Source organism: Mchenga conophoros, linkage group LG5 (assembly GCF_057382185.1).
Source record: "Mchenga conophoros isolate Kocher_MC1m ecotype Shallow Benthic linkage group LG5, M_conophoros_male_GT1.1, whole genome shotgun sequence".
Lineage (NCBI taxonomy): Eukaryota > Metazoa > Chordata > Actinopteri > Cichliformes > Cichlidae > Mchenga > Mchenga conophoros.
In genome coordinates, this window is record NC_140530.1 from 15,905,791 (window position 1) to 16,158,522 (window position 252,732).

Below are 252,732 nucleotides of genomic sequence, written 5' to 3' on the forward strand. Positions count from 1 at the left end.
CTTCATTATTTCTAAAGCATGACTTTTCCTTAGCATGCCATTCATATACACTAATGTTAGTGGTTTATTAATGATGAAATAGCTTGTATATAACATCATATATAACTTTAGCAAGTTCTTTCAGAACACTTTTGGCTTTTCCTGCCACAAATCCTTGTCACGCCCTTCGGAAAGTGTACTGTGAAGCTTCCACAGGATAGGCTCTCCAGCCTCTCTCCAAGCATTATTTCATTCTATAAATGCTTTGTAAGACATAGATCGTCCTAACTTTAGATGATGTACACACAAAAGAGTTAACTAACAACTCGTAACTGTATGAATTAACCATGAATTACCATATGAAATAAACAGCTATGGAAACGTTTCTATTATCACACTCACAAACAACTAGCTCATTTTATAAGCTGTGTCTGTATTAATGTGCATCTAAATACACTGTTAATAGTTTAAGTCACTTTTAAATGATGTCATTAACAGCTCCCAAAAAACAGGACCTGATGTAAAACTTTCTTTAGTAATGTAGGAGTAATGTTTTCTAAATGATGAACTACATAATCATTGATACCTTAGTAATGCTTAATAGTGTCCAGTTAATATAAAGTGTTGACATTTTTGTGATATGGCACAAGATCCGATTTGGATTCAGATCTTGTGCCATAAAAAGTTTTATAAAAACGTATTTGAGCATTACCACCTGCTCTCTTTGCAGAATGATCACTTTAGAGATCATATGTTTATATGTAATCATTATTATTATTGTTATTGTTATTGTTATTGTTATTGTTGTTGTTATTGTTATTGTTATTATTATTATTATTACTTAATGTAGCATTTCATTGGGTAGGTTTATGATGGTAAATAATGTCTGCTAATTATATATTGTTTATAGGAGCAAAATAAACCATATTGGCCTCTAACAGTTGGTGACCTTTGAACCCAGTTGCTCCTGTAAGATCAAGTAAACTGTTCTTAATTTGTTTTCACCTTTTTCTGTTTTTTTTTTTTTTTTTTTAAATGGAAGTTACATTCATATGCATTCATCTCTGCAGTGCATTCCTTAAACAAATGTTAAAGCATGGTCACAGTTTTAATTTTTGGCCCACACAAACTGCTCATATGTGAAAATGTGAAAATACATAAATGCATGGACTTAAAGAAGCCTTTCTTCCACTGCTGGTATATTGGATCTTGTGTTAACCTTTCAGTTTCTCCTCAGTCAATATCTGAATACACAAAACTTCTAGCTGACTTAAAAAAAGCTGATTTATTGCTTCATTTTAGATCTAAAATTCACAATTTTCTCTAAGAACCTTCTGCTATCTGTTTAGATTAGCTCCATTTCCCCCCCGCCTGTTGATCTGGAAGGTGCAGCTGCTGACAATATAGATCTGTGATGGTGTGGGCTTGTGTGTCTATGAGTGTGGGCGCTGGCGTGTTGTTGCACTTAAGCTTTATTAAGTGATGCAGCCCCAGTGTAAGGCAGAAGGTGTTTATAATCAAATTATTTGGACCGGCAATCCAATTTTCCAAGATAGAATAGAGTTAGATTTTGTGTATGCGTGACAGTGTGTGTGTTTATGGCGTGATGTTTGCACATGAGAGGGGTCTTGGGATTTCATGCTTTCTTTGTGCGTTTTTGTTAAATAGCCTTTCTGTGTGTGTGTGTGTGTGTGTGTGTGTGTGTGTGTGCGCATGACTTTGTGTCTCTGTGAATGGAGAAAAGACAAATCATGAACAAGACCCAGCCTTTGATAGAGCAAAAAATAATCTGGTGATGCCCCATCTCACCATGTCTTCCCATTTTTTGCTTAAAGAGGAGCTTATGAGTGTGAGTGTGTATGTATTTAACCCTGTCTAGCTTCTTTTAGGCCAACTGGATCTGAGAGCCTCTGCCGGCACAAAGAGGCTTTTCTGCCATTTCAGCATCTCTTCCTGTCCTTTTCTTCCTGCCTGCTTTAGAGGCAGTTTCCATAGAAACAAGTTGCAGGATGCCCTTAGAGAGAAAGATGGTAGATGATGGGGTAAGATGACAGCAGAAGTTGAACGAATGAAATGATTAGCCAATTATACTGATTTATAGTGAGCGCTTTTTTATTTCTTCCCTTTTACACTTACTAATGTAATATAAACATCCACACTTATACAGGCAGGGAAGGTTGTTCCTCGAGCCCGGGGGTCTGTCTGTCTCCTGTCAGCAGAAACAGATGGACTCTGTCTTTTCTGAATGTGTGTGTAAAAGAAAAATGCATGCAATGTGCTTGGGGCAGAGGACTGAACAACAACCACCCCTTGCTGACCTCCTCATCGTTCTCTCGCTTTCTCTCTCTCACACACACACACACACACACACACACACACACACACACACACACACACACACACACATCCAGGGTTTGAGATCGTGTGACGCAATAGCAACTCGGTCAGTGAGTGTCACTACTTCTCTGTAACGCCCCCAGGCTGCAGCAGGCACTTGGCCCATGAGCCACCTTTCAGCCTCCTCTCACAGCCCAGCAGGAAGCATCAGAGCAGGGGTAGAAACGGGCAAAGTGTGGGTCAGTCAGTGCCCCGAGGACTGAAGCTGAAATGTAGGTCTTCTTTGTGGTTGATTGGGTTCATGAATCATTGCTGATCGCTTTCTGTGCATGAGCACGTGAACACATACACATGATCAGCCATGCTCTTCTGGTTTCAAGCAAACACATCCTTGAAAAGAACTTCATCTCCTTGTCTGAATTTTGTCAAAGTCACTTTAACTCCATAGGAGTACCTTTGCATTGGCAAAAAAAGTTATCTTAATGGAAACCATGCAAGCACTTACAGCTATTACTCAACTCCTGGCCTTGGACCTTTGTGACATATCTGTGCTTTCTCTCCCTTTGTTTCCCACCCTCTGCACTCGCTGTGAGGGAGCATGGTGTTCACATATGGATTTTGTTGTCATGACTGACCCATGACTGCCACGCAGTTACTGCACATTAAACAAACATCACTATCTATGAATAGAGATGTAAATAAAGAAGACACTGTGATTTTATCTGCTGTTCAGTTTGTAAACTCCTGTTAAAAAGGAATGCTTTTAATTCATTTCAATTCAAATTTATTTGTATAGCACCAAGTCACAACAAAAGACACCTCGAGGTCCTTTATATTGTAACCCCCTAAGAGAAAAGCCCTCGGCAACAGTAGGAAGGAAGAACTCAATTTTAGCAGGAAACCTGCTCCAGAAAACTCCAAAAACTCCTCCACCAGGCTCAGGGAGGAGTAGAGGGGTGTGGGTATCTGCCACAACTGGTTGGGGTGCGACAGAGACAGAAGACACCTAAACACTTAACACTTTAACCTAATATGCATGTCTTTGGCCAGTGGGACAAAGCTTGGGTACTCGGAGAGAAAGAAACTAATCCCACCCAGCCAGTGAGTGGACTGGTATCCAAGACCATCTTGATGTGAGGCAAAGGTGCTAACGACTGCACAACAAATAAATACAGAATCTCCCTTACCAAAACTGGAGCACAGACATTTTGGATGGGCTTTTACAACATTACGTACGCCTCATACGCAGTGAACTGAATTAGCTGATATGCTTACTGCCTAGTAAATGATTAGTGGCCACACCCTAATGATGCAGACTCTAAGCTTTGATAAAATTTAAATAAGTGAGCAATAAAACTTCACTCCTGTGCCCCTGTTATGGACTAATCAGTGGTGAGCAAAGGCATTTGTTTTTGCTCCAAACATGTTTATACATCCTGTAAAACTGAACACTTGGAACTCTAAAGGAACTGACTCAGTTTAAGAGTCACCCTCGGGTAGCATTCGAGGAACTGCAATTTTTGGCACTTCAGCGCCCTTTCATTTTTTATTAGTTTTTTTAAGCCATAAAAGTTCTTACTTATGTAATAAACACATGATCAAAATCAGGCCTTGCAGTAAAATCAAGTGTTTTTAACATTGCTCTGCTGTGAGTAAACACATTCTTACATTACCTCTATCGGTCACGCTCATTCGGATGGTGAGACAAATCACTGTGGGAGTTTTGCACTGCCAAGAACTGGCAAAGGGCCCGCTCTGCTGTGTGCCACTGCAGCTGACACACATAAATCTAAAGCACATATGCAGCTCCTCTGTTGCACATCTGCATAAAACACAGGCACCGTTAAACATCCATGGAAATCTAGGTGCTTCAAGTTGAAGTGAAGCGCATGTAAGAAAGCAAAATTTCAACTACTATGTATATAATACAACGGCCCGACTTCTTATTTTCACAGCGCATCTCTTTCTGTGCCAGCCAGTGAGTCGTCAAATGTGCGTTTGCGTAATCCTGGCCAATTCAAGCAGTTTTGTTACGGTTTAAAAAAAAGGGGGGGATTAGCTTATGGAGCTTCAAAGCCAAATATAGAATGTGAGGGATTATAGACACATCAAAGTGTAAGAATAAAGATGGAGAGTACATCAGGGTGCAGTTTCATCTTCCATCTCCGTTTCAGCTTTGTGCTTTTTCAGTCTTTTTCACCAGAGGAGATGTGATGTTCAAGAAGTGTGGACTTCACTGGCGTTAAATGCATTTTGGTTTTAACTTTGTCTTTTATATAATATTAATTACTGCGTTTCACACAGTATAGTGAATATAAAAAGTATTTAGCTTCAAGCTCTTCTTGATTTCTAAGGGTTTTTTTTTTTTTTGCATATTTGTCACACTTATGTGTTTCAGATCATCAAATAAGTTTTAATATTAAACAAAAATAACCTGAGTAGATACAAAAATCAGTTTTTAAATTATGATTTCATTTATTAAGGAAAAAAAGTGAACCAAACCTACCTGGCCCTGTGTCATAAAGTAATTGGGCCCTAAAACCAAAAACTGGTTGTGCCACCGTTCCCAGCAAGAACTGCAAATGTGCCGTGTTAGTTTTACACCAGATGCAATGGGACTCAAACCTTCCGAAAGGTTTAACTTTTGTGTCATCATTCTTCACAATATTTTCCCCAAAGTCTTGGAGATCATCAAAATGTTTTTTGGCAAATGTGAGACGAGCCTTTGTGTTGTTTTTGGTCAGCAGTGGTTTTCTCCTTGGAGCTCTCTCACAATGCCATTTTTGCCCAGTTGCTTACTTTCTTATCATGAATCATGAACATGACCTTAACTGAGACGAGTGAAGTGTGAGGTACTTTAAATGTTGTTCTGGGTTTTTTGTGAACTCCTGGATGAGTCGTCGATGCACTCTTACTGTGGTTCACTGCCTTAGAAATTGCTTTGTAACCCTTCCCAGACTGACAGATGCCAATGACTTGAGATTTTGGCGCAATGTGTTGATTTTTGAGATCTTTTAGCCTACTTCACTTTGTCAGACAGCTTCTATTTAAGTGATTTCTTGATTCAGCAGGTCTGGCACACTGAATTTCTCAAGGCAGAATTAGTTTTTCCGCTTTTTCACAGCACTGTACAGGTATATGGTAACTCTGGAAAAGTCTTTTATATCATGTTCCACTATATCACGGCTGATTTCCAGTTTATATTGCCCATTCAACATTTGAAAATAGCCACAAAAAGATTGCTGCAAAAAGAAAGTCATGACTCATCTTTATCTTTTCAGCCCAGGACATTACCATAAGCTCCCGTAATGAGGATGATGCGCATGAATGTGTGTGGGTCACGAAAAAGCAAAGTGTTAAATCTGAGCTGGTGCTGACTTCACCGTGACTGACAAAACCCAAAGGCGACTTGAACAATTGTATTTTAATGCCGCTTATGTAATTATTTTGATTGTATACCTCCCTAAATATAGGGATTATGCTGCAGTGTGGCAAAATATCTTCAGGGTCTTATAACCCACAGAGGATGGTTATGAAATGTTCTTTTTTACCCTGGAAGCGCTGAAGAGGAGGCAGTGCAGGGGAAAGAATCACCCAGAGCGGATTTGAAAACTGTAAACAGGTCGGAAAAGGAGTGAAAGGACTTAAACAAACGCTTAGGAAAACAGTGCAAGCTAATTATGGCGTGGTCTCTGGTTCACCAGTGTGTGTTTGTATGCACCACCCTTACTGCTGTGTTATGTTGTTCCAGTTGTGGCGGCTAGTGGCTGGTAACCAGCAGATCTAGGAGGATTTTAGCTATCCTCATAATCTTGCATGGAATCCAGCAGCCCCAACCACCACCACCTGGCCCCCAGGCACCAACACACACACACACACACACTCGCACATAGTCATAAGCTCCTCTTTGCACTGAATAGGTTTACAGTGCATGCAACTGTGTGCAGGCTCTGTTTCATAACATAAAAGTGATTGTCATCAGTGCTGGTGCAGAGAGAGGGAGAAATGTTTATGCTGATCAGTATTGAGATAGTCCCAGAACCTCACCCTAGGAATTCTAATTTAATCAAAATGTATAGATAAAGCAGCATCTGTCTGGCGGTGTGACACAGTGAGCTCGCAAGCGTGTTGGAAAAGGGAAAAGCAACTTGCTGTAGTGCAGACGTGAGTGTGTCACTGGCAAACTCATCAGTTTTGTTCTGTTCACATCTTTGGTACATGAGGCATGGGTAATGAGGGGGATGAGTATTTGGAAAGGCTGTAGTGTAGATTTGATGTGCCAGTATATACGCTGCCAACAACTATGACAGTGTAGTGGCACTGTTGTGCATTCACTTTGCATAGATTATTTAAAACAGTGAAGCAGAAACTTGAATGTAGAGGATGTCAGAGAAAACTGTACCTCCATAAATAGATCAAGATAAATAACATATAGAAAGAAAGAAGGCTCTGTGTATACGTGAAGAAAGGGAGAAAGAAATTGAGGAAGACTGGCAACAGATCTTCTTGTTTGTTTGACTCAACTAAAGGGAAAGGATTTCAGTTTCCCCTTTTGAAGAAATGTGATTCAGCACAAAGAGAGCGGAGTCTGACTTCCCATCCAAGCCAGGGCCAATGAACTCCGAGTCTTAGCAATAATACGATAACTTTCGAATTTGAAGTTTGACCTCAAAGGTGTTCAGACCGGTGGCCCCTCCTCTGCTCATGTGAAAAGTCTCCCTCTGTTTATGGCATTTTAACGGACTTCAGATGTCACCGCTCGCAGTTATGGCTGTAGATGTGTAATCTTTACAGCAGGAGAGGTGTGTCACTGGGTGGGGCTAATCGGTCTGTTCTCCTCGATGATTGGTCTGGGATTTTTAAGAAACAGTGTGAGATTTTTACTAGTTGGTCCAGCTGCACGCCAATCAATACGATTAGGCTGCTTTCAAGGACTCCTCGTATTTATTTTTACCAAGTGCAATGCAGAAAAGCGACCGTAGTTATTGTTGTTGTTTAGTTACCGTCCAAATGCTTCATTTTATGAATTACAATTAGATATTATCTTATCGTATTGTGGTTAGTTTGAGATATAGATAGTTTAACACCAAGTATTTTGGCATTTGAAAGAAAGAACCCTCTGTTTAAGGTATGCCAAAGCATGCCTCTCAGGCAGTCAGCCTCTGGGGGAGATCTGGCCACTGCTGTTTGATGTGGGCCCATATGCATGCATCAGTCACAAAAGCAACCATGCTTATTGTTTAAGGCAGGCTTGTATAGCATTGGGGTCAGACAGTGGTGAGCGCTGTCGCCTCATATCAAGAAGGTCCTGGATTCAAATCTGCAGCTATGTGTTGGCAAGTCAAAGATTAGTGACCTGTCCAGGGTGTAATATGCTTTGTCACGTGATAGGCTCCAACTGCCCCGTCACCCTGAATTGAATAAGTAGAAAAAGAGATGGATGGATATATAGTGTTGCATGGTATAGTACAGGACTGGATTATAGTACAGTATATCAGAAGACATTTCAGTCTAATATACTGTAGTGTGTAGTATTGAATAGTAGAGTTGTTCTAACAGTACACACACACACACACACACACACACACACACACACACACACACACACACACACACACACACCTATATATAGGTGTACAGTATAGACTAACTCCTAATCTTATCCTATATATAGGATAGCATATAAAAAATAGCATAGCATAATAGAGTATATGTGTATATATTACTATGCTATAGTATAGCATAGAATACTATAATGAATAACAGAGTATAGAATAGACATATTCTATTTTATTCTATTCTATTCTATTCTATTCTATTCTATTCTAGGATATTATAGTTTTGAATAGTAGAACACAGATATATTATATTATATGATATCATATTATAAATATTTAATATAAAGTTATATCATTTTATGTTGAAAAGGTATCACATCATCTTCGTCACTGATTATTGAATGTAGTGAAAGTTAATAGTAAGTTATTGATTTAATTAATAAATTATTCACTATTTATGAGTAAAACTCATCCTACACAAATGTGTATACTACATTAGAGTGGGGCAGTGATCAGGGAGCAGGGAGACACTGGTATTAAAGGTTCAGTGGCGAATTGAACATTTCCAAGCGTCAGTGAAGGTGGCGCCACCTCCTCCAGTTCTCAGCGCTCACTCAGCGTGCTCGCTCAGAGAAGCGGTGTGGCTGCAGAGAGACGCTCGTATGCTTCCCTCACAGGCACTTTAAACAGGATGTAGCGACTGAGCTAGACCACGGAGAGAAAAAAGCGAAAGAAAAAAAAAGAGCGGGTTAAGCACTGCGATGTGACACACGCCAGAGAGACAGCGATGACCGCCACGGCACAGGAGAAGAAGAGGACAGGAGTCCAGATGAGGCACCTCACCCCCGGCAGGTCTTGACGGCTGCTCCCGCTGACCGGAGACCCCCACCTCCACGCCACGGCCGCAGCAGCAGCGCACGGTTTACGAGCACTGAAAACACAACATTACCCGAAATATTTCACCCGTGAACCTTGAAAGCAGCCATGGGGAGCCAGGGAGACTGCTGTGTGAAGGTTGCGTTGAGGTAAGCCTCCGACGTCTGTCTGCTGGAAATCTGCAGACCTTAGCAGAGCACGCTTGTGTCTGTGCCTCCCGGCGATTAATGAAATGCATCATGCACACCTACAGTTTTCCACGCTCCCCGATGTCTCCGTCCATTTCTGGGATTCAGGAGATTACACAGCCACGGAGAATACCATTCCACCTTATTTTACTTGGGCGGCGCTCTGCACAGTATCGACAAGGCAAAAGCACGCGTTTGTTTCACGCTATATCCGTATATAACTGTTCTCATGTGGTGGTGGTGTTGTGTGTATACGTTTGTATGCACAAGTTCTGCACACAGCGTCTTACATTCATGATTTAACATTGGGTGAAGTGACAAGGACAGCTGCAGCCAGGTGCAGGGAGGAGAATGGGCGTTTCTCTCCTAACCAATTTTTGCTGATATTATTCTTACATGCACCTACCTGCATCTATAACCATGCCTAGTCAACAGCTTACATATGCATGACGGAGTCAGGTCAATAACTAGGTTAAAAAGCAGGAGCATTGTTGTGCTTAAGAACACAAAAAAGTGTCCTGCAGCAAATGAATCGAGCACAAAGAGAATCTCTCCTTCAGAGCTGTGACATTCACTGCCTTTGTTGGATTGGGGAGCACAGCAGCTCTTGAATTGGTGAGAGGAGACAGTTTTCTGCATGTGTGTGAGCAAAAAATCCCAAAATAAAATTTGATCATAAGAAGTGAGCATAAAAAGTGCTCTAAAACCTCACCTGTAATCATGCTCATTTTACAGTGTGCAAAGCTGTGGCGGTGGTCTGACAGACCCCACAGACCCCCAATTAACTCAGAGCCACACAGACTGTCACATTAGCGAGCGACCGCCTTTTGGCAGTACTGCGTAACCGGCTTTCAATCTACACATAAAACAAACTACACAAACATAACTATGCTTCATGAAGCACCCATTTGAGGTCCTCACATCCCAATCCGGGTTCCAATAATTGATCTGAGTGGGGTGGGGGTTGAGAATGGGGGTGGGGAGTTGGTCCAGCAAAGCAGGCTTTTAAGATGAACTTTAAAAACACTGGCCCCATTTCCCCAGGGGAAGGCTTTATCAGCTGCCTCATTGTCAGCCACAGAGTGAATCTCCTTTGTGCTCATTCGCTGTGACAACTGTAACAGGAAGTGGAGTAGGTGGTGCTGACAGAAAAAAGGTGAAAAGGGAAGCCGTATAGGCCGCTGGTGGCTGTCGCTGAACTGAATTTAGCGAAAGAGAGACCAGCCAAGAGGCCTGTTGATGTGTAAATGACTCAGTGACTAACACGTCTGCCTTTAGCTCCCTCTTGCTCCTTTTTTTAATTTACTTTTTGACGTTATCATCAGTTTGTGAACAGGTTTTCATTTCTTTGTTCAGTAAGGAAGGTCAGATCAGCAGAGGAGCATTATCTTCGCGAGAGTACCTCGGAATTAGTTTTATTAGCGTGAAAGTCTTGCTGTAATTAAACAGGGGCTAAGTAGTAACATGTAATTACTCTGCTGGGTGAGCCGATGCTGCTCCTTTTCATCACATGTGATCTGTGTGTGTGTGTGTGTGTGTGTGTTTGACAGGAAATGGGAAGCTTGCAAATAAACACATGGAAAAAGATAACTTCCTGCTGAATAAGCAGTTACTTTTTCCCAATGACCTCCGAGCCTCTTTTATTCCCAGAGAAGAGGGCCTTTGATAAGAGGGGACGCCGTTTAATTGCTCCCATCATGCAATGCCCTTGGCTCAGAGCTTATGTCTGCATCTGCATGTGCGAATGTACATTACGAGGGCAACGGGGTTGACGTGAAGGCCAATGAACGCATACTCAGTCTCGTGTTGCCAGCATCCAATTCCTGAACGACCTACAATCCTACAATCCTGGATCCGTACGCACGCTTGAGTCAGTGGATCTGCATTGCAGACATGATCAGATGCATCTACTGTAATTCCCTCCTAAACAGTTGTTGTTAAATTGCCCCCGGCCTGGCTTTTGCGTCTTTATCCAGCTGCATCCATTTACAGTATCGGCTCAGTCGAGTGCAAGCAGGCTATAATCAGTAGATAAGTAGACACACTCACCATCACCTTCACACACACACATGCACTTAAGTTCAGGCTCCCACTCTCGCTGGTTTTATGTTGAGGGTTGCATTTTGCACCCCCGGTTGAAAGCTTTACGTCAGGACAGACTCTGAGTGAGAGTGGCCCGCCAATAGTTCAGCTTTTGCACCCTTGCATGCGTGTTTGGTGAGCGGTGTGTAAATTTCCATTTGCATATCGATCTCTGTCCCCCGCCGTTGCCCTCTGTGCAGCTCCCTGCCATTTACTCATTTCAGAAATCAAGTGACTCGCCCGCTGCTGAAGTGCTAAGTCAGCCCCCGTAGCTTGGTAGAAATAGACTCAAAGACAAATCTGTTTAATGCTGTTGTGCCTCCTGATCTTTTGATTGTTACTCCATGTTCTCACCTTAAGGCTCTGCTTTCTGTCTAATTTGAACTCGACTGCCCCCCTCCCCCTCATGGTTTTGTGGTTCTGGGGTGATGACAGTAATGAGGCTGAATAGGGGGAAAAAAAGCATAAAATATTCAGTGTTCCTTCAAACCCTACAGGTGGATGACTGGGTTGTTGCGGACGGTTATGACGCAGACCGTTTTGGCTAGAAGGCGATGAGAGTTCAGCTGAGGGGAAAGAAAAAGATGAGCTTTTATCTCTTGGACTCTTATGATGTGCTGATCAGCCAGTGTAAAAGACGTCTCTACAGAAGTTCTTCATAAATCCATTAATGTGCTCCACCGGCTTTGAAACAAAACAAGAGCAGCGGGAATATGAGTGGGGGAAGTGGCCCCTCACAGCTGACACACAAAGGATTTAAATGGGAGTTTAAAAAAAATGGTGGTGTTTTGTTGTTGGACGCTTGTCCTGTGTCGGCTACCAGTCTCGCCTGTTTCCTGTGTGTGTTAATAGTTTGCCACACGGGCTGTGTCTGGGTTACAACCTCCCAAGGGGGTTGTTGCTAAAACAGCTGGGTTTGGTGGGAAAGTGTGTGTGCATATGTGTGTGTTACAAGCCTACAGTACTGTATTTACTGGTCACAGGGTAGTGCTGCAATGTAATCTCCTCATGGCAGGAGTCTTACACTTGGTCACGACATTCATCTCCCACTCCCACACACAGTTACACACACACACCGATCACTGCAATGGGAAACGTATAAACAGTGTTGTTGTGTTGATGAGGCTGTAAAGTCGCTCGTAGTCGGCGTGTTTGGATTCAAGGGAGGTGAGAGGAGCAGGAAACATGACAGAGCACACGCCCAAGTTGGCCGTCCGTAGCTGTGCATCACTTCCTCCTCATGCTTGTCTGGTTGTGGGCACGTGATTTTATGTTCTTTGTTTTTGTTGTTGTTGTTTTCAAAGTTGTTGTTACCCTTCAAGCTAACCTAATAGCACTGTGAGCGCTTTTTTTGGCAAGTGTACTGAAGAAGCTGTCTGCTGTCTGAACTGAACATGAGCTGAGACCCGGACACGGTGATGTGCAGAAATCAGTCGTGCTGGGTGTTTTGTCCGTCACCCCGTTTATCACAGAAAAACCTGTTGAATAATCCGGCTTTGCGGATTCAGGGGCTTTACAAACAGATTGCAGCTCCCTGAGGTCAAAAAAGGTCTGCAGAACAAAGAAGTTAGTGAGGTTGCCAAGCTGCACTTCTTAATCCTGGTTGCCAAACAGTCACACAACTACACATCTGCTATCAAGTGTATAATAGACTCATATGATGTTGTTTGCAAATGATCAGAGGTGTGAAGGAATTTGTTACATGTTTAGCTTATGTGTTTAATAGATCAACAATATTTAGGTCATACATGTGCCAGTGATCTGGAAATGAGTTGTGCAAGCTGTCTATTTATGAATTTGCTCTGTTTAAGTATATCTGTACTCTCTAATGGTGCGCTGCTGTTGCAGAATGACTTCCTGTAAGGTTGCTTCTGGACCATCCACACTTCCTGTTCACTTCCTGCTTTGTGTGCTGCTGTGTTTTCAGTGAGGACCGAATGCTAAAAGAAAGCATAAAGGTGAAAGAAACACAAACCCAAAGACGAGCCTCTGGCTTTTCTCAAAATAACCTCTCGGAGTAAGTCTGCGACTCTGTTGCGCGCTCCTGAGTTAAAATAAAAAACACGCACTGTGAGTGTACACATTTACGCCATTTTAAACTTCCCTCTCTTGCTCAAGCTCGTCTGCACTGTGTGCAAAATAAAGTGTGACCAAAACGCTGGAATGTGACCAGCTTTCTCTCTTCCCCTGCCTCCTTCTACCTCCTATTCGCCCACTTTTGCGCAGACATTCAAAGGCACACACACACACACACACACACACACACACACACACACACACACACACACACACACACACACAGATCTGTATTTGAGTTTATCCATTTGAATTCATTAAGCAATGAAAGGCGCTTCAGTCCAGTCCAGCATTTGCATGTATCTCTTATCACGGTGTCATCATATGTCAGCTGGACCACTAAATAATAACTCGTTCTGCTTGAACCACAAGGGCAGTCTTTTCACAGCGTGTGTGGTCAGTCTAGAAAATAATTATCTTTATAGACGCTTTGTGGTCCGCGCATGTCAATAAACCATAAAACGAGTTTGGCCAGTTTATGTGTGTCGACATTGTTGTGGTCACTCAGAGATCACTGGGACTGAGTGTGCCTTTGGAGGGGGGGGTGGCTTTTTAAACAGAGCACCTCTTGGGTGAGCGTAGACAGAGGACACTGTGTGAATGAGTCTGATGTCAGTGCAGGTCTTTGTGCGCTCTGCTGAGCTTGCACGCACACAGACACACACATATAAAGATGCACATGCACACAAACACGCAAAAAAGCCATAGAATTGGAGGGAAGACTAGACGTGGATGAAGTCCAGACTGTATTTTTAGAGAGGAAGGGGATAAAAAAGAGAGCGAGAGGCTTGCGGAGTCAGTTTCTGATGTCCTCTTTGTTTTATAAACTGCTCTCCGTCTGCTGAAAAGAGCAATGCTTCCTGCAATTCACTGTAATAAATACAAAGAAAAATCAAAGAGGGAAAAAAGAGGGGGGGGGGACAAAGTGGGGTGGAGTATGAAAAGGAGCAAGTGTCTCGTCTGCTGTCAAAAGGGCTACTGTAGCATGCAAATATGAGATGCTACATAAGTGTGCAGACTGTGTGTGTGTGTGTGTGTATGTTTGGGCATCGTGTGTATGAATAATTTGGGCGCAGCTGCACGTGTTTGCTATGTTCCCGTGGCGAGAGGAAGAAGCACAGAGATGGAGAGCCATAGATGTCCTGTCTAGACTGAAATGAAAACCTTACTGACTTCTCTATTTGAATGTCAGATGTTCTGCATAAACAATCTGAAATGATAGTCTTCTGCTTTTGTAATCTGTAAACTGGCAGTGATAGGAGTGTGAAGTTCAAGAGTTTTTACTCCTTCACACTCATCACACTCCATCCCTACATTTATATGTTTGTGAATGTGTCAGTAGAGCTGCCTACTGTGCCGATATAAAGGGACGTGATGTGTGTGTTTGTGACCAGCTGGCCCATAATCACCTTCACGGCGTTAAGTAGCTTAATCACTGCTGGCGTTTGTGTCTCTGGGTTTGTTTTGGGTTATTGTGTGTGAATGGAGGGAGGTGTCAGCAGGGCAAGGCTTTAAAAATGCTGGAATGAGTAACCGATTAAATGTGGTTATAATTGACATTTCAGTTGCAGCACTGTGCAGTTTTATCACCTCATATTTAGAAACAGCTTTCCTCCCGGTGTCGGCTGTACTTTGTTGTTACTGCTAATTGGCGAATGTTAGCTAGCTAACACAGCAGGGTTAACATCATATCTGCTGATGTTCAGGTTGAATCAGCAAAACTTTATTTAAAATAGAAGCACAGAGAGGAAGAGGTGCCTAGAAACACTGAGAGGCCTTGCACGATAAAAGCTGGCGATATTATTCAGCGCAGCCAGGAGAGTGCTGTCGTGTAGAAAGATAGTACATGACTCCATCCTCGAATAAATCATTTTAATTTAAAGGATCTGAGCCCTCTGCTATTGTGACAAACTAGCACTTGTTATGATATATAATATTTATGTTGATGTGTTAGCAATAGTTTATTTTACAGAGGAGTAATATTAGGATTTATATGTGGGGGTGGGACAGCTGGGGCCCTCCACAACAGTCCCAGTTTTTCATTGGCCTCTTGGGAAATTCAGTTGCCCATTATTGTGTTAGACAAAAAAAAAATGTCACTTTAGCTGTCAAATGCTGCATTTATCAGTTTCCTGGTTTTCTGGGTAAGCAGTGTACTGTTTGTTAGTACTTGTTTGTTGAAAACAGCTGGATGGCTATTGAAAATTTTGCTTTATTAATCCTACTGCAGTCTTTGTTTTCCTTTAAAAGTGAAAATCCACTTAAATTTCATTTTGGGAACACTGTTATGGACTCTTTCTGATTACTGAATACTACAGTGCTTATTTTATTGGCTTTCCTGAAAAGACTTTCAGACAATGACAGTTCAAATGCTGCAGGTAGAATTTTAACAAAAGCCAGGAAGAGACAGCTTATAACTCAAATTCTCAGTGCCCTCCATTTTCATCATTTTCCAGTAAAATATAGAATTGTATTCAAAGTATTTCTCATTTAAAAAAAAACCCAAAACATTAAATGAGTTCTAAATATACTATTTAAGATGTTTAATGAATACAAACCTGGTAGGTCTCTGAGGTCTCTAAGATCCGATCACCTAGCGGTGCACATATCTGAATCTAAACTGGGTGATTAGATATTTAGCTGTTATACTGCCTACCCTCAGAGGTTAGCTATTCTCCAACCTTTGCTAGTTTTAAAAAGAAGATAAAAAAAATATTGTTCATATTGCCAGGCTTGTGTTTTTAAATCATTCCATATTTAGCGGCGAGTCGAACAAAATTCCATCACGTATACGTGAGATGTTAGACAAACACAAACAGAGGAGGTAACGTAATTGCAGGGGAATGATGAAATAAATGTTAAATGTAGGGGGAAAAAAGTATTTTTTAAAAACATATAGATGTTAATAATCGCTGTTCAGAGTGGTCTACTGGCTAAAGCACATACAGATGTATACATATACATGCTATGCTAGTTAAACTAATATTCTTCTTCTTCTTATCATTATTATTTTTTCTCTTTTTTTTTCCTCTTTCATTTCAGTTTTTTGTATCTCGTGAAGCACCTTGAATTAATGTAGTGTTTGAAAGGTGCTCTATAAATAAACTTGCCTTGTCTTTTTTTAACACCTTAGGAGAACTAGCTTGGGAGAATCACTTTGTTGCTGCATCATATCAAACTAATAATCTTCATTCTAAGGTGAAAGTGTTTTTTTTAATAACCTGATACTACAAAGGAATAAACGAAGACTTGAGCCACTGGCTAAGTTCACATGCCTACAGACAGACAGCCATGGTGATGGTGGCTGCATTAGCACTCATGCTAAATGCTGTCTGACAGAGAGGGAGTCTGGCCTGGTGGTAATGCTAACCTGCCCTCCAGGGAGGCAGACAGACAAGCAGAGTCATGGCAGCAGTCTGCAGCTCGGCAGCGTATGTTGTGGGCTCTGTATTAGAGAAAAACATTGAACAAAGGGATCTTTGTGTGTGTGTTTTCCTGGTGACCTTTATTGAAATAATTCCACCTCTGCATTTCATTCTTAGTATTTTGCATGTGTGTGTGAGAAATTGTCACACATTCGCTTCATAGCTGACATATGAACTGTAAAACATTTCAACAAAAATATTTCACATACAGTGTCACACTTAAGCACATAGATGAAAATTTCATATGTATTCATCTAAACAATGATGCTGACCCTGGATATGTAAGAGAAAGATATAAATAAGCAAACTTTTGGCTCTTTTTTCCTTTTTGTTGCTGCTTTGCTTTTAATTTTCGATCCTCTTGTCAACTCACTGCTTCCTCTGTCAGTCCCACTGGCACAGTGAACTGGATAGTGTGTGATCTGTCGTTTGAGAATTTCCAAAAACATTATAGGTTTCCCCATGGCACACCATAGTGATGGCATGGTGCTTTACAGCATCCATTAAAAAGCATCCACTCTTATTCTCTGTTTCAGATGTTGAAATGAAATAGACTCGGGGAGCATGGCACCTCTCTGACCTTGACAAGACTGTCTGTCATGAAAATGTATGAAAGGAAGCTAATTTGATTCTTTCTCGTGCCTCCACCCCCCCATGAAGCGGCAGACACAACAAATGAGAGGGGGTAGGAAGGGGAAATGAGGAGGGGGGTGAGGAAGTGGGGTGGGGACTGACCCAGAATTAGCTCAAATGATGCGTACTGATGTGCCCCTGTAACAATGAGATGCTCATCTGAAACTGAATGACGAATGCGTGTCTTTGACAGCAGTGGTGGTGGGGGATTATGCCTCTGGCACAGTGATGGTCAATACCAGGCTAATAAATAACATTTGCACCGGTTTTACTAAAAGTAATCTATTGTTATGCTGTCAGTAGTAGTATTATATACTCTTCATATACTGGTGGGCAGGTATGCTCTGATGGCAAAAAAATGCAGCCTGTGATAGCTTAGTTTTTAAAGCCTAGGCCAAAGTCTTTCACAGCCAATGCTTCACGCGTGCTCTGCCCAGCTTCCCACTAAGCTCTGCCCTACTTTACCTGATAATATCAGCTCTAAAAATGGGATATTTGAGCCTCCTAAGTGTCTCAAATATCTTACTGTGAATTTCTGGTTCCAGCTCTAATTTTGTCTTTGATATCTTGGCTCTGTTATTGCGGGGCGTGAATATTTATTCATTCATTCAGCTTCAAGGACAACTTCCGATGACAGTCTGTGTCTCTGGAAAATAAAATCCTGATGGAGATGGGGAAAGATAACAGAGTTGACAGAGTATTTCTTCAAGAGTCGACCTAGCTCTTTCCAGACAATGTAGGACAAGCCCGTCCTTGAAGTCTGGCTTGGTTAAGGAAATGCTCGTGCTAACATGGATGAGCCAGTGCACTCATTCCTGCTGTAGCATGCGACCCTGCATGCTAAGGCACCCAGTCAAACCAATGTGCACAGAGTACGTGAATTCTCCTCTGTCTTATCGCCCGTTACCAATTGGCAGCGGCGCCTCGGGCTACAGGGTCGCCAGTCTGTGAGGTTAGTTTGATAGATAAGGTTAACCCCAACGAGGCTGTGAGCTGTGGTATTTTGTGTCTGGGTGTAACTAAACTGCTCGTGCAATAAAAGATGAATGTTTAAATGGCCAAGTATCATCGATCGATTAGGTGGCTTATTTACAGTGTGGTTACTGCTCTCTGTGGCTACAATCTTTGCATTTATGTTTCCATAGTGACGCTGTTTCACCACTTTGTGAGTTTACATAGTTGATTGAATTGTTATGAATGTAACTGTAAATGCTTGTTTCACTATGAGTAAATCTGTAAAATACAGCTGACATACTGTCCTATCACACATGTATATGCCAATATGAACACTTATTGTTTTGGGTAAATCACATAGTAGAACTGCTTTGACTCTCAGCCTCTCAGAAGACAGTGATCCAGAGTCAGCACTGATATGAATCTTAAGCTATCTGCTGATCCTCAGAGTATTAATCAAGTTACTAGTGGTGGTCTGTGAAATCTGAATCCTTTCTAGAATTTATTGGGAGGGTTTTTGTGTAAGCCAGGAATGCCTTAATGAAATTGAAGAAGAAATATTTTGTTTTTGCAGTCATTACTCTGGGCTTGTGAGGACATAGTCGTTTGTATCCACCAGTATGGCAGGACAGATGCCTATATCTTCCAGTCTGCATTGTACCACCTGGGCAAGCCAGCTGTCCACGCACAGCACCAGTCTCTTGTGACCACTGGCCCGTTTCCCCTGCTTGTGCTTGTTCACATACAGTGTGCATTCTCCTCTGTGCTTTCCCATCCGTTCAGTCTGCTTTCCTTTATATTTACTTTGTGTCTCCCTCTGCCAGTTTGTCCAACTGGTCCTTATTAGTGCTTTCTCCTCTGGTGCTCCCACCTGAGCCAGCTACTTATATTCATAACCCTGCTGTGTTTGCCTTCCTTCGTTATTTTTTCCCCCCCTCTCGTTGCCATAAATCAGAGACCAGGGTCAAGGCTGGAAAAATGCAATTTCTCGCCCCTCATTTGCTTTTGTTTGGTGCCAGCTTAATTCATTCATAACTCGTATAAACATATGTTGCCAGGGACAGTGCACAGTCAGGTGTCCATTGCTTATTTTCTGCCATTCCCTCAGAGAGTGTTGGACCTGCATATGAAATGTGTGTCTCTGTGTGTGTTTGGATAGTGGCTTGTTAGCCTGCTGTGATGTTGGGCTCATGTGGAGGATCGGAGACCGAAGTGAGAGACAGATTTTGCAGGAAATGGCCTGCTTCCATATCCTGTCATAGCAGTGGGTGTGTTGTTATTACTCTCGTCCACAGACACTCAACTGATTAGTCAAAGAGAGCAAAGCACAGGCATTATGGGAAGGGTGTCTTGAATAGACTGTGAGGGATTGAGCAGCAGACAGATGCAGGGAGAGAGACAGTTGACGGTTTTATGCGAGGAATCACTGCAAACAGCTGATCCAAAAAAATCGATGGGAGCACTGATTAAATGGGCAACAGGATAGAAATGCTTACTGTAGCTCAATAATGTTTAAGCGAGCCTCTGCTTGCTTGTGTCTTTTCTGTAAGACAAGAGGTCGGCATTCAGACTTTTTGACTGAAGAGACGTTGTAATTAAAGCTTTAATATCCCAGAAGCTGTTCATTAGTGTTCGCGATCAATTCACATTAAGTAGCATCAAGTAGAAAGTGGAAATCCTGATCTTTGCAGCGATCCATTCTATGTACTTATGTTACTGGTGATGACATTCATTTGGTCGTAGGGCTGGGCCATATCATACCATTCACGGTAATACCGGTATAATGTCGGGCAACGATAAGAAAATGAAATATCGCGTTAGAAATATGGGTAAAACGCGCATGCGCAGTGCCTTTGTTTTCATACGCACGTGGAGGAAAAATGAGAAGGACGAAAGCGGATCGCTGAATGAAACAGATGAACCAGAATTGGTTTGTAAAAATGCTGCAACTTCAGTGGTGTGGCACTGGTTTAGCTTTCGTCTGTCAGATACACAACAAAGCACTATTTTTGGTAGCGCATGCTAGCGGGCTGTCGTTATTACCGTGTTGTTTGGAAAATACGGCACACTTAAAATCAATCCTTTGATTTTTCTGAAAATTGACAGTGCCCCTTATAATCCCGTGTGCCTTATGTATGAATTCTGGTTGTGTTTACTGACCTCGAAATGATTTTATGTGGTACATGGTGCTCGAAAATCTGTCAAATGTTTCAGTACGACTTTGCTAAGCTACAAACCCGCACTGCTTGATGGATTGTCGGAGCATTACGGCTATCGTAGTCAGGAGCCTCGCGGAGTGATACGTACTGTGCTTCAAGATAATATTACCGTATTGTGTGTGTATAACCTCTTTTTAAGTTTTGTGGATATTATACATGGTTATGCTGAGGATATGTCAGCCAATTTCCACTGGAAATGCCTTTTGGTTAAACTGTCAGCAAGGATTTGCATTTGCAGTGTTAATTTTTTATATGACTTTAATGCACATAAAAAAAACAGCTGCTTGTTTAAGTGAAAATACGTTTATTTATTTATTTTTTTGCACTAATAAAGTTGTGGAGTTGTAAAGTATTTTGTCTAGTGTCAATTATATCGTCAGTTATATCGTTATCGCAAATTTTCAAATGTATATCATGATAAATATTTTTGGTCATTTCGCCCTGCTCTATTTGGTCGTACTTTAAACTTTTGGAATGTGTATACCGGAATAATAATACTATATCTATTGGTTTCTCCACCAAACACTAAGTCATGTTTTCTTACGTCACACATTGACATGCAAATTAATTTATAACTTTAAAATGAGCCTTTTCTGGATTTTTGGTTGATTTTGTGTCTTAAATAACTGAAAATTGGAGACTGCTCATTTCTTTGTAAGTAAACAAATGTACAGATTGAGCAGGATCAAATAATTATTTCCCCGCACTGTAAACGATGGATGTAACCACCACGGTTGTTGATGTCCTGTTTTCACAAATTGTTTCTGAAGCCTCGACTTTGTAGCAGTGGATCCTGTTGTGGATCTAACTGACAGATTGAGGACATGGCAAACTCAGATTGTAGCAACTTGTCAATCCCAAGACAGACCCACCCTAAATCATACAATGCTTTATATTTTCTATTCTACCTGAAGGAACCTAATTTTCTTTTTTTTTTAAAAAAACAACAACAACATGTTGTAACAGGTAAGACTTAAAGTTAGAGATTGACACAGGGTCATTTTGTCATAGCGGTGACAGCGGGACATCGTTTTACAACCAAAGGACTCCCCTTCTGTTGGCCATTAGAAGTGTCTTGCAATTAGGACACTGAATTTAGTCATGAATATATGTGACATATTTTTAAATCTAGTAATAAACTGTCTAAAAACCAGCCTTATGTGACTGCTACTGGATCTCTGAGACCCCCATCGATCAACTGATGTGGAAACAAATGGCCTTCCATTGTCATCCTTTCTGTTTTGTTACATTTGTTTTTTCATTTTGACCTTAGCAGCCAGTGGTCTGCTTCCACTCCATCCATTACTGCACCTCAGGGCCTCTCTCGTTTCATCCCACAGTCACTGATATGCCCAGAGCTCCTTAACCCAAAATAGGCCAAAGCAATTTCCTGAGTTCTCAGGGCTTTTCATGTCAAACATGCGACAGTCTTCATGAATCGCCACTTTATCCTCCCTCTCTTGTTCTTCTCATTTTCCCTCTCTCATTCTTCCCTTTTTCCTCTCTGTTTGTTTGAGTCTTAGAAAATAAAAGAGGTTGAGAGGGCGGGGGCGAGATAAATGGTTCAAAGGCTGTGAGACGGCTCCACATCAACAGCTTTTCAGTCGTCAGGTGAACAGCCCGACAAAGGCTCCCGTCACATATTGCCGGGACGCCTTCGGCTTGCAATGACACGCACGCGCCTTTTCATTACAGAATAAAAACAGGAGGAAACGTCATCGCTGTTCACCTACCTGTCAAAAACCCGCACCACACACACCAGACACTTAATCCAGAAGGATGCGTTAACACTTTTATGCATTGGGGATTACACGGTTAAAATATTTAGGACACTTGTTCTTTATATGCACTTTTTATGGCTGTTACTTTACTCATACCTGAAAACACTGATATGTCCGTTTCTGCAGTGTGGCTATACACTCTAACACATGGCTGTGTCAGCTGGGTTAATCCTAATCTGAACTCTGACAATGACGAAGCTCTAATCGGAGTTACGCTACGAGCAAACAGAGCGGAACCAGATGGAGACACAGCGCTCCTTATGTAATCTGTGTAGGGCTGGTTAATCTCTTTCAGGAAGGTTAGGACTGTTCTGCTCTGTAAATAATGTTACCAAAACACAAAGGCTTTTTCAGGATTGATTTCTTTTAAAAACTTTACCAGGTTGGGAACTCAACCCCCACATACTCTGTATGATTAGGTGAAACAGAAGTTAAGTAAGAGGAACTTTGAGGATTCGTCATCAGTAAAATATGACAATACCTGTTGATTCTTTGGTATTTCATGTGATGTCATCATCTCCCGCATGTGAAAATAGGAAGTGTACGGTGCTTTGTTTCATCGCTGTAGCTCGTCAGTAGCACCTGAGTGACTGGAAAAGCATGCAATATTCATTATCATTACGCAACACGAGGTCGAATAATGAAATGACAGGTGTCGTCGCTTTATGCTACTCACAAAAAGGCAAAAATAGAAATGAATGAATAAGTAATGAAGTCACAATAAACAAATAAATAACAGGCTGTGCTGGGCATTAGCTTCTGTTTTCCCGGTTCACCTCACCAATGTCACCGATTCTCTGCTGATGGGTGTGCTCGCATTTATATAGCTTTTTTTTTAGACTGCAAGTCACATTTTGAGGATACATTTGTACCGAGCTTTATCTACCTCATGTCCAATTTAAAAGTCACCAATTAACCTACCATGTGTGTCCTTGTGTGGAAGCCAGAGTGCTCTCTAGAAGAAGCACACGGGCACAGGAAGAACATGCAAACTCCTCACAGAAAAGGCCCAGCCAGGATATCCCCTATCAGTTGCACATCCCATGCCCCTATCTGTGGCTCTTCTTAACAAGAGCCTGACACAGGGATTCGGCCTCCTCTGGTTTCCATAAGAAGTATAGTCATTTCTTTGTTTTGTTGAGCTAACTAAGCTAATCAAGTTTCTTTGCATGCCCAGCTGGGCACACGGTGCAGTATGCTAATCCATGTGGAGGGCTTGGAGAGTTTGGCAGCAGCTGAAGAAACAGTTTCATGTTCATTTCAAAATCAATTTGATGGACCTCTTTACAAATGGGTGTGCTCGCGTATTATTTTATGGCAAAGTGCTCTTAGGGTTTACGAGAAATCCAGGCTGTGGTGTGTTGTGCGCGTGTGTTTGTGTGGAGACAACACCCAGCTCGCTGACAGCGTGGTGGGGCTGCGGTGCAGTGAAACCAGCAGGGATGCATCCTGAAGCTGCTGCCTACCACCAACAGGCACAGACAGGCTTGGAATTAAATGGAAACACTTCTGAGCACATTCAGTGTTATTTAGGAAAATAATTGAGGATAGCTTTGATGTCATTGTGTAATTGAATGAAAAAATGAGCTGCAACACATCTTCTTTAAGGTTTTAGCGGATATTTTCTCGAATAACTGTCCCAGACTCTCAAAATTCATAGCAGAAACATAGCAAGCTGTTAAACCTTTACTTAAAGAACTATAGAAATACTACTGAAAAGCATGACCCAGATTGTAAACGAGTGGATTTGCAACAAATCCTGCACACAACTACTTCGTAGTCTCAAACTCAGGTCATGCACGGTGAAGGAGAAACAGATGGAGAAACTTTATTGACCAAATGCAGGTTAGCATTAAGAGAGAACACCGTATTTTTTCAGCAATCAACCTGCCTGCCTCATATTCTTTACACCAATAATTCATTGTTAGACAACATTATAAACAGACAGGCTCACTGTTCAGGTGGCTGTAGCCATCATTCATTCAAATGAAATGAGTTGTGTGAAAGAAACGGTAGGAGAGTAAAAATGATGACAGGCTTTACATTTGTCTGTCTGCTGGCTGGTTATTAATGAGGGAAATGACAACAGAGGGATATTAAGCTGCGCCATCTCCCACTCTTTCAGCCACTGTGGGTGGAGAAAAGAGCAGGGAGCATGGCCTCAGTGTGAGGCTAGATTTGGTTTTTAAGTTACAGCTATGAATTTATTCCATTTTCTGCTGCTTATCTGGGTCGGGAGGCAGCTGTCTGAGCCGGTATGCCAAGACTTTCCTCTCCTCAGCCACTTCCTCCAGCTCTGGGAAGACACAGAGGCAGCTGAGAGATGTAACCTCTCCAGTGTGTCTTAGGTTTGTCTCGGGTCCTTCTCTAAGTTGGGCATGCTCGAAACACCTTGTAGGCATCCTGCCCAAACCACCACTCCTTTTGGAGTAAGCTCATTTCCTCCACATGTATCTGCAATCTCAGTCTTTCCATCTCTTTTGTTCCTTTATTTATTTCAGATACTTATTTGTTTTGTCTTCATGGAGACATGTTTGACATTTTAATGTCCTTCTCATTGTTTTTCTTTTTAAATAACATCATCTGTAGCTCACAGTGTACATTACTCCATCTTACTGCTAGCCTTTTTCTCAGTTGCCCTGCAGGCCTGAGCTGTGTGTGAGAAACCAGCTGTCTTAATCGATCAGATTCTTTAAATTGCCAGCTTGATTGACTTCATCTGATATAATAATAGCGGCGGTTAATTGTCCGGAGAGTTCACAGCAATCACACGGGTGTTTTGTCTTCATGCCTCCTTGATGTGGTTTCCATACAGGCATAGAGATGCATAATCCTTTCAAGCTGTTGTTGCCAGTTTACCATCCTTTTTTTCAGTCCTGCTTTGGACTCCTCAAACATTCGAGGGAACCGTTTGTCGTTCTAACTGGTAATACTCCTCTTTGTTGTGCAGGTAGAGCATATATCTGAACCTTTTCGCTCAGTGGTAATGCAGTGGTTTGCATTGTCGCCTTGAATCTGCTTGGCTTTCTGTATCTTCTCCCTGTCCCTGTGTGAGCTCTCTGGGGGTATTTCACTTACTCCCACAGTCCAAAGACATGCTTGTTAGGTTAATTAGTGAATCTTAATGGGTTTTAAGTGTCTATAATTGCCTGTCTCTGTGTGTAGGCTCTGTGATGTACTCTGTACTGTTCCTCTTGGGTTAGGCTCCGACCCCCTTGTGACTCTGAAGTGGATGTGCAGTTAAGTGGATGTGTTGTGCGACTGGAAACTCTGCTGTGTAAAATGACTAAACTGCAAACGCAAAAGTGTGAGGCGTGACCGAGCATTCTGCTGACCTGTGGAAAATACACAGTTGCTTATCTGTGGGTGTTACATATAGGTGCAGATGTGCAGCATGAATGCATTTGGCTTTGCTAAATCTGACACACACACACACACACACAATACAATGACTTTACAACATGTTTTCAGTGCATGTGTGCGATCATTAGTGTCTGTCATGTAAGGGAGGAAAGTTAAAAAACAAATAAAGTTGCCATCCTCATCAGTCATCAGACTTAATGAGCTGTTCACAGGTCAGTTTCTCATCTATGTGAGCAACATGATTTTGCAGGGCTCTTCAAATATCACTCTCACTTTATTTAACCTGTTTCTAAAAAACACACCAACCCATGGGCATCAGGGTCCACCTCACCTGTTGTTCTCTACTTGTTGACACAACCTTTCTTGGACGGCAAAATGACCTTTGAGCCATCTGCCAACACCTAGTGAATGTACTGCGGGTGGGAGGAGGGGGTGTCTTGTGTGTTTGCATTTCAAACATTTGTTACCGCCAGACAGGAGAGGGGCATGATTGGTAGAAAGAAAGAAAGCCAGAGGAAGAGGAAGCGAGCGAGTTAGTACAAGTCCACACGGGTGATTAATCTCCCCGGCTATCAGGAGAAAAAAGGAAATGGAAAAAGGCCTTTTTCACTGCTTCTGCCATTCAGTGATTAGTCCAGTTAGTCTGCTGCTTTCTTTGGCAGTGAACTCAGGGAGGGCTCGAAACAGGCCGAGGTGCGAGGATGGACAAGAGCACAGAAACAACACCGCTGTTCATTTGCCGATCAGGAAGTTTAATCTCTCGTATAACAGATGGGGCGATGATGGCGAGGAGCTCTTGGTTATGTAGTTTTTGATAAGAGCATGTTCTCTGGAAAAATGGACAGTTTTCATGAAGAGCAGCTTTCCCGATTGGCTCTGTGCCGAAAACAAGAGACAACGGCGCTCTGAAACACTCGAGTGAATGCGATTAACTCTGCCTCTTTATGTGTGTGCGGTGCCTTTGCTGGAGTGTTTACATTAGGGAAATGAGCCCTTTGGCTATCACATCACCAGTTTGTTCTTGAAGGTTGACTGAACCCACACACACACACACAGACACACACAGACAGACAATACCGCACAAAAAGCTGCTACTGGCGTGCTGATCTTACTGGTCCTCCCTCCTTGTTGGCAGCAGACTTGGCACTCGCTCCGGGCATTTTCCTACAATTGGGGAGCAGGTTAACAGTCGACTTTGAGGTGACGATTACTGGACGATTGGGCACGATGTGGTATTAGCCTTTGCCATTTGCGATTAACTAGAATGCCATCCCGTTTTGAAGTGGGCACACAAACATATGCTCACACATGCAGACGTAGCACATTAGGAGTCTGGCAGTTTGTGCAGTTCCCAAGGAAACTGTGCCCTCCTAAACTGTGCCAGCTGAGCGAGAGGAAGAAAAAAACAAAGTCACGCTATGACTTGTGTGTCTGTGTGTGCGAGTGCGTGCGTACATATTGAGAGCCTAATAAAAAACTTTCTTAATATTGCCAAGAGATTCAGCATAATAAAAATTTTCCAGTTTTTCTTTAGAAATTATAACTTTATTGAAATATTGTGTAGTACAACTACATTTGCAATCCCACAGGGGCTGATATGCTCTATCGCTACATTATCTACATTTAAGTACATTTATCACAGTGCACTTCTGTAACAGGAAATGTGAATATAATTAAACAAAGACAGCTGGTGTTTGCAGCATATTAAATCTTCATTTATAGTGCAACCTGTCACGGTCGGGCGGATCACACACAGTAATTCGGCGTGCCCGTGTGGCGTGCTGGCTAGACCCAAGCGCGGCGAAGGCTAGCGGTGGGTTTGGAGCAGACACGCAGTTATTCTAGTAATGATCAGTGCACGAAGTGTGGCTTCGGAACTGTCGTTACAGACAGAGAGCGAGCGGAGCCGGGAAGAGAAAAAGGATTGAAAGGGATTGTCACTCACGGTTGCTGAATCAGGCGGAGACTGACACGATCTGATGTCTGAGCGGCGAACAGGTGGGTGGCGTCTCTCTTTTAACCCCGGCCCCGTGATCAGCTGATCACAGCCGATCACCGGCTGACACAACGATAACATCACACTCAAAGCCTCTTAATCATTTCATTTCAAAAATGCTGTATCAACTTGTGATCTAAGCCTAACAACTAGTTTGAACTAATACTAAAAAGTGTCGCTTGGAAAGAAAAGCGTCTGGATGATGACCTGGATGACTGAGAACCTTCACAGACACTAAGAAGTGTCACAACTTGAGCGATGCATGCGGCAGTTCTCGCTGTGATTTAATGTTTCACTTTTGATGGAATAGGACGCTTCACATTCAGCTGTTGCTGAGTGTAGCTGCTGCTGCTGACAGACACGTAGCTGACGGAGTTGTCACTATGTGCTGTTTTAAAAGCATTTTAAGACATGATAGCAAAAGTAATGAAATGCTGTGCTGTGCAAAAGTCTCGAGCCACTCCCGATTTCTTTATACCTTGTCAGAAACATGGGAAATGGGTGTAGCAATTTATTTAAACATGTGCAAACATATATGGGAAGTACATATGAGGCAAAATGTGTTGCACAGTTCTGCATGGAGGATCAAAATCTGATGGTATTTACTGGTACTTTTAATTTAATCAATTTTGACAAGATTTCCAACACTGGCTGAAATGCAACCCAGCCCATGACAGCGCCTCCACCGTGTTTACAATGATAATGATTTGAACTAGGGCTGCACGATTAATCGTTAGAAAATCGCGATCTCGATTCATACTTATGTGCGATCTCATTTCCAAATGACAACGATTTAAAAACAAAAAACAAAAAAAAAGACGACGACGACGATTGTACCGCATTTTCATCCGGGACGTAATCTGCATGAGAACAAGCGCTCACTCTTCCTGCTCAACAAATGACAAGGGCGGAGCCTTATACCACGTGATGCAGAAGCTGTGCCGTGTGATGCTAAAATTAGCAGGGAAAAAACAACGGAGAGCACGTCAGGGATGACGAGAAAGTGACAGGAGAAAATCTGTCCTGGTCAACCACCCAAACATCAATAACGGGAACCTTATACAGCGCTTCACGTCGAACTCCCGCAGGCACAAAGAAATTACAGAGGCTATTACTTATCACCTGACCAAAGATATGGCTCCCATCAACACTGTGCAAAACGAGGGATTTAGGAAAATGATCAACACCCTAGACAAACGCTACACAGTGCCGTCCCGCAACTATTTTTCTATTGTTGCACCACCTGCTCTATACACGCAGTGTCGAGCAACGGTGGAGATGTCTGTGAAGGTTCTCAGTCATCCAGGTCATCGTAGTCAAAGGAGCTTGCAAAGAAAAGTAAGTTGCTTGAAGACGTTTCACCTCTCATCCAAGAAGCTTCTTCAGTTCTAAGGTCAAATGGTGGAGAGTCCCAGATATAAACCTAGTGGGAGTATCCCCCCACAGAGGGACAAAAGGACCCCCTGATGATCCTCTAATCGCCTGAGCCAAGATGTGAAACTGGGTGTGGGTCCCAATCAGCCAGAGTTTCGGGTGTGTTCATTGTGAAACCTGGCCCCACCTTATCATGCGAATCAGGGGGTCATCATCAGGGGGTCCTTTCGTCCCTCTGTGGGGGGTTTCTCCCACTAGGTTTATATCTGGGACTCTCCACCATTTGACCTTAGAACTGAAGAAGCTTCTTGGATGAGAGGTGAAACGTCTTCAAGCAACTTAAAGAAGTCCAGACGCTTTTCTTTGCAAGCTCCTTTGACAACGGTGGAGATGGCATTTCAAGCAGTACAACATTTTGCAGCAACCACAAAACGTGAGACATTTGTTGTTTTTATGTTTATTTATTGTTTTTATGTTCAGTCTCAACTGTTACGAAGTTGATGTGCAGTTAATAAGTGCAATAAATATTTATACTGGAAAAGAAAATCGTGAGAGAATCGTGATCTCAATTCTAAGCCAAAAAATCGTGATTCTCATTTTATGCAAAATCGTGCAGCCCTAATTTGAACCCAAAGTTTTATTAAATTTAAAGACCCGTTGCCACTGATTTTCAGTGCAGGTCTTGTGTGATTTGGAGTACCTCACCCTTTTCTTCCTTTATCCTTTCATTAAAAATGTCTTCCTGATAGCCAGCCTTCCACTCAGACCACTCTGAAGAGACCTCAGTGAACAGCAGGGAGTTTAAGTGAAGGGCCCGATGCTTCTTTTGAGTCCTTTTCTAAGTCTTTGCTGGATTTTTCCCTGTTTCTTAATAATGTTCATGTAAATAGTGTTTTTTAGGTCTTGCCCAATTTCCTCAAATGTTTTAAGGAAACACTCCACACCATGCAGTGATATGCCAAGTTCATATCTGTCAAACTGTGGCATTTTGTTTATAAATTCAACTAAAGAAAAAGGAAAGAGGTAATTTTAAAAAAAGAAAAAGAACATACAAAGTAATCAGAGGGAGTGAACACAGCTGGGGGAAACAAGGCACAGGTGAACCGAATCTAAATAAACAGACAAGGAGGAAGTAAAATAAAACAGGAAGCAACTAAAGAGAGAAACAACCAACACAGTGTTAGGTGTTTTTAGGCATCGCAGGTTGTTAAGACAGGGCCTTGACAACAAAACACAGAGGAGGCTCAACTAATAACAGAGGAAGTGAACTGAAAAGAGAAGAGCAAATCTAACATGAGTCAGAACTGCGAGAATAAAGCAGGTGTTTTGCAGCTTTGCAGGATTTTATTTGATTTTTTTTAGTCAGTTTATCCTACTGCCAAAAACAAAGTATCACTTCTGGAAAGCTATGAATGTAGTGCTTTTCTCCTTGAAAGTAACAAAAGTTATCTGCCCAGTGAGAATTTGGTCATATTTGAGCAAATTCATCAAACAACCACCGGCGTTTGATTCCTACTCTGTGCAGCAGACCCATTTCAGCTTTGAAACCTACACACAAACACACAAATTGCAGTTTTCAGACCATCTATGTTCTTTTATGTTCTTACATAAGCCAGCATTATGTGCACAAATGAAAAACCATCTCGAGCTGCATCAGCGCGTGTTTTGTCAGTCTAGCACCGATCCATCACCGAGGCAGAAGCATCCCCACGGAGTCTGCCGTACCAACGACGTGCCAACATTTTTTATTTTTGTTTTGCCTGTAAAACTGAATTATGAGAGATGAACGTGTCGTGCTGTCGTTTTGCGGGACTAAATGCATTTCTGAATTTTTAAATCCCACAAATGAAATCTGTGATTCGCTCCTACTGTCACATTTGGGAGGCACTGCTTTTTGATGCGTTCCTTCATAACTTCAAGTGAACCTAAGAAACGTAAATCACGTCGGTTTTCGAAGGCTTTAATTGGAGGAGTGCGATCAGTATTCTAACAGGTCTGCTGCCTCCTTCATGTTGCACTCAGCTTCTCTCTCCAGTCACGCGTCAGTGGAGTTTGCTGTTATCAGCGTTAGATATGGCAGCCGCTTCCACGTTTGCGCGTGCCTCTGTGCGTCCTTGTTGCACGTCCTAATTAGCACTACGGGGTACAATAATTATTGTAATAATAACCGAATTCCCTCAGAGCTTGGGGATAATGAGTTTCTAACTTTGTGTGTCTGCTTGTTTTTGCGTTTGACAGAACTGGGTTTGGTGTTTATGCCATAAAAACACACACACAAAAAAACTGGGGGAGGGTAAGTAATGAAAGCATGATGCTGCATTCAAATTCACCTTTAAATTCATCTGTGTGTGAGGATGCATACGTGGAGGGCAGGCGGGGTGTGTTCTTTCAGGGACTTTATTTACTCCCTGGGGTATCTGACTCATTTTCCTATTAGTGTGCAAAGATGATAAGCGATAAACGCCTCAATTTGCCGCATCAGGAATCCACAATCTGCTCCTCTGTGTTTTTCCTTACCCCTCAGTCTGATTCAGACGTTTAACCGGCACATTGGATGCTAGTTTTAGCCGTTAAATTTCCTTAAATGAGTGTATATCTGAGTCTGGATGTGTGTGTGTGTGTTTGGGTGTTTTCCGGTCAATGTTATGGATCCCTTCTTTTGTTTGCACAGCTGGCTTAAATGCTCATCCAGCTGAGCCTTTAGCTTGTTACCTGAATGTCTCTGTGTGGACTGTTGTTGTTATCTTTCTTTGTGCGCATGGATGTTGTAGTTGTGCGTGCCGGGCGTGTGGAAGTGTTCTCATTTGCGCCTCACAGTGACAACTTTAGGCGTCCAGCTTAAAAAAACAGATGCCTTAAATGATTAAAAGCTAATGAGAATTGTGATAATTCTTTCGTTCTTGGGTTGGGTCTGTCGAATATGTTCACACATGCTCCACGAGACAAAGTCCTGCCAAAGGCATCGAGCGCAAAATGATTATTGAGATCTGACAGCAGGGACAAATCCCGACACGCTCTGCAGAGACGCTCCTACACAGTCGCTCGGTGATAGGTAGAAGTAGAAACTCAGTTATGAATATGTGCTGTAACGATGATGGGGTTAATTAACTTAAATGTCCTTCTTTCTTTTCACTTCTAATATTAAGGCAGTGCACACAGACTGGATGAAATGAATGTAAAGAAGCAAAAAGAAAGTTTTTCTTCTCTTTTCATGACACAGCTGCAGCTCACACGCGCGTTGTGTTGCCGTGAAATCCATCGTGGGGACCGAGTGGGCTCCACTTCATCTTAATAATTGCTTTAAGCAGCGTTCATTGCGAGATCTGCGGTTTTAGATACATTAACCTTCGGGTCAAGGTCACATCCAGTCATAAAAGGAGCTCGCCTGTCTGCAAGCTGCTTTCAGAGTCGCCCTCTTTGTCATAAGGTTATCTAGGCTAACGTGTGCTGCTGTGGACTTCTTCTAATAGCCTTCATTTCTTCCTGGAAGTCTCTCTGCGGGGCCTCGAGGCCTGAAAGATGGCCAGAAAGCTGCCCCTGTGTGCGCAGAAGTGTAACTCTGTGTGTTAGCGGTGGGTGGGGTGCTCGCTTGAGAGCAATGTGTGAAATGAAGATAGTACAGTAAGGTTGTTTTTGAACTGCATGTGTACAACACTTGTTTCCAGAGTCTTAGTGTGTGTGTGTGTGTGTGGTTTGCGGAGCATCCCGCCGCAGCTGGATGTGGTTGGGGACTTCTCTCGCTTTATAAATTATGTGTGTGTCTTTGTTGCTGCATCCCATAGGGAGTCTCTTGTGCAGTCTTGGTGTGTGGGGGTGTTGATTTGCATCCCCTAAAGACTGAGTCGGGTGGGGGGACTTAGCATGTGAAGAGGTGGACCTACTGCTCTGATACTGCTGCCTCATGGCTTTTTCCGCAGCTTAAAGTGATTACCTCCCTACTGTGTCCATATTGTACCTCTGAAAGCACAAGATTTACAGGGCGCCTGGAAAATCATCTGTTTTATGTACTTGCATTATGCAAGAGCAACATTTCTGTGTGGTGTTTTCTCACGATTAATCAGCACTGCAGCACTGTCACGTCCTTAAAGGCTCCATCTTAATTAAACAGCGGTCTCGCTTGTCTGGGTTTCTGCTCTTCTGCCGGCAAGGAAGTGAAAATGTTCCTAAACTTAAATTCTCGGCCCTCGAGCTGTCAGCGAGTTTGTAAGATGTTCTGGAGCTGCGGCTGCGGCCTTTCAGGCTCATCTAATCATGGATTATTTTGAAGCTGGGATCTCAGGTAAAAGCAATTAACTGCAGTGAACTACCTGTCAGGAAGGAAAACCCAGCAGAGTCTTTAGATGAAGGATTAACAGCCACTGTGGTGATGGCTTTAAGAGCTTGTATGATGTGCCAACATCAGTGGTCCTGCTCTTAGAACAGTTCACTTTATGCCCACTTTGTGCGCTCTCATATTCTCACTGTTCTTTGTTTCCAGTGCACCGTGTGGGATCAGAATCTCATGCTTTATCTGCACGATGCATTAAAGCATTAAAATCATTCAGGCTCTGCAACAATCAGCGGCCTGTCTTGCTGAGTTGCCTGACAGCCGTCATTTTCCTTTTTTAAATCGATGTAACAGTTTCATAAATGTACTAACGATTTCTCTCTTTGCCTTTCTGTTGTCGTCTCTCAGGATTCGCCCTCAGATGGCCAAAGAGAAGATAGAAGGCTGCCACGTGTGCACGTTGGTCACACCCGGAGAGCCTCAAGTCCTCCTGGGAAAGGACAAGGCCTTCACCTATGACTTTGTGTTCGACATTGACTCAGAGCAGCCCCACATCTACCAGAACTGCGTGTACAAGCTCATCGAGGGCTGCTTCGAGGGCTACAACGCCACCGTGTTCGCTTACGGTCAGGTATGACACGGGTGCTTGGATTCCGTTAAGGAAATCTGAAATAAACTGAGGTGCACGCAGCCAGGTTGTCTTTATGAGCTTTATTTTCCTTCACAAAGGGGTCAAACAGCAGTGCAGACAGCATGACAGCAGTCTGCATGCTGTCTGACAAAGAGGGAGACTAGAATATTTATAGAGATGAGTTATCTCTCTGCCACGGCCGCAGAATGCTGTTAGAAGACTGTAATAAAAGATAACTCGTACATCAAGATGTTGTGATGCTTCTGAAATATTACACTGAGACTGAATAAGACTATCGAGTCTTCCATTCAGTAAGACCCGAAGCAGGAGAAGCTCAGAAATGTACAATTACATTAGAGGTGTTTTTTAAATGAATAATTCACAGAGAGTTTGAAGGTCTTTCTTATTTACCTCTTATTTTGTAATTTAGTCACTATTTTATTTAAATATGAAAAAGTAAAATCAAACAAACTATTAGTTTTCCCATTAAGGATTTTATTCAAACATTGGGCATTTTTAGGGAAACATCGGTCGAACTGCAAAGTAAATGTAGCAGGCAAAATGTGTAAGTAATGAGCGGTAGGTTTCAAAGTCAGACACCATGGTAGTCGCCGATTTTCTCTGCATCCTCCTTTACCTTGACGTAGCGCCACCATGCCCAGTTTGCTATCCCTGTTCCAGGTTCTTTGGTTTGCATAACCAAAGATGTTCGACCAACCTCAGGGCGAGATCCTCTTCTGAGAAGCAGCTGAACGATACTGAGGACTGCTCCAACAGCCGGCAACCTGGCCTCATGTCACTCAGGGAAAACCTGAGGGAAGGGCCAGGGTAGTGTCGGAGCTTTCAAAATAAGAGCAAGGCAACTGAATCCTAGTGAACTGATCACGGATGCACAAAAAAATAAATAAATCATCACTTAATGGCTTTTATATTATTTTGTTTTGTGAGATTCCAAACTAAGGATGAGGCTGGCCACCTTTATGTGTCTGTGCGTCTAGTACTTACAAAAAGACATGTTGCAGTTCATGCGTGGGCTCTGTTACCCTTCACATATAATTAAAGTCCTGGACAGACATGACTTGCATGAATTAAAGGGTCTTTCAAGTCATTCGGCGTTACATATGTTTCATATCAAATATAAGTGAGCGAGAGCAGCAACGCTTGGTGAATTGTTGCAGCTGACATAATAGATAAAAGAACAACAAAGCAGAAACGTGCACATGTCTGTACACACACCCGTGCAGCGAGCATAGCCATGCACATTGACTCACGGTTTACTGATTTTAATTAACTACAGTGAATGTGTGTGAAACCTTGTTTCTGTAGATAAACAAGGAATGTGATAAATCACTGGTGAATCATTTTACAGACGGGCTCAGGGAAGACGTACACCATGGGGACGGGTTTCGATGTAAGCCTGAGCCCACAGGAGCAGGGCATAATCCCGCGGGCTGTCCATCAGCTGTTTGAGGGAATCCAGGCCAGGAGGATGCGCGCCCAGGAGGCCGGCACCCAGCCACCGGACTTTAAAGTCAGCGCCCAGTTCCTGGAGGTAGGCAGCGCTCACATTGTTACTCTATTTGACACTCATACAATGCTGTATTGATATTCCTAAGTGCGCGTGTGCGTTTTTGTGTATGCTGGTCCATATTAACTCCAACCAGATGGGACAAAATGGGGGAGACGACAAGATCATACCCGCTTCTGTAAACAGGAAGTGACAACCTGAAGACAGATGAGCGTGAATGTCTGCTCGTGCATTGTGGGTCCTGATTAATGCTGTCCATTACCTCTGACATTATTCCTCATCACTGTGCGGGAGAAGATGGATAAGTGCAAGGAATGGGAGGAAGGAGGGACGCTTGCGTAGGAGAAATTAGATAATATACGAGTAATTATTTCCTCTGGGGGCTTCTGGCAGGCAAATGTTTGGGTTTTATTTAGGGGACATTACTACTGCATGTGTGTGTTTGTGTATGTGTGGGGGAGAGAGAGAACTGAACAGCGTAATAATAAATTACAATGTAATAGAAATTCAAATTTCAAAATAAAATCGTTTTCTGTCCATTTTTCTTTTCCTTCTTTTGTCTGCGTTCCTGCTTCTCGCTATTAGTGTCTTTTCTGTGGGCTTTCAGGTCAAAAGGTTATCTTCGTTGATGGTTAACAGATGGGCGAGTGTGTATGTGTGTGTGTTTAGCACTAGGTGGGAGCAGCTGAGCTTTCAGCTGACCTCTTTGACCCTTGTCCTCAAAGGTTTCTGAGCTGTCATCACGTTGACCTCTGTGGCTGCAGAGCTGTGTGGAAATACGAAACTAGAAATCAGTTTAACGGAACGGAATAGTTCAGTTTTAAGAGGCGCGCAATCATTTTCAGCAGAGGCGCTCATCCTTGCACTGAGCGTGTACGAATTGTACGATGTGCGATAGGCCTTAATGTGTGCTTGTTCTGCTCCTTGCAGCTGTACAATGAAGAGATCTTGGACTTGTTCGATGGAACCAGAGATCCAGAGAGTCGCGGTAGGAAGTCCGCCATAAAGATCCACGAGGACGCCAGTGGCAGCATCTACACCACGGGAGTCACTTCCAGATTGGTGCACTCAGAGGACGAGGTGGGTCTGTGAGTGTAGAGATGTGATTGGTGACGTTATCACATTTTTGCCAACATCTACAGCTCAGATCAGAAATGAGAAACAAAATATGTGAGCATAAGGCTATAAGTAGACCGAAACCATCCCAGCATAATACCTCCCACAGCATAGCAGAGCAGCCGGATCCCCTTACAGATCAGCATCTATCTGAGTATCAGTATTTACCAACAGTGATTAAACCTTTTAATAATTCCTTCATTAAGTGTATATTTTAAAAATGTTCAGATTATCGTGCAAAATCCTGAACAAAATAACAACTTTTTACACTTCGGTGGTTGATATAACAACTTTAAATGAACCAGAAAGTCCAGAAGACAAGTCTCCCATGACTGTACAGTGACGAGCGATATTACATCGGAAAGTATTCACTGTGAAGACACGAATTAGCTCTGACTGGGATGAGGGGAAGCATGGGAGTGTGAACTGCCAAGAACCATCTGGTGGTCCGTCTTCATAAACAACAAAGAGGTCAGAGATAACAGCGGAGACTGGGCTCTATTTTGCTGCACTGACCGACGTCAATTTTTAAACCCGTGGGGCTATTTATGTATGAAGTTTAGCTTCCTTCTTGAGAGGCTGGCTTGTTTACGGTCACATATGAGAAATGTGTCACAGCTGACGAGAAAGGAAACCGCAGAGCACTGACAGTGAGGAGGAAGAAGGATACGAAAGGCCCATTAGGACACGAGGAATCTTTGGTCACAAGATACACAGAAAAAAGGTGTTCGTTTAGGGGAAGAGCTACACTGAAACACTGACTTGGACAAGGCGGTTGTGGTTGTGGTTACTCAGTTTTTTCTAAAGGTGGGAAAGAGAAAGAATGATGTCAGCAAGTGTTAAAAGACGCAGAGAGAAAGAGGAAGAAAGGCTGAATTTGGGGTCGTTTATCTGCATTAAAGTCAGACAGCTGAGAGACGGGAGGGTGCTCCTGTGGGAGGGAAGAAGAAGAAGACAGAAAAAAAGAAGAGGAAGACAGGATGGAGGCAGGTTATGATAAAGAGTGAGGGGAGGGCAGCTGAGAGGGCAGGGAAAGGAAAAGTAAAGGTTAATGAAATGCTAGCGCTTAAGCGAGCGGTGATGACAAGAACATCTCTGTGGGAAATGCTGAACTCTTCCAGGAAGCTGAGAGTGTCTTCTTAAAACAATACGTGATCATACTCATGGGTACTTAAACAGAAACTCAGTCTGCATGCGTAAGTCAGGAGGTTTCTTACTTTCCAATAAAAGTAACCAAATGTCATGTATAATGTGTTTGTGTGTGTGTGTGCTGCAGCTGCTTCAGTGCCTGAAACTCGGCGCTCTGTCCCGCACCACTGCCAGCACTCAGATGAACGCCCAGAGCTCCCGCTCGCACGCCATCTTCACCATCCACCTCTGTCAGATGCGAGTCTGTCAGCAGCAAATGGTGAGTTTGGAATGGGTGGTGGAAAGAAGGAGAGAGACAAAAGAGGTATTTAGAGTTATTACAATTTTGCCATCATCAGGTTATATGAAAACCTGTCGGCTGTTAGCCGGAGGAGACGGAAAACGATAAGCTATTAGGAAACGTGTGACTTTTAGGAAGAGTAAAAAGAAAAGTCACATATGATGACGCGCAGAGAGAGTGGAAGTGAAACATAAATAATTCAGCATCGTTCAGTGTGATTAAATGATTGCTAGTTTAAAGTAAAAAACAGTAACTCAGCAACCTGCTTCCCTGTGTTTGTTGGTTTCTTAGCAGAACGGTGGAGGAGGGCAGAATGGAGAGCTGAACGGTGGTGTGGAGTCTGGCCCGATCTCCCAGCCAGAGTATGAGACACTGATGGCCAAGTTTCACTTCGTGGACCTGGCTGGCTCCGAGAGGCTGAAACGCACAGGCGCTACAGGAGACAGAGCCCGCGAGGGAATCTCTATTAATTGTGGACTTGTAAGTCAGGCAGGGATCGCCAGTGTAAGATTGTAAATCTGTATACAAAAGAAATAACTGTGCATGCTTAGATCACATCTTCTTCTTGTGTGTCTTTGCACCTCTGCTAGCTGGCTCTGGGAAATGTGATCAGTGCTTTAGGCGATCAGACCAAGAAGGGCGGACACGTCCCATACCGAGACTCCAAACTTACCCGACTGCTTCAGGACTCGCTGGGAGGGAACAGGTATAAGCACATACAGACACACACAGACACACACATATGAAGAAGTTGTATTTGTGAGAAAAAGATGTAATATTCAGAAGAATCTACATTTTGGTGACACAAAAGGGAGTTTTTTTTGGAGCTGAAGTGATTGGTCAGTTACTTAATCAGGTTATTTCCACAACAACGTGTAACAACCATGACAACCAAATCGTATGCACATTTACCGACGGCCTCCGTGTTTTCTTTTTCCCTCAGTCGTACGGTCATGATCGCCTGCGTCAGCCCGTCAGACCGGGACTTCATGGAGACGCTGAACACGCTGAAGTACGCCAATCGCGCCCGAAACATCAAGAACAAGGTGATGGTGAACCAAGACAAGACGAGCCAGCAGATCAGCGCCCTGCGCGCCGAGATAGCCCGACTTCAGATGGAGCTGATGGAGTACAAGGCGGTGAGCGATGAGGGGGGGCGGGATGAGCCCAGAGGAAGAGCAATAGGATGTAGCTGCATGCTGGTGATGTAGTTAGTGAGGGGGTATGTGCGGGGCAAAGATGGATGAAACTGAGAATAGCGTGTAAGCAGAAGAAGACAGAGTAATGGAGTAAGGGAGAATGATATCAGACGCTAAGTAATAAAAGGAGAGGCCGTGCTTGCTGCAGATATATCAAATTAAAGATCATTACTGGAACACACACATCACTTGTCAGCATTTTACAGTGTAATGTAAGGACAAATTGATGTTTCAGCTTGAGTGTAAACTCCACGAAGGATAATATGAGAACTGTGAGGAGAAATGGGGAGAGAAAGACGGGCCACTTTCATCAGTTTTGACCTCTGGGGCCGTAAGAAACAAGTGATCGTTTAGCTCTGTTGTTGCGTTATTACGTGACTAAAAGGGTTACCACACTTACAGGGAAGTGACTGTGCTGAGGGATGGCAAGCTGACCTCGATGTGGTAATAAGGGATGCGATGTGACTTGAGTGTGGAAGTAATGAAGTGGAGTTAATGGCTGCGAGCAGCGGTTAACAGTGACTCTCTGTTGGAAACAACGGGATTTTTTCAGCGTTAATCACTGAAAACGCAACAATACATCGCTGTAGAGCCACGGTCATTGTAAATAACAGCACTCTGTTTGGTTCAGCGTGGCGTATTTGTATGAGCGTAAATTTAGGTTGAGTTTGTTTTTTCACGTCTGCCCTTTGACCCTTGGACGCCAAAGCATTTGTTGACCGTGCCAACCGTCTGCTCTGTGCAGGGGAAGCGTGTAGCCTGTGAGGAAGGGTCAGAGGGCTACAGTGACCTGTACCAGGAGAACACCATGTTGCAGAGAGAAAATGACACCCTGCGTCTCAGGGTGAAAGCAATGCAGGAGACCATCGACCACCTCAACTCACGCGTAACACATCTGCTGGCCAATGAGGTCAGCACTCTGCTCGCCAAGTCAAGTACGTGAGAGATCCTTAATCGGACGAGCTCTGCCTCTGCAATGACGATGTTTGTTTGTTTTTTAAAATTAACTGCATTTTCCGTGATCTGAGTGCGTTTTTACTTTTCATCATCCAGGCGAGGGCAACGAGGAGATCGGGACTCTAATACAGAACTATATCCGAGAGGTTGAAGAACTCAGGTAAGAGCCTGAGTATCGTTATGTGGTCACTCAAACCAGTAACAGACTAACAGCGATTGGTATTTACTGTGATAACTGTGATATTTTAAGTAAGCTGCTTATCCCCAAATCACAATTGTGTCTTTCCTGTAGTTCTGTTTATCCATCTAGATTCTTTGAAGATGCCTCTTTGATTAAATATAACGGAACTAAATCTTTTCCATGAGCAGCTTTTGTGAACTGAACCGCAGCCTCAGCTTCTCCACAGGCTTTGAGCTGACTATAGTAAGGTGCCTACAGTTAGACTTTTCTGTAGCTGCATCACGTTCTTACACACCTGGAGGGACCCACTTCTTACAGAAACCCACTTAATTCGGCTGAGTCATTCAGTGTGGTGCAGTTCAGCTTCAGTTCAGTTGTTTCTCCTCTTCTCTCTGCAAGCTGTGAGCGCCCGCTGGGCTGGTCTATTAAAGTCAGCGACAGTACGCAAGTGTGTCACTACAGTTTGGAGCTTAATATGAGAGCGATAGTCAAATTACATACTACATGTACGTGTGACATCAATATTTATTTTAACTGTTTTTCGCAGCTTTTTGACTTCCCACAGCAGGGAAAAGTGTACTAATTAAGGGGTTTATTGTGGGACACTTATGTGTGATTATCTATTTAGTTTTCCCTTCTGTATTTCTTATTGCTGTAGTAATAAAATTCATGAATGAAACCTCTGTCGCCTCTTTCTGTCCCTCTCTTCCACCTTTGCCAGAACCAAACTTCTCGAGAGCGAGTCCATGAACGAGTCGTTACGGCGACAAGTGGGCCGGCTCTCCTCCCGTTCCCCGTTCCCCACCTCCACTCTCAGCCCCGCCCCCGGTCACCCCCCGGGTTCTTCGCCTGCTCCCATGTCTATGGAGGCGGAGATGACGGACGTGCTACGCCGGGCCAAGCTGGATATCGAGAGACTGAAGAAGAAAGAGAGGAGGCAGAGGAGGATGAGGTGAGGAGCAGAGGACATGTAGACCTCCAAACATTGTTTTATGCAAATATAATATCTAATGGCTCAATTTACGCCTCATATGAACCTCTTCAGATTTTAAAAGCTGGTTTAAAGGGAAGGTGATGGTTGTGAAATATTTCCTGACCATATATTTTCTCCCTTCCTCATTACTTTTCTCTTTAAGCCCCACATCACAAGTAAATTAGGACTTGCGGGCTGCCAGCTTCTGAAAAGAGTTGGTATGCTGCCAATGCTGAGCTGTAACGCTGGCTTGGACACAGAAAGGTCTTAGTCAGTCGGCTACTGGGTCACAAGAGAGAAGAGTACACAGCCTAACAGGCTAATTGAGGCCTAATGGCAGTGAAATGGAGGAAGATGGGAATTTAGAGCTGGGATGGCTGATAAGTTTGTAGAAGAGGGAGCAAAGGAGATAATAAAACTGGCACTAAAACTCAAGAGCTAAAGGGGCAATGATGGTAGACAAGGTGAAGAAGAGTTTGCTTAATGACTTTTGTTGGTTGATTTTGCAGTAAGCATATTACTTGGCAAGACTCCCAGAGCACAATAAGGGATGTCAGAGTGTGCACGATCTTAGTTACACTCAGGGGAGTGGTTCTGCGCGGCAAAAACCATCTGGTATAGCGCTGAAGGTGATGTGATTTTTGTGGAGAATCCCATGCCTGACAGTACCTGGGTTGACACGCGTGCTCTTCTCCTTCAGCCCAGAGTTGGAGAAAGGTCTGAAGAAACGAGTAAAGCTGCACACTCAGGAGAACGGGCAGGGCGGGGAGAACGGGCAGGGCGGAGAGATCGATTCAGATGAGAATTACACCGAGGTAAGACCCGCACGAGTCGGCACTCGCGAGCTTTAAAGTGACCGTAACGAGTCTGATCGTTTGTGCGTTTCTCCGCGTGCGCAGGACATCATGTCTCCACTGCAGGAGGAGAATGGCTGCGATGACGAGGAGGGGGAGGACGAAGAGGAGGGTAGGGAGGAAGAGGATGACTTTGACAGTGATGAGAGCCTGGTGGATTCGGACTCAGACTCGGATGAGAAAGGTGTGGCCCTGACAGATGCTGTTATGAAATGACACCACTGTTTTCACTCTTTCTCCCTGTTTATCAGCTGTTCTTTCTGTCAGGACACCATCTGCTGTGAGAGATGATTTACAGTAAAGATAAAGATGTTTTTAGTGTAAAAAGAGCAGAAATGAATTTGCATCTAGATGGAAATTTTTTTACATATTTCTTAATATACAGTTGTATATGAAACACACACACAAATGGTGCAATTTGGTTTACAACCTCAAAACTCCTCAACCTGCAGCCAACTTCCAGGCGGACCTGGCAGACCTGACCTGCGAGATTGAGATCAAGCAGAAGCTGATAGATGAGCTGGAGAACAGCCAGCGGAGGCTGCTGATGCTAAAGCTGCAGTACGAGGAGAAGCTCATCCTGCTGCAAAACAAGATCAGAGACACGCAGCTGGAGAGAGACCGCGTGCTACAGAACCTCAGTGAGTTTAGTTAAGTTGCTCCGTGAGTGCAAAGTGTCACGCGAGGTGTCGGCTACGGCTCGTTAACGTTGTTACACGGTTGTGCAGTGACCATGGAGAACTACACGGAGGAGAAGGCCAACCGGATCAAGCAGGAGTACGAAAAACGCCTCAAGGAGATGAATCGCGACCTGCTTAAGCTACAGACGGCACAGAAGGAGCACGCACGCCTCCTCAAGAACCAGGGGAGGTATGAACGGGAGCTGAAGAAGCTCCAGGGCGAGGTCAACGAGATGAAGAAGGCCAAGGTAAGAAGGGGCTGCTGGAAGTCTGTGTGGAGGAAAGAAGGGAAGGATGCTGTGCGATCACCAGTGTTTTCTGCCATTTTCAGGTGGCGCTGATGAAGCAGATGAAGGAGGAGCAGCAGAGGAGGAGGATGGTAGAGGCGAAGAGAAACCGTGAGATAGCCCAGCTAAAGAAGGAGCAGCGCCGGCAAGAGGTTAGCAGCATATGACCTCTTGTGCGTGTGTTTTATATTTAGGATTGCATATGTGATTTTTCAGGTTAGCAGCAGAATTATTTGGGATTTATTGGGAGATTTAGCACAAGCACAGATATAACATCTATAAAAACGAGGTTAAACTATGTTGCTATCACTGTCATCGTGGCAGAACTTTAAGTGTTATCTGCTGTATCCAAAGAATTAAATGTAGGTGAATCTGTATGCACAATGCATATGGATGTAAATGTAGAGTCAGAGCCCCATCTGTAGGCTGGCACACTGAAAACTTGAGTGCTGGATTATGTAAATACTGAACACGTACTTCTGGGGCCCGTTCTTCGTACGTCGCTCACTACATCCAAGATCAAATGACACATCCAAGATCAAACCATCGCGCTAACCGTGAGCTCGCTAATCCGGTTCTCCGAACACACCTTCCGTTGACGATTAGTACAGCTGGACGCAGTAATGTGACATCACTGGGTGTCGTAAAAGGGGCTACGCATCGATAGTAGAAACATTGATCGGCAACCCTCTGATTGGTCGGCGAAAATGTCGAAGGAGCGCGCTCGGCTCGGTATTTTTCGGCAGCAGAGCAAGAACTCATGAGTGAGGGATTTCAGGAGTTTCAGAGTTTAATCAGAACGCAAGGGAACACTGCAAAGGCTGCAAAAGCAAGGAGTGAGGGCTGGCAGAAAGTTGCTGACAAATTAAACTCGTAAGTAATTTAATAATAATAATAATAATATATTGGATTTATATAGCGCTTTTCAAGGCACCCAAAGCGCTTTACAATGCCACTATTCATTCACTCTCACATTCACACACTGGTGGAGGCAGCTACGGTTGTAGCCACAGCTGCCCTGGGGCAGACTGACAGAAGCGAGGCTGCCATATCGCGCCATCGGCCCCTCTGGCCAACACCAGTAGGTGGTAGGGTAGATTTATTATATTACACTATATTATCCAATATTATATTACATTATATTATATTATAATATATCCTCTTTCACATTAGAGCCACAACAGGACCCACTAGAACATGGGAACAAGTAAAAGTGAAATATAAGAATATTCTATAGAATGGTAATATTTATCACTTATATTGCTTTTCGTCTCTTGGAAAGAGACCCTGAAATAATCTGTTAGTTTGTTCATAACAGCAACCAAGAAAAGGGCAGAGCAAAAAAAAGACAGGTGGTGGTCCTGCACCCCCTCGTCAACAAGTTGGTTAAGTAAATAATACCCTCACGGGAAAATCGATATCTCTCTATGAGCACACTGCCGCGCTGAGCTAAAGGATCCTGTCTGTCCCGCAATATACGCTGGATTCTGAGGACTCTCCTTATCAATCTTGCACCTTCCGCAATGGGTTGCTCGCGTAAACGGACAGGACATGGCTGCGACAGGCTTCCCAAATCCACCTTCGCTTTTATAGCCGTGGTCTCTCATCTTGATTACACGAAGTAATTTACAATTACTACTCTGAAATATGAATTACATCTGTAATAATCACATACATGTAATAGAATGTTAATAGTACATTTCCCTTTTTTAGGAAATGACCTGTATGTATCTGTGTGACATCAATAAAAGGATCAAGTGCTGCATTATCTTCAGTTACATTGATGTTATTTATTTATCGCTGTTGCTTTCGTATAAATGAAGCGGACATACCTGCGTGGCCGCGATCTAATCCTGTTTACATAAAGTAAACCTGCTCCCGAGCAGGTTTACGCTTACGGCTCTGTTGCTATGACAGCAAGTCCCGGATGAGCTTCGGGGAACCGAACGATCCAAGATCACGCGAAATCGTCAACAATCTAATCCAGCTAACTTACTTAGCGAGGTACGAAGAACAGGCCCCTGGTATTATTCTGTGTTTTTAAGATTAGTGCATCCTCTGCAAGCATTAACTTCCATCTTTTTTTGGCTTCCCTGGAGAAGAGGGCTCGTTAATGAGCATGAAAAGCCTTTGCGCTGTCATACCGTGGGCAGCATTCATAATCCTTTTATTTCGATTTTCATCTTAAGTCTTAAAATCCCTTCATGATCAACACTTTGCAAACCTGTTGTGTGACGAGTAATCCCATTCAGCTCAGGGATCTCAAAGGCAACTGAAAAGCATTTTCTTTTTAAAAAGTGATGAATATTATAAAAAAGGTTGTGTTTTTTTCTCCATCAGTACCAGATTCGTGCGCTGGAGTCTCAGAAGCGGCAGCAGGAGCTGGTGCTGCGCAGGAAGACTCAGGAGGTGACCGCCCTGCGGCGCCTGGCCAAACCTATGTCAGATCGAGTGGCTGGACGAGTGGCCCGCTGGAACCAGACTCCCCCGGTTACGGACTCTGGAGCTGAGTTATCAGCGAGCACCACGGCGAGCAGCTCTGAGCCCGAGACTGCGAGGACCGTAAGCGGACTGGTGCGGCAGTGGAACAACAAGAACAGCGTGTACGGATATCTGGGAGAGAGCGAAGGCAGCATGGACGGAACACGCGTCATCGGGTAAGACGACGAGATGCTATGATACTGTCCTTGGACTGAGCTGAATAAAATTATAATTAAAAAAAAAAAGCTCAGGTAGCACCACCCAGGGTCCAGACGCTGGTGGTGGTGATAATGGAGATGGAGGCTTGGATGAAGACACTTGCATGAGGCGGAGACAGGGCGGAGGTGGGTCGCACAGAGGAGTCTGAAAGATGAGCGGTGCAGAGTGTGCAGAGCGGAGGGCGATCGGTTTAAAGAAGGCGGGCAGAAAGATTGAGTTTTATAGTGTGAGGAAGTGATGTAATGATTAGACTAGCAACCCAACACCTGGGGAAGCAGACAGATCAGTCAATACAGATTTTAATATAATACATGACACAACTTTATTGCTGCTTATTGTGAGTCGATGACATTTTATTTATCCAGTATTTGCCACCTGTTTTTGGTCCATCACCAGCAGTAGAAAGAAGTTGCCGCGTAAGCCAGCCGGCCTGGGCAACAGTGGAGCTGCAGGCAGAACCAGCAGCATTTCAAAGTCTGCACGTCAGAAGTGGCAAGCTCTCGAGCGTCGAATCACGGACATCGTCATGCAGAGAATGACCATTGCAAACATGGAAGCCGACATGGATCGCCTTATCAAGGTAGGAATGGCACGCTAGGGCTAAAATGTTGTCACCGGGGTTACGCGTGGTTTGATGGATGTAGTTTCTTTCTACCACGAGACTGACTTAAGGTTTTGGATTATAAATTCTCAAACGTACAGCACATCGCTGTGGTTATTGAAGGGTTGAGAGCAGTTGAGCATCGGGGGTTGCATCAGCAACTTTTTTGACGTTGACTTCTGTAGTCGGTTAACAACTGAAACTGAGTGTGAGGCGCTTCCTTCCTCCTTTCCCTCGCAGATGAAGAAATGTTAAAATGTGGGAGGGAGGGCGGCCTTTTTCACAGATACGGCTTGGCACGCAGCTTTTTGCAGCTGCTGTCTTTGAATCATCGAATTTAAAACTCTGTCAGGTTTTTCTCCGAGTTTAGATGCGTCAGAATGCGTCTGTTCAGTTTGTGCCTCAGATAAACAGAGAACATTAAGATTCCAAATGTAGAAATGACTTCTGTAGATGTTAAATATAACTATGAATTTTAATTTTTAATATCACCGTGTGGTGATTTGTGCTTTTGCTGAGTCAGAAGCGAGAAGAGCTGACGGCCCAACAGGAAGCGCTCTCACATAAGAGAGAGGTGCTGATGGCGGACGGGGAGGGGCCAGAAGCTGAGGACCGCCTCCTTCAGGAAATTAACGAGGATATTGAGGTGCTGAACGCCAATATAGACTACATCAACGACAGCTTGTCTGACTGCCAGGCCACCATTGTACAGATAGAGGAGACCAAGGTATGAAGACGCAAACCCATGCACAGGTATTTAGACCTGCATGCCAGCAATGAGGAGAGTCAGGCCTTTAGTAACATTCATGTTTGTGTGTTTTCCTGCAGGATGAGCTGGACTCAGTGGACACCTCAGTGGTGATCAGTTCATGCTCCTTGTCTGAAGCACGCCACCTGCTGGATCACTTCCTAAAGGCTTCCATAGACAAGGTAAATGATCATACACGGGGATTTTCAAAACCGTCAAGTTTAAAGGAAGAAAAGAACTTCTGTAGGCTTAAATGTGTAGCTTTAAGAAGATTTAAGTAAGTAAGAGTCAGAAGATGTATCACAGCATAATGTTAGAGTCAGGTGTGGATCCATGAAATGATGGTTTCAGTGCCATCTAGTGGTGTTTCTCTGTATCCCACTACATTATTGTGTTGCGTTTCTGGATTGAGAGTAGGGGTGGGTTTTTATAATCGATTCATGGATTAAGATCGATTCTGGCTTGGATAACGTAAAATCGATTCATTAAAATCCTGAATCGATTTTTTAATATAAATTTATTTTGCCCAAAATGCCAGAATCTCTGGTGAAATCTCACAAAATTTCAAGAACCACCAAACAGTTAAGACAGTAAATGAGAGCAGGTACACGGATTCTGCACATAGACTTAAACACACAGCGCGACCCGCGGATCAGAATCAGTTAGATGTCGTCTTTCTCACAGTCGGGGCTGAAAGCCGACAGCTCGCTGATTCTGATCTGTCGGCGGGTCCGCGCTTTGTGTTCACGCCCTTTATGCGCCGATTCTAAAGCTGTTAGTTTGATCTCTCTCCAAACAATATTGACCAAACCAGCAGCAAAAGAAGATCCAAACGCTTCACATAAACATCGTCATGAATTCACTCTGACTTTTACTGTTTTGCTTCCACCGCGATGCACAGCTCTCTCTCTCTCTCTCTGTACTTCAAGAACAGTTTCCCTTTCGTCATTATTCGCTTGCTTGTTACGCACAAGTCTACTGTTGCTTACAGCGCTGTCGGCCGCTGTTTTTTTTCCCTTTTACATTCTTCCGAAAAGAAAACCTCATTTCTGCTGTTCAATACTGAACAAATTTAAACTTTTTAAAATTATTCAAAATGCAAAACGCTTAACGTGTCTCTAATAAAACTGCTGTAACTTCAGAGGTGATGTTCATGGTAATGGTTTTCTTTCGTTTTTGATGTACTGCAGAATATTTTTATAAAATCCCAGGCCAGGAAAACCTTCATGTTTTTCTGTGTTTTATCTTCAGCTACTTTGACACAAAGGCATCTGCTGTGACGCTTACACCTGTGATAAAGTCTTGCGTGTGTCAGCTTCCTTTTTATTGATACAAAAATATGTAAATGTACTGATCTGAATTATAATATTTCTGACTGTCAAAATTTCCCAGATTTAAATCGAATCGAATCGAATTAAATCGAATCGTGGATCGAATCGATTCGGGACCTTGTGAATCGGAATTGAATCGATTCTAGAAATCAGTGACGATACCCAGCCCTAATTGAGAGCCTATTAAAATAGTTCAGTGTTACAGTATTGTGTTGTTGTTGTTGTTTTTATATTTTCTTTGGTGTTCCTGCAGAGTTTGCAGGTGGCTCAGAAGGAGGCTCAAATCAGACTGCTCGAAGGCCAGCTGAGACAGACAGATGTGATTGGCTCGTCCCACAATCACATGATCCTCGATGCCCTAAGAGAAAAGGCTGAGTGCATCCCCGAGCTCCAGGCTCTCATCCACAACGTACAGCAGGGTAAGAGAGGACTCCTGTGCGTCATGTGGTGAGACAAAGGAGAAGGAAGACATAAAAAGTAGAGAAGCTGCACAGTTGCCCGCTTTTTCTTTGTTCTAGTTTCTTCTCACACATGAAAGTGCTGTGTTGCATCATAGGAGATGGACTGTGTTTAGCCCCATTGCTTCTTGGTAAAGCATAAAGAAAAATAAACAAGGTTTTCGATTCTTAGAAAAACCATATGTGGATTCAGTTTTAGTGTAGGAATACTACATATGCCTTGGGAATTGTGTCAAGAAGGACATCTGTTGTAAAAATCATCCAGATCAAATATGCGTACCTACCCACTGTAGGGATCCTCGTGAATAAGGGGCGCAGAATGTGGCATTAGGGCATCCTGTGGCACCGTGAGACATAATGGTGTTTTGCTTCCAGAGAATGGTTATGCGAGCACAGATGAGGAGCCCTCTGAATTCAGCCAAGCCTCCGACAGCAGGTGAGCTGTCTTTCCTACACAACATCATACAGCGTATCTTTTAGGGCTCATACCCATTGCTCTGACCCATTTAAAAATTCGCACACACATCTATTTCAGTAAAGATTTCTGCACATGTTCACGTTTATCTTTCCTCTCTGCCTCCAGCGTGTCTCAGATGAAAGAATCGAACAGCCAAGATGACTTCAAAACAAAATTACAGCAGGTTTGTGCTGTTTCTTATAAGGTTTTTTTTAGTTCCTATGCACATGCCATAGTGCCATTCTTGTTTGTGACCATGAGGTGGCAGTAGAAGCAAACACTTCAAATGACTCCCAGAAGCTTAGAGGCATAAGGATTCCTCATTTGGCACGAATCCCTCTTATTAGTCTGCTAAAGTTTTCTTTTTCTCTTTCTTCTTGCTGACCTAGAATAATAACCTAGAATGACTTCTGCCGTGTTTGTTTTACTGCTCTTCTTCTATTTTCTTTGTGCTTTTCCCTGCTGAACGATGTTCTCAGGCTGTATATATAATCTCCCTTTGCACCTTAATTACAATCATTGTTTTTCTCTTTATTTCATGCCCCAGTTTTTTTCCCCCTATCCAAGCATCCTTCTTCTTCTGTGGTCCTCTGTAATAAAAGCGGTTCATATTTTTCATCCAGATGGAGCCCCGTCTCTCAGCTCAGATGAAGGCGGTGTCAGCAGAGTACCTCGGTCCAATCCTGGACCCCTCATCCGGCAGCAAACCACAGCACATCACCAAGTCTCTGGCTTCACTGACGGACATCCAGGAGGACGGCCTGAGTCTTGCTCCAGGGAGCCTTGGGCTCAGCCTGGCATTAAGAGACACGTATCACAGGGACCGGGTATCCCGCACCATCAGCTTGCCTGTGAGGGGTCACACCTTGTAAGTCACTGGCAGATCATAGTGATAACTGAGATGAAGCCCTGACTTTTCTTTAAGTCTTATCAGGATGTGGAACCAATGAGAGGAATGATTGGCTCTAGTACTATCATCTTGTGTCAGATTGCGTTTACTCATTATCCACTATATATACATTGTGAGCATCTCTTTTAGCTTCTCGTGAATATTTTAGCCATTGTTTCCATCTTAAAAGTGACTACACTTCATGTAATATAAATCAGTGCACGCAGAATTCATATGATGAGGATATTTTGTTTCTAAATCTAATATTCATTTCTGTTTTTTGGTTTTTCAGCATCAATAACAAAAGTTTTCCTTTTGCAGTCATTTACTAAAATGTGTGAAATTTTGTGAATCCTGCACAAGTAAACATCTTCTGAAAATCAGAAAATAGAAAGCGGTTTATCAGGTATTATTCTGTTTCGTGGCAGCAAAAACAACTCAGGCGAATTGCCACGAGTCCTCAGTGATGTGTGTGATTTGATATTTGAAGAGATTAGGCTGCTAGAAATGCTTTTTAAACTGCATAAACCTTGCTGCTTATCGAGTCCCAACAGTTCACATAGATGTCTGTCATCCTTTCTGTGCACTCCCCTGAACGTTTGCTTAGTTTGCTTGCATTTGTCTGTGTGTGTCAGTCCCAGGCAGTCTCGGGGCTATGACACTTCCCCCCTAACCAGAAGGAAATCTTACGACCGTGCGTACAGGTACATGTAATGCTCATTTCGCTAGCAGATGGATCGCACTTTGTTCTAGCAGTTTATTTACACAGTGGGACTCTTTAACTTCCTCATCCTAAACTCCACCATCTTTCTGCCCCTTGTCAGGCCGACTGATGGCTACACTCCCCCCTCCTCCCCTCCTCTGAGGACCAGGAACGACCGCAACGTCTTCTCGAGGCTCACCAGCAACCAAACCCAAGGTTCTGCTCTGGACAAGTGAGTGCAGATCCATACGCACAAACGCCACCTGTGTCCATCAGTCGGTCACGCTTTGAAAGATTCCCATCCTTTTTTCTTTTCTTTTCTTCTTTTTTCCCTCTTCCATGTTTTACCTCAGTTTTTCTGCAGACAGGCTGAAGGTCAGGCCTTTTTGAAGGGAAAGTGGTTCTGTCAATAATTTAAATAAGCCTTTTAAGAATGTTTACTACTAGCTTGCCTTCATCTGAATCCCTTTCTTAGATAAATCCCTTTCTTCTGGCATTAATGTGAAACCCGCAGAAACAGATGGTGCAGGCAGTCTTGGAATCCAGGTGTCAAACCCAAACCGCAATCTATTCAAACCTGCGCGTAGCAGCGGTAACAATGAGGTGTAATTGCAGTAGGCTTCCAATTCGCATACAGAAATTACCAGGAGACAATGGCAAATCAGGAGAGGGGGGTGTGGGGGGGAGCTCAGATGGTAACACCCACTGCTCAAATGTGGTGTCAGGGCAGCAGTGGCTGGGAAGCAACCAGGATGTGGGATGATATGAAATCAGTTTTGAGGTGACGTGCTGTGCATGACAATGATCTTCATTCAGGAAAGAGAAATCCGCCTGACCAATCTTATATCATCCAATATAAACAGCCCTGTAATTAATCTTATCTTACAATACTGGGTTTGTTGAGGCTGTGCATGACAAAACTTAATTCAAATTTATGATAATTTCCGAGGATGGTGTCAGCCGTGATGTTGAGCGGTCCCATTCCTGATGTCATTTTTTTTAAAAGGTAAAAGAATTATAAAACTCCGCTCAGCGTGTATTTGTGTAATCGTACTACATCGGATTGAGGGAACGTGTGGGCATGAGATGCATGTTGATGCAGAGTCGGGAAGGAGCAGGCGGTCTTGTTTCCTTCCTGCTTACAATCAATTCAAACTTTCTGCTCTGACAAATGTCAGCAGTTGATTTCAGCCTCTGCTCTAAAGTTGATTTCTAATCTGTGCTAATCCACAGCATTTCTCAGCTTTATTAACATCTAATTGGCAGCAAGGATGCTGTGTGAAACGAGTTAGGGTGTCGTGGCTGTGCGTGCGTGTGTGTGTGCTTTATGTGGGTTGCGTGTGTTGGAGCGTGTGGGTACTGATTATCCGGAGCAGGGGTAGGTAAATGAGATGGCTGTTGCCATGTTTCTGTGCAGCTGTAGGATTTTTCCAACTTGGAATGGGAGATGTTTTTGTTTAGGGTCTTAATAAGCTACCCAAAGCTTTGATTTCAGCACATCAGTAGATTGCTGATGTTGTAGTCACATAATTTAAGTTTGCTCAGTCAATACTGGAACTGAAAAAAAGGCTGAAAAAAGTTCCCATTTGATATGTTGTCAGGTATTCTGATTGTACTGTACACCTGTGCACACAGTTGCGGTTGAACACAAAAGGCAAATTAAGTGGGCTCATTGTTAAATCTAGTTTTGTTGTACTGCTTTGTGAAACGTAATCCAGGCATTGCTGAGATTATTGCAAACAATGCATCTGGAGCCAGTTTGTTGGCATTCCTTGTATAGACATTGTGTTGTATTTTCACATACAAGATTCCTGGGAAAAATCATTTGGACTGTGTCTGCAATAATCCTGTGTCATATCTAATACACAGTAATAGTTAGTGTTCTTTACTCTGTTTGGTTTAGACAAATGTGCTGCTCGAGTACTTTTGTAAAAAACTCTCTGAGGACTTTAACCAAACGTTCACAACTACGGTGACCTGCATGGTTAAATAAAGGTTACGCTGACTAGCCATACCATCTTGTTGCTCGGTGGTAGTCCAGCTTCGGCAGCACATCGTACGTACAGTGTTTAACAAATTTGTTAGACCCTCTGTCATAAAAACAAGAAAACCCAAATAAATCTTTTTAAAACGAAAAATTACCGAATGCACTGAACTGAGTTACTGTTTTTATATCCACATGGGATTTCTCTGGGAAATGAGTAATTAATCAAGCATGACGTTCAAGCACTAAAACTAATTATTCAGGAATGTAAGTAAACAACAGCAACTTTGCATCTTATTCACAAAATAATAATGCGCTTGTCAAGTTTTTCTGCTTTTTTAATATAAAACAATAAATCTGGAAAATTTTAGATAACAGCAATAATTATATTATGGTGGTATAATTTTCATTTTGATTAAAGAGCTTGAGCATACTGGTGGCTTAACCATTACAGAATCATAAAATATGATTTTGGTAAAAACCAGTACTGTTAATTTAGCATAAACTTTACAATTGATGGTGGTCTAATAAATGTGTTGAGCACTGGAGATCTTTTAGGCTTAAAATCAGCGGTTATATAAATCAATGAAAATGTTTTCTTTCTATAGCACTTTAATTCAATAGCTGTCGTTCATGAAACATTTTTTACTGTGTTTAGGTGTGATAGACAGGAATACTAGTTTTGATGGGAAAAATGTGTTTGGAAGTTATGTGTGTGTTTTGTTGCTTCTTGTTTAAAAGCAAGCAGTGGGTGCAACACTTAGCAAAGGTCTACTGTTTGAAATCTACATTTGATTGACATCACTCACACTTTCTCTGTCACTTAATTTCTCATCTCGGACACACATTTACAGCTTAATCCAGCAATATATACATAAAACAAACCCATTAAAATGTGAGATGTGATTTTGACTGGACTATATTGTGTTTCTCTTCTTTCACATTTGAGTAGACTGGTTGCCCAAGAGACTGGGATCAAGTGTTTGACACTGATTTGAAAGGCAAATGAGGACGAGGAATTTCAACCAAAGTTTCCTTGTCATGTCTTGGATAAAGAGGCTTTGAATCGAATTCACTTTACTTTTACATGCTCCATAATCAATAAATTTTAAAATCGCTCTGTGCTAATAGCCACTACGGCTGGCAGTAAATGCCAAGAACGGGAAGAATTGCCATCACCTTTAAACACCGCTGTTCCCTCCGGACATATCCAGAACTTTCTGTTTTATTATTTCATGCTAAGAGTGAAAAGCCCGGGCCCTCTTAGTGAGAAACCAGAGGCTATAAAATATTTACAATATAATAACACTTTTATTGCATTGTTACACACATATTATTTCCCTTTAAGCTCTTTGGGAGGTGTGGGTGTGGCCTGGAAATTTGTTTCCCTTATTGTCTAGTCAACTGGATTTTCCCTTCTGTTAACTCTGTTCGCCATCCCTGATGCCTTTTCTGTACTAATTAGCTAAATGTGGCAGGAAAGAGTGGATTTAGGAGGACACACTGACATCATACTATAGTCATGCGTAGAGGACAGGACAACTGTAATCTTTGCGTATGACTATCCTGCCGTCAGTGCTTCCTCCTTGACTGTCTTTCGTTTTCTTTTAGGTTCTTTGTTCACACAGATACTTTCATATTCGGGGAAAGTCACTTACTTGCTTTCTTGGATCGCATTACGCGACAAAATTGCTACCTCTAGCATGTCACAGCCAGTAGCTGTTAGCCAGACTGCTAGCCATTGGAAACAGCTAGCTCACCGTCACCGCTAAGTCTCATTAATCTGGACATTACTATATATCTTGTTTGTTTAATTCATACAAAACATAATCTTATTAATCTCAAGTGTCTTGAGGTTTATTATTATTTGCAGTATTTTTTTGAGAGGTGCTTTAGAGGTGTTGGTAGACAAATGTTGCCCTTCAAGACTATGCTAAGCTATTAGCTGCTAGTAGTAATCGAACTGCGAGACTCGGAGAGGTATTAGTCTTTACATCCTGACACGTGGTGCGAAAGTGAATAATTTTTTCCCCAAACATGAAACAGTTTCTTTAAAGCTTTCTGTGCAGACACTGGTCAAACAGTAAAGCCTGTTCAGTGATTGTCTTTGTAAAACAGCACCTTTCATGGCGAACAACGCGATAATCGCAGAGCAAGCTTTACTGTTGACCAAGCTTTCCTGTCAGTTTGCTCATTGCTTTATATCTAAAATCCCTTCCACTAGTCACGCCTCTCCTTTTTAACCCTTTGCCAGTAACCCTTCTGTCTTTTCTTAGCGTGATTAACCCTTTCCTCTTCCCACCTTGCCCTCCCTCCCTCTCCCTTGCTCCTCTTCTGCCTCTAGGTCGGATGACAGCGACTCCTCGCTCTCAGAGGTGCTCAGGTAGAGGAACCGTATCTGTCTCTCTCTCACTCTCTGTTTTCCCATTTGCCTGTTGACTCACTCGGTGTCATCTCGTCTCCACCAGTCGTCAGCGCCTCACCTGGCCTCTTCATCTCCACCTTCATATTCCATCGGTTGTGCATGTTTTAACCGCAGACCACTTCTCTTGACCCACCCAGGCTTTTCCATCGCTGTGATCTTGCATTTGTGGTCACACAAGTGAACCACACCACTTTTTTTTCAGGCTGAAGAAACTGGTGGAAATTAAAGTAATTACTCCTCTTAATGGTCTCCATGGTCAGCCACTTGGTAAATTCAGTCTTGTTAAAGGACAGAGGATTGATAACATATGAGTTAAATGAATATTTGAACGTCTACTTAATAGACACTCATGCATGTCTATTAATTGCGTAGCTGGACTCTGCAGTCATTTAGCTACGTTTAAATATAAGAGTGAAAGCTGAAGTGTAGCAATTGCAATTCATGTTTTTACAGGGCTTTTTGTCCCTACCTAATTCTTAACCTAAGGAGCCCAGTTTGCCAGCTAACCAGAAGCTCTTTATACAGATCTAACACAGTATTTATAATAATTAAAAATAACTTCGATCAAACTTTAGATGTGTTTGTGCTGGTTTTGCGTATGACAGTATTCATTCTTTCTTAGACAAAACAAAGCACACCATTTTGAATTTTAACAGATTTAAGTAAGCAGTTGCTAGAAGTGGCTTCCTGTTTAGCTGCAAATCAAATAAGCATCCATCCATTTTCTTCAGCTTATCCAATTCAGGGTCAGGGGTGGGGTGGGGGGTGGGGTTGTTTGAGCCAATCCCAGCTGTCATGGGGTGAGTGGCGGAAAGACCACCAGTTCATCACAGGGCTAATACAGAGAGACAGGCAGTCATTTACACTCACATTCACACTTATGGCCAGTTTAGTGTCACCAGTTAACCTAACCTCCTGCATGTCTTTGGAAGCTGGAGTACCTGGAGAGTCTCACACAGGTAGAAACTGCAAACGCCACACAGAAAGCTCTCTACTGGCTGGTGGATTCAAACCAAGGACCTTCTTGCCACCTTGTGTCCCAACAAAAAAACATATATCCCAAAACCTCAATTCATTTCATTAAGACAAACACATGGGCCTATATATAGTTTTTATCGGGCATCTGTATTCCTTTTAGTCACACACACAAATGGATGCTCCTCTCACCAGGACCCTTCTGTCTTTTTTTCTGTGCACTGCAGAGAGTCCCTCCCCTCTCGCATGTTTTCATTAGTGCTGGTCTCTTGGGTCTTGGCCCTGCAACATCCATTAGCAGCTCTTCCATGCTGCATAACACACTATAGCACACGATGATATCTTCCATGTATGCTGATAGAACTGAAACAATTTCTGCTATTTGGAGCATTGCAGTGCCATCAGAAATAGAGTGCTGCTCGTGCAGCGTGTGCCGTACGTCCTTTTTCGAGGAAAACGAGCGAGCCAAAGAGAGAGACCGAAGAAAATATCCAGACTAATCAACTAATGCTATATGCTTTGTTTTAATTTATTGTCAGGTCACCAAAGTAGCTCGGTTAAGCTAAGATTCTATTAAGAAAGGTAATAAATAGTGTTTCTGGTAATTACTTTAGATTAATTTCCATTTTAATCACAGAGAATGGAACATGAAGACTTTAATCAGGCAAAATAATGGGCTAAAATTAGTAAGGTTTATTTAACTAAAACCCCTTTAAAAATAAATTTATGAAACATACATATTTAATCCCTTCCTCTCTTCCCCATATATTAAACATGGATTGCTTTTCTTCTTCTTTGTAAACTCAAACCAGTCACCAGTTTTCTGACATCACCTTTTCAAAAGGAACTGAAGTTGAAGAGAAATGGGTGGGGCTGACTGTGTTTGCACCATAAAGCTGCTGTCACAGTCTGACTTTATATCTGTATTCCTAATCAGACTAATGCTGTCGTCTTGTCACACCTCACCGCTCACCCACATGTGTCACATAGCCCTTTTTCCTGGGCCCCAAAAGGGCATTGGCTCTGGCGTTGCAGAGAGTCAGTTCCCATCTAAGCGATGGAGAATGGACTCTGCATGTGGTGCTGCTGACGTCTCGGTGTGGTGGGGTTTATTTTTGAGTTCCGGGCTGCTGTGGAGTTGGTCTTCCAGGCTGTGGCTGCTGTCATCAATTATTTTGAGCTTCTTGTGTGCAGTTTCTTTTTTTTGTTTCTTTGGGGAGGTGAAATTTGGCAGACGTGCATGCGGCTTCTTTTTACTTGCTGATGAATGAGACTTTTGACTTTGGTTGGCGTTCTGAAACACCGTAACAGACATACCAAGTATGATTTGCGGTTTCACTTTTGATTTGACTTGTGTATTTATTTGTGTGTGTGTTGTCATGCTGGACATGAGCATCCGTGCTGTGAAACAGAAGATGAGCATGTTGTCACCCTTGACAAGTTTGAAGCACACCCTTCTGTATTTTGCTCACTCCGTGCAGAAACAAATCTGTCCTGAGTTTTGTGTGCATATTCTTTTCTCTCCTCACATCCTCCGGCTCCTCTTCAGTGTTTTGCGTCTTACTTCACCCTCTCTCTCTTTCTCACACACACACACACACACACACACACACACACACACACACACACACATAAACGCACACTAACCACCACTTGTGAAGCCCATCGGGGACCAATTTTCCCACAGCTCTCCCTCTTCCTCTCACCCGCTCCCTGCTCTGTCTCACTCCGCTGACTGCTCTCCAGGCACTCTGGGACCCTGGCCTGTCAGTGCGACATAGATTGGGATGGTGAGGGGAAGCAGAGGTCCAAGCTAGAGAGACTGAGTGCACATAATATAGAGGAGACTGTGTGCACATAACTGTGTGTGTGCATGTGTGTGTGAGGGAAAGAGAAAGAGGAGTTGAATAAGAAAGCAGCTCTTACTGCTGTAGAGCCTTAATTGGGCTGCTCAACAACAAAAAGAAAAGAGGGAGGGGAAAGTGAGATGGAGCGGGCAGGCTACCTCCATCAGGAAAGTGTGTCTACTTGTTTAACTGATACGGTGTGGGCATAAATCTGTTTACAGACACATTTCGGGTGAGACATCTCACCTCTTAAAGTAGGCCATTAAGTTGTAGGATGAAGGCCCCTGCGCCTGAAGTGATGGAAACACAATTGTGTGCGTAGTTTATCCGGCGCTTTCAGTGAGCAATGTATGGGTTTGTATTGCTTCTGTATAGTCAACAAAAATGCATGTTTGTGGTCAGCCTGTGCTTTGCAAACCTAAATCTTGCTGGTTGATTGATTTTGGAACCACTCTGACACTTTCTGTGTGCTTGTGAACCGTAGGGGTGTGATCAGTCCCATCGGAGGTGTGAAGGGGGGTCGAACTGCACCCCTGCAATGTGTTTCTGTAGCCGAGGGCCACTCAAAGCCAGTGCTGTGTGTGGACGCTACAGATGAGCTGCTCTTCACTGGATCTAAGGGTAAACACATCGCCAAAACAGCAGCGTTGGAGTGTTTCCTTTGAAATGCATTTTACAGAGCTTATCAGTTGAAATTGATTCCTCTCAAGCTATAAACCAATTAAACTGAAATTGTGCCATTCTAAGTAAACTGTTACTGTAGGATTTGAGCAAATGTTTCTGCGATGCTTCGTAATTTTGTTTAACAGAGTGAGAGGAGGAAGGGATTTTATTACAGTCTGACAAATAGTTGGACTGACTAGTGGACTGTTTGTAATGCATTTGACTTTCTCCCCTCTTTCAGATCGCACCTGCAAGATGTGGAACCTGGTAACAGGTCAGGAGATCGTCACCCTCAAAGGCCACCCAAACAATGTGGTGTCTGTCAAATACTGCCCCTCCTCCTGTCTGGTGTTCTCTGTGTCCACCTCCTACATCAAGGTGTGGGACATCCGCGACGCGGCCAAGTGCGTCCGGACGCTCACGTAAGTTTCATGCAGGGAACCCATCGGGTGGAAAAGTTTAGAGCTTTTTCCCGAATTACAGCCTTGCTTGGAGAGATTTAATGGAAGTGATTTTAAAAGGCCTTTTTTTTTTTCTTTTTCTGCTCAGCGATGTGCCTCCAGTTGAAGAAATATGACAAGCTAAAGTAGAGGAAATGACAACTGCTGATTGCACTTACTTCTCTGATTCTTGTGTTTTTTTTCCACCTTTCTTCTTCCTCTTCATCCCCACAGCTCCTCAGGGCAGGTGGTTTCAGGTGATGCGTGCGCCGGCACCACCACCCGCACAATTACCTTTGCTCAGGGCGAGTGTCAGATCAACCAGATAGCTCTCAACCCGTCAGGATCAGTGCTCTATGCTGCTGCTGGAAACACTGTTCGCATCTGGGACCTCAACAGGTACATTTGTTGATGATCTTATCTGTTAATACATTATTATATTCATTGATCTACTCATCAAGTTACTGCTTAAAGACTCTGTGAGTCATTCATGCGAGCTTCATCTATGCACTTAATTTCTTTACTGCCCACTCTTTAAATTCATTTAGACATGGCTGTGGATGTATTCACTTATTGCATGTTAATAAGCCAGCGAGCTGATTAGCATTTGATAGAAGAGCTTCAAAAAGGCTGACAAGAGATTTAAAAAGACGGCAAAAAAAAGCAGTGCTGAGGATATGAAACGTGATCACGAGCATGTTTTCTACCAGGAATCATTTCTGGGATCCTGTGGAAGCATCTCTCTCTCCTCAGTTTTTATGCTTCTAGAGGGAAATTATTAACAGATTGGACCAGACAGTTTACGCTGAGGGGCTCAGAACCATTTAATGATGCATAAGAACCCCCCAGAAATGAAAAATGAATGTATTAAACATTCCATTTCTGCCCATGGCTTTGCCGCGTCTCTGCAGCTTTACTTCACTTGTGAGAGAGAAACTGGAATTATTCAGCGACACCTCAAAGTTCGTTCAAATGATGAATTTCACAGACCTTTGTTTCACCTTGTTTTGGTTTCTGCTTGTTGTGTTTGTGTATTTCGGTTTGTGTGTAGGATGCAAGCGATGGGGAAGCTGACAGGTCACATCGGCTCTGTCATGTGTCTCACTGTGGGGCAGTCTCTGCTGGGCAAAGATCAAGTAATCACTGGCTCCAAAGATCATTATGTCAAGGTACAGCTTAAAACAAACCCCACTCATTCTTAATCTATCTGAATATCATTGTCTGTCACCTGATAAATCAAAGATACACACAAATGTTTCCTTTCCTGTCAGGTGTTTGACGTGGCAGAGGGAACTCTGGGAAACGTAGGTCCAGCTCATAACTTTGAGCCTCCACATTATGACGGCATCGAGTGTTTGGCTGTGCAGGGAGACGTGCTGTTCAGTGGATCGAGAGACAACGGCATCAAGAAATGGGAACTGGAGCAACAGGAGCTCACACAGGTGTGTGGATGCTTGCGTCTCTGTGTTACAGGAGGGGTCTGAGCAGACCTCTGTCACTATTCTGAGAACATAACCAACGCTTATTAAAAAACAGGGCTTCATGTGGCAGATGTATTGATTCCCACACACTATGCGAGGTCAGTAGGTCTGAGTGAACAGGAAGAAGACTTATTTTATATTCAAGCGAGCGCAGAATTCGTACATCACATTTAAAGAATGCCTCCTTGACTGCGCATCATCGTAAAATCCTCATGAAATGTGGTACGAACCTGCCTGTGAGGCTTTTACTTCACGATGTCTTGACCGTTATTATCTGCAGGGCAAAGTCAATCTTTCTGCAAAGTGTAAGGAGTGCAGATGGAACGCGGCACAGTGCTCTGGTAGATAATTGCCCTCTGATCCTCTCTGTCAGCGGTGAAGGCAGTTTTAATGAATCGGTTCTCTGGCGAACAAGTGCAGATTAACAGGAAACAAATTAACAAGTCCATTATCCAAAATGTCACAAATTATTTTTCCTGTTACTTTGTTTAAAAGGAAATTATTCCAGTTGCTCATGCGGTTTAGTGTTAATTGCCATGTGGTCGAGTCCTGATGTTCATATGTGGTGCCAGTTAATAGAAAAATATTAATTCGGGGACCTTTTTTTTTTGTTTTGCATTTTGTGTCCCTGCTTTTGTTTTTGTTTTGTTTTTTGGAGCCAAAACAAACATCCTCTGGCCTTAACATCAGCACAGAAACTGTGCGCTGGGAGCTTCATAGTATGGGTTTCCATGGCTGAGCAGCTCCTGTAGGTGTGTAATAATATAGTGTAGGAGCATCTATCCATATTAATGCATAGTTTAACAACCGTCCTTAAATCCATGAAAAATGATGACAAAAAAGATACTTTAAAGGATGGCAAATATTTGGAAACAATCAATCTCAAACCTTTGAATTTCTTCTTGTCCTGTTACTTATTTTCTTATCTTCTTATCTTGTCCTGATTCTTATTTGTAGTCATATTATAAACATTTCTCAGAGAATACTTCCCTTGGAGCCGGAGTACCAACTGACATTTTCCTTATTGATCCCTGTAATTGCGACGTGTCTATCGAGACCGAAGCTCATACATCAGCTTCTGGAGGCGGACACACCGGCGACACAAACGAACATTTTCTGGCCCACTTTGGTAGAGACTGTACCCCCCCCCCGCCCCAGTTATCCGACACTAGCACAATGGTGACAGCGAAGGGCTGTGTTTCCTGTTCAGTCAGTGAACAGCTCCCTGCCAGCGCAGTTCCCCTTCGTGTCTTTACCCACTCTGTGGAGAGTGTCACCATGTGTAATGTGGCAGGAAAGCACTGTGTCAACATTAGGGTGTAAGCTCACACGCATCACAGCCGCAGGTAACAAGGAGGAGAGTCAGTGTGTGCGTCTGTGTGCGTTTGGTTGTGTTTATATGCAATTGCTGATTTCTGCAGTGTCTCCTGTGTAGCCCCTGTTGCCTGCATACGTTAATAATGCATAATAATCCACCTCGTGGGTGGATGTGGCTCATTTACATGCATAGTAATTTGCATATGAAGCTGCACTTTCTAAAGTTTAGCAACAGTGCTGTTTAGCCTTTGTTTACCCAAATTGACAAAACAAAAACACAAGATATTTTTCCTTTCTGAATTAAATCGGCTCAGTCTTTGCTGTGGTCTGTGGCTTATGACCCTAACCTCATTTATGAAGCAGCCAACAGGATCCGTTTTACAGCCTTCCTAACTCAGTATTCTCTGTCTAATTATGTAATGGGATCAAACTGTGGCTCGGGGTATAATAGAATATATTACAGTAGAGTCTGAAACTGCACTTCCTTCAGGACTTCTGCTCTGAGCCTTGCTGCTCTGACCCCTCTGTTAAAATGCCGACGCTATAGAGTTTTTTCCTAGAGGGATATGTGAAGCAATTTGTTCATAATCACTATAAACTGTAGTTTAGCGATTCCCTCTGGCTTGATAAATAGCTTAATATACCTTCTGAAAAACAATTTCAAGCGTGCATGTTTTTTTTTATGACTTTATCGACCTGCTTATGCCGTGGATGTCGGAGAGAGCTGTTGCTCTCTGGAGGTGTCGGCCGGCATTAACGCTTACGGTGTGCATATGAAAAAAGTGAGTACATCCAATATAAATTGTTGGCTTTATTGACATATTTACATAGGGAAACACTGGATCCTCATTGAAACAAAGCCTACAGACAAAGCTGACACACTTAAAGATAAATGTGAGGAAGAAGATAACTTTTTCAATGTTTTATTCCACAAAGTTGTAAATGGGGGTAATATTATACTGTGAGATATTAAGTGTACCCTTGGCCTCAGAAGCTGGTACTGCAACCCGTTAGCAGTAATAACTTCTTGTAAATGTTTTGCATAACAGTCTAGCAATTTCTGACATTGACTGACTACTTCACCGTGCAAGTTCACTCAGCAGCAGCAGCATCTTTGTGGGTTTTCTTATATGTAAAGCCTGCTTTAAATCGAGCCTCTATAACATTTCAGTGGAATTCAAACCAGGGCTTGATTATGCTGTTGAAAGGGTCATTTCTGGTTCAAGCTACCTTCAGATGGCCTAACATTATCTCCAAGTACTCTTTATAAGATGCAGAATTTAAAGTTGAATTAATGGCGTCTTGTTCCCCAGCTTCTAAGGCTGAAAATGGAACCCAAACAGGTCTACGGTTATTGTGGTCAAACTGCTCTAACTTGATTTCTATGTTATTCCAAACACTTTTCTCTGTCTGTTCATTGGCAAACTGAGTTTTTCTCGAATGTGGTTTTTGGCATCAAAGGCACTTTCTTGCAAAGCCGCCCATCCATCCATTCATCCATTCGCTTCCGCTCATCCTTTCCAGGGTCGCGGGGGGCGCTGGAGCATATCCCAGCTGTCATAGGGCGAGAGGCGGGGTACACCCTGGACAGGTCGCCAGTCTGTCGCAGGGCTAACACACAGAGACACAGACAACCATTCGCACTCACATTCACTCACAGATTCACACCTATGGGCAATTTAGATTGACCAGTTAACCTATCCCCGCAAAGCTGCCCATTCAAGTTTAATTTGTTGAATCTGATTATAGACACTGACTGTAACCTGGACTATTCTTTAACACCAACAAATGCAAGAGTTACCCGCAGATCCAGTGATAAAGGCTCAAGGTCACAATTGGCAGGGCCAGCAGTTCTGTACAGATGTTGTTATTCCCTCAAAATCGACGTTATTTGCAGAGAGCTTTTTTTGGAGGTCTTTTTGAATTCTTTGACAGAGTCATGGACATCCACCTTTTTTGGAGGCCTGAGAAGGCCCTTTAGTACTTGGCATTGTGACACCACACACTTAAACAGCACAGCGATTACTAGGCCTTAAACCAGGTGTAGATAGCCTCCATTTGTCATTATGTAAAGAGATTGTAATCCTTGGTAGCCCTGAAACTTCAATGGTTTAAAAATGTATTAAAATTTTTGATGAAAGTACTTTCGTGCTTTTCCTTGAGTACCTAACCTTTATGTAAAGTAGCTTTTCAACAAAAATCAGCTGCTGGCTTGCAGGTATGTCAGTAAAGCCGTTCACACGTCCATGTGAGGACATATGGTCTCAGGAGGATATGAGAGATTTCTCTTTTTGCTTTCAAATTGCATTGCTCATGTGCAACTTCCATACAGGGAGTGCAGAATTATTAGGCAAGTTGTATTTTTGAGGAATAATTTTATTATTGAACAACAACCATGTTCTCAATGAACCCAAACATTGCGTGCAGCAGCAACCACAGCCTCCCAGACACTGTTCAGAGAGGTGTACTGTTTTCCCTCCTTGTAAATCTCACATTTGATGATGGACCACAGGTTCTCAATGGGGTTCAGATCAGGTGAACAAGGTGGCCATGTCATTAGTTTTTCTTCTTTTATACCCTTTCTTGCCAGCCACGCTGTGGAGTACTTGGACGCGTGTGATGGAGCATTGTCCTGCATGAAAATCATGTTTTTCTTGAAGGATGCAGACTTCTTCCTGTACCACTGCTTGAAGAAGGTGTCTTCCAGGAACTGGCAGTAGGACTGGGAGTTGAGCTTGACTCCATCCTCAACCCGAAAAGGCCCCACAAGCTCATCTTTGATGATACCAGCCCAAACCAGTACTCCACCTCCACCTTGCTGGCGTCTGAGTCGGACTGGAGCTCTCTGCCCTTTACCAATCCAGCCACGGGCCCATCCATCTGGCCCATCAAGACTCACTCTCATTTCATCAGTCCATAAAACCTTAGAAAAACCAGTCTTGAGATATTTCTTGGCCCAGTCTTGACGTTTCAGCTTGTGTGTCTTGTTCAGTGGTGGTCGTCTTTCAGCCTTTCTTACCTTGGCCATGTCTCTGAGTATTGCACACCTTGTGCTTTTGGGCACTCCAGTGATGTTGCAGCTCTGAAATATGGCCAAACTGGTGGCAAGTGGCATCTTGGCAGCTGCACGCTTGACTTTTCTCAGTTCATGGGCAGTTATTTGGCGCCTTGGTTTTTCCACACGCTTCTTGCGACCCTGTTGACTATTTTGAATGAAACGCTTGATTGTTCAATGATCACGCTTCAGAAGCTTTGCAATTTTGAGACTGCTGCATCCCTCTGCAAGATATCTCACTATTTTTGACTTTTCTGAGCCTGTCAAGTCCTTCTTTTGACCCATTTTGCCAAAGGAAAGGACGTTGCCTAATAATTATGCACACCTGATATAGGGTGTTGATGTCATTAGACCACACCCCTTCTCATTACAGAGATGCACATCACCTAATATGCTTAATTGGTAGTAGGCTTTCGAGCCTATACAGCTTGGAGTAAGACAACATGCATGAAGAGGATGATGTGGACAAAATACTCATTGGCCTAATAATTCTGCACTCCCTGTACTGTTATTTTTTATTAAACTTTTCTGGCATTAAACACCTTTTTCAGATCGTCTGTTGCAGGTTTTAATTCAAGGTTGTGATACTGTGATCTTAAGTTTAGCTTTTTTTGTATCGATCATTAGCTGGAACCTGTAAAGTCCATTAATATTATAGAAAGAATAATAGAATGATTAAGCAGCTAGACATATTTATTAAAAACAGATGTTGCCAGAGTAGGATCCTTCCTATATTCAGCTGATTATTGTTAGTGTTACACTTTACACATCTGTGAGGGTCAGCTTGGATCCATTTGCGTTGACGTACTATAAATTTCACCATCAGAGGGTGAACACAAGGCTCCATGTGAAATTCCACGTCTGCTTTTATTTTTTTGTGACCTGGAGATACTATACTTGAGAAGGCTGTCTGAGTATAATCCTTATGTGTGAGCACCATGGGCGGGTGTTCAGGTTCTTTCTGTCCTCTGTTAACATCTTTGTCTGCTAGCAGGCAATGTAACCAAACACAGTTTTCATCCAACAGTTACTTTGTCTTGCTGTTTTAAACACACACCTATGTTTATTCAAAGCAATGTGAACTCTGCAGTAGATTATGGGGTTACAGAGGAAATTATAGCTATTTGGATAATTTTCCTCCTAACATTGAAATCTCTCCCAGCTCGGACTATTGTTCAGTAGCAGTTTGTGATTTGCAGGTCTGCTGTAGCATAAATTAACCTTATTTTTAATGGTAAATTGCGTTCCTGCAGAGTAAGAAAAAGGGGAATAAGATATGTTCTGTTTTAAATTGTGCATCTTTTTCGACACATGCCAATCAGCCATATACATTTATAAGTAACTGCTAGTACAAATTAGAGAAGTAGAACAGACAAAAAAAAACCTCCACCAAAACGAACCTGATGGGAACAAAAGTAAGGAGTGACTTTAGAAGAGTGCACTGTTGTTTTGATTAAAAGCATATCTGAAAAATGCACGAAAATAACATTAATGTCAGAAGCAAATAAAACAGGCAAAAGCAGATTAACATAATAAAAGTTATCCTCCTGTGCAGGTGTTCCACTCTTCAGAGCTAAATTAATCTGCAGCCCAGTAGGCTGAGATAAACAGAATAAAAAAGAAAAACAACAGCAAAGCCAAAGCTTAGGTAATAATAAAAGTTTAATAAAGTCCTGCACAAAATCCAAATAGCGTTTTTGAATATTTCACCTAATTTTAAGAAAAAATAATAAAATAAAATAATAATAAAATAATAAGGTTTAATATCTCCCCTCTGCTAAGACATGGTTCATTATGTTCTTCATTTTTTCCCTTTATTTCATAAATAAATGCAATAAAAAAAACAAACAAGTGTCCATTTAGATGGTCTTTGTCACAATACAAAAATAAATTCTGGAGCGTGCTCTTGAAATGAATACAATTAATCTCATTCTGACAGTTTCTGCATTTTTGTAATGTCAGTGGGGTTATCTTAGCAAACATGAAACAGATATTCCACATTCAGCTCGTACATTGCGCTGCCTTTGTGAAATACTGAATGCGCAGACACACGAGCTAAGAATAACTACGTAATTGAGTCTAAATACAGTCTCTTATTGAGTCTCTCAACCATACATGTTCTTATATGTTGCCTAGCAACAATGCTGTACCCTTTTCCATTAAAAAAATAAATAAATCCTGTTTTACTGTTGATAATTTCTATCCATTAAACACCAAGCACTTAGCATACTTTATAGAACTTACTTTATAGAACACGGTGACCCAGATGTCTTACAAACATACCTGCTTTAAAACCACTGGATTCATTTTTAATGCAATCGCATCTTTCTTTAACTCCCAACATCTCTTTGCTTTGAATTCACAGCAAATCCCAAACGCCCACAAGGACTGGGTGTGTGCTCTTGCATATGTACCAGGAAGGCCCATGCTGCTGAGCGGCTGCCGCGGCGGCATGCTGAAAGTGTGGAACGTCGACAACTTCACTCCCATTGGAGAGATCAGAGGTCACGAGAGCCCCATTAATGCCATATGTACCAACTCAAGACAGATCTTTACTGCTTCCAGGTAAATTTCATTTAAAACTGTGCCCTGTCATAGTATTGTAACTCCATCAAAGTGTCTAAATACATTGATTAGACATAATGTTATGACCACCTGCCTAAAATTGTGTTGGTTCCCATTTTACTGCCAAAACAGCTCTGATCTGTCGAGGCACAAACTCCACTAGACCCCTGACGGTGTGTTGTGGTATCTGACACCAAGATGTTAGCCCCAGATCCTTTAAGTCCTGTAGGTTTGCCAGGTGGAGCCTTCATGGGTCGGACTTGTCTGTCTAGCACATCCTGCAGATGATTGATTGATTGATTGGATTGAGATCTGGGGAATTTTGGTGCCAGATGAACACTTCAAATTGGTTCTTGTGCTCCTCAAACTGTTGTTGAACAATTTTTACTATGCTCCTGGAAAGAGGCCACAGGGAATACTTTTTCTCATGTACCCATTGTTGGGGGTCAGACCTGACTGGTCTGCAGCTATGCAGCCCCATTTACAACAAAATGTGATGCAACATGTTATCTGACACCGTTCTATTTGAACCAGTATTAACTTTTGGCCATTAGAGTTACAGTAGCTCCTCACATATGTATATTTAAAGTTTGCATTATTCACTATAGCAATCTCACCCTGCTGTCTATAATAGTGCTCAGCATGTGCATTAGTTTTACCCTTTTGTAATGACCGTGATCTAAACTCACTACAAGGGTTGTTGACAGTAAGAGCAACTGAAGGGTGAGTCTATTAAAAGCATGGATGGGGTGTGGAGGTTGGGAACCAGGGAGCGTAGTGCTTACAATTGAGTTTTATAAACTAGTGGATACTAAAATGTTTGCCCTTTGCCAAAAATGTTTTTCACAGTGAAATTCTAAATGATGCTGACTTTATCTCAGGCAGTAATCCGCAGGTATGTGTCAGCAGTGAGAAGGTCATACTCCATCCTATTTTTGGCCAGATTTGTTCTGTTGAGCTCGCAGCGGCATCAGACAAAGATAATGCTTATTTACTTGTAAGTGTGTGATGCAGTGAGACATTTTGTGGTTTCCTCAGTCTGCTGGTTTTTATTTATTTTGTTCACTCCTCATTCAGCTGTTGGGCTTTCGCTTGAGATCGACTAACTTCCCTTCACTTCTTATCCTCGTCTTTAATCTCGCTGTTTCTCGGTCACCTTCTCTGCGGCTCATGTTTGGTCTCTCAAACCGCCTTCCTCCTCTCCTCCCTTGTTCTTCACCCCTTCCCTTCCTCCTGCCCCTCTGCTTTCCCCCGTTCTGTCAAACCCAGTGACTGCAGGGTGAAGCTGTGGAACTATGTGCCAGGCTTGACCCCGTGTCTTCCTCGACGGGTCCTGGCCATCAAGGGCCGAGCCACCAGCCTCCCATGATTGCCTGTTCTCTGCTCACCAATCCTTCCCTCCTCTGGTATCGTCTTAACTTACTTCCTCTTTCTTCTCCTTGCCTTTTTTCTTTTCCCTACTATGAATTTTCTTACGTGGGTGACACAAGTTTGTATCTCTTTGCTTTTCTCTTTTTTCTATTTATTTATTTTTTTGTTGGTGTTTTTGTTGTGCCGGTCTGTTTGGCTCAGTTTGTAATCTGTTCGTGGTTAATGGTTTGATTGCGGACCCCTTCTTCCACAAAGACAAACAGCTTCTTCTCGACTGGAAGCAGCTCACAGCTCTGTTCTGAATCTGTCATTTGTGTGTGTGTGTGTGTGTGTGCGTGCGTGCGTGCGTGTGTGTGTGTGTGTGTGCGTGCGTGCGTGCGTGCGTGTGTGTGTGTGTGTGTGTGTGTGTGTGTGTGTGTGCAGATGTATTCTGTCTGTGCGTGCTGGACTATTAAAAATGACTATTTTGACATTTAGTTACATAGTTGCTTCAGTGAGATTTGAAGATGTGAAAATCAATGCCACCGTATATTTGTTTAATCAATAATGGGCAGTATTTCTGCCGGTGTTCAGCAAACATGGCTGTCTTCAGGGTCCGTCCAGGCTGCGGGGGAGATTTTAAGATGAGAATTGTTTTATTTATTTAGATATAAGCTGCAACTGTGAGTGTATTCATAAAGAGGTAAAAGAGAACAAGGGAAATGGTATAGTTGTTCAACTTGAGACTTCCTTTGATGACAGCAAGCTGAGCCGAAGATGGTAAGATTTTCATTTAGCGTGAGCAGGATGGACAGGATTAGGCTGAGCAGTATGGAGATAGAGTTAGAGACTCAAGGCTGGTTTTGACATGTGCAGTGGAGGGATAGTGGATATATTGGACCAAGGATGCTGAATATAGAGTTGCCATGTTGGAGAAAAAGAGGAAGATTACAGAGGAGGTTCATGTATGTAGTTAAGGACGACATGGAGAGGGTTGAAGTGGCAGAAGAGGATGCTAGAGAAAAGGTGAGATGGCAGTAGACAATCTCCTGTGGCGGAGCAGTCAAAAGAAGAAGAAGAAGACCTTTAGTTATTGAGTTTATATCCCTTGTAGAAACCCTGCAATTAAGATAAGTTAACTAATTGGTGCTGGTTGGTGGTTTTTGGTGCCTTTGGGCTAAGCTGGGTTCTGGCTTTCTGGCTACAGATATTTAGTGCAGTCTTGTGACTGAAGACGTCCTATTTCATAGAAGTGTTTGAGAAAATCACCCTGAGGCTAAAGTGATCTCAGTCATCAGTGAACACTTCCATAATGATCCCTCAATCTATACCTGCATATTCCTTTTGTGAGCTACAACCTCAGAGTAGAAAATAAAAATAAAACAGGCTTTAGCTTGGAAAAAGCTCCATGTAGTGTAACTAAATTCATCCCATGATTCGCTAGATTATAGCAGCAGTAACTGTATGACTTTATCAGTCTTTTGCAACACTTTTATTCTTTTCTTTTTCAGCCTTTCTGTTGTAGATTTGCTGCAGTGCTTGAGGCCATCTGTCGCACACAGGGATGTCCACTCCTGGGAAGATTGGCGCTCTGTTAACACACCAGAAAACTGCCAAAGTTTCTGCTTTTATAGGAGTGCTCACACTTGCTCATGATCAATTAAACCAAGTGAATTTGATTAGCGGTACCTGATTTCTATTTGCCTTCTTAAGTCCTGTGGAAGCAGTAAGGCTGTAGTTAATGCTGTGAAAAAAGAAATGATCAAGTCAACACTTCAAAAACGCTACTTTGTGACCAGTGGGTGACATCACAGCACTACGTCCATCTTATGTATACCGTCTATAGCTTAAAAAATCCACCCAGTCTCTTTCGCTTACCTTTACCAGGGTTGCGCGAGAGGCTGAAGCCTGCTGCCATGGAGCGAGCAGCGGGGTAGACTTTGGACAGTCTTATGAGCAACATATGTGTGTAGTGTTAATTGAAACTGCGGTGTTGTTCTGTGCGTTACCCAATTGACTAATACAAAGTGGACCTGAACGGTGAGAATGAGCAAGCGGAACTGTGAAAATGAATCTGCACGGTTAGCAGAGTAACAGTGATGCTGTGGGCGGGTTAATTGGATTTACTTGTTGCAGAGTTATGAACCTGCTCCTAAACTTTAGGTTGGAGAGGTGTTTTTACTATGACACCATGTGGAAGGGTCTTTAATGAAGTCTGTGTGTGTGTGTTCGAAGTGCTCTTTGAAGTTCGTGTCTTTGTGTTGTGTCTGATGTACAATGACTTGTTTTGAAAGCAGGAGTGCCTGATTGATGTTCTGTTATTTTCTCCCCTTTGTTGTGTTCGCCTTGATTTTCGACTGCTCATCATCCCACCTCTCTGTCTCTTCATCTCCAGCGACAAGACGGTGAAGATCTGGCTGTCAAAGGTGTGGAGGAAGAGGTGAGAACCGGCGGGACGGCGGTTCCTTTGTCAGCCATTTTTCCACAACTTGAGCCACTGATCTGTGACCTGCTCGCTTCTACCACAGAAATGTGACACTGAAATCACAGTTTCCAAGGCGATCGGAGTGTCTTTTTTTGTCCTTCTTTGTCACAAGGCAACACGACAAAGCCGAGGTGAAATATGTAGTCAAAAGAAAAAGTCTTTGCCTTTCAGATTGTTTTTTACTGCCAATTTGAAAGTGCCATTCAAATGTGGTGCTACTTGGAAAAGATAAACAGCATCGTGCCTGGCTGTGTGTGTGCATCAGGCAAAAAGGGATTCTCTCCTGACATGAAAACTACTGCAACTTGGTGTCAAATAAATGAAAAAGTGTCCTTCTGTTCCTTCAAACAGTGAGCTGGACCTGCTCAGAGACATGTGTATTCATGCATCTGTTGTTTGAAAATTAAGACACAGCCTGAATTTAAAAAAAAAAAAAAAAAACCCAAGAGGGACGCTAAAGAACTGAGACCTGTGTTCATCCATTCGGGAGCGTTGTGGCTGTTAGGACGCTGAACACAAGTGGACAATCATACTGTGTGTTCACAGCAGTGGATCAACAGACTATCTTGGAAATACCATCACTTAGTCTTCTGCTTTTGACTGTGTTTTCTCCCTTTACGATCAACTTCCTCTCACTATCTTAGTGGAACTTTATTGTTTTTCTTTTTTGTAATATCTTGTGTTAATTTATTATTTTCCCTACCTCAGTTGTTTTGGACTTACAGTATGAGGTGGGAGTGAACATTTTTACGGGTCTCCGTGTACAAAAACACCTGGTGCTCCACATATTGAAGTCTTTTTTTCTTTAATGCTCTGAGTAGCTCCTGGTCTCTGTGTGGATTTGTCCTCTGTGGGCCTCGGGTTATCAGACTGTCTGGCTGCTGACCTTGCAAATAGGAAACACGTCCAGTAGCACAACCGAGGTAGCACTGGTCCTGGAGGACCCGAACAGACTTTATTATCTGCTCTGTGAAGTGCTAACTGCGGCAAAAATAAGAAACACCCCTGCAGATGCACACGACACAAACAGAAGACGCTCCTCACACGTTCTTGAGTGCCGCATCGAGGGCAGAGAGCCAGATCATTATCCAAACCAACCGTCAGTGTGTGTGGCTCATACCTGCCATTTATCCTCGACGCAAAGCATAATAGGAGCGCTACTCGTTTCCCCCGGCCTTTTTTCCTGCTCCACTCTGATCTTTGAGGTTAGTAAGAGTGTCAGACTGACCAGCCTTACTGAGGAGTCCAAGCTACTTCTCCAGGAAGCCAATTTAATTAGAGGTCTCGCAGCTCTCACCAGCTTTTCAGGCAAGATTACTTGGGTGAAAGTAGGTCATAACTGACAGGGATTTATTATTAACATCCCAATTTTCTTCCACCCACTATTTGCTGCTATACTTACAGACAGGAATAAACTTCCTATACCTGTGCACTGATGTACAAATCTGTTTATGTGGCAGATTATGTGTGTGGGCAGCACATACATATGCACAAACTGTGGACACACACAAATAGACAATTTCAGAGGATGTTTCGGTTATCCATCTTGCCTGATAGGTCCTGGCGTCCCTCACTGTGTTGATTTAGTGTCTCTTTAATGAAACGGATTCAGCACTGCCATGTTCCACTGAGACAAACGTACACGTCCATACATGTCGACGGGTGACAGCGACTCTTTAAAGTAATTTAAAAATCTCCTTTGTTTTTTTTTGTCTGACACCTTAAAATGGCAAGCATTCACATCTGTTTATTAACTTTTCCTGTACTGCTCCAAAATGACAAGAGCTTCTTTTAACACATAGATGTCTTACCGTTCAATTACAAAAAAACAGCAACACACAATTCACACTCTCTTAGTATTACAGCTAAGCTTCGTTCAGTTAGGCAATATCACTCGGTTTGTTAAAAAAATAATATATTGGTGATTTAGTGCACTTTTCCTTATAAAAGACCCAGAGACATACAGTATGTAGTTGAGTTAAGTGATGCTGGGATCATAAAACAGTGTTCACGTTCAAAAGTGTGCTGAGAGTATGAAGTGCTTTCAGCAGGCTTTCTATCAACTCTGCTCTGATACGTGAGTATGTTCTGCTGCTGTTTCATGTGTCCAACATGAGTTTGAAGCTGCTTCCACTCCAAAAACAGTGACATGCAGAAGTTTGAGCACCCCCTTTAAAAATGTCTGTTAGTGCCAATGGCTTGGCAAGTAATGTTTGTAAAATTTTTATTTTAGCGTTTTTTTGCAAAAAAAGGTTTCTCCAGCCACTGGCTTAAACATAAGACCAAAGCTCGATTTATTGACTTAAGTATTTATTTTTTTCATCCAACCAACTGAGCACTCAAAGCTTTTTCTACAAGTTTCATTCAGAAAATTCACTTTCTACCACTGACACAGAGTCACACTCCAGTGGCACATTGTGGCTAACTTCAGTATCTTGGCCAGGGTTTTCCCGGCACGTGGACTGAAGGAGTCAGGGATCGAGCCACTGACTTTCTGATTGGTAGACAGCCCACTTTACCACCTGAACTCTCCCCAGACGTCTTTATACACTGTGACCGCAAACTTCTGTTCTGACTTCATCGGTCCACCAGACTTCTCTTTAGGATTTCTAGACCTCAACTTAACCATCCATCGTTCCTTTTAACCACCATCTCTCATTTATGTTTACTAACTGACCGCCTCCTCAAAAACACTTTCCTATCTTCTTATAGCTGTTGCTGTGTGGGCATCAATTATTTACATTTTTAGAGTGCTAGGCAGCTGCTGAAGGAGGACAGTGACTGCTCTAGTGTTGGAGCATGAGTATTTGCAAAGCCTTTAATAATTTGCATCATCATCAAGCCACGGCCCAAACGACAGAACTAAGGTCTGAGATCTCAGATCTCTTGGGATGCTCAAACTTTTGCGTGCCACTGTATCGGGGTTTTGGAGTTCTTTTTTTTAGGTGGGGAGGTTGTAATGAATGCAAACATTTTTATGGGGTCAGTATGATGAAGCATTCTTGGGTGTTATTTTTGCTATGATTAGAAACTCAGGTAAAGGTTGAAGGATAATATTAGTCATAACTTGACCCTGTGAATTTAGCTAGCTTTTTGAATCAAACAAATGCCTTGTTTGACAGATTTTTTTACTTTGAGAAAAATGGTACTGTCAGTCTGTAAAATAGCCATTTTCATGTTTTGATTTTGCATCTGATTCCCTTTACTTGTTATCTTTGTACTGTGCTTTTGTGTACAGAGCGTACACAGTTAAGATAGCATCTTCCCAATTTGGCCAAAGAAGAAGATGTGCACTGAATTTTGACCATAAATATGTACAAAATAGGGTATTTGTATAGTAGTTTGAATATAAAACTGGACTGAGTGTTGAAAAATGTGATCAGTGGGGTAATTAAACTCCCAAACTAACAAGTTGTATACTTTGACTCCACCGTACACTATGTATTTATCTGTGCCAATTAGCCAAACTGACCCTGCTCACCAGGTTGGTGATGTGTTTCACATGGTAATAATGCTGAGAAAGGATTTAGCTCTTTTTTCAAAACATCTCCATATTTCTATTTAATGCTAGGATCTTGTAGTTCTGTAGCTTTAGGCACTCTCTGTGGTGCCCTGTGCTTGTACATTTTCTGAACGATGCAGATGGTGCTGATCAGAAGTCCAGAAACACCTTTGGGGGGGAGGGGTAATTTAAATGATGTACACCTGAATCAAAATCTCCTAAATGTCTGAATTTGGACTTGTTGACTGTTAATGCGTCACGCAAAAGATGCAATACAAAAATGATGACTCTGCATAAAATCTACTCAGAGAGTTATTATAAACATGCAGAAGCAATAAACTATCATCTGACCTTGGATCAGCCCAACCTTGAGTTGCCCCAAACTCTGAGACTTGTACTTCAGCATCACTTCATTACTTGACGATGTGTAAATAGTTGTGCCAATTCCTTTTCACGTATTACAGAGGAGATGCCGTTGAGATTAAGTGTCGCTCCTTTCTCATTGGCTGACTTCAGCTGAATCTCTGATAGCTAGATTTAGTCATACTTTGAAAATGAACACAAGGCTGTTTTGCAGCTATGTAATTAAGCCATGTTTTAGACTCAGTTTACAAAGAAAAGCTCCAGCCATGAAAAACATACTGAAAAGAGGACATCCATTTAGATCTGTAGTAGGAGTAGAAATGAGTAATAATAATGTTTCTGCTGATATATTATGTAAGATAATAATTCAGTCATAAAAAAGACAGATCCCTGTTGTCCCTTTTTTTTTATAATCATGGGAAGAAGAAGTTGTAGATTTTTATAGCTCCAGCTGATATGTTGCTTAATCTGTAAAACCCATTAATCTGTAATCAATAGGAATCTTCCTAAAGACTAATTTTGCTAGTAAGTTAGATGAGATAAAATAATAACATTGGCCAGACATATTTTGTGTGGAGCTATATGAAACCGTTAATCATGTTTAATTGTTATCAGTTAGTATTTTAAATTTACTTATCTGTATAGCACTTTCTGCCATGTATAATGTTGCAAAAACAAAAAGTATTTTGCAGTGGTGGCTAACCTTTGGCTAACCTTAGCAGGGCTAGCTACAGTAGCGTTGGGCTCTTCCTAGCGTCCACATTCCAGTGCACAGTATCGTTGCACATCACGTCAGATGCCTGGTTACTTTCCAGTTTATCCTGACAAAGCTGACATACAGTCTCTCTTAATTTAGTTTTTTAAAATTCTGCACAACAGCACTGGCTAGCATGGTTAGCACCAGATGCCACGGTGGCGCAGCAAGTTCTTTGAACCAGTTATTGCCGTTGTACATGAAGAAAAAAAGGACAATACATTTAACTGACTAGCACTTCTAGCACTGATTAGCAAGAGCAGCAATATTTAAATGTCTAGTCGACTAGTTGCACATCTTGTTAAACATTAAATATCCAAAAGCAGCACCCCCAGTGTTAGTTAAAAAAGCAAAGCTGCGAACAACAAAACAAGCGCTCACACAACCATTTGCTGAGCCCCACTACAAGTTAGTGTTGGTACATGTTCACAGTTTATGTTGATAGCTGTGGAAATCCACAGCTATATATAAGGACATACTTGGACAGGCGTCACAGTGGTTTGATTTATTTTTATCTATTCTTGCAAGGTCATTTTCTTTTGCTGCAGAAAATGTAACAAAAACCCAGCGAGCAAATCTGATGCTCTTTAAAACAGGTTTCAGTGCTCATTTCCCTCCAAACCAAATAAAGATGAGGGGAGAGCTGCTTTTGTTACTCCTTGCTCTCATTGCTGTAGTTGTTCCAGTTCTGAACAGGTATTTTTGTAATGTAGCCCTACACAATGTGAAATTGTCATTTGGTTTAGGAAATAATGCTAGGGTACTTCTGTAGGTGGTAAACTGCTTACTTGCTACTGTCATTTACTTCTGTAAAGGATAAAATAGACAGTGCTACTATTATTATCTCTTTACACAGGATATTGATCACAGTAGAGGCCCGTTCACAATGTTTTAGCATGTTTACAAATCCAAATTCGCTTTTTCTTATTACATTTTTGAAACTATGACTTGGTCTGTTGCTGTTTTGGTGGTGGGGCTTAGCAAATGGTGAATTGACTGAATACAAAATATAAATCTATTCGTTTTCACAGGCAAGAAAATTCAACATAGGACTACAGAACAGATTGGAGAGTCAAGCTGCCAGTCAGACCAATCGTGTGATTACCACCTTTAGCCCTTTGTTTCCAGCCCAGCCGTCTTATGACTGTATGGGGGGGGAAAAAAACTCAAGTAGTCAGTCTCTCAGCATTAGCCTCATGCCTCATCCAACAGGCCTTACTGCCTTATCAAACAGAAGGTGCACGTAGGACATTGATAATCATTCGCCAAATATCCTGAATCTCTGATGACTGTAGATTGTCCTACAGATTGCGGAATTCTGTTCTTAGTGAGTCACCGTCTCTGCTTGCTTTATCATTATGGCTGAAAAAGACTTTCAACTTTGCCTCAGGCTGCTGAGAGGATAGGATCGTGTCTAGGCACAATCAAGAGGGCACTTTACGGCTCTGCTGCTTGTCAGTGAATCTCTATCACACACCAACACACGTCTCCTCTGCAGCGGCTCGAGTGCTTTTTTTCTCCTGGTGTGTGTAGCATGGTAACACAATATGTGGCAGTATCTGTGAAAAATGTACTTATGGGACATTCATGCAGGGTCAAAGGTCATGTGTGCCTTTTATTGCACAGACTACTCCCTCTTAAATGACTGTAAATATCTGTACTTTTTTTTTTATATATATATGATAATGTGCATGCAACCAACCCATGTAAAATAGGTTTGAACTGTAAATAATGTAAATAAATATTTAAAGAAGGATCCAGTGTTTCCTCAAGACAATAAATCAGTTCAAAACAAGTGCATTTTGTGGTTTTGAATTCAATGCGATGTAATGTTTGTGCATCCGGCTCAGATCTTTTAGACTTCTTCTGTACGCATTTTGAGTAGTTTTTCAAGCAAAATGTCATCAACATTCACTGATTTTAGCCCTTTAAATGTAAGAATATGCGGATTATGTGGTATTCCTGTACCAGATATATCTCACTAAGCTTGACGAATGAGTAATGAGCATTCTTCAAAGGATAATTTAAATAAAGGTTACCAAAGCTCTATTGTGGATCATAAAGAAATATCAAAAGTCCCTTTGGAGAAGATGAAACTCATTATCAGACATTTAGTTTTGTTATTAGTTATCGTATTTGCCCAGCTTTCTAACTTCTTAGCTCTCGAATCTGTCTGATATGAAAGACCAAAGGATCTCTTACGTTGCAGATGGGAGAGGAGTTATGATCATTCAGTACAAACAGACCAACAGGTTGTAGACGATGAAATGTAGACATGGGAGGGCATGTTTTTCAACTAGATTCATTTCTTTCTACTTCAGGGATAGAGATGCATTTCCAAAACTCATAAATCTTCATTTCCTTTGCAAACTCTGATCATTAACTTGTGTCGGGCTGCGCCTGGCCCAGCCGCGATGGGAGACACAAGCACTGTGATGTACGATGGCCATTAACGCCTCAGAGGAGGCAGAAACCATTTGACGATGCCAGTCACAAACAAATAAACATCCATACACAAACCCTGTCACATCCCAGCTGCATGTGCTCCATCTGCTCTCTTCATACAGCAAACTGCTGAAATTTCATTTGAATGCCTCCGTCTGTTTCATTACACTTCAACGTTCCAGTAAGTCTGTTTTCACTAGCTGATCCATCAGTCTCTGTCCTACAATATTCATCACCTTGTAACTAAAAAACACAATATGAAACTCAGCCAAATACCCCGAGAGTGTAGCTGTGTTCTATATTCAGAGTGTACTGGTAGGTAAAACAAAATGAAAGTTTCCAGTATCACAGTAACCTTGGGTTTTTGCAATAATGGCAGTGTCAGTGGGCCACTTGGCTGGTCTGTCACTTTCCACAGTTTGCAGAAAGAAATCTGTGGGCGTTGCAGACATTCTCAGTTCAACTCTTTGATTTTTACAGTAAGGAAATACCTGCAGAACTACTGATATTCCTGTCAGCTTTAACATTTTCTGCTTGTGTTACAAAACCTTTAAACACCTAAAACTCTGACTGATGCTGTCTTTATTTTCACAGGTGAGCCTCACAGTACCAGCAGCAGTAGTTGCGCAGTCCAACTCCCCATATCTTAAAAGGGATTTAAATTAAAGGCTCATACATGAGTACTGTTCACCTGCCAAAACACAGCTTGATGCTGCCTGTTAGCATAGACATAGTGGATAATTTAGCTAAAGACCCAGACATTTTCCTTGGTAATCAGTGGAAACCAAAACAGAGCCCAAACTGAATATGCCTGAAGTTCAAAGCTAATGTATGATACACATTCACCAGCATGAAAGGTGCTTTTGTTTCAGTTTTAATAATAAATAGAACTAAAATTGACATTGTCGCAACTGCTCAGTGTGTTATGAGCTGCCACTTATGAAGCACACACACTTTTCCAACTGAATTCTTAAAACCTTACTTTATATGACTGATCCTAAATGGACAATAACAGAAATGACACTTTATTATATAATTTATTAGATTCCCCCCCTTTTTGATGATAATGCAAGCGAGGAGGAGCGACATTATGGAAACGAGCCCAACTGTGGAAAAGGATTAAGACTGAGACAGAAGATGAAACACAAAAAAGAAAGGAGTTTGGTTTTGAGTGCTGGCTGGGGAAGAAGAAGAATCATGTTGAGGGGGGGAGGGGTTACAATAAATGGGAAGCTGCAGGCTTATTATTTTAAATAAAATGAAGACGCAGTAGGAAGCACCTCCAGTGTGACATTAAGGGAGGTAAACTGAGAACATGCTCCACACATATTGAATAGGGAACTGAACAAATGTGTGGAAAAGCTGAACAATTTGCTAATGCTATACCTTGAAAGAACATATATACGGATAATAACTGTGGAATTAGAGCCTTTATAGCGAATGATTGACACTTTAGGTTAGAACCTTATTCACTCTACATAAATTCACACTTAGGAAGAGAAATAAGTGAGAGGTACTCTGAGAGACAGTCGTGAACTGAGGATATTAGCGCTGAAGAACTAATAAACTTCTTTTTCTGCAAAAAAACAAACCACTGTTTTTCACTCAAACAGCAAGCATTTGCACATTTGTGCACCCACTGAGCACAGCCTTGGACTATCACCCATATACCACAGTCTAATCCCATTATGCACTCTCTCTTTGAGTCCGGATTTACGCACACCCCGACGCTCTGTGGTACCAGGCTTATTCACATCAGAGGGACACTCAGTCATTCATGAACACAGACGGAAAAAGCACAGTGCTGATTTAATAATTATGTTTAGTGGGAGCTTTTGTGAAACACTGTTCATGAGTGTATAATATACTGAATACTTAATTAATTGACAGATTAGTCATATTCAAGTAGGCAGGTTCACTAGAAATGACTCAGCTATAAGGCCAGAGACACATTCAGTGTCACTGTCATAGGTGAAATCCAACGCTTTCTTTGTTTGTCACTGACAAACTTTACAGTCCAGAGCTAATTGGCTTCATATTATGACATTAACAATGTAATTATAATTCGGAGATGTTCACTGAATCATTTTCTCAGTTTTAAAGGAACAATTTTTCATTTTGAGAAGTACACTTCTTGCCAAGAGTCGAATAAGAAGATCTGTTCCACACAGGTTCTGATTTCCCTTAGTGGCTGCTGTCCTGAGACCACAGTGCGCCTCTACAGTTATACAACAATTACCTCAAACCATTATGATGAGCCCAAACTCCTTTGATGATTTCCCCTTTGCTGTGATGAAGACCTGAAACTATTTTAGAATATGCTATCCTCCTGTCGCCATAATTATCTCCAGTGCGTAACTGTGACCTCTGACTATTTAATTTGGCTAAGATGTGACAGCGCCTGGTGTAATCAGTGCAGCTGAGAATAGAGCACCTCACTGTTAATTCTTCCAACAACCAACAACTAAGTCTTGTAAAATGTGGTAAATAAAAAAAAGTGAGTGGTTGACTGAATCAATTTTAACGTGAAGCATCATGCAACGAAGCAGGCGATGGGTTTAGGGCTAAGGGGGCGCTGGTTTGACTCAGTGTTGAGCAGGTGACGCTCTCCCTCTGCTTTCCTCTTACTGTCTGTCAATAATGTTGAAAAAAGCCAAAAAACCCAACCATGGGTTAAGTTCATGATATCTACAGTACTTGCCATCTTGCCAGTTTCCTTAACTCCATGAGAGACAGGGAAATCAGTATTATGGGCAACTGATTAAGGTTGCTGTGAGCTTTATGACCCTAGCTCCAACTTTTGCTTATTGCATACAATTTAAGTTAATCTGGGGAAAGGATCTCTAACCGGAGCTCCACCATCATTAATTGTTAGATGGCTTGTTATGAAGTCTTAGCATAAAGACCTAGGTTGAATCAGTCCAAAGATACCTTTATGGCTCTCTATTTATCTGTAATGTTGTAAGAAAATGGAAAAAAGAAAGGGAACCCCCCCCAAACGAAACAACAGATTGCACAACATGCTAGCTAGTTTGCCCCGTTCCCATCTTTGTGCTAAACTCACAGGCTGCTGGCTTTAGCTCAGTATTACAAAATATGGAGTTGATCCTCTCATCTAACCTGATCATAAAGGTGTGGAAGTAAGTATGCAACTTATTTGAAAAGTTCCCAGCCAGTAGGTCTAGAAACGATTGATTTCAAGGATAGCTCTGTTTGTGCTGTGCACTATTCTGTATATTTTTTCACTTGGTGAAGTTTTTTTGGATTTAATGTTCCTTTTGTTTGCAATTTTCTCTCTTGTGGCTCTTGAGTCACCCAGCTGAATGTATTTACAACAACATCATCTACATCAAGAATCATAAAATGGGTCACTTTGTGTATGAAAATACAAATACTTTCTCACAGATCATTACAACTGCAGACAAAACAACAGATTTATGACAACAGGTTAAATCACACATAATGTGTTGTGAAATAGCTATTTATTTATAATTTTTTTTCTTTATTTAAATACTTTCCAGTCCCCTTTTGAATCCACTTTCTTGGTATTTCCATGTAATGTGTGTTTCTGCCTCTCACTTTGTCTTCTTCTCTGAGTCTTTTTCTTTTGCTTGCTTTTTTGTGCTGCTTTTCCATGGCAGGAAGTTGTAGGATACCAGAACGGTGAGAAGGTAAGTAGCCATGCCAGTGTATCCACCGATTACGAGACACAGCGGCTGTGCCAGCACGAACAGACAGAACACGTTCATCGACGCGTGGTCGGTCAGCTCCACCCGGTCATCCTGCGCGGCCTTCATCACTCCAAAGAAATACATCAGTGCCAGCGCCGGATAAAAGGCCAGTTCCATCACGATGATGAAGATGACGTGGTGCCTTTGGATTTAACGTGCATAGCATTTAAAAGTAGTTTGTAAAAATCCACTGACTTATTGAGTATTTTCAGAGACACACTCACCCTCATGAAATACGCTCTCTCCCAGACAGAAATCCCTCTCAAGTGTGAAAGAGGCTGTGACAGAAAAACAGACTGGGACCTTTGATCCTTCATCACAACAGTCTTGTCAAACATTAGCCACCTACTTTCTTCCTTATCGGGACACTCGAAGGTTGTTGACATCTCAACGTGATCTGGTGTTTTTTTTAAAAAAAACACCCTTTTAAATACTCCACCTGACCAACACAGTGTGCTTTCATGAGCATCATCTAAAAAGTTAGCGCGTTCCTCAACAGTTCTTAAAATATGTCAATTTAACTTTCATTTTTTGAGCACATGAATAAGCTGACTTGTGTGAACTGAATGACGTATCATAAATTAATTACGTTATAAAATCTTGAACTTTACTTTTACACAGCATGTCTCATGAAATGTTATTTTTTAACATCTTTTGTGATCTGACTTCAAACATACACACAAAAGAAAACTATTCAGTTTGAAAACTATAGACTAAGTTTCAAGAGATCGACATTCGGGGTCAGGAGCACATTCTTTTCCTTTTTTTTTCTAGTGTAGCGTTAGAGAGGACTACTGATACCACTTTAATGTCTGTACACTAAATATGACGCTGCTGCCATTAGTTAGCATAGAAGAAACAGGACTGCCACTTCAGACTTGTGGTGGTAATAACATTTAATTACATGTAATTACAAGGTAATAACCAGGTAATACTTGTATCAACCTTGGTTGTAAGCTGATCCTCTGACTGAAATGTATAAAATGCACAGAACCATTTAGTAACAGTAGTTTGTACTGTAAAGTGTTTGTTTAGGTAGTATAGTAACCTGTCAGGATTACAGAGATAATCTGTGTACAGATGTTTTTACTTAGGACACTATGACCATATTATAATACAGAAATTAAAGCTATTTTATAGCCTTAACTCCCCCCCCTCCTCCTGCCCCTCCCCCCTTTGTTTGAATGTAATAAAGTAAATATTATATGTTTGATGTTGTGGCTTATTACCTGGAAGCATTTGTGGTAGTTTCTTTGCAACAATAACCATAAAATTGGGGTGAAAAATGCAACTATAGAAAAAGTAATAACAGATTAAACCAAATGCTGGGAGGTATAATGATGACCTGCAAACTATTGTGTTAGTTTTTTCTGTAACAACAATGACTCAGGGCTGGAAATTAAAAAAATGCCCATTCCTATTATATTTCATGGTAATATTTACTACAATTGAAACCCAAGGACCAGAAAAATATTCTGCATTTGCTAAATGGAAATGCTATAATTTTCAAGTCAAGCATAGGTGCTGTGGTTAGTTTAAGTGACATCACCGGGATGTGCAACTTTGTTTTATTAATGTAGCTCTAAAGGGTGAATGGCAATCTAACTCTTTAAATCATAGTTAACAAATCTGTTAATTAGACACGTTTCTTCTTATATCACTATTAATATAATGCAGTGTTAGCATTACTTAGTCATTTTATTGTGGATACATTTTGCTTTGGCATTCCAGCCATAAAATAAAAAAAGGCTTTTTGAGGGCAGTAAAAGGCTAGATAAATAAGGGCCAATTTTAATGGTGCCAGCTTGTGTGACACAGAGCTGAGCACTCCTTGGATTTTCTTCCCTGTAGAAATTTTGCCTTTAGGGATTTCTTTGCCACTGTGCTCTGTATCATTTTCACTTTATTTTCAGCTTTTAAACTCAAACACCACTTATTAGCAAAGACATAAACCCACTCAACATATGGTTCTCTAGTACAAAAAAAAAAAAAAAAAGAGCATCCAGGCACCTTCCCATGAGAACTCAGTGATGAACTTTCCCCACAGCAGGAAAACTACTGCATCATTAAAACTTTTGGGTAAGTAGCTGCAAGTCTTCTATCAAGGATTTCATAATTAACTCTAAGAGCTTGTGCGTCTACTGTAGACCTGGAAAAATCAGGTTCTGGCACAGCATGGAGTTCATTGACTTACAAGTACTGCAGGAGCGCACGGGCTGTTAGCCAGCCCATCAGCCACCTATAGGCTGCCATAGTGGCTTCCCACAAATACTGTATATGTGTGTTTCCCTCAGTTTGTCAGTCTTGGAGCAATGATTCATAAAAGCCTTCTTTATGCTGCTTGGCACCTCAGGAGGGATTTGATTTTGGATTAAACCACTGGGCCACAGAGCAGGATTACACTCTGGGAGGGAACATGTGGTCCTTTTGAACTGGGTTTATCAAAGCCCCTACTTATCTACAAGGTACAACTGAGTAGACTTGTGTCTTGCAGAGAGGCACACAAAGCCTCAGCACCCATTTTAAATCCAATTTAATCATAATCAGAGGTCATAAGTCAAAACCACAGTATTGATTTAAGCTGCAGCAAATAATTGTTATCGTAATAGTAAAAATAAATAAATAAATCTGAGTTGTGCTAAATTAGAACGACTGTTCCAAATGCTGTTTTGAGCACAGAACTCATAATTTGATTTTGCAGTCTCTCAGCTATGTGGTGATAATTGTGATTTACTTTTGGTACCACTTTAATTCTAAAGGTCCAAATTATCGCCCTGTGGTAGTCAGGATAGGCTCCACCCCCCATGACCTTGTAAAGATTAGCAGATGAAAATGGATGGATGGATGGATGGATGTATGTATGAAGGGTCTACATCAAGTAAATGACACTAAATGCTTCATATAAAAGGTATAATCCCATGTTAAATTTACACTTGATTCTGAAAACTTTGCTTCATTTACAATGACTACATTTCAGAGAAAGACATTTAAAAACCCCACTCAAAGCATTTAATTTGAGTGTTATTGAAGCACAGCCATATAAATCAGAATATAACCTTTAAAAGTTTGATTAAACATTTGAACCCTTTTGTTAAAGATGTTACTTAACACTACTTTGTACTAAAATGAAATTAAAGCTTACTGAGTAATAAAAAAAACACTTTCTTTGGGCTCAATAATTAAAACGAATTGAAAAATATTTGTTAACTGGGAGGTATAAGCACAAAATCTTACAGGTCCCAGAGCTTCTTTAATATTATAATTTCAGATGTTGTGTGTTTTTATATTTAATAGCGCTTGAGCATGAAATCATACACACATTTCATTTTAGAGGAGAAAACATTATTTTAGCGCCGTCACAGGCAGGCTGAAAATACTACCTGTACCTCCACCCCTACCCCCACCGCTTAATGGGGCATCCAAAATGTATTACTTTGTAAAATATTCTTTGTTTCTTAAAAAAAAAAAGAAATATTAAAACCGCAGGTAAAATAGATTAAACGAGTAAACAAATGTGTCCCTACTTCAGGTGGGTAAAAAAAAAAAAGCTTCATTTTCTTGACAGGGCATTTGTTTGCTTTTGCATAATTGCTTCCAGAAAGGCGATCTTTTTGGACAGCATGACGCAAGTAAGAATAAACACAGTAATTAGCGTTTAGAAAACTGCAGGAAGCTGAGAAAATAGGACGGAGAAGGAGGAAAAGGGGCATTTGAATCTCCTATGGTGTTATTAATGTCACTGGCAGTACAAAGCATTGACCACCTCCGAGTCCGTGGCAGATGGATGGGAATAGCATTTAAAGAAGATGTGCAGTATTTTAGAGGGTTTTGATCACTCAAGTTGACCCCACAATATTAAGAACTAATGTAGCACAGATAATCAGATATTGCTTTTATATGGCCCAATGAAGAATTTATTTGAAAAAATACGTTTGATGGTATGATATATGATCAGAAATTCATAAAATATATATGTTTTTTTAATTAAATCTGCTAATTTGCAAATGAGAATAACTGTTATTTTTTTCCATCTATCTATTTTCTGTCTGTGATTGATGACTATCACTGACCAGATGCAACAAACACAGAGGTATTTTTCTATTTAACTCATACAGTGATGTGTTTTCTTTCTTTTTTGTCAGTAACCAGGAGGCAAAACATTGCTCGGTTTCAACACCCCCTCCCCCACAGAACACCCTGTGTTTTCAGATCACAGCACATGAAGGGGTGGAAATAGATTTCATTTTGATATGTGGATTCCCAGTTTTTAAGAATATAAATATGCAAAATATGTCGTATTTCTGAAAAGTCTGCCATCCACAGGTTACTACTCAAGGCAAAATAGATAGATATTGTGAAGGTCTTCTTCCTCCCCTTCCTGCATCTTCTTTTTTTTGTTTGTTTTTGTCCTCTGGCCCTGATCCTGCCAACCCACTCTGTGGAACATCTGCAATAGCATGCTCACCCACTCTAAACAGCAAACCCTTAAAATACATGAATCATCCTGGAGAGAAAAGGGTGGGTATGTAGATGTGTGTGCCTCTTTATCTCTGCTTATGGGTGACATATGAGAAAATAATTTGTTTTTATACGTGCACACTGGTGTACGCGTTGGTGAGCACGTGTAAAAGAACGACTGCATGATTGTATGTGTGTGTGTGTGTGTGTGTGTGTGTGTGTGTGTGTGTGTGTGTGTGTTCCTGATCCTGAGTTGGAGAGCTGTGTGGGCAGAAGCATCCTGTGCCGGTGTAAATTGATTTCCAGAATCCAGACGCTAGGTGCACTATGCAGGAAAGAGCTGTGTGCTTCTGCACCCATTTATGAAAGGTGGTATAATGGTTTATGGCTGCATGTGTCTCTGTGATGTGTGTGCGAGAGATAGCAATAGGGAAAGGAGAGACAGAGAAATAGACAGAAAAAGTGCAATGACACAGAAAAATCTGATGTCTCTGTTTCCATATTGACCACAAAAGTAACAACTACACTTTTCCAAGTAGGTGAAAAGGGGCTCCTTTCCTGATAATAATGTTTGTTTATTCACAATTTGTGAGAAGAGGACGGACAAATATGTGGAGTGTCAGAACAAGTGAGATAAACAGTGAGGTGATGGAGAGAGACCAGCGCACATGTTGCTTGTATTTAGGAACCATACTTATCCAAAAATGACAAACCCATCACTATCTTGACAGGCAGTGGCATCAGTTTAGCATATTCATTACAATGTGTGTGTGTTTTTAGCTGCACAACAACAGGCTAATGGGGGGATGGATGATGGCCATTAAATCTTTATGTAACTCCCTCACTCTAATCATCATTGATTTTAAATCAGCCAGCATGAACACTTTTTAATTGGCAGTTCTGACTGTCTGAAAGTGTTGTGTACAAGCCTTCCATCAAAGAAAGATGGGAAACATTTGCACGTTTGACTGTGTAAGCACTTAAAGCTGATCCTGCTGTTTTTCTTTCTTAAAAAAAAATATCTCAATGGTTCACTGTGGTGTTGAATTTCTTTACTGTTTCGCATTCTGTTATGCCTTCTCAAAAGTCCAATATATAAAATGTTCCAATATAAAAAATAAAAAATAGATGACTAAATATTGTGCTCCAGCTTTGCTCTTCAGCCGTCTAAACATGGGTTGTCCCGACCAGCAGGACTGCTTCCAATTTGCATTCAGTCTCACAAGCATCCTTCAGGACAAGCAGCTTTTTGATGCCACGCCTTAGAAAAAGTCCAAAAATACGAAATAACATCAATTAGTCATCTGCTATGACTGACACTGGAGTGCACGCTGAAGAGGAGGCTACACAGGATGTTGCAGGGTGACAACAGCAGCGCCAGTGTACAGGGTTGCCAGCACTTGATTGTAATTCCGTGTGGGAGGAGGATGGGTGGGTTTAAGTGTATGTAGTCATTCCTCTTCACACGCTCCGCTGTGCGCACACGGTGAAGACAAAAGCAGAGCGCGGTCCACCTCTCCATGTGACGTCCAGCAGGTCGGTGAAAGCGCAACAGTAATCTCAGAAATCAAGAAAAAAAAATAAGTATTTACGCTGCGCAGAGTTAACCAAGTGCGCCCTTTTCCTTTTCCCCCCCTGGGTGTTCCCTCACTGGGTACTCTCCTCTCCATCCTCTTCAGCTTCAACATTTGTGAAGTGGCTGCCTCACCCGGTCGGACCGGAGGCCGTCTGGTCTCTGATCTGTTATCAGGAGTCACCGGAGACTCGCTGCGCACCGCCGGCGCCAGGCTGTGCGCCTCTCGGATCACACCCGAGCCACCACGAGCTCTGGCGATGGACATGATGGAAGGAGACGTTATGGACAAGCTGGAAGACACGTCATCGGTGTACGACTTCGACCCGATCACCGGCAACATTCCGGCCACCAAAGTAGAGATCACCGTCTCCTGTAGGTGAGTCGACGCGTCCGCAGAGAGCGGAGAGCGCAGCGGACCACCGGCGGTCAGGAAAGTTCGGTGTTCGGACTGCATGTTAGAGCTGTGCTAGAAAAGTTGTGAAAAGCGCCCCACCCAACTCATCCTATACGTGTAGCTGCAGATTTTGCTGTGCAGACCGTTAGTTTCCATGGTTTGGTTTACAAGGAAAGTTGTTTGTATCATTTTTTTCTACTTAAACTCTCAGTGTACGTGTGTGCATTTATTTGAGAAAAAGTTCCAATTTCCCTTGAACTTTTCAAGTATTTCCAATTTGCCATCAAAAAAAGTGTCTGAAAATGTGCACAACATCACATTATTTCGTTTCCCTGTGTATACATATTCAAGGTTAAATCTGGGAGGAAATCTTTTATGCTGCCAGCTCTTTCTGTTGAAACACTGTTTGAGGACAAAATAATTCCATGTGACATAATACATCACCAAACATGGTAATAATTATATATTAGACAGATCCTTTAATGTGACATCTTTTCAGCCAGAAGCCTCTTTCATGCTGTGCCCATTGTAACCGCTGGCTGCTTTCAGAACACTAAAAGCCTCATTCTTACCTCCCCTACACTCTTTAAAAAGTAGTGGATGTTAAAGATTCAAAGGTTTGCATCACGTTCACACAGCGCCCGTGTCCTTGGCCTCAAGCTTACTCCCATTTTTATTATTTTTCAGTACAAAAGGATTCAGAAAGCCTCTCGGGAAGAGAAATCCACCCTCACCAAATGAATCTCCCTACAGTGCTCGTTCAGTGAGAATAGACAGTCACTCCTCTTCCCATTAGAAGAAGGTTTTAAAGTCAAGGCTTTCAACGTCTTTCACCTCTCAGACACTCCAGTGCTGGCATGTGTGAGCATCTTCGCACACACACACATGCACATACACACTGAACCGCACATGAATGTTTCTGGTCTTTGATGCTGGATTTTGGGTTGGTGAGCCACTGAAGCAGAGTGAGTTTGAGCTATAACAAGCTGCGTGTGCATTATTGATGCGCTTTCTGGCGTTCAGAGAAGCTCGCTGCCACATTATTCGTCTCAGAGTAAAAAAAACAAAAAACCCAAAACATAGCCCTGCTTGGAATTTACTGAATGAACAGCCATTGTGCTGCTGGGCGATGGTGGGGAATCAGCTTAGATGACGAATGGGTAGCAAACTGGTTGCCTACCAATGAAAGACCTGCACGCTCTTGGATTTTGATGTTTCTCAGCCTGTAATGATGAGGCGAATGGAATTATATCATTGCTGATACGCAATTAAGCACCATTCAGGTAAATAATGAGTCCCATTCTGACAAACCCCAGCATATATGCAAATGGTTCCTCTGCATGTGTGTACATTTGTGCTGATGTGTGATTAAAATAAAAAAGAGGGAGAAAACCAAAGCAGTGGTGCACAACCCTCCTGGCAGAAAGAAGAAGAGTTTGTTGAGAGGAAATCATTAATTGAAAGGAGAAGGTCGATGCATCTCCCTCCTGCTTCACTGCCACCTTGTTTGTGTCTGTGAGACAGATCGAGAGTTCGAAAAGCTAAGAGTTCATCTTATGTTTGATGTCTTGGTAATTTAGACTTTTATTAAAGGCAGGAAGATGTATAGATGGTCTTTACCTGTACATAAATGGTCTATACTCATACATACTCAAACCAAGCGCTACAAGCTCTCTACTTAAGGGCTTGTCCTTACTGTGATCATGCCACACATAGGAAGAAATGCTAATGAGCTACACACACCTAAGTGCAAAAGGTTGCTCACATAACCCCATAGTAGGGATTTTGCTTTGTAGACTACAATCCCTGCTCTCTGTAATAGCTAACAACAGGCTACTCTATCAGCCACAATTGAAGCAGAGGAAATCAACAGTTAAATCTCTCTGTCACAGTCAAATACTTCTAATAACAGTTCAAGGCCTCACAAATCCTCTACAGATGTTGTGTGACTCAGATTCCTATTGAGGAGATGAGCCTCCCCGTTGGCTCTTCTATGCAGTTCTCCCTTTGTCATTATGTCCGTGCGCGCTCTGAAACCTCGAAACCATGATGATAGTCGTTCCCTCCGGGTTAATACCCCCTATTACAGGCTGCACCCCCTGCTTTTGACATCGTGTTATTATCAGGACCAGTGACAAACAGAGAGCGCTGAGCGGGCACAGGATCAGGGGAAAAGAGGGAAAATGACAAGAATTGAAATGTCTTTAATTCAAGGCAAGGAGAAGCATGAGAGATTTGGGGTGGTAGGACATTTTTGTCATATAAAAGAGATCATCCTTTTCCAATCAGAAGCTCTTCGGAATATTCACCAAATAGATTTAGCTTCTACGACACATCGCTGACAGTCCTTCGGTTATGTCTGTCACCATGCTCGCATTGCTCGCTTACGTTTGATGTGTAACTTGCGACACATTTGTTTTGTGAGAGAGCCTGGCCTTTGGAAATGAAAGACTGGTGAGACGGTTTGACACGGCAGAAAGAAGAAAAAATATTGGGGGCCAACACTGAACGTGTGGTTTCTCTTAAAATGGTGTTTACACACCCACAGGGATTGCCAGTCAATGGTCATCTTCTGAAGGTCAGTGATGAGAAGAGGGCACAACCTGCACTAGAACAGAAATGCAGTGGAAAAGCTCGGCTTTCATTCAGCCCTTTATTATATCCCTCTTTGCCATTTGCTTCATTTTCTAACTGTCCAGTCAGTTCAACAAAATAAAGCAGTACTTATGCATCTAAGGCCATTTACCAGTGTCCCAGTCACCTCTGGGGACACTGACTGGCTTGTTTATTGAAGAGCAGGTCTGTCAGCTGCCAAGCGTGATACGGTGAAAAGCAGCAGACTCACCTGGCATGATGTGATGGTGTGTTACAGTGTTGGAGCTTGCATAAACATAAGCTTAGAGTATGAGCTGCATTTCGAAGCTGCCATTGTAGACCAGTGATTGGACCTAGCATTCGTTTTTGCCATTCATTACCATTCAGTAACAGAGAACATGAAGGGCTTTCTAGCACCTCATCTCAATGGCAATCACCTGGCTAACATCATTTGGAGGAGGGCACGAGATAAAAAGCTTCATTATTTAATTCCGATGGTTAGAAGAGCCTGTCAAACCTTTAAAATGCTTTAGTGTTGATAAATTACATTTAGGGTTTTTCAGATATCACCTTTAATCTGTTTTTCAGCAAAAAAAAAAGAAGATATGCGCTGAGCTTAGGTGATGAAATATTCATACATGAAAGGCACACACAGGGGCACAGTCGGAGCATGCGGTTAAGTTAAAAATTTACTGGAGTCATTTTAAAATGTGAAAGGATGTTAATTTTGGGACAGTTGATAACAATAGAGTTAATAGGGCTCAAAAAGCATTTGATATTTTTTTTGCCTAAATTGAGGATAATTTCAATAATAATGGTTTGAGGAGTTCTAATTTAGAAGTCATACAGGGATGAAAAAATTGAAAAAAAAAACAAACCCAAACAGCTGGTGCTGTCTTAAAGATGTGCTTAACCAGAGTTTTACAAGGTACTTGCCAGATTACAGTTCTTGCGTAGAGTTAGGCTCCCCGTCTTCTTGTCAGGGAAGATAGTCTTTGCATTTCTGGGATCACTGCAATGCTGTCAAATTAATTTGTAATTTGTGACCCTTCCCGGTTGGCTGGGAAAGTGCCTCAAATGTTTGCACAGCTCTGTACAAGCAAGGGACTGATTAGGGTTAAGAGAAGTGAGGTGTGATTTCTACAGAGCACTGGGTCAAAGTTCACATTGACTGAATGCAGCGCGGAGACCCAATTATACCATTAATGGATCGTCCTTTTCTTCGAGAGCGACTTCTAATCTAAGGGCTTCCCTAAGGCTGAAGATAGATCTTGTAGCTGCTGAATTTTACTTTAATTGGTGGCTTGTGGTAGTGATATAATAATTCTATTCTTGTAGTTAGTGCATAGTTTGCTAACAGGAGGTGGTGGTGGTGGGGTTGACGTGGGATTTCACAGCTTGGTTTTGAGTGCAGGCAGTGGATGTGTTGCGGTGATTAAATTCCTCTGCTAAATGCCTGGATGGTCTGCATTTGCATATAGAAACTTGTACTTATGAGAGCCCTGTTTTAAGCATCTGCTAGCTTCCTTTACAGATCTGGGACAGAAAGCGTCTCACAGAGCGTAGAAAAGCCCTAAGGAGATCCTGCACCGCTGCTTATTATCACTCTGGTTTCCCTTGCCTTTCACATTGCGTCTCTCTCGGTCTGAGCTCTTTTAGTGTGAATGTGTACTGCACCACAAGCTTCACTGAAGCTTATTAGCCTCATGAAGAATGCTGTGTATAAAACATGAGCTCAGCTTTGCAAACCACAATATAATTATCTTCCAGATGACTCCCCACTGCTGTGAAAAGTAAGACAAACCTCTTTCTGTCTCTCTCTCTCTGAAACACACACACACACAGTAATTTTTAAACACTACAGAGAAAGAACACTGCACGATGTCACACAGCCTAACTGACTTTAGTTTGTTAGGCTGTGTGGGAAAAAGAGAAATAGAGGTAGGGAAGGAAAGATAGTGTGGATGGTTAGGATGTAGATAAAGAAAGGCTGAGATGAGAAACACAGTGAGCTGGATACACTCATCATTGCACAGTAACTGGAAGGCAGGGATGTAAATTCAATAAGAAGACCCCCCCCCCCCCCCCCCCCCCACACCACATACCACCCTGAAAAAAGAGGGGGGGAAGTAAAAAAGTAATTGGATTTATTGAGAATATTTCTGCTCCTCTCAGCAGGTTAAGTTTACAAATAGACTGCAGGTTTGTCTTAGTACCTGATGTGATGCTTTACTGAAATGTTAGCAACAGAAGTAAATGAGAAAGCACAACACAGTAATGATCTGTGGGCAATATAAACAGGTTGTGAACATACGGTTGGCATATCTATGGCACACAGGTGCATATTTAAACACCTAGCAGTTTGAAGGAGAATAATCATTCATGTCTATGACCACCTGGTGAATCGGGCCTAACTTTTACTCAGCTCTTGGTTTCACCAATACATTACCATCAAATACTGTGATAAAGGTTGCAGAAGAGTAGTTAGCACTGTTGCTTCATAGTGAGAAGGGTCCTGGTTGGCTGTGGCTTTTACAGTTACTGTTTGCGTGTTCATTTTCTGTCTACATGGGTTTTCTTTCAAAGACAGCCCTGGTAATTGCTTGTTCTAAACTTGATGCCAATGAGAAATTGTGTTTTTGTATATTTGACCCTGTCGCCGATGTTTAATGCAACTAAATAACATTTCAGGGGACAATTCTTTTTAGGTTTCTTGCAGTCTTGAAACAGTAGACCTTTTCAGATTGTCACAGTTCTCAGAGTCATCTGATGTATTGGTGTTTCATCATGTATCAATTACAACTAACTGCAATATCAGTTACAGCCACTATCTAACACCTCAGGCAAGGGAAATGGAGTTTAATTTAAATAACTCAAGGACTTGGTAATAAAACACTTTAGTCTGCTTTGCTATTGAAAATATAATTTGAAATCTTTGTTAAAAATGACTTTTAACCCCTACAATAATTTAAATGTCAAATTATGTCAAATTCTTCATAAAATACTTTATTCTGTGATATAAAATAAAAAACAAAAAACAAACTCCCATTCAGTTTTAAACTGAGAGCAAACTAATTCCTTTCCCCCCCATACTGATGCATCAAGCCTTTGAAGCAATTTCAAAGGCAACATGGTCACAACTTCATTGCACATGGTGGCAGTAATTTTGTTCATGTTCTGTAACCCATGTTTTTCCCAGTGTGATTGTAGCCTTTGTTTCCTTAATTTTCTATCCGTGCAAAAGATTCCAGCAGAACTGCAAATCTTTTGCACGGATAGAAAATTAAGGATTAATCTGCCTTTGGGGCCTTTGTGAATATGGGAGCAGCTGGACAAAGCTTTTATGTTTATATATAAATCAAGCTCTAAAAAGGAATTTCCAGATCATTACTCTAAATATTCTGCTAATTACAGTAAGCCATGGTCATTAGGCAGAGCAAGCCACAAAAATAAGACTAGATTTATCTTAAATTGAACAAGCTGAAACAAGGGAGCAAAAGGAAAAAAGAAGTAAAGACATGTTTCTTAAGACAAATGTCTCTCAAATAAAATATGCACGTCTTCTCTAAAAAACAACAACAAAAAAAACAAGAAACCCCAGAGGTGATCTACTGTCTGAAGCTTTATATAACGGTGGAGAACAACGATCCTAACAGTTAAACTATAGTCATTCTGCTCTTGCAGTTCCTCCTTTAGTTTAGGTTTAGTTTCTTATTTTCTGGAACAGTCTTATGACATTTCGTTGTGCTTGTTGAGGCTACACTGATATCATTCCTTTTCCTTTTACTCTGTGCTTCTTAAGTTTCCCTCTGTGTAAGCTGAAGATGAGCTACCACCTAGGACCATATGGCACTCTAACACCTGCAACACTGACGAGGCTGCTCCAGTGCCACTCTGACTGTAACTACCACCTACACAGCCGTGTCCTTTTGGGGGCCAAAACACAAAATCTTGAGACAGTACCTGATAACCTCACTTTTCTTCCTGTCCCGCTTTGCTGGATTTTTGTAGCTAACCAGTAAACAGCTGTGCGATCGCTGGCATGCATGTATGAGTGCTAAGACTATACTGTTCTATAACAGCAACAGTTCACTTGGGAGTCAAATTAAACCAGTGTGTGAAGTGTGGAAGCAGCACAGATTAAATACACATCAGGAGCGGTTCTGGCTTTGTTGTTTTTGCATTGATCTACAAAAAGCATATTGTATTTTGTTGCGTCTGTGTGGAGCTGTTTGCGTGCAAAAGGACATTTAGATTCTGTTACAGCATGAAGCACTCTCTTTTCTTGACCTAGCACCAATCGAGCGTTTTCTACACTCTAATTTCTTCACCAACACAGTGAATTGATGCATTTACTATGTTTCGTAGTGTTTTTTTTTTTGTTTTTTGCCTTTTTAAATTCCTTTTACAGTGCCTTGTGTGCACTGATAGACAGGCTGTGACTAATGCTTTCAGTAAATCGATAAAATGGACTGTGGGCATACAGAAGAGATTAAACGTGCACATGTCAAGAGCTTGAATCCACCTTTTAAAAGCAATGTTTTCTTTGCCCACTCATTTGTTTCATATGAATGAAAAACAAAATGTCATCATCTTTTGCCCCTAAAAAACTGCCTTGTGTTTTTTTTTGTTCACTATTATTACACTGATATTATAAAGATGCTAATTTTCATCCGTCACTCTTCACCCTACACCCAATAATCCCCTCCAGCCCTGACAGCAGCACTGTTCAGTTGTCAGCATCTTCACAGAGCAATGCCTATAATCAGCTCTGTCAGCCCTGCTACTGAGAATTAACTGTCTCGTTCCTGCAGCCATCAAATTCTTCCATCCTGAATGCTTGTATCAAGCTCGTATCTTGCAGCTCTTACTCCAGAGTGAGAGAGAATCTCCTTGAATGCCAACGAGGCCTGGTGAGACCGTCGACGACAGCCACTGAACATAGGCGATGTTAAGTTCAGAGGAAGAAGGGTAACACTCTCCTCGAGTGTTAATGATGGTTCACTGTCATGCTGGCTTTAGTGGCTGAGAGGCTGGAACGAGGCTTTGATCTGTGCTCTCTGGCTGACAGGACTTGCTGGGTCTCTGGCAGGAGGAGGGACGTCATGGGAAGACAAAGTCAAATTTGTGATAAAGGACTGGAGAAATGGAAGATCACCTAAACGCCTTGCTTGGTGTCCTAAATAGCTACACTGTGACCAGTAAACATGTTAGAGGGCAAACATTAATTTCAAGTTGAGGTGGAGAAAGGGTGCCGTGGCTAAGACCTTTGAAATGCAACCTCGCTGTGACTTTGGTGACAGTGAAATTGATTTGTTTTTTCCTGAGAAACATAAACATAGCTCCAATTACATATTTTTCTTTACAAAGCTCTAGTATGCTCCCCAAACCCATTCTTAGCAGGTTTTTAGCTTAAACGATTCCCCGATAAGGAATCTTTTCACAGCCGTGTTCCATAATTTATGTGATATATACCTGCAATGCTCGCTTTTGACCCGAAACCTTCAGAATAATTTTCCTCTTTACAAGGTAGACACTTTTTTTATTTCCTTTTCGACTTTAGCTCTTTTTAATCCTCATCTTATCAGTGTTGCTACAGTCAGATCTGTTCTGATGAGCGAAAGCTCCAGTGTTCATATCTTTATTTCCAGACAAAAGCAAACAATACGGGAGGGTGCAGATGTTTCCATAATAGCAAACAAGGTTCAAACTGATTAAATAGCATATTTTGATATTATAAAAAGATTCGCAACAAAGGACCATTATTTTTGAAGCGTGGCTATGTGCTGGAATAACACAGACACAGCCATATTCAAACCAGGCATTTACTCATTTGCATACATACTGGGAAATCAGCAATTTGTTGTCTTAGTGTGCTTTGAAGGTAGGGATTAATATATATGTGCATGTTTGATCTGCATGCGGAGGCTCACACATCACCTAAATAGTTTGTTTAATTGTAGGATCTTTTAATAATATCTGAGCAAGGTCTATAGCTCACTTGTGTCAGAGACCTTATTAGCATTTTGTCAAAGTAGCACCAGACTTTGGGATTAGTATTGGAATCTCATGAGTCTTATTCCATAATTGGATTCATTTGGCTTTTCAGCTGGAGCTTTTGGACACATATCTGCAGGCACTCAACATGATAGTGGTGTTTGTTGAGAAAACAGATGCATGTTACCTATTTAATGCTTTTAGGTACTTGCATGTTATTCAGACCAGCAGTAGCCAACAATGTACTAGAGCTATCAAAATGCATTTTGGTTGTAGATAGTGTACAGGCCCAGGAGATCAGTAATAAACGTGGAATATAAAATATGTATACAAAACCCACTAACTCAAAGATTCGCTGTGCCTTCTGTGCAACGAGAAGTCACAGTTTGTACTTGGGTCATTTGGGATATGCATGAAATCCCTTCCAGCGGAGCTGTAATAGTGTCTGGTGAGTTTCCAAAGTCATCTGAAAGACAGACATACCTGACAAAGATTCAGTTTATGCATCTGAAGTCGAAAAATAAAACTCAACAATAAAATGCACTAAAAATCAAAAGCTTCTAATAAACAAGACAGGTGCACGAACAGCCATTTACCGTGCGTGAATCGCGCCCATTGTGCTGTGGTAGGAGCATCTGTCCTCGACATATGTGATGGAGTAATAGGAGCTTAATAGCTCTCAGTCGGAGCTATTCAGGAAGGTGAGTCACAGCTGTGGACAGCTATCATCACCTGGCAACTAAAAAGATGATGTTTTTCACCTTAACGGGCACCCAGACACTGCGGGTGATGCATTTTAATTCACTTCATTGAACTAATTAGTTTCGAATGGGATACCCATACAGCTGATTGGACCTCCATTTGTTGGCGGGTCAATAATACTATAACACTCAGCTAACTAGCTGCTTAGAGCTATCTGACTCTCAATGGGCTGGCTCCTGCCACAAAATCTTTAAACACATTGCAGCATTTCATCAGCAACATGCTCGTTCAGAGGTTTTTTTAATGGTCCTGTTAGTCTTTGAATACATTTCTTGACAGGATGATTTGAATTTGTTTCTGTGGAGCTTATAATTAGAAATAATTAGCGATATGCCTTAGCTCATGAGCTTAGTCTGTTACTGAAATGTGCTGGTTGGCTCTGATGCTAATTTTCCCAGCGTTTTATCAGCAAACATATTGCTGTGTTGAATTGAAGTCATACATCTATTAGTGTGTGTCTAATTTAACTAAATCCTATAAGATCATTTTTTATTAAAAGTCACTTTTTAAATTTCCACTTGGCTTTTCATTGTGACCTGTAAGCTTCAGAGTATATACTGTGCACCTCAGCGTAATTCTTCAGTATGTAGGGCAGCGTGAGACTCTCTAATATTGTGGGTTGAGTTACTTTGGTTGCTAAGGACATACATTATAACCATGGTAACTAAAAAAATGTCAAAGAACTTTGTTGGGTAAGTCTGTCTTAATAAAAATAATTTTTAACAAAGGTTTGTAAGGTAAAGCAGTCCAAGAGAGGACTTGAATGCTTGTCTTGTGGTTGGAGTTCTTGGGATGGTGCCATGTGTCACCCCACCAGACGCATGACACCATCATACGCAGGTATGCAAGTTTGTCTTCTTCCTCAAGTTGTAAAATGACATTAAACTGGTGTCTCACTGCATTGGAAAAAGATGCCAAATGGATACCACTTTCAGCTTGTGATAGGTGGGAGTGTTTTGTTTAACGCTCTTTTGAATTCTTCACTAACTGTGCCTGTTAAAAGCTGTTTGTTGACACTCTAAAGCCAGAAATTCCAAATGAAATCAGGTATTAAGATTTTTATCACAAGCGAGAGTCAAAAAAAATGAATGAAAGCAGTCTAACAGTGTCATTGTTTATACAAACTGTTGGGCCGTCAGCATCTTGTAGTGAATGATGCACGATTGAATTCACTCCTCAGAGTAGATGTGAAATTGTTTGCCTATTCTCAGGCCGCAGGGCTATTTCAGCTCTGGCTCTGAGCCCTTCAGTGCGGGATAGGATGATTGGGCAAGATGGGCATGTGTGGTACAGCAAAACTGGAGAGTGTGAAAAGTGTGTGGGTGAGATGACTAGTTTTGATTATGGAGCTACCAACGCCCTGAGGGAAAATAGATAATGAATGAGTGAAAAAAATATGTGTGTGTGTGTGTGTGTGTGTGTGTGTGAGTGCCTGTCTTGTTCTCTAGGCTGCCTATTGATTGCATATGTGATGGTTTAGGACAGTTATTGTTACGGATCATTTCTGGACTCAAACAAATAACTGCACATATAGCTGAATAAACATTTTTCTGTCATCTCTTAAAATAAGTTAGTTCCCCACTCCAAGGACTGCTGTAATGAAAGGATAGCAGTTTCTTAGCCCTACACTGAAAGGAGTGAAAACTTCTCAAAGCAGCTAAGACATTTATGGACTTTTGAAGTTATTTTATTTCAGAAATATTGACATTTACTATATATTGCAATTTTTCTGCAAATCTAAGCTGGAAGTGTGGCTGAAATTAGTCTGCAGGATCAATTATTTATGAAGTTTATCTTACTGAATCTTTACCGTAGCTTTCAGAGCTCCTTTTTTATATCTAAGGTACAATGATTGATTTATGCATGCTGAAGAATCATAGTAACTATGCATCATAATGGTAAAGAGAGGTGATTAAAGTGACTTTGAGTGCCACTGGGAGTTCTGATAATTTCAGAAATTGTGGATCTGTGTGCATTTTCCTCAAAAGATCTCTCTCTGAAATAGTCTGAACCCCCCCCCCCCCCAGCCTGTTTTGTATGAGCGCTTCACACTGCTGGTGATGTAATGGTATGGAGGACATTTTCTTGCCACACCCTACCTGAATATTGGTGGTGACACACCTTGTCATTAAGCTCAAATGATCTTAAACTGGTTCATTGAGCAATACAGTTTTTTCACTGTACTCAAACGGTCTCCACAGTCACCAAACCTCAGTCCAATCGGGATTTGGTGGCACGGGACAATGATATCAAGGGTGTGCAGAAACAAATCTCCAGCAACTGTGTGACGCGGTCTCTATGATCCAAAGTCTGTGAGGAATGACCGTAGCACCTTGTTAAATCTATGCCACAAAGAATGAAGGCAGTTTTGAAGGTAAATGTGGGTAAAACCCAATGCTAGAAAAGTGGACCTAATAAAATGTCTGTCTATACAGAATTGGATGGATTACAGTAGCTTAAACACATTCAATTCTAAAATGATTACAAATCAGGAAAATAATGTCTCTGTTTAACTTGTGCAGTGTGTGTGGTCGCCTTCTAAATAGTAGCACGTTAGCCTGTCAACCTTTGGATTAAAACCTCTTAGAAGAAATGGAGCTTCGCAGATTTGAAAGCATTCTTTAGAGCCTTACTTCATGTTAAGATGTGTGTGTATTGTTTGTGTCTCTGTGAAATCGAGTGTAGCTCGTTAGCTAAAAGAACACGTCTTGGGGGGGCAGAGGTGGACATCTGACAATGAAATCTTCACTCTACAGTGACACACTTCACTGATGCACATTTACAATGGCTTACTCGGAAGCAGTTTCCAAACTTTTTCTCCCTGGATATTAGTTTTACAGTATGGACTTGCTCTCATTTCCATTTTGCTTTTCATCTCAAGAATCTTGCTGCATTTGCAAGTTGTAGAAGCAGAGAGCTGGAACTTCCTTGGTAGTTTTTCAATTGCAGAGAAGCAGATGCTTTTCCTGTTCATTGGGAAAAACAGACCCGAGCTTATATGTGTTTGCATTAAAAGCATAAGTGAGACTAAATATTGCACACAATATTTTTCAGGTCACAAAAAACAGATGATGCAAACTATAAGTGTCCAATAAAGTGCATTTTGTCATGGCTGTAAACATACAGTATGCCCTGTTGTCTGTTACATGACCTCTGTTGTCTTCAGACACAGTACACACCGTGCTGTTAGGAATTTTGTGACAATCCCAAGCTTCCCTGCCAGGCAGTGAGCTTGCTGTTTCTGTCTGGCAGGCTGAGCAGGAATCTCCCCAGAGGAAGTCGTGGGCTGAATAATTCAACAGCTGGTGGGAAAAACGATCTTGCTTGGTTCTACCATCGATCTGACGCTAAAGCAATACCAGCACTACAGTTTGGACTCATATGACTGAAGCTATGAGGAGTCCTTTATTTATGAATTGCTGCTGCTAGTGGCTTTGTTATTGGTGCAAGACGGATGAGAGGCTCTTATTTGTAGGCAAGGTATGGCCAATTATGTTAAACTTTATGATCTATGACTGACTATATCACTGTGATGTATCGAAGGACTTATAGAATGTATTACATTTTTCTATTAGTCAAATAAGACAAAGAGATAATAAAGAAAAATGACAGGACAGTGATAAGATGAGGGACAGAGATGAAGGGCCAGTCAATGGTTCGTGATGCATCATCTAGCTGTAATAACACTCTGCTTTACCCAGTGCTCCTCGTCCTGCCTTATAAACCAATTACCCTACTTCTTCCACCTCCACATTTTCTTATATTGCTTCCTCTATATTAGTCAAAGGAGCTTGCAAAGAAAAGCGTCTGGACTTCTTTAAGTTACTTGAAGACGTTTCACCTCTCATCCGAGAAGCTTCTTCAGTTCTAAGGTCAAATGGTGGAGAGTCCCAGATATAAACCTAGTGGGAGTTTCTTTGCAAGCTCCTTTGACTACGATGACCTGGATGACTGAGAACCTTCACAGACATCTTCCTCTATATTACCTTTTCATCCCTTCCTCATCTATTCACTCCTTTCTCTGGTCATATGCCACTGTCTTCTAACTTACCAAATGAAATTAATACCAATCTTTTTGTTCCAGGCAGTGATTTTCTTCTTCAAGATGTTTCATAACCAACATATTACAACCAATCCTTATTTAAATGTCCTTGGGAAAAAACAAGCAAACACCTTGTTTCTGTTTTTCTTTAGTCCATTTGCCCTCATGTTTTCAAAACAGCAGGATTTTTTGAAGCTTATAAAGCCATTTTTCTTTTCTTTTCTTTCTTTTTTTTTTTACCAAAATTAATTCAGAGTTCAAACCCACTGGCTGAGGCCTGGAGATTGCATGATTTTTCTATTCACTAGTTTTTTGATTGCTCGGCTTTCTTTGCCGAGTTGAAAGATGCGCATAAATTCCAAACCAGCCACAGACATACTAAAACATATAGGAATCAATGCTGGAGCTTCAAGGTGTAGGGATATTTTTTACTTGTTTATGCTGTTTCGAAATAGCGTGGTATTTGGAAGATGGACCGGTAGCAGTGAGAGTAATTACAACTTGAAAGCCAGGGTGTTTTTAAAAATACGTGTGGAGACATCAGCAGACACAGATGTTATACCCCAAGGTGATTCCATTAATCGGATCAATAATTGGAGAGGAAATAAATAAAGCAACTGATAAATTAGACTTTCGTAGGCTAACCTGTACTATTAAAAATATTTATGGCCTGTTAGGGAAAATGTTCTAAAACACTTCTTCAGTAAAGACTCAGAGAAGAGAAACACACAGAACTTCTTGCTAGCAAGGGCAGCCTCCACTCTAAGAGACTCCAGTGAGAGAACTGCCCCGGTCTTTATTTTATACTCCATTGAACGTATGTGTGTGTATGTGTGTGTGTGGGGTCAGAGTGTGGCCCCATAAACAACTTCCCTTAACCTGCTGGTCTGGAAAGTCCAACAGTTCATCTATATGTAAAGAAGCACTTAAACTAAAACAGACATAGCTACGTTAATCCTACCGTAAAGCAATAAGACAAGGTACGAGCTCTCATGCTCCCAGGACGTGGGGGTGCATTCCTGGGGTGCACACATCCTGTCACTACACAATTAATTATATGCTTCTAAGTATACATGGTTAAACATTTCCTAATACAAATAACTACAAACAGCATCCTACCATAAGCAAACTTATATCACTAAAAGATTATACTGACTACTAAATACAATTTTCCATTGACATGGCCCCAGGGGTTCAATGAGGAATTAAAATAACCCAGACTAATGGATGGTAGAAATCTCATTGACAAATATACTACAAATGGTAAATGGCCTGTATATAGCGCTTTACTAGTCCCTAAGGACCCCAAAGCGCTTTACATATCCAGTCATCCACCCATTCACACACTGGTGATGGCAAACTACAAAAGGTCTCTGAATAAGAAAATAATAAGGAGAAAAAGGAAACTGTATTGCTAAAATAAAGTGTGTGGATAAGGGGCTGCTACAAACCTATTTTTAGACAAAGTGTGCAATCCAAGACAACAGCTTAAGTCCAGGTAAAACAAAAATGCAGACCTGAGATGACAAGATGATTACAGAATGATGCAACTAAGACAAACCAAAGCTTTAAATAGACACAAGAGAGGGGAAACTCCAGGGCAGCAAGACACAGCTAAAACTAGTCAAAGACAGTGAGACAGTTGAAGTAAAACTAAATACCATGCATGCAAGACAAGGATGGAGACTTAACCACAGGGAAACACGGGGGGAACAAACTGAAACGCCAAGAATCAAAAATAGACAATAACAACCAACTAAGCTCGACTGCTAAAAGTAAAACCGAGAAAACCAGTCAATATATATACAGCGACACTATGTCAACAAGAACACCAAACTCAAATGATAAAAGCCATAGAGTAGCTGAAATATAATCAATAATAATACAACTTAAAAGTCAATAATTCAGAATGAGAGGTTGAAGAGCCAGAACTAAACACGAACATTGCAAAATACTTTGAAAAAGGTGCCGTAATGCACAATAACATTCAAAGAAATGCAAAAATGCTCCTCTGACTCAAATTGAACAACATGGGAACTTAATATAAGTGGTTTAAAAAATGGTGAAAGCGTATTTCTGAAGAAACGTTAACAATCACTAAGAGTACTTTGGTGTGTAATCGTTAGGGTTTCATGTTAAATGATATTACAGCACGAGAGTCTTTTGAGTCGTTCGATTTTCATTGTTTTTTTAATCTTAATGTATTATGTTAGTCTGTTGTAAAGCGCGTGTGTACATTTGTCGTCTCTTTGTAGACAGCACAAAGAATAGGTGCTGCTGCTATGCAAAGGCTAAAGGGGCATCTAAATAAAGAAGCATGTTTTGAATTTGCTTAGATTCATTTCACTTTATCTACTCAGTGATTCTGGAGAGGATACTTATCCAGCTCTGTGTACTCCTTTTCTATAGTAACACAAACAAACAAACCTGCCCCCTCATCTTGACTTGTGTTGCATTGTGGGCAAGCACGAGGTCAAGCACAGAGCCTTGGCTGGATGTATACCGTATAGACTCCTCCCACACAAACAAACTGCCCTTCTTGCACCAGAAAAAAATACACCCTCAATGTTAACCTTTTGCTCTCAGTCTTTTCTTGGGCATACTTTTCCAGGGATTACTGTGCTGGAAATATTATTATAATGTGTGCAGTACAGTAGCAGAATACATTTCCTATAGACACCCGGGCTCCAGTAACACTTGGATTCAGAGAATAGCCACAGCTCTGCTGCAAGAATGTTCATATGTCTATATATGCATGCACAGCGACTGCACACTGTGCCATACTCTGCAAACCATACCCACTCCAGGGGAAACAGTCAACCTCACAATATGTAGCTCAAAGCTGAAATTATAATCAAATATTGGCTAAAAATATTACCTCCCCCCATATTTTAGCACCCCATGTCTTGTTAGCTGTTAGAAAGCTATTGCATTGGCAAGCTGCTGTAGTTAGCCAAGGTACTTGCCAAGTTAGTGGAGAGCAGTGAATTGTTTTCTCTGTATTGGATATTACATACATACATACATACATACAAAAGTAGTCTGAGCTAATCATCTGAAATCATTTTACAATTAGGCTCCCAAAGTTGTACTTCATAGCCAGCAGCAGCCTTTTTTGCTGACTTGCGCTCTTTTCCAAACCGAGAATCTCATAAGCTCAATTTATATGGCTTGAAACGCTTCTTCAAAACCAGCCACTCATCCCTAGATATTTATCATCCTCTTCTCAGCCTGCACTCAGGGCGGTTAAAGGCTGCAGTGATGAGAAACCTCCTGCAGGTTTGAGGAAAGGAGCTGTCTAATTATTGCGGTCTGTGTCAGATCTCTGTAAATAGAGTCAGCATTGTCTGTGCGTCTGTATAGCGGCATCGTTTCTTCTCCCTGTGCAAGAGGAGCTCCGGTATAGTCAGACTATTTCTGATACAATCTCCGAGGACTTCATTTCTCTCCCTCGCTCTGTCTTTCTTTCCAACTCTATCACACGCACACGCACACACACACACATCCTGACACACCTTCTCGCTTCTCCGTCGCTTGTTCTTACATTACATTTTCTCTGACATTCATACTCTCTTGATTTCGCCAATTCCCTCGTGCACAGAGACATACATACCAAAATCCTGCCTCCGCTGCCTCTGTGCATCTCATATCTTTTCATAGCCTCATTTACATAAGGAAGTTGTGTTTCAGGAAGTTAGTTTGAAACCCCTTCAGTACTGCGAATCCCATTGAAATGTATTATGTAACACCTAATGCAAATCTGGTGACACACTGTAAATATTTTATGCCATAGCAGTCGTTGCTGATGCCCTGGAGAAAAGTTTATTCCTGCCATAAAAGGCGTATTTAAGACTAGAGTAGCACAGGCTGTGCATCTAATTGAAAAACCAACCTTTTGTCGTCATTATGAAAAAATGTAGCATTTTAATAAAAAACTTTTAACTTTATTTTCTTGCTTTGCCTTGCAAAATGCAGTGACCTCAAATAGCTGAAATTTCGTGCTTGTGGGAAAGGATCAGGAAATTTTTCTGTTACTATGAGAGCAGTAATTACCACAGTGTGAAATCCTGCTGACATATTCTCCTTAAGAATAAGACTTTGAAAACTCTGCTTTCTTAAGACCGTTTACATCAGTTTAACTTTACTGGGCTCGTGTGAAGCCGATCCACCCTTGCAATAAATCTGTGGGAGCACTGACATTTCTACATTGTTTTAGAGGACCTCCTCATCTGAAGGAATTTTTGGGTTTCAGATTTAAGGACCATTGTTGACTTGGGGCTGGTGTGCAGGAAGGTATCTGCTGTGGGTTCTGCAGTTAGAAAGAATTGCTCTGATGAGGTTTTGTTACAGCAGACCTAATTTTGAATAGACCCAGGCTGCTCTCCTCCTGGCTGGAAGTTCTGTTTGAAGGTTCAGGTAATACTGCCTTTTGTCCTGCTTTTGTCTCAGTGGCTGAGTGCCTTCACAGTTTATGCATTTCTCTGTGTGTGAAACTACTGATCTACTTTATATTAATGTGTGAATGAGAGTGTATCCCTAATGAAATGTGATTTGAATAAAAGAAATAATGCTGTACGCTACATAGGTGTTTAAAGAATGCATCGTTAAATATATAAAATAGCTTCATAGTTTCTTTATGCCTTTGTAAATATAGCAACAAGATAATAGTTGCTATATGTAATCAGCTTAATCCATCACCTATAAACAACCAATCAGTTCTCCATTTGGATGGAGCCTGAACTAAAACAATTAAAACAATTATTGTTAATGTGAGCTTGTGGTATGATGAAGTGTTATTATTATGTACGCTGACATGATATTTGCTTAGTCTGAGGTCTATGTCACAGGATTTATGTAGTTACACTATAATTGGGAAACTTCACTATGCTGAACTTGTCTCTTTTTATATTAGTGTTTAATTAAGCTGTAACTATGGAGTGTTTTTTTCATCTTTTCTTTTCATCTCTCTGTGAGCTTTTCAAACAAGCTTTTCTTCACAAGCACCACAATGACAGTTTATTTGTTTCATCTTTGTACCGTCATACATCTACAGTAGCTGGTGATCTGCAATGGAATTTATCAAATCATTTATTATATCAATTCTTACATGTTCTGTGTCTTGTTAAAGATGCAATTTTAAATATTTTACCAAACTGGCCACTTTATTAGGCACACCTTGATAGTAACAAGGTACTGGAAACGTTCCTCTGAGATTTTAGTCTGTGTTAAAATGATAGGATCACAGTTACTGCAGATCCATCATGTGAATCTCTTGTACTACCACATCCCAGAGGTGCTTATTGGTTTGAGAGCTGGTGATTATTGTTACGGCCCTAGCAGGGCCTCTCTCTCTCTCCTGAGGGTGCCTGTGTGGGCGTGTCCCACTACCTCCTACCTGAGATGCCACCTTTCCCTCCGGCGCAGCTGACTCCCATCAGCAATTAAGGGTATTTAAGCCCAGAGCAGGGTGAGCTCTGGGCCAGAGTGCCATTTGTGTGGGTACAGCTAGTGAGCTGAGTGTTTTTGCGGTGTTTCCAGCTGGTGAGCTGTGTTTTGTGGTTGTCAGCTAGTGAGCTGCATTTTCCTTTTGACATTTTGCATTACTGACCAATGCCTGAGTTTTGTTTGTGTTACTTTTATGGTGATAGCGGCTTGTCCGTCTCTTTTAGTTGAATTACTTCAATAAAACTGTTTTATTTAACTGTTTCGCCTCCTTGACTCCTTTTTCTGACCCGGTCACCCTTGTTACGTTCCCCTGGGGGGTCTAGGCGGGGAGGGGGAAGTAACAAGTGACAATTATGAAGCCAGTTTGATTACAAAGAATTCATTGTTATGTTCAAGAAACCAGTTTAAGATTATCTGAGCTTTCTGATGTGGTATGTTATCCTGCTGGAAGCGGCTATCAAAACACACATAAATGGTCATCAACACTCAGGTAGTCTGTGATGCGATGATGGACCCAAAGTGTGCCAAGAAACTATTATATCACTCTAATACCACCAAAAACAGTAGTTTGAATACCATTATATTGTTTTTACCAGATTCTGTCCCTACAATCCAAATGTTGCAGCTGAAGTTGAGACTCATCAGACCAGGACATTTTTTCCAGTTTTCTATTGTCCAACTTGTCCATGCAAATTGCAGCTTCAGTTTTCAGTTCATAGCTGACAGGATCACCACCTAAATTTGGTCTTAGCTGCTATAGTCCATCTGCTTCAAGGTTTAACATTTGCATTCAGAGATGCTCTTTTGCATATCTTGGTTGTAACAAGTGCTTATTTGAGTTACTGTTGTCTTCCTCTCAGCTTAAGGCAGTCTAGCCATTCTTTTCCGACCTCTGGCATTAACAAGCCATTCTTCTCCCAGAAAAATGCTGCTCACTTGATTTTTGTGTTTTGTGGACCGTTTTCTGTAAATCCTAAAGATGGTTGCATCCCAGTATATTAAAAGTTTCTGAAATACTCAGACCAGCCCATCTAGCACCAACAACAATGCCACATTCAAAGTACATCACCTTTCTTCCATATTGTGATGCACGGTTTGAAGCTGAAGCGATCTTCTCGATATCGAGGCCTAAATACACTGACTGTCTGGATCTGATTGGGTGAAACTTGGACTAATGAGCAGCTGAAAAGGTGTACCCAATAAAGTGGTCAGTGAGTGTAGCTTGTGCCAGTGATAGCAGAAATGCGGATCAGTTAAGAAAAAGATAATTAACATCCACATCATACCTAATGTGCTACCTAGAGATTAAACCTGTATATCAGTAAGCATTTCATCATAGTAGCATATATTGCTTGCCTGTCATGCTCTACATTTAGTGGACCCCAAAGTGCAAAAATCCTATCTTCTCCAACAATTATTTATCTGAAAATATGACAATGCTACTCCCAGAGGACCCCTACATGTGATTCACGGCAACTTTTCTGCTTCAAGCAGAAGCAAAATGATGTACTCCCTCAAGACACAACGAAGACGTACTGAGTTTAAATGAACAGATTGTATCAATTGATATTCATAGCAACATAGTTTATAGAGTGGCAGATGCTGTTTCAGTCATTGTCTGTTAGATTACAGATATCCTGTGTGTATTGTGTGCTTTATTCACCACCAGTCTTTACGCCTTGAATGCTATGACTGTAAAAGATGGCTTCTCATAAAAAGCTAAAATTAAAACACTGATTTATAGGACCTGAACGGATTCTTCAGTTGGCCTTATAGGATAGCCAGAATGATTGCAGATGTAGATTGAATCTACATAACTGCAGCATTTTGATAACACAGTGCCAAAAAATGTTTTACCGCATCACAGCACCACAACTATATCATCAAAACTGTAAACATTTTTTTTTTTTTGCTATTAATCCATAAATGTTTTCCTCACATTTGCCCTGTGATGCACTCAGCTGCAGTTTTTCACATTTGAACCTGTGCCCACCGGCTTGTAATAGCCGACTTGGATGGAGTGATTTAATCTGACTACAGGTCACAACTAAAATATATACCTTGATTGACTGCTTGGGGAAAGAACTGCAGTTGCATGGGGATGAAAGCAGTTTGGGGCTGTATTTACGATAAGAGATAATGGAGAGACCATTAGAAGGATAATAAACCACCGAGAGATAAACAGGAGGTGGAAATGACAGCGATATAGAGGAGGATATAGGAAATGATACAAGTGGATTCATTTTGGATCAGTGAGTGGGAATGACATAAACTACATTAGGGATGTGAGGTTAAAGGGGAGGAAAAACTATTTCCTGGTGAGGTTCCTGCATGATTGGTTGGTAACTTTGAGTAACCCAGATTCAAACAAAGTTATAACAGAGTGATGTCCACAGTTAAAAAAAAGTGAAACACTTTTTGCTTTGCTGTTTCTTTGATGAATAGTGTTTGCATTATTCCAAAATGTCCTGCATCAAGACAACAATAGGAAATAACAAGGAGCACTCAGGGCTCCATCTCTGGGCATCATTAACTTTTAATTGTATAATATTTATTTTTGTGTACATGCATTTTTTTCTTTGTTCTCTTTAAACGTCAGAGAAAATCTGATAAGGGTATCATGTTTACTTTGATTATATAAACATTATGTAGGAGTACTTAAAGGGTAATAGGTATTCATTTGTAAATAGCTAGACATGAATAACTTCACTATCATTTTGACCTTCAGATCAATCTTTTGACCTTGATATAGAGAGGTCAGAGGTCAAATGTTGTATGGTATTTAAATCTTCATACAGTACTTTCTCATAGTTTCTAAGGCTAAGTTATCAATTTTTGATCAGTAAATCATTAAGTTGACCTTCAAGACCTTGTTGGATGTAAACCAAATTTTACTGGATCGTTTGCGTGAGCCCACGCTACAACCCTACGAAGTTTTATCATAATCCACCAATAACCTTTTGAGCTATTGTGTCTACAGACAGAATGAAACGCACAGAAATGCTCCCAAAAGCATAACCTCCTTGGCAAAGCTAATAATACTCTTTAACACAGACAGACCTGCTTTGTTTAATTTATTTTATCAGACTCTCAAAGACTGTAGAAAAGCTCAACCTTTATCAACCTTTACACTTAACACAATGTTTTTTCCTACAATGTGACGCTACAGAGGTTAAAAACATTGTAACACATTAACAGCTCTAAATAAAAAATGGAATAAATAATGAACAGGTAACCCGATCTTTATTCAGTTTTGAAAGTATCAAATATGTTAGAACAATGGCGACCTCTGCCACCTCTTTTTTCTTGAACAAAAAGAGAAAATAATAAGCTCGCTGATACACAGACAGTAACTAGAATGAAACAGTGAAGAGAAAGAAAGTCTGTGTTTACATGACATTTATTTTACAGGTATCATAGTTGCGGTTTATAGTCTCCATGAAAGTCACCAGTTGATTAGTTAGTATCAGCAATAGCTAGGGATGGATAGAGCGGCTGTGGCATGCGAGACCTGTCGGTGGTCTGGAGTTACTTTACACTGAAAGCAGCAAAATATAAAAAAAACAAAAACAGTTTTACTGATTCTAAAATGCACTAAATCGGATTTATATCGGTATTGGCAGATATCCAAAATTATGATGTCGGTATTGGACATAAAAAAGTGGTATCGTGCCATCTCTACTAATAGCATGATGCCTGTCACAGTTTCATGTATCATTTACATGCTAGTACCCAGTCCATGGACTTAACTACACACCAATGCCTAAACTGCTTCGGTAATTTGACATGTGCTGGTGATGCACTTGTTAAACATGGCCATTCACAAAAATCAAAACTTGTGACAAACTGTGTGCAAAACCCTTTGTCTTCTCTCCCCGGCTTACAAAGTCAGTAAAACCAACTTCTGATCAGTTTGTACCGGCTCACGTTTACACCTGTACCGATAATATTTTTAGTGGTCCCAGAGTTTCAGAAGTTTACAACATTTATTACGTGTAAGATTGCCAGAGTAATTTGCTAGAGGCCTCCCATTCAAACAACAACGACAATGAAGCATAAATAAATGTGATTGCTTGCTGTGTGCTAATGTACTATTGAGGGTTGTTATGGTGAGGTGGTGGATGGAAAGGGTCCAGATGTAACTAAATATGTATTTGGATAAGGGCTGAATAAATTAAACTGAACAAAGCATCCAATTATTATTAACAATGCATTCCTGGGACAGTTTTGCATACAAGCATTGTTATCTGAAAATAGCTAGGTGTTTTTTTTTTTCAAATTTCCTCATTTCTCTGCAACTGGAGTTGAAGCAGGGCAGAATTTTTAAACGGTGAATTGCTAATTTAATTATATTGCCTTTTTTGGTATCAAATATGGTTTTTATTGGTTATTTAGACTGAGATGTAGGCATTTCAGGGACATTAGACTGCAATACTTCACCCAAAGACATTTTTACAAACACAGAGTATTGTAGCTCAGAATGTCTTTCTAACCTAAATGTAAGATAAAAAACAAAACATTTCAGGACTTTATGTGTTTCTTTTTCTTATCGGTGTGCTCTTGAAAGCTCTTAAAGGAGGGAGAGAAAATACGGGAACAGAGGAAAAATCAAAACAGATTAGTGTGGATGAAAGAGCACAGCTTCAGGTGGAAGGCAGCAGAAATTGCAGAAGAAAATGAAACGAGAAAGAAACAGAAGCGAGAATCAGAGGAGACAACAGGCTTTGTCATCTCGAGTGAAGGCTCTCGTGTCGCTGTCGTGACCAAGCGAGCAAGAGGAAACGTGAAGGGTAATAGAGCAAGGAACATAGCAGCCTCTGGCAAACATTATGAAAAGGTCAGACTTGATGGAGGTGTGACACAACACTCGAAACACGGGGGGAGAGATTAAGTTAGAGAAAGTCAAATTCATAAAAAAATGCATTAAAATCAGGCGGGAATAGATCAGGAGAGACAGGGTGGAAAAAGCTAAGAGGAAAGCACACACACACAAAAGCAGGCAAATAATTAATATAAAGATTTACTGGCACGAGCTCACTGTCAATCACTTTATGCCAGCTCCAGTTTTATGTTCCCAAAGGATGTTTGCTCAAAAGCACGCGCTGGCCTTCGTGCAGCACACACTTCAAAAGACGAGAACACCTCTCTGTCCGGAGTCAAATAGTGTTTAATTCCACTCTATTATCTCAGATAAAAGACTCCTGTACATCTCTGAGCCCATTAGTGTTTGGATGAATTATTGTTGTGTGATTTCGTTTGTGATTTTAGCAAATCACAAATGATAGCACAGTGAAAGGCCCCGCATGGTTTGAGACTAATGGTTTCTAAATTAAAGATCAAAGATCTGAAACCACATGAAGGCCTGAGAGAAAAATGTGATTAACACTACTTCTATACTCGTCAAACTTCTGCTTTTTGTGTTGCTCGTGTTGATATTTCAAATAGCCCATTTTAAGTAACCAGGTAGTATGGATTCATGCCTAAATGGCCAAAATGTTGACTTTAAGGAAATGAATTACCTTTAAAGGTTGCATGTAATTTAGTAACATGTAATTACAATGTAACAGGTTAAATTTAATGGAAACTGGTCACATGGAAGCTACTTGATTTTTATACAGTCAGTTCACACCAAACGTGTCCTCCTTAGTGATAAATTATTTGAATAAATGAAGCTTTGATCTGATTATCTTCCAGTTGCGTTTTACTCAGAATTATTGTTCCATGTTTATGAGGGAAAAGAATGATTTGAGTGTGTAAACATTTACAAACATAACTTCATCTGTCAGAGATGTATTCAAACAAACCAACATAAAATACCTTTATAGTATTTGAAGACATTCCTTAAAGGACGTTTGATGTACTAGTGTGTTGTACATGTGTAGTATGGTTAAGCCTTGACTGAGACATTAATTCCTGTTTCATGTGAGGGTGTAGGGAAAGTAGAAAAAGTAAAAAGCTTTAAAAACAATACTTTACAGATGTTACGTGAAGGACGCTGGAAGATGTAGTGGGACCTGTACAGTAGGTGGAGAAACAAGGAATGAACAAGATCCTTGACAATTACCTTTATGCGCTCTTTCCAGTCAAATACAAGCCTGTAATTTTGTGTCTGCAACCTTTGCTGTAAATCAGTGTGGCAGGCCCTCATCAGACTTGAGTTTAAGGGGATTCTTACATTGTGATCTATAATAGGAAAACGTCTGTAATTACATCTGCTGGGACGAGGTGCCAGAGGTGGCAGTTGTTAATAAATACATTAGTCTTGAAATGAAATACACTGCACAATGCACGGTTAAAAAAAATCTGTCATATTTTAAAGCCCCAAACTGTGGTCAAGTTCTATTACCAATCAAAATCCACGATTCATCAAGTCTTTGTTCTTTAATATGACAGATATAAACGTGTGAGGTTGAACGCTACATGCCATTACAAAGTAAGAGGTAAGGTGGGAGGGCAGAGATGAGTAAACACGGAGACTTGTTAGCAATCAGGCTGCCATTGTGCAAAATCCAACCCAACAATTTTCAGTTTTGATATCCCCGCTAGCCAGTTGATTTCATTGCCTGGGAATGAATGAAAGAGCATGTTTGTTTGTGCATGTCAAAGGCTTCACATGCAATCACATTTGCAAACGTAGGGATTGTAAATGTGAAAATAACCTTGCACTCTTAGTGAACTTTTCATTTCTAAAGCTAGAGTAAGAGTCTTTTACATACAAATGAATGTCTATTAGAGGGTTTGACAAACAAGCTCACTCAGTGCTGATTAAGGCCATCAGGTAGATCTCTCTGAAGTTCACAAAACGCCAGAAGTTTTTAATCTGTTCCCCTGTGTTTTATGTTAACTGACAATAAATGGTTTGCCAGAGCCGAAGAGCAGAAGACGGTAGCAACAGACAGAGCGTAGGCTACAGCAACGAGGGTTTGTTAGGAATCATCCACTGCTTCCTATTAGATTTTTTAGTGAGCATCGTGTAACGACACTATATAATGAGGTGACCCCACAATTACTGACTGCGTTATCCCAAATAAATAATACAAGTAGTAGAATTGTTGATTAGTGACCAATGGTTCTACATTGTATTCCTCATAGGGGATAATAATAAAAAACCAGCATACACTACACATGGTGCTTCAGGTAAAAACGAAAAGTGGTAGATGGTGAAGCCAAAAAATTATTAAACATGGTTGGATTTCTTTGTGAAAGGCATAAACAATAACTTAACAGAGATTGTGTAGTTATTCTCATTGGCTGATGGGGGACACAAATGTTCTGCAGTGCTGCAGGCGCCCATGTTTGCTTCATGAGTGGGTCTTATCAGTCACTATGAAGTAAGTTAGGGTCGCATACCTTTTGTGCTCCCTCCCCGCTGCCACGGCTCCCTCACTGTAATAGACTTTTGAGTATTTGTGTTCTTTCGCTCCCTGTTACCTTTGTTAGTGTGCTGTTTCTTTGTGCTTCTAGTTCGCCTGTTTCTTGTCTCTATCACCATGTTTATATTAGTCCTCGTGTCTCAGTGTTAGTTATTTGCCTTTTTTTACTTTCTGTTTTACATTTAAAGCCTTGTTCTTGTTTTACCTTCTGCTGTTTTCGGTGACTCACCCTCATTAGTTAAGTTTGTGTTTGTTTTCTGTCCTGTTCCCACCTTTGTCTCCTGTTTTTCTGTTGTGCTCCTGCTCATCATACTTGGTGTTTTTTTTTTTTCTGTTTTGTGTTCCCAATCTCTGCGTCGCTATCCTGCTTTGGACCCTTTATCCTGATCCCTGATATGGGCAGTGCTTTTGCTCCTGCTCTAATATGAATGTACCTCACAACACCCATCTTTCAGTGTTTTCTACCACTTTGACTGCCCTATAACGGTGACAATGTTAATGCCATTTACCCTAAATCTGATCTCAAAACATGCTAAAAATCTACATTACTAGGACCTGGGGTTTATCCCCTTAAAGAATCCAACGTTTTGACTTGAATGAATGAACAGAGCTGACATGAGAACAGACGCCACTATGAAACATTGATGTTAAATGTGGGGTGGCTTATTGTTTTCCTTCTTGTGTTAATGCTGGCTTGCATCTAATTTGATATCTAATTATTTGCAAGGTATCATGGCTTTGATGCCGGGAGTGGTGGTGAAAAATCGCCGTGACGATGAGAGGAAATTCTTGATAGTCTCTCATCAGAGAGGAGTTTTGCATGTTTGATGTGAATCTGCAGTGAGAGGGGGACGAGTGGAGGCTGAGAGAGACAGATGAAATGTGATGCAACAAAAAAAGTCCCCAGAGACTACAATGTGACAAAAGCTCAAACTAGATACCCGAAGAAAGGAAAAAAGGGAAAACCAGAAAACCAAGGCACAAAATGAAGAGCGCACAAAACTCACAGTGATCTGAATCAGCAGATCAGATCACTTTCTGTAAAATTGTCAGATAAGGCTCTGCACTTCTCAAGTGGGCTTCTGGTTAAAAAAATTGTATCATCTTAAACTTGACAAGAATATACCGTATGTGCACATAAATATTAGAACATAGCTGAGTATAAGTGACTCATGTCAAGCTGTCAGCATGAGTAACAGTTGTTGCTTTTTTCTTCTCTTCCTTTTCCAGAAATCTGCTGGATAAAGACACATTCTCAAAGTCAGATCCAAGTGAGTATTTTGTAAAGACTTCTCCTATTTATGGTACTTTATTATTTTTCTACGCCTGCTTCTGGTTGTGGTCGTTCTCTACTTCTCCTCTGTGTGTTTTTTATCGATATGTTGCCTTGTAGTTTGGGAAATCTTTTTTTTCCCCCCTCAGTGTGCTGTGGCTGTTTGTTCACTGCACTGGAGCTAAAACCCTCACATTGATTTCCCATTTGGAATTTGCCTCCATTTTTCTAATTCTCACTCTCTTTTCTTCCTCTCTCTCCCCCCCTGGTTCTTGTTTTCTCTTTCTTTCACCAAATTTCCTCTTTTTATGTCCCTCCCTGGCACTTTTTCACAGTGTGCGTGCTCTATACACAAGGTGTTGAAACCAAACAGTGGAGAGAGGTGAGTGTACACACGAACATGCACACACAAATCAAAAAAGAAAGAACTTACAGCGTGTCCAATTAAGTTCTGGCCTTGCTCTCTGTGTGCACAGGGGTGGAGTGGTGGCACTCCAGTTAAGACATTCAGCTCATGGTTTTCTTTCCCCCTTTTTCTCTGTGAGTGTTTTTTGACAATTCATTAAACTTGTTCAAGCATCAGTCGTCTTAAAATGCCAAGGAAATATTCCCTAATTGGAGACTTCAACCAACAACAAAAACCCTCACACCATAATGATCAATATGCTGACATTTTGGGGACTAAACAGCACGCTGCAGATTCGTTAATCCACATCTTAGTGAGGCTTGTTTGGTTTATGCGGCATTACCATCAGCTCTCTACTTGTCATCTCACCCTTCTGTCTGTTTGTCCAGTTAATGAAACCTAATTATTTGGATTGCAGGTGGAATTAGCAAAACACATAATGATACAAAATAAATATGTGAAGTAAAGTGTTAAATAAAGTATTGAAGCCAAACTCTTTACCTTTATGTCTTTGCAAATACTGATAAGCAGCTGACATCAGAATGTTTATTATGGAAGAAATTCCCAAATGTGGCACATAATGAAGGTAATAATGATAATAATAATAATAATAATAATAATAGCAATTTAACTCAAAAGGATGTAGTTGACAATATTCAGCATCTTTCCTGTTGTTAAGATGAACAGTTTTAAGTAGATACAAGTGCATGTGTATGTGGCCCGTTGATGTTTCACAGACCTCCATTTGTATCCAAAAACTATTAACAGAAATGGGCCAAGCTGCTGCTTTCGATTAAATCGAACGTGGCCATTGTAGTTTATTTTAATAGAATTTTTGTCCTATTGCAATAAATGCTGACTGCAAGACCAAATTAAAATATATACAGTATACTGTTTATGAACTAAGCCTGTAATAAATTTGTCACGGGCATGGTAAATATTTTTGTATATAAATATCTTTTATTTGTCAAGTTAAAGAGTGTCATTGTGATTGAAACTCTATTTTTCCAAGAGATATCTGGCTGAAGGGGCAGCAGAAATTGCAACAACTATAAGCACAAGTAAAGAAATAAATACAGGTGACACTGGACATGAACTTCAGAAGCAGTCACACTGAACAAGAGAATCTCTCCTCAATCCTTTAAATCAGACCTACACTCACCCTTCATAACCAGGTAACAACTGCAATAACAATTTCAGATTCTCTTATAGATTATTCAAGAAAACGAGAGCCCCCCCCCCCAATTCTTATTTTTTGTGATGTACATTTATAGATAACAACAGTAATTGTAATTTAGCATAAGAAAAAATACATTTTGATTAAAGAGCTCGTGCATGCTGGTGGATAAACCATTGTAGAAACATAAAAAAGTTTTAATTTGGAGCAGCTGTGCCATAAACCTTACATCGGATGCTGGTCTAATAAATTCGTAATGCAATACACTGTACTGTGTATGCACATATCTGAAAATTATAGAGTATTGCTAGCGCAATGCTTTAGTGTAAAAACACAGCAAATATGCTGTAAGTGAGAATACATGTTTGGCTTACAATAAATTAAAGTCATTAAATCAAAAAATCATAAATCAAAAGTGAGTTTTGCTTTAAAAACTATTCCCGTTAGAGAACGTCTGGTCCAAACCTTGCGAAGATAAATAGAGTTTGACACTAAATCAGGGGTGGGCAACTCCAGGCCTCGAGGGCGTCCTGCAGGTTTTAGATGTGTCCTTGAACCAACACAGCTGATCTAAATGGCTAAATTAGCTCCTGCAGTTCTCCAGAGGCCTGGTAACGAACTAATCATGTGATTCAGGTGTGTTGACCCAAGGTGAGATCTAAAACCTGCAGGACACCGGCCCTTGAGGCCTGGAATTGCCCACTCCTGCACTAGATAGTCGATTTTAATGTTCTGTAATACAAACAGGCAACAAAAATATTAAAAACTATCAACCAAGACAGCAATGAAAAAAGAAAGTCATTAAAAATGGAACTGTAACGTGATGAGTATAGCATGATATTAATTTACAGCTATGTTCCCAGTGCCACAGCCGTGATTTCACTTGCATCCCCTCCAAGGCTGGACGTGCACAGTTTGATTGATTCCTCATCAAACACTGCTCATTGTCCAAATGGGCACAGATATTTTCAATACATGATAATTTAATGTAATTTGTTTATTTATATGGTATATGGCTGTTTTATTTATACACTCATCTGCTGCTCTTATGTTTACTCACTCCCAACAGATGGCTGTGTGGGATTAATTCAAAGGTAGCTGAATTATTGCTGACAGCCCTGCTCTTTGGGTGTGAAAATGTGTATGCATATGTGTAAATCCTAAGCGCATATGCATTTGCATATGCACAGTAAAGGTCCCTTTGCCATCCACTTCTTTGTTTTTTCAGTTTGAATGCCTTCTAATCCAATCAAATACACAAAATGTAATTAATATAATGAGCATTTCACTTCAGTTTATTTTCACTTCAGATTGCACTCCATCTTCTGCTGTTCACCAGGAAACATTTAAATCAGCCCTCTCCTTGCGGACATGAACCATCGCATCCACAGTCATATTGTCCAGTTGTATGTGTTGGAGCGGCTCCAGGTGATGCTGTGTGAGCGACACTGAGCGCCTCCGATTGAACAAGCAAAGCTAAAACAGGTGACTCACCAGGGACTGCTAAATAATGCTTTCTGACAGGGCCCTCTAGCACACCGGTGGGGCCACGTTTGACGATTATTTCCATCTCCTCCGGTATTTGGTGCACACTGCATTATGCCTGCCATGCTAATACAGGTCATTCTTGATGAAGAGTATGCACATCACTTTATACAACAGACTAGTGCATAGATAAGTTATGTGTAGACTTGATTCTCTTCGTTGTGCACTCATTATCCTCTACAGTACATTAAAGTGCTCCGGATTTAGTTGTAGGATACTTTTAGGTTGATTTTATGCTCAAGATGATTCAGTGCTTTTTATTGCTCCAGTGGTTATTGTTTTAAAAACAACTAAGTGACCTTCAATAATGACTCCCCATCCAAAACAATGGAGAAAATAAACCTGAATATGGACTCTAGTATCCAAAACCAAGTCTGAAAAGGTCATAGGAGATGTTTACCAGGCACAAACATACTGTCGAACAATTTGAGGTATTACTGACTAATACAGCCCAAATTGAGAGCACTCTTAGAAATACACTTCTTCCTGGAATCGTTGTGTAAGTGTACCTCGGGTAATTAGACCGTATACCAGAAAATCACAGCTGCAAAAAGTCTCAGCTCTAGCTTCACTGAGTTTCCACAGTATGTCCATACAAACACAGTCACATTAAGGATATTTGTGAACCATTTGCTTCTCCTTACAATATAACACAAGACAAGACCTATTAATAAATGTAATCCAACCATCCATCCATTTTCTTCCGCTTATCCGGGGTCGCAGGGGCAGCAGTCCAAGCAGAGAAGCCCAGACCTCCCTCTCCCCAGCCACCTCCTCTAGCTTATCCAGGGGAACACCAAGACGTTCCCAGGCCAGCCGAGAGATATAATCTCTCCAGCGTGTCTTGGGTCTGCCCCGGGGCCTCCTCCCGGTGGGACATGCCCGGGAAACCTCGCCTAGGAGGCGTCCAGGGGACATCCTTGTCAGATGCCCGAACCACCTCAGCTGGCTCCTTTCGATGTGGAGGAGCACCGGCTCTACTCTCTTCACCACAACAGACCGGTACAACATCCGCATCACTGCAGCCGCTGCACCAATCCGTCTGTCGATCTCCCGCTCCCTTCTGCCATCACTCGTGAACAAGACCCCAAGATACTTAAACTCCTCCACTTGGGGCAGGGTCTCGTCCCTGACCTGATCCGGCTGCCTGTAATGTTAACACTTAATTACATCAACTTATTTTTAGGTTCATTAGATGAATATAAGGCGTAGTCCTAACGATAAGAAACTCTCTCCAATAAAAAAAAAAACTAAACAAAAAACCTACTTAAATCTGGTGGAGTTCCCCTTCCAGGTTGTCTCCTTGTTTACTTTTGGCCCACTTACTGCTTTCAGATCTCTCCCTGAAAGGCTCATTCTGATTTTCCTGTGGACCAAACGTTGCTCAGAGAGCTGCACTGCAAGGGAGAAAACATGAGGGGAAAATAGACCAAATTTAAATTGTATTTTTTATCTATTTTCACAGGTGGAGTCGCTGAACTGAATGGTTGCACCTTATATGTAGTACATACATACAATGAAGGACTGTTGGATATATAAACAAGTAAAACATAGCAATGGAGGTGCAAAGTTGCCGAGTGATTACTGTATGCTGTGAGCCAGTCAGAGAACAGCTAATGGAGATTGACACGGTTGATGATTTCTATTATTTTTTCCCACCGTCTGACATTATCTGCTACTACCTGCTATGTGAATGAGTGTGCGTTTGTGTGTTGGTGCACATGCCTGTTTCTGCGTGCATGAGTTTTAGAATTTGTTTGATGTGCACACATATACCCAGACTTCGCACAATCACAGCTGTGGCTCGAAGCTCTAACAAACCTTGGGAGTTGTTTTCCCATGAAGCCATGCAGCACTTATTGTGGAAGAAATGGTTTTCAGCTGCTTGTTTTACTCTTCCTCCCTAAACTCTCTATCAGTCCTGGGGAGCTGCTCAGTATTCTTCGTGTTTCTGTGTCTTTTCTTTGTCTTGGGGATTTCTTTTTTAAACTCACCCCAATGCTTTTCACTGAAGGCCAAAACAGACAGAAAGCTATCTCACACTAATTCACACTACTGACTCCAACATGCTCATTATATGAGCTCTGTGTTGCTGTCTGCTGAGCCACAAAGAACAGAAAAAGAACTACAGCACATTCAGATGGCAAAAATCTGCACTGACAATTTGTGTGTGTTAAAAGAAAAAAAAAGGTTGTTTATGCAAAGTATGATGGTCAGCATAATTAACTCTTAGCCATATTTGGGATAGAAAAGCCAAAAAGATAATAATGGATTATACATGTTTTATTACTGTTCTCCTTTGCCCATTTCTTAATTTAACACCATGATCACTTGCAATGAGACTTAGGGACATGGTCACATTTTCAACACGAGACACTATCGGTCTCTACATCAGCGGACCGAAGAGTTCAGATGCCATAAGTATATGCGTGCCAGCTGCCTTGCGTCTATGTGTGTAAATGTCGAGGGTGCAGGTCAGGGACTTCCTGCCAGATTCTCATTAGCCAGCTCCAGCAGCCCAGCAGTATCTAATGAACTCTGCAGCACGGTATTGTCTCTTCCACTCAGCTGGGAAATCACGTATGGTGCTCATTTTTGCAATCTCCCGCCTCTTTACTAACATGTGCTCACAACCTCATCAACAGCTCCGGGTGCTTCGGAAAAAAACTCAGGGCAGAACACAGATTCAATATCAGTAGTCCTGCCCTCCTATTTTTAGAAAGAGGGATTCGACAGTGGTGCAATATCACAGAAGAGTGAAGTTTTCTATTGGTGCAAAGTCATCGTTTACTCACACTCGCTCACAAAAGCTGCATTCCATGTTATGGGAAGATTAATCTTTGCAAACAGGTTCTGTTTACCCCTATGAAGAGTTCGACAGACTTGCTGGTGAGTTATGAGACTGTGGAAAACAAGAGTGACTCTGAAAAGGCTGTTGCAGATTTGCTTTAAGCTATGAATGTTGTGTGGAACTCGTTGAAGTTGCATGCTTATTCCCATACAAATAAACATTATTGCACTAAAAATACTACAGTTTGCACATATTACAACATATTCTTATTCTGAACTCATCACATACTGACGCTTGCTCCTTGTCACATTTTGATGCACTTGGTAACGCTTTACTGACATTTTCAACTAATGCAAAAAAATCAGCATTAGAAGGCCAGTGTGGTGTTATACAAACTCTAGATGGAAAGAAGTTTTTGAACCATGTCTGGAACCACACATTCTTCTCTTCACTTAAATTTCACGGTTTGGTTTTCATAACATTACCTACACATTAAAGGTCAAACACCTCTCGACTGCTATGATGCTGATGACACCAACACAGCACGTTTGCCCTCTGCCTCATGGTGTCTATTTCACAGGCAGACCTGTTGTAGTCTGTGGAAACAGTTTGTCTATATACGATTCGCATCTGACCCGATGTCATTATTGCATTATTGAGCACAGGTTGAATTTTCATCTTTCTAACAAAAGAAAGAATTCTTGCCTCTGACATCTGTGCATCATTGTAATATTAGGCATGAAGGAATGAAGATGGATTTGATTAAGGAAATCAATTAAGAAAAAATATGATTAATGCCGCTCATTACAAATCAATTAATGCTGTTCCTTGTTGTGATATAAGGATGAAATGAATATTAAACCTATCACAGGAGGTGTGGCTTTAATAGATGTAGCAATAACGTCTTTTTCTGAGCTATAACAAGAGCCCTACAGGCCCAGAGCATGCTCACATGGCTCAAATTTAGAAATGTAGAAGTAAGATGTGATTTATCTTGTGAAGTTCTGGTGATATTACCAGCAAATAACTATGACTAAGCTGAGATGTTCAAACCGCAAACAGTTTATAGCTGTGCTGGCAGGAAACCATTAAATGTGACATCAAAAACATGCAGCCATGTACAGTACAGAGTAGACTCAGTATACACAGGAAATGTGGTGCAATCTCCAGTGTGTGTGTTTTCTTGAATCCATTTTGAGGTAATTTCATTCTTGTGTTAACTGCTCTCATCTGACTCCACTGTTTTTATGTTTGTTCAAACACCAGAGGGCTCAGACTTAGTATAAAGTCACGAATGAGGCAATGTGTGCTTTAAGGCTTCACTATTTATTTTTATTTTATTAAATATAAATCTGTGGAGGTTTTAACTGACGCACACTCTTTAATCAGGCAATCACATGGGAGCAACTCCATGCATTTAGGCATGTAGATATAGACAGGATGATTTTCCGAGGTTCAACTTGAGCATCAGAACTGAGAAGAAATGTGACTGAAGTAACTTTGAATGTGGCATGTTTGTTGGTGTCAGGTGGGCTGATTTGAGTATTTATCAAACTGTTGATCTACTGGGTTTTTCCATGGCCATTTGTAGGGTTTACAGAGAATGGTGACCAAAAAGATTTTTAAATATCCAGTGAGAGGCTGTCCTCGGGGTGAATATCCAGTGTTGATCTCAGTGGTCAGGGGAGAATGGCCAAACAGGAAGGCAGTCGCAACTAAAATAACCACAACCAGGAGAATGTCTTTGAATGCACAACACGTCGAACCTTTAAACAGATGGGGTACAGCAGCAGAAGACCGTGGTTGGTGCCATGTCTGTTACACAGGACAGAACAGCATACTGAGGCTACCTAAATGGGGCAATATAAGACTGGGGTTAGAATTTGGTATAAACAACTTCAAAGCATGGATCCATCCTCCCTTGCTTCAACAGTTCAGGCTGCTGCTGGTGTAATGGTGTAGGGGATATTTTCCTGGTTCACTTTGGACCCATTAGTACCAAATAAGGCACCATTTAATGGCACATCCATCCCTTTATGACTACAGTCTGTCCATCGTCCAGTGGCTGCTTCCATCAGAATAACTCAAATCATCTTAAACTGGTTTCTTGAACATGCCAATGACTTCACTGTACTCACATTCACCAGATCTCAGTTCAGCAGAGCACCTTTGGGGTGTGGTGGAATGAGAGATTCACATCAGGGATGTGCAGCTGACAAATCTGCAGCAACTGTGTGATGCTATCATGTTAATATGGACCAAAATATGTGGGGAATGTTTCCAGCACTTTGCTGAAGTGAAGCATTAAGACCGTTCTGACTGCTATAGTGGGTCCAAACCATTACTTGTAAAGTGTACCTAATACAGTGGCCAGTGATTGTGCATATACTTGGAGTTTCTGGGCCTTTGTCAATTGTTCTCTGGCATATTTCCCTGCATTTGTAATTTAGGAGTGAGAAAATGTAGGAAGCCCTAATGACTGCTTTCCTCCTCCTCACCTCTCCTCACTCTTTTCTCAATTTTACCCTTCTGACTGTTTTCAATCCAAAGCTCTGACTCAAACAGTGTCCCCATTTCCTTCCCTCCAGCAGTTTTTTATCCCTTTCCCCTTTTCCCCTCCAAGTCTACCCATAACTTTTCCCTGTCCACACAGGGCGTCTTACATTTTCCTTTTCCTTCCGCGAGGTTGATGTATGCGCTAACCTGCTGTAATTAATACAGGAGAGGGGTGAAGATCAAGCATCCGGGAAACCCACCCTTGATTTCATTTGCACAGCAGAACCATGTGAAAGCACCTCCATTAATCAGGCCTCTGTGACTGTGTGCATACACTTATGTAATAAGCCCAGGAAAGAGATGAAAAGGGCAAGCACACACTAACTGTATTTGTTTTTAAAACTGTGTTTCAATGTCTTGCTTGTTCTTTCATCATTCTCTTCTGCTGACCTCCATCTGTCTTTCTCCTCCTACAGTTTGGCAGAACAGAGGTGATAGACAACACTCTAAACCCCGACTTTGTTAGAAAGTACATCTTGGACTACTTTTTTGAGGAGAAGCAGAACCTTCGCTTTGACTTGTGAGTGATGTTTAGTTTTCATTATTTCACTTCCTTTTCTGCACCATCTGCCTACACCGTTTAGTTAAGTTAAGAAACTGACCATCTGCCATACCTGACCAGAAAATACAACAACCCTAACTATGCACAACAAGACTGACCATGCCAAAATATGGAGGGGATCTAAACATTGCAATGAAATGGCATGTCTTTAGTTTTATTTAGATAACTGCATTTATTTACACCAGTGCATAACAAATGTAAATCTCAGCATTTTTCATATACATCATAAGGTAAGCCTTACAATTCAAAAAAACAAGACAAAAGCAGCAATTCTCTTTGAGGAGCACCCTGACTGTGGTGAGAAAAAAACCCCAGGAAGGAACCTGCTATAGATGATGTCTGTCTAGACCTACTGGGGTGAGGGGGAAGCAAAGAAAGAAAAGAAAAGCACCTTCAGATCAGGATCATGCGGACCTGGAGATGTTTGCAAGACTTTCAGAGAGAGAAAGGCCAGAGAGGGAAATGCACAACTTAATGAAGAGGAAAGAAACACAATTTATGACACGAACAAGGCTACATGAATGCATAGAGGAAGAAATGAGATAAGAGACGTGCTCCGTGCTTGATGGGAGGTCCAGCAGCAGCCTGAGCCTATAGCAATATAGAAATGGGATCTCTCTTGCTACTTAATATCTTCAGAACAACATATTGTAGAAGCTTTCCGGGAGCTATATCCTGATAATAAAGAATTACAACTGCTGGTCCCAGAAGTAACTAATAAATGGGATTGTTTTCAGCATCATTCTAAGAAGGCATGTTTGTAATGTTAATAATGCTGGACGGCTCATCTGTATCGCTACAGATGACTTTAAATGCATGAGTTAAAGGAGATATTCTAGTCAAAAATGACTCAGTGGAATCAGCAGTGCTAGAGGCCAAGTTAATGCCATGTTTTTAGGGCCCAAAACAGAGATTGAGATCACCAATTGCCAATAGAAATATATGCATTGTCAACCAGCACACGACATTGAACCTCTTATATGACTTTTGGAAGACTTTCAACATCTGATAAATATGACCAGCACAGTGCTCGTCTTTTGAGTCAAAGCGCGATATGATCAGTGGTGTCAAATGCAACACCGAGATCCAGCGTGATAGCTATAGAGAGGAGTCCATTGTGTGAGGATATGAGAAGATGGTTGATGCTTTTTACCCATGCTTGTCTCTGAGTTATCATGCTCTCTGAATGCTGAATGAAACTCCTAAAAATGGAACCATTATTGCATGCTAATCTAATACAAATAATGAATAAAATGAGTAAAAATAATCATAAATAAAGGGTGTAATGGATATTTGGCAGTAATTGGCCAAAACGCCCTTAATCAAGGATTATTCAATTAGAGATTTGACAGCAATCTTAAACATCTGCAGACTGTTAATAAAGATAAAGTGATCATATTTTGGTATAAGCACATGTTAATTGAGAGCAGTTGTTTGGAAGAAGCAACTGTTAATGTTATTTTTTCCACAAGAGAGATCCAGCCTAAATATGAACACAAATCTAATCTTACAAGTGTTTCTGAATCTGATCTGCTTAATAAGCCCCCAAAACATGTATTAAAAAAACAAAACAAAACAACTATGTAAGAACACGATAATATAATGGATTTCTTTGGTAATATTATCACATCTGCTTTTAACCTTAAAGTTTTTGGATGGGTCAGATTCCAAAAAGATGCTTTTTGTAATTTGGACACCAGGGCCCCATTTCAGGAAGCCGGTTTAGAAAACTCAGAGTGAAAAACGATACTCAGGGTTGAGTAACCCCGAACTGTCCAACTCGGAATATTCTGTTTCAGAAAGGCTGATAACAATTAGTTCAATCAACGCGGAGTTGCTTTAACCCCAAGTTAAGCGCGCGCACGAGGATACAAAAAGCCCTGATTAGTGGAGCACAGATTAAGCGAGTCACCATGGAGACGGAGGGAAAGAAGGCGCGGTCAATGTATCTTACAGCGCTTGAGGCCGAAATTCTGATGGCAGTATATGCCGATAACATGCAAATTCCGCGGAAAAAAAATAACACAGCCTCAGCTGCAAAACAAAGGGAGCATGCATGGCAAAACAAAGCCGACAGAGTCAATGCGTGAGTGTTAATTTAAACATTGATCTAGGGATTTCCACCCATTTAACACGTTATTTTATTATATTTGATTTTATTTTTTATGTTATACATTTGATTTTGTGATGTGATGTTAGCGCAGGTGCAACCCAACAGGCCCCAAATGTTCCTGGCAGCAAGTAAAAATGAAATATAAAAATATAGTCCAAACAGGTAAGGTGTAATTGTATTATGAGCCATAGTGCTTGGTCTGTTTGTCCGATGTAAATCAATTGCAGTTAGAGGCTACATTAATTTTCTTTCTGTAAGCACTTATTGAAATTATCTGAGCACATTACAAGTACATATTTGCTTACTCTGTATGCTCAAATGTGACCCGTTATAGCCAACAGAAAAAAAAAGCGGAGGCCCGAAAAACAGGTGGGGGTCCTCCACCACCACCACTCACAGAGGCTGAGCAGTTGGCTTCCACATTTGTGATAATGTTGGCAGCATCACATATGATCTTCACAGTGCAGAGAACACAAATTAGCATCCATTACTATAATGAAATAATTTGTTAGTTTGAAATGCTACAGGGAACTATGTACCTGTACATTAATGCTGTGGAAAGACTTCCTGTTCACATAGTCTCCTTCATTTACTGAAGGAGCAATGATTGGAATGTGAGTGCCATCTATACAGCCAATCACACCTGGGAACCGTGAAAATAAATGTAAAATTTAAGTAGTAGTTCAAATATCACCACATCATGAAGTAAGTTTCGTTCATCCTGATACCTGCAATTTTGTGGAATCCCTCGTTGATAAATCTTGTGGGTCTATGACCGGGGAACACCACAAACGAGTACAGGAGACGTTTCAGTGCAACTGTAACATTCCTGACTGCCCGACAGACGGTAGCCTTGGAAACGTGCTCAGCGTCACCAATATTATACAGAAAGCTCCCGTTTGCAAAAAACCGAAGTGCAATACAAATAATATGTACAGAACTGAGAGGATGTCCGCGATGTGTCACATGAGCAATATTAGGCCTGAGGATGTTATTCAAATAAATTATAGATTGTGCTGAGAAACGGTAACGTTCACACAGGAAATCATCAGGAAATGATAAAATGTCCGAACGCGCTCTAATCACTCTCTCCCGGCGGAGAGCTCTGCGGAGAATTTGGGCTTCAACATCTACTGGCACTTCAAGGAAGGGACACGCCATGTCTGACACTTCCTACAGTCAGGTTTCCGACAAAGAGGCGGAGAAGGTCAGGGTTAGTTGAAGTAAACCTGCTAGGGGGCAGGTTAGCTTCACGGAGTGTGTCGTCATAGTAACTCACTCAGAATTAATCTAAACTCGCTTTGTGAAACCGAAAACCCAGAGTTTTCGTTAACTCAGCGTATACTTACTCAGAGTTTGCACTAAACCGGCTTCCTGAAACAGGGCCCAGGAATGCCTCCTCAGGTTTTAATGCAGTTTGTTTAACTCTTTTATGGTTTAAATTGATTTAAATTTGAAACAACAAATCTGTCAAATCTCTTTGAGCAGCGTGACGCTCTAAATCTGTCCCACCCTATGCTGTCAAAGACAGTTGCAGCTCACCAAGAGAAAGTCTTGCGTGCTGTTTATTCAACATATTACTCAGTAATTGTATTTGATTTGATCTCCAGGCAAACGGGATCCATTGTTTCATCACACGTTTAATCCTGGGACATCACATATGTCCCTTTTCCCTTTTATTGCTTTATATTCACATGCAAATCAGATCAGGTCCACCACTCAGGTCCTATTGTCTGTAGTCAAACCCCTTTCCAATTACTCAGCACAACAAATAACAACATCTGAAATGACACTCGGTTCTTTTCATCTCTCCTCATTCTGATTTCACACATAACTTTGTTTTTCTTCTCTCTTGATGCTCAGTCACCTCCAGAGGTGGGTCGAGTATCCAAAAATTGTACTCAAGTAAGAATAGCATTACTTTAAAATATTATTACTCAAGTAAAAGTGAAAAGTAGTCTTCAAAAATGTTACTCAAGTAAGAGTAAAAAAGTACTTGGTGAAAAGACTACTCAAGTAGTATGGGCTCAAAATGTGGTCATAAATATTTTGTACTTGTAAAAAAGATTTGTATGTGTAAAAAAGATTTGTGTGCGTAAAAAAGATTTGTGTGTGGACTTAGAAAAAAAAACCTTGCAAGTTACAAGTACGGATTTTTGACCCTATTTTTCTTCCTTTCATCTGATTGGTCAATGTCATGTCAATCACAAATGTAACAATCCAATCAGAGAACAGATGGGTTTGGCTGTCGGAGGGGCGCTGTTTTGAACTGCAGGTCCTTGAAGGGTGATACCGTTTGAAGCTGGAGGATCGCTATATAAATATCCGATAGCAGCTAGGTCCCCTAACTTTCAGTAGCTGTTGAAAGGAAAAAGTTGTGGTATATCAGTGGTTAGAAATAACATTATTACTTTAGGATTAGTTTAACACAAAGTCAGGGCTGACCCAGGACCATTGCTGTGAGTCACAGCGCAGCATAAAAGTCCTTTCACATCGGATGCAGGATACGCTGCTAATGCTAACTGCTAACTAAAAGCAAAGGATCCAGAATTTGTTACGCTGGCTGCTGGGCTCTGTGGGTTTTTGCAGCTGCTCTACCTGTACTAGATGCACCTGCTCCTTGTCTTTTCTATCTCTGACTTTATGTCCTCTACAAGAGTTTGTTTTTTTTGCTAGTTCTTCAAATGTTCAATAAAAACATGTATGCTAATTCATAACGAAGAAAGCTTTGTAATGAAGACTGTCATTTCCAAAACACTGCCCGCCCCCACCCCGCGGTCCGCAGCGCTGTTGAAAAGGCTGTGGAAGTCCCTGTATTAAACACGTAGACCTGTGACATAAAAATCACCAAACTCGGACGACCACAGACTGTTTTCCTTCGTGGTGATGAAGGAAAACGCTGGGTTGGCATGTAAAAGGGCATTTATTCCCTTCAAAGACCTGCAGTTCAAAAAAAGCGCCCCTCGACAGCCAAACCCATCTGTTCTCTGATTGGATTGTTACATTTGTGATTGACATGACATTGACCAATCAGATGAAGGGAAGAAAAATAGGGTCAAAAATCCGTAGTTGTAACTTGCAGGGTTTTTTTTTCTAAGTCCACACACAAATCTTTTTTACGCACACACAAATCTCTTTTACGCACACAAATCTTTTTTACACATACAAATCTTTTTTACGCACACACAAATTCTTTTTACGCACACAAATCTTTTTTACGCACACACAAATCTTTTTTACACATACAAATCTTTTTTACGCACACACAAATCTTTTTTACGCACACAAATCTTTTTTACACATACAAATCTTTTTTACGCACACACAAATCTTTTTTACACATACAAATCTTTTTTACAAGTACAAAATATTTATGACCACATTTTGAGCCCATAAAGTAGCGAGTAACTGTTTGAAATGTCCGATTTATTTTATAAATAAATGCTATCAGACAAACAAAAATAAATAAATATACAAATTTTAGTATTTTCAAAAGGAATATATGTAAAAAGATCAATAAATTTTTTTTCCAGATTTCAGTTTTTCACAACATAAAGCTTTTTTCACCAATACCTACAGTAAATAATATAAATATATAAACAGTGCAAACAATTTCCAGTGACAAGATATGCTGTAAACTTTATATTAATTTTTGCTCCAAATGGCACAGCAGCCTCAGAGAAAACATTAGAACGAGGTATCTTCATCATATGTACATACAAGGCAGCTCAGTTTACCATAAGTTGTATGGGTGTGCATCTATTTCTGCATATTTAGCAAAAATGTGCCATTTCTTCACTTAGTGAGGTGATGGTTAAGCTTCAGCAGCAGTTTGCTCTCAAGGTTCTTGCTGTGAAGCTGTCATTGTTTAGCAGTGAACAGGAGTCCTGCATGACTGAGAAGTCCTTCACAAGCTCCAGATGCATGAAGGGCTGTATTGATTTTGATCGACAGCTTCTTGATGTTAGGAACGCCATGCAATAGATCCACACCTCCAGTGAATGGACATGAAAGGTACCTCTCCAGCCCTGCTTCTGGCTTTCCTGACCCCATGGATCCATCATCTTAGTCGGTTAGGCTGCTGTTTGCCCTGGCCTCATCCAGCTCTGTGTCGAGGTGATGTCTGATGAAGTTGAGACCCGTGAAAGGTGTATGGTTTTCAAAAGAATTGGGTCTGGTCATTATAGTGCAGTATACACTGCCAAGCTGCAGATGTTTGGCAAGAAGATTTGATCACACTGGAGATGTTTTTTACTAACTCTTGTAGAAAAACAAAATCCTGTCATTCATATCCCGCACAAACAGTTTGCAATGAATTCTAGATTAAGTTTAAAATAAGAATGTGTGCAAGGCTAAGCAGTGCTAGCCAATAGATCCTCCTGTTTGGCTGTTACTCTGGGAAAAGACGAGAAAGACATTGATGGAAGCCGTGACGGGAGCTGCGATGTGGCCTATATAATATTTATATTGTACGAACGTGATAATTCTGTATATTGTAATAATGTGATATTATATTGTTCAAACGTGAAAGGTATATTGTACTAACATGATAGTATATTGTTCTAACAATAGTATATTGTTAGAACAATATACTTTTCTATTTTTCTTTTGGCTGGGTGGCAGCTCTACGCTTCCGTACGACGCTACCGTATCCGAGGCTTTTCAGTGTGGCCTCACAAAATTGTGACGACTACAACAACCATGAAAAGAGTTGGATGGACATTGCTGCTCAATTGCAGCTGTCTGGTCAATGTTTTCCATTAGTAATTTAGCAAAGTTGATGGTGGTGGTGGTGTGTGAGTGAGTGAAAGACAGAGAGAGGGAGAGCGAGAGACAGATTTTGTATGATAAGCTTCATGTTATGGACGCACAGTTTGAGCACTCAAGTCGCATCAGAGCATCAGGCCGTATAGTGTGAGACCCTGCATCGTGACCTTTGAACTTCTAACCCCTGCGATTCAATTGTACAGTTTGAGCAGGAGCTGAATAATGCGACTGGAAAAAAATCGCACAGTGTTTGCCCAGCTTAATGCAGACTGTTTAAACTAAACAAGCTGTTGTTTCACATAATAAATTCTGCCAGCCGCAGTATTGCCTTCTGTTTTAACAGTTAAAGCAGTAGAGACGAGCTGTTTGCATGTGCGTTGAACTCCAGCGTCATTAACGAGGCTAGCTGTTAGCTTATAGCTCACGCTAGCTAACCAGCGAGCAGTTAAAAAGACAGCTGAAGCTGTACAAAACACCCACAAACTTGTCTCACTACAACGTAGCGCCGAAAATATGACTCGCAGCTTGAGCTCGACACAGCTGCTGTAACATAAGGCTGGCATCCAGCTAACCACAGCTAAGAAGATATTTAGAGAAAACTTACCGTTTCCTCAGGTTACACGAGCTGAGTTTTTTCACGCTGAAAAGTTAGTTTGTTTTGGCTCTCACTGAAGACACCGACACTGAAGACATAGCTGTTCTTTTGTACTGCTTTTAAGCGAAACGTTCTTTGTATATGAGGCCAAGGGTGTTCATCCTCTTCAGCTCTAGCGTAGACGGCTCCGCTATGTTTTCATGTTTCTTCTTTCGTGTGTCCGCTACTTTGAAACGTTTGGGCCGCACTGCCCGCCACAGTTTCAAACTGGTCATGTGACTGCATGGCCACATCTCATTGGTAAAAAAGTTACCGGAAACTCCACTGGCGGCATGTTATCTAATGTGTTAAACTAATTATTTTTTAAAAAGTAACGAGTTGAATTTTGCAAATGTAGCGGAGTAAAAGTCCCGTTTCTTCTTCACAAATGTACTCAAGTAAAAGTAAAAAGTATTGTGCAAAAAAGGTACTTTAAAAGTACATTTTTTTCAAAAACGTACTCAAGTAAATGTAACGGAGTAAATGTAACTCGTTACTACCCACCTCTGCTCACCTCACTAAACACTGCAGTTTTCAGTGCAGCACATTTAAGTGTCACCTTATATTGTTTTCTTTTAGCTCTTTCCCTGTGCTTTATTTCTTTGTAATCCATGCACTGCACCAATAGACTACTTGCACTAGGGCATGTGACGTATTTCCGTTTCCAAATAGTACCGCTTGTGCGTTTCCGGTACGTTTGCTTATCTATCGGTAGCTATGCTAATGTCGCTTCAGAATGAGTATAAAAAGGAAAGTATTTAAAACAGAACATTTTCAAAAACAGGAGAAGAAATACTCCGAGCATTGCTGTGTCCCACTTTGTTCAGCTTCAGCCAAATTTAACGGCATACTAAGTTTTCATGCCTTTCCGACCCATTCCGACTTGAGAAGACAATGGCCGGTAAACATACGCCGGGATCATTTCACGATCACCTCTCACACCAGGGTCTGCTGCAGACACTTTGCCAGTGATCAACTCATAGAGCCAACAACCCTCGATGGTCGAAGGAGGCTTATTAAAGGTGCTGTACCAACACTTTTTGAGTGGAATGGCTATAAAGTTGAACCACCGCGGCGTAGTGTTTGGGAGAGAACGGAGCGACGCCCTGAACTAGTTCCTCCTGACGATCAAGAAGAGCAAAGTCTTACAAGAGATCATGACTACTGCTCAGTCCCTGAGCCGTCTGCATTGGACATATCTGCATCAGCTGCAGAAGACCTGTCCAAAGACGTGGAGACTCTGAGGAAGGAAATACAGGAGTTACGTGTCCAGCGAGAATTTGGGTTACAGCGTTTTGCTGGCTCCGACACTGACATCCGATTCTATACCAGGTACACCTAAGTTCTATTCAAGCTAACTGTTTAAAATATACCAAGGTCACCATCAGTTAAATTTCGAAAGTTTTTCCAGTCTTAATGAAAACAAAATAGATATTTACTTTTCATCTCTAATCTGTATGCTGGTTCGGTTAGTGACAAGGAACTATTCAAACAATCAGGCATTGCTGAGAAGTTGACTGAAGACATGGCAGTGATGGTAGATAAGGGCTTCCTAATCACTGATTGTTGTAAATGCAAAGTGTACTGCCCACCTTTTCTATCTAAGCAGAAGCAGATGCCAGCATACCAGGTTAAGGAGATGCAGGCCATAGCCAGACTCAGGGTACATGTGGAGCGAGTCATTAGGAGGATCAAACAGAACAAACTTTTTGATAGCATCATTACCATGTCACATGTTTATAATATCAACCAACTGTTTGCAGTGGCATGTATGCTGTCAAATTACCAGAACACAGCATTAGTTAAAAAATGGGTTAAGTGAGACAAGATGGATTTTTCCCAAGACACCAGTGCCAGTAACTTATGGAAAATGACCTGCAGCTGAGGCCACTACAGTTGCATTTCTTCCTTCTCAGCTGACAATACTTGATTACAGAACTGGTACTTGAGTGCTGATAGTTGAGTTTCAGTTATTGATAATTCAAATTCATTGCAAATGTTTAATGTTAATAATACTGTTTAATTATATTACTATATTACTATTCAGATTCAACAAAACTGTTTATCAAAATTATAAAGTAAATCACTAAATCGTTTTAAAATCATAAGTGACATTGAGCTTTTGGAACATCAAAAATACCATTTGTCATTTTCTACAGTTCAGTTGTGTTATTGTCTAAATGTATATCAGTATGCTAGGCATGGAGTTTTAAATACTTACCATGTAAATAAGTTCTGCACAAATTCAACGTTTTAATGTGTGTTTTTAAAAATTAAATTGATGCCATTGCTTAAATAACAGTTTATTGATGTCACATAAAGGTAACATGTAACAACAAAAGAATTCATGAAATATATTGAAAATAAAACATCAGTTATTTTGTTCCAGCCAGCCTGAAGGATCTGTTTTTCTTTTTGCTATGTTTTCACTGTTCATTTTTTCAAACACAGGTATCTTGGCATATATATGTAAAAAAAGAAATAGTCTGCCTTTTCTCTGATTGCATTGTGCACATCTGTATCCATGTATATTCTTTGCACTAGGTAGTCCTCTTGTGCCCACACAACAAAGTCACACCACTGCATCCCACTGATGAGCAGTTGTCCTTGCACTTGCCAGTAATATGCGTGGCTCTTTTTTAGTTTAGGGGTACCACATTCCATCTGCACATATTTGCAGTCAATAAAGTTTTGTACATTGGGACATTTGAATTCGACGAAGCCAAACTGGGGGGTATTCATTGGGGTCAAAAACAACACCATCAGGAGATGCAGCAAGCAATGGGGTGAATGACCAGACCACAGGGTGAGTAGTTAACATTCATTAGCCTACTATACTCTGCTGCTATTGCAGGCTCCATCTCAGTTCCTCTCCTCATGTCTGCTGTCTGCCTTGTTCCCTTCAATATACGCTCTGCTAGTGACTCGGCCGAGCTCTGGCCTCTGACGTGACACACCTCCCGAAACCTAGAGGCAGTCACTCTGGGCCTGCGGAGCTGATGCCACTCAGACGAAGAGCTTTGCTCACGTGTAGCTTCCTCTATTTTGTGAGCCATTTCCAGAGTTACAGACAAGCTTTTCAGATGCAGAAGCTCTTCTTCTGAGCACACAAACACACAATCTGATGGCAAGATGTCATACCCCTCCAGAGGCAAGTGCGGTGTTGGTGGTGCATCGCGGTGTAGTGTGATGTACCGGGTTGTCAAAACCGGCTGCTGATATGACAGAACACTGCCCTCCTGCACCAGCCCAAAGGCACTTTCCACAAGGGGCTTGTCAGGTCTCATGTTCATTCTGGTCACAAGTGGCCTGTCCTCAATATTAAATTTTGCATATGCCTCCGTTATTCTGAACAAGCAGGGATCTGGTAACGGACCCACCATGCCTCTGTAGAAGCCACTCCTAAAGAAAACATCAATGACAATAATGTAAAGGAGAAGGTTATTATACTGAACAACAACTAAACTAAAAACTAAAAGGTGTAAAACAGTGGTGCATAAGTTAGAGACTGGGATGTATATGTACATGACTGAGTTAGCCGTCTTCAGAAAGTGTAATGTTGTATGTAAATTAATACCTATTCTGACACATGTATGTATGAAAAAAATAGCAACATACATTTGTAACACGTGAAACCAAATTTTACAAATCTAATTACCGTACTCCAGTCTGGGCCATCCTATTTGGTACCGGCTTAGTGAAGATCATGGAGTTGATGGGTCCTGGCCTCACACCCTAACAGAAGACACATTTACTATGGATGGTGTTGCTGTTCATATGTAAACATGGACTAATTCAAAAACTTTAACCTCATTTAAATTACCACTGTCCGTGGCTTGTGCCATTGCTGTTCAGATTCCGTGCAGCTATGCACAGGGGGGACAACCGGCACTCTGAGTTGTGAGTAGTGTGCTGTTTGGAAGAGCAGTGCCACTGTGTGATTGCACATAACAGCGCCTGCCACACAGGAGCACTGGCTATGTGTCAGTATCACCGGCGATGAATCCAGAAGCTTAATCTAAGAAGAAAGAACGAAAATTAAAAATGTAACATCTTCATGGAAGAGCCGAACAGGAACATAGTTCAGTGTTATGGTTACGTACCCTCCTGAATGCTTAGTGTTTCCTTCTCTCCCTATTAAAACAACTTAACCATGCTTGATAACTGTAATAACTTAGATTGTGTATATTTGCAGTATTAACTTGTTGTCAAATGTTTCTGATCACCCAAACACACGTTGATTTAACTATCTGACTAGTCAAATTAGGAGTGATAAAGCAGGGAGACAAGGAAAACATTCAAGTTGATGGGCCTTTAGGAATGAACTTAACTAATGCTTAAATGAACTGAACCCCACTGAACGGGGATTAACAACTTTACACAGCTTCCTGCCTACACTTAGTCTGTGTGGTGCCTCACTCTTCCTCATTGACCTGTAGCACAGGGCTCTCACACCGACCTCCCCTGACAACCTGTCTTTATTGGACACTGAATAAAGATACAAGTACCATTAGCATTATTTCTGTATTACTCATTTCAGCATGTCTTAAACATATATATTTTACACTTAGCAAGAGTAGCATTAGGTAGTTAACTACCTCCATAGTTAGCCAACTACCTAACGCCATTATAACAGTGTCTAACTACAAAAGTGACATTAGTTAAGAAAACCTCAACTATAGTTTAGGACGACATAAAACACCGTTTAAGAAAACATGTAATGTAGAGAACTGACATCAAATGAAGGACATAGCGGAGTAACGTAGTGTTTGCATTTGACGTTAGCTAGCGTTTCTTTGTCGGTTAATTTACGTTTTCTTACCTTCGTAGTTGTGTATATATGATGCAGCATATAACTTAAATCCTTTATCTAATTTGCTGGCGGGGGTAGTCGTCACTCTGCAAATCCGATGAACATCGGTGATGTTCAATTTTGGGAGCTCTTGTAGGCAGCGAGTGTAGAACGTCGCCATGGTTTAACCGCACCGGAAGCACTGGGGCAGGACTACATAGAACGCGGAAGTGTTAGTGCAAGTAGTCCATTATAATGACTATCTCCTGCTTCCTTCCGTTTCTTCAACTTGATAAACAAAAAGATACAAAGATTTTTGTTCGAAAACCTTCCTGCAATGTCACATCGGTCAAATGTATAAAGTAAGGCTTTTGTTTTCATTTTGCTTCCTTTCAGGTATGATGTTGACTCCAAAAGCCCCGACCTGTCCAAACACGTGAGTACTCACAGCTATTTTAAACCTTGAACCACAGATAAATGGAGATCAGTCTTGGGTAAAATCTGAATTATTGGTTTGAATTGCTGTGGAGAAAATTCCTCCATGTAAACATTTAAATATGGTGTTTGACAAAATGGAAGATAGTAAAAATTCCTTTTATCAGTGGTCTAATGTTGCTTGTTTTAATTAGTTTGTCGCCTGCTGCATGTTTTTAGGGTGGAATAAAGCAAACCCCATCTATTGCCTGATCACATAAGTATCCAAATACAGAGTTTTTATTTGTTCTCTTTTATTCACAGTGCTATTGTTTTTAGATATGCAGTCATATACTGTACTTATATTTCGTATGTAAATGTACAGTTTAAATGTCTACTTGATCAGCAACTGGTTCTTTCATCGTCTTTTTTTATTGGTTTTACTGGCACTGTAGTAATGGATAGTATGTAACACCATAATATACGTTCATGTAGAAAAAAGGATTACGTAATGCTTTTAACCATTAGTTTCCATTTAAAGCAATGCATCACATTATTTTTGTTCTTAATCATTTCTGGGGGGGAAAAACAAATTTTTTTTACTCATGACCGGAAACTATGGTGACAGAAAAGCATTGAAAATGTCAAAATAATCAGCGCGGGTGATTATTTGGTGTATTTGGATAAGTGAGGTTTGCGTTTTTCCATCACTTGCTTTAACTGTTCCTCTGTTGGGGTTTGGATTTTACTTTTGTGGCACAGCATGTTGTCGTCTTTCGGGTCCCACTTCCCCATTTTGAACAGTGCCAGGAGTGCTAGGTATTTGATATGGTGTTGTGTGCTGGTATATGATGTGCTCTGTTGTTATTGTTGTTGTTGTTGTTGTTGTTGCTGCTGCCGCCCAACTTTTCTGGAAGCCCGCAGAACTCAACGTAGGTCCCAACATCTCTCTCACTTCTAACACTGCATGGCTGCTGTTTCACATGAATGAGCCGTCTCTCAGGAGAAAAGAAGGCGCCACTGATCACAATAAAAACAACTGAGAGCCAAGTCAAGCCATTTGCACAGCTCTTGTTACTGGCCACAGTAATTTCAGTGGAAGTATGTAGTTTTTGTGCCTTTCGAATGTTTTATTCAACGCCATCGAGATGATCAGGTTTCCAGGCTCTTATGGGCTGCATTGAGTGGAATTAATTGGCTCAAAAAAAACCTAGAGACTCATTGAAATCAATCACTCTATAGCCCAATAAATTATTTAACGATCCCAGTCTGTCGAGGTCAATATTAAGGACTTTTGCCCCACATCCTGCCTCTGATAAGTTCAGGAAAGACTATGCTGAAAAATACACAATGAGATTCTTTGCAGAAAAACTTGGGAGTCTGATGAAGTAGATCAGTGCCGGCTGACACTGAGAGACTTCGTCCACAGACATGATGAGCTAGAGTCATAACTGTGTTCAATCATGTTTCTGGCCATTACACACGGGTCACTGAATGCCTCTTTCTTATCCCATCATGTGTAATACCTCACGGTTCATTAAATGAGTGGTTTACATCAGGTTGGTTGGAGCATATTCTGAGTGGGTTACAATAATTTCTGATGACGGGTTAAATTCAAATACTTTGAAATATGTCTCTACTTTGTTTTGAAGTTGAGGGACTCAAAGTACAGGTAGGCTCTTTTAATAGTATTCTCCTTCAGCTCAGATTATTATTATTATCCATCGAGTCTTCCCCTTTGTTTTACAATTTGTATTAAGATTTTGGTTATGTGGTTACCCAGCAAATATGGTTGAAACCCTGACGTTATCTGGGGCGATCGTGACTCAAGAGTTGGGAGTTCGCCTTGTAATTGGAAGGTTGCCGGTTCGAGCCCGGCTCGGACAGTCTCGTCGTTGTGTCCTTGGGCAAGACACTTCACCCGTTGCCTACTGGTGGTGGTCAGAGGGCCCAGTGGTGCCAGTGTCCGGCAGCCTGGCCTCTGTCAGTGCGCCCCAGGGTGGCTGTGGCTACAATGTAGCTTGCCATCACCAGTGTGTGAATGGGTGTGTGGATGACTGGTTGTGTAAAGCGCTTTGGGGTCCTTAGGGACTAGAAAAGCGCTATACAAATACAGGCCATTTACAGGCCATTTATCTCTGTGGTTAGAAGTGGAAACAGTATCACAGCAAAAACTGAACTGTAGAACTGTTGATGTTTTTTCTATGTTGGACAGAGGTCTGGTCAGATGAGCTCTTACAAAGTGAGAAATGTAGAATCAATTATCGCAAAGAAGCAATTAATATGGTTAGTTCACGGCTTTGAAACAACCACACAATGGATTCTCCATGTACTCGTGCTAGTTTTATTGGATCTGTTGAGATGTGCTTTTTTAAAAACGTTTTGTCTTTTGCTGTGTAACCACGTTATACTGTTATCTCACGTCTGTTGACAGGTGGGATGGATGGAAAAAATTCACGGTGCTGTTAAGTTGCCTATGTGTGAAACAGACCTGATTTTAGTGGAAAACATTTTGACCATTGCATTAACCCAGTATGCAATCATGCATACGTAGCCTACTGGATTACTTGGGTTCAGTTCTATAAACCAGCTTCACACCAGCAATGGACATGATAACACAACGTCACATCATTTAGCACATCACAGTAATATCACCTTTTATGAAACGCATCGTATCAGTTGTATTTTAAGTGTAGCAAATACAGTACTTCTCGTGATGATCACTTTCATCACTTCTCCAAGGTTTTTTTTTTCCTTTTTAGCAGAAGATGTTCCCACTAAAAATGAAATAGTTTGCTGATGTAAACTGTGTATGGACGGCCAAATGTTAACTTTGACCTTGCGAATGAGCATGAGTGAACAAGCTTCAGTGAATTTATCAAATTCTTGAATTTGCATGAACGATCCAGTGGTACGAGATCTGGTGGAACATCCTGAGGTTAATCTGACTTGATCTGTAGACTTTCTGTTTCACGTCTACAATCCCGCCCTTCTTTTTTTCCTTTCATCTTCTATTTTTCTTCCTTCCTTTCTTCCCTGCAGGACTTTTTGGGTCAGATGTTCTGTACTCTTGGCGAGATTGTTGGATCGCCAGCCAGTCGACTGGAGAAACCACTGGGGTGAGTAGGAGTTCAAGCCAATTTTCGCAAAGGCAAAATGCCCCCTGACTCCAAATGTGATTGAGGAACACTAGACAGTGCTAAGAGGGGAGAAAGGGCAGAAAAAATGACTTTGACACAAATGCAATTACTTATCTCAGTTCCGAGTTTGGGTCAATAACGCTCTTTCGGGAGCTTCATACCTGCATATCTGGTTTAGGCATCTTCACAGGTATGAACATAACATTTAAATAACAACATACAGACTAGATCCAGCTTGGCATTTCTGATGCTTTTCTAAGAAAGTGATTGCAGAAAATCACATAAATGGGTTCTTACAAAATGTGTCCATTAGACGAACTTGGATGTCAGTTGACTGCCAGCACATGGCACTGTAGCATGTTGCAATAATAAATAGTTTGTCTGGTACTGACTGAAAATAAGATGAATTCATTGATGTAAGTTTTGTCTCCTTTAAAAAATGCTAGTGAAGCATTAGCTTGCGTGTTTCTCAGAAGCTTTACATCAGCTGCGAGGAGATTATTAAAGTACAAAGTTATAAAGGACTGAGAGATGTGTATAAATAGACTAGAGGTGCTAATTTAGTAGAAAAGACACTGACTTAGGGCCAGAAAGAACGTGAGGTAAAAAGAGAAATCACAAGAGGGGGCGGATGATGGGAAAAAAGGCAAAGACACAGGGGCGGTTTAGAAGGAGACGTCGGTAAAGACACAAACCAGACAAGAAAGGAGAGTGTGTGTGAGTGTGCCGGTGGTGTCTGGTGGGGTGGAAGAGGTGGGTGGGGGCCAACACCCACATCCTACAGATGTTATCCACTGATAATTATTGTCATTAAAGAAAAGGGAATCGAGTAGAGCAAAATTACCTAAATTACTGCTCATCTCCTCAGCTTGTGCTCTCACACTAGCCGAGGAAAATGTAGTGTTAATGGGGTATCCTGTTATCTGTCTTTCTATATCTATCAACCATCATCATCACCAGTCTGCCGGGCTATTGTGCATTCAGGCAAAGTTGTTCAAATGCTGCTTTCAGTACAATGTGCTGGTTCTTACGTCTGAATGTGTTACCCTGGAGAGCATTAAGACAGAACATCTGAATACCGATATTTAACTGGTAAATATAAAAAATGATTACCATGTTCCTGCACTGGCGAACCTGACATGACTTTCACTTTCACTTAAAAAACAAACAAACAAAAAATTAAATCTTTGTAAGCTGATTTTTAAATTAGTGTTTTAGGGGTTTTGAACCGATTTATTATTTATTATTCATTAAGTTGTTAGATTGTGTCCATCATAATCATCGAATTACTTTTATTTCTACTTGTGTTTTCTACCAGACTTTGCGTTTGCAGTTATCTGCTGTAACATTAAAACTACCTGCCCAGCGCTTTGTAGGTCACCCATGAAAGCATGTAGAACAGTAAAGACATGCCTTGAGATATTTATGATGATTTCAATGAAGTAAAAATTTAAAGAGAACCCAGTGCAGGCTCGTCTAAAATCCCTGCTTGTGTAGATCTTTGTATCAAACAAATGCTGACCAGTAAAAACAGATTCAGGAACAGATGGTTTGTGCTGACATGTTTAAAAGAACAAAGATTGTTAGAAATGTGCTGTCATTAAAAAAAAAAAGGTCTGCAACAAGTGTTTCTTTTTCTGGGATTTCGCCTCTTTTTCTGGTAATGTGACAAACTGTTGTTCAAATGCAGGAACACATGTGGACATACAAATCACCAGGCTGGTATACTTTAGTGCAAAGATTTCCATACAGGTCTTATTTAAGAGTAATATCTATGTTTTACAATCCAAGTCTCTGTCTCTGTTCTCTTCATGACATCCATTATTAAATAAAATGCCCGTCAACGCCAATATTTCTACCAGCAACATAGGGGACGTGCTGTTGATAGACAGACTTGTCACACACAGCTGTGGCTACAACTGTAGCTTGCCTCCACCAGTGTGTGAATGTGAGAGTGAATGAATAGTGGAATTGTAAAGTGCTTTGGGTGCCTAGAAAAGCGCTATATAAATGCAATCCATTATAATTTGTGCAGTGAACTTTACACTGAATGTCTTGTGTCTTTAATACATAATACGAAAGAGGGCTCGGTTGTGTCGGCACACCTGTGATGATGAAAGTTGCAAAACTGTTACCAAACCATTTCCGACTGTGTGTTTATGCGTTCTCTCTATCCTTGGTTCACATTTTCCACTGAAGTTGCCGGCTCATGGGGGGGCTTTAGCAAATATAATTTGCCCTGAAAGTCTATATTGAGAGCATAGAGATTACTAATGTTATTAGAAATTTAATATCGAGCCATGTCTATCTGTAGTGGGAATATGTATGGCATGTTTAGAAAAGGAAATGGAGTATTTGCCAAACCATTCATTTTTACTTTGAGACATTCTGCAGCTGCGAGATAAAGGAAGTGCTTGCCAAATTTCATTTTTACGACAGCCTTTAATCTTTCTTTAAAGGCTGCAAAATAAAAGCTCCGCTGGAAACCAAAACAAAAATAATTACATCAACCTTTCACCATTCATGGCGTATGTAGGGCAAGCCTATTTTTAACATGGTGAAAGCCGGCATACCAGTGTAACTCTGGGATAGTACATGAGGAGTTTGTTCTGGCTTGTAATGACTGATCACTGGTTTCTGGCTGACTCTGATTCAGATTTTGGGATCACTTTAATTCAGTGCTCTTACTTAGTCAATATGCAGTAAACAATACCCTTAAATGCCATTCCCGTGAGATATTAAACACCTGTATGATTATGTGCAGGACACAAAGGTTAGCTTATACAAAGGATTTAAAGTGATTAGCAACTTTTCACTGCAAGTTATAGATAACAGGCTGAGTTGCTGCTTCTTTTAATAGCTTCCATGGGGTTGAGTTTGTAATGTGGAGGAACAGTAAAAACACAGAGTTTAAATGAGCATGTACATATACACATTCACACACAAAGTGTTGCATTTCCCTGGCAGATATACTCGCGACTGAAATTTGGTTTCATGTTTCTGTTGAGTAATGAAGAGTGATTCATATTTCATTGCTTGAAAAATGTCCAAACATTTGGAAAAACATTTGGAAAAAAAAATCAGGGAATGTTTTAGAATATTGCTTTTGTTTTTCATGTTTCAGTACGCTGTTTCGCTTTTCACCTGCAAATGCAAAGTATCTAATATGGTGTAAGTCGGAGAAGTAAATCTCTATACATATCTACTTCTATGTGTTTGTGTCACATATGTACATAAATCTGCTTCTTTATAAATTCTGCAATACCATAAAGTACAAATAAGATCACATTAAAATGCATAACTTAATTTTAGTCCTTTCTTTCAGCCTCTAAACGTATACTGTCCTTCATATGCAAATGTGTGCACAGACTTGAAAACACACATGAAAAAACAGGCATGTTTTATTTATTTATTTATTTCATAGATCCTGAGCATAAATGGCACACAAATTAATAAGTGTATTTTATTCTTGTCCCCTGTCTTGTGCTCTCTTTTCTCTGGCTAATTGTAATGGCTTTAATCTTCCTGAAATTAGTGCTTATTTAATTAGGCAGCAGCCATTGTGATTTTCATTATATTAAAAAAAGAGAATAGAAAAAAAGCTCCTGATGGCAGAGAGAGCGAGAGAGACAGCGACACGCACACACACAGAGGGAAGGAAAAATTAATGACCAGGGACAGAAACACAGACGCTGATGAAAACACTCAAAACAACCTATAATTGCTTGTCTGATTCTACACAACACGAGTCGCTGTCTTAGAAAAAAGTGAGAAAGGCAGAGGGAGTTAGATAATATTCACTCAATATGTTTAGGATGATGCTTTCATTACACATGTTCTTCTTTCTGTAAAATCTACCCATGAGACTATCTATCCATCAACCCATTATAAATGCAGACCTGTATTTAACAGATGCTAAAGATGTCAAAATCCCTTCACAGCTCCACTCTGTTCTCAGGGGTATTGGTGTCAGCAGAGGCCTCCACTTTAATTGATTTTGCTGCTACTTGTTTGTAAGAGACTTTGTATTCAGGTGTCACGGTCTTGAGCAGGATGAATTTTATTGTAAGACACCGAGTAATTAGCACTGCTAGTAATTAATTCATCAGCTTGTGTGGCCTCAAAGCCTCTTGTCAGGTGCTGTTTAGTGCACTGTGTGATTTGCACATTCCCTTTGAATGTGAATTGTGTCACTGTCCAAATACTGTGCTTCACCTGTTACATAATACTCAATACATCCTATTTGAATCACTAGACTTCAGCTAAAAACACGACTAACTAAAAAGTTGTGTTGAAATGACAAAAGACTGGCAACACACACGGCCAACAGTGTGGCTAAAAACCGGCCACGTACCTAGTATGCCATATAAATTACTTTTGATTTAAAGTTTGCAGATTGCTGTTTCAAACTCTACATTTACATATAACATTTGTACAAATATATTTTCACCATCTCTCTCCGAACTCATTTCCATCTCACGCTCACTTCAAGCATGAACTGTTTCAGGGTTTTAACTCATGGAAACATGGATAAACATGCTTGTTTATTCCCGATATTGTTGCAGTTACCTATTGCCAGCAGATTAGACAAGTGACCATGCTGTGTCTTTAGCTGACAACGAGCCAGCTAAATAACAATGGCTGGTTATACGCTAACGTTATGTGAGCTAATGTTAGCCTTGAGTGTTCTAAAACTCAGACTCTCTCTGCTAAGTGTCCTACAATATTAGAGCTGTTTCAAAGAAAGCTTCACTAATGCTGGCTAACAACAGCTAACAGCTGAAAAAATAACAGCTAACAACGATGGAAAAATGAGCTTCACTTACTCATCAATTTGATTCAGACTCCTTTAACAAAGTTCTACAGTCTTCTCCAGAGCAAACAGATATGGACACCCAGCTGAGGTAAATGAAGGACTGACAGCCTACACTCAGTATATATGGTGGGCAGAGCTGTTTGTCCTACAGCGGCCATCATAGCTAGGATCATTCACTTGAATCGGGAGGTGTAAGAAAAGGGAACTGACTAGAATCCAGTGACCTCCGGCAGTGATATTTTGCACACTGTGCTTTTAATTTGACAGTCAGAGTCATGCTAGCTGTTTCCACTGCAATGTAGTGCAGATGGGTGAGAAATTAAAGGCCAAACCAACATGAAGTGCTTTAGTAAGCAGCTTGTGTGATGCCTGGCATTGATTTTCTAAGATTGAACTCTCATGGTGCGACCAAAAAAAAATTTCATCTGGTGCTTTGATAATAGCCTGCTGCTGGTGGGTGCCATCCATAGAGTCTGTCTAAAATCTCCCACAGGTGTTAAACTGAAACTTGATTGTGAAGGTCATGCATATGACTGAAATCAGTTTCATGCTCAGTGACTGCTCATGCAAAATGGTAGGAACAGATGAAAATGCATAAATATAGGACACATTTAATTGTGGGATAAAGAAGATTTGCAGTGAACATATTCACTAAGGAGAAAAGTAAAACCCAAACCATGACTGCAAAATCCCTCACACAGCCTAGGGATTTGGAGTTTTCCCTTAAACTGCAGAATTAAATTGGTCACTAACTGTGTCTTTGTCACAAGTTGCGAGCCATGTTGTCATCTTTTTTGTCATCCGTCACGTGTCACTGATTGATGCTACAGACATATGGCTCTCAGTTTTGTGCTAGACTTTAGATAAACCTGTTCTTGCTTACCTGAAGCAACTATACTGGGTAAGAATGGATGTCAGCATCATTTGGAATACAGGTTTATAAGCCGGTAGTGTCATAATATGTAAATCAGACGAGTCTTTTGTTTCCACTCTGATTTCATCTCAACTGAAAGCGACACAGATTTAATAAAAGTGCTTCAAACAAACCTTAAAAGCAACCTTTTAAAAGATTTATAAGGACCCAAACTATTGCACTCAGTGTTATTAAATGAAGTAGCTCTGGTACTTAAGTCCAGCTAAGTAGCCTGTCTGTGGGCTCTAAACAACAACCGAGGGGAATCAGTTTCCTTAGAAACATCAGCCAGCCCTTGTCATTCACTCAGCAGGTGTAGTGTGAGGCAGTCGTGATTACCAGCCAACAAGTTCATTAGTCTTTAGCGTGACTGAAAAATACACTCTTGAGCTCATAGTTTCAGAGCCCTTCTTTAAACAAATGGCTAAATTAGCAGATCGCTTAATGGAAACTGTTGCTGAGACTACGTTGTGGACATTTTTATCAAACCTGACCTGTCACGGTATAATGTCTGTACTGTGTTACGATGATATTGTGCTTATTTACAGGGTTATGTGTTTCTGACACGTGACTCCAGCATTTCCTAAAATGTTAATGAAAATAATTCATTGTGTACATGTGGATGTGTGATAGAGAGAAAGGAACAGAGAAGAGCAGAGCTCTGCCGCCAAACAAGACATTTGTTTCATCTGAACATCAAAGGTCCTCGGCTCTTTCATGATTGCTTCAGATTGTATGCCGCTCTCTTGCCATTGGCCTCAAATGCATAAAAACTGAATGGCACATATGGCACATAATTCAAAATGAGTGTCCTCTTTATAATAATGACATTGATATATTTATATATTGAACATTATGTGTAGTAGTGTCCGTGCCTAGAGAGGTTGCTGTTGAAAGGCTCTCGTGTGTCTCAGAGACGGAGAAAAACAAAACCATTTCTTGCTGTTAGAGTAAACACCACTTACCTCACTACGAGAGGGAGATGTGAGCTATCATATTACCATACAAAGCATGACTTTAGTTTTCCAAACATACCACAAGACACATTCAGCAGGTAAAGGATATTTATCCAGTGAAATATTTCAACGTTTTCTAGACAAAGATTTATTATTATCATGTATTATTTTCAGGCAGCATATTGCAGTGGCATTGGTCATCCCTTGGCTTTTCTCTTTGAGCCACTGTGAAGCTGACATTTGTATTTTTGTGTGCAAAACCCCATCATGTCTTGGATGGATTACTATGACATTTGGTAAAGACGTGTATGACTTTGGAGTTCCTTCACTTTAACTCTGGCGCAATCATCGGGTCAGGATTTTAATTTGTCTCATACTTTGGGTTATTACCAAATACCTGCAAAACTAATTACTTTTAAATCAGCCTACCTTGTGTTTAGAGCTATTTAGGAAATGTCAGCGTACAAGTAAAGCTGAACTAAGACGAGCACGCCCGGGTGCCTGTGGACTCTTGTGTTATTTAACAGCTGGATTTTCCAAGTCTGGAAAACCTAAATGGCAAAGATTGATGATTTTCTACCAATTCTTCATATAACCATAATTATCTTTTAAACAACAGTAAACATACAGGATTTAAAGACCTTAAAAGGGTTCTGCCATGATTAGAAAAACACTAGATTGCTCATATTTCTTTTTTCTTCTCAGCTGTCTAAGCCCATTTTAAAAACACAGACTAAAAGAAAATAAAAACCACCACTCAGCTACAAAACCAGCCGCTCTGATCGAGCACGTATGCAACCAAACACAGAAGAAACATCAGGATAGGAGAAGATAATTAAAGATAAAAGGTAAAAGATGCATTACATCACATGAGGAAAGACATAACAAATCCATACAACAAATCTTCTCAAATTCAAATTCAAATTTTATTTGTCACACACACACAACCATACACAGTATGACATGGGGGTGAAATGCTTGTAGCTGTACAATGCCCGACCATTAAATGACAGAAGAAAAGTTCTACAATATTTACAATTTACTACAAAAATTTACAAATTAACTTAGGAATTTACAGTAAAGAACGTGCAAATAGCAGAAGAGATTATAAAGATAAGGATTATAAATTATAGGAATTATAGGATTATAGGATTCTCATACCAAGCATAACCACCAACCGCAAAACCCAGAGTTGACCTTCTTATTAGTGAACAAAGGTATGAATGGAATGATTAGGCTGAGTGCTTCAAATACAGACAATACGGTGTTTTTTATTTTTATTGATTCAGAAATGTTTAACTGTGCACAAACACTCTCAAGGCGCTGCCATTTACAGACTGCTGACCATAAACACCACATTTTTCAACTGATGCCCACAGAGCAGCTGCACTGCAGCAGATGGAGGTTAAATTACTTACTCAGTGGCTCACTGATGGTAGACAAGCAGGAGGTAGAATTATTGTCATTCACTTCAGTTTTCCCTCACTCCAACACTCCAGCTCGAAAAAATTTAGATGGCACGTTTCCTTTTCCCTGACATTCTGACAGCTACCATCGACAGTCAGCTCTTGTGGTCTGTTGTAGGATTTCTTTTAAAAACCTGCATATTTAAGGGAATTACACGGATGCGTGCCGTTTCATTTGGGACCATGGGAGACAGGCAAATTGAATAAAGCTGAATTAATAATGCAAAGAAGAACAAGAACGCGACAGAGAGAGGTGCATGATTAAAAGTGCAGAAAAGACATCGGAAAAATGTTAAGGGGAGCATTGAGGACGAGGTGTGTTTAAGCATGCGTTGCCTTTTACCGCTTCGATATTCCCTGAATGTCAGTGCAAATTACCGGAGCAGAAATGGGGGGAAATTTTTTGTGAATGTCAACAGATTCATATGGGGAGAGGCAGGATACCCAGCTGGGTAACAGTGCAAACCAACACCACAGCCGCTTCCTCGTCTCCAACTATTGGCCCCCCTGGATGAGGTGGAAGCTACAGTAGAAGTATTTATATTTGCAAATCTAAGAACTTTTGAGATGATTACATTTACAGTGTATGTGGGTTATGGCTGCCATTAAATCTATCTGTCCATCTACCTATCTATAAAGGTAGAGCTATCTCTCTAGGTGCTGTGAATATTTAAAACATATTTATATATATTATATGTATATTATATGTATTTTTAAAATAATATACAGACATGAATGGGCGATTCTTACATTTCTGCACAGAGTTCATAGCTGTTGTGGCTTAGCAACCTACCAGCCAATCAGACAACAGCATTCCCTGTGCTGGGTAAATTTTTTCCCCACCTTATATCAATATGTTTCAAACATTCACCCATCAATAAAGTCCATTATAGGATAATCAGAAATATTAACATTAAATTTATTCAAATTGTTGAATTGTTGTTGTTTTTAAATACTTTTTCTTTTTAAATATCAAAACTTTTTCAAATGAACAAATGTTTTGACCCTGATTTAGCTCCTTATGTTATTCGCTTCAGCTGTCAGTGGTAATGATCGATGATCAATGTATCAGTCATAGGGCAGAAACAGCTAGAAGTGGGACTCAATTTCTTACATGCCTGTAGGGGCCTTAAGCCTGTTGATTTTAAAAATGCTGCCACTGAATCTTTCGCCATGATCCCAACATAAAGGCTGTGGAAGCAGGATTATTTGTGGTCTTCTAAGAACTAAAAACTTTTTGTTACAGAAACATTGTCTTGGTTAGTCTTGGAAGTCACAGACCTCCCTGGCAGCTGTCTTTGTTTTTTTGCAGAAAATAGCTCCAGTGAAACTTGGCTGCAAATGTCAAATATTTATCACTAAAAGTGCCAGAATAAAATCATCCACCTCTGTTTTTGCCACCACTGGCTGTAGCACAAGTTTCAGAGGTGAATATTACAAAACCACAGCCCACAAAGCCAGAAATAAGAGCATGGCTGGATGCCACAAGTTGGAGTCTAGACAGTTCAGTATAGAATAATATTCAGTCTTGTTTAGTCAAAAGCAATATTCAGTTCAATTCAGTTCAATTTTATTTCTATAGCACCTAATCACAACAACATCTGCCTCAAGGTGCTTTATATTGAAAGGTGAAGACCCAACAATAATACAGAGAAAACTCCAACAGTCAGACGACCCCCTATGAGCAAGCACTTCGTGACAGTAGGATTGAAAAACTCCCTTTTGACAGGAAGAAACCTCCTATCTTAAACCCTGACTTCATTAAATTGAATTGATTACATATTGCTACACTTTATCTACTTTATCAGGAACACCTGTTCAACTTCTTGTTAACACAAATATCTAATCAGCCAATCGAAGGACAGCAACATTTAGGCATAAATGGTGAAGATGACTTATCAAACAGAAAAGCTTGGTTTTCACAATCCCTATAGAGTTGTAGGAGACGATATAAGGACTGCATCAGAATCATGACTTTAATATCAAATATCATTTAAACAAACTCTTGATAATGTCAGGCGTCATTCAGGCAGTAGTAACAGAGTTTTCTGTTACTACTGCCTTACAGCTTGTAAGGTATTTTGTGTTTTTGCATTTAATACTTGTTGCCCTTTTGCCTGAATAAGGAAACACTGAGGATCATTTTACATAGTTTCAATTTTTGCATCAAGAGTTGGATCATCTCCTGTCTGTCCTCTTGACTTCTTAGTCTTCATTTGAACTTCCACAGATCCATTCACACCAGTCAGAATAATGGATTCTCCTGGCTTTCTTCCCACTTTACCAGAACTGAACGCAGTTCATTTCATTTATTTATTTATTTCACACTTGGTACAACAGTTTCCACAGTTAGTTCTTTCAGACAAACCAACCACACTTTCTATCAGTAAAGCACTGCAACCATGTGTGAAAAGGAGCAGGAAGAAGAAAAGATTCTTATTAAACCCTGCTCCCTATAGGAAAGGTCTTGGGCATTTTTAATTCCCAGATACTCCACACATTTTTGTCCCTGAACATTGATAGCCACTGGGGCGTCTGTCAAGTCAAGTTGATCCTCCGCCCGACAGCAGGCGACATAGGCAAGCAAGGTCACGTGATGTGCATAAGTTCTGACCGCATTGAAAATAACCCTCGTTGCAGAATTGGGATGAATTTCAAATTATTAACTAGTCCTGCTTTTGTCTTGTCTCCTTGATATCAAGCTTCAACTGCTTATGACATTTCTTGTCTCCTGAATTTTCTACCATTAACACGTTAACATGCTCACAAGATTTCCATCACCCAGAGGGGGATTTTCATTCATCTCATCTATCCTAACCTTTCCAGCAGGATTGGAAATTGAACAATTTCATTCTTTCTGCAAGGTGGGTGGTTTTCTGACTGTGTCTGTTTCTTTATAGTAATCTTTATCTGTATCTCTGCTTAGTTCTCTCTATTTCTCTCTAACCTCACCTGTCATGAAAACCATGTCTCTTTCTAGCAGTCCTAACCCATGCTTCGAGTGAGCTGTGCTCCACTGCGCCCCATCATTACCTATCTGGAACATGCAGCTGTGCATGAGCGCAGGCCACAAGGGGGGGAAAAAGAGGAAAAAGAAAGCGGCAGTTTTGTTTTTTCTCTTCGTGACATTTTTTTTGTGATAAGACTCTCATGTTTGGCTCCTCTGGAGAAGAGAATTGAAGTTTCAGCTTTTTGAACACTGAATTTTCAGGTGCTGGTTCTCTGTGCTGTGGAATTATTGTCGGTGTAGCTTTCTGTTAGTCATATGCTGTATCGTTGTATGTCCTAGTGTTTCCTTGTGACTGGGCCTCATGATACTCATCTTTTCCTGAAACATTTGGCAAAAAAAACAGTCATTTAACAGTCAGCAAATTTCCATAACTTTTACAAATAAAAAAAATGCATTCGCTGGCCACTTCATTAGATACATCAGGTTAACTGCTCGTTAACTATCTAATGCAGTCCCATCTTAAAATAATGCTGCATGCGTTCACAAAAATTAAACATTTTATTATTTGTACACATGCAGTCTCTCCCTCTTTACATAGCTAAGTACTTAACAGCAGAGTTACTCATTACCAAAGTCCCAAAAGCTGTCTTGACAGTTGGCAAACGTCTTGGCATCTCCACACTGGGCACTTATTTCCAGTTAACAAGACCAGTCTTAAATGACTGGGGAGAGATCTGTACCAGTGTTTACCACAGACATGGATTCTATTTGTCATAGTGTTTTGGGTGGGGTTTGATGGGGTAGTGGGGTTAAGTACTTTGTTCTTCCAAAGTGCAAGTGCAAGTACTTCATGACAAGCAAATACTATAATCATCTGCCTCTCCACTGGGTCTCTGGTTCCCACTGCAGCTGGCAGTCCTTTTTCTGCTCTGCAGCCTCTGTGAGCTCAGTGTGGAGGGACTAAAAGCAGTTCTCTACCTGCTGCAGGGTTTCATTAGAGCAGCCCTTAAGCTTGCAGATCTCCAGAGCAAAACAACATCCGCAGTCGCAAGCTACAGTCCCAGAAGGCAGCATTAGAGTGTGTCTGACCCCAGGAGTCGATAAATAAAAACATAAATAAACAAGAACAGGAAAGAAAAGAGGTGTTACATTTGAAAAGCTATGTGTCTTCTATAAACTAAATCAGCTGAAAAATATTTAGTTAGTTTCTCCTGGTATGTCATTTAGGCACAAAGTGAAGTGGGTGGAACGAATATTTCACTTACCACTGATTGGTTAGTTTGAAATGAAAGACAGAATTGTCTCCCACCAGGAATGAATTCACTTGGTAGGAGTGGAAGTTTCTTTCTCATTATCAGGTGGTCCCATTTATATTCCAGCCTAGAGAGATAAACTCCACTTGTGCACCCTCCCCTGACTCACTGTTACCAGAGTATGTAAAACATTATAAGAAAAGATGAAACAAGATTAAAATAATCCAAGAATACAGAATACAAACATCCCACCAATACTGATTTTAAAACACCCTAAATTGTTTAATGACACACACACACACACACACACACACACACACACACACACACACACACACACACACACACACACACACACACACACACATCTGTGCTCTGCTCCTTAGGCAGACTGTGCTAATGGAGGTTTGGTACACTGGACTGATAAAGCTGTCACACCAACCCCCACCCTGCTTCTTTCTTTCTCTAACAGAGAGTGATATATCAAGTCTCTCACTGGCATCACTTCCACAAAGAGACTTCTGACTGCCAACAGATGTTTACACACACACACACATCACACATACTCACACACGCATGCATTAGATCACTGTCCCTTAGTAGGTTTCCACAGCAGCTATTCATAGCTTCTAAACACGATCTCCTCACCTATCCTTCTCTGGATTATTCTGCTTTTCAATCGTTTGTTTTCACTCCCTCGTGCACTCCGTCACTCTGTCTCTCTTGCTCACACACACTTGTCTTCCTCTCAGATTAGACCACGCTTGCTGGATCCATTCATTGTGCTTTGCTCTTTCTCCTGAGAAGCCTTTATTGGTGGCCTGGCTTGGTGTCAAAGAGTAATATCTGTTCTGGGAACAGTTGCACTGCAGATGTAGGTTTTCTTCATGACAAAGATCATGCAGTAAATATATGTTATTGGACTTATTTCCTTAGGGGGTTTCTCTGAATGGCCAGAAAAGAATAATGGCCGGGAGAGTAATTACCACCAAGGGCTTCTCTTCCACATGAGTACGCAACCCCGTCCTCTCTCCATGCTCTGCCCGTCTCTCTTTACGTCATGCGCTGATGGGAGGTGGTGTCTTTGTGTAAGGCTGCAGCTGAATCTTTGCCTTCTGGGGGATGTACATTGAATGTGGCCATAGAGCAGATTTTTGGTGGGGAGGATAAGTCTTTGCAGCTGGGGCACATGTATACGATTTGGAAACAAGTTACTAGATCATTGCAGACGACTCTTTGCCCCATTTGAGATTTGGGGCCATTTTAAACCGATCTTCACGCCCAAAATGTGAAAGCAAAAACACACGACCAGGACCTAACTCTAACCCGTTCTTCCCTTCAAAAATTCTCCAGCTCACCATAGCAACCAGGAGCAGTAGACAAGGCAAGCTTTTGCGACATGTGCTACAACGCTATGCAAAGAACTGTAGGTTCTTGATTATTATAACTATTTTTGGCTTTAGAGCTGCATTGTTCTGACCTATCAGTCACTGCCTGAGGTTACTGTTACATTTCCTTCACCCCAGTAGGTCGCAGCAGACGGCTGAACCTGGTTCTACTGGAGGATTTTTCCTGCTGCTCATAGGGAATTGCTGGCTTTTATCTTCAGTATTGTAGGGTCTTTACTTTACAATATAAAGTGTCCGGAGATGATTTATTTTGTGAGTTGGTGCTATATAAATAAAATCAAATTCATATTGAATTTAAATTAAAATGAAGAGGAAACTGGCAAGGCGATATTTAAACACCTCTCCCCTAATGGAAGCTGCAGTTGCAGCAGCGTGCATTGCTATTTAGCTACAATAGTGAGACAACTTCCACTTTGTTGTGCTTATTATTGTTATTGAGCTGCATTATGTTCCCTGCACGAACAGAAATCAGTTACTAAGGTGGATGGAGCTTAGCTAAAAGTCAATTGGCTGCAGACCACAGGGTCAGGAGGCATATCCACCCTCTTTCATCTTGCAGCAGTGTAACTCTATTATTTGTGTCAGTCACATTCTACCCTATATTCAAGTTGTCTTGGAGTGGGCGGCTGTGCAAGACAGTTCTCAGTAATGTTGCAGTTTCTGCATGTTGCTGATTGATTAATCAATTATTTACTGCTTTTTTAATCTTTGAAGTGCAAACAAACCAGTGTCTCAACAAAGAAAGGAAGAAATTGAAGGGAGGAAGGAGAGAGGGGGTAGAAATTTATTCCACTACCCCCTCAAGCTCATTCTTCGCAATCGACAGAGAAGACTTTGATGCTGTGATGAAAAGTGATGGGTGTAATGCCAAGGGCTGCCTGTGTTTGCAGGGCTAGGTGAAGTGAAACAGATAGTTCAGGGGTGCTGAGCTTCATGGAAATATGCTCACCAGAGAAGGGTTGCCTCGCAGGAACATCACCGGCTTCTTCCAGGAACCTCTCTAAGAGTAAGACTCACATCAAAAAGAAGCATCTGGCTTTGTAGAGGTTCATGTTTCATCTAGCGATACATTTTATGACTATAAAAATATCTCTTGACGAACCAATTAAGACAGTCTATTAAAAGTTCCAGCTTCCAGATGGAAGGATGATATTTTACATGCTTCAAAGCTGCGTTAGTGAGCCGGGCGATGCGCAAAGATATGAGACTGAGGCTCACTTTTGTGTAGCTTGCACATACAGTAGTTGACATTGGCCGCTTTTCTTCCATCTCGGAACAACCTCCAGACTGAAATCTTTTATTTAGCCATGCGATCTGGAAATGTTTGTGCTTGCTTGTTACTTCGAGACTGGACTGCTGTAACGCGCTGAAGTTAGTCAGTCATATCTTGCTTGTTTACAATTAGTCCAAAATGGTGCAACCAGATTAGTGAATGGGATTAAAAAGAGAGATCACATTACTTGCAGAGGTAGCACCCTGGTATTGGCTCTCTTACAGATTAAAGTATAAAGTACTGTTTGTGTACTGGCACTGTTTGTGGTTAAAGCCCTAAATGGCCTTGTACCTGGATATGTGGGTGCAGGTGCTTAGTGCAGTGGTGCAGGATGGAGCGTATGGATGCAGATACGCTGCTTCCATATACTCCCTAAAGATCATTAAGCCCTGCTTTTCAATCACTCTTGATCACCCTGCGGTCGAAGCTTATTTCGAAAGAGGGTCGTGCTTTTGCTGTCGTTGCACTAAGACTCTGGAATGATCTCCCGTGTGACCTCATCAACTGTGACTGTGTTTAAATCCAACCTAAATACAAACGTGCTTCGTCAAGCTTTTGTAAACTGCTGATCTCTGGAAACGGATAGATGAGCAGTTGTGTTGTTGTTATGTAAAAAGTGTGAATTTGTGTAGTTCCTAGACTTTCTAGAAGTAGTAGCCCTTTGATTTTAAATGTGCTCTGTAAATAAAATTTACTTTCTCAGTTGCTTACAAATGATGGACAAAATAGCCCTAAAAAGCAAAAAGCAAGAATTATGCATTTAATCATTGCATTGTCTGTGTTTATTGGCAAAATTATTCAGTGTTACGTATGTGTTAATGGTTTTTCTGGCTTGTTTTCCCCTGCATCTTCAAAGTCTTTTTCTTATTTCATAAAGCAGTGACTCATGTTGGGGGAAACCCTTGTGAAAAGAAAAATGTCCATAATCAGAATCAGAATACTTTATTGATCCCTAGGGGAAATTATTTTTCGTTACAGTGCTCCATTATAAACAAACATTAACAGAGACAGACAATACACTAAAAATAACACAATATATACAGGCATATATATACATAAAAGTCACTTATTAATAAATAGCTGAAAAAGAGCATGTGCAAGAAGGGTGTAGCTCTTGCAGTAAACAGTGTGTTAAGTTGTTAAGGATGAGTTGTACAGGGAGATGGCCACAGGCAGGAAAGATTTCCTGTCGTTCAGTGGTGCTTTGGTACTCTCAGTCTTTCACTGAACGTGCTCCTGTGACTGACCAGCATGTCATGGAGTGGGTGGGAGATGTTGTCCAACATTGTCTTTATTTTGGACAGCATCCGCCTCTCCGACACCACCTTGAGGGAGTCCAGCTCCATCCCCACAACATTACTGGCCTTACGAATCAGTTTATCGAGTCTGTTGGCATCTGCGACCCTCAGCCTGCTCCACCAGCATGCAACAGCATAGAGGATCGCACTGGCCACAACAGACTCGTAGAAAATCCTGAGCATTTTCTGGCAGATGTTGAAGGACCTCAGTCGCCTCAGAAAAATAGAGACGACTCTGGCCCTTTCTGTAAAGTGCTGTATTGTTTTTAGCCCAGTCCAGTTTATTGTCAGTGTGTACTCCGAGGTATTTATAGTCCTCCACAATGTCAACACTGACCCCTTGGATTGAAACAGGGGTCAAGTGTTTCCTGGTCTTCCTGAAGTCCACTATATTACGCACCAGAGAAGAGCTAATGCGATGTTTTTTGTTCCAGCCCTGTTTTATAAGGCAGATTAAGCCCCACATATATTACAATCACATTGCTTTCATGAAAACAAACATGCAAACATCCAGATGTGTTTCAGCATTGCAATTTTCAGGGCAAATGTTTGTTATTCTTGTGCTCTGATCTGCTTTTAACCTGATCGGATTCAGAAATTGCACAAAACCCCCCCGAAAAACAATTTCTCCTCATTTTCATTTTCATTTTCATTTATCGCAAAAAGCCTCCAGTATCACTAAAACATGCGTCGTGATGCCATAACATCACATATTTTGACATAAATGAGCTAATAGAAACATGCTTTTCACGTACTGCGTCCCTAATCATCCACAGTATTTGCAAAACAACAATCCACAACACACCATTAAAACATTACCCACTAACTCTTCCATCCATGTTTCCAGCTGTTATAAACACTTCTCCCCATCTCAGACTTTTTAGAGAAAAACATCGATCATCATAAAATACCATGAAACATTAGGAAACTTTACCACAACTACAATCATCTAAGCTGAATGACTGGATCTTGATGCAATTTACTGTTTAACAATAAAAACGATTAAAAAAACATCTTTAAAATGCACTTTACTTTTCAAAAATGACCTAGTGGGAATATGCACATATTAGGCTGCACACTGGGTTGCTGCACGATGCAGGATGTGAAAAGGTGAGCCGGGTTCTATATTTTTGCTGTGTGAATCCATCTCCTACTGTGCCACTGATGTGCACTCGTGTCTCATTGAGATGCATGATGGGACCATTGTTGTTGGGTTTTTTTTCTTTCAAAAAGGGACTATTGTCATTCTGAACACTGTGTTCGTCCTGGCTGTGAGCTGGATCCTAAAGCAGGTCAGATAACCCTTGTAGACCCATTGACAATGAATGGCAAGCAGATTTTCCTGCACTGTTGCTTTGGCGGGAAAGAGATGTTTGTTGTCTGCGTGAGCTCATGCAGTATTGATACCCCTGAGTCTAATAACTCTGAGCAAAATTCCATTTCCTCTTCCAGCAATTGATCACCGCTCCTTCTTTCCAAGCTGAGCCATCTGTAGGGAAAACATTTTTTCTCTGTCATTGTGGATTCAATTGGAGCCATCAGTCAAGTTGACAAATGAGTCCTTCTCCCATTAAATTAGCAAGTTCATGAATGCTTTGGAGGATTAACTATTTTATTAAGCTACAGTGCGCTGTATGCCTATTACTTTCAGTCATCTGGTTGGAAATCAACAAACTGAGCGGCAGAGCATGCTAGTCCTGCACTAAGAGCAGCCTGTTTAAACATTTGGAGACAGCTATTTTGGCAAATGCCATTGATTTTCCTCCAAAGCGAATTAGTGGACTCAGCAGCATTGATGGAAAACAAAGCATTACAGAGATTGGCTGCCATTGTTACGATGCTAATTGCCTGAGGTGTCATTTGTTCCCCAACTGAAACGGAAAAAAGCTTTTTTTTCCTGCCTTTCACCTTCTGTGTTTGTGGCTATAAACAAAGGAAAAGAAAGATAAAAGAGTCAGAGAAAACACATGTAGTGAAATTAGCCAAGCTTGTTTAAAGCATGTGTTTCTTTTTCTTGAGTACTGTCTTCTTTTCATCAAATGCAATATCAGCCACGGATAGCCCTAATTATCGGGCATCTGTCTGTAAGTGTGTTTATTTCCAGGTACGATTGAGACTAGCTGAAAATGATAGCTCCGCCACCTCGAAAGATCTGTCAGCACTGGCTCTTGCTTCATTTGAGGCATGATGGATGCCTGGTACTTCTCTCTTTTAGGCAGAAGTAAGCTAGGACAGAGAAACTGCACCAGCCTTTCAGTTCATTTCTTTTCTTTCCTAGGTGTCTGCTCACTCTTTCTCTCTCCTATTTGATTAATGGCACCTTCTCTTTGGTGGCCATTGTAATAAAGTCAAATGAAGTCTCGAATGGCCCAGGCTTTGTAGAATCAGCACTGGGTAATTGAGGGAGTGGATGTCCCAGGTGGAGCTCTGTGTCGTTACAGCAATGAAATAGTGTTTCACTTTTCCCTTCAGCAGAGTTAGTGAAGACAGTAATTGTGTTAGAGAGATTGCTTCATTGCGCCTTGTTGTATGTTTGGATGGCTGTGCTCGTGTTGTGTTTTAAAGGTTACAGAGCTGGTGGTGTGGAAGAAACTTCCTCCGTTCCTGAATCTATCAAATCGTGCTCGGTTGGTCTCCTGAATAATGATGGCAGAGGAGAGATAATTGAAATTTTGTAATCCTCTGTATCTTTCTTTCTGAGGAAGACATCCCACACTGAGATTGGAATTTGCACAGAAATCCTTCCTGAACCTGCTAATCCTTAGTATCTTCCTTCACCAGGAAAGACTTTACCTACACATGGGATTATTTTTGATTCCACGTGACCTAATTAGGAAGCTCATGAGTAAAAAGTGTAACAGAGCACTAGATTCCTGCTGGAATCTGGCTCACCACTTTCCCCCCCCCCTTTGCAGGTTTAAATTGAGTCCATTCTACAAAAAACCCAGCTGGACCAATCAAATATAGTCACACATTTACAGCATGACTTATAAACAGAAAATGTCTGGAGATGTCAGGTCCGACATATCTATAGTTACATAATGAGGTGTTCATGTTCTGGTGTTTTGTTTTACTTTTTCATTTAACTAAATCTACACCTTGAACAAACACGATAATTGCTTCAAACTTACTTTCCTGGCAGCATCTTAATCTAGTTAAGTTTTTTGCAATTATTTCCTCAGTAAAAACATCAGACAGAAGATATCAAATGCCAAATGGCTCTGTGGGATAGTGAGTCATTTGTGTTAAAAACAAAAATCTCTTTTACACAAAAAGAGATGCATTTGCTGTTTGGATTCCAGGAAAAAGAGAGGGTTTTTTTCCTGTGCGTGGCATGGGCAGCATTGGAGACGATGGATGAGCTCAACAAGAACTCGGACTTAATGAAGAAAAAAATCCCTCCCAAAAAACAAAAAACACATTGTAATAATGAGATATTTATATATGCGCTTCTGGGAAGAGGACAAAAACAGCACCGTCAGTTGCACCCCGGCACTAATTACCGCTGTTAAAAAGAAGAAAAAAATGTATAAAAAAAAAAAACTAACTATGGAAGGTGCCCAGTACTTGCACAGAGCTGATACAAATGTAAATGTTTGCACAAGCTTACAAGTAGAATATGTTTGCTCCTTTTTAGTGGGGTGTCTGGTTACCTCAGCTTGGAAACAGCACACATTTGCCGTATTACACTTAATGAGACGATGCAGCGTGATCTCTGGTCCACACGTTTACTTAGATGAAACATTTGGCTAATTATCCTCCATCATCATACTGGTACCCCTTTCTAAGGACTGAGTATTATTAAAGTGCACTAAAATAAAATGATTCTGTTAAAAAAAACTTCCCTTGGGTAAATTGAAAGTAAATCCAATATAATGACACAAGTTCCACCCAAAGAAAACTAAGTTGGATACATGCAGTGTATAAGGGACATTGAACTATTTTTTAACCCTAAACCTGTGCAGCTGATGACACAGCTTGTAAAAGAGGCAATCTCTACTCAACACTTCCAGCTTTGGTTCACGGGGCACACTTGTTTTTTTGTGTTCATACTGAACATCAGCGCTAGATTGTGAGGTGGAGATTCGTGCATTATGGTTGTTGTTCCAAGGGATACCGGACCGAGATAAACTGCTGATAAAAAATACCCCTACAGTACGCTGAACAGAGTCTAAGCTGCTGTCTCATTAGGTATTTAACACTGACACTGCACCCGTGGGCATCTGCAACTGACCAGAATTTATACACGTCCTTCGGCTATGACGATATTATTCCAATTTGTATGTGTCCCATTTTCATGCTCTTCCCATTCACTCCCTTTAATGTCTTTGGCTGACTACTTCCCTTTTCCAATTTTCTTTAAATTTAGAGGTTCACCACACTCCAAGACAGTTTGAGTCCCAACACTTAATTGAAGCCGTGACTCTTAAATACTCAGTGAAATATTCATACCCACCATGCCATGTTTTATAGATGCACCATTAAATCAAACAAATATATTCTTTTTAGCATCTTCTTATCCCAGTATCCCAAACTTGCTGTGACAGTTCAGTTGGTGTCTTTCAAGCTTTGAGATCTGTGCTAGAATTTAAAGTTAACTTCTGTGGGCCTGAACAGCACATGGCTGCACAGTGTTCCTTTTATATCAGCCACGTTTCAACTCATTAGACAGTAGAAAGAGAATCTGAATAGACAGTGTCCAGACCTGCATGTGATCCTGAAATGATCTAACGATAAAGGCCTTGTCGAGTCACCCGTACTTTAACCTTGTCCAGAATTGGTTGCAAAACTGAAATAGATGGCACTGAAATGATTTGAGCTTAGCTCTCTGCTCTACCTTACCTTACCTATCTTTTCCAATATTTGTCATGTTTGTAAAATGAGCTTGTTTATAAATCACCCAAAAGGCTTTATTTCACCCTTGAATACAGCCACAAACACCATCTGTGCCCATTATCTTCCTGACAACATAAACTAATTTGCGTACACTGGTGAGTATAAAGCTGGGGCTGGCAACTTGTACATGGGAAGCACGGGCATGCAGTGGTTACCAGTGCTCTCTGTCAAAGCATAAAGGTTCTGGGTTTTGGGGCCTGTCTGTGTGGCGTTCACATGTCTGCATCTCATCTGGACTCATCTGCAACCCTATCCTGTGAGGACTTTGACCTGGGAATGCTGTGTGAAACAAAGAGTCATCATTGTGTGCGTATGCCTGTGCTTACAGTAGAGGACTGTCAGTCTTCAAATTCAGTTTTTTGGAAAGGGTTCTTTTTTTCTTTTTTTGTGCCTTTTTGAGATTTCTGTCAGCTGCAGCTTAAGTGTTCTTAAACCATGGCTGCCAAAAGTACTTGTTATTATATTCTAACAACAGCATGCAGCTTCTGTCATCAGCGAAAGCCCCACTTTCAGCACCCATTCACCTTTACGCTTTCCAAAACAGCAGATGAGCATTTGTCTGTTTTAATGGCAGCCGATAATCACCGTCCTCAATAGGCTTCCTAAAGGACACCCCTGTGGTGCTTTTGCTTTTCTGAACTCTCCTCTGTTCAGTCACAGTGTGCAGTTTGTGGCCTGAGGATCAGTGAAAGGCACCAGGAGGCTAAGCGCTCTACCTTCTTTTATTCTTGATCATCATTTTAGACAAAAGCTGCAGAGTGGAATGGATTAGGAGATCTGTGCTTGGAACATGGCAATGAGATCCGAACACTGAGGGGAAAGCATTTCACTAAAAAAAACGCAGCATATGGAATTGACCCTGTGCAACTGTGAGCTCCTGTTCATTACCCTACAGTATATATTAAAAGAAAAATATGCATGTGTGATATTTTCCATCCATCCATCTTCATCCGCTTTGTCCGGGGCCGGGTCGCGGGGGCAGCAGCCTAAGCAAAGAGGCCCAGACCTCCCTCTCCCCAGCCACCTCCTCCAGCTTATCCGGGGGAATACCAAGGCGTTCCCAGGCCAGCCGAGAGATATAATCTCTCCAGCGTGTCCTGGGTCTGCCCCGGGGCCTCCTCCCGATGGGACATGCCTGGAACACCTCACCCAGGAGGCGCCCAGGGGGCATCCTTGTCAGATGCCCGAACCACCTCAGCTGGCTCCTTTCGATGTGGAGCAGCAGCTGCTCTACTCTGAGCCCCTCCCGGATGGCCGAACTTCTCACCCTATCTCTAAGGGAGAGGCCAGCCACCCTTCGGAGGAAGCTCATTTCTGCCGCTTGTATCCGCGATCTCGTTCTTTCGGTCACTACCCACAGCTCGTGGCCATAGGTGAGGGTAGGGACGTAGATCGACCGGTAAATTGAGAGCTTCACTTTTACACTCAGCTCCCTCTTCACCACGACGGACCGGTGCAGCGTCCGCATTACTGCAGCTGCAGCCCCAATCCGTCTGTCGATCTCCGGCTCCCTTCTCCCATCACTCGCGAACAAGACCCCGAGATACTTGAACTCCTCCACTTGGGGCAGGAACTCATCCCCGACCCGGAGTGGGCACTCCACCCTTTTCCGGCTGAGAACCATGGCCTCAGATTTGGAGGTGCTGATCCTCATTCCCGCTGCTTCACACTCGGCTGCAAACCGTTCCAGTGCGAGCTGGAGGCCCTCACCCGATGAAGCCAACAGAACCACATCATCCGCAAAAATCAGAGATGAGATTCTGAGGCCACCAAAGCGAAAGCCCTCCGCCACTTGGCTGCGCCTAGAAATCCTGTCCATAAAAATTATGAACAGAACCGGAGACAAAGGGCAGCCCTGGCGGAGCCCATCACCCACCGGGAACGAGTCCGACTTATTGCCGGCAATGCGATGTGTGATATTTTTCAGTAATATATTTTGACATACAAGGGCAGTCCAAATTTCCCAGAAACTAATGTATAGCACAGCAAAACGGGGCTATTTAATCTGCATTTATAAATTAGTTAACATCTGCCTCCAGATGGTTCTGTGAGATGGTTAGAAGAAATTGAGAGCCTTTAGGGAAGGTAGAGAGAGAGTGTCTCTTGCAATGAAGCTGTCTTCTTTTTGAGTAATCGTCATCCAGTGCCCTCTGGAGGGATTTTCCCACAGATGGTTGTCTGCTTGTGTGAGTTTGTTAGAATTCCCTGTATTTAGCCTCACCCAGATCCATGTAGGTAATGATGGCAAACATTTTGATGCATGGTGAGCATTCATTACACTTTAATTGCACAGTGATAAGTTATTGGTAGAGTGAGAAAGGAAACTTCCATTTCTGTATTAAGAGAATAATGCTCTCACTATCTTAGAGTTACTGGAAAGGAATATGAATACATGAATGAGTGAGCAGTCTCAGCCATTGTTCTTAATTAATGTCTGAAAACCTTCACAAAAAATCTGAAGGCGAAAGCAGCGGAAGCCTCGAATGTTCAAAAATAAGACACCTGTCTCCTGAGCGTGAATTCATTACTGCTGATTATGATTTCCTCTGTGACGGTGAAATCTGAGGAGTCAGTAGTCCAGCGGCTGGTTTGAGTTAGAACGATAAACATACTTTGTTTTACAGATTGAGTAAATGGGGTTTGGTTAAAACTGAATTAATTGTATTTAATCTGTGAGGAAATGCCGGTAGATTTAAGTCTGATGTACACAATTTTCAGCACCACAGATTTAAAGTGTGAATCTAAAATTTAATAAATGGTACTGGAGCGGAGAAAGTTCTGATGTGTGAGAATCAAATCTAGGCCAAAGCTGACTTTGTCACTGACTTTTCTATTTGGAAAACTGCAGGCAGTGAAACTGTACAGATGAGTCATATTCAAAGGCAGGACTCTGAAGGCCTTGAAACAGGGCTACATTATATCTGAGCAGCTAGGCTGGAGTGACAATGTCTGCAAAAACATCTGTAAGACTAATTTCAAATGATTATTTCTTGAAAGGTTTCCTCATAAAGAAGTTTTTGCATTCACTTAAATTAGGATTAAATAAAAAGAAATCAATATTTTAGTTCTTTTGTAGGTTTAGTAAATATGTACAATAATTGTGAGCAGGTATTGTGCTTTGGTCAGTAAAAATGTAAAATGCACTGCAGATACATATTTTCATTTGATAGCTAGTTTTACAGTTAACGGACACTTTTCCTCTCTTTTTGACACTTTGAAAATATATAAGGCTTCTCTGAGACTAAGCTAACAGAGACAAAGTTTCTGCCCTCCAAAGATTCTTTCTTTTACCTTCCCATCTTCTCCTTCGGTTCAAACTTCTCATTTTTCCTCTGTTGATCACTGGTGAATTTCAGGCTCTCAGCCAAGCTGCTGCTCTGAGTGAATCAATGAGGGGCTATTCTTTGGTAGAGTGCTCTTCTGGAAGGCCTCCAGCACAATTTTGCTGTCAAGAAGTCTGATTATGTACAATGGCCCTTGGTCCTAGATACTAGCTTTTGTGTTTCTAGCTACTTGAATGCTTTAAACCCTTGTTTGATTGAGAAGAGTTACAAGTACATTTATGTATTTTTATAGCAATTTACTACAAACTTTGAGAACTTTCGATAAGTTAAAATAGAGCTGGGCGATATATCGAGTTTTTAAAAAATATCGATATATTTTTATACGAGATATAAGATGTGACAATATCCTTTATATCGATATAGTCTATGTTACGTTATAATTATACTTGTGGAGCCGCAGGTTTGCCTCTCTTTCGTCCACTTTCGTCTTTACGCAACGTTACTCGGCCTCGCCTCTCCTTCACTGAACACAACTCCCCCTCCTCCCCCATCGCTTCACCTGCAGGAAGCGACAAGATGGACACGGCAAATCTCCGTTAACGAGTTACTGCGCATCGCCCCGTGCGTGGGGCTGGACGGCGTCAACGTGTTAGCTAGCTAACCACGCTAACGAGCTAACCACGCTAACGCATGCAGCCCAGAGGTGCTGCACGGACTAAAATCCTTGCATTTTCTCAAAAGTTGACAGCGCGCCTTATGTATGAATTCTGGTTGTGCTTGATGGCCGCGAACCGATTTTATGCGGTACACGGCGCTCAGCAATCTGTCAAAAAATGTTTTAGTACGACTTTGCTAAGCTACGGAGCTGCACCGCTTGATGGATTGTCGGAGCATTACGGCTGAGCCTCGCGGAGTGATACGTACTGTGCTTCAACGTAGTATTACCCTACTGTGTGTAAGGACCATAAATGGCACCTGTTAAGAGACGTGGTTGTGAAGCGGATTACAAACTCCAGGCTGTCAGTCAGGCAGTACAAGTTGGGAACAGAGCAGCTGTGAAATCTGTCTTTGTTATAGTGCTCGGCGTCTTTTAGTTTACATTTTGACTGCACAATTGTGAGCTTTTTGTTATGCACAAAAACAACATTGTTTTCTTTTATTTATGGAGCATTATTATTTAATAAATGCTCATAATTTATTTTTGAGTAAATTTTATGTACATCTGCTCTATTTTAATAAAAGTGCCTGTGTGACATCTGGGACACAGCTTTGACTAAGAACTCTCTTCTTGTTATTACTTTATGGCTTTAAAAAAATATATCGAGATATATATCTTATATCGCCATCCAGCTAAAAAATATCGAGATATGAATTTTGGGTCATATCGCCCAGCCCTAAGTTAAAATGTTCAGTAATGCATTAAAAAAAATAATGAATTATTTTTTAATGTATTATTTGTAACATTTACACCGAGACAGTGTAAATGTTACAAATAATGGTCTCAGGAGCTTGAAAAAAAAAAATAGCTTAAAGAAAGAAGTCCTGATGCTTTTCCTTCCAAGCTCCTTAGACTACGATGACCTGGATGACTGAGAATCTTCACAGATGTTACAAATAATGATTGCATCTACAGATTTGTTTTCATGTTTCAACCCATAGCTTTAGTATTTGTGGCCCATTAATAGCTCAGCAGTGAGCACATGTAAGCTCGAGTCATTTTAATATTTTTACACAAACATTTTGAACTGTGAAATCCAGTGAACTTAAATGTTTGTAACTCTTTGTAAAATTGATGGCAGCCAGTGATATTGTTACTACATTCATTTACCGGACACTATATTAGGTACGGCTTCTTAGTATCTGGTTGGGATCCCTTTGCCTTCATTCTTCATGGCACAAATGGAACAAAATGCCTCGTAGACTTGGGTCCATAGTAATATGATGCATCACACAGTTGCTGCTTATTTGTGGTTTGCACATCCGGATGTGAATCTCTCACTCCTCCGCATCCCTGATGTGCTGTGTTGAATTGAGGCTCATCAGACCTTGCAACATTTTAACCCCATCTCCTTCAAAGTTTGTGCATTCAGAACTGCTCTTCTACATACTTTGGCTGTAACAAGTGGTTATTTGAGTTACTGTGGCCTTTCTTCTTTCTATCAGCTTGAAGCAGTCTGACCATTCTCTTCTAACATCAGCATTTTCTCCCAAAGAACTGCCGCTCGCTGGATAATTTCTTTTTTTCAGACTAATTCTGAGATAGTTTGGTGGGAAAATCTGAGTAGATCAGCAGTTTCTGAAATACTCAGAACTCCCTGTGGCACTCAAAGTCACTTCAATCACCTTTCTTCAGCATTCAGATGCATAGTTTGAACATCAGCAAAGTAGCAGGATTCTTCAGTATTCACAGAGCTACCAGCGAACTGCTGCTCTCTGGATAGTTTCTCTTTTTTTGGACCATTCTTTGTAAACCTTAGAGATGGCTGTGTGGGCAAATCTCAGTAGATCAGCAGTTTCTGACATGCTCAGAGCAGCCAATCTGGCACCAGCGCATTACTGTAAATCACCTTTCTTCTCATGTTGACCGTGTCTGCACGCCTAAATGCATAGAGTTGCTCTGTGCGATCTTGCTGACATATTCGCATCAATAAGCAGTTGATCGAGTCTACCTAACAAAGTGGGTGATGGGTGTAATGTTAATATATTAAAATATTCATTTTAAGGATGTTAAAATGTAATAATTTGTCAGCATAATTGTTTCGTCAGTCTAGGCGCAGGTTTTTTTGTCACGATAACCTGGAGAGCTCCTCCGTGTATAAAAAATCATTGTAATCATTTAATGCTAACAAGTAGATGTTAACATGTTCTCGCTGTGTTATTATGCAGTGTCAGATCTCCTGCTGAGCTTCACACTAAAAGGATCAGAGAAATTGATATGTTAAAAGCATCGAACACATTTTTTTTGTGGCACTTACAAAGCAGAATTCAAATCCAAGAAAAGGAAAGAAAGATATAATTTGGCTCTTGAGACATGTGCTAATTTAGAAAGAAAAGAGAGAAGATTGGTTACACCTTTTCAGTTTCCCCTTTCTGCTTTTCTCATCCTTCTCACATACCCCTCAGGCAAAATTAATTTAGCTGTGTTATTCACAGCAGGTTTGTTAGCTGGCTTGAGTCTTTGACTCCCTGAAGAGTTTTGTAATTACAGATTCCGACCACTGTGAATAAAAATAGTGTGTATGTGTGCAATTGTGTGTCAGTATGGGTTGTCATAGTCCAAACGAATAAACATTACTGACCACTCACTGTGCTTTACATGCCACATTCTTCAGTTCAGGCACACATTCAAGCACATTACACACCTACACACACTGTTGATTTACAGCTCCCCTTTTAATTTTTTTAAAACATCTGTGGGTATAATCCTCTGGGTACCCTGGAGGATCTGTGAAGCTTTGCGTTAATGCATGCATACACTGTTGCATCGACTGTTGTCTGTTTTTGTTAAGAAGATAAAAAAAAGTTCTTTCTTTTAGGGCGTCCTACGTTATTGCAAGACTAACTTTCTAATTTTACCAGATCCACTTCAAAGAGAAAAAAAACATTACTGCCGGCTTGACACCTTAATTAGATTAGGAAGGAGGTTCTGCAGCATCCGGTCCCGAACCAGCAGACTGAGAGACAGCTTCTTCCATCAGGCCATCAGACTGCTGAACACGTCATAGACACCTCAGCTTCACTACTGGAACTTCAACATTATGCACTCCACACTGTATATAAATGCCACTTGTTTTGCACATATTCAACTCTGTATATTTTATATATTTTATTATTATTATTATTATTATTATTTTATTTTATTTTTTTACTATTTAATTTGTAAAAATGTGTATACACACACACACACACACACACACACACACACACACACATGTAGGAAAATATTTAGTATACACATCCAGAAATGCATACACTATTATATATTGTACATATATTTATTAGTTTCAGGTTGGCCATTCTTGTATTTTGCTCGTTTGTGTTGTTGTGTTTGCACATCTCTGTTGCTTGTGGGGCTCGCACACAAGAATTTCACTCGCATGTGCTGTGCCAGTGTGCCTGCACATGTGATGTGACAATAAAAAGTGATTTGATTTGATTTGATTTGATTTGATTACTGTTTCAGGTTTTCAGTAATACGAGGGAGCAGTATCTATCGTGTGGCATCCTCAAGAGGACCTACCTCTGTAACTGTTACAAATTATATATCAAGTCTGAGCTGTTGAAAATCAATAGCAAGGTGCAAATTAGATCTTATTTGATTTTTCATCTCCCTCTTTCAACACAAGAAATGAGAAGGATGGGTTTTTTGTATGAACAATATGGAAAGAAACAAGCAAAATAAATTGTTGTTGACAGACTGCATTTGGACACGAATTGACTTGTTTTGTTGAGGAAGAGACTCATCATTGTGATGATTATCATAAAATTTCACTTACAATCACAGAGAAAATAAATCTTTAGACTGCTTCTGATACACAGACTTAGCCAGAGATACTAGATTATACTAGATACTAGATAGATTATCCTTAAATACAAAAAACTAATGATATCAAATATATCAAAATGACAGATGATAGATATTTTACCATATTCAATTTTGAAATTTCCTACATTTCCTTATTAATAATACAGTAAAAGCAAAAGTCTTGAGTCACCTCTCATTTCTTTATACTTTCTTTATAGAAAATGTGAAATCGGTGGAGCAATTTATTGACACAGCATATAAGGCAAAACCAGAGTTTGCAGATTTCTAACGACACTAAAAGTCAATATTTGGTGTGACAGCCTTCTTCAACATAGTCTGAGCTCTCTTAGATAAGACTTCTTGTAATTTCTTTAAGTAATCTTCAGGAGTTGTTGTCCAGGCTTCTTGAAGGACATCCCACATAGCAAGCAGGTTTGGCCCGGATCTGGTATCAAGCCGGCACTGCTGGTTGACTTCTGGCGTGATAAGAAGTATGTCATCCAGATATGGGCCAGGCCTGGCATAGATGGCACTGTCTATGTGATGGCATGCCACATCTGGCTCGATTGTGGTTTGGTTTATGTGGCCCAGGCCCATAAAAAACAGGTCTGGCCTGGATCCGGCATCAAGCTGGCACTTCTGACTGACCGGTGTCATGGCAGGGTGTATGTCAACCAGATGTGGGCCAGATGTGGCAATGATGGCACTATTTATGTTCCTGTTTTCCTATTTTAGTTAGAAGACCCAAATGCTGCTATACTAAACTGCTGCTATACTGGTAGCCAACGTTTCAAATGCAGATTTGACAGGTTTGTGAGAGTACACTTTATCTAACACCTAGTGACGGTTTACTCGTCTTTGCCAGTGGGTGGCTGTAGCTCAGGCGGTAGAGTAGGTCACCTATTGATTGCAAGGTTAGTGGTTTGATCCCTGGCTCCTCCAGTCTGCATCTCAAGAGTGTGAATGTGTATGAATGTAGTTAGGAAGTACTCAGTTTAGAGAAAGTGTGTGTGATTGGGTGAATACGGCATGTTGTATAGAGCACTTTGGGTAATCTGGGAGAGTAGAAAAGCGCTATAAAACACTCAGTCCATTCACTGTCTGAACAGAGTTTTACCAGGGTGCTTTTGCACTATTATGTTCCGGCACATGTTGTTATTACATGGCTTGATTAAGGTAAACATTAGGCTGACATCTTGGGCCAGAGCTGAAACTGTTCTGGGTCAGCACAGGGCCTGCAGTGTGGCTGCACACAACTTACACATGGCCCACGTACCGCAAAGAATGATGGCCCTTTGGTGGCCCAGATCAGGTTTGCCAGAGGTGATCGACACATGGACCAGCGCAAGGACCACCAGTGTGTCTGCAACTGGCCTTGTGCTGTGTGTGCGTGGATCATTGTCATGCTGAAAAGTTAAGCAGTTGTCAATCAGGTTTTTTCTAGATGGTATTGCATGGATGATCAAAATCAGATGGTACTTCTCTGTGTTTCTAATTCCATCAATTTCACTGGTTGAAATGCAGCTTCAAACCATGACAGAGCCACCACCCTGTTTTACAAATGGCTGTAGACACTCACTGTTGTACTTCTCAAAACCACTCCATCAGACCTGTTGCCAGTGATTTTCCTCCCATTTCTCTTTCTTGAGGATGGCTTCTTGACAGCCACCCTTCCACTGAGACTGTTTCTCATGATGCTTCAGTGAACAGTAGATGGATCACCTGAAGGGTCAAATGCATCTCTCAGGTCCTGTGTCAGGTGTTTGCTGAATTTTTTGCTCTCACTTGAGGACATGACTTTTAGATACTGTTCATCTGTTGTAGATAGTTTTTAGGCCCGCCAGTTCTTCTTTTATCCTCCACTTGTCCAGTTTCCTTCAATTTTTTAAGGACACACCAGATAGCATGCTGAGATATGCCAAGTTTTTGACTAATAGCTTTTTGGGATTCACCTTGTTCCTGTAAAAATAGTATTCAATGCCTGGCACTTAGCTATAGTACTAGGCATAGAAATATACTGTTTCATACTGTTTCATCTCTTGTATTAGGCGTCGTTTTATGCTTGAATGATTCATAGATCAGCGTTAAGAGGTTCAACAAACAAAACCCAAAGAAGTGAGGAGTGACTAAAGATTTTTATACAGTACTGTATGTTGGTAGCAATTAGGGAATATTGCTTTTTGTGGCTAAAGTGGCTTTGCTCTGCAGCTACCATGCAGCTTGTCAGCACTGCACAGTTCCACTCAAGCAACTGTAAACTGTTTTGTCTGTTGATTTTACTTTCTCAGTGGCCCCAAGTTAATGGTCTATTTCAGGGAGAGGGAATTGATTTAGTTACATGAGCTGAAGGAAGAAATGAGTAGAGACTGATGTAAATATGGTTTCATTTGTCATTTGAAAGCTGTTTTTTCCCCCTTTTAGTCAGTTGGTGCCAAGAGACATTGTGTGAGTGCGCATGTGAAAGAAACCCCCAAACTCTCACATTTTTGTTGCATCACTCAGCAAAGCAACCAGGATGGTTTCCCCACCTGAGGATCGATCAGTCTTTTACAGTGTGCTTCAAAAGCCTCCATCAGCCTCCTCAAACACGTACACACACAACCACCTGACAACAGTGCTGACAGCACTTACACACACAGCTGGAGAGCACTCTGTCCAGTCTTTTGACATTAGTATGTTGTGCAAAGACCTGAGAACATAAGTGAATTGCATCAATCATTTTCTGAAATTTTCAGTAAACTGTGGCTGAAAATACAATATTTCGTGCAAGCGTCATTGGGGTTTAACTTGTGAGTAGAATAACTCTAGGCTCTGTCTAAAATATCATGGGTCTCCTTCAATAATAGTATTTCTCATACAGTCCTTTGTCGTACTTCTAGTTTTTATCAGTAAATGCTAAATGTGTTTTTAGACTAAAACTTTAAAAACATGTGAGGGAAAGGTTGTGGTTTTGCTTAAATATTTAGAACAGGGACACATCCTTCTTTTTGCGTCAAAGCAGCATTGACATTTTAAATAATTAATGAAGACTCACATAATTAATTGAAACGAATTCATTTTTACAGTATGCATTATTAAAACCTTAAAAAATAAAACTAGTAGCCAGGAAACATGTTTACAGGAAAAATGAAAACATGTTGTGGTCTTTTACGTGGGTCTGATCATATCTTCATGCAAACCTGTCATAAATATGGCTGTTCTTTTGCTTTTCGCCAAAACATTGCCTGTAACACGGTTCCAAGTCACATTGCTATTCCAGGGAAATAGGGGCTTTCTTGACATCAAATCATGGCTAGACTTAAGGTTTCTAAGGTGGTAGTGCATGGCATTGGAAACTGGATCTATTGTATCCAAAGCACGATCAGGCAGACCAAACGTGGCAACATTATCAGAAAATCAATACATCAGACCTTGTTTGTAAATGAGCAAACAGAAAGGAGACAGAAAAGGTGAGCTGGAAAAGAAACGAAATCACAGAAATTATTAAACAAACCAAAAAAAAGAGGCGATGTGGTTTAAGATGTATGAGAGATTGTTAATGGTTTCAGATTTTTTTTTTTAACTATTTGCCCTCGTAGACCAAACACACATAGTTTATGCTATATTTCTTTAAAGTTTTGCATTACAGTGACTTTACAGTGTAAGATAAAGACCCTGCAAAAATTCAGCAGGTCACCTGAACTTAAACCTGCTTTTAGGTGCTATCAAACTAATATAGCACAGTAAGGATTTTTGGCTATTTAGTTATTTAGAAATAGCTGTCAGAGGTTTACATGCACTCATCATATACATGGATGCCCTGGTAATTTTGGGCTTTTAATGACTTATTCAATCTATTCTTTTTACACGGTGGAATGATTGTACAGGCATTATTCTGGCTGGATATTTGACCACTCTTCTTGGCAGATCTCCAAAAGTTGAATCTGTTCATCTGGACGTAGCGTTTTGTGGGAGAAACGTTTCGTCACTCATCCAAGTGACTTCTTCAGTCTCAGCTGACTGCAGGTTTCCCCAAATCTTATAAACAGTACATTTGCATAATGACTGAAACCAGCCCACTGAAGGAACAATGGGCTGGGAGGTCAGTTCCTTAATCTTATCTTAATTATTGATCAACAGCCACTGATCAATGGCCATGAGTACCATTCACAGAGAGTTGGGGAATGGCTGCAATCACAGCATTGTAAGATGATGACAGATGTACCCTTAGGCCCCCTCCTCGATTCAGAGATGGTCTTTCCCTTTTCACGTAAATGGCCTCCTTGACTCCGCACTCAAAGCAGCGTTCCTCCCTGTCCAGGATGTGCACATCCTCATCATTGACGGAGTGTCCACTGGCCTGTAGGTGTAAATAGACTGCAGAGTCCTGGCCTGACGAGGTAGCTCTTCTGTGTTGTGCCATTCGCTTTGCCAGAGGTTGTTTGGTTTCCCCGATGTATAAATCCTGGCAATCCTCCTGGCACTTCACAGCGTACACTATGTTACTCTGTTTGTGTCGGGGGACCCGATCCTTGGGGTGGACCAATTTTTGGCGCAGCGTGTTTTGGGGTTTAAAAGCCACAGAGACCTGGTGTTTTGAAAAAATGCGTCTCAACTGTTCCGATACTGCTGATACATAAGGGATCACTACAGGTTTTCCCTTGGGCAGCAGTCGTCCTTCTCTCCTGGATCGGCTGGAGCTTTCTTTAGGTGCCTTTCCAGCTTTGACAAAAGTCCAGCTGGGATAACCACATTTACTCAGGGCCTTCTTGATGTGCTGTTCTTCTGCCTCCCTGGCTGCTGTGTCAGTGGGGATGGTGTTCGCTCTGTGTTGTAGCATCCTGATGACACCCAGTTTGTGCTCCAGTGGATGATGAGAGTCAAACCTTAGATACTGATCCGTATGTGTAGGTTTACGGTACACGTCAGCTTTTAGATGTCCCCCATTACTGATGGAAATCTCACAGTCTAAGAAGGCTAACCTGCCACTTTTCATATCCTCCCTGGTGAATTTGATGTGTCGGTTCACCGAGTTAATGTGATCCGTGAATTGTGGTACGTCCTGAGATTTGATTTTCACCCAGGTGTCATCCACATATCTGAACCAATGGCTTGGTGATGTTCCAGGGTAGGATAGCAAAGCCATCTTTTCCACTTCTTCCATGTACAAATTGACCACGATGGGTGAAACTGGGGAGCCCATGGCACACCCATGTTTCTGCCTGTAGAACTGACCCTTGTATGTGAAGTAGGTGGAATGAAGACACAGCTCCAAAAGCAAACACACTTGGTCGATGCTGAGAGTGGTCCTGTTGCTGAGGTTGGGGTCATCCTGTAATCTCTTACGCACTACCTCCAACGCTTCCATGACTGGGATGCAAGTGAAAGGTCTTCTTGGCAGAGTTTGCGGAGTTCAGTTAAATTGGTTGCTTTCCTGGTCCCACTCAGCTTTTCGGCATAATAGGCTTGAGGTCAGGGCTTTGGGAAGACTGTTCCAGAAGCTTAATGTTATCCTGCTTTACCTATTCCTGTCATGGTTCTGGGTCCTTCTTACCCAGCGTTTTGTGTTTCCTTGAGATATTTCTGTATTTTTGGTTATGTCTTGCTTCTTTAGTAGTCTTTCTTTAGTTATGTTTTCTGTCTTGTTTTCCCAGCCGTCATGTCTTCCTCTCTCCCTTGTGCTCCTCCGTGTTTTCTCTTCCCCTCCAGTCTACGTCTTTGTACTTCCTGTTTTACTTTGATAGTAAGTAAGTAAGTAAGTAAAATTTTATTTATATAGCACATTTCTAGATAAAAGATCAAAAAGTGCTTTACAAGGTATATGAACAGATTAAAAAGACAAAGTACAGTCAAAAGTTAACAAAATGCAATTTTAAAAAGATGTGTTTTTAGCTGTTTTTTAAAAGTAATCAGTGAATCAGCAGATCTTAAGTTCTGAGGAAGAGAATTCCACAGTCTGGCAGCCACAGTAGCAAAAGCTCGATCACCCCTAGTTTTCAGTCTCGTATACTGAATAACAAGTAATCCCTGACCACAAGACCTCAGAGACCTACTAGGGGCATAGGGCTGTAAAAGTTCAATGATGTATGATGGTGCTTGTTCTTGAAGAGCCTTAAATGTCAGAACCAGAATCTTAAAGTGGACTCTGAATTCGACAGGGAGCCAGTGTAACTGTATAAGCAACGGTGTTATATGTGAGTATTTCGATGTTTTCGTCAGAAGCCTTGCTGCAGCATTTTGGACAGTCTGCAGACGCTCCAGGGAACTTTTGTTTAGACATGTGAACAGTGAATTGCAATAGTCCAGTCATGATGAAATAAAAGCATGAATAACAATCTCCAGTTCAGTATGAGATATTATGGGGCTCAATTTAGAAATATTTCTTAAATGATAGAAGCAAGACCGAACCAGAGATTTGACGTGAATATCCAATGTAAGAGCAGGATCGAAGGTTATCCCTAGGTTCCTGATAGATGGTTTCATAAATGTTGAAAGGGGACCAAGAGCATTCATTATGCTGGGTACATGTCTGTCTGGAGCACATAAAAGGACTTCAGTTTTATTTTCATTTAGTTGGAGGAAATTGTCGGCCATCGAACCTTTGATGGTTTCCAAACACACATTTAAAATCCGCAGCTTAGAAGCATCTTCAGGTTTAAAAGATACATATAGTTGGATGTCGTCTGCGTAGCAGTGGTAACAAATATCCTCAAAAGGGCTCAAAATATGCTGGAGAGGAAGTAAATAAATTAAAAACAATAATGGCCCCAGCACAGAGCCTTGTGGCACACCAAAGGACAGGGACGTAGAAGATGACCTGTACTTAGAAACTGCCACAGAAGAGTATCGTTCACAAAGATACGAGGAGAACCACTCTAAGGCAGACCCAGATACACCGACCCAGTATTTCAGCCTATCAAGCAAAATATAATGGTCAACGGTGTCAAAGGCCGACGTGAGATCCAACATTAAGAGAACAGAACACTTACCTGCATCGTTTTGCATCAGAATGTCATTGGAAACTCTAAGAAGGGCTGTTTCAGTAGAATGAGCTTTACGAAAGCCAGACTGAAATTTGTCAAAGATATTATATTTGTCTAAAACTGCTGTAAGCTGCTTAGCCACAATCTTCTCTAAAATCTTAGCAATTAACGGTATTTTTGAGATCGGTCTGTAGTTGCTAGTGAGAGATGGGTCCAGCATAGGCTTTTTTAACAGGGGGTATATAACAGCAGTTTTAAAATAAGCAGGGACTTTGCCAGATCCCAAAGAGGTGTTAATTATAGTGAGCATACAGGGACCAATAGAGTAAAAGACATTTTTGAATAACAATGCGGGTAAAATGTCGAGTGAACAAGAGGATACTTTTGTTGCACTAACTATTTTTCCCAGCTCAGATAGTGAAACAGGTAAAAATCTTTCTAAAACAACAGTGTCACGGGTTGCTCTGAGGATCCACTCGCAGGACTCCGGAGTGTGTTGTAACAGAGACAGTTTATTCACAAAAATCCTCACCAAGTGTATTTACAGGCAGTGCGAGGACAGTGCTATATACAAGATGTGCGAGGACGGGTTCCAGGGCTCCAGGGAAAACAAGGGGATCACACACACGCTCACGCCAACCTCTCTCCGCTAGTGACCAGCCACCTCTTACACGCTCCACACGGGGAAACACGGGGACGGGTCCCGGGAATCTAAAACAGAGAGACAAATGTTACTTTCTGAGGCGGAAGTGTGGGGAAACTAGGGCTCGCCGTGTACTGACAGGAGTCTTCACAACAATCCAGCGTTGAACAGCTGATCTCCTCCTTCTGATATACCAGCTGGTCTGATGAGGCCCAGGTGTGCATGATCCGGGAGGGCGTGGGCCGAGGGCGTGAACCCGCCATGAGTTCCGCTCTGGCAAAACAGGGGAGGGGGAGAGAGATTGCTGATCAGTGCCTTGCCGACCCCGCAGGTCGTGACAAACAGGCCGAACTGGCGTGGGAACTGACAGTGCAGATGCTGATGGGGACAATTTTTCCTTATATTGCTAATTTTTTCTAAAAAGAAAGCAAGAAATGTTTCACAGTCTTCAGCAGAAGAAATAATGGCAGCAGGTGGAGCAGGAGTAATGATATCAGTAATAGTATCAAATAAGACCTTAGGATTACCTCTGCTCTTTGCAACCAACTGAGAAAAGTAAGCAGCCCTTGCATCTCTAATAGCATTGTTAAAAGAGGCTAAAAGATCCTTTAAATAAAGGAGATGAACATTTAAATGAGTTTTCCTCCATAACCGCTCAGCTTTACGACAATTACGTTTTATAGAGCGGATGTTGTCATTTAGCCAAGGTAGGGACTTGGAAACAGGCACAGGTCTCATTTTAACCGGACAGATTTCATCTAAGATCGAAAGACAATGATGATTAAATAGATCCGTTGAGAAATCAACACCGTTTTGTGGGGATAGTGTTAAATTAAAAGCATCTGAGAACTTCTGCGCTGTGGAGGAATTTATAATGCGCGACATAACTGTCCGGTGAACAGGAGACATAGGCTCATGAAAAGACATGTTAAAAAGTATATAATAATGGTCAGAGATAAAAATGTCCTTAGAACAAATACAATCAATATTCAAACCCAAGGTAAAGACAAGGTCCAGTGTATGACCTTTGTTATGTGTAGGGCCGGACACATGCTGGATAAAATGAATCCATAATGTTGATAAAACCCCTGGCAAAGAGGTCAGACTCATCATCAACATGTATATTAAAATCCCCCACTAAAAGCAATTTGGACAACCTCATAGTAGAGGACAGGAAGTCGCTAAACTCCGCTAAAAACAAGCTGTTTGGGCCGGGTGGATGATACACCACAGCACAGTAAAAAGGATCCTTACTGCCGATTTTAATGAGCTGCAATTCAAAAGAAAGAAAGTGTCCAACTTTCACTGAACGGCAGTTGAAACGGCTCTGAAATGCCACCGCGAGACCTCCTCCACGACCAGATCCCCGAGGCTGGCTGATGACAGAAAAGCCATTTGGGCACATTTCAATAAGAGACGAATAGTCCAAGCCCCGCTGCCAGGTCTCGGTCAGAAGCAGGAAGTCCAGATTTTTAGAAGCAATAAAATCGTTAAGCACAAACGATTTATTAGTCAAAGATCGGGCATTAAAGAGCGCCATAGTCAGCGGGGTGAGAGCATCATTATTGGGAGAAGCTCGAGTTAAAGGACGTAAATACTCGAGATTAGAGCCTTCACGTTCGTATATTCCACTCACCGAGGGGATGAAAAGCCAGTCAGCAGGAGAGTCTGGATGAACCCTTCTGAGGTAGCACGGTCTCGGAGAGCCAGGCCCTGCATATCCAAGCAGGGCCGTGGAAAACAAATTCCTCTCTATGGAGCTGTTTTGAGCGTAAGTAACAGAGCACGCACGACATCGCTTTCCAATCAGCCCCCGCCGCCAGAAAAGCCTAAGCTTCACCTGGATACCTGATCTCCTTCCTCTTCTTCTCCGTGATCTACGGGGAACGCTGAGAACGCTGGCCGAGGATCCAGCCACTGGCGGTAGATGGAAAGTGCCAAAGGAGTGCGGGGAAAAGTGCGGAGAATGGAAAGTGCCAAAGGAGGAGGAAGATGAAACATCTTGGGCCATCATTGAAGATCGGATTGATAATAGTGTCAAACGATCATAAACCAAGGCAACCAGAACATCATTGATACAAATAAAAAACAGCAGAGTAGAGAAAAAAACACGACGATAGAACGTGACAAACTGCACCCGGCAGCGGCGAAGCCAAACACAGGCGCCATCATACCGGAAGTGCTGTCCCCGTCAGTGTTCGTCATGTTGGGCTTGGTCTTCCCCTGTTGTGCTCCTCGTGTGTGCTCACGTCCCTCGTTATCCTTCTGTGTATTTATGTCCGCGTCTCCCTCAGTTTCGTGTCGCGTTCTCCCTCATGGCTACCTGTGTGTCTTCCTGTGTTTTAGTTTAGCATTTCCCAGTGTAGTTTATTCTTGTATATCTTCCATGCATGCAATAAAGCAATGTTTTGAGTTTTGAGTGGTCTCCGCCTATGAGTCTGCATCTGGGTCCTCTCCTGCCTGCACACAGCCGTTTCCTGACAATTCTAAAACCAGTTTGATGTGTGTTTGAAATCACTGTGTTGTTGGAACATCCACCTGTGTCCAAGTTTCAGCCATTTAGCTGTTGATTTGAGGTGAAGTCGAAGAATTTTGAGATAATCTTCCATCTTTATTATTCCGTACACTTTCAGCTATGCAGTATTACTACTGGTAGCAAAAACCCTACCACCACCATGCTTGAAAGTTGGTAACAAAAACACTTGGTTTTTCTATGTGGGCACCAGTAAATTTTAGGCTTGAAGGTGCTGATTTAAGAGTAGGAGTTTGTTTCTTGGTCAACACCCTCTTAGTTCACAGCGATGTAAAATTCACTTCACTATGTATAGTGACGCTGGTGTTTCAGCAGTTCCAGACAAACAAATCCTTACTAGGCTGGCAAAGAGAAACTACCAGCTTTCGTCAAGTTGTCGTCAAGTAAAAGCCTTGGCGTTGTCAAGTTAAAAGACACTGTAGAACCTTCAACACCGCTTACTAAAAGATTGGAGGGAGTATCTCTATATGTCTGAGACTGTGTAGAAAGAAACCCAATTTCTTTTTATAAAGCAATTGGAGATGTCAACTGTACAATAATTCTACCTTGGAAAAAGAACAGTTCAATCATTAAAAGTCCAAAATTACCATGACATTAAAGCCCATGAAGAGTGTTTGCCACCTTCTGATCACAACTGTATAAATTATTTGTAAAGTAATTAAATTACTTTACAAATTCTCTTCACCAAGGAACTGTATTACATTACTCATTAATTGTGTTACTGTTATGGGGTAATTGACTATAATGTCATTAGTGCATTCAAATTTTAATCCCTTACACTACTTGTTACTGTAAAATAAAACACAATACTGCCCCACATGGATAATAAAATAAACAACTCGTGAATTACACAGTTAACATGTTCCAACTTAATAACAGTAAACTTTAGGGTCACAATGGTGCAACAGCTGAGACAGAAAACTGTTCCAAAATAGTGATATTATAATACAATCACACCTTACTGCCACATACTCGAGAACATCTACACACAGACAAATCTGGAACAATTAACCCTTGTTTGCACTGATTAATTGTTCCAGGACCCAAATACACTGCAGGAGCAGAGAATTTCAGGTCTCTGACAGCATGTTCAGAAAAGTTAGCTGGGGCAAGACCATTTAATGATTTCTACACAAAAAGAAGTTTGTATCTCAATCTGTAGCTAACAGGGAGCCAGTGAAGCGAGGTGATTAATGGGGTTTCTCTTGCTTGAAAACTGGTGCAGAGGTCTGAGCTGCAGTCAGGATTAAGAGGTCAGAGTAACACCAGCAATGATGAATTCTTCCACACACAAGCGCCCCTGAGTCCAATATGATTACCAGATTTTTGTAAAAAAAAAATTATTTGATTAATTGGAGTTGTCACGATTTTCAATTTTCTGGATTTTCTAACAAGGCTGAAGTAAATCCATGGCAGTATATCAACTCTTCTACAGGAGCTGAATAAAACCTAAAGAATAAAATTGTGGGAGGGAGTAAACAGTGCTGGGGTTAGTTCACCAGCTATTGCCTGCTGGTGTACAGTAATCGTGATTTCCATTGTTTCTCGTATAGACAGTCAATAGCTATATGGCTGTAAACCTAGGAAATGTTCATCTGTAAGAGAATGTTCATTCCCACATACATTCTCAAGATATTAAGGCAAATATATATATATTTCCTATCAAACAGAATTGTATCTCGTAAAGTAAGAGAAAAGACTGAAATGTGTAGGCTTCAAAGAAACAGACCATTGCCTCCCCACGCTCTGTCTGAGTTGAGTATAATAAGCGAAACAAGGGGGCAGAGTCTTTGATGGCCTTCCTGATGTTCAAAATCTTGTGAATCTCTTTTTTTCTCTTTGAAATATTAGCTAGGTTTCATTTGACGTAGACGTGACGTCGACGTAAAGCGCGAAATTTGACTGGCGGTCGGAAGTGAAAAAGATAAGCGCAAAATCACAGACAGACAGTACGCAAAATGCCTATGTCCTGTTGTGTTTACGGATGCTCCAGTAGGTCGACCAGAGAAACTGATAAACGGTATTTTAGGGTACCAAAAATAGCCCAACGAAGAGGAGAAAAATGGAAAATTCTAACCGAAAAACGTAGGAAAAAATGGATTTTAAATTTACGTTTACAGTCGGGAGGAGCAGAGTCTGCCAATGCCCGTGTCTGCAGCGACCACTTCGTCAGAGGTAATGTTATGTTTGCAAACGAACTTATTAGCATTAGGTTGTCGTTAAATTCTCGTTTACTTAGTGCTTTTAAGTTAGTAGTCTAATATTGACTTGATTGGGACTATAGGCTGCCCAAGTGCTTTGGATGACGAAGAGTCGGAGGACTGGGCTTCGACGGTCAATCTCGGCTACGAACGAAAACCCAGATCGGAATCAGTTCTCAAACGAGAGAAAAGAATGAAGCTTAAGGCAGAACAGCATCGATGTGCAGAGGCGATTTTGGATATGCAACAGACGGCTGAGAGCCCGGATTTGAGCCTAGTGACAGTGGAGAACAGGCTACTAACCCTGCCATACAATTGCAATGAGCTGCAATCACTTCTCCATCCTCCTTTGCAATTACCCAAGTCTTCAGAGGTGTCTCGTTAGACCGCTGAGAATGGTTTACCTTGAAACAAACAACTGTCACTCTAACGAAGTCCTAAGGATGTGGCATGTTTGTTGACGTTAAAGCCGCTACCGCTAACTGTTAGCGTGTTTAAGATAAAGCAATATAAGAACAAACACTCACCCTTGCAAACACCAAACTGTATCCATCACGGAGACGTTTTGTTCCAAGGTTGTGGACCCACCCGCTGACAAAAAAATTGTACGCCTCCAGACTCTTGAAAGCTTTCATTTGCTGCCTAGTGTAGTAAGAAGTCTGGAGGACCAAGTAGTTGGTGATATCCACAGCCTCGATAGTAGGCAAATCCTTTACTTCTGTGGTGTATTCGGACATTTTCAAAGAATACGGATCACGTCCGATATATTTTTTAACTATCTGTTTATATCTCTCCCGAGAAACGGGGTCTAAAGTTGCACAATAGCTGCTCTCCTGACTCTCCACAGTGTCCTCCATGTTTACTTCCGCCCTCCACTCAAAAATCGCGCTGCCTCCGCACGTCATCAGAACCACGTGACCGCAACCCAACTATTGAGATTTGATGAAAATTGATCCGAAGCATGTCAATTAGCACATAAACTCAATCTGCATAACATTATAATACTGCCAAGCAGAGAATATCTCTGAATAGTTTAGCTTTGAGCAAGGAATCAAGCGATAATACAATTATGTGACATCAACAGCAACATAAAGAAAATTGTTCGAAAGCATGTTTACCCAATGAGCATTTCGATGATTTCTTTGCTTGTCTATCTGCTTTTATAGCATTTCTTCACTCTCTATTTAACCCTGTAAAACCCGAATCAATGAATAATTAGCAGCAAATTGAATTTTTCTAACATACCTTCTAAAAAAATATCAATTTGCATGAGTTTTAAAAATCACACTAAAGATCTAAAGATCTCAAAAACTCAGGGTTACAGGGTTAAAGCTTTAATCCAGTTTTCTGAACAGGTGACGTCATGATGGATTTACTTGTCACTACAACTTAGTATTAACTCTAATAATGAAGCCAAGATGAAAGGAAATTAAGGCATCAGTGACTGTCTCTATATGAGATCATCTGTAATATGAACTGTCATGTGCTGATTAGAAAGTCAGAGCAAACAAACTAAAATCAATCCAAGTCAAACCAGAACTCATCTCTGCTCCCTAATTGCTACGTGTTCACCAGCCTAAAAGTTGAACAAATCTATGTGGCATCTATCGTATCCCCTAAAGACTGATTAGCTGCATCAAACATTAAGACATCTAAAACTGCCAGCACATATTTTTAAATCCTTCTAAACAGGATTGGCTAAGATGGAACATATGTCTGTGCTGAAAATCATCAGAGTCAAATAAAAAATAAGAAAACATGAGTTAGACTTGAATAGTTGGATAGTCAAGAGAACTTGTTCAGAGATAGAAAATACACAAATTAGCCTTGATTTCCACAGCAGCCTCACTGATCAATTAAAAGCCAATAAGTGGGAAAGAAAAAAAAAGGATGTTTTTTTCTTTGATTTCTGTTAAGCTTTTATTGTTTTCTTGATTTCCTTTCACAGAGGGATTCCAGGAAAGAAATGTGGAACTATTATCCTGACTGCAGAGGAGCTGAGCAACTGTCGAGTGAGTAAACCATAATAATCCCCCCTGCCAAACACTTATTAGCAAGCAAACATCTGCTAGCAAAGCCTGGTTAAACAGACATCACACATAAAGTGGATAGAGAAACATGGAAGCTGGAAGGGACAAAAGAAACCAAGGCTCATAGAAACATCCTTTTGTCCACTTTAAGAAACTACCCCATAATAGTTTTAAGAAGTTGGTACTGGTCACCTTGAAATAATTTCAAAACCTCATCCCAGTAGTGTGTTGATTTACTGCCTACTGTCTGTCTTTGTTCCCCATGAGGTGCAATATATGATTATTTTTTAATCTAAACAACTTTTCTTACAATTTCTACAAAAATGATGGTTGTATGAATTATTACACGAATACTTTATATGTCTCAAAGAGAAATCTATATTCTCAAAATGTGGCCTCAGGCAAAGGTACCGTGTTTGTTTGTTATAGATTCTTTGTCAGCCTCCACTGTATAATCCACTGGCTTTGAAAATGGAGGAAGAGTAAAATTTCACAGCAGAAAATACCTAATTTTGAAAAATTGAACATATGGTTAAAAATATGGACGGCACAGTGGTTAGTTCTGTTGTTTCACAGGAAGATGGTCCTGGGTCTGAATCCATGAGCCCGCTATCCTGGAGGTTCTAACTCGGCCATAGATGGGAATGTGAACAGTACTCTGTCTCTATGGGATGGCCTTGTGACAGAATGGTGACCTATCCAGGGTGTACCCTACCCCTCACTGTGTGACAGCTGGGGTAGACTCCAGTCACTGCCATGACCCTGAACTGGATAAGCGGAAGAAAATGCATGGTTGGATGTCTCTAAATGCCTACTGGTGATGCTAGAATTCTCAACGCGTGTAAGCATATAACTCAGTGGAAAGAATCAGGGATCCCTAGTACCACACTTCGTCGCTCTCCCTTATAGACCTAGGGGCATCCAAGGGAAAAAAGAATATGAGATGAGAAAGAAAATAAGGATGAAGACACAAAAGAAAAGTTAGAACTCAGTATGGCACCTGTGCAGTTTCACTGCTTGAACCTTCATTAGTTAGCAATAAAACGCTGCAGATTATTTTCTGATGATCAGCTAATCAAGTCATTGGTGCAACCGTAGCGTTCGTGTATCAGTCTGGATGTTTGCACATCTACCAATCTGTAAAATGTATAAAAAAACCCCAACCTATCACGCACACAGACTCGGCTGCTGGGTGTTACACACTGCGCGCTGACCTGCTCTCTAATGCAAGGACCCGAGAACATGATGTGGTGAATGTTGAATGCCTCCTCAGCCAATTCTGGTATACAGATTTTAAATGGTTCACTGGGGTTCCAGCATACAGATTAAAACAGGAACATGTGAATACAAGAAGCTGTCCAAAGAGAAAAGAAATAACGTAGAGAGCGCGAAAGGGAAAGAAAAAATGGCACAATGAAAATGAAAGATCAAACAAGCAGTGATAAGATGATGAAACAGACATTTCTGCGTGTACAGAGTGTGTCTAGATGAGAGAAAAAGACACAATCAAACAGATAGAAACAGTCACAAAGGCACTGAAATTAATCAATATAGGGTTATTTCACGCCTGGTGTATACCAGCTCTTAGCTATAAAAACTGCTTGGCTGATGATAGTGTGATACTGAGTGATGGTTAATTAAAATGCCGTCCTGCCTGACCTTGTCCCCTGCAGCCTGTGGGATGCACATGCATAAACACACACATACAACACATTTGTATACTGTCTCTTTCACACATTTGTTCACCAACTGCAGTCGGTACTCATATTAGAAGTATTGTGCAAAATGTTTTGTTACATTTTAGGTAACAGGCTGGAGTTTGTATGTGAAGAGGGTCACATATAGTAAATGACCCAGTGTAAAAATATCAGCCGCACTTTCTATCGCAGCTAGGTAATAATGTGGTAATAGTGGGGTGATTACGTGGAAACAAAAATGTAATAATATGGATTTAGCAAGTTTGTGCTAGCCACCAAACTGGTATCCATGTAATTCTCTCAAATCAACATTGTGCCAGAGCAATATCACATTGACCTTGATGTAACCGGGTAACTTGTAAGTAACAGGGCAGAAACTGGGCATAATAATGTGGAAGCAAATGTATGTGCATAAGGCAAAACAAATTGGTAATAATATAGTAAAGGTATAGTAACAATATAATAACCTGCTAGCAATAAAATGGCAAAATCTGTTTTTTAATATATACAGTATATATAATAATCTGTGGTAGTAACCTTATAATAAATAAGTTAATTTTGTTTTATGTTAATTGAAAATATGATGATAAAATTACCATAATGCTGAAATTATTCTTTTGTCCCCAGTATTAGTCTTTGTTTGAAGGTAACAATATGTATGTTTAATGTTGTGGCTTATTACCTGAAAACACCTGATAAACAGAAGTTATATTACCTGATAATTTCTGTGTAATAACCAACAATCAGGGCACCAAAGTGCCTGTTTCTATTTAAGGCCACATTAATAACCTATAAAAACAAGGTCCAGGAAACATGTGGTAGTTTCTCAACACTTTTATGACTTTTCTATTACTTTTGTAATGAAGTGGTAATAACTTTCTAGTCTGTTTACTCCACTATTACATTATTACTCATCTGTAATAGAAAGTGCGAAAAAAAAAATCTACTAATGCTGAGCTATCCTAGAGAGCTTTACAGACACTTTTAGATCAGTCAAGAACTATACTCAAAGTTAGTCAAAATAGGTCACCTCACATTCTATTTTTTACGCCAGATGCCCTTCCCAACGCAACCCCCTGAGACAGTTGTGTCTCCTCCTGGTATCAAACCAGGGATCTTTTTGATTGTGAGGCAAATGTATATAGTACTACACTATATAGACTATACTATTTAAAGTTTTTCACTCTTACAGCTCTTTTAACCTTGTCTTCAGCCATAGACAACAGAATTTTTAATAATAAAATGCCTATTCCTGTAACTAAACCTAAAAATCAAACAACTTGTAAACTCTACTATATATCACGTACCTTCTTCACCACGTCTGTGTGACGACTGTTTAAAATTTCTCTCTCTCTCTCTCTGTTTCTTCTATAATTTAGACATTTGCTATCCCTGGAAAGACAACAACGTCTTGACCTGAGTACAGTTCACTGGATTTTGTGAACATGACTTTGTAATGATGGCCTCGCTGGTGGGTCTGGCAAGGTTTAAGAGGTTAACATAAATTAAGTATTAATGCGCTGGCGTTATTACCACTTTCTATTTATGATGTAGTCCCAGTAGAAGCGAGCGTGTGGTGGGCCAGTATTTCTTTAAAGTCTTTTTGCTTACACAGTCTACAGCAGGAAGTTTTAATACATCTGTTCGCATAAATGATTAAACTTTATCAGCCTCATTTGCATACGTAAAGTGCTGCAACAACAATAAAAGTACTGCAAAGATCAAGTAACTTTGGAAAAGCTTTACAATGTTTCACTGTAGTTTCTGTAGTTCTTATATAGATATTAGAAGAAATACAAGTACATTAAAGATACAGTCTGGGGTCCTGCAAAGGGGCCGTGTGTATAGAGTCTCTTGAGATGATGAATAACAGCAAAACGTTATACTGGGATGTAATGCAATGTAGCATGTGGCTCCACATTTACCTTTGTGGCCCTCAACCTCTGTTCTCTTTTTGCAAATCAGCATTATTAACAACCCCTTATGGACCTCTTAATTACTGCTTTTTTTGTTAATATGTCTCTTGCAGCCTATAAGCTCATGGGCTATCCAATCAAAATGTTTGAGTTTCCTACCTAGTGTGTGATAATCTCAATTTCAGGGTGGAACTTTATTATAACCTTTCTTTATTTCGACCTACTGCCACAACATAATTATTATTATGCTTTACCAGGGTCAAGTAATGTTTGCACATACCCAGCATGTGCAAAATGAATCAAAGTGTGTTCCCCTACATTTTATCTCTCAGTATAAGGTTTCTTACTCCACCGTGATCATGCCAGTAGCAGACTTTTAAGTGTAGATCAAAGACAGCGAAAAAAGATATCTTCACCCCTCAGTTGGCAATGCTGTAGACCAGAGCTGGCTCATGCCAAAAAATTAATGTTAACCCACTGAAACATCGTCTCTCTACATTTTGTATGGTCTACGGATGCAATTAGTCTATATCACTAGACCTTATGGGTTACACTGGCTTTCGGGGATGAAATCATTAAGCTTTAAATGTGAAAAAGAAAATTAAAGAAAAACATGGAATGGTTGAAGATGTGTTCTTTAATGTGTGATTCATTTCTTTTACCCATTATTAACGCTTTCTCAGAAGCTCCGCGTCTTCATATGCAACTTTTAGATAAACAAAATAGGTATTGCCAGAAAGGTTCCATGTTGTATTACCCTGATTGAATTATTATTGATTACACAAAGGCTAATATATTAAAAATAAAACGAAAACAAAACAAATGCAACCCCGATTAAAATATGTTCTATTATCTATCTCTCTGATTTCCACAAAGATTGACTTTGATAAATCTGAAGCATATGGACAAAATACCATGAGAGCTTATGAAACGGAGCTAGCAATTAAAGACAAGACTGTTCTCCTATTTAATCAAGTTTATGAGCCATGGAGCAAAGTAATCAATCTGAGTATACTGAAACATTTCACCAACTCTGTGTGCTGGTTATTAAAAGTTCTTGCTGCTATCTAAACATGGTAAATTTAAAAATATTAGGTCACGTAATTTTGATTAACACCCACTTGCTGACGCTATCAACACACCCGAAGCAACCAATTTGCAGGGGTGGTTATGGCTTCATGCAAATTTCAAATGTTTCGGGGATCCTAAATCCTGCAGGATTTCTGACAACGTGGCCGCTCCCTCTCCAAATCTAGCGGCTGTATTTTCGCTTGGTATTGTGCTGACTTTTCTTGCACACAGTTCTGGATGTACACAGTATCCTCATGGTAACACTGACCACCTAATCTCTTCCAGTACATGTACTATATCACTGAATCCCACTGGCAATAAGGCAACTCTTTCTTCACAAAGTGGGAGCACAGAAGCTTGGTTTTGCCCCCAGCATCTCTATATTTGCTCTTGCTTTAAGAGAAACTTCCACCACATTAAAAGATCCCCGTGAGGATTTTCATTTTGCTTTAATTGCTTAAATTTAACTGCCTGCCCGACTATTTTGCCATCTGTGTGATTGACCAAAACAGCCAGTGGAGAAGTTTCCTTACTAAGAGTACAGATGTTTACTCTGTGCATGTGTAACAGCCAGGAACTTAATTTGCTTTCTGACAGGCCTCGATATATATGTCTTTTTTGCTTCTTTGATTCTGATTGATCTTTCTGTCATTGTGATGAGGACGAAACATTTTCATCTGAGCAGAGCAGTTTCCTAAATCCGAATGGCAGCCTCCTCGTCTGGTCGCTTCCACTTGCCGTGCTTCCATTTTTCTCTTTTAAAATCTTCTTTGATGCCTCTACATTCCACTTCAGATTGTACAGTACATCTGAAGGGCAGCCTTCAGAACATTTGGTGTGGAGCTAAGTTGAACAGGTTTTCGATCAGCGTGAGCAGAGAACAAATGGAAAATACAGTATTGAAACGTAGAAAGGAGGAAAAACCTGGAGCGGCTGGGAATGGGGACGTTAGAAGATGCTTTGTGTGTGGAGGAGAAATTGCTTCTGCATAATTCCCCTCATGTACACTGTTTGGTAAACTTATTAAATTCTACGAACCTTCATGAAAACATAGACCACAAATTCAGATTTATTGCAGCTATAAATCAAGCAAGAACAGAGGAAAGTAAGATATTAGCTGTTCACTTGTGATCAACGTTGCTTCCGGGTCCAACCTCCTACTGCGTTCACTGAGGCTCTTGTTTGTGTTGTAATTCTATCTTATTTTATTTAATATAATAAACAAGCCCATAAAAGTAATCAGTGATCACTGTTGGCCTGTCTGACTTTTTATTAGCAATAATCATGTGCTGCACATTTTTAAGCTCAGTTTTTAAAAGCTTATAATGGAACTACAGCCCATGTGTTCACAGTTTACCAGGCACCAAATATTTGAAAGATTCAGAAAATAATCACTCTGATGCTAACCATTTCAGTGAGGACATGAAGCTTAGGATCAGGTATTTTTCAGAGTGAGTAATTCAAACCACGCAGCAGCATGTTAGTGACTAACCTCGTGTTGTGGACGGTCCGTTTTCAGCATTTGTCTCTGCTCATCAGGAACCCTCACACTGACTTTTACTGAGGGGAAAAACATTAATAGTCATCCTCCATCTTTGCTGTTCTACTGTGATTATATTATCCTAACAGTAGCTCGGTAGCTAGCAACCAGGTAGAATACGATTATTATAAATTATTTACCAGCTAGCCTAACTTCAATACCCTGCAATCATTGCTGCTGTTTATGCATATCACTGTAACTATGATATATGGTATATATACCATTTTATATCATTCCATCTTTATATTTGAAACTAGCGAGCTAACTTGCTGCTAACTTCTAAGCCCATTAAACTTCCTAAATCCTCTTTCTTCATGGATGCTTGGATGTTAAACTTTAGTATACCTGGGAGAGCAGCAACACTCATCACTGTGTTGGAAATTAAAAGATTGGGTTAATCTAAATTCTTAGTGATGCCACAGTGTTTGCTTGAGTTTGGAAACTGAAGAAGAGTTTGGACCCAGATGATGTCAAACTTAGGAAGTGGGTTAAGTGGGTTTGTGTAATAACTGTCACAGTTTATAATGACTGGACAATCAATATGATCATGTAATGATCATAAATCTGTGCTCTCATACATCACTGAAAACAGAAGGACAACATACTAGCCCACTAAGCCCACCTTTGACTCACTATTTCCTCTCAGACTCATCAATTGGGAATTTAATGAATTCGCTGATTGCCCCTTTTTCTTTTTTTTTTCTGCATTAAACCCCAACAACACACTGCCTAACACTAATTCAGGCCTATGTGTTTCTAATAAATTAGTTTATAGTATACATTTGCCTATCTGTCTTCTTTTTTTCGTAATTCATGTGTCAGTAACTGTTTCTGCTCTGACACAAACAGTCCTTATTCCCCCCTGAGGGTGTGAATGTGTCTCTACCTAGTCTTTGTCCCTCTAGCTAAATATTGATACTGCCATTCTCTCCATATTAGCAAAGGGCTGTTGATCACAAAGCAGGAGTGCAAAAGTGTGCATGTTTGTGGCTCAGAGTGTTAATGAGGCAGAAGCAGATGCATATTTAATATCCTCTACATGCTGTCATCATAAATGCTTTTATGTGCCTGTCAACTCCTCGCAGATTTGGTGTGTCTTTACTTGCTGACTCAAAGTAGCAGCAACACTGCTACACACCCAACCACCCACACACATACACACACTCATACACACGCATTGCTATTACTTTACATTAACATTTATATTAATAGAACAGTAAAAAAATATGATCTGCTGTCTATTTATTGTTAAATGTTTTATTACAGCATTTTTAGATGGTCTAAAGAAGCTGTGGGCAACATGACAAGGTCGGTATTGGTTGTGAGGCAACTTCAGCTATATTTAGAGGACTTTACTGAGGGTTAGATGAACACAAATTGTCAGGTTGCAGCTGGATCCCTAAAACGCCTTCAGGACCAAACAACTGCTAAACTGCTTGAAAGCTTGCTGTCGATACTCTGTAGCAGATGTGTAAAATAAACCACGCAAATCCCAGACTGCAGTTTTAACTGGATTTCTGGGAGCAGTTTAACAACCTTTATCAGGAGAATATCTTTGATTTAGTACACCCTTGCATCTGTTATTGAAACTTAACTTACAAATTCCTCAAACTCTGTTGAGGGTTTATATTTACTATTTCAGTCTTTATTTTTTATGCATTTCATTTTACTGGACACAGATTAAAAATCTTTGAAGGAAGCAGGGGACAAGTTTTGAATGCTATCTTCCTCACAGGCGATAGCAGCCAAACATTTAGGCCAAAATCTCCTTCAAAGTTGTCTCCATGTGGACATCTACACTGCCTCCCCCTTTCCTGCTACTTTTAGGACAAACCCTGGAGGACCTCAAAACTGTGCAGAGAACAAACATCAAGTTCTGCCTGAAAGTGATTCATGTAAATATTTTTGCTACTGATGAGAATCTGGTGTCTGGAAAAAAATCCAGAAAGCAAACAGCAGTGAAAGAGTCTGCACAAAACCCAGAGGTAGCACATCAGGAGCGGAGCATGACCAGTAGCTTGCTGGTCATGAAAAGGGCAAATCAAAGGGTTGCTGTTTTGATACAATGGATTAGATCTATTATGCATCTTAACTTGAAGAATCCAGAGCAGGAATTAAAGGAAGTGATTTAAAGTAGCTGCAGCAGCTGAAGTGGTGCAGAGGTGCCCAAGGATTTGTGTATTTTTTGATTATCTTTATGCAGTATGCATGGGCACACACATGCTTGCAGTTAGTGGGTTGGGAAAGTGTTGTAAAGCAGAAAATGGACTGTTGTTAAAAATTATTGATTGAATTAATTTAGTGTGACCATTCAGGCTTACCTAGTGCCCTGGAACTGATCTAAATTTCTGTCTGTGGTCCTGTAGCCTATGGCCAGTTTATTAATAATTTTTTATAAGGTGCACGGACACACTTTTGCTGCAGTATGCGCCTTCAGAGGTTTAAAAATGCAAGTATGCTTCAGCCGAGGGCAGTATGAATCGAGAGCTCGAGCAGTTTCACGAGCAGTAAGAAACTTGTTGAAGTCAGGCACTTGTTGAAATGGAAAATATTCATCGAGTATCCAGGGATGGGATGAAAGAAAGAGCCAGAGATGAAATAAAATCTGTTGCTACAGCGAAAGAGAAATTCTACTTCTCACATTCATACTCATACATATGCTTGTGCATCAATCAGTAAGCAGTGTGGGTATCAGCACTCTCCCTCAGGATTAAAAGACTGTTTTTTTAAGAGATTGAAAGTGAGTGAGCGAGTAAGCTCAATGTAGGAGGTCTGTGTCAAACGCCAGTCATGTAGTGTGCGTGTGTCCGTCAGGCTGAGGGCAGAATACAGATAAAGTTCCTCACTGGCTGCTGGATTGGATGTGATGTTTTCTTGAGTGCGCTGCAGTGTGCCTGCCAGTGTCTGATAAAAATAGTGAGAGGACACTGTAGCAACATGCAAACTGGAATTAAAATGCATTTGTGTATAAAGACACTCAAGCCCTCACTCAAGCCCCAAACCCGGCCTGTCACATCTACAATCTCACACACATTCTTTTGCTGATTTGCCACTCGGCACATGACCAAACATGAGGTGCAAGCTGCAACATTAAAAAGCTATTAAGCTATCATTAGTGGCGCCATGGCTGCCCAGTGGAAGGCCCGAGGCTCTGACAACAACAGCAATATACTGTTATAGCATCTAAATGTACTGTAATGAACCCACTGTGTTTCAGAGATTAGCTACAGCTCATGTGCCAGAGATCAGTCAGGCCCCATCTCTGTCAGTCCCCATCTCCGCACACAGGGAGAGCCCAGAACACGGACCGGCCGCAGTAAACAAGTAGTACTACAATGCTAAACAGCGGACCAGTGATTTATATTTGGAGCTTTAAAAAGCACTACATTTCATGATAAACAGCAGTGGGAGAAAATGCAAAATCAGGCCCATTTGTTAGAGAAAGTGGGAGTACTACAGATGAAGAATACGAGCTGTTTTGCAGTAAGAATTAATCTCACAGCATCTGCTGCTGGCCTCTGATTTATTTGTGGTGTATAATGTTTTTTTTGTGGTCTTTGTTTATCTTTGTTTATCCACAATAGCCGTAGGTCACCCACCCTCACAGGTAATCTCTCTTAGAGATATGCTAGGGTGTAAGCATAAGAATTCCATTAACTGGTTAACTGCCAACAATAACAATACGTTTCAGCGTAAATGTTTTCATTAAGTTCCAATAAAACTGTTTTTAACAGCACTTGCTCTGTTCATATTATTGGAAGTTATCCGTGTGATCTTATAAGTCAAAGTCTGACTTTATGTGGCCGTGTAAACAAGAAAGGTTCAAATCGAAAGCCTGAACTCTTGGCTCACAGGAATTCCTTTTAACATGTTTCAATTTAATATGAAATTCTGATGGAAAAGCATAAAAGGTCCCTGTAAGTGCATCCAACCTTTCTCAGAACATATTAGACAAACCAAAGCCCCAAGCTCAAAGCATACTTTCTGTCTGGTGTTCCTCTGAGGCCGAAATGAACCTGACACATTCCAGATGCTGTGACAGGTATCAGAAGACGTTAACTTGATGACTATTACTCATGCTAGAATTAGACTTGGTAAGCAGATGACACTAATTTTAGCAAGACTGCTACTAGATGGATACGGTACATTGATTACAATATCTGCACGCGCACACACACGTGCGCGTAGTGGATCATTAGGTCGTGTTTATAGATAAAGCTGGAGTGGACTCTGGGCCGAGTGCCAGAGCTTGACAGAGCGAGACCATATAAGCAGGTGACATTTACACTACGCAGACTAAAGCATTAGATAGTCATATGTCTAAATCCATTCCTCGTATAAATAAATGGAAAGTATTTTGCCAAAATATTATACTATACCTCAAGAAATAAGCTTTTTGTCTTTTCAGCAGCAGTGTCGAGAATTCTGACATGCATGAGCGCATGTATGTGTGAGAATGTAGTGGACAGACAGTGAGTCCTAACTCTTTTAGACTCCCACTGAAGCTAATTTTTGCTGATCTTCAGCAATTAGATGGTGTCTTATGTCTATGTGAAATGTCAGTATGAAAAAGTCCAAAGCCATTAAATTTCACATTTGAAAATCTACCAAAGTCTCCATCCGTCTGTCCATCCATGCACTCAGCTGCCCAGCCAGTCATTTTCTTAATCACTTGTCCATTTCAGGGTTCAGAGAGTTCTGGTGTATCCCGCAGGTGGAGTGCACACCAGACCCAGACAGCCAGTCCATCACAGGGCCCACATAAAACTAACGCAAAAGCTGAATATTGTTAATTTTTTTTTATTTTATTTTATTTAATCTTTATTTAAGCACTCAATTTACAAGAAATAACTTTTCAGACAGCATAATAAAATTACAATTACAAGTTATGATTTCACAACATTTTTTATGAGTCTGCAAATGGAATCGATTGAAAGATTTAAATTTAAATTAAATATACATTGAAAACCCCAGTAACTGTGACTATATGTCAGTAATGAATACATAGATGCAAAATGCATTTTTTTTAAATTTGTGAGATTTTCTATATTTCCATGAATGTCAGACAAAAATGTCAGATTTTCCTAAAAGTAGATACAGAAAAATCTGCATTTATCAGGGAAGATTGTATGTGAACTTTTAATTTGAAAACTATTTCAATCAGTGGTTTGAAATTCAACCTGTAAGCTGATGTGCCAGTTTTTTCCTGCAGTCATACCCTCACATCAGACTCAACAGTGGCACTTTGGATTTGGAAAAAGAGGAAGCAGATGTTGAAGGTCATATTTTAACTGCTGTGTGAACAGATGGTATCGGCATGTGCGATTCCCAGTGCAAAAGGAGGTGTGATGGTCTTTCCTGGTGACACTGTTGACATTTTATTTAGCCAACAAGTCCTCACCATTAAGTGTCGGGAAAGCTCCAGGAAACGACCTCAAGAAGCTGGTTGAGGGAAAGCCAAGAATCTGCAAAGCTGCTATCAGACGCACAGTTTTGATGTCTTTAGTAATGTTTAAAAAACAACAACAACAACAACAACAACAACAACAACAACAACAACAACAACAACAACAAAAAAGCACAGAAAGGACAATAACACTGGCAGTCCAGATGTCTGACTGTCACTGTAAAAAATATACACAACTACACAAACTACAGTATGTCAGAAAACGTGAAATGAAAAGATGCTTTTTCATCATTCAGTATTCAGTATCCTATTGTGTGATGCACAAACAGCTGCATCCATCTGTTGCCCTCCTGCAAGCTGTGAAGATAAAAGTGGAGAAGTAGGAAGCAAGATCAGAAATAGGCCAACATGAATAAAATCACAAAGAACTAACGATGAACATTCCCATGCATCCCTACAGGATAGTGGCACCATGCAGTTTTGTGCCAACAAGCTGGACAAAAAGGACTTCTTTGGCAAGTCGGACCCTTTCATGGTTTTCTACAGAAGCAACGAGGATGGAACGTGAGTGCTGCTTGTGATTTTGTCTTGCATTGGGAAGCGTTTGAGGAAGGCTCCTGAGACATAATCCATGGAGCTCCAGTCTTGGTGCGGTGGTCTAATTCAAAGGTGCTGCATTTGCCATGTTAAGTCCATGATTGAAATGCACAACATTTAGTGGAACAGTACAGACAAAAACAGCTAAATATGATTATTAGAGAGGAGCTGGAGTGGTTCATGAGGTGCGTACACCCCAGAAAGCTGTGTACAGAGGCATCTATCCAGTTCACACCACAACCACAACTCCCAGGACTATGCCTTACATAAAACACTCCAGGAGAGCAAATTGGAAAAAGAGGCAATTAATGTAAGAAGCATAAAATGAACAGATAAAGAAAAACACTGCATCTGCACCTGCCTTTTAAACCAATAGGAAAAACAGTTTCTGAGGCAATTCACGTAGGGATGCACAAGACTCTCCTATCTCCTCACACTTTCCCAGAGTGCTGTTTAGCCTCCCAGAGGGCTTTGCAATTGTCACGGAGTCAGCGCTATCTGCCAACAGATGCTTTACCAAGTGTTGTGTTAGTCTAGTTGGAGTTTTTTTTCATGCATTTTTCTCTTTATGTTAACAGCTTGGGAAACCAATCCCCATAGGCATGCTACATGTTGGTGGCCAGAGGAGGTAAAAGTTAGAGGCTCATGGTTAAATGAGTCACAGGGGTCTGAAAGGCTTGAGGCAATTAGTAGTGCATGAGTAATCCAGGCCTTTGGGTAAAAAGGCAGGATTAAAACTGATACGTTGTTGCTTTTTAGGAGGTTTTTTTTGACTGCAAAAATTTTAGATATCAAAGGAATTCATTAGCATATCATAGTCTCACCTGCGGTCAAAGATAGGGAATTAAAAAGCTAGACAAAATATAAAATTATTTGTTATGGTCTAAAATATGTGAGACTGGCCTAGCCCTATTTAAGACTGCAAGATTTTCTTTATTGTTTTGCCCATCTCCTACATTACCTGCTTCTTCCCTGCATAGTTTTGTATTTCTCTCTGGCTTGTGTAAGCAACAAAGGACAAATTTTATTTCACTGTTTTCTTGAATATATTTGATAACATTTGTTCTCCTTCTCTAGGTTTACTATCTGCCACAAAACAGAGGTGGTGAAGAACACATTAAATCCAGTGTGGCAGCCTTTTACCATCCCAGTACGAGCACTCTGCAATGGAGATTATGACAGGTACAACAATTTACACTTTCTTATCTGCATATCTGCTGTTTTCCCCACACTGTTGCATCTGTTGACCTTCTCTTTCTACCTGATAATAAATATAATACACACACCATGAACAGTCGGTAATGTTGAAATGAGAGATGGTGATGTAGCAATAAATTTACAATTCTCTTCGAACAAGCTTTTCTCTTATAAAATTAAACAGTTAAAAATGCTGCCCTTGAAGGTATCAGCCAAGTTAGCAACCAATTGCTGACTGGCTGTGAGTGGTTGCTGAAAGTTGCTGACAATCACTGTAAAATTAATTGCTAAAGCCCCATTCATACAGGCCTAGAGACCAGTCATTGACTCTGGTAACTGCCAGTTGCTAGGGAAGAGTGTATAATCCTTGACCTGTTGTGCTTGCTAGAGGTTACTGCTAGTTGCTATTGTCAAATAAGTTGCTAAGAGCTCCTTACAATTGCTTTGGTCACTACATGGTTGCAATCGTCACCCGTAGTCTGTAAGGAAAATGCTGAATAGTCAGCAAACACTAGCAAACTACTTGCCAAGCTTTAGTGAAACTGTGAAATGTGCGATGCAAACCAGAAATGGAGACTATTCGCTTTCACAGTGAAACTTGCACCTTGAATATGAACGAAGGTTTAAATTGCACTTTTTCAAGTTTCACTAAAGCTTGCAGTGAAACCACAAGGAGTAAAACTTAAGTAGTTTGCTAGTATTTGCAGACTAGTCGCTATTGTTCATGCAAACCACAGCAATATGCTAATGACCAAAGCAATTGCAAGGAGTTTTTGTGTTTGCTAACTGGTCTCTGAGCCCGTGTATAGTAGTTACGGGTTAGATGTGAGACTGTCCTCAGCTGTCAATGTCTTAATTCAAGCAGCCATTGTTTTAAGAGTGACCAAGCTACCGTTAGCACTGTAAACCACATACGTGTGGGGTGAAAGCAGAATGCTCATTATTCAGACAACACAAGGCTTAACAAATTGTGAGTCGATGGGAAAAAAAATGAAAGAGCATCCACGTGACTAATATGATGGTTAATGAATTTAGAAGCATTTTAAATACACTGTCATGATTCAGGCTTCTTCCTCTTTCTTTGTTTTTACACTGGATTACATTATTTGCCAAATATCTAAAATAACGATGGGTTGCTCTTCCCTCCTGGCACATAATTAATGCAGATATGTTGTGTCAGAAAAGTAATGAATTCCCTGTCCTCATGGGGTATCTGCCTGTTTCTAATTTAGAAGACAGTTCTGAGAAGAAAACAAAGTAAATCATGAAGGAGCTGTGAGGATAGACGAAAAAAGTTGTGACAGATCACTTTTGTGGGGGGGGGATGTTTTTTTTATGCATCTTTTTCCTGCCTCTCTCTCTCTCTCTCTCTCTCTTTTCTCAGCTATCTCTCTCAAAGGTGTCTGTCGTATCTTTTTTTGTGTGCAGTGAAAGTAATTACTGAAAATGCTGAGAACCTGGTGTGCGCTTAGAAAACTGAGATGAATCCTAAAGAAAAAGGGACATAGCTACTGATGACGCGGATTTTATGGATGTGTGGGATTGCCTCAAGATGCGTTTCGATAAATTTCAGGCAAAACTGTGTCAGCCAGCCAATCACACAGAAGTCCGAGAAGTGCTCGCTACCCTGTCAGAGCCAATCATACACAAGGGACTGAGCTGGACATCAAAGGCACTTCCTTAAATGTTCCTGTGCTATGAAAGCATGAACACATATACACACATGCCCACACAGTATAATGAAATGTGACAAGCCAAAAGCTGAAACAGCAGGAGATTCTGTGTGTCTTGAAATATCACCAAGACAGTGCTATAAACAGGTTATATATTTGAGAGTGGGCGAGAAATCAACTTTGTGTGTCAGTGTTTTTTTTTCTCTTTTTTCGGTTTTCATGTTCCTGTGAGAGGGCAATGGGGAGGCCTGTCAGTATTTTTAATTACATAGTTTGCAAGATCCTTTAATAAATAATCTTTACAACCTCTGTCATGGTACATTATCGCCGAGGATGTCATTCAGCAAACACAGCTCTTTAGGCTGTCAGTCACTTTGAACCAGTATGCAATTACTGCTTACAGACATCAAGTGAAGGAAACCTTCCAAATATTTGAAGTGTTAATGTGATGCAAAGAGCCAGATACAACAAACACATCTAATACTGTCCAGACCTATTTAAAACTGTACAAGTATCAAACATTTGGCTTTAAAATTGAGTTTTGAATCTTGCAGTTTGCAGTTGCAGCCAATTAGAACAAGTTGGCTTAAAGGGAGAGGAGCTGAAAACAACTCGATTCAGACAATGAAGGAGCTGTGGGAATGCACCGACGCCCATCGGATATAAATAAGGATTATTTGGAACTGTAAATCATGCAACACTACTCTAGAATAAATATATAGACATAATCTGTGGACTGAGCCCTCAGAAATGGCTGGTATTTAATGCCATGAAAAAATATTTGCTCTCTTCTGAATTTCTTAGTTTTTTAGATATTTGTCACACTTACCTGTTTCAGATCATCATCAAAAAAAAGATAACCTGAGTAAATATAAAATGCAGCTGATTATATAATGATTTCAAGTATTAAGGGAACAAAGCTATCCACAGGCATTTGAAATAGTTGGCAAGTCTTTCAGATCACTCTTTAATTTAGCCACATTTTTGAGCATGAATGGCCCGTTTAGGTCATGCCAAAGTATCTCAATTGGATTTCTGTCTGGATTTTGACTAGGCCACTCCAAAACCTTCCTTTTGTTTGTTCTGAGCCATTCAAAGGTGGACTTGTTGGTGCGTTTTGGATCATTGTCCTGCTGCAAAAATTGGGTGTGCTTGATCTTCAGGGGGTGAACTGATGGTTGGACATTGTCCTTCAGGATTTTCTGGTAGAGAGCAGATTTCATGGTTCCATCAGTAACTCTTTCCAGACTTTATTTCTCAGCTGTTTCTTTAGTTTTTGGCATGGTGCATTACACGTTGAGATCTTTTAATCTGCTTCACTTTGTCAGACGCGTTTTATTTAAGTGATTTCTTGATTTAAAAAGTCTGGCAGTAATCAGGCCAGGGTATGGTTAGTTAACTTAAACTCAGCTCTCAAAAACAATGGAATTAATTCGTGATTCAGCAGGCAGGGCTATTACTTACAGGGTCGGGTATATGGAGAGGTTTTTCCCTCTTAATAAATGAAATCGTTATTTAAAAACTTTGTTTTGTATTTACTCAGGTTATAGTTGTCTGATATTAAAATCTGTAACTGGAAACATAGAAATGTGAAAAATATGCAAAAAACAAAAAAATCAGGAAGAGGGTAAATACTTTTGAAGACACTGTGTGTTAAATGCAAAGCCTATTTTATCATGTTTGTCAGCTGGATGAAAGGGGAAAAATGTGCTGTATGATGTAGCTTGTTAAGCTATCACAAAGTATTTTTCTACCCAGGATATATAGTTTAAATATAAAAAAATCTTTTGTTTCTGTATGATGCCTAACATTAGCTAACACCATAGTCTCAGTTTTCCGAGAATATCTTGTTAGCTAATGACATTTCTGTTTCATTCGTGCTTTCTTTGTCTTTGCAGTGACGTTAAAGCTACACCTGGTGGACTTTTAAGCCACCTGTTTGGTGTACGGCACATTATGATGATTTATTTCTGAAGCCTCTTCCACTGCAGTTTGAATAATTATTTTCCAATACACCAACTTTTACACTTCAACACGGAGGCATATTTTTGCAGAATATAAATGGTTTTTTTTTTTTTACGATAGATGACACACATGGATAAAGCAATAACCTGAAGTAAATGTGTTGTCTTCTTACTTATTCTTACATTGTATGCCTTTCCCAGAGAGGCCTTATCTCGTAGCCTGAGGCCTTAGTATTTCAAACATTTCCTTCAATATAATGTCATCCTAACCTTCCACATCTGGAGCGAGTGCAGAAGACTTTCCCTATTCTGGCGTGAGTGTATCAGGGTGTAGAGACAGCGTCTGTAGTTCCAGCTGTTTGTTATGTGCATCTCATACTCTAATGTGTCTCATTCTGAGCCCATCTCATGTTGACGAAGACATCGAGGTATCTCTACACCTTGCCTCCATGAGTCAGTGGATGACCGACTGCTGATTTGCTTTCCTGTATTAGTTGGCACACATTCATCCCAGTCGTTGCACCAGTTGACAAAAGGAGAAGCTGAAGTTTAACAAGACTCTCCAAAGTGACATCTCTAAATGAATAAGACTAGCAAGACACAGTGTCTCCGCTGTAAAAGTAAAGCATCCGTCCCACTTCCTGCAAGATTTTCTCCTCCAAACAAGACAAACAGCCACTGGAAGCCAAATAAAAAATAGTGCTGCACATGGTCTCTCCACTCTATTCAGCTTGCCATTTATTTTAATAGGTTTTAAATGTGAGACCATGTTGAGCTTCCCAGGCTACGCCTTGTCCCTAAAATAGTTTATATTGTAGTGATGCGCACTTTAGGCATGAATCTATGAAATTCCAGTGATTCAAACTCTCAAATCAGGTGATGAAAAAATGGCATTTCTGTTTCATTTTCAGTGTCTTTGTTAAAACCTAAACTTCCAATGGGAGCTGACTGTAAATATTTCAGTGACAGCCGTATGTTATTTTGGCTGACTTCCCCTCCAGTCATAGGACACCAGAGGTGTGGACTCGAGTCACATGACTTGGACTCGAGTCAGACTCGAGTCATTAATTTTATGACTTTAGACTTGACTTGAAAAAATGTTCTAAGACTTGTGACTTGACTTGGACTTTTACACCAATGACTTGGGACTTGAATTGGACTTGAACCGGTTTACTTGAAAAGACTTGATATTTTACCCCAAATATAAAATTTAACATGCATATTATATAGAGATTGAAAATGTGACGTCATTCTGGGGTAGAACCGCAAAGGATTCTGGGAACTCGTGGCAAGCGGTAGTAGCGCACGCAGGCTTTCAATTGAAATCAGTCACACAGCGATAAAAAGAAACACAAAAATGTCAAGAAGCTGTTGTATTATTAACTGCAATAGCCGGTCGCATGACAGCCACGGGAAGCCGACGGGTAAAGAGATCCGTTGTTATCGGATTACGTCGTTGAAGAGAAATTGTTCAAGCCATGTTTCCGAAGTAACAAAGACGCGACGGATGGCCTGGATTGCTGCCATTCAAAGATCAAATATAACGTCCCAGAACACTCCAGCTCACAGGTTAGTCTGCTCCAAGCATTTACACGAAGGTCAGTGTCTTTTAGTACTTAATACGTCATTTTCATAACATAATTAGTGATATAGGTTACAAGCAAGTCTGGCGCTGAACAGAAATTGTCGCGCTATGCTCCTTTATTTATTGTGCATGAATAGTGAATTGTCCTGACACAATATTGCGTTTCGCTTCTGTTATTATGGTACATTGACAAAAACATATACTTTTATTCACAGGATAAAACAGGTTTTTTGTATCACTAATTGCCCAGTACGATTACAGCATACAGTATTATTGTCACTGCTACATTTCTGTAACGCGTACCAGAAATTATTTCCACTACTAATTAATTACCGTTGAGCTCAAAGGTCCTATTAATAAACGGTTAACGAATGTGTATTTATGACGACGATTTGTGAGACTGGTAAACTTATGATATGTACGATGGTCTTTCGTTCTACACGGTGCATTTCAAGGTCCTGTACCCATCTGTCGGTAAACTGTACCTGGGCTTGTTGCAGTGACCTGAAGTTACTAAACTTCATGAGTGTATGCACTCACTCCAAGAACCGTATGATTATAAATATGCATATAAATATGCTACGATGAGATAGCTGACTTCATCTAACTAGCAAATGTTGTCCAGGCTATGTTGGTGATACAGTTTTTTTTAAATGTGTATGATATTTTTGTCATGCGATTTTAAAGCCAGTCCTACAACCGCATCCAAGAATAACATGCAGCGTATCTCAGAACTGTCGGTGAAAATTATTCTTGGAGCTAGGTTTAATTGAGCTGCATTTTAAAGAGGTGCAATTACACAATTTGTGTATATTTTCTAAGTTCACTATTTTGTCATGTGTTGAGAAAAACACAGATTTTAAAATTACATGGTCTAATATTTACATTTAGCATATAACTGCAACATTCTTTTTTCTTTTTTTTTTTTAAAGACTGGAAAGGACTTGAAATTCAAAGTTTCAGACTTGTGACTTGACTCGGACTTTTACACCAGTGACTTGAGACTCGACTCTGACTTACCTGACATTACTTGAGACTTGACTTGAGACTTGAGGATAAAGACTTGAGACTTACTTGAGACTTGCAAAACAATGACTTGGTCCCACCTCTGTAGGACACTTTTTTTTTCAGCCAGTGTGGTGTTGCATCTAAAAACATCCACGTGCTGCCAAAGGAGTGTCCGAGGGCTTTAATGTATTCTACTACTTCTGTTGAAATAGTTTCAAAAGGCTGATGTTGTCAGTCTCCCATTTGGGGAGCACAGCTAATGGATGACCGCGCCCATTTAACACCCCATCAGTGGACAAACTGAAAAGATATGACGAAGGGGTTCTGTCACCGCAAGACACGTCCATCTGTGAGTTTAAATTACTCAGCATGCTTTGGTTCACATGCAACCTCTCTCTCTCCCCTCAAATACAATTAAAAGCCACACTGCCTCGTTATAAAAGCAAGACGGAGAACAAGTGGCAGAAGGAGGCGTGAGCATAAAAGCTGAACTTTTTAGCGACGTGACAAAATATTTGATTTGTTGAGTTTCTCTTATATAGCCAGCTGGATCGCTCACAATAGCGGGCTGTTGAATACCTCGTAGCAGGTGATAACAAGGAGCTGCCAGGTGTGTACTCAGCCTACAATAGCCCAGATGGAGCGGCCGCTGAGAGGGTATGCTTATAAAGAGGTAGACTTCATAACAGATTTCAAAACTTAACCAGAACTTTTGGAGTTGAATAGCTCAAAAAAAAAAAAAGATAATTTTTATAGTTTTTTTGTACTATTTCTAAATTCAGAGTATCAGTGAGGCATTTTTGCCACCACAGAAACTCCAGCTGTTTGGCATCACTGGAACCCCGTTTTATGAGTTTTTGAGTCATAACTAATATTCTCGATTGTTATGTTTTACGATAAGTAATATTCAGTAAAAGTAATATTTACCAATCAGAGATAACCAATCGCTGTCGCCGCGTTTCTTCGTGTCCACTCCATTCTAAATCAGGTTTGGGCTTAACCGTGACCTTTTCCATTCACATTTTTCAGCTTTTCCCCAGACTCGATGCAGTTTTACCCAGACTACTTTGTAATGCTACCTGGTGATGGTCACCGCTTTGAAGGCTGAAGTCAGAGAACAAAAATCCTTGTGCAGGAAGCACCACAGACTGCATAAAAGACTTTAATGTAATTGACTGCAGCTTTACCCTGCAAGATACGCACTGATACATATCTGTGGTTGTTTTGAAGCAAGTATAAACTAAATCCCCCTGTGCAGAGTGGGGTACATGGTGTATTACTGCATACACGCACTACTGCACCTCAGCTGTCATACAGAAAGTGCTGCTTGTTATTGTTAGGAAACAGCAAATGGAAATCCCAGATCAATCCAGGAACTACTGGCCAAAAATATTTTAGTCAGATCAGCTGGCAGTCTTCTAAAGTACCCTGCAAACAAGAAAGTCAAGGATTAACAAAAAAAAACACCTTTCAACTTTGCCAGCGAGTGTCAGGATGGCACAGTGATTAGGCAGGCCATCCTTCCGGTGGCAGCAGAATCCAGTTGAATCCCCGGTGACAGCAAGCATCTGATCCTTGAACAAATTTAAGCAACAAGACGACATATTGGCAAACAACAGGCGAGTGAAAGTGAAGGAAAGGAAGCAGATGAGATGGAGAGGGGGGAGAAATGAATGAGAAAAGGAAGACATTTAACAGGCAGCAAAGGTAAGTCGAACCGGAGAAGGAAAAGCAGGAATCCAGCGTGTCAAAGGCATTGTTCCAGTCAAGGAGAAGAAAATGCGGGAGTGTGAAGAGAAATAAGACAAGTGGAAGACACTTCCAAGTTGTTCTATATTCAGCTCCACAATTGGTTGTGTAGGAAAATCTCACCTTTCTAGTGTATTTCATCAGTGTAGGCGGTACCTAAGGTATATATTTAAACACTAATAAATAATTTCAAACACCAAAAGAGTCATTTCTTCCTCATTAACATCCTAGCCTGGGTGTCTCCAACATCATCTATTTTTATTCCTGGCAAAAGATCAGACAGATCTGTATAATTGGAGCTGAGGAATTGTTCGGTATCAAACGCGGTCTCCCTTTTTGTCACTCAATTATATAGGCCCCCATTACTGAAAATGAGTCGTGTTCATTAAAGATGCCTCAGAATAGTAGCCAAAGATATCACTGGCAGATTAGTTTTGGAGTGTATATTGTTCTCAAGGTTCAATTGAGCCACTCGAGGATCCGGGCCGCCCGTGTGCTTTGATACGGCTGTAAGATTACAGAGATTTAAATTAAAGTTGTGTCAAATGTTAGAAGCAGGTATCTGCACATCAGACCTAGAAGCAGGTCTGATGTGGTCCTTTATTGGAGTAGCATGACATACACTTAAGCACTTACTCAATTTGCTCCTGTATATAGACTGGTGAGAGGATTACATAGTTTTTTTCCTCTGCCCATTATTTCTATTTCCCTCCCTCGAGGAGAAGCACCATGTTCCTACCATCGAAGATGACAAGCACATTTTGAAGATTACCTCAAAAGAACAAACTGTCACCACAGAGCGACAGGGGCCATGTGGCTGGGAAGGTGGCTGGGCTCATATCTGGCATCTTTCAGTTATGCAGTGACAAGAAGGAAATCTATGATCTACTGGTTGCTTATATTTTCTTTGGATCTGGATGGTGTCAGTACTTGTGTAACTCGAAGTCGGGGAGGGAGGGGAGGTATGGGGGTTAGATCAATGTGACTCCGAAATGAAAGAGCCGAGAAAAGTTTTCGCTTCTCTGCTGGGACATTGTTTCTGCTGCATTTGTGTAAAATGTCATCAGTTTGCAAATGGCAATTTTTTGAAGGGAGCTCTTTAAACGAGTTGACGTTTTCTCTTGCAACATGCAGCCGGCAGCTCAGCCTTGTTCTAATGTTAGCGAGTATCCCTGTTAGAGACCCGAGTGACGTCTGTTTTAACTGATTTCGGGGCTCCCTGAGCACGGTGTCAAAATATTTTCTCCTGGTAAAGTGTAGCTGTTGTTCGTGTCCTTAAAAATAACCTTTGATAAAACTGTTGGCGGAGACTTGTGTTTATTTTTTTACACAGAACAGAAGCTTCACATATGCACTGCAGTGTATTTATTTTAATCTCTTTTGTCCTCAGAAATAACTTTTCCATTAATATCTGTTTTAAAAATCCACTTTTAAGACATTGCAGAATTGTTGTAAAGATGCTGTTTGGATTCTGTAGTTGTAACAACCAACTGACAAAACAATCCACTGCATTCACATTGAAGGACGTCAAAAATCTGCCATTTAGTGAGGAAGCCACCAGCATCACAGTGGTACACACATAATATTTCTTTGGCTTGGTTCTCATTTGAAAAGTTTGACCTATCAGGACATTAAAAAAACATTCTGATCTTCAGCAAGTCTTAAAATTGGGTAAATGTGACCTCTGATGAAAAATAAAACATTGCGTGTTACACTGTCTGATTATTTATTTAACAAAAAACAAAATGCAGAAGCAGCATAAGTACCCCATAACTGCTTCCATAGGAATTCAGAGGGCGAATAGCAGCCTAATAATCAAATGCATGTGATTAACTGATCATCAGGGTGCGAGCACCTCTGTAAAAGCAGAGGTTTGTTCAGTTTGCAGGTCTGGGGCATTCGAGTGTGTCAGCAATGATCTTAGAGCGGTAATTGTTGCTGCACAACAATCTGGGAACTGTTAGAAGGCCATTTCCAAACAATTTGAAGTCTATCATTCTACAGTGAGAAACACTATTCACAAGTGGAAAACATTCAATCTTCCCAGGCACCAATTTTGCCAGGAGTGGACATACCAGAAATTTCACCCCAAGGTCAGACTGTACGATGTTCAGAATTACAAAAAACTCCAGAGCTACACCTCTGCAGTCTGCAGGCCTCAGTTAGCATGTTAAATGTTTAAGTGAGTGACTGTAGAAGTAGAAAAAGTGTGAACAAGTACGACTTGTTTAGGAGTGTTGTCATATCTGTGTTGTATCGGAACAAACCAATAGACTTCTTCAACACTGTCATTGAATCATGGGTAGACTTCAATGCTTCTGCATTTTGGCTTAGTTTTTGTTAAATAATTGCACAGTGTGATATGTGTTGTGTTCTTGTTCATCTTTGGTTGTATTTACCATCTTTTAGGACCTGGTAAGGACTAGATAATGTTTTTATTTTGTCTTAATATGAAAAACTTTCTTTTTACAACCACTTTAAATATTAATTTAAGTTTTTTGTACTATAAGAAGGCACTAAGAAACCATAAGACACCACTTAGAAACTGCTAATAAACCTGTTCATGCCATTAATTAACATCCCTTTTGGGAGCTTGCTGTTTTCCACTTTCACTCACTGCTTGTTTAGGCAGACTGAAAATAACTTAATTAGGTCTGTGGAAGGGATTGTGGTTTTGCTTAGTTTATTCCTCTTTCACACACCTCACTACTCAAGAGTACCCCTTACATTTCAGCGTGATTCTAAGAGGTCCTGACCAACTATCCATGTGTAACAACGAAGGAGCGAGACTCTTCCCACTCCTTCAAACGGTCACTTCTTCGCACTTTGACACAAACCTTTAACCTCACACAATCAGTCATCATATGAGCAGGCTTTCTTCTCAAGGTCTGGGGTTGGTTTGATGGAAATTACAGGTTACCTAGGAGCTCTATAACAACTGTCTAAACGTCAAAACAATGTTCACCAAAGTGAAGAAGCAAAGCAAAAGCAAATCTCTACTTACTACCTTGTTTTATTGCATTGAACATAAAGAAGCACCCTCACGCTCACCTGTAGTCTTTCCATTTCTAAAAACCTTTTCCCTAAAGCTGCGTGCACAGTTAAGCGACTTGCTTGCTTTGAAGCTGAAAGCCGGTCGCTTGTAGACATTCCAGGCTCAGGTTGTCCAGGTTATCCTCTAGCATATTTATCACCTGGACAAATGTCAGTCAGTGATATTTTTCACTCCTGTTGATGGTCGCTTCAGTCGCTCAACAGCAAGCCCATTTCACATCAACAGCGGTTATAAAGTTGCCAAATTCACTTTCTGTTGTGACCAGCTGACACATCACTGCAAATTGCTTCCAGTGTGTACACAGCTTAAGTATCTTTTGCTAAATATTGAATTCACATCTTGTCCAAAAAAGTTTTTAATCACAGCTAACATTATTATGGGTCGTGTTTGTGTGTATGTTCTGTTTGGTTTCCCCAGAACAATCAAAGTGGAGGTGTATGACTGGGATAGGGATGGAAGGTGAGTATATTAACCAAGAAATTACATGACTAGTCAGAATCTGAGAAATCTTTAATGTACAGTTACTGTTTAAGACCATATTTAATTATATGTAACTCACTCTAACTTGCTCTACAATAATCTCAAAAGGCCAAGAACTCAAGGTTCAAACTTTACTTGAGAATGTTATAATTTCCTGTCACGAAGTTCCAGCTTATCCCAACTCTCTCCCCTGTTATTTCTAATAGAAATGCTTCTAGTTACTGATGCTTCTCCCCCTTTATTTCTTATCCCAGCCACGATTTCATTGGGGATTTTACCACCAGCTACCGAGAGCTAGCTCGAGGGCAGAGCCAGTTCAATGTGTATGAGGTAATTCCAGCATTCTCACCATTCACGTGCGTGTCTAGAGGCTTCTGAAGTCTAGAAACCCTCTACATGTGGGATCCTGGATCCCATTTTTGACAGGACTGACATTGCTGTCTTTGACATCATTGCATTGTTTTCTATTACATTAAAAAAAACCCTCCATTTCATTTGATAGTCTCCACTCCTGCAACGCAAAAATCCATAATGAAGACACACTGAAAAAGTTATTCCATACTTTTTTCTTATAAAACAGTATTTGAGCATGTCTGCCCACCTCCTCCTTTCAGTAATACATCAAATTAATGGTTTCTTCTGCTGATGTTCTTTTAAACCCAAGATTTATTTTGCTGCTATAATCACCTGGATGCTGACACACATAAAAATACAGCTATTAGCAGCAGCACGAAACAGGATTAATAGGGGAACAATCCAGGGATTTAGAATGATCAGAGCTATTTCTCAGTGCTTCTCAGGGGACAGCTTACCATGTCTCTTCTCTTAATAGCATACAATTTGGCTCTGTATGCAAATTACAAACACATCTCATTTAAATATCTCATTCTGGGGATCTGCTTTTGCCAAAATGACATAGGTGTATCCCATGTTTACATAAAAATCCCACTTTATTTTGGGCAGAATAGAATGCATTGCATTAATCTAAGAGGCAATGCCTTTATGCTAATATTCAAGATTAGAATCTAATATTAAATATTTAGGCGACCATCTTTAATGAACCACAACTATTGTTTGAGGGGGGCAGTTGAAAGCTAATATCTTAGCAAAGAAGACATGTCAATACCTTTACGCCTCTGTGATTCGGTGGCCTTCAGCAAAGGATGAATACCTGTCTTTTAGATGTCAGCTCCATTATACGCTACTGTTGATTCCTCTCTGCCTCCCGGGGAGACTGAAAGGCCCTTTAGTTTTTGCATCAGCAGATTGTTCAGTGTGTCAGACAAATTGCCATCCCTCCACGTTAAATTAGGGGCTGTCACTTCCATGCCTAGCAGCCATAGAGAATTGAGGTAATGAGCTGAGACGTCTTTGGTCTTCAGATTGACAATTCCGTCTTGTTTTGGAGCCGTTAGAATACCAGTAAAGCAAATGTACACCTCACACCTTGAGCCCGTCTCACCCCATCGAGTCATTGCAACCCGAGATTCCCGTACCAGCAGACTGAGAGACAGCTTTTTCCATCAGGCCATCAGACTGCTGAACACGTCATAGACACCTCAGCTTCACTACTGGAACTTCAACATTATGCACTCCACACTGTATATAAATGCCACTTGTTTTGCACATATTCAACTCTGTATATTTTATATATTTAATTATTATTATTTTTTTTTATTTTTATTTTTATTTTTTACTATTTAATTTGTAAAAATGTGTATACACACACACACACACACACACACACACACACACACACACACACACACACACACACACACACACGTAGGAAAATATTTAGTATACACATCCAGAAATGCATACACTATTATATATTGTACATATATTTATTAGTTTCAGGTTGGCCATTCTTGTATTTTGCTCGTTTGTGTTGTTGTGTTTGCACATCTCTGTTGCTTGTGGGGCTCGCACGCAAGAATTTCACTCGCATGTGCTGTGCCAGTGTGCCTGCACATGTGATGTGACAATAAAAAGTGATTTGATTTGATTTGATTTGATTTGATTTCATGTTTGAATTTCCAGTCTCCAGTAATGTCACTGACGTGCATCCATTTCTAGTTTTTCTAATCTTCCCTTGCAGGAGCGTCGCTTTCTTATAATACCCATCTATTATTTCATAAACACGCGCCCTTTCTCACCTCACTGGTTCTCCTCCATCAGTCATATAGACACACTCACTGTTCCATCCTGCCTCCACGCTGCATACATCTGTGTGATGGCACGCGGTCTCTGTGTGCCACCCACACGCATGCCTTCATTACATTTGTTGCCTCCAATTAGGGTGGAATTATATCATCAAACCAAAGGGTGTGTATGTGTGTAAAAGGAAACATTGCTTTAGAGTGTGTAAAAATACATCTGGCCCAGTGATGGGCCAGATGTATTTTGTATTTTTTTGGTGAATGTAAAGGTTTGGTATGAAAGAGGCCGCTTTACAGTTTACATAAAATGTTTGCAGCTAATAAGCACAGCCCAGAATCGGTTCTGGTTTAAAGGCATTTTGTGTTACTGACTCTGGTAAGCTAGTGGCAGTAATAAATGTATAAATACTTTTCATATAAAGTATTTCTATGCTCAGCACACGATGGACTGGATTTTGGATTTCCTTTTCCTTTCCTTGTTTCTTTGTAGGTGATTAACACCAAAAAGAAAATGAAGAAAAAGAAATATGTCAACTCTGGAACAGTGAGTACAGTTTCAACACTAATCAGGGCTGACAGACTGCCGCTTTTCTGTTTCACACCTACTTTTCTTCTGTTAATGATTCCCTCTTTAATTTTCATGCAAGTGTTGTGGAAGACTTTGGAAGGTGTGCTTTCTATATCTGGACAACAGCATGAAGCACTGTACATGTTCTCTTTAATTGTCCACAGACCTGTTAATTAAACATGACGCACGATTGAGGCTACGTCTACACTAATACACCGGGTAATTTGAAAACGGCGTTTTTGTCTAAAAACGTTGTTTTCAAGCGTCTCTGACCAGTTGTTCACCCACACTGAAATGATCGAAAACGCTACGTTCCTGCTGTTTATTTACTTTCTGGCTCTTTGACGTTGTGACAAAATGTCAAGGACAAGCACAGAGTTTTTTAAATGGACTAACAATGAGGTGGAGTTCTTGCTGCGAGTAACACAAAAGTACAAAGTTGCAAAAGCGATTGAGATAAAGAATTTGAAGAAAAGCTATCTGTAGGATGTACAGACTGATATAAATCTTAAATAGGGCTGTCAAAATTGAGAGCAAACAAAACAACTGCTGTGTAATGCCCTCCATAATCTTAGTTTAACTGGTCACATGACTGCGACACATGACTAAAATACATCATCGTTTTCAAAAAGGCTCCGGGTTCGCTGTCCACACTGCGTCGCGAAGTCGCCGTTTTCAAATGTATCCGTTTTCAAAACGCGGTGTTTTCCTTGACCGAAAACGCCGTCTCAGTGTGGACGGGAGGCCAAAACGGAGAGAAAAAGATGCATTTTAAAACAAAACGTATTAGTGTGGGCATGGCCTGAGTATATGGTACTTTAGGTAATTATGTTAAAAGAGAAATTTTACAATAAATATGTATATGAGCGGGCCAAAAGAAGGCTGACAGAACCTTAAAGACATGTGTTGAGTAGCCACCACCAGCAGCCATTTGTGACATTTGTGATTTCCACAGAGCTTACCTAGCAGCGTGGCTGTGAACACGTAATGCGTACAAATTGATCTCATTTTCTCTTCAAACGTCTCCTCCGGCAATGCAAATGAGTCTTTCATCAGAAAGCGGCCGGCTCACATCTTTTACCAGAGAGAGCATAAAGTGCTCAACTAAGACATGATGTGGAGTTTATTTTGGATTAAGGGGAAAACATCAATACCTCTGCATTTAATCAAGTGTCTATTCTTGTCTTTAATTTCAGGTGACCCTGCTTTCCTTCTCAGTGGAGTCGGAGTTCACCTTCTTAGATTACATTAAAGGAGGGTGAGTGGGAACGACCACCTTCAAACTGAAAGAAACCATGAAATTGCCTTTTACTTGTATTGCCTTACTATGACTAAAAGCCTGTCATAAATAACGCCTCTGTCGAAGCATAAATCAAGGGAGGGAACATTTATAACTAATGCAGAAATACTTGGGTGGTTTCATCTTTGCACTTAATGATGCAGAGTGAGGTCACCGTTAAATATTTGTTGATTTCCCAGAAGTTGAAAGCTCAGCATCATATTTATTCAACCATGCTTGAAACACGAGCCTCTTGGCACATTTGTAGGACACTGAATAATATCAACATGTTCCTTTCCGATATTTGCTTGTCTTCCAGCTCTGATTATTCTCCAAGAACTCTGTAGAAAAATATCTGGCACTTTAATGTTCAAACAATAATTTGAGCCTTTGTTAACATACCAAAAAACGTCTGTGTGGTCTTCATTAAAAATGTTATTAAAATACTTTCCTAACTTTCATGCAGAGGGATCAAAAGTCCAATGTTCCACTGCAACTTTGTTAAACTGACTAATAAGTTCATAGCTGGAGTTATCTGGGGCATTCAAACTCCAAATGTATATTTAATGAGTTCTAAAAGATAAACGGTACAGTACCAGCCCTCCAACTTCAGTTAAGCTTTAACACCGGAGGCTGACGTGTGAATATCAACTCTTTCTCAGGTGAAGTGTGTCTTTCAGGCGGATTGGGCTGTGCTTTGATCTCAAATGTCCCACAACAGCAGGGCAGCTGTCAGAGTTTTTATGTGCTGTGGCAGAGCTGACAAGTGTGACACATTTCGCTGACAGTTCCTGGCGTTGGCTGATTTATGATACAATAACCTTAAAGTTTAGTGGCCTCTCTTCAGAAATATCATCCTCATCAGTCTGGCCCCTAACATTACTGTGGTGCTTACTGAAAGACATCTGAGAGCTGGTTCTTGCAAATGTGAAGGCTCTTTTGAAAATGGATGTAAGTTTGTGAAAGTGTGCCACTTAAGCTGTCCAAACCTTTTGTAACCACAAAACAGGAGAAACACTTCCATCACTGCCATCGTTTCTGCTCCAGCTGTTAAAGCACTTTTCTGTAATATTTAGCTTTACAGCTTTCATCGGGATAAAAGTTGAAGTATGCCTGCTTTTACATCTCATTTTAAAGCCACTGTAATCATAAAAGAGCAAGAACAATCTGACTATTCAAACAGCTTTAAAGCTTTCCACGTCAGTGTAGATCTCTTTCAAACTCAGCAGCACAGAGATCGTAAAGAGGTTAAAGACTGAGAGGACATATGAGGAAAATCGTTCAAACATACCTTTTTACCAATCACAAATTTGAAATAGGATGTGTAACAATTGTATTGTTGTGAATTAACATAAATGCAACACAAACTGTTCCCAGCGACCTGTAGGGCGAGAACAGAAGAACGTGCATAATCGATGCAGCTTGCAGAAACATACTGTGTATTTTTTTGTTCTAAATAATTATCAGTAAGTAGAGGAATATTTTAACTAGCAGCTTGCAAAATGCAGTAGTGTTGTAGTTGTGTTATTAATTGAAACTTCAGACATGCCGTGTGTGACAAATGTATTAGACCACCCCACAATGTAAGATGTAAGCCTGCGGTCCCCGAACCCCTGGCCACGGGCTGGTACCGGTCCGTGAGTCGTTTGGTACCGGGCCGCGAGAGTTGAGGCTCGGGTGTGAACTGTATGGTATTCAGGGTTTTTATAGTTTTTTATCGTTATTTTTTTATCGTTTTTATCACTAACTCGGTTTCCCTGGGTCCATGTAATGAATAAATCTTTTTTTTTTGGTATCGGTACTGGTTTTATTTTGTTGTATTTATCCGCAACACCTTAAATGCCGGTCCATGAATATATTGTCGGACATGAACTGGTCTGTGGAGCAAAAAAGGTTGGGGACCGCTGGTGTAAGCCACACCTGCTTTTTAACAGCACTTAAGGATTTATCCATCAGCGTTAACAACTCTATAATCAAAATGCTTTTAATGCTAAAATATAATTATTGTTGTTGTTGTGAATTTCCTACTGTTTTACTGAAAAGCTGGAAAAAATAGTGAAGCACATTATAATTTCTTGATGAAGATAATTACAGTCATTTACTTGAATTCCTGGACAGATAAAATGAGTTTTAGTGGGCAGACAAATCCAGTGTGCAAGCTCAAAGTTTGGTATAAAAATGTAAATTCGCTTTGTTATTTGCCTAAAAAATAACAAAATAATTTTTTTGTTTTAACCAAAATTTTTGACAGATTAAAAAAATACTTGCGTGTTCTTACTTTCATGAGAGGTGATCAAACAAATTAATGTAAATGAACATAAAAAGTAAATCTCACGCTGAAGAGCTCTGACTTTCCTGCTGTAGATGTACAATTTGCAAACCTGCCCTCCCAGACACTAATTATTTCCAAAATGTCCTAATGAATGAATAAAATGAAGTTTAATTAATGCTAAGGTGAGCAGGGTCAGGCTGTGGCATATTCTGCGTCCCTACCTAAAGCTGAAAGGTTAATGTGAATCCTTAAGTCATTCGTTTTTATTATCATTCTTTTGCTGTTCTCTCTGGTGACTTTCATAGATAATGAGAGGCTGTCGTGTGAGCCCCCGAAGGCCTCGTCTCATTGTTATAAATTAGAAAGAAGAGGGGAGTGCTTCATCAGCAGGGAAAATTGGATTATGATTTACTCTTAAGTGCTGCATCAGTGTAATTGCTTGTTACCATGCTCCATCTCTCAGAAGCTCCTCGGCACCTCCGGCTTTTCTCGTGGAGGTGAAAGTCAGATAAACAAGATAAAAGAGTGTAATCACTTAAATGTTGTTTGACAACTGGCCGTACTTTGTATATTGATGCAGTTGGTATTGACAGTGAGGCCGATCGATATCGTCATATGAAAAGATCGCCATGCCGTATGTGATCTCCCTCGTGTCTCTTGGGGTCGTGTGTGGTCGTTGGTATGAGCATGGAAATTTAATGAGCTCTGGCATGTTTTTATTGTTGGCTGCTTTCTGTTGTTGATTTTTTTTCCGATGTCCTCCCCTCCTTACCCCTTCTAGGACTCAGATCAATTTCACTGTGGCCATTGATTTCACAGCATCTAACGGTGAGTGATACTAACAGCAAAGTGTGTATGGAGAAGGGGGGTCAGGGATAAAAATATTTAGCATTGCTCCAAAAGCGTGGCACGTCCAAATTCACAGTGACACAAACCATCACTGCAGGCATGCACGTTGTACACATAGTGTCTCTAACAGCCGATGCCCTGGAAAGTTCTTACTATATGTTTTTTGAGAGCTTAAAGGGTAATTAGAGCAGGCGTCTAAGTTTTAAAAAGCAAATAGCACCACACTTAACTGTCATTACAATACTTATTCCAGTAATTATGACTGAATGCAGTACTGCAAAAGATTTATCTACAAGTCCTAGCTGTCAGCATGAATCACAGTTATTAGGGGGGAAATATAAGTTTCCCTCTTTCCTTTTTTTTGATTTATCACAGAAGAAAACTTATTTCCTCCCTCAACTTATACCAGCCTGTTTAGTAAAGCTAGTGTTTTTAGAAGAACTGAGCAAAGATTTATGAGCTGCATCAAGCAAAACTCTGATTTTACATAGTATAATGTATTTCTATGCATGTTTTCATATGTTTCAATAAATCCCTATACCTATTTACCATTTTCCTAGCAGACTATAAAGAAAGGAGGGTTTGCTCAAGACTTTTGCACAGTACTCTATCTGTGAGTCCATATTTGAAACCACCTTCGAAGGGTTGTGAGCCACAGATGGTGTTTTCAATCAACTTGTGGCTCCAGAGTATCTGGTTAAATCTCTAGCAATAGTGTCAGATACTAATGTCAGTTCTGCTTTTGTCAACCTCCATCCCACTTTAAAGACCTGCTGCATCAAAAATATGTTGTTGTTTTTTACAGTAAATCTGCCACCGTTTCCTGTGAAGGCTGGATGTTAGAATGGAAAGCTTAGCAGCTAATAAGAAGGGTGGAATATAGCAGACAATCATTTCTGTGCTGCTTCGAGATTTGCAGTTGTGGTGTTAGTCCAGGTGATATGCAATTTGTTGTTATACCCCGGGCCCTGATAAAGTCACTTGACCAGGAAAGCAGCAGGATTTGCGCTGTCAGATAGGAAGTAATAAAACTGGTGAGCACATATCACCAGCAACCTCACTGAGGGCAATGACAGCAACATTTTCTAAACACATCCAAAATATCCCAGCTGGGCAGTTAATACTGAATGACTTTATGATGTGCCGTTACAGCGGGGCTGTTTAAGAAGGTCACAGTTGTTGATAAGCTTACAGTTTGTTACAACGACTAACAGGGGTGAACATCACAGCTCAGGCTCACTGCAGTTATGTTAATGTGATCAGTGACCGCAGCTAATTGCTATTTTTAAATGTTAGAAAAAGTCCCACCCAAAAGCAGAACCTTCGATCGATTGCACCTGAAATATGACTTTGTTGCTTGTACATCAAGATGAGCTTATGATTGATTTATTTGTCAACAGGTAACCCCTCCCAGTCCACTTCACTGCACTACATGAATCCCTACCAGCTAAATGCTTACGCCATGGCCTTGAAGGCTGTTGGGGAGATCATTCAAGACTACGACAGTGACAAGATGTTCCCGGCTTTAGGCTTTGGTGCCAAACTGCCGCCCGATTGGCGGGTGTCACATGAGTTCCCGCTGGTATATGTCCCCCACCTCATATTACCTTTGACTGAGTTTAGCTGATTTTAAATGTTTAGCTGAATAATTTATCACTTTGACAGTAACTACAGTAAATATTGTTTAGGTTTATTTGACTTTAAGAATCTTGAACTGGATCTTGTTTCTATTTTTATCCTTTTCAGAATGGAAACATTGAAAATCCATACTGCAATGGTATTGAAGGCATCTTAGAGGCATACCATCAGAGTCTAAAGACAGTGCAGCTGTATGGGCCGACAAACTTTGCTCCTGTGGTGAACCACGTTGCCAGGTGAGAGATCCATCCAAGCTGGTGAACTCTAACAGATGCTATTTAAATACTTTTTGGGACTTTCCACATAAGTTAAAATGATTTTACATGCAAATTCAAAAAACCGTCTTGGATTCTTTATTTATATTTCCCCCTTTCTTTTCTTCTTCATCTTCTTCTTCTTCTTTTTTAGCAGCAGTCATTTTTGTTTTATCCCTGTGGATTTTCCTCTTGTGGCAACTGTTTATGCTTGTCTCTCTGTTATTATGATTTATACATTATTTATATCCAAATGCTAAAAACACAGTAATATTTAAAAAAAAAACTCTGCAGCTCAGAAAGATTATCTCAGAAACGTATTTTTTAAAACAATTTATATGCAAAGAGACCGGCAGCCTGCGTTATAGTCTGCTCGGTGTCTCAGATAGAATCAGCTGTTGTGGGAATTTATTGGCATAAATAGTGAGATTATCTTTTCTTTATAACATTGGAGTTAAAAAAAACTCAACTTTAACATTTTTGACTTCTTGGCTTCAACTTATCTGACCTCTCTGCTTCACAACAAACAGCATGTGATGTGCTTCAGAATGAATTTTAATTGGCTCACAGCAATCAAAAAGCAGTCACACATATAGCCAGTGAAATAAACGACCAACAATCTAAGTCATATATTTTGACCTGCCACTGTATTTACACAGCCGTGGTGTGACGGGATTCGGTCGGTGTCATTTTTTGCCCTCACTGGCACATTTGTTGAGCCAAATCCAAACAGCTCTCCATCTGATTATGACGACGCTCTAATTAAAAATGTAATTCTGATAAAAAGGTATCTCACTTTTTTAAGCTGTGGCTTTCGGCCAGTCGGTATTTAGCATTTGAATAAGTCAGCTGATTTATAAAGAGATTTATTTTAACAAAGAAATGAATCAAACGGTGAAAGAAGGCTTTGTTTTAAATCTGCTTGATCTAATTAATCGCTCTCTTCTCATGGGGTGTTTTATTGCGTGTGAGCTGAAGTACAGCAATGACAAAGAACATTTTTTATTGAATTTGCATGTAGTGAGAGTGCTCGATAAGGCGTGCACTGTCATCCGTTTGTTTTCCACATCGATGTTTTGATCAATTCATTAATAAGTCTTGAAGTCAGATTTGTTTCTGTATTAAAACGATAACACGGCATCGTGTAATGATGGCTTCTATCTGTGTATGCAGATACGCAGCGGCGGTGCAGGACGGCTCTCAGTACTTTGTGCTCCTCATCATCACAGACGGCGTCATTTCAGACATGGCCCAGACCAAAGAGGCCATTGTAAATGTAAGAATGGGAAAGTGGGAGAGCATTTCCTGTTCTACAAAAAAAGGCTAGATACACCCAACTTGTTTTGGCGTTAATGAGGACACTTTTGAACTCAATGATGCTGTGTAGCGTAGGCTAAAGGCCATTATTTAAATAATAAATTGTAATTTAAGAATATAAAAGTGTTTCCTGGAGATACAAAAATCTCAACAGTCTTATTTCTGTGCCCAACTACAAACAGAAGCTGATTAAACTTTGTTCCCTTTACTCTACTCTCTCCCATTCATATTTCAACATGCTCAGTATTTCCTTTGCTTAGAGGGGACTATGTGCACTTGTTTCACTTCGGCAAAGAATGACAGCATTCACTGTTTTCTGCTGTCAGTAACAACGCTAGCACCAGTTCTTCTCTCCTCTGCTCCCTGTTTCACCATATCTGTATGCATATGTGTGGGCAGAGGGGAACATGGAGTAGAGCAGAGCAGACAGATGTAGTGGAGATTAAAAAAATAGTTGAATTGCCAGCAGCTCATTGCTGTCGGTGCTGATAGAAGCGAGGCTAGTGCTGAGCTGAGAACTAGCAGCTCCTGCTGATAACATTACAGCTGCACCTTCTAACAAGCAAAGACAGAAGGGCTTTGACTGATTCACGGTGCCAGAGACGAAATTCACCTATACGCACCACAAGAGGTTACTTTGTTTGTCTTCATACAATCTTGTAGCAGTAAGGAGCGCAATCAAACTCATTTTTCATCAATATGGAGCAACAAAACTGGTGTAGTGTAAAATGAAGTGCAGCAATAAATGTTGTTTTTAGTTGATTTTAGGGATGATTATGCGGTTAAGTGTGCACTGATTGCATGACAAACTCAAGGTTACAGCAAGAGGGCCAGGCAGCCTGTTTCACTGTTTCTAAGCTACAATGAGCTAATCAACTGTTGGCGCTAACTTTTCATGAGGTATCAAGTAAAAGTCTACTGATTGAGAAAATTACATATAGCTCTGTTGCTCAGTACGTCCTCAAATGTCTTATTTAGTCTGACCTGCTGACTGACAATCAATGGACGTGTTAGCTGCAGCTATTCAGCTGCTTTTGGAAATAAAAATTGTTATGTCTCCGATCAGCTCTAGCATGCCCTAAAACTTCTCTGTGGTTTTCTCTTCAGTCCATAGAACAGCACTGTGGTTTAATAATGGCCGCTGCAGTACGCAGAGAAAAAGGACTGGAATCATGGCTTCGAGCAAGCCGCATGTTTAGAACTGTAATTACACGTTTAGAAACTTTCTCATCAATGATACATAGACCATTAAATTACCTTAAGGTATTCCCTTTCTATCAGTGGACTATTAATAAATACGAGATGTGAAAAGATGAAGGGCATCTGGCGTAAAAAATTTGCTAAATCAAATATGCGGAGCTCCCCGCTGTGGCGACCCCCTGTGAATAAGACAGCAGCTGAAAGTTTGGCTTATTTATACTGCCTCAGTAAATAAAGCAGCACAGCATTGTGTATTATTCCTCAGAGCTTCCCCCCCAAACTTGTCCTCACACCTTTCTTTCCCCAGCCTAAAACAGTAGGTAGCTGCTGTTCTCCCCTTTTTCTTTTCCTCCGTCTCTTCCCCTTTTCTTCCACTCCTCCTCAGCCTGCCACAGGCACAGAACACCCAGCAGACTGGATTTAAAGGGAATTTGCGACTGTTAGTCAAAACATTAGAACAGCCACACCTTCCTTTTAAGATCTTGCCTGCTGCTCTATCGCACTGCCTCCACCTCTTCTGATCTACTGATGCTTGTTGCTTCCACTGCTTGCCTTTTTACCCTCCACGGATCCCGGGCGAGGGAGGACACATGTGCTGAGGTTATATAAGCCTTTCTCATACATATTCACACTTGAAGAAAGATCTAAGAAACAGAGTGAGAGGAAGTGAGTGCCTGAGTTTATATTTGTACACATGTACGACAACTGGAGAGCAGTGTTTGCGGTATGTCTGGTTAACATGTGGACATGTGGCTTATCATGCGGGTTTATCAGTCACAACTGATTCTGCTGCATTAGAGAAATCCACCTGTCAATCACTCAGCAGCCCCCTCCTCTGCTCGGGTTGCTCTGCTGCCTCATTTTCTTTACCTCTGTGGAATCATGAGTCTCCCTCGCTCACACACACAAAGACCTGCTGTCTCGCTCCATCTTTTTCCCACTCAGAGATCTACACCTCTTTGTCTTCATCTGCACCCTCCATACTTCTGTCACCACATTCAGACTATAAAAAAAATCCTCTGCTGCCTTTGATTTCCTTCCTTTCTCATCTTCTTCTTGTTATCTGTCTGTGCTTTGTGCTCTGTCTCTTTATCGGTGCAGGGACCCAACAAAAGCACTTCACTTCACAACCATTTAACCTCCATTTTTTTTTGCACTGTTTAGATGTTGATGCGAAATCAAGTTTATGGTGCAGAGAAATGAGCCCTGTTGAAAGAAAACTGAAGTTATGTGGATGCAGCTGCAGTTTTTTAAGTTAATTATCCTCCTGAAATGGAAGGACATAATTTGAGTTTCAGAAGTAGCGGCTGCTGGATCTCTGTAGAAATCACAGCTAGTAAGGGAAACACAGCTCATTGCTTTTCAATGATTGTTAAAAGATTCAAATTCCTGTGGTAACAGTTCGTGTATATGACACGACCTTTTCAGCATGCGTCTGTCATGACCGGCATAATAAAGTCGAGCATATAATACACGACACCTGGGAACATATTTATCACTCAGTTTTTATTCTTGAACAAATGGGCATTTGTTTTCTGACAGACTCACAAAAAAGAGCTTTTATGTATTCAAATAAATAATCATTAAGGAAAATGAGCATGATGTAAACTGAATGTATACCAATGAAGTAAATTTCATTAGATTTTTGCAGGTAAGTCAAATGGTTAAAAAACAGCATTTTGATGCATATAGTAGCTACTCTGACTTTATCAGCTGTATTCAGCTACATCCTTTATCTAATGTAGGTTTTTCATACTTGCATCCTGGAAGTGAAAGCACAGAGTTTAAGGTTTTCATCAACTGTCTTCGTCAGTCTTTGTATGTTTATGTGATATCGCATATTACAATCCTAAAGACGATACTCAACTGAAAACACGAACCTACTCCTGCGTTTCTCTGTAATGTAAGAGAATATTTATTATAGTGATGTTCCTTATCGTCTCCTTAACAGATGGACCAATCTCAACAAAACATTGCACGAACATCATCACACATACAGCAATTATTAACGTGTATATGTTTTAAAAAACATTTATTATAAATCCCAGTTCTTTTTATTTTTTCATCCATGCAAATGCAATGTTAAATTCTCTATTTACGTCTATTTGTGTTTCACGGTCACCAAAATTTGCATCCAAGTGTAATTTTCTTCATGTCACTGCTGAATAGGAAGAATCTGAAAAAGCACCATAGGCCAGGATAGTAGTAATAATAGGAAACAATATACAGCTAGTGGCTAGAGAGAGGGACAAAAATGAACTATAGGGCTGACCTGAATGTTTTGTGAGAGGAGTAACCTTCCCCGTAATGTACATATGTTTGTCACACAGGCACTGTCATGTTAGTGATCACTGTGATGCTGAGAAAACTGTATTCAATATAAAAAACATTTTGTGGGTAAAATCTGATTACATTCAGCCACATTCTTCTTAATGCAGTCAATACTAGTCTGTCAAGATGTGAATGATAGTGGGCAGCCAATGTCAGACAGTCTAGCAACATAGCTGACCATGTGTGAATGAAATGGTTATTACTCTAAACATAAATCCATAAAGCCCCTTAAGCTCATATGTGTAATTGCAATAACACAAACACTCATCAAAGCATGCACATGCCTGGCATTTGAATTTAAGAAGCACAAACAAAGTGAAGTTGCAAGTTTTGACTGACACTTTGTTTTGTTGTCTCATTAGACTGGATCTCTGCTGCAAAACAGGGTGACAGGAGGACTGCAAAAGTGGGGCATGGTGGATTGCCAGGTTATTTTTAGTGGCATTTGATGTTGAGATGTGTGTGTCTCTGGCTGCGCATACACTTACGGATATCTGCGAGTATGAGTGGGAGGACAGGCACTGACAGGAGTCGCGTTGAACACTGATAATCGCGTTGATGTGATGTGGCTGAGGTACTGAGGACACAAACTGCTCTCATCCCTGTGGGAAAAAAAGAGGTTGCCTGATTTGCCACAGTGCATTTGTCTTGTGCCAGCAAGTTTAACCCTGGTGATGTGACTGCTTTGTAAAAAATATGTGAGTCTAGGAAACCTAATTAGATGTAACAGGAGATTTTGCATTGAGCTTTCATGGTGTCATTTATGCGGAAAGGCCACTTCTAGACATAAATGGATAAAGTACAATGCTTAGAATATTAATTTATGTCTAATATTTATTTCTACAATTAAAATTATGCAACATTTCACTTTTCGTGGTTGCAAACTCCACAAAGATTGACTCCTAAGCTAGTTGGGAGAAAACATGCTGTCCAGATGAGCACTGAATAACCTTTCCCCTTTAGCAGATATTCTGATTGTGAAAATGGCATTCTAACATACAAACATCTAATATACAAATATTTGTTTGTATCACCAGAAGTTTACAAGTTGTTGCTTATATAATAAAGTATGGGGCAGCATGGTGGGGAAGCGGTTAGCACTGTTGTCTAACAGTAAGAAGTTAGCCGGGGTTAGGTTAATTGGTTACGTTAATTAGGCAGCCGGCATGTCCAAGATGTTCCCCACCTCTCTTCCCATGGCAGCTGGGATAGGCTCACTCCCTCTGCCACCCTAAATGTTCTCTTTGTTACACTTGTACACTTTCATGGTACTGTGCAGATAGCTGTGTTTCCAGACTGACTCCATTGAGATTCGGGCTCTGGGAGGTTCATGCCGTTATTTGTGGAAACTTGTATGCGTGTTGTCATGCAGTGGAATAAATTTGTGACCAATAGGATGGTTCCCTAGTGATGCTGCATAATGGATGGAAGACAATGTAATGTGTCATGATAGAGCGATCCAGTGGTTAAGTGGTAAGAACCGTCACTTCAAAGCAATGAGGTTCTGGGTTAAACTTTTATGGGTGGATTTTCTATCTGGGCCTCCCTCCGGGTACTTTGGTGTCCTAATTAGTCTAAAGACATCCAATTTATTGATGATTGTAAATTGCCCACAGGGTTGTGGTCAATAAAGTGCATAGATAAAGTGATGCATGAGTCATTAAATGTGGCTAGACTATGAAAGTACTCTATAAATGCCAGTTTATTTCCAAGTGCCTTTTGGTTGCACGCTGCACATGTTTATATCTCAGCTGGATGAAGTTTGTTTTTACTTTTCATTCTTTCTTTTCATTTCTTTTCATCTACCTAAGTGAAAAATACCAGCAAATCTAATGAATGCAGGACAGCCCCGCATGTTCCACTTGTAGCTTGTGCAATTATGTGCACATTAATTGTTGACTAGACATATACACCCACAGAAGCTCTCTCACACAGACTGGTAAATTACAGCACAGTGAGAAATAATTTAGGAAATGTAGCAGCACCATATTATTTGCTGTTGTGTTCATTTATTTTCCATCTAAGGTTTGTGCCGATCTCTTCCACAGTATCAAGACTAACTGCACTCGACATGAGTCCCCAGTGTGGCCTGGGAGTGGCTGGGTGGGTGAATGAGGATGGTTGCCCTAGTGACTGAGTTGGCACCTCCTCCCTCTCCCTCTTCTCCTGGTTCATAAATGCGACCATCCAGCTGTTTTCCCTTTAGTCTCAGCCAGCTTCGTAGTTTCACACTTCTGTTCGGCATTCATCCAGGCGGCAAATTCCGACATAAACGTCTACAAATATTTGTGTGAAAATAAAAAATCTGCCACTTTTAGCTATTAAAACAGCATGAGATACCAGTGTGGCATTTCAGATGACACTACTAGTGTTTTCAGTGAGTTAATCTCCATTCCTCAGTCTCACAATCAGCATTTAATGGTCCGTTGCTGAGTGAAGCCTCTACATAACAGCTGGTGTCATTCAAATGACAGAAAATTGGATTCTGAAACATCAGAAATCTGGGATAAGTTTAGGAAAAAGTATAGATATTTTGCATTAGCATCTTGTTTCATTAGCTTTTCTGACTGAGCTCTTGCTTCTTTCTCCCCCTTTTATGTTTTCTCTGAAAGTCTGTTCTTACCCAAAGGTCATTTAGCTAGTTAAAGGTTGATATAGACCTTTTCTGCTGCTGCAGTCTGCTGCATGTAAAAGAGCGTGTAACTAGTACAATGTCATTATGTCACTGTAATAGGCACAAGAGGTTAGTGGTAATGGTGACAAGCTATGTGAGCTAGAAAAAATTGAGTCGTTTCATTTCTATTTCTCTGCAGGGTGCCAAGCTTCCTATGTCAATCATCATAGTCGGAGTGGGTCAGGCTGAGTTTGACGGTACGTTAGCTTTAAATTTTTACCTTTAGAATGATTGTAATTGTAAAGACCTGGTTTATTAAGGAGGTAAAGCGTTTATGTGCGTGTCAAAATAAATGTGTGATGAAAATTATTATTATTATTAAATTACATCATGCATTATCTTCTGGAGTAATGAAAGAACTGATATAGCTGTGAGACAGCCTCTATCAGCCAATCAAATCAGCCAACCAGTGTATCAGTCATTCTCCACGAATAATTGACAATTTAATTCAACTCGCAGTCTGTTATAATAAGAGCTGGTTCTAACCTCACTGGCACTAATTCTGAGAAATACCAGAGAGAAAATTACTGTACAAACTCATTTGTCTCAGTAGAGAAAGGAATGAGGAGGTGGATGCAGGCATAATTGTAGAAGAAATGGCTGGGGTTAATTGCTGGGTTTGCAGTATTTAGTGCTGATGATTCTAAATTGCACAGTCTATATTAAAGGACTTATTAGTTGATTAGACATGCAAAAAAGAACAATTATAGCTTTTACTAGTGCTAAAAGATCATATTTAAATTTGGATTTTTATCATCTGCGATAAATAAACCTTTTAGTGTCAGAACCTTTTGTCACAAAGGCAGCTGCCTCTAACCAGTTTTCACACTATGTGTGTGTGTTTGTGTGAACTTGTGTCTTCCAGCTATGGTGGAGCTGGATGGTGATGACATCAGGATCTCATCCCGGGGGAAACTGGCAGAGCGAGACATAGTTCAGGTGACTGGCCTTTACAGCATGAAACAAACTTTGGCTGTATTCATTGCACGAGTCTGAGAATCACGTTGGGGTCAAAGGTCATGGAATTTACACAGAATATCTTTTGTCAGTGAAGAGAGAGACAGAAAACAACGGTGAATTATATCCCCCCCACGAATCATTACAAGCAATAACAAAGGGTAAAAAAAGTCTTTAAGAGTAATTTATCAGACTATAGAGGGAAAAGATGTCTTTTTGCTCGAGCACATTCATTCTCCTAAGGGAAACCATATCAGAGGATTAGTGACGGATGAGCATCCTAAAGCTTTCAGGATCCTGCAAATGTTGACTAACATAGGGGCTTAAACATGAGCCTCAGAGATTTCTCCGTGCGGTGTCCCACCCTGCTCTCCAAACCTGCTTGTGTACAGTGTCAAAAAGTATTAGGAGCTTTCCATGGATCACAACAGTTGTCCAATAAGCCCGGATGATATTATATCAGCTAGGCAAAACCATGTGCTCTTTAATAGTTTCCCACATCACACCACTCTGTATCGACAAACTTTAAATATTAAATCACTGTCATTTCAAATCATTTTTACGTCTGTTGTTTTTCCTCAGTTTGTTCCTTTCAGAGATTATATGGACCGGACAGGTAACCACGTACTAAGCATGGCACGACTTGCTAAAGATGTGCTAGCAGAGATCCCTGACCAGTTCATCTCTTACATGAAGAGCCGGGGAATCAAACCCAACCCGGCGCCACCTCCTTACACACCGCCGGGACACACACATCACCACACTCAGATCTGATGCCCTCCTCTTTGGCTTTTCACTGAGGACTGACAATAATCAGCAGCTTCTCAGAGTCCAGTGGAAACTCTCTGCCTCCTGTTTTTTTTTTTTTTTTTTGTGCAAAAGGAGAAGGGGCACCACGAAACGGGTGTTGAATTTTGTGCTGTACACTCCAACGACTCTTGGAGTAGTACTTTCTGTTTTCCTGTGATATATTCCTCTGTTTGGTTTCTCTTGAAGAGAAACTACAAACCTTTCAGGACTCGTGGGTAAAAGCCTTTTAGGCTGTGACTGTTTCATGTCCAATATGACAGCAGGTTGGTTAAAAACGATCATGTTGTGGTTAAAACTTGTGCCTGTTTGTGGTTGTTTCTCTAAGTGTATCAGGACATGTGAACTTTAACCTGAACCTTGCTCGTCAGTCACTGGTGTGGCCTAATACAGTGAAATTTTTTAGGCACCTTTTTCCCTTCTGGAATAAGTTTTTATATTTGGGAATATTTCTGTATCTGCTGATGCAACCGTTATGAAGAAAGAAAAGCCGTAAGAGTGTCGTTTACAATTTATTACCCTGAAGATTAATCAGGCTTGTCATACCATGACACTTCACCACCTGTCCTTCAGAGATTTAGCGAGTAAATGTTTATAAGAGCATGTCATATAAGAGTTTAAGGCACATAATCCAGTATTTATTCTCAAATGTTATTCAGAGTGGCATGGACCTTTGATAGATTGTTTTAACACCATAAAAATCTACCCATTTTGAAGTGGTCAACAGTTACTTTAAGTGAGTTGGATTGAAAAGCACAACCTGACTACACACAAGTGTAAGAATTATGAAGATAAAAGGTTAACCCCACTTAATCATTCTGCTGCTATTCATTGTGTTTGAAGAAACTACAACTGAGATACTTTTGCACCACAATCAAAGGTGCATGTAACTTTCTACACACAAGTTTTAATACAGAGGCTTGTTCACCACAGGATGTGTTGCACATGAAGAGCATTAACTACAGCCCCATTTCCAAAAAAATTGGGAAGCTGCATAAACTGCTAATAAAAACAGATTGTTGTGATTTCTAAATCATTTACAGTAATCCCTAGATTTACTTGAAAGTGCTACAAACAGATAACATGTCTGTTGAAAGAGACAAATCATTTTTTGGGGGGAAAAATATTTCTTCTTTTTGAATTTCATGCCAGCAACAGTCTTCAAAAACTTTGTGTCAGCGCCAAGAAAAAAATGGGTAAGTTGTGTTGAGGCTGAGTCTTTCAGTGCGACTGCTCTTCTTCATTCTGTGTCGGCAAAGAGTTTCACAATTGAAGAAGGTCTCTCCCGGTAAATAAAAAAATATTGGGATTTCATTATCTTCCATATATAATATCGTAATGTCTGGAGAAATCTCTGTAACACAAGAACAAGGCTGACACCCAATGTTGTATGACAACCATGAAGTTCAACTGCCTCAAACGCCCTTTATTTAAAAACAGACACAATTCTGCAGAAAGAATTACAGACTGAGATCAGCAAAACTGTAAAACCCAGGAAAGATGATGTAATGCTTTGGATTAGATGTATGGTAATCCCTTTGTTTTAATATTTCCTGAGCAATCTTCAAACATTGCATCTTTCTCCTGCCTTAACAGATGCTGCATGAGCTCATAGCTAATTTGCATGCGGTTGCAGAATGTAAGTACCAAGGCCATTTCTCAGTTGTTACTGCTTATCCCATATTTAAAACCTAACAAAATGTGCTTTCAATAAAAAAAAGAAATGAAAGTTCAAAGAAATGCAGCTGTTAAACTGTCAGAGCGCGGTGAAGCAGAAGCAGAACACGTGACTCTGAATGTTTAAATTGCAATTTTGTACATGTTTGTCCATATAGCAGAATAGTCACACCCCTAAACATGCCCCTTTTTCTTTTTTCTTTTATATATTGCTGGCATTGAATCCAAAATACCCCCCCCCCCCCAAAAAAAAAACAAACAAACAAAAACAAAACAAAAACAAACCCAAAACAAACAAACAATCACATTATTTGATATATTGTCGTTTTTTAATGGCATTAATTGCTGCATTCTGTTTTGATTTACATTTTGCACAATACCAAGTGGTTTTGGAAAAGGATGGTGATTTACTGTAATAGCTTTTAACCATTGAATCCTATAGACTTTTCTTTTTACTTATTTTGAAGTGCACCATAAATATAAAATATATAAGATTGTACATTTAAAAAAAAGTAAGTTGGAGACAAAAACGATGATCACACATTTTAACAGTATATATATGTATAAATACTATCCAGTGTTAGGTTTCCAACCTGACCTGATCTGAGTTTTAATATCTCCCGCATATTAACTGTCGAGCAATTGCTTTGATTTGCCTTATTTTTAAATAAAACAAATAATGTTATCAGCACACATGTTGATAGCAAAGGGCATTGTTTTAAATATAATCACATATTTCTGATATTTTACACTGACAACCGAGTAGTTACATAAATATGTTCCCTAACTCATTTTCCGTCCCAGTAGCCGGTTATTTTAGCCTTGATGCTATTCTTAACACGCCACCTCTGCAGCCCAGACACTTTCACTGACAGTGAAAACCTGTAAGCCCCTGGTGATCACGCATCAGCAGCCACAAAAGCTCCATCCTCATAAACTCCTCCCGAGAGATTTTCATGTAATATAGAGCCGTCCTCCCTGCGCCTTATAACAAGTATCTTCTGGCAGATAGTTCAAAAGCAGTTTCCAAAGCTTCACGATGTATTACATTTAGTGGGCAAGAAATCCTTTAATCTGTGCAAAACACTTTCAAGTTTTTGTTTTAATTTGGCTTTCTGTACAATCTTAAAACCTCTCGCATATCCAGTTTTACAGAGTTTATAAGATTCCTCTTTCCACAACAATGCAACAATGATCCATAAAGTCTTTTGATTGTAGCTGTAAAATAATGAAGTAAAAGGTTTTTGTAATGGAAGAAATTGAAATGATATGATCCACGAAACTGAATGAAATTCTTTTGATCATTATACATGCACAATACATATAATACGGGATTACAGTCGTAAGAAGACACAAAGTATTTATGCTTTAGTCAATTACAGTATTTCAGTGTTATGCTTTGTTTAGTATTCATTAGCAACACCACCTGCCTTTCTACTTTAAGCTTTGTTTACTTAAGGAACAGGAAGCATCGCTACATTTATACAAATCACTGAGGAGGGCTATATTTGAAAGCAGCCTATACATGCTGCATAAAAATGAATTTGAAAGGGAGGCGTCTGCGTCCACTTTTAGTTCATTCCATCTTTCATAATGTCATTGTTGCATAGTTTGAAACGGGATCCAATTTTGGTCAAAATTGAAATATGTTATGCTGCAGTCACGCTAAGGAAAACAGTGATTGGAGACTAAAGCACAACCAAATCTTGCAGTCTTGTTGCCTTTGAAACGGCTGCTTTAAAGACGGGGATTGGGTCTGCGACCAGGCGACTTCAAAGCCACTTTGGTGATAAAATGACTATAAGATAGAGTCAGTCTGCTATCAGTTTGTGACTGAATGGGGTCAAGCTGGGAAGTACATCTATTTATGGTCATACGGCAAAAACTGGAAATATGCTGCCATCTGCATTCACAGAAATTCACATTGAATAGAAATTTGAATTCGTTAGTTAACTTCAGAGTCTAGCCAGAACTTTATAGATTTAAAACAGAGATTTAGACCTTTCTCCATGAATGGTGACGTAGTTGCTGCAGCACAATGATTTAACTGCAGAGTGACACCGGCGCTTTGAACCAGTACAACCAGAATACAACCAGCTGAGTCAAGGACCTTACTGCAAACAGACAGGTCACTGACGAGGTGCATCAATATTTTGCAGACAGGTTGCCTCCCACCAGGCAACCTGTGCAACCACCTTGCAGTTGAAAGAGGTCTACAGGAGCCTTAAACCTTAAATTCCTAGTCACAAGGAGGTTGCTTTCCTGTTTTTACTCTGTGACTGAGACAATAATAACTTAACGACAGATTTCTAGATGACTTGCTTGTGTTTATTTGATTTCTCTCAGTAGTAATAAACGGCTTCTGAATGCTAGCTGTATCATCTTTTTCTATGTTTGTCTCTCTGACTGTAGTCATTATTCATCTCTTAGTATAATTATTTTGCATTCACATTGCTCGGTTTCCTAGTTTAACCTTCATGTGCCCTTCCTTGGTGTAGAGTAAAAAAAGAATAAAGGAAAAACAAGCCTAAAATGAGCAGCCTACAGCAGACAGTAAAACAATGCGTTTTCCTTTTTTAAACGGATAAAGCCAGACAGAAGCATAATTCATCTGAGCTAAAAAGGTGTCCCTTCAGGTGTCTAATGTAGCAAACAAAGAAGGCCTTAAATAATGTGAAAGGCAGTCTCTCTGTCTCATTTAGTTCTGTACAGAGAAGCAGCTCAGGTGGAGAAGTAAGTGGAGGAGAGAAATTTGATAAATGGGGGTCAAAATGGAAACAGCAATCTGGTTGTTCGTGCGACGTAAAAGAAGAAAGCGTCTGTTTTGTCTGAATTTTGAAGTGTATTATAACAGCTTGTTCACATCTAACACTTTATGTTTGAGAGGAGTTCCTACTGTATATGGTTAATATATTTTTGGCAATATTATTGTATTGAAGATATCTATTGATTTATTTTTGAAGTTTTTATGACAAGCCATCACTCCCCTCTTCTATGTCATTATGGTGACTTCATCTTTTACCCAAAGCCTGATTTATTAGTAGGATTATCCACTGCATGTTTGCTTGAGGTACTGTAAGAGTGTTTCACTCATGTTGCCATGATCTGTATAAAAATTGGACCCAGCCCAACCAGATTACATACATTACTGTGCCAAACATGGCAGTTACAGTGGACTGTTTGCTATTCCTTCTTTATCATGCCTGGTTGTTCAAACATTTCCTGTCTCACCAGTGGTTGAAAAAAACTGTAGCTAATTTGCATGTTACAGTTAACACTTTATTTATTTATTTTTTTGTCTAATTTAACAAGCTATATTTGTTGTTTATATCTCTTGTATTTTCCGATTAGCATGATTCCCTATTTTTATGTTAAAAGGGTTTTTATCGTACATGATTATTGTCATATGGTGGGTTGTGAAATGCTTTGTATTGGATTGCCTTAAATGAAAATTAATTAAAAAAATTGCTACTTTTACAAATTTTCTTTAAGTGTCATTCTTTGATTTTTTTTTTTTTTTATAAAGAAAGAAATATCCTGAAACAATGTAGCGGGTTTGCTCACAGGTTTCATAATACAATTTATGATCAGTGTATTTATATGACCACATGAAGGATGGGTCACACAGTTAACGGTTTCTGGAGTCACTTGGACTAAAGGTACAAAAAGTCTTTTTTTGAAGTTATTTAACAGCAAAAAAAGAATGTCGTACTTAAAAATATACATTGGTTAGTGCGTAATTACATCTTCCAACAAAGTTTAGTGTTCTTGTGAGCTTACAATTAATCCAGGGGCACGTTTGCGGAAGCCGCCGTATTGCCACACCATCTTGAGTACATTTGTTGAGATGGACATCACCATTCTGCCTAATTACATTGTACATATATGGATAGAAAGCAGCATAATGCATAGTATGTGAGCAGGGAAAGTTTAGGTGTTCAGGTGCAGTGGAGGCAAATTTTCGGTACACTCATTACAGATGAATGGTAGCCAGTTTTAGATCACTGTTCTTGGTGACTCGCCGCTTTGAGATGAGTCAGAGGTAAAAATGTAGAGAACAGCAAAATATGTTCAATATTGTTTTTCTGGGGTTTTTTTGGGTTTTTTCAGAGGCAGGATTAATATTTTATATGTCATGTGGCTGACTAAAACATGGTTGTCCTACAGCAGCCACTGTAGCTAGGATTATGCCCTTGAATAGGGAGTGCTAAAATCTACTATCTACTGACATCTACCAATTTTAGACACTGTCGTCCTACAGTGTGATTTTATTTATGTTTATTTGAGACCCTAAATAGCAATTTATGATCTAAATTACCATGGATTTTAGATATTATGTTTAACTTCATATAGGAAGATGTGAGACTATTTCTCTATTTATTTCTACTGACAATCAAAAAATTTGAGAAATACTGTGACTACAGGTCATTATGGTCTGTGCACAGTGTTTCTATATGCAGAAATACATGAGATGCATAAACAGAGCTGCTCTCAGCCACTATCACTAAATAGTATTAGAATTTATTTTTTATTTTTTTTTAGAAATAAATAAATAAAATAAATATTATAATCAGCCCTTACCAATTCAGTGTACATTTGCTTCCGGGTAGATTTCTGATTTCAAAGATACTTGCAGTATGCCTGAAGCGTCAGTGTCCTAGTTTTCCAAGTTATTTCTTTAACTCCAAATAACTGCTGTCCTTTACATTAAAGTTTATCTGTTTTAGATTAAGCAAGCAAGAGGACAACTTTTACTTCTCTTCTTTTGATGCTATTTAAAATATATGCAAACAGATGTCAAGTTAAAGGAAACTTTAATAAATCGGCAAAGAGACACTCGAGTCCATACAGGATCATTTTTCTCTCCTGCATGCAGTTAAAGTGTCTGCAAAGAACCATTGAATCTGTTCTGGGAAATTTTAATGACTTAACTAAGACACTTAAGCCATTTGCAGGCATGCACTGCAGCCCTGAAATTTTCTACACGGCGAGCCATATGTCAGAATGTCACGGTCTTTGAATGTCACTTTACTTTGAAGGTTCGGACATGTACTAATTACAAAACACTTCTGGATTTCCAGGTTTTCTTTAATAATTGTAGTTTATCTTTAATTAATTAATTAATTTTTTATCTTGCATCATATTCTGTGTTAAAAGTCTTGTCTCAGCTGTCTGTGGTGGAGGAGGAGGCAGGGGTGACACATGTCATAAAATTTAATCAAGCTGAATGTAAAATAACACATCCACTTTAGCTGACAGTAGTAGCCTGTCTCAGAAGAAGACTGCTGTTCTCAACATGCAAGGTTGTGCATCTTCTACCGAAAAATATCTTAACTACTCTAATACTCCCGAGGATTCTGGAGTATTTTCAGTTTCTGGGTCAATAGGAAGCAAATAAGATTGGTGGTGAAATAATTTTCAGACTTTAGAAAATAAACTTTTGCACAAGTGACTGATACATATTGTTTTAGTCTGAGATTGCAAGATAATTCAAACAGACAGACACTAATGAGCATAAAAGTTTAACAAATAATGGTTCACTTATAAGAACATTTGATATTTTTTGTGGACTTTGATGCAGCCTTTCAAAAACAATAAAGCTTGTATGTCAAACAACAACCTGTTTAATAAAAAGACTCAAGAGAATAAAACTGTGCAACTACAATCCATTACCAAACCACATAAAACAATGTGAGTGATTTTCAAGTTAGTATTTTGTGTACTGTTATGATTTGTGACTAAAATCAGATTGGGACAGATGGAAGTGTTTTGGGAAATTGCTTATTTGCTTTTTTAGATAATTAGATGAAAAGGACAGCAGACACTTTTTGTAAAAACAGTGAGTCATGTAGTTTAAAACTAATACTTATTTTACACACACATAGAGTACAGATGGTACAATTAAATTTTATGCACCTGAATACTTGTTGGTAATGTGCACTCATATCCCTGCGTCTCCCCAGTGGCTGCCTGGCTACTACGCATGATAATGACTATATATCAGCCATTCAGTTAACCAACTAACAAAGGCAATAAGATCAATATAAGAAATAATAGTTTCTTTCTTTTTCCCCCGCATATATACATAGTTTGAAAATAAAACACAAGAAGTTAGACAAGGAAATAAATAAAAAATGTTACGCCTTACTACTATTTTATACTGTTCAGCTCTCCCTCCACTGTCCAGTGTCTGCTAATTAAAGTAGGCTAAATCAGTTCCTACACCTTACTTTCTCTTTAGGCTGGAAGTGAGAAATAAACTCTCTGTTATTTTTCTCTCTTACTCCTTGCTCTTTTTCTCCCGTGTGCAGTGCTGCACATAACCAGTTCAGTCTGCACATGTAGCAATTAAAAGTAAAGCAGGAGGATAGTGCTATTTGAATTCAGTACATATTTAACATTGTACAGAATCACCAGCCTATGGGTCCCGAGTCTGCTTACCTACCATGCTAGGCAATAAAACTGAGTATACCTTCTTGTCACTTTCCCAAAGCAAGTGCATTACTGGACCCAACTGCATGTCTTTGAGATGCACAAAGGTGGAGGTGGCAGAGTGAAACACAACCAAGCAGATGTCTTCCAATGAAATACCCAAACAACTCCTCTAGTAGAGTGCACCTGAGGGGGAAATGCTCCAGATACAAATGGAACAGTGAGTTAAGAGCCACAAAATTAATTCAAAGAAAATCAAAATGTGAAATCAAAAATGAAATGTTGCTTTTTTCGAAGCTGGGCATATCTGTGGTTGAAAAAGTAACCGTTTACAGCAGTAAATGACAGTCTAACACACCAGATTATTACCAAAGTAAATGCTAAAGTAAAGTCAGATTTCTCTCAAATGTTTTGTGATTCATCAAATTTAATACCTCACATATTCACACTTATTTTTGTGTTCTCAGACTCCGTGCTTTGTGCTTTTGCTGTGTTTTCTAGTGTGTGTCAGCCATCAAACAACACTTGTACTTTGGCACAGGACAGCTGTTTGGTCCTTAACCTTTTTCTGGCAGATCTGTGGTTGTTCTCAGGTGCTGCTGTGGTCTCACACAAATGAGATGATGATGTCAGAGGCAGCTGGGATGTTAACAATTACCTGAGTACTGCCAAAAAAAGTATATGACTTGGCAGTCACTGGAGTCTTCAGATGAGTTTCTAATATCATAGATGTTCAGCTGAATTGAGCTCAATTAAGTTCTGAGAGTTTCTCCTGAGCCTTGAACAGAGACATTATCTCACAGCACAAACCCACAAACCTCCAAATAAGTAAATATATTTTTTCCCCATGTAAGCTAAATATTCACTACTTCAAAGACAGCTGAGCACACATGATGGTCCTTATTAGATTCCCGCTTTCTTGCAAAACACTTAGCTGTCTTGTAGATTGCCTGTTCAACAATATTTGTTTTTTGTCCAGGTTTGCATGAATGCAACTTCATATGAACAATACCACATGACGTAATGCATCATGTCATTATTTATTAACAAAATTAAGTCAAAATGCACAAGCAGCATTTGAAAACAGGAATTAAAAGGGTAAGTAATAGCCAGGAGCTGCTAATCAGATGCACTCCATCAACAAGCGTGACCACAGTAAAAAATAATATTTCTCAAGTCGAAAACATTCAGCACAGTTGCCAATCTTCCCAGGAGTGGACATCCAAGAAAATTCACCCCAAGGTCAGCCCATTCAACGCTCAGAGAAGCTGAGAAAAAATCCAAGAATGACATCTCAGGCTCTACAGGCCTCAGTCAGCATGTTAAATGTTAAAGATGTTGACAGTACAATCAGAAAAAACACAGAAAAAGCACGACTTGTTTACAAAGTCTGCAAGGCCAAAGCCTCTTCTCTCCAAAAAGAACATGGCAACACAGCTTAGGCTTGCAAAGTTGTATCTGAACTAACCACAAGACTTCTGGAACAATCTTATTTGGATTGACAAGACAAATGGGGAGATATTTGGCAATAATGCACAGCACCACATTTTGTGAAAATCAAACAAAGCACATCAGCAAAACACATCTCATACCAAGCGGCATCACAGTCATGGACGGGGGATGGTTTGGGCTTGTTTCACAGCCACAGGACATGGACAGCTTGTGGTGTCAGATAAGTATTCTAATATATCTGGTAGCTAAAGCTTGGCCAAAATGCGATCATGCAACAAGATAATGATCCCAAACATATCTGAAAATCTGCAACTGAATGACTGAAAAAGTAAAGAATTAAGCTCGGCAAATGAAACAGCATCCCGGCTGAGATGCTGTTGCAGGACCTTGAGGGAGCTGTCCATAAATGAATGCCTGGAAAACTCAATTATCTGAAGCAACATTGTAAAGAAGAGGAGGCCTAAATTCACTCAATGATGTGAGAGATTGAGACTGAAAGCCTGATGAAAAATTATTATTTGGAGTTATTGCTGCTAAAGGTGCTTCTATGAGGTGCTGAATCACGGGGTGCACTTCGTTTTTCACACACTGCTTCTGTATTTTGGCTCAGTTTTTGTTAAATAAATAATGACGCAGTGCAATATGTCACATGTTGTCATTCATCTGAGGTTCTTTTAATGTAATTTTAACCCTGCAAACAAACAGATAATTGTTTTTAATGTTCTGATATGTAAAACCTTGGAATTTAAAGAGGGCACACTTATTCATACGTAGGGGTCACTTTTCTCCTGTATGCTACTCATTGCTTTTTAATAACATTGCTTTTGCTGTCTAAACCAGGCAGATTGGTTTTGTTGGACTAAACATTTCAGCTGCTGCATTTTCATTACAGCGAACAGATTGTACTGTTTACTAGAATGATTAAAATGGGGAAATAGCATGGTTTTACAGTCACAGATATATCTTTACAGCATGATATCTTTCCATATATTTTTTTTCTGAATATCTTTGAAGTGGCAAAGTAGATGAGAAGGAGAAATATAATAATTATATGTAATAGATGTCAAGACTAGGAACGACACACTTGTACTGGCAGATCACATTGCCTCTAAATCAGAATCAGAATCAGAAACTTTATTGTCATTGTCATGAGAACAACGAAATTAAGAATGGTCCCCGATCATTGCATCATCCCTAGCAATATCAAAATATAAATAAAACAATAAAATTCAATAAATAAAATAGATAGAATACTTAAAATACTAATAAGATATAACAGTAAAACATTCACATACATTCCCACACACATGCTTCAGACCGTGCATAGATTAACACAAGAGTGGCGTGATGGACATTTTTTTGTAGTATTCAGATGTGTTATTGCAGTTGGATAACAGCTGTGTTTGAGTCTATTAGTCCTTGCTCTGATTGCCCTGTACCGTCTGCCTGAGGGCAACAGTTCGAACAGGGAGTGGCCAGGATGTGAGGTGTCTTTTATGATGTTTTGGGCCTTTTTAAAACAGTGGGCGTTGTGTAGAACTTCCAGTGTGGGGAGAGGGCAGCCAGTGATCTTTTGGGCGGTGTTAATGATCCCTTGGAGTGCTTTCCTCTGAGCCCCTGTGCAGCTAGTGTACCAGATGCATATGCAGTAAGTTAGAACACTCTCAATGGTGGCTCTGTAGAAGGACACCAGCAGTCTCTGTGTGATGTTATTCCTCCTGAGAATTCTCAGGAAGTACAGTCTCTGTTGGGCCTTTTTCAGCAGCTCGGAGGTGTTCACACTCCAGGAAAGGTTCTCCTCTATATTGACTCCCAGGAAGCGGAAGCTTGCCACCCTTTCTACACAGTCCCCATTTATGAATAGTGGTTGGATCTCTGCCTTTTTCCTTCTGAAGTCTATTATGAGTTCTTTGGTTTTTGAAGTGTTGAGGAGGAGGTTATTGGCCTTACACCATGACGTCAGCTGCTCCACCTCGTCTCTGTACGTAGACTCGTCTCCCTTGGAAATGAGCCCCACCACTGTGGTGTCATCTGCAAATTTCACAAAGATGTTGCTGTGGTGGCGAGGAGTGCAGTCGTGTGTGTAGAGAGAGTAGAGCAGTGGACTGAGCACACAGCCCTGGGGTGAGCCAGTGCTGAGACTCAGGGCTGAGGATGTGTGATGGCCAACTCTGACTCTCTGTCTACAGCCCGAGAGGAAGCTATTGATCCACATGCAGGTGCTGTATGGAAGCCCCAGGTCTTGTAGCTTGGCCACCAGTTTGTGTGGAAGGATGGTGTTAAAAGCTGAGCAGTAATCCACGAAGAGCATCCGCACATAGCTACCATGCTCTTCCAGGTGAGTTAATGCAGCATGGAGTGCTGTGGCTACAGCGTCTTCCGTGGATCGGTTTGCTCTGTAGGCAAACTGGTGTGGATCCAGGCTGCGGGGCAGGGCTGCTGTGATGTGTCTGCGGACCAGCTTCTCAAAGCATTTCATTACCACTGGGGTGAGTGCCACCGGTCTGTAGTCATTCAGGCCGGTGATGTGGGGCTTCTTAGGCAAGGGGACTATGGTGGAGGACTTCAGGCAGAGTGGGACAGTCGACTGTGTGAGGGATTTGTTGAAAATCCTGGTGAAGATCCCAGCCAGCTGTCCTGCACAATCCCTCAATATTCGACCTGGCACACCATCAGGACCCGCCGCCTTCCTCGGGTTAACAGCCTGCAGCATGCGCCTCACCTCGTGCTCTTCCAGGGTGAGGGTGGTGCTGCTATGGGTGGCGTGTTGCTGCTGTGGCTCCAATACCTCCGGTACCCTGGTCTCAAAGCGGGCAAAGAAGATATTCAGCTCCTCTGCCAGCTCCAGGTCACCGTCCGCAGCTCCGAGATTGATCTTATAGTTGGTTAGGTGCTGGATGCCTTGCCACACCTGCCGGCTGGTATTACTCTTCAAATGGTCCTCGATCCTCCTCCTATAGTCCCCCTTTGCCTCTCTGATGCCTCTCTTCAGGTTGGATCGGGCTGTGGTGTAGTAATCCCTGTTGCCAGACCTGAACGCAATGTTCCTCTCCTTCAGCAGCTGCCTGACCTCCCGGGTCATCCAGGGCTTTTGGTTGGGATAAGCCCGGATCCGTTTGACTGCTGTAACAGTGTCTATGCAGTGTTTTATATAGCAGAGGACACCGTCTGTGAACATTTCCAAGTCCTGATGTTCAAAGATATCCCAGTTAGTCCTGTCAAAACAGTCCTGCAGCTGCTGAGAGGCACCCTCTGGCCATATGGTAATATTCTTTGTGATGGTAAGAGCAGTTTTCTTGAGGGGGGCATATGCAGGGATTAGAAACAGTGACAAGTGGTCAGACTGACCCAGATGTGGCAAAGGTCTGGCCCTGTAGCCCATTTTGATGTTGGAATAAACTTTGTCCAGAATCTTGTCACCCCTAGTGGCACACTTGACGTGCTGGTGGAATTTGGGGATTGCTCTTTTTAAGTCTGCGTGATTGAAGTCCCCTGCTACGATATGTACAGCGTCAGGGTAAGTGCTCTGTTTATTATTGATGTTTGTATGCAGGAGTGCGATCGCAGAGTTAGCATTAGCATCTGGTGGTATGTAAACAGCTGTTATTATGACAACGGTGAACTCCCTAGGTAGGTAAAGCTGAATTTGAATTTCTAGGGGAAAAAAAACTGAATGTATTTATGGTGCACAGCTGGCACCTGCATTTTCACGTACAACACATGAAATGAAACTTATGCAGTTTGGTGATGCATTATATTTAGTCTGTATTGACAATAAAAATAAACTAAAACTATGAGCAGAGCAAAAGTGTGACTAGCTGGTTGCAATGCTACATAAAGTGGCACCGTGACAGAGTTTGGAAGAAAGGTTTTTGCTACAAGTAACTTCATCTGCGCCCCAGCCTGTCAACAGGCAGCTTTAAAATCAGCAGGGATTCAAATCTCTGGAAACTTTGGGATCTTTTATTCCTGCTGTGATGACTCCTGCATCTTCTGCCACAGCTTCTGTCTTGGGATTGTATTTATGACCCACCAGATGTCTACAGTAAATTTAACCCACGAGTGGTTTAAAAAAAATGGACAGATGATTGTTCAAATACAGGCAATTGTCACTCCCAGTCATTTGACAGATTGCCTGTCTGTCAGTCACTCACTGGTATAACCCCTTTACAGTATAGCCTCTGGGTAGTAACTTAAGGAAATTAAAGATGCAACTGGTTGAGGTCAAACATCCCTGCTGGGGAACTGTGTTCCCTTTGTATGTCATAGACTGAGAAGCACAAGACTTTAATGCAGTCGCTCCCTTCATAATAACAGAAAATAGCTGAAAGGTAATCTACAGTAGAGTAAATATTATTTGATCCCCTGTCAAATTTCTAAATTTGCTTACAAACAAATAAATAGTCTCTAATTTGAAAGACACTGAATATCAACCAAAAATCCAGGAAAAAAATGCATTACATAAAAGTTATACATTGACTATAAATTGAGGTTTGGAGACAGGCCAGGCCACTCCATGACGTTAACGTGCTTCTTCTTTAGCCACTCCTTTCCTGCCTTGGTGGTATGTTTTGAGTCACTGTCATGGTGCAAGACCAATCCACGGCTCATCTTCAGTATTCTAGCTGAGAGAAAGAGGTTCTCGTCCCAGTGGCCCCTCAGGATGGTTAAATCATCCGGTACCTTTAGCAGAAAAGGAGCTATAAAGCATAATGTCTGATGATGTTCTTTGGGTCATGTTCAGCATTTCTCTTCCTCCCAAGTTGGTGCGTCGAGTTTATGCTAAAAGCCTAATTTAGGTTTCATCTGACCGCAGCACTTTTCCCCAAGTCTTCCTTGAATCATTTAGATGTTCAATATCAAACTTAAGACGGGCCTGTGCAAGTGTCGTCTTGAGCAGTGGGACGTTGCGAGGGGTGCAAGATTTCAATCCATTACGAGTTAGTGTGTTACCAGTGGTGTTCTTGGTGACTGTGGTCCCAACTGCCTTCAGATCACTAGTAAGCTCCTCCCAGGTACTTTGGGTTGATCCACCACCTCCCTCATCGCCATCCTCACCTCATGAGACAACAGCTTTCATCAAATTCAAGACTGAGGCAATTAGTGGTCATTTTATACTTGTTCAGTTTCTGAATAATCACATCAGCAGTTGTCATCACCAAACTTCTTACTGGTGGTTTTGTAGTCCATTCAGCATTGTGCAGCTCTACAACCTTGTCCCTGACATCCTATGACAGCTCTTTGGTCTTGCTCATGATGGTGGAGAGGTTGGAATAGAAGAAATTGTTTTTATGAACAGCTTTATACATATAATGAGTTGAGATCAGCAGTATTTATAATTGATTGATTAATTAATTGATGGTAATCTGTGTGTCACATGAACAAACAGCCAATCCATGGGAGCAGGAATTCTGGTTGGATTGTAACTCTTGTGTAATGAGTTTTTTTTTAATGGGTTTTTGGTTTATATTTTATCGCTCTTCATTAAAATTAAACTACCATAAAATTGGAGACTATTCATCTCTTTGTAAGTGAGCAAACTTATCCATTCGGCAGGGTGAGGACATGCAACCTTTGAAAGAGCACCTGAAGTGACCTACATGGAGAGAGCCTTGAGTATGCTCGTGTAGAGGTTGGTACTAATTTGTAGACATTTAAAATATTGCACTTGACAGGAAACACTGCAAAGTTAGTGTATTCAACATAGTTCATCTTTTCCGTAGCTATGGATCAGCTGGCTTCCGGATTTATTGGTGACCTTTTTTGAGCAATTTTTCATTTACTCTATGCTTTGATAACTACGAGGAAGATAAATATTATTTTACCTAATCTAGCACAAACATATAGTTTGTTCTTTTTGAAAAAGCAAATCAGGTGAAATAAAACATTTTGATGAAACTGGTATCATTTAAAAACAGGTGCAACCAACAAATAAGCGAAAAGCTGTTTGATTCGACATTTCAAAAGGGCAATCACACCCAGACAAAAAGGGCAGCGACTTTCACCCCTCCACCCAACCATAACTGCAACTTCCCATTCTGGCTCCATGGGACGAAATAACAAATGTGAGCTGACTCACAGAGGTCACGTTGTCTATGGATATTCATGTGAACCAACTTCATGTCAAAGAAGCACATTTAACTTGTAAAGATGTAACTACATCATTAAAGTCTTCTGTTTTTCTGTGCTCAACCTATGAGCACCACCATGAACACAAAAAATCCATATGCCTACTAACTGTTTAAAAGGCTCATTCAATGTTCCAGAGCTTTCCATCCAGTTATCTGAAAGTGTATACTACAAAAAGAGGACTGTAAACTCAGTTGAGAGAAGCACACTTAGTGCGAGAAGCAATAAGTGAGCAGCGAAGAGCAGCACTCTAATCCTTCAGAATTAATTAGACCAGCAGGATCTTTATAATCGAAGGTAAGTTAATGTGTAGATGCAGACTTGCTGTTAGTCAATCTCCGATCTGTGCTCAGGATATCATAATGTGCACTCACACCAGTGTCATAGATTTGGAATCCAAAGTGGATCTTAGAGCAGTGATAATGAATACACAACATGTGGCACATGAGCACGAGAAAGAGTTGTATAAAATATGTAAAAGAAATTAACATGAAATTTAGAAACAATATTTTTCAAAACACATCATTTAAAAACAAAATATATTTCCTCTTCCTTGTATAGCTGGAAAGAGTTTTGATGTGCCATTATTATTATTGGCAGTGTGTGGGCAGAGAATTGAAATTATTCTGTGATTAAAAGTTGTATTAAACTAACCCCTGGTTCAGTGAATCAGCTCACTCAGAATGGATTTATTATGTAAATATGACTGCACTGAGGTGCATTGGTGGCATTAACTGAAGGACTGGGCAAAATGTGCAGGATAAGCAGCTGTTTTTGTAACATCCATTCAATTTATTTATATAACTCGTATTCACAACAAGTATCAGCTCAAGGTTTTTTATATTGTACCGTAACAATCCTAAATAATAAGGTTAAAACCACTATAATCAGAGGACCCAGTATAAGTGAGCACTTGGCAACAGTGGGAAGGAAGAACTCCTTTTTAACAAGAAGAAACCTCGCCAGAGCTAGATTCAGGGAAGCGTAGCCATCCTGTTGTGGCAGATAGCATATCCTGAAGATATGGGACAAAAGACACACTGTGGAAGAGAACCAAAGTTTAATAATAATTCATGAATAAATGCAAAGTGGTGTATAACATATATACACATATTGAACCATGCATTTTCTGCTGTTTATCCAGGTCCAGGCTGTATGGACAGCAGTCTAAGCACAGACACTCAGACCTCCCTCTCCCTAACCACCTCAACTCGAGCTCTTCCAAGGATACACCAAGGCATTCCCAAGCCAGTAAGAAATAATCCTCCCATAATAATCTTTCCAGCATGCCCTAGTTGTGTCTTGTGTCTTCCTAGGATATGTCTGAAATAGCTTACCATGGAGTGGCTGTAGTTCAGAAGGTAGAGTAGATCATCTATTAATGAGAAGGTGGTTAAGTCCCTGGCTGCTCCAGTCTGCATGCCCAAGTATCCTTGTACAAGATACCGAACCCCAAGTTATTCTTTCCAATGTGTTCAAAACTGCTTAGGCATCAATAGATCTGAATGTATGAAGTGCTTTAACAACCCAAATGTAGTAGAAAAAAGTGTCGTATAAGAACAAGTCCAGTTACCATTTGCCCAGGATTAGATGTATCAAAATTACCAATAGTTAATGGGCATTAGTGGATCTGCCAAAATACATGGTCAAAGGGATGGCGTATAGATAAAAAGGCCTTGGGAGACAGGACCATTTTAAACCAGACGTATGTGCTTTGTAAACTATAAAAACTCTCACAGGCCGATACAAGGTGGAATAATGCTCAGTGAAATGCTGGGACTACTGGTACCACAGTGCATAAATAATGAAAAGCAACAACACCAGCAGTTATTGATCAGGTATTTCATTACACAAAGCCAGAAGAGAGGATCCCGACTAAGCTGAAAAGAATTGGTAACCTCTCCTTTCCACTCCACACTGATTCAAGGGCTTCAGAAATGAATCTCTGTGCTGTTACAGTCATGAACACAGAAAACAAGCTGATGCTTGTGACAGGAGAACTCTTACCCTCCAAAGCAAAATGTCAGCTGTGCTCCAGTACCCATACAACAATACAATTTAGTATACCAGAAAAATATGCTGAATAGTATTTGAAGAATACCCTTAGTATAGAATGGCCAGCATCCTTTTGACCATCACGTGATCCACAGTGGAAGTGCACCCCTTCTGACTAACATGCATGCCCTTTTTATTCGTTTCGTTGGATAAAAGAGTAAAAGAGTCAAAGTTCAGAGCCAGTGTGAATTAGCCAGTTGAACTGGCTAATTGTGTGCATAATATGTGCAATAGTATGGTCTTAATCAGCTCTAGTACCTAATGAAAGTAAAAAATAGAATGTGCCATCTGTAATGCAGGATTTATTACTTGCCTGCTTCACCTCATATGTTCTTATTTAACCAAAAGCCCTGCAGTTAACTACTCACAGGGTTTTCCATCTATCTTCCTCTTGTCCTCTCTTTGAATTTATTTGCTTAGGCTATTGGCTCCAAATGATTGCCAACATTTCAACTGATAAACACTGTTCTACAGCCATCAATCAATACTCTCTCATTTCAGATGCTTTCTGACCACCAGTTATCCTCAATGATTCTCCTATAAATCCATGATCCATTATCCATTACCAATCTATTTATTCCTTAATCTGTATTCATTTGTTTTTATTGTTTGAGGGGGGGTTGCTAGATTTTTGTATCTACACTGCCTAGATTTCTGACTATTAGCCTGTTTTCCAACCTACCAGCTGCTGAATCTTATTTTGCTGTAGACTTCTTTAGATTGTACTTCTCAAAAACATGACTAGTAATCACTGGTGGTAACTCCTCTTTAGTAGCCACTTTAATTAGTGACTCTATCAACTTCTCTTTTTTATTTACGTGGTTTCATTAACAAGTATCATAAGCACAAAAGTCAACATCATTCTTGTACAGATGAGACTAAAATGAAGCAAAAAGGGGCCTTTAGCAGCTATTGCACAGTCTTTTAGAAATCAAAGTGTTGGCTGGTCCCAAGTTAGCTTGGGCTAATCTAAAATAAATCAGAAAAAACTGTATTGAGCTCTCTGCTGAAATATCATGGTCACCTGTCCACAAATCTCATACTCACAGCTAGAAAGGCTGGTGTACTGTGAGACAGTGCTCCTTGTTTTGCATTGAGATTTAAATTTTAGCTATTGGTTAAAAATCCTGGTGTTTATGCAGCGTATGGGATGATGCATTAACGATTCTGCTTTGTGTGCACACCAGATGCATATGCACACAATGTTCTAACATGTATGGTACCACCACATGTTGTAATTAAGAATGTGAATAATGTAGATGTTGCTCAAACTATTGTCTTAGTGTCCAAGAGCCACGGTGTTTGCGCCAGGGTGGGGCAGCTCACATGAAAGGGCATGGTCAGAAGGTGAATGCCGCCATCTTCTGGAGATAAACTGCACAACAGGTTGTGTGTCTAGTGTCTGTTCTTGTAAATTATGTAATTACAAACTTATCTCCAAAAGCATATGAGCTTTTGGAGATTTTCATATGAAATCCTGGTAAATCCTACCATTCATATCAATTAATATGCTCTGTGTAGAATTTGAACTCATCATCAATGAATGTGAGCAAAACAGAAACCTTGTTAAATATTATTGACTTTCACTGCATGTCCACTGTTACCTGTTTCTTTTTTCTTTGCTGTCTCTCCTTCTCTGCATCTCTGTCCTCCTCCCTCAGCCTTTGTCCTGTCACCAAAAGGTAAATGTAACAGTGAAACAGATTTTACTACCAATAAAAGGCTTATTTTAAATAACTTTATAACAATATTCTAATTGAATATGGGCTGCCGCTGGCCATTGACAGGTCACATTTCTCATTTGCCCTCTGGAGACTTGCTGGAATGTAAACACACAATGAACTTGCCACACTGCTGAAGAATGCAGAGCATCTGTGTGAATGTAGTGTAACATCATGATATCAGGAACACGGGGGATTAAAACTTGTTTAAACCTGAAGCGACTCTAACAGAAAAGTTGAGAAATAAAAGAAAATGTTAGAAAACAATATCAAAATACATTATTATAATTGCTATCACTATAGTTATTTCTAGGGGTACTATGATGAAATTTAAGAGTGTTTGAGCATGGACGGGGTGTAGGCCAGTAAAGTTACCCGGACTTCTGCAGATACACTTCAACTGCAACTCTCGTTCAAACAGTTTCATAATGAAAAGCATGACCCTACTCGGATATTACGAGAAAAAAAGAGAAGGAAATATGTCAAGGATATTGCACTCACAAATACTCGGCCTAGTATCTTGTGAGTTTACTGACCCACCCTCAAACCAAGACTCTCCTGCTTTGTATCTGCAATCCAAGAAAGTTAGTTATCTGTTTAGTTCCTATGGTCTGCTGCCGACCCTGTTGAGCACCCCATAAAGGATCTCCATCACCAATGATTTTTGGTGCCCAAATAGAAGTACTCTCACACGTTTAATTTCAGCGTTGAATTATGAGTGGGGTATTGTTCGGTTCAGGCTAGTTAGGGTTGAGTTCTTCACCAGGAAATGATGCAATATTTTTCAAAGTGAAGAAAACACAACCGTCACAGTACAGCCCATCCCACTCCCGTACGCCTTTAAATAGATTCAAAGTGACCGAATAAAAGTTCAGACAAATGCAATGATGAAGTGTTAACCTCAAAACCTGAAGAAAAATGTTGTCTGTAACAGAAGACTCTGTTAGGGACAACATGCAGGAAGAATGTAAAACGTGACAGACTTCATTATTTGACGTTTAATGTAGCCTGTTTGCACAAAAATATAATAGGTGTTTTGTGCATAAGCAGGATAGTATTATTTTAATCCTGTGTTTTCACGGATACGTGGATGGTGAGAGGGGAGTGGCGCACACCGGAAATTAGCCAACTATTGCTCCTCCGGCTGCTTATAGTTAGTCATAGCCATGGCGCCGGATGAAAAAATTGTAGAGTGGCAAACAAACGAGATAATTGAATCGCTGTTTAACGACGAAAACAGTGCGAGGCCCCGTATGATAGATGGTGATTTGGAGACTGACAGTTCAGGTTAGTGCAGCTTTTGTATGTGAAATATAACGTTTCTTATACCCAACCGAGTAAGCTAGCCACAGTAAGCTAAAACGCTTACTCTGAACGCTTTCATTTTTGAATGGTTGGCATTAAAGTGTTTCCTTGTTTTATTTCTGCTGCAGTCGAAATTCGCTCCTAGCAGACATTAAATAATATTAAAACATGAAGAAGACGTTTTGAGTCTGGCATTTTTAGTCTAATATTATTATTTCCTCTTATACCCCACGGAGTTCATCTCAGTGTCTTCGTCCATTGCTTGTTGTTAGCAGGTCTAACGTAGGATGACTGTCAGTGTTAATATGACAAACGTATTAACCGTGTGCTTCTCTGTGTTTTTAAAGACGATTTTGACCCGGTTATAATCGCTGATAAACTGAGAGCTGTCGCCGATACCCTGAATAAGGACCCCAATTTTAAAAAAGCATTAGATGAGCTGAAGAAAACCGCAGCAACAGAGGTAAACCCATAAAACACATCCTTATTTAATGTCCTCTTTGTCATTATTCACACAGCAGCAGGATGATTGTAAACTGTTTTAAGTTTCTAAATCTACAGTGTCCAGTTTGGTTTTGTAACAGCTGAGCTAGATAATGTTAGATAATGGGAAGAGCTTAAAGTCCCAGTTTGATTCTGAACCATATATTTCGGTGTTAGATCATCACCAGAGTCACCATGAAATAGATTTTCCTTGTTTGAGGTGACCAAATACTTATTTTCCACCCTGATTTATGAATAAATTCTTTACAAATCCTACCATGTGGATTCATGGATTTTTTTTTCACATTCTGTCTCTCACAGTTGAAGTGTACCTCTGGTGCAAATTACTGACCTCTGTCATCATTTTAAGTGGGGGAACTTGCACAATCGGTGGCTGACTAAATACTTTTTTGCCCCACTGTATGTGGATGCCAGGTCCTAGGAGGTTAATATAATATGCTCTATTGTATGCTGATAATTTAGGAGATAAAGTATTGGTGTCAGTTGAAGAAGATGGATGGATGTGGTCAGAGTTATTAGGATGTTTGTTTTCCGGCTTCTTATAAAGTACCGCCTCCTCTCACCCCAGGCTACAGAGGCTGCATTTGAACGTGGCGTGGAGCTCCTATGTAAGAGTCATGTCGCTCAGAAAGCTGACATTGCTCCAGAGATGCAGCTGATCCGGGCCTCAGCAGCTATTGGACTTTATCTGAAAAACTCATACCCAGAGATGAAAGAGAATGTCAAGACAGCCTTGGCTTCATTCCTCAACAGGCGGGTGGGCAAATGGATCACTGAGAGAGGTGGATGGGTAAGTAAACTTTTAAGATTCAGATCACTTCAGATTTAAGTCTAAATATGACAGTAAACCTCAACCAAAAAAGGTTGACTGGGGTATTGATGACAAGCTGCCGGATGGACTGTGTCGAAACCTTTTCTTCTTCTTTTTTTGTTAATGCAATGACTCAAGAATCTTGGGATTTCCAAATATATTTTTCTGTGTATTAGATGTTAATCATAATAAGGTTGGAGGTCAGACACTGAAAAAAATGACAGCTGAAGTAGCCTTTCAATTGTCCCACTGCAAATATTGGTTAAACAATATGTTTATGTAAATACACTTGTAATGAGTAAGAATACCATGGTAATTTGGGGCTTTTATTGATTTCTTTGAACTGCTCTTTTTCCAGGGTGGAATCACAGTAAGGCATACATCTCATACATTTTCTCCAATCCACACAAGCTCATATATATATATATAGGGCTGCTCGATTATGGCAAAAATGATAATCACGATTATTTTCACTGAAATTGAGATCTCGATTATTTGACGATATTTATTTAACAGTAACAATGTATTGAATAATGACTTTAAAGATTGTCAAAAAATAATATAAAATAGTGTGCAAATACTGATAACAGTGCAAATGTTTGCAATATAAAAAATAAATGAAAAATGTAAACATCTATGTTTAGTGAACTTTGCGGTGTTGCTCTGTGGTGCAGCTACGACACTGTAGCAAAGTTTACACACTATGTCTACTTGATCCACGTCTGACTCGCGAACCCATAATGTTTCCACACCACTGAAGTTTTTTTTACCTCTCTTTTCAACCAACGGCCGTCACTCTCCTCTCCAAATAACTTCTGCTTAGCTTTCCGAGCTTCCCTCGGGTCCTCTTAATCAGCGGTCCCCAACCCCCGGGCCTCGGACTGGTCCGGTCCGTGAGTCGTTTGGTACCGAGCCGCGAGAGTTGAGGCTCAGGTGTGAAGTGTATCGTTTTCAGGGTTTTTATCGGTTTTCAGCGTTATTTTGTTATCGTTTTTATCGTTTACTCGGTTTTCCTGGGTCTTTTCACGTGCGTTATGAATAAATTTTCTTTTTTTCGGTACCAGTACTAGTTTAATTTTGTTGTATTTATCCGCGACACCTTAAAGGCCGGTCCATGAAAATATTGTCGGGCATAAACCGGTTCGTGGGGCAAAAAAGGTTGGGGACCGCTGCTCTTAATTGTTGTGACACGTGGTCAAAATGCAGAGAGGTGCACTCGATTTGCCACACGGAGCAGCGCGAGAGTAAAGCACGAGGGAGTGGCTAATAATCGTCATTGTGGCCAAATAGATCAGTCTTAGTCTCATCTGATCATAAAACATTTCTCCAATAAGCATTTTGCTTGTCCAAGCTTGGTACTCTCAGTTGATGGTGATGTAAACTTTCTCTGCTATGTTGACAGTCATCCTGTCAGTTTCCTTTCATGTGATAGTGAGAGTGTGGGTCTTCATCCAGACCTTGACAAAGTGGCAACAAACTAAAAATAACCTGTACTTGCGTACAAGTGTTTGAATTGATGGTTTTGGGATAAGCGGTTGTTTATGAATGGCTCAGAGAGACCTTACCTTCCTTGGACTTTCCCATTTTATAGGTCAATCCACTAAGTGCTGACAAACAAATCATTTTTATACTGCCAAAGAGAAACTATCAGTTATATTTAGTCATGATTACAAAAACAAGAAGTTAATAGGTCTTAATTTTGTCAAGTGAAACAAAACTGTTGAACCTTTAAAACCTCTTATTCAAAGATTTTCATAATTTTGACTCTGTAGATTAGAGAAAATCCAAAATGAAAAACAAATGAATACATGGTTTTTTTAAGGTATTTGGGATGTATGCAGTACAGATATTCCACCCTGGTAAAATAACAGTTCAAACAAATAATTAAAATGATAAGTGTATGTAACCAAAGCTCTACAGAAGAGGAGAAAAGTAAGGGTCAGAGAGTCTTTTTGTATAAATGTTTCTAGTGTTTTATTAAAAGGACACTGCACTTTGTCCTGATTGAACTTGTTAAACCTGACGCACTTGGCAAAGTTACTGAGGCTATACTGACTTACTCTACAGGAAATTGCAGATGACCTTGTTATGCAGCATTTTTACAACATGAAATGAACTTTTATCTTAGATGATTTTCGAATCCGTCGGTCATTCTTAGTCTGTCTTTGACCTGAACCACAGTCTTATTTTAGTTAAGTCATCTTTAATTTTGGATTCAGTTGCAGTTCAAAAAATGATTAAAAGACCATTATTGTTGTATTATACACTTTGTGCAATATCTGAAATGTTTCAGTGACATATACAAATTCATGTCTTTTCATTGTGCGTGTTTTGTTACTTTTCAGGGCAAAGTTGCACCTGTTTGAGACTAAATCCAGCCAAACCAACCTCATAGAGCTCTACAATCAAACTGGGTATTAATTTCTTAAATGTCTGTTCAGGGTTTTGTTATCGCACAGGCAGACATGTTATCACACACTAAGCCTGTTTATTATATGAGAGAGAAGGGGGGAAAAAAACAGAACACTTTCTCATTGAAGTTCCTGCTTGGCTGAGCCCATGTAGTGATTCTTGGCTTTATATGTGGTGGTAAAATAATTGTATTACTTGAAATGCTCTCCCTGAATGGGTTAATAAATAAAGGGCAAATAATATAAAAATATGATACCAGCGGATCTTCACTACATCATGATCTTAAGGGAGAGTCTTTTGAGTAATCAGTGGGGTAGCCTCTAATCATGTCTATTTATTGTCTTTCTAAGTGCTGTCTTTTGGGAAGCTCTAGCATTTCTCAGTAAGGTGAAAATGCTTAGATTAATTAACATTATTTAGTAAGTTTAGGTGTGTTTTGAATTCTTAATGGGGAAAAACCTTAAAAAAGGGATTTGTCCCTTTTGCAAAACATGTTAAGATTTTGACTCCATATGTACCTTAAATCATACTCATTACATTTTGCTATCTTTGATC

General features: G+C 40.6%; 4 protein-coding genes across 12 annotated transcripts in view; 3 read left to right on the plus strand and 1 right to left on the minus strand.

Annotated features, from left to right (window-relative positions):
• Positions 1-8,460: 8,460 nt before the first annotated feature.
• On the plus strand, positions 8,461-77,836 carry kif21b (kinesin family member 21B). 8 transcript variants are annotated; one of them, XM_085273593.1, is made up of 35 exons: positions 8,461-8,899; positions 33,517-33,739; positions 35,109-35,291; positions 36,198-36,347; positions 37,660-37,791; positions 38,104-38,292; positions 38,403-38,518; positions 38,756-38,951; positions 39,757-39,946; positions 40,065-40,128; positions 40,871-41,101; positions 41,823-41,937; positions 42,022-42,160; positions 42,429-42,617; positions 42,705-42,904; positions 42,988-43,095; positions 45,284-45,600; positions 46,040-46,223; positions 46,768-46,971; positions 47,073-47,174; positions 48,577-48,742; positions 49,157-49,217; positions 49,365-49,422; positions 49,862-50,106; positions 50,763-50,831; positions 50,952-51,062; positions 55,159-55,197; positions 58,546-58,682; positions 58,966-59,146; positions 59,399-59,563; positions 60,216-60,333; positions 60,436-60,606; positions 67,383-67,582; positions 68,852-68,988; positions 71,328-77,836. In XM_085273593.1, the coding sequence occupies exons 1-34, from the start codon at positions 8,859-8,861 to the stop codon at positions 68,949-68,951; spliced, it is 5,094 nt and encodes a 1,697-aa protein (XP_085129719.1). In that variant the 5' UTR covers positions 8,461-8,858; the 3' UTR covers positions 68,952-68,988; positions 71,328-77,836. The 8 variants fall into 8 exon arrangements, with proteins under 8 accessions (XP_085129719.1, XP_085129721.1, XP_085129720.1 ...); XM_085273595.1 differs by having other exon boundaries at positions 46,043-46,223; XM_085273594.1 differs by having other exon boundaries at positions 38,107-38,292.
• Positions 77,837-88,163: 10,327 nt separating this feature from the next.
• cpne5b (copine Vb) lies at positions 88,164-232,837 on the plus strand. 2 transcript variants are annotated; one of them, XM_085273604.1, is made up of 21 exons: positions 88,164-88,206; positions 88,350-88,622; positions 116,085-116,125; positions 116,463-116,509; positions 125,019-125,122; positions 137,867-137,906; positions 140,927-141,003; positions 184,351-184,414; positions 196,524-196,627; positions 197,738-197,842; positions 209,309-209,350; positions 209,626-209,701; positions 212,024-212,077; positions 213,298-213,359; positions 216,434-216,480; positions 217,902-218,083; positions 218,248-218,375; positions 219,567-219,669; positions 226,055-226,112; positions 226,781-226,854; positions 227,455-232,837. In XM_085273604.1, exons 2-21 carry the CDS (start codon positions 88,504-88,506, stop codon positions 227,644-227,646), a joined length of 1,719 nt encoding a protein of 572 aa, XP_085129730.1. In that variant the 5' UTR covers positions 88,164-88,206; positions 88,350-88,503; the 3' UTR covers positions 227,647-232,837. The 2 variants fall into 2 exon arrangements, with proteins under 2 accessions (XP_085129730.1, XP_085129731.1); XM_085273605.1 differs by lacking the exon at positions 88,164-88,206 and adding an exon at positions 119,021-119,195 and having other exon boundaries at positions 88,608-88,622.
• On the minus strand, positions 134,335-137,716 carry LOC146574040 (uncharacterized). Its single transcript, XM_085273601.1, has 5 exons — positions 137,501-137,716; positions 137,075-137,166; positions 136,502-136,696; positions 136,337-136,413; positions 134,335-136,080 (listed from the first exon to the last, which is right to left on the minus strand). Exons 1-5 carry the CDS (start codon positions 137,649-137,651, stop codon positions 135,441-135,443), a joined length of 1,155 nt encoding a protein of 384 aa, XP_085129727.1. The 5' UTR covers positions 137,652-137,716; the 3' UTR covers positions 134,335-135,440.
• A 15,435-nt stretch (positions 232,838-248,272) lies between the features above and the next one.
• Positions 248,273-252,732, plus strand: part of LOC146574041 (uncharacterized) — a 5,351-nt gene continuing 891 nt past the window's right edge. Inside the window, exons 1-4 of the mRNA XM_085273602.1 lie at positions 248,273-248,432; positions 248,798-248,913; positions 249,523-249,744; positions 252,111-252,732. The exon at positions 252,111-252,732 is cut by the window's right edge and continues 891 nt beyond it. Of these exons, the coding sequence (XP_085129728.1) occupies positions 248,312-248,432; positions 248,798-248,913; positions 249,523-249,744; positions 252,111-252,131 (480 nt within the window). The 5' untranslated portion in view covers positions 248,273-248,311 and the 3' untranslated portion in view covers positions 252,132-252,732. The remainder of the gene's footprint in view (positions 248,433-248,797; positions 248,914-249,522; positions 249,745-252,110) is intronic.

Bases quoted from the DNA above. Each gene is read 5' to 3' on its own strand.
- LOC146574040 (XM_085273601.1), bottom strand. From the start codon at position 137,651: ATGGCGACGTTCTACACTCGCTGCCTACAAGAGCTCCCAAAATTGAAC. The intron at 137,167-137,500 runs GTAAGAAAACGT...ATCTTTATTCAG, and splicing joins ATATATACACAACTACGAAG to TGTCCAATAAAGACAGGTTG. The intron at 136,081-136,336 runs GTAATTAGATTT...TGTTTTCTTTAG, and splicing joins ATGGCCCAGACTGGAGTACG to GAGTGGCTTCTACAGAGGCA.
- kif21b (XM_085273593.1), top strand. From the start codon at position 8,859: ATGGGGAGCCAGGGAGACTGCTGTGTGAAGGTTGCGTTGAG. The intron at 47,175-48,576 runs GTAAATGATCAT...GTGTTCCTGCAG, and splicing joins TAAAGGCTTCCATAGACAAG to AGTTTGCAGGTGGCTCAGAA. The intron at 58,683-58,965 runs GTAAACACATCG...CCCCTCTTTCAG, and splicing joins GCTCTTCACTGGATCTAAGG to ATCGCACCTGCAAGATGTGG.
- cpne5b (XM_085273604.1), top strand. From the start codon at position 88,504: ATGGACATGATGGAAGGAGACGTTATGGACAAGCTGGAAGACACGTCA. The intron at 137,907-140,926 runs GTGAGTACTCAC...TCTTCCCTGCAG, and splicing joins GCCCCGACCTGTCCAAACAC to GACTTTTTGGGTCAGATGTT. The intron at 209,351-209,625 runs GTGAGTATATTA...TTCTTATCCCAG, and splicing joins GACTGGGATAGGGATGGAAG to CCACGATTTCATTGGGGATT.